General features: G+C 38.6%; 1 protein-coding gene across 10 annotated transcripts; it reads right to left on the reverse strand.

The window, feature by feature from the left end:
- Positions 1 to 20,603: 20,603 nt before the first annotated feature.
- On the reverse strand, positions 20,604 to 236,979 carry GRIA4 (glutamate ionotropic receptor AMPA type subunit 4). Of its 10 annotated transcripts, none has more exons than XM_064718379.1 (17): positions 236,490 to 236,979; positions 235,196 to 235,354; positions 164,987 to 165,226; positions 110,735 to 110,919; positions 95,223 to 95,276; positions 93,099 to 93,257; positions 91,124 to 91,291; positions 89,442 to 89,546; positions 84,370 to 84,480; positions 76,784 to 76,990; positions 70,170 to 70,540; positions 68,576 to 68,774; positions 63,496 to 63,743; positions 30,636 to 30,750; positions 28,270 to 28,404; positions 26,764 to 26,946; positions 21,602 to 21,741 (listed from the first exon to the last, which is right to left on the reverse strand). In XM_064718379.1, exons 1-16 carry the CDS (start codon positions 236,575 to 236,577, stop codon positions 26,812 to 26,814), a joined length of 2,679 nt encoding a protein of 892 aa, XP_064574449.1. In that variant the 5' UTR covers positions 236,578 to 236,979; the 3' UTR covers positions 21,602 to 21,741; positions 26,764 to 26,811. The 10 variants fall into 10 exon arrangements, 9 of the variants coding, with proteins under 9 accessions (XP_064574437.1, XP_064574429.1, XP_064574472.1 ...); XM_064718375.1 differs by lacking the exon at positions 30,636 to 30,750 and adding an exon at positions 37,730 to 37,844; XM_064718367.1 differs by lacking the exon at positions 26,764 to 26,946 and having other exon boundaries at positions 20,604 to 21,741; positions 236,490 to 236,978.
- Positions 236,980 to 288,358: the final 51,379 nt, after the last annotated feature.

Here is a 288,358-nt window from a genome sequence, read left to right on the forward strand (position 1 = left end):
TTAATGACTTCAGAAGTGTACCCCAAGAGCAGGAAAGGTTTTAGGAAAAATAGGTAGATAAATCTGAACCATCTCTGAATTCTTAATTGTTTCAGAAATTTGAACACTTTTCCAAATGTTAATAGAGCTGTGTGTAAGCAATTACTTTTCCTAACAACTGTTCAGCCTCCTAGGGAAATGATATGTCTTTTGGTTATAGAAAATGTCTTGGAAAATATTGAATGATGAAATTAAGTATTGAGATAAATCATTGAAAATGCAGTTTCAATATAAAATTTAGAAAAATTACAGAGTTTAATATGTCTATTTTATAGCTTGCTTTTTTCATAATGAAAATGCAGTCATTTTGTGATAATTTGAATTAAAATATCATATATTTAAATACTAATCTGCAATCCCTTAAACTTTAATTGCTTGGTGATCACCTGTGATCCTGATGGTGAAGCCTAAGGTCAAGGTTTCAACTCTGTAAATGTCCCCCAGGTTAGGACATAGACACGAACTCATTGTTCTACCAACATTGATGATGGGGTAAAGGTAAAGGTAAATGCAGTCCCCAAGAACAGCCCAGGATGAGCAGTGTCCCAACAGACACAGCTGACAAAGCACAGTAAGATTCAAAGACAACTTCCTTTCCTTGAGTCTTATGTTATTTCTGGGACATTTTAAGCAACTTCCATTGCACAAAAGGAGATGCTGCAAGCAACATACAAAAGGTATAAAATATTAGTTTGTTAAGATGAACAAGAGATGGTTAGGATTTCATGAGCATTTGTATCCTTTTCACCTCAAGGTATTTTTGCTACCCAGGGAATTATCAGCCAGCGAGGAGGAGTTTCTAAAAGCCCCCTTGCGAGTGGGAACAGAAGTCCATAATTTATATTTCTTCACCTTTTCACAGAACTGTTCATGCAGTTACCACAAAAGAACATCAGTGATGAGTATCCTCTCTGGCTCATTCGCCCCCAAAAGCTCCCTGCAGAAAGGCACGGAGTGCTCCAAGGAGATGGAGTCAGACCTAGGGCTGATATTTTGCAAACACAAAAATACCCTCAAAAATCCTACTCTCTGTCAGTCAGGAGCCTTGACAGAAGTGATAGGTGGGAGAAGAGAGAGGAGGAAAGACTAATTTTTCTCTGTTGTTGCTGAAATTATTAGTGAATTTAAGCCAGACTGTGTCAGAAAACGTCACCACATGCAATAGTATTCACCTTTTTTCTCTTTTATTTTTTTCCTCCTTTCTTTTATCTTTTTCCTTTTGCTTTTAATTTTTTCTCTTTTCTTTCTCTTTTTCATTTTCTTTTCTGTGTATCACTATAAGTCTGAATACCTGCATCACTCAGACACTGTTGAAGTTTGCAACTAACATTAAGATGAAATTTAAGTAGGCTGGATTATTCTGTAGGATAATGGGTTTGTTTTGCATCAAGGGCTCAGAATGTTTGTAGTAGGTATTAGGACTATGGAAAGATTTTAATCCAAGTTTTAAAAAAAAAGAAAAAAGAGAAGAAAAGAAAAATTATTGCATTTTTTAATGAATTCCCACCTGTTTTTTTGTTTCCAGATAATCAGCTTATTTGAAGATGCAAATACAAGGAGTGAAGAACACTTTTAGTATGGGCTTGGGAGAACTTGTAGTACTTCATCTTTTCCTCTTTTTTTAGTTTGGGTTTGTTTTTTTTGGAGGGTTTATTTTGTTTTGTTTTGGTTTTTGTTTTTTGTGTGCCAGTTTGTACCAAACCCATGATTTCCAAAGCACTAGCTATGCAACTTGTGCTCTTGGTTTGTGCCCCAGGTGATCTAGCAGTGACTCAGTGATCAGCCTTTTGCCATTCAGGCAGCATCAAATGGGAGTTGGGGAGGGAGCTCAGGACAATGGGAGCTCTTGCCCACACCTCATTGGGTTTTTCTCTCTAGTCTCTTAAAGCAAAATCTCCTGATGCTATGTCACATGATGCCAAGGAATTAAAGGGTTCTCAGCCATCACAAAACGTACTAGGAAAAAAAATATGTCACCTGACAGAAGACCAGAAGAAGCCTTTTTCAGATGCTGCGCATAATCCTTGTAAACTTGACCTGCTTTAGAGGACACTTCCATCCTCTCCTTTTACAGATTATTAAGAATGCCATTGTTATTTTCTGTTCCAGTTTTATTGGTTTTAATTTCCCTGCTTCACTCTATCAGTAGTTTTGTTCTATACATTAGTAGACTGTGAAATACCTTGTCTTGTTACTTCCATACTTTCTAATTGCAACACTCCATCATTAGTCAACGGATTCATAATGTGGAAGGCAAAGTTGCTATTTCATTTCATGCTATATAATACAATGCTTTTGGTTCAGTAATTACATTGTGCCAGACTTGTGATCAATCCTGAGATAGCTCACTTGTGATGGATAGCCCCATCACAGAGCGTATAAGAGTTAAAGGAAGAAGCAAATTTTTAATTTTGCTACTCTGTCAATTTAGCTACTTGAATACATCTTTGCAGACCAATATTTATCTTACTGTAGAGATTACAGAAATGAGAACTTAAAAGAGAAAATTGAAGTTTGAAAAGCATTTTATAAAGTTTTGGTTTGCAAACCAGGAAAGATAAAAATTAAATGTTCTTCCACAGAAAGCTATTGTGTGTTATTCTGTTAATGGATTGCCAATCTTCTAGTCACCTGTTTAATGTACTGGAGAAAATCATTACCTGCTTCTTATAACTATTCTAAGGGTTATGTGAAATGAGCTCATCATCTTACTTCTATTATTGCTCAGTGCTAGGCCTGTGAAAAAAAGATTTCCAAAGGTTTTTTTTTCCTCTGTCATAGAGGTGTTTGTGAGTAAAACAATTTTCTGAAGTGCTGGCAATGTTCAAACAGTCACAGGATATAGGGAGTGCCTTTTCCTAACAAGGAAGGAGTTGCAAGTATGGAGTGCAAGAGTGTAGCATGGGTTGCAGAGACAGCAGGACAGCCACGCCACTGGAGTAAATGTGGAGAGAGCTGTGGCCTGAGGTTACAGCAGAGGAAAGACTGATCCTAGTTGGGCATGTTTACACTTTTCTGAAAAGGACGTGCTAGGAGAGACAGACAGAATTTCTGTACAGACAGACTATGGCTTTGGTTAAATAAAGCAAAACTCTTGGTCTTGAATATCTTTATAGATAGGAGGTCACAACATATTCCTAGGTTTTGAACATAAATAGAAATTTTTCCTATTTATGTTATAAAATTCTCTGGTCTTCATTGTTCTTTGACTTTTGCTTGGGGCTGCATCTCAGACTTTTCCATCTTACATCCTCTCTGCCATACTTTTTGTACATAATCCTTCTCCCAAGGAATACCAGCGAGATTCCACTAGTGAGAAATAACAAACTTTAAAACCCCTCAGAAAGCCAAGGTCTGGCACTCTAATGGGGATTTTGTCATCTCACCAAAACAAGGCAAGGTGGCTGTGTCTCAAATTATGTCAAGGTCATTTTGTATCCAAAACTTTGGGAAAGGTCTGAGGTTCAGAATTCAGTTAGAGGTAGTTCAAAGGAGAAGGGGCAGCAGGAGGACTACACTGGTGAAGCAGGTAGGACACACTCTGCTCTGACAGTGGATATTAAGACATATGAAAGGATTTAACTGTGATACTGAACAAGTGGAGAGACAAGGAGGTAGGGAAAGGAGGCATCAGACAGAGCATTCTGGGTGGGCAGAGCCTGCTTTCCATTGCCTCCTCCCCTTTCTCAAGAAGAAACAATACAGCATTGCTTTGGATTTTCCATTAGAGCAGCTCCTTCCAGCATCCCCTACATGGCAGATGAGCAAAACCAACATGGCAAGGCCAGCTGTAACAAAAGAACAACACAAAAGGACCACATCTGGAATTGGATTACAGGGGTAGAGTCAGTAAGTGAATTCCAGGGACATGGGTGAAGGCCAAGAGTGATGGCAGCTACAGAATGGATAGCATCTCTCCTTTCTTCTTGGCTCTGTAGGATCAATATGCTTTTCTGTTGATTGAGGTATTCAACTGACTTTGAAATGGAAGCATTGCTACTATTTTATATGCATCCTACTAATCCAAAAGTTTTTTAGTTGAAGGACTTCAGGTGGTTTCTGAGATCAGCAAACTGCTCCACCCAAGAGAATTTTGGAGAAGTCCTGTGAAGACAGATCATTTGTTTAGTTGCTTCACTTTTGGTATGCATCTTATGCATCACTATTGCATCAAGATAGCAATTAAGAAAGTAAAAACACAGCAGAAAAAGTGGAGAAATTGAATATGCAAAGGTAAAGAGATTAATTACTACTTTTACCATGCCTGGGTTCAGATGTGCTCAGCAAGAGCAATACTAGTGCTTTGAGCTCTTGCAGAACTGAGACCTGCTTGGTGATCCCTCCTTGGGGAATAAGCCTCAAGATTTCTGGAGAGGACCTGAGAACTCAGGAGGTGAAACTAAGATGGTGGGCAATATCAGCACAGACCCCTGGGGAGTGTGATTGTCCCTAAGCCTGGGGATCCCAGGGGTCAGCCTGTGCCAATTCTGAGCAGCTGGGGGAGGAGGAGAGGTTCAGCATCCTACTGAACTGTGGCTGTCCTCTTCCAACTGCCCCAAAGCTTAAGGAATTGCAAAAAATACAGAAAGGAAAGGAAACATAGATAAGTGTTACTGTTATTTCATATTGGTTTTAATACACAATAAAATCTCAGAGCTGAGGGCAAGGGACAAAAAGGGACCAGTCTAATGAAAACATTAAAAAAAAAAGTTTTTGTTGTGTGGCTGTGTGGGTGCTACTTTTCAAGATCTGCGGAGGGCTTGGGGAAGAGTTCAGCTGCTTTTAGATGTGTGCAGGTCTCCCTGCAGAGACCTCCCAGAGCACTGGCACGTGGTCTGCTCCAGGGATGGTGGCTGGTGCACTAATGGCTCTCTAAATCACTCAGAGCCAACTACAGTTAAAAGAACTAACACTGTTTCTTTTACAGGTTGGACCTGGAGAGACCTTTTGGCTCAGAAATATAGAGGAAAAAGGGTGGACTAATCCAGAATGGTTTGCAGGAGAGCTCTTAGCTCAAAAGGACAAGCCAAGGGTTATTGCGAGCCTCTGAACTGTCTCACACACAAGAAAAAGCATTTCTGTCATGTCAAATAGGCATTGTCACATAAAGTACTGATTTATAGTTGACCTCATATAGAAGATGTAGATAATCTAATTTTTTTTGTCCTAGATCATCTTGATAACAAAATATTTTCTGGAAATAGTTCTTTCAGGGGCAGGAGTGAACACAAACACTTGAACTACTTCATTTTCATAACAAAAGGACCCTTCCTGTGAATTGAAGTGCACATGCCAGCTCCTCCTTCTTCCTGGAGCGTGCCAGCTTCCCTTCCTTCACATTGTTTTTTCATCTGCAGTGTTTATAATAGTTGCAATGTTTCTGCAAGATGGAGAAAGGGCTGTTTATTTAGGAGGCTGAACTCAGAAGCTTGTCAGTTTAGCTGGACTGTTTGCCAGAAAAGAAAATTCAGTCTATTAAAAGATGCCAGCTTTTATTCAGGATGAGCAAATACATTCAGAAAATAAATCCCTTGTGCCCTCTTCATACTCTTCCTTTTGATACATGAGCATTTTTGAGTCTTAGTTCATATGTTTATTCTTTTTGTAGAAAAGAGTTATTTCCTGTAGAAAAAAAGTCTTTTGAGAGAGAAATCAAGCTCTGTGAACTTCAGTTCACAGCTTTTTATACAAGAGTTCAGAAAGAGGTTAGGGGAAAAACAAAACCAGTGTAAGTGGAGCAGGCTTTGAAAAGCTTCTCCTGAAGCTGCTCTGTCAAAGGGAGGGAACAACCTCCAGACTTTATCTGCCAGCTTCCCTTGGCGTCAGTAGAACCTTCTGCATGGCCCAGATGTTATCAGGGCCATGGTCTTTCTCCTGATTAGCACTGTGCTGGCATCCCCACCACTGCCTGCACCAAGGGAAGCTTGGAAGGCTCAGCAGCATCTCTACTGCTCTTCAGTTGATGGAGACATGGACAGGAATGTGTAGGTCTATGTGTGCACACAAACCAAAGGAGGTTTAGGAGAATGTAGGTTCTGATGGAGAGGGACCCCATGGACCCAAGGTAAGAGCTGCCCCTCAGCCCACGGGTGATGCAGTTGAACGCTCATCCCAGGTGTTGGTGTACTCCTACCCAGGTGCACGCTACAGATCTGACACCTGTGACATTTTTGTTGGGTGGTTTTCATGGGTGAGAGGTGAGGTGGTGCATCCCTCCATTCCTCCCAGGCCACACCATGGTCTGAGAGATGCTCGTGAGGCCTCAGCCTGTGACAAACAGCACTTGGAAAGAGCTCCTCTTGACCTTGTCAGAAACACCATCTGTCCTCAGGAACTTCTGATGCCTAACAACCTCCCGCCCTTGTTTCTTTTGTAATGGACAGTCTTAGGAACATTTTTTTGCCATTTTTTTGCCTGAGTACCAACCCAAGTGGAATGACATTTTTGTTCTCAAACTTTTAAAGAAAGGGTCCTGACCTGAAGTGTGGCCAGGATGATCCTTATCGCTAGAGCCCGCTCTCTTGAAGAGCCCGCTCTCTTGAGGCCCTATTCACAGCAGTCCAAAATGAGACCCTTTGAACTCTCTCAGTGTCTGTGTGCATACAAGTGTGTATGTGCTATAGCCAAAGTGAGAAAAATTTGATTTTTCCTGCTGCTCTCCTGGATTCTTAAGTACTTTAGATTTGTAAGTAAGTTAGGCCTGTAAGTATGTTACTGTTGTTATTGTAAATCCCATATGAATCCTTTACTCTCTTCCTGTACCTCCCTGCCTTTCCCCCATCTCCACAAAGATGGTTTTGGGGTTGTTTTGGTTTGTATTGATTGACCCTGGATTTCTTCTTGATGTTTTTTCTCACTGTGCTTAACCATCTAGTAAGCAGCAGAGTGAACCTTGCCAATGAACTTTGTCATGCCGTCACTTTTATTTATAATTAACTTGTTTTTGCTGATACTTTTGCTGGTGATTCTTTAAGCAATTTACAACACTCATTCACAAAAGGAGGGGAGGACGTTGTTTTCCTTTACTAGTCTTGTCCAGCATAGCACAAGCATTCTGGATCCTGTGGCAGGTTTTCCATCTGCTTCACAGCCTCCCCTCCATTGCTGTGTTTCTATAACAGGAACCAGCAAAGAACAAAAGGATGGAGAGCCACCACAGTCAGAGAATTCAGAGATACTATCAGGAAGAGACCAAATTAACACTAGTAATTCCTAAGGAAATTTAAAGTACTTTCCCTATCAAATGACCAGAAGAACATCATTGGCTCAGATCCAAAGTCTACCAAGGAAAACACAGAAGTGCCTCTTTGAGAATGAAAAAAGAAAGGAAGAAGCAAGTCCCATTGTTAAGAAGTGACTATGCTAGGTATGCAAACTGATTCTATGGTACTGAGATAAACAGATTTTGGTCTGAAATCATTCCTCCAAAAACAAAGGTGAACTTCTGTGGTAAGACCTTCAGAAATTTAATGGCGCATCCAAGGAAAAGGAAATCATAAAACTGGAAGGACAGAATGGAACTGCTCAGGTTATTTGCAAAGAAGATTTTCCTGATGGAATATTTCTTGTCAAAGGCCTGGGCTATGGAAGTGTCCTGGGATGAGTGTCTGAGAAGAGTGAGTAGGTCCAGAGTTGTGACAGATACAGTTTATGTGACACAATGGCATTGTTTAGACTTAATTTTAATTTGAAAGCTAAAAATAAATACCAGAAAAGAAACAAACAGGGAACTTTGAGACTATATTTCAGGTGAACCAATATCTTCCTATCAAGCTGCTTTTCTGACAGTGTCTTTGTTTTTCCAATGTAAATTCCACAGTGATGTTATTAATCCTGTATTTTTATTAGAGATATTTTTTCTAGGCTTATCTCTGCTCCTTTGTCATATTCAACCTGGAGTTCAAATTGAAATTTTAAATTATTTTTGAAACCAGTATAGTGAGGTGGGTAGTAAAACTGAAGTGTCCTGTTTAGATTTCCCAAATCGTGGGTACAATGGTTAGCTGGAAAAGTTTTACCCAATATACAGATTTTTTTTATACACTGGAGAAGGAAGGAAAATAATAGGGAATGAGCAAAGGTAGGAATTTGTTTTAAACAAGTACTAAAGGAAATTCCAACAAGGTATTTGTGAGAACAAAACCCAAACACCTACAAAGTTTTTATAGTTAACATTTTTGTCTTGTTCTTTATTGAAATTTGACCTCCAGTGTTAATAACTACTATCAACCTCTGCAGCCCTGAGTGATGCTGTTTCTTAGGTGGTGAGAATCTTCAGGGACAAACAGGCTTGCCAGAGCTCATATTTATGCCAGCAGCAGAAAGAATGGCCCAAATCAATCCTCAGGTGTCCCCCTACAGTGGTTTCCCATACCTCAGCACCCAAGTTTGACAGCATCACCAAGCGACCCAAGAGGGTTACAGATGGACAGACGGCTTTGTCACCATAACACCGGGCAGTTCATCTCCAGAAACAAAACACAGAGAAGGGTAACTGAGGTGTGGTTTTCCCTCTAAATAAAGGCTGATGTCAAGATTTACTGGTGTGGTCTGGGGCAGCCAACACTGTTAGCACCTGTGGAATATTTTTCCCAGGACTATATAATAAATTTCAGTTTCAGACGGAGTCTGTTTGGTAAATTTTAGCAGTGCCTATGTATTTTGCAAAAAAACCCCTCCAACCCACTAACCATGCTACTAATATATATGAAATACAGCAGCCAAAAAACTTGTTGTCCTTTATTTTGTGTGTGTGTGGGTACATAGGAAATCATCCAAAAAAAATCAAACTAAGAAATGCATCACCAATTATCAAATATACATAAATTAATCTTTTCTGCCTGAAATACCAATTTAGGGGACATATTCACCTACTCATCACATTTCCCACTGAAATTACCAGAGCAAGGTTGTCGGCCCGCAAGGAGTAGGCAGGGAAAAAGCCACCACATGTTCACTGCAGCATGTGATAATAGCTCACTGCTGAGTGTGGTTGGGCTCTCATCCCACCTTGTCCTCCCTCCGACAGTCTGTGGCTGCCTTGGGATTTGGCCAGTGTTTCTGGGATCAGCTCTGGAGGGGTAACCCTGTCCTAGGGATGCTGCATGGGAGCTTGGCTTCATTCTTCTCTTCCCTGAGTGTCCGTCCAAGGCTGGTGGCTGTGGTGGGGTCTGGGCACTGCCCTCCCTCTTTGGGGCAGCAGGGAAGAGCATCTCTTCATTGGTGTCATTGCTGGGACAGCAAACCTGCCACGTCCCTGAAGAGAGGCCAGGCAGACCTACAGGTAAAGCCAGGCAGGGCAGAGCTTTCTGCCTTCACCTGCACACATCTGGATGGGTCTCTCATGGCTGCAGAGAGGTTTCCCCTCCTTCTGCCAAAGTGGTCTCTGTTCGACAAAGCTTTTAGGAGTATGAAATATGGCTGATTGAAGCATTGTGCTGGCACAGCCCAAGGGTCCATGGATCAAGAGCTGCTCCAGGTTGAAAAAAAATGCTGTACAATCAGCTATTTAAATAATAGATCAATTTAATTTATTTGAGAGAGCATATCTTGACAACATAACTTGATTAAGGTCTAGAAATATCTACATGGGAGATTTCAGAAGGTAGGGTATTCTAGCACATAAAGGCAAAACAACACAATCAAGTTCCTGGATACAGAAAGTAGCCGTATTTTACCTTGAAAAAAGTTGGGGTTGAAGTCAGTTCTGAGTGGCATTTGGAAGCCCAGCACCTGCACAGGAGGTGCTGTGGGCTGTGACAAATGTGCCCTCCAGGTTGTAATTTTCCCCTCTCCACTGTAGCCCTGTGAGTCTCTGAAAAGAGCAATTTGAGAATGCCCAAATTGTCCGTGCTAATAAACGATCAAGGTGTAAGTGCCTTAAGAAGATAAACACCCCAGGTGGTAGGTGGGTATCATGAGATGGAGTCAGCATGTACCACACAAAAAATTAGCTTGTGAAACCAAGTGACCAGCCTACACCCCAGTGTTTCTTCCCTCTTATCTTTATATGGCATAAATTATCTTGTGTGCTGGCAGATACTACTTATGTCCTTGCAATCCTGCCATTATGAAGTCTTTTTCTGAAATAAGCACCAGAAAACAGCAACATCTTAAGCTTTATATTTTAGTGGTGGACTTGTGTTAAGTGGAAGTGTTAGATTTGAAGTTGGACTCACCAATCGTGAAGGTCTTTTCCAGCCTAAATGATTCTATGGTTCATTTGCAACAGTTTGCATTTACTCTGCTACAGCTGTTTGCTGCCTTCAGCAATGATAACCATCTTAGCACTGCATCTATCACATGTCTCCTTTTCTCTGCTGGGACTTTGCTATAAGCTGCTCTCCCCATTCTTTTGTCTCTGTGCTTTTCCTTAAATGTCTTTTAGAAATGAAACTATTTTTCTTTCCTGTATATGGGGAACTGTGTGCCTATGGACAGTAGACATCCAGGCAACTGCACATGGATCTTGCAAAGTTGGAGTTCTCTTAGTGAGAGAGATTTGGGAAATATATGCTCATGAAAGGAGCTGAGAGAGCAAAGGAGCTGTGGGGAAGCTGGGCATTTTAAGGAGCAACTGTTTAATATATGGTCTCATCCTTTTAAAAATAATCATTTACTAGATATGAATAATCCTTGGTGAAGAATGCCAATTCCCCACTGGGATGGACAAATCAGGATCTGTGGGTGTGCCGTTGGCTCCTAAATTTTGTGTATGATCAGCACCTTAAATTGCACCCTCCACACCATCTCCCAGCACACAGTGCTGCATCACATGCTAAGCATAAACCTCCTGCTCAGCAACCTGTTCCTTCTGTCCCAGGAAACTTGTTGCTTCCCTCATCTTTGTGACTCATTACTGCCACATTGATTGCAAAGGGTTTAAAAGTCAGAAAATCCCACTTATGCAATGTACTTTTAAGAATGGCTCCACAGTCTCATGTCAGCCAGTTCTGCTGCCTTTTTCTCTTTAGTTCACTACGTGGGATCTGCTTGGCCACAACACAACTGTTTCTATCTCTCTCTAGATTGTCCATTCAAGGAACAATGCTGCTCCATGTTGAAGAGCCAGTGACAGGAAGGAAACAGTCCTCCACTGAAAAATGTTTAGAGAGTATCATTTAACTTGCTCAGAACATCCAGCAAATTTTAATTACCCCTGAGAGTGGAGCCTCCACAGTCCCTCTGAGCAGCCTGTCTCCATGTTTGACCATTTTTACCTTTCTGTAAAAATGTTGTTTACAATTGTCTAACTTTGATTTCTACTGTTGTTACTTCTCTCCACTGTGCCATGTCCTTTCTCTGCCTGTGTGTTCCCTTCAAGCCTTTGTACACAACTCTTAACTTGGCATTTCCGGAGATGCTCTCGCTTTCCTTGGATCAATCTCCCACTGGATTTGTTCTAACAAGATGTTTGGATTTCTGCTTGACTACTAGGACCAGCTCAGTACAAAAGATTTAGCCTTTCTGTGGCTCATTCCAAGGACTTTCTCCAAGTACTGTCCAGTTTTGAGAATACTGTTAGAATTCTTCCTTTGTTTTTGTTTCAATTGCACATTCTCTCTTTGACATTAATGGTAGCTGGAACTGTGGAGTTTGGCATTTTTTTCTTTTCTTTTTTTTTAATTTTTTTTTTGTAGGCTGACACTGGTCTTCCCATTGACTGAAATGTTGCTTAGTGGCTTGTGCTGATTCCCTGTAAAAATTTCAACACCACAGTTGGAAAATGTACAAATCTTTTTCTTTCCTCTTCTTTCTTCTAACAAAGAACATAAGAAAGGATGTTCTAGAAAGGGACATTTCTTTGTCATAACATCATTTTACAGAACAAATGGGGTTTTTTGGCATTTATCAAAGAGAGCTAATTAAAAAACAGAAGATAAAGTTTTCTGATTGATGACTTCATACCATGAAAGAAAAAAATATTATTCTGCCTAGAAATGATTTCTAACTACTGGGAAGCCCTTTAGATATATCAAATTTACTAACATGCGGTATTTATCCCTTTGTACAAGCTTACTGTATGGGTATAAATCTTATTTTCCTAAGGGATATTAAAGTAAACGGGCCTGAAGAAGTACTGTTGAAATATTTTTCTTCTTTCAGCTGTAAATTTGGTCAGAGTAGTTAGGATACTTGGCATTTTATGTACAGAGAAGCTTTAAGTTTGCAAAGCTTCATCTCTCCTTCTTCTTCAAAGCCAAGCTCATAAACAAAGGAGCTGTTCCCAAACTGTCACCATAATGTCACTCAGTTCCACAAAGTCACCACATCACTTCTGTCCCTATAACAACTTAATATCAATATTATCTGTTGCTAATGCCTCAAAATAATTTCATGACCATCATTTTCAAAATAACTCTGAAGTGATTACTTTAAATGCAGTCTTTCTGCAATGTTTTGCAGAAAATCACCATTTTAATGAGAAAACTTTAGAATGAAGACTTATTAAATATTAATAGCACTGGCAATTTGTGATAATAAAATCATGTTTCTCACTATTAAAACATACTTTTCCAATTTGTTCTCCCTTGTTATTTTCTATTTCATATGAAATGTTGAAAAGTTTTATATGAAACTAAGGTGTTGGATAATTAGTTTAGAAAAATTGAATGCAATTTAAGATGAACAAATGTAAAACTGTACACTTAAGTAGGAGTAATCCACGTCACAAATGCAGGATGAAAGCTGAGTGGCTTTGTAGCTTTACTGCAAAAAGTCAGGAAGAAAATGCACCAACACCCTCCTACACCTGCAGATTAAAAAAAAAAAAAAATAGGAATTTTGTCTGAAATGAGCATGGAAAGGAATCTTCCTGCTTTTATTGTGACCATTCATCAGGCTGGAATTGGAGGCTTTCGAATGGGACTTTGCAATTGATTTGGTTCGTTGGAAAGGATCCCAGGGACACCAGTGTAACCAGTCTGAGGTTTAGGAATTAGTCTAAGGTTAGCTGTCATGCAGAGCTGTAGGTATGACGCTGCCTTGCAAGGGGAGCCTGCGTGGTGACGAGATCCCAACCTTTATCACCCTGGCACAAAGAATGGCTGTGAGAGTGAAAGAAACTCCAGTGGGTGGGAGAATGACTTGGGGCTTGATGTAGGTGAACAAAAGTGGAAAACCTCAGGGCATGAAAGAAATTCGTAACCAAGTGATGAGCCACTCTTTGGCAGAAGGAGCTCTGGCAGGAAGGTGCTGGAGACCAGAGCTGTAGTGGGGCTTGAATTAAGGAAAGAGATCTAAGAGAGTGTGGGAGAGAGCAAGGGAGCTGTAAAGAGGAAAGGCAGCCAAACAACAACCAGTAGAGCAGGTTCACAACTCACTCATTCAAATTTCCATCAATCCCTTTCCTCCTCACCAGCTCTAGCCCACTAATGCCTGACAGGGCAGAATTCTAGCCTAGAATCTCACAAACAGGGAAAAGGGCCAAAATGGCCCAGCAGGGAAGGAAGAGAAGAAAGGATGGGACCAGAAGCAGGACCTGAAACAAAGCACCTCAGAAGAGATCTTTCTGCTCCTCTTGTTTGCTGATCCACAAGCGGCCAGATGAGCATCTCACAAAGTGACATGTCCCTGCACTGTGAATTGTGACTATTACTGAGACTCATAACAAGACGAGACAGTATGACTGGTTTGGGTGAACTTCATGCTGATGGAAAGTCAAAAGCCTGTGTTGCCTTGTGGGAATAAAATCTCCCAAGAGCTTTTTTCAGGTTGACCACAAATTGCTAGTGCTCTATGACCACACACAATCCCAAAATGCTCCACCATCTTCAGAAAACAGCATGGTTACAACAATGTTGAGTCAAAGCATCCACCAGTTTCCTCTTTGGGTCAGGACTCCTGTGATTTATCTGTAGAAACATCCTACAGACTTTGCCAAAAGTAGGAAGAATGGATTCATGCTTGTCACTTCTTTTTTCCTAGGTAAATTTAATTAATTTAACCAGGAGTCACAGTGACTCCTGGTTTTCAGTTCCTAACAGAGGATGTGATAATCAGGTGGACAGGTCTGAATGCATGGAAAATATATCAGCATGATGGACCAAATCTTATCAGTTGTGCTTGCTAATGGCTTTGATGTCTTATAGCCTTCTCTCAGGAGTTGCATGCCCCCGTGACCAAATCAAATGGGAGAAAAGGATGCAGCAGCATTTCCACATCACCTTCCCGCCTCCCAAGCACTGAGGAACCTGTCTGAAAGCAGTGACCTTAACTGCACTCTCTCTCCTGAAACAGATTCTGTTTGATGGGGAGAAAGAGGAGACAGGTTAGAAGTTGTGCCCACATGCTTAAAGAGAAACCTCCCCTTCTGTTCAGGAACTCTGCAGGAATTTCAGACTCAATTGCATCACGCTTGCCACTTCAAAGCCTTCAGCGACTGATCACACACTTGGAAAATATCAAACCTAACTGAACCTGACGTGGTTATCAGTGTAACTCAACCTGTTTGACAGCCTCCTTCCTCAGGGTTCCTCCCTGTACTCAGAAACGTCTCTGGGGAAAGAGCAGGAATTTCTTCCCAGCATCATTCAGAGTGATAATTGCTGGTTTTAAAAGGAAGCACCTCTTTGCATTTTCTGTGGGAATTATGCAATTCAGTATTTCATACAGTGACTTCATTTTTTTGGTTTGTGTTAGAATTAGTTTAAAATACTCCCTAAATGAAGAAATGAAGTCTTACATCTAGTCTTTATATAAATGATGTCCTTTTCATGTATTTTCAATTTTTTTGTTATCATCTGAGATCTGATTAATGGAATAGCTCCTGTGGTGAGGATGAAAATCAGTCTGCCCCTGGCTTAGGTTTCTTCTGAAGACATTCCACTTGCTGTGAAGAAATAAGCATTAATAGACTAACATGAAAATGGAAATTTCTATATTGCCAGTAGTTAACTCACTTGAGCTGTAGGAAATACAGGCTCACGTTCCAGCTGTAATGAAAATGTACCCAGTGGAATGCACAGGGAGAGTGCCTCAGGCTGCACTGACCTGCCTCCAACCCTCTTGATCCAAAATGTCATTCCTGAGATTTGCTGAAGATACACTTGCCACTAGGGAATTATCTCCCCACCTCTTCTCACCTCTTCTTTGAGAATTCAGATTTTGGGGTATCCAGCTGCTGCTGTAACCAGGGTTCTCACCAGCTTACCAGTGGCTTACATTAATTAAATGGCAATTTGAACGCAACGGGTACCAAGCAACCTAATCTTTTGGAGCTGGGGGAAAGCAGTCATTGCTGGAGGCTGGTGGTGGTCAGTAGCAGCTGTGAGAGCAGCAGGGATCCAAAGCTGTGTGTTTACACAGAGTGGCTAGCAAGCAACCCCTGGCATCAGGTACTGTGCAGCTGAAGGTAGTGAGCATTCAGTTTGGAAGTGATGGCAGCAACTCCATCCTTGTGTCCCTGTGTCAGTGGCAGTGTGACCAGAGCTCATCTCTGATGCTACAAACGTGCCAGAATCACTCCATTTCACAGTGTGCTGGCTGGCCTTGGGTCCCCACGAGGAGGAGTCATCTGCCCAAGTGTGGGCACCTGCTCCGTAAATGTCAGCTATTGAATGAGTCATTCTTGGTTGTCTTCACCAACGACGCTCAGAGAAGATTGTTAGGGCATCCCTATCTCACCCACAAACAGTTGTCTAAAATCAGTTTTTTATATTGCATCCTACAAGTTTCTAGACAGTGAAACTGGAGATGTTTAAAGCCAGTGAGTGTCACCCGGAATATCAGATGCTTTCAGAATGCCATTGCATTTTCTGCAGGCTTTCCAGCAGTTATTTCTTAATCCTTGTGATGGAGCTTTTAACAGATGATTTTTTTTGTAGAATATTGATTCTGTCCTTTAGCCAAAAAGGCATTTTTTTCCCTAAAGTTGTTTTAGAAATGTCAGGGAACTTCCAGCAATTGACAATATTGCAGGTAGCCGGAATATAAAAGGGAAGAAGGCAAGACACAACCTCTGTTATGTATTTATGCACTTCATGACTACTGTAGTGTTTAGAAAGATTCTTTTAATAGAATTACTGGATTTAAACTGCTGCAGTCTTATGACTTCTGAATTCTCCACATCTTGTACACAGCTACACCAAAATACATTTAAAAGTCCCACCAGATCAGCTCTTACCTTCCACTCTAGTGGTTACATTTTTACAACATTATGCATGGATTTGAACAATTAGTATCAGGCAATGGCTGGGTAGAATCAGGGCATTAGCACTGGAATCCTTACAGGAACAGCTAAAATACACAAAACCTTGAAAAGTAATATAATTGTTTTGTACAGGACTTAGGAAAAAGTGTAATTTATCTTGCAGCACTTGCAAGTTCACTTCAACAGTTTAGCCTTGTTGAAGGTCTTTGAAGGTCTTAGAGACAGAACAATCTCAAAAGACAATCAGGGTCTGGCCTTCAGAACTTTATAGTATTTGGTGCTAATGGAAGACGATGGATTGGTGAGCTATGGGCATGAATCTTTGCTTTAGCCACAAGGAAAGACTGACAGCAGGGCACACTCCTCTGAAGTGTGATGATAACATGCCTTAGTCCCCTCACAGACAGGTCCAGATTCTGAGCTCAGCAACACAAAATATAATGCACATATTTAGGTAAGCAGCTTGGGGTATGTGTTGCAGCTTTCACATCAGAGCAACAACAAAAAATTTAATAAAATTTTGCCCTTAGGAAAATATTGAGGGTGGTCAGAACTTTTGAAGAGGTTGCCCAGAGAGATTATGCAATTTCAACACTGGAGATGCTAAAATTATGATAGAATAACATTGAGAAACCTCTTAAACTTTGAAATTGGATCTAACTTCAAAGCTGAACCTATTTTAAATGAATATTTGAAGGATCTGACCTCCAGAAATCCCTTCCAGTCTAAATGATTTCGTGTTTCCTATTTACTAGTTTCAGCTTGCCTGACCTTACATTTAATGCAACCATTATGAAATCAGTAAGTTATTTGCAATCTGTGGCACTCCTCTCATTTAGAAAAGGAAGTGACTCTAAATTTCTATTTATAATTCCACTGGTGACTTCTTACCCTTAGACATTTTATCTGAAGCTAAACTTGCTGTTGCATACCAATTACACATTTTGTGGTAACAGTGTTAATTAATCCATGTCTACAACAAATCTCTGCAGCTCCTTGCAGGCTGCCTTTCTTTTCTTGTTTTCAGCATTAGTGTGGTATGTAAAGTCTGCAGGTTGAGAGCTTTAGGAGGTCCCTTTTGCTGTAATTTTCTAATCATGGATAAAAGTATACTTACATTGAATATTAAAGAATATTTGTTTTTCATTCTGACATCCTATCAGGGTTGTTATTACAGAATTATTAAGCAACGGAGGTGAAAAGTGCCACTGCCCTCCTTTACCACATTCAATGATTACAACCAGTTGTATAAAGCTATTCTCCTTTCCCCAGGCTCTGTTCTCAATTGCACCAAGGCAAATTCAATTCAGAACATGTACATTCAGTTCCCAGAATAGTCCCTAGGTGAAATTCAGCAAGAACAAGTGGTTGCATAAAACTAATTCTGCATGTGAGGCTCTCAGACAACCCAGCAAGTCTGTACTGATTTTAAATTTAATAGGTGTTTCATAGAATACACAACCAGTGTGGGAGGGTTTGATGTGGAGGACAAGAAGGTACTAATATAACAATGAATGTCAAAGCAGGAAGGTACTAATATAACAGTGAATGTCAAAGCAGACTGGGCCTACATTATGATTCTCATCAGCCCAGAAAATTTATTTTGCAGAGAGTCTAATATTTTTGTGAGTGTTAATGTTAATAATTGCTCTTGATTACATTGAAACTGAAATTATTTCAGAAGCAGATAAATGCTGTTATTATTCAATTCATCATTAAGACAGCTAAATTTAGAAATCTGTAGGAAAATTACGTGTCTGAAGTCTTTTCATATCCATGGAGATCTAGTCAATGGAGGCTTGGAAAGAACTCGTCTCTAGAGGCTGGAACACAATTCATTTACTCTCCCACAAGTGGTAATGGAGATGCCTTGGGCCATCTGAGACACCTGCACAGGGGTCCCTTCTCTTGTTCAGACTGAACCCCAAGTCTCTCAGTCTGTCTTCACAGGAAGGGTGTTCCAGACCTGTGATACACTTAGAAACTCTCCTCTGTACCAACTCCAGCAGGTCCCTGTTCTCCCTGTGCTGGGCCCCAGAGCTGGTGCAGCCCTGCAGGTGGGCTCTGAGCAGAGCAGAGGGGCAGAATCCCCTCCCTGGCCCTGCTGCCCACACTGGATGCAGCCCAGGACACGTTTGGCTCTCTGGGCTGGGAGAGCACATTGCTGACATGTCAAGCTTGTCATCCACCAGCAACCCCCTGTCCTTTCCCCCAGGGCTGCTCTCATGGTCACAGCAGTTGTGCAGCAGCTACCCTCTTGGAGTAAGACAAAAGAGTAAGTCACTGTGGAGACAGCAGACTAATCCCCCAGATTGCTTTCTCAACCACTTGAGCTGTAGCACAACTCTTCCTGCTGTAGTATTTTCCTATCCAGATTTTTTTTCTTTTTTTTTTTCTTCAAATATTTTATCTGCTTATGACAGGCATCAGCAAAGTGAGCGTATCAGCTGACCAGGTTTTCTTTACCTCAGCTGACCAGGTTTTCTTTCAGTAAAGCATTCCCTTGGCAAGGACAAGGCTTGGAAATGGTAAGAGGATGTGGTGATCCCTCCCTGTGGCTGCTGGCCACGTGCTGGCCCTTGGGGGGTCACGGCACTCCAGGGCCATGCAGCTCAGTTCTGAACCCTTCCCGGTGCATGGTTACTGACACTGGCCTTCTCAAAGGGCTTGGGTGCCTCATTGCCGAGTGGAAACTGACTTAGGGAACTAACAATGAGCTCCATGGAGCAACATTCCTAACAGCAGCGATGGGCTGTTTACTGAAAGGGAAAAATAAACATAATATGTTAAAGAGACAGAGGAGTGTATAAGAGGAGTAACACTGGAAGACAGTAAATATCCCAAGACAGCCCTGGTACTGCTCACAGTCATGGACAAAGAAAGGATGAAGACAAGCTCCTGGAAAAACAGACAGACACAATAAAACAAAACAGACAGCATTCTTCATACTCAGTCTCTCAATCTATTCAGCCTCTAATATGTTACCGTGTGAAAAATGGAGGCAAACACTTTTTTCTTTAAAAAAAAGACAAACTCAGAACCAACCAACCCAGAAGTTGTTTTTTTAAATACAGCTGTAAAAAGAAGGGAGCTTCCAGGTTTACTCAAAAAAGAGAAAAACCAGACAACCTACCTAACCTAGCCAGAGAAACACAGAACAATTCACAGTAGATAATGAATGTGCTAAACATGCCAGTAAAACATGGATACAAGGTAACTTTATTCATAGTGATTCATAGTAGTGTTATCAGTCTTTTTTCTCTATGAACCCTGCGCACACTGTAGTTTTTATGCCTGAAGGGCAAGCATCACCTTATTTTCATGTTTTCTGCACTGTCAAGCTCTTATAAGAACTGGTCTCCATCAGCCTATGTTAAGGTTACTGGAAGGATTTAGGCTCTTGTTGCTGTGGTTCGACCATCTGATATTTTAAGGTCTACTTTCAGAGGAATTCATTCACTCACATTCTCTATTTCTCCCCAGTAGCTATAAAGGGTCTCTACAGAGCATTTGGGGCAAGAAACTCGTATTTATATTGTTGCTATCTGGAGTGAAACTGAGCCCTGCTTTGCAACTCTGATTGTCTGTGCCAGACAGCAAGAGCATCAGCTCAGCAGTGTCTGGTTGCTGTTTTTGGCAGTAGCTGGGGCTTGGTCCTTGCTGGGCAGCTTTTGGCTCCAGCCAGGGCCTGCTCTCCTCCCCACGAGAACCCTGAGGGCTGAGAGAAGCCCCAGCACCAGGCTCCGGAGATAAGTAAGCCATTGGAACATGGCCCCTCATGGGCCTGGGGAATTCAGGAGTTATGATCACTCCAAGTCTGAATTCATTTGCAGTCTGGGCTCTGGCATGTGGCTGTTACTCTGCTGGACACACTCTGGATTTGGACACCACTGCCAGGCCTTGTGAGGCCCAGGAGAATGACCATCACAGAACAGATTTGCTGCAATTTTGCACCTACAGATATGCCTGCTCCTGTTCACATCTGGATTTTATTCAAATAGTCTTTCCCAGGCATGCCACTTGACAGGCTGGGGGATGAAAACTGGGGCTCCTGGACACCCAGCAGGCTGCAGCCATCATCTATCACATCAGTCTCAAGGACTGTCATTTGTATTTCCTTGCTCCCTGGCATCTCTGTCCCTGACCTACCCAGAGGACAAACACTACCACTAAATGGTTCCCTAACACTTCAGGAAGGTGTTTATGACTAGTATTAAAATACATTATGAATAACCAGGACAATTCTTTAGCTGCTCAGAGTCCTTCGTCCCTATTTAAGTCCCTTAAAAGCACTTTGGAAATGTGCAGGGCTCAGACTGACTGACAAGATTCTGAATCCTGTTGTAAGAAATGAACGGCCCTTTTCTATTTTCCAGGTGGCATCCCTAATGATCAGAAAACAACTCAAGCTCTGTCAATATTATAAGAACAATTGTTGTTTTATTCTTTTTGGTGGGTACAAAAACCACAGTTTCTTACACAGAACAAGATTATAAATAATATCTGTAACATGAGTGACCCGTAGTCTCTTTTGATTCTACACTGCAGACTGATGAAGTACTCTAAACATTTTATCATTTTGTTTCTTGTATTAGACAGATGCAAATCTGTGGAACACGGAATGATGGAACAGAATGAAGGTAACAGCAAACAAGAGGATGACCAACAACTTTTATAAAAAAAAATTCTCTGAATTTTATTACAGTGATGGCATTTTATATCAATTATTGCAATGATTTTTCCCTAAGATGGTTAGAAAAAAGAATTGTGTTGTCCTCTACTGAATTTACATCAGTTAAAAAGCAAGCATGTTTCAATATTTCTCTTTTTCCAAAGAAAATGTAAATAATTTCTTTATTTTTTTTTTCACAGGATTTACATATTTATTATTTTTTATCACAGTTTAGTGATTGATTTCTACAGCTGAACAGCTGAGTATTCTTCCATTGTATATATTGATGTTCTGGAGACACAGGTTAGCATGTTCATTGACTTCTATAGCTATTTTTCTCTCTTTGTCAAGACAAAGACCAAAATGGTGTCCTTTCTGAGCATGTTCTTCACAGTTTAATGCGCTAAATTGGCAAGTCTTATTAGTTTTAAGTCCACTCAAGTGAAATTTGTTGCTGTTAATACACCCTTCCCAGCCCCCTCCCCCCAACAAAACTAAATTATGAATTTTCCTGATATAAAATCTGAGTTTGGGTTTCCGAGCTGAGCTCATGCACACATTGTTGCTGATGATGTCTGGCGCATTTGGACGTACTTCCCTTTCTCAGCCAAATTATCAGTTCATCAATGACACTCCCATGTCGTTACAGTCTGTGCTGTGTTCCCATCAGTCACCAACACAGTTTGATTAAGGCACTCAATTAATTTTTTGGTTTTTATGGTAGGTCCGATGCAATTACAGCCAATCCTGAACTTTGTCTAATTGCAGTTCCGGTGTGCACGGCCTTCGGGCAGTCGGGAGTCAACACGCGCCCGTTCTCTCCCACGCTCCCCGTGATGGATAATCTGGCTTTGTTTCTTATGGCTTCAGAAAAGGTAAGCTGGGTTTGAAGGAAAAGCAGAAGAGAGGAGAGTGTTATAATGTTTCTGTCCTTCAACCAGCCAGGACACAGCAAACACCAAAATATTAAATTTTAGACATCTGCATTTTTTCATGTTAACGTTAAATATAGAAATAGTAATCATCAGAAATATAATACACAGCACTCAAGTCTACTGGGGAAAAAAGACTAGCAATTCTGAGGATCAATTTCATAACAATAAATTGTTACTGATTTAAATGTAAAGTCTGAATTTGATAATGAAATTAACTGAAGAGGTAATACCTTCATCTAAACTGCTTCAAACTAAATTTAAATACAGTGAGAAGACCTTTTGGAACCTGAAAGCATTAGCATCTGTGAATGAAGTCATGCACAGGTGTTTATAGGCTTTGACCTTCAACTAGGAATGCCAGGATTAAACATAACTACTGAAAATTGTGTAGAAATTGCAATAACTGTATCAGCTATCTGGCAATTCCGTCATTCAAATCTAAAGAAATTATTACTTATTTTCACATCGGAAATATTTAGTATCAGGAAATCTGAGAACTGTCCTCAAATCTCTTTCATATATATATATATATTTTTTTTCCCCTACAATTAGAGAAAGTGATAACTTTCAAAGAAAATGTAATTTATTGAGAGAAAATGCAGTTTTATACAGTTTTCTACATTATGTATAAATTTCCCATAGGAAGGTTTACGTTTTTGTTCCTTACAAATCTTTCGTTTCATCTAAATCAGAACGAAATATCTTGTTTAGGAACTAAATTACTCAAGCAAAAAATCTGGATTTGTTAAAGGATTTATAGTTATGCCATCTAACTTTAGACATCAAAAAATCAGTAGCTAAATATAAAAATCCAATAAGGCTATCTCAAGTGATTATAAAAAAAAAGCCAAGATGACTAGTTTAAAATAAATGATTTCCAGATTACTAAAATTAGGGTAAGTGCCTAAGGTAAAAAAATGCAACAAAGCATCCAAACTATAGTACATTAAAAGAGATTTCAGAGATAATCATGTTAAGATATTAATTAGTGGGGAAATCTGATTTCTAGTCAGGAGAAGTTATGTAAATGCAGGGATGCAGTCTGAAATACTAATTGGGAAGAAAGGCAGATAGGAGCATTCACATAGGAGCAAAAGGATAACAAACACCATAAAGTCATTTTGTTTGCTTTTTTACTAATCTCTGCATTTTGAACTTTATCCCTCTGAGCCCAGTTTCTCCTTCTGAGGTAGCACTGAAATCCTGAGCTGCTGTTTGATATGTGGAGTTTATTTTATATATGAGCATGCAGGGATGAGGATGAGCCCTTAAAACTCCAGAACATTTCCACTGCTTCTGGTGCACTTCTGTGGAAATGCACCAGTCTAATATTGCACTGTTATCAGTAGCTGCTTCAAAAAGTTGTCAGAAATACAGTGGCTGTTTGTGGCACAGTCAGAGCTTGGATTTAAAAGCAGCTTTCCAAACCAATTTCTCTAAACACTTCAGCCCTCAAAAGCACCCAAATTCAGGAAAAGGCCTCAGCTTTCAGAGGGCATTATGGCATCCCCCTTATTCTGCAAAACCTTGGCTTTGGTAAAGGACATCCTTTGAAACCTTTCCCTGCCACCACTGCACTTTGTGACAGGGACTGTTACCAAACATATCTTCATCTAAAACAACACCCAGATACAAAATGTGTGGCAGAGGTGATGACAAAGTGGGGAACTGGGCCTATACATTACCAAGAACTTCCAACTACTTCCCAGCAGCAAATAAGAATCTCTGCATTTGCAAAGCACAGACACAATGCAGTGTGGTACAGATCCACATGGTGCATGTCCTGAGTCCCTGCAAATGGGTACTGGTAACTGCAGAAGTGCAGAGAACATATTCTGATCAATGGCAACAGAAAAACTAAAGGTGCTTTAGTGTGGGAGAGGGATGAGAGTCCAAACCAGATTAGAAAGCAAACTTGGGTGGAAAGGGACAGCTTGCTCCAGATAGGTTACATTTCCCAGAAAGTCACAACTGTCTACCAGAGTCTCTCCAGCACACCCATTGGCTATCTGTTCATGGCAATTCAGAGCTTCCCACTGGGAAATCTGAGTCAGAGCACTCAGATTTGTATGGCATATACAAGTTCTATGTAACTGTGCTAGCTCAGTCTAAATAACTTTCTGGCCATTGACAACACACTCAGGACAAAAAGACAATAAAAGGGATTTGGGATAAATAAAAACGATTAAAAAAAAGGAGAACAACATTTTCTCAGCAGCCTTCCACAAAAGAACAGAAAAGCTGCAAGGAAATAACTCTTGTCCTCAGTTAAACACTAATAACAGCTCAGCAACACACCACAGGACAACTCAGACACAAAGCCAGGAGGAGCAGGTCAAACTTGTACTTGGGACAGTGCCATAAAGCCAAGTAAACAGGTAGGTGTCTGCTCTGTGTTTTAAACTATGCTATAGGTAACAAGCCAGGCTAGTACTCTGCTTGACTGTGCTGCTACAACTTCAGATTTCTGGCCTGGATGCAGAAACAGTTTCAGGAGTGGCTGGGATAAGAGGGAAAAGTCTCGGTATTTACTGCGAATATTGCGCAAACCGTGAAAGCCTCCTTTCAGTAAGTGTATGCAATTAATAGTGATAATGTATTTTATAATTTGCCATTAGTTTTGATTAGATTAGTTGTGAAATTAATCATGTGAAAACACTGACTGCCCTGTTCCTAGAGGGGAAATGGGAATTTTGGAAGATGATATCCTCAGTCTGTGTAATACAAATATCCTAGCCTGTGTCGGCTCTTTTGTTGTTTATGCTCCTCTAGTACTTGGGTCACATGGAGGTGGCTTTGGCAGAAATACCTAAGATGAACTTTTAATGTATCTTTCTCTCTTGACTATGAAATTGGAAGTATGCAAAATAAGTACATTACATACTTACTGAGCCATCCTGTAGCACTTCACCTTTTTTTGTAGTTAATTGTAATAGTGATGTTTTCCATTGCTTTTTGTTGTTTTGCAATTAGTTTCATTCATTAGTTATAAACAACAGCATGGGATGGGAGAGCAAGAGAAGGCAGCTGAGCTGGAAGCTGGTTCCTGAGGCTCATGGTACTCTAAGAAGGCCATGGAGAGGTTGTGGTGGAGGCTGGCTGGATACTGGAACAACCCCTTCCAAAGCCTGTGGGTTTGGGGTGAGGAACTCAGCACGGCTTTGCATTAGAGCAGATGGACAGAAGGATGTTAAGCTCCTCTCTGCTCTCGCTATCAGCTCTACATGTACACTTAAGGGCTTAATACTAATGGAAAAACTGCTGCCCGGAGGAGGAGGAAAAGATTGTTCCCTCCTTAAAGCAAACTTTCTTCCCTCTCTTCAGCAGATGCAACTGCCTGCCAGTGCTTCTGAAAGTCTTTATCCCACACATATAGACTAATCCATTACTATATAGGCCAGTCCACACATACAGACTAGCCCTTCATTTTCATTTTCAGCTGCCTTGCAGGAAAGGTGAATTTCCCTGAGATAACTCACGTTTAACTGTATGAAACTAAAATAAAAATCAGGGCAATGAATATTAATTTTCAGGAGGGTTATTTAAGTTATTTTATATTAGTTTAAAACATATACCATTAAAACTATTTGATGTTAGCTTAAAAAGTCAGATATGTTGGTTACTCATGCAGGTTAGACCACCAGACATCTTTCCATATTAGCGAGTTTTAATTCCAATACGATCTCTTTACTCCTTGGATAAAAAAACCCAAAAAACCATATAAAAGTTTTCAAAATGTGTAAGACAGACATATTTCTACGGAAATATGTGCAGCCCATCGTGGGCTCTGTAATGCTGCCAGCTAAACAGGGGTTTGTGACTAGCATGTGCATGAACAGATGGCATAGTCCCCCTGTGCAGTGTGGCCAGGAGAGGATGACTGGGCCTTGGCAGTCTCCCACATATCACTATAAACATTTTTATAAGAACTTCACTTGAAATTTCTCAATTTCATGTAAATATTATGCCAAATAAGCAGAAAGAAGAATTTCAGAAGTCTGTAAGTATTTGTTCAAAATCATAGTGGTTTTTTTGTGAATTTTTAAAGTCTGTGCCCTAAAATGTTAATTATCAGAAGTTTTGACTGACCCAAAAATGAATTTTCAGTTAAATAAAATGCAACATTTTTGTATCTTTTTTGTACTGTTGAAAGTATATTTTGTCCAGTAGGAATTCATCTTTGTGATACAATAAGTCCCACAAAAATCCAGATTTTAGAGTAAGGTACTTAAGATCTTTTCTTTAAATACAAAACTCAGTTAGCTTTATATTTTTAATTATAAGAAAACACTAAGACTAAAAAAATTTTGCAACTATAATCAGTGTCAGTTGCAATGAAATAACAGAACTGGGTGGCAACTGCGGGGATTTTCAAGTCATGCCATGTTTAGCACGCTCAGCCAATTGGGATCAGGTCAGTATTTGAAAGAAAGCTTAATTTTTTTGTTTCCTTTTTTTAAGACTGTATTTTGAATGCATTGCACTCTGTAAACTTGATAAGGAATATGTTTTCTGGGATTCTTACTTTTATACCAGCCTGGGGACACTTTCAGTGAGGACATCACTAAATAATTTAAAGGAAAAAAACACCCTTCACCTGCATTTGGCACAATGACGTGCACAGGAGTACTTCTTTTCAAGACCCTTATTACTGACAGAAGGGAGTGGACTTGGGAGATTAATATTAGCATCTGAAAGTCCTGTGTTGCAGTTCACAGTAATGAACAATGGTCTACACTCTTGGAGTTCCCTTGGCACATAGCATGCCTCACATTTTCTCTAGTGAACAAAATGCATAGCTAACACTTTCTTTTTTTTTTAACATGGGGAAATTGGCAGCTCTACTGCAATTAGAATACACCCAGGGTCATGACTCTTTGTAGAACAAGGAAGAAAAGAAAAGCCCAGAGAAGTTTGTAGGGGACAGTTTCCCAGCCAGCCCCCTCCCTCGCGCCCCGAGAACCCACCTATTCCTCGCAGCGCTCCAGCTACCATGCTCACACAGCATTCTCTGCTCACTCTGTGTTTGCTCTGTACTGAATGGTGCGGTACTGAACGGGCTGTGCCTTTAGGCTGTAAGCTCCTCGGGACAGGGACCTGTTGTGTGTCTGGCACACTTCACCTACTGTACAGCGCCGCCTACTCCAGCGCTATACAAATAATAAATAAAAAATAATAAGTGCATCTCCAGTTGTTTCCTACAAGCTTTTTTTTTCCTAAGTGGCAACATCAGTATAAGTATTAATCTCATTTCCCTACATTTGTGTTTTCTACTTCCACTATATAGGGATGGCTCAGGAAAATGTAGCTGAAGATAGTTGTTAACAGAGGAGACATGTGGCTTGCTGTTTGCAAGGGCAAGGGAGCTCTAGCATGGCAGGGTAGGTGCTAGCTGCATGTTCACTTATACAGCAGCCAGCATAGCTTGGGAGCTACGTAAAAGTTATATTTAGAAGCTCAATTTGCTGCTGCATGCCATTTCCAAAGGTCATGGAGTTGATTTGTCTAATTAGTTGGCAAGATACTCACTGTACGGATGAGAGCAAGTACATTAGTAAACCATCCCTGCACACCTACTCAGGGGAGCTGTGCAGGATGCAGCTCAGCAGCATCAGCACTCCAGCCTCCAAAATCACTGCATGAATGTCTAAAATACACTAGTCTTGACCTAGGTTAAGGGGTTTGTTACTGAAAGCTGAGGGTTATAATCAAGGTCTATCCCCTGGTTAGTGACTCTCAGACTATTACAGTGGGCAAAAGTTGACCTGAAGCAGGATATTGTGGGGAGAAAAAAAAAAAAGCCACACAATTAGCATAAAACATGTATCAAAGGGAGGGTGAAGGCACAGGGAGGGGAGGAGGGAGAGAAGGTAGAACAACATTTAGACTTCTTGTAACAGTGCCTTTTCTTTCATTAGGTTAACTATGGTTCAGTGATATTGCCTATCCTAAATCTTGGTTACAGATAGGGCCAACATTGAATAATAGAGGCTTGCAGCAATTTGTCTCTAGTAGAGTGCAAACCTTTCGGAAAACAGACTTTCCAATCAAGTACTTAAAAACTGGCCCTCTGGATATATACTTTCTTATTTAAAACAGTTGTCACTTCTCAACTGATTTGACAACTTTGAATTGTTCAAAATATATTTTTCATGTTAAAAATTCCTTGCAATGCAGATGTCTATTAGCAACATAGAATAATGTACTGTACATCTGCAGCCAAAAGAACTGAACCACTTTGCACTGAAGTTTTCCAAAATATAAAGCTCTGTTCAGAAGCAAGCACCACTAGACAGACATGTCACAACACTGCGTTACAAGATGCATCACCCACTCGCTGTAGTAGGCCCTAAGTCCTACCCCTAAATTTTAATACTTTCGGTTCCATATACGTTGTAACCTTCTCTATAAGTTGCTAAATTCTGGGTATTCTGCGAGGAAGTTGGGTTAAAAGTCTGTGCACTCTTTGCCACCTTCATTCGTTTCGCCTCTGCCCTGGACTTGTAACAGAACTCTATCAAAGCCACCAGCATTGCCAAGCCCAAGCCTCCAACCAGAATGTAGAAGACTCCAGCAACGTTGCTGAGACTCAAGGCACTCGTCTTGTCCTGGGAAAACAGAAGTGACACAGTTAACCCTGGAAAATGGATCCCAAGAAGCACAAAACACACATTAAAACATTAAAATAGACAAGTAACAATGTTTAGCTGAAATTTAATGACAGTTGTTTACATACTTTAGCAAAATTTGACCTATCTGGATCTACAAAATATATTTTAAACAACTAGTTTTCCCGGTTGGCATAAAAAAAATTATTCTAAGTATATTGCCAACATATCAGGATGTCATTGCTTACTGCAAAGCATTACCTCCATTACATGGAGAATTGAACAATGACATGTCTAGCTCTATTTAGGAGACATTTCAGCACTGATACGAAACTGCATTTATATAAAGCTCTTCAGGAGCCTGGGAATCCAGAAATCCATTTTATATCAGACAAGACTCTGCTTGATCTTTACAAAAACCAGTAATTGTACTTGTGATAGACATTGCTGTTAATTTAAAAGATCCAGACTGAGCTTCTGATATTTAAATGACAGGCAAAAATAACATGTGAGGCTTCTTTCTTTGAACAAACACTTCCTTTGAAAGTGCACACTGTACCACACACATTGTGATATATTTGCCTCTTACCTATTCTTGTATTTTGTTTTATTTTACTATAGATACAGTTCTGGAACATGCCCATGGACGACTAAGCTCAGTAATAGTATACTTCTAAATACCAATTTCTGCAATTTAACACATTTTTCATAATTTAAAGTAAGGATTTTCTTTAGCAAAGAATTATATATTCATCATTTTACAATCACCTTCTTGGCTGTATTGTAGTAAATAACTGTTCTACATTTCTCTATACTTCACTGCTTAGTTATGAATCACATTTTTTGGACTTGAAATCCGTGTGCTTTTTCAGCATAGTTCTCAAGGAATTCTCTCAGGATTGACTTCATATGCTACATCGTGTGCCTTAAAATACTTATAAAGCTTTATTCTTATGCAGACTATATAATCTTTAGCTAAAGTAAGGAGAGAATTTAAATTCTGATTTTAATCTCTATGAAATTTTAACTTATGTAGACTGCAAAAAAATTGGATGTTTAATTTAAAGAGGCACTATTCATTGTGCAACCAGTAGATTAGCACAGTTAAGGTTCCCATGGGCGTACAGAGGTGATTGGGGCTTATACCTGGGTTCTGCTTTGTCTGTGCCTTTTTAGATGGCTAGGAAGAGCCTAAGTATCTTGGAGATGACTGTCCCTCTGGTGGCAATTGCTAACATGGTGCTTGCAAACAAGGAGGAGGCAGGACTGAGAAAGACCTGCCCTGATGTAGGTGGTGGGTTGAGGCTTTCTCAGCTGTTATTTACAGATACTTTGTCATCCTCTTAAATGGTTTTCACTCCTTTTTTTCAAAGCACTTGCCAGAAAAAGTGAAATGTGTTGAAAGCTTCTTTCCCACACTAATTTTATCAAGGTAAGTCTGGAGACATGCAGGCAGCAAGCACTCAGTGCCTGTCATTCTTTCATTTTAGCTGTGGCTGCAGAGGCTGGCATGGAGTCAGGTAATGTGAAGAAATGTCAGCCTCCTCAAATACAGGGCTGGCACTGACTGGGGTGTTTCCCAGCCATCAGAAAATACCCAGTTCTGGGTCTGTCCCTATAAAGAAAATGAACTGTCAGTTCTCTGGAGCTGACAGGATTCCTGTTTGGGTATGGACTAGGATAAACACTGGAAGCTGAAAAAACTATTAACTGCCGAAGCCTTTCACTTCAAAGCTCAAGTTAAGTTTTCCTTGGCCCTCGAGGAGCCAAGGACATCCCCAAATGACACAAGACACCACCTTCCTGGCCAGCAATGAAAGGCAATCCTTCCTGCTAGCATTTCTTCTTCTTCTCAGAAAACTGCTGAGGTAGGCCAGCTCCTAAAGAAGGTGTAAAGAGTATTTCCTAAGCAGTCAATGGGAAAAGTCCATACCCTCCAAGCAGGAAGGAAACAGCTAATCCAGGCTGCCTCTTCCAAACCCAAAAATCTGCTTTGTATTTCTTCAAGAGATGCTCTGAATATGTGGGATGATGTCTGGTGATTTGTATTACTGAAGACTTTAAAATGCAATAGTGCTTCCTTAAATTAAAGCGTGACCGCCATCAAGATGGGCCAAAGTTGATTCATTCTGTGTCTACAGCTGCTTATTTTATTTCTATGTCATTTTGTTTATTACTTCCTCTACTGCTTTGTGAACACGATAGTTAGGTCCCGAACTGTAGCGACTGACCTTACTTCCAGAGTCCTTGGGTCCACATTCACCTTTATCGTACCACCATTTGTTTTTCAGCTTGTCTAAGACGCCTGCCTCACTGAGTTTCAAAACGGCAAGGTTTACAGGAGTTCTTCACGTGGAAAATAACATAAATAACATTATATATGTTATTTTATGTTATTCAAGTAAAACTACATAGAATCGCATTGCAAAGTGACAGAGCAGAGGCCACAGTGGGTGCTATGTCATGTACTGTTGGCCCAGGTTTAGAGACAGACATAAGACCGGGACCTGCTCCATCGCTTTAGGTAACAGGCACATACTGCTGGGGAAGATTTGTAAATAAATAGTATGCAATTACTGTGAACCCAAAACTATTGGCTTACACACATTAACAACAAACCCTTCAGAGATATTTGTAAGACAACTGCATATGCGACTTAAGAAACGTTAATTTGTGTTTCTTGCTTTCAATCTATTTTTAGTTTGGATGCATACAAACTAATAATATGATTTGGCCATAGGTATTTCATTTACTGCCCTCAAAATTATCCTGGCAAGAAAAGAAGATGCTTCCTGCAGTGTGCTGCCCATAAACATTTGGCACAGGCCTGTAATAGGAGGTCTGCACGCAAATAACTTGGGGGGAGAGCTGCAAAGATCCCCTTATCCTCGCCTAAGAAGGACAGCGAGTCTTCCATTTTAATTTCCCATTTCAACATTATTTTAAAATTCAAAGTTTTTCCTTAAATCTCACATTTTCATGTCAATATTTCAAGGGTCCCAGGCTGATGATAAATTTCTATATGGAATAGATATTTTTACTGGTGGTATTTGCTGTGGGTGATGTAACAGAGTTTAATATTGAAATGAAACCTAATCCATAGCCTCAGAATCATGAAATGCTATAGGTTTACAGTGAAGTTGCTTAAACTTATAATAATCTCTGAATCCCTGAATAATCTCAGGGTACTGTGGTAATGCCCCACTTCATCCAGATCTATCACTATATGTTTTAAAAATGTATTAAATTATTAACAGACTTATTTTATGTACTTTTCACTTCAAATTGTTGGCCAATTCTTAATGGAATTATGTGGTAGGCATATGGATATCTATTTATGTGCAGGTGTGCATGCAGATACAATATATATCAGAGAAGCAGGGAAATAAACAGAAATGACATGTGATAGATAGCCTTCTGGTGATGTTAAATGATATGATCCTGTCTATGCCAGCAGATTTCTATGGGAAAATTTATCTCCCATATTATGCCGTAATTCATTCCTTACTTAAACGTTAACTTACGGATTCAAGGCTTAATTAATAAATAACCAGTGCAAACATTAATTAGTCTAGTGTAACTGAACCTACTAAAATAGTTTGCATTTAAGAGGCAAGGGGCTTATTGCACTCTATAACTGGCTTAACTGGAAATTCCCAAATGCTTATGTATTAATATATTTGTGCAGGTTTGTATATAGCTATTTAATACACAAGTAACAGCTTCTGAGCCTTGTATGCTATTCTTAACTCTAGGGACCCTGCCTCTCCATACATTCTAATTACTCTTTCTATATGTACCTAAAATGGGGGAATTCACCTCATCTCAATATTTGCACCCCTAAATTATGCCCCAAGCTTCATCTGTCTGTCCAGACCTCCCTGCAGTTAATGGGAAAAGGTAGGTACCTGCAAGTGGTGTGGGCATTGATACCAATATTAACAAAGGATGATGTTGAGATGCCTGTCTCTTCATTTATTGCTGAGGAAGCCTTGGTGCCTTGGAGAAATTTTTGACAGCCACAGTTGGGTGAGAGGATTTCCCAGGAACTCTCAAGTAATTACTCTAACTAAAGGAAAACCTTCATCCACTTTCCAAGTCCCACACATTTAATTCATATGCAATACTCTACTTCTAGAAACAAAAATGCCCATTTTTTTGCTCTTTTCCAGTATTCAAACTTAAATTTTGCCTTAAGGCTTCTGGCAGCAGGCTGTGCAGGTTGACAGTGGAACATGAGAGTCCCACAGCTGTGAAATGAGTGGGCTTGGGGTGCTGGCAAGTTGCGTGTCAACATGATCCTCTGCTGGCTTCTAGTACAAGCACAAAATAATTAATATTATTTGAATAGCCATCATCTGTAACATGTAATGCTCTGTCACTGAGCCACATTCCCATGCTCCTAAATTCTGTCAGGGGAACAGGGCTGGTTATGACAAAGGTAAGGAGACATATAGGTACTGTTCTCCACTGGAAAATCAGAAGCCTATGGAGTTGTTGCACATTAAACGGATCAAACTGATAACTAGGAATAGATATGAACTATCAAGGCCACCAGCAAGGTAGGAAGAAGTTAGAAAGCAGATGCCTCCATGTCCTATTCTGCTTTTTTTTCTTTTCCCCAGGACTAACACTTTAGGCATTTAAAAGCTGAAACAGGCTGGGGATTTTTTCTTTTTTCCAACTGTAGTTCATTTAATGTCATCCTTTCTGCATTGTCTCTGCAAGGAAGCTCTCAGGATTTCCTTTGGGAAAAACAATCAATTTCACACTTTAAATTGCCATGTTGTCCTCAGTTTCTAAGCGACCTCAATGGCAATGATCAGCAGAGGAAGTTTCCATTTTCACTGGGATGCAGCAGTGATGTGACTGATGCCAGGCCCTTGTTTCTCCTTTCCATGAATTTTGGTGGAAAACTTTCTGAATGCAGGCCCTGCTGAAGCTCAAGAAAGCCTGCCCTTGGCCCCTCTCCTCCTTGCCTGCCTGAACAAGGCTCTGTGACATTTCCTTCATATCTGCCCTCAGACTGTCACAGCTGTGATGAGGGAAAAGCATTCTAAGAAAAAAACCTTAAAATTATATATTACAATATTTTAAAATATTTTACACCTTCAAAACAGGATTTCTGTCCTAATTTAAATCAGTCATCTGAGATGGGAAATGTGCATGGTCCAATATAAGAAGCGCAGACTAAGGGGCTGCAGAGTGGAAAAGGAAGATGTTTTGATTATATTTTTCAGAGTCACAGCATATATGCACCTCTTTGCAATCACAGTAATTAATTGCAGGTGTTGTGATTTTTAATGTATTTTAGGTTTTTATTTTGTTTCTTTGTTTCATTTTCAGTAGGAGATTTTCAACAGGGAGATGCATGTCCAGATCACCTTGGCTCGTGGACCAAGTCACTTATTTTGACCATGTCAGTCACAAACTCAGAGACTACAATTTCTTACTAGATTGCTTGCACAATCAGTTGGTGAATAGTCCCACTGATATTAAAGGGGATAGAAACAAAAAAAAATTGGTATGGTTTGCTGTATGTGAACAAGAGGAATGTACTGAAGTCACATAAAGGGGATAAATTCAGCATTTATAATTAAATCTCCCATTAAATTCAGTATTGTATTCTTATTATGGCAGTGGAAAGTGACTATAGATTTGGGTCTTGTTCAATTGCTTAGTGATTCCTGAATTACTAATGTTGGGCTAAGTCTTCAAATAGAGTACAGTGGCACAGTTTGTGAAAATCAAGTCTAGTTTTTTCCAATGTACAGCTGCTGAGAATCTCTGTTGTTGTATATAAAGAGAATCCAGCTACCTCAAGTTCATGTAAAGATAATATGTGAGAAATAATAATTAAAATTACCCTTTATCTATGGAGAAGAAATTGCCCCACATAGCAATAGAGGAAAACTGCTGTGTGACAACACAGGAAACTCTGCTCTGCACCCATGTGCCAAAGTCAGTGTTGGCACAGCCTGACCTGGGCACAGGGACACTGGTTTTCTAACTTCTCATCATGTTCTCAGCCCTTCTACCTCCTCTCTTGGCTTCTTACTCATTTCCTCCTATCCTGTCATCAATCACTTGCTGTTGAAAGGGCCGTTTTTCAAGAGCCTCAGGCTGGATCTTGAGCCAGCAACATCAGCAAAATCAGGGTGCTTTAAAATGGTATTAATGAAGTTCTGAGCTAGCTGTGTTCAGGACAACAAATGGCCAATTATAACATTTAAATCACAATACTAAGTGATTCTGAAACAAATATAGAATTCTGAGAGACAAGGATTTTAAAAAATGCAATCATGGATATATTTTAGGAGCATTTTCATTAGCCACTCATGGCTGAGCCATTAAGTGTAAGGTCAGACTTACAGCTGACTGAAAAAAACATGGGCCACCGTGTTCTCCTGCAGGCTGCCAGCGGAGACTGGGAAGAATCTCCATCAGCACAGCTTCTGTCCACTCACATTTTATACAAACAATGGAGCAAAGTGGCAGAAACTGTGTTTCAGTACCTTCCTGTGCACCACATGAGATGATGGCATACAGTTAGGATCTGAGGTAATACTTTCAAAAACACTCCAATGACTTGAGGAACTCACTTTTATCTTCAATCATGAACCAATTAATCAGATCACTAAACCACAGGTGGCTCACACAGGGCAGCTTTCTGAACTGCCTTTCTGAATTTTGGAAGATTGTCCCTTAAAGGGAACAATAAATGGGGAGGCTAGAGGTGACCTTTTAACAGCAGAGAATGGAGGTAGGAGACATTCTGATTTACAGAGCAATACAGACCTGTGGAGAACAGCTGAACTCTCTGGAAGCTCCCTCATTTCTGTGGTCCTCTGTGCTATCATGAAGGGATATTGTGGGTCTACACATTCATATTCTGAATAATGAATCTCAAATAGTAACAGCACAGTTATCAGTTTAGCTTCAGGTGCTGTATTTCTTTCAAGAGAAGAGGAGTTTCGTATTCTCATTCATGAGGTGACAAAGCCCTGCAATTTAAACTGGAGCTGCTAAAAAAAGCTTCTTTTTAAATTTGTACAATAAAAGAAGTATTCTTAACCTTCTTAAGAAGGTAAGAACTTAGTTCAGGACTTGTTGGCAGTTATCAGGTTTACTAAGGTAATGCATAGTGTCCTGGTTATTCCAGTAATGATAATTTGCTAGCAGAAAAGAAATCAAATACATAGAGTTTCATTACTTCAGTAGAAAGGGTTTTGACTTCAATTGATCAAGAGTGTTTCTGAGCAAGGAAATGAATTGTACAGATGATAAATGGCTAAGTTACCCTTTGGGGAATCAGCCTGGCTGTAGTTTATCACCCAGGATCAGATGCAGCTGCAATGCAGACTTTGAGAAGCGTGGGATGCCTGCTCACCTGCATGATGTGATGTGCTTGGTTCCACCAAATGTGGGCAGTGTGGGCACATGACAGACCTGGAGCTTCCCAGGACCACTGGTACTGCCTACTCACCCAGCTGTGCCTGGGAAAAACTGTGGCAAGAAACAAGCCCAATGCCAGATAAACGCTCATGGCAGGCTGTGTATAGTCCCAGAACCAGGGGTTGAGCTCCATCATGTTCTCCATCCTTTGCTAACACTGTCCTGCCCACCACACTGCATCTGTGTCACCTACTGCTTATTTCCACTGGCAATGTGTTCCTTCCTTCCTCCTGCATTCACAGCTCCTCTGTTTCTCCATGAACCACACTCTTTGCCCTTCTTTCCTACTTTTCCCCCCCAACTCCTTTTTCTGTCACTTTCTACCACACCAAACTTGCTCCTTCAGCACTTCCAGACATTTCCCTGGTGAAGCCCTGTGTGTCCCTCCACCATGAGCTGCTCCCTTTTCCCTGCTTCATGACTCCCAGCACCTGTGGCTGGTAATTAGGGAAAGTAAGTTAAAAAACATCCTTAGTTTTCTATCTAACTTTCATCTCACTTTGCAACTACTGCAGGTTTATGAGGAGGATATTCTAAGAAAATTTAAGTATTTTATTGATTTTATCCTCTGCCTGTGATATTAAAACATAATAAATAAATACTCCTCCCCCAGTAATGCAAAAGCTCAGGCTTGAGTAGAGGTAAGTTCTACTGGGTCTAATATATCTGAACATTTTGGAAGAGAAAATAGAGACCATTTTTGAAACTGTGACTGCTGGCAAGCAGAGCGGTGTGGGGAAAAATAGGTAGAGCAGCAGGATTGCAGGCAAAGTGAAGAGGATTAGGAGACCAGTTCTGGGTGAGTGCAGAACAGCCCAAGGGATGGTCCCTGAGGCCAGGACACAGCACAAAAGAGCAAAAGGACTAAAGAGGGAGAGAAAATAGTAAGAAAAAATATATGTAGGCAACTGTAAAGAAAGCTACATAAGCTGTGTATGACAAATCAGTCAAATTTAATCATCTGTATCTGACTAGCTCTGTGCCTGCACAACTACCTGTGAAGCATTCTCTAATATATTGTTCACACACAAGCACATAAATAAATATTATTACATGCTGCCTGGAACAGAAGGAGTATATTTAATACCTCGATTTTCCCCCACTTCACTGTCTTCCACATTTTTGCTTCTTTTCAGCACCAGGCAGTTTCTCAAACAAAGCTGTGAGGCAGCAAGGAAGAACTGGTACTGGCCATATGGAAGACAGGGGAATGCAGTAAGAATATGAAGCTGTTAGCACCTCAGCCTAGCATGCAGCCTAAAATTCCTGTCTGATAAATTCTGGCAAATTATGCCTAGGGAACCACCATGGATTTCAGTTTGCTGGAAAGATATCAGAAAATGTCAGGATGAAGATATTTGATCTGAAATTTGTCTTCCTGTTTTGAATACTTGTGAAAACTGTAGTTTGTACCAGTATTGTTTGTGTCAACAATGGATCCCTGAGCCTGGACCATACATTAAATTACCCTTCAGAGATAGTCACACTGATTTTTTTTCCCCTTTTCCTCTAATGTCACTGAAAAATATTTTTAGTAGTACCATATAATAGGAAAAAAGTCTTAGCTGGTGAGCAGGCTTCAGAAGGTATTTAACAAGCTTGGAAAAGGCTCACCATAATTTCAGAAGATGCATGTTTCTGAAAACTGGTGACGGATCTCACCCCAGAGACCATTTATGAGTTTCCCTTGGGGTGCTTAAACAAATGCAAATATTTTTGCTTTGACAGTAATTGCATACACCTCGGTTTCAGCTGCAGAACCAGCAGTGCTGTGCTACTGGTGAAGCTGTTTGGTGGCAGGTGAGACCCCAGCAGATGCACCAATTACTTCACATACTGTTTACCCGCTTTTGGTGACATTGAGGCTAACCTTGGAGTCACCTCCCCCGCTGCCACATTCTCCTTTGTCGTACCACCATTTGTTTTTCAATTTGTCCAAGAGGCCTTGTTCATTCAGTTTTAAAACTGCGAGGTTAACAGCATTTCTTGAAACGATAAAACATATTTTGTAAGAAACTGCACAGCTGTTAAGATGTTAGAAGGAATGAGGACTTAAGCTGTTTATAAGCTTGATCCACACACTAAATAAACCTCTCATTTCCATATTTCAAAGCCCTTGGCAGCACAAATAATTGTGGTTACTTCCAAATGTGAAAAATGTGTTTCCAGTTCTAGAAACGATTTTCAGAACAGCTTGGATTTTAATGCAAAAATTCTATCAACCAACCCAAACTATTTTTGCAAAATGATGATAAAACTCTGTCTGGAATTAAAAATGATTTACACAGATTTATTTGAATCTATATTTAAAGTGTGGGCCCAGGCTGTTTTTTCAAGCAGATGAGAAAATATATCCCCATGTACTAAAGAGGCAAGATCTAGACTGCCTGTGCTAGATGCTGCCAGTCGCAGTGTCACTGCAGTTCTGACATGTAGCACTTCTGACTGATCCTGCATGAGCTAAGGATTAGGGCTCCAGGAACAGGCTGTGGGAGGAAGGGGACTAACAGCTCACACACTGACAAAGATGCTGTCCAAGCCAGTCAATAGAAAGCACTGTACAAAAGTGCTCAGAGGCCTGTCTGTCTGTCTGAAGCCCTGCTGCTGGCACATCTGTGTGTATGGGATGCAGGCTCTAGGGTCCTGCTCCCTTTGCACATTAGAGGCTTGGCTGAAAGGCAGCACATGGGGTCTACCTTAGTGCCATGACTCTAGGGACTGCCCTGCTCTTCTGGGAGAGCACCCTGTGTCCCAGCCCAAAGAGCACCTGAGGAATGAGAAGGAAGGTGGTGATGAAGGGTGTCTATGCTAGGGAAACGTCGCCAAACTGAAGTTCAAGCACTGCTGGAAGAGGAAAGCCAGCCAGTTAGTTAAGTGCTGAGAGACAAGAAGGTTTTTTGGACATCCTGAGGACCCAAGATACAAAGAGATTTTTTGGACATCCTGAGAACTTTTCTCTGGAGAGTTTACACATGTTATGCTACCACTGGATGAAAAAAAAAATCCTGCTTTGCTAGCAACACAGTGGCATGGGCACAACAGACTGAAAGGGGTTCTGTGAGCCTGGTGTCCTCCATATCATGTTTAAATGCTCTTTTTTTCAGATGAGAGAGACTTTGGATCTGTGCAGGCAGAGGGGCACTGCCAACATGAAGGTTAAAGCACAGAACCACTGCTTCTGTAGGAATTCAAGGCTGCTGGAATTGTACTGGAATTCAGCCACGAACTAGGACACAGCTGGTCCTAGGATGCAGTTTCTTCTGTGTCAGAGGTGCCCCTTTAGGTGTCCAGAGCATCAGGACTGGATGGCAGCAGTGTGACAGTATAGACCACCATACAAACCTGAATGTAAGGTGTTTGGATTTATGATAGTGACTATAGCCACTATATAACATTTTAAAATCAGTTGATAACTAATCTGCCAAGGTATTTATGCAGTCTTCATGATCTCCAAAGGAAACTTTGCCCTTGTTTAAGTGTACAGCTTCCTATCTGTATTATTACTAAGACCCTAAAGAGTCACATACCCTAATGATACACAACTACATCAGTATCAGTAAAATTGCATATTCGTATTTTTATGTCCAGATGTTCCTAGTGCATCCATGCCTATGAGAAATGTACACTCTCTCTGACGGGTGTCTGCCCAGGCTATTGTGGGGCTCTGCAGAGGCACGTGGAGCAGTGGCACAGTTCATCTCCAAAGTATTTGAGAGGTGTCAGTAGCTTACCTACTGCTCTTTGGGGATGATATGGGGTTGAGAAAGATGGAGTTTCTCTCTCTGAATTTGTTTAATGCTCTCAAGATCTGTCTGTCAGGACTGAGTGGGATATGACAAGAACTATGACTGTCAATAACATTCTCACTTCAACAACGAGAGGATGCAACACCTTCAAAGCACTCAGAGAAGGGCCAGGAAGTGATCCTTTGGCAGCAGAGTTCTATCAAATCATACGGCACTAGAAGACACTGGGTTTGTGATTCAGCCTCTCTAGAGGTGGCTGATCTCTCATCTCTGGGGGTCCTTTCTGGTCTTGGAATGTAAATTTTTTCTCTTATTAAGAGAGGTATCTTCCTGGCAGCCAGGTTCAGATAATGGTACTTCATAGCTCATGGAGAGCCCTTTACTACTCTGGCCCATCTGTGGGACAAATGTCAGCTTCAGGGCAAACTTTTACTGTCTTCTGGTAACAGCTTTTCATAAAGCTCCTCCTGGATGAAAGACAGGTCCTTGCTGGCTGGTCATGAAGTTTGGAAACTACTTGTGTGTAGATCTGATGTTCCTTAACTTCGCTGCAGTTAGACTTACATGAGATTTTCAACAGAGATAAAGGAATTGCTTGTCTGTCCCTGAAAGTGAAAGTGAGAACTGCAGACTGTAGTGGGAGTGATAACAGACTGCTCTTGGTGGATAAATCTTTAAGGGAAATTTAGCAGCCAGGCTGACAAATGCAATTTTGTGTAAGTGCTGTAATTATGGCTCACACTCCAGAGGGAGAAAAGCAATTGCAAAATTGGAATGAAATTGTTCATTTGTCCCTTTTGTTCTTGGAAGCAATTGCTTTTGAATCAGTCATATTTACTACAGACTTTCCATACTCAGCTTTCATTACAAAGCCTGTGCTTTCAGTCTGTTTGCCCCTTCAGAAATGTAACTGTGTGGCCAGCCTTGCCACTTAACAGAGAGATTTCCAGTACACTAAATATAAATGTTACCTTTTTAAGGACATGGGGACTGGGCCATACATGAAAAATGATCCTGGAAACACATTTCTTTGATGCTGAACAACATTATTTATTCTGAAAATTGCTTAGATATATATCTGGAGCTTTCTGTCTACAAAGTCAATGTCAAAACTCCTTCTCGCTTCAACAGGATCCAAACCAAGGTCTAATTTAATGTTGCTATGTTGAATTGTCACAGTGGGCAGCAATAACACGAGCAGCTGCTTTGACAGTTCTACAGATGCAGGCAGGAGTGATCACTCCCATGAAAAATGAAATGTATCTCAAGGAATATCACTAACTCTCAATTCAACAAGCCACTTAATCTCGGTCTGATTTTAAAGCAGATGGGAAGCCCTATCAATCTGTCTATCTGAAAAAATCATCTTCAAACTATTTCCTCTGAGCTGTAGTCTCTCAAGTGTGAACATTAAAGCTCACCAGATTAGACAAAGTCCTTATGCTAATGTTCTTAGAAAGGGTTTTTCTTTTCAATCTTTATCTTATTTTGGGTGAAGATGTTAGTTGATAATTTACAACTTCTTTTTCAAGTTAGTCTACTTACACCTTTCACTTGGATTCCAAGTGAATTGAATTAAAAGCAACTAGGTGATGTCTTTGACAACTAACATAAGCTTTCATGTTTAATTTTCATGTTGAAGGGAAAGAGCTTTCTCACTTGCCAAATGTTTAAATTTATCTTTCAAAGCATTAAAGATTATCAAGGAAAATTTTCCCACAATCATTTAGAGAAGCTGCAGCTGGTTGATAGTAATACTAGAGTAATAAATAAATGAATGAAACCCATTCATGAGAGGGTTATTTAGCTGGGTTATTAGCCATATCCATAGACAGTTTCACAGCACAATAGAGAAATGAAAATAAAACGGATGAAGAAGTAAATGTGGATTTAAGCTGCAATTATCACTCTGAAATTAAACTGTATTGTTTATAAATGTTACACATTATTGTCCTCATCATGTCTAGTAGGCCATGTAAAACCAGGTTAGTTTCACACTGCTTTCTCTGTTGCTTTGTTATCCAGGTGCACCTCAACATGTGGAAATAAATAATTTCCCTCTGGTCAGCAAAACACAGAGAACCTTTGCTCAACTCTGCTGTACCTCCCAGGTAGGTTATAACTGAGAGCCTAAAACGTGCAATGGTGACTGCATTGAAAATTATACACCCAGACCTCAGAGCCAGGCTGGATCACCCACACTCATCCTAGACAGTGCTTTGTTCTGCCACAGAGGAAGGCATTTGGAAATCTGAGTCTCCATGGTAGAAATTTTTCTTTCAACTTAAAAAGTAGGACTGTATCCGCAATAGCACACTTAGTTCAAACTCCCATTAAAAATAGTGTATTCCTCAATAAAGGAACTGGCATCTTTACAAGAGTCAGGGTTTAAGAGTAGAAAGCAGACAAGGCCTTTAATATTTGACTCTTAATCCTGGGTGTCACTGCACAGTCCTGCCTCTTCCATTACTCTGAAGAAAACAGAGTCTTCGCATGCAGTAGTCAAGCCAGATCAGACAAACTGCAGCCCTCACTTCACAAGTACTTGGGTGCATGGACAGTGATTTCAATGCATCTATCACAGGTATTTTAAACGAGTCTTTAGAATTACAGTATGAAAAATGTGATGAGAATGAAATAACTTGCACTCATTTAAAATCACTGTCCATCCCCTTATAAATAAACAGCAGTGAGAAGTTTAATACATTAATAAGTATCCCTTCTTTTTTTCAGAAGAGCTCATCTGTGCTGTAGATACACCTTTCACAGTTATCAAAAGATGAAATTACACAGAGAGATGACAAGGGGACTATCCAGTCCCTTGCAAAATAAGCTCAGTGATTTCACACAGATACCTCATTTGTTACCCAAAAGAATTGCAGCAGGGTGTTTGCCCAAAGCCCAGGGAAGCCAGCAGAGAGGTTTGCTTTGACTTCCAGGGAGTCTGGATCACATCAGTGGTTAGCAGTTGACCCATCTGTTGCACTTCAGTCTGTAAGAAGCAGTGAGGGAGGCATGCAACAAATGACCCAAACAGCATGGTGCACCACACTGTGGTACCCAGCTCGTGTACATGCTCAACCACAGGAGGGGCATTTCCACAGCTGATAAAGACACACAATGGTTCCTGCACCACAAGGGAATGAGATAGAGGTCCAGGCTAGGGACCACCACAGCCAACATCACAAGCACTGCTGGAAATCTGAGACAGTCATAGCAGTACATCATGAAAAGGAACACAAAATTTTGCCTATTGCAACACTTTCAACATCAATTTCAGCACAGGAACTCATCACCCCTTAGAAAACAGGAACTAAAACATGAAATGCATTCTGCTCAGTAAGATCAACTAATGCCCAGAGCTTGAATACACACAACACATAAAAAAGGCTCTCTCCAGCCTAGTTAGGCTGAATATCTATCCAGATGTATGTACACTTGTACACAAATATGTATACTCTCAGCCACAGCTGCCTTTCATTTAAGTAATTCAGTTCCCAAAATATCTGGATGCACCATGGTTCACAGGATGGGTAGAAAGCACCACCCATCTGCACCATTCAGCATCATTCCCAAATGCAATTCCAAGGACTCAGCCTTGGCCTGGTTCATGGAGACTGCCTCCATGAAGTACAGTCTCAGAATATCCACTTTTGAATACTAAATACTGAATACTGGCATAAAGGCACAGACAGGTACCCAAGCACTCATTACAACCAAGGCAGGATCTCTGCTGTAGGCATTTAATAACAATATTTTAGCAGCCAGTAGAGCTTTGCCAGGAAAACTTAAATGTCTCAGCTATTTAAACAGCTTTGACATTTTCCTGAATCCCTTTCCTGCACTTAGTCTCATAAATCCTGTGTAACTGGCGTGTTAGATAGCAAAAATACTTCCCTGCATCCTGGGCAGATCCTTAGCACAGTTCTGCAGTTATCATCACAGGCGGCGGCACTATTGTTTCACTGCCAGAGCTCGGGATGTTGTTCACTTGCAATAATGAATAACAAGATGTGCAAAAATAACGTGACTCACTAATGAGACCCTACATACACGAAAAGAGTCTTGTTTAAATTGCAGCCATACTGTACAGCCCATTGTCCCAGAAAGGCTGGGGCCACCGCTGCAGCTGAGGAGTCAAAAACACAGCAAAAGCAACCCTCCAAAAGGCTTTTCACAAATCATTCCCACAAGGGATTTCAAAGTCTCAGAAACACTCAGTCACTTAGAAGTCACATGGTGCAGAGAGATGGCATCTCTGGTTAGCCTTAGGCTGTCTGAACATATAACAAAGTTCAACAAGGAATACTGAATGTTATACGAACAAAGTTCCATATGTGAGGTATGGACCAACTGGCAAAGTACAGAGGCTTCCTTTCTACTACGATAAAATATATGACCACAGTGTCCTATAATTGTTGCTCATATACTACTATATAACTGCTGCCTGTAAAGAAGGAGGTAACAGCAAACATGGGAAGTAAAACCACAGATGCACACAGTGGTGCATCACCACTGAAGGAAAAGCTTTCCTGGGACTGCAGTATCACAGCCAGTGCTGGCAAGTGATGATGTGTCCCAAGCAACCCCAAGCTCATTTTCTTCCTTGCACTGTGGATGTCCTTCCCTGCAGCTACCCTGCAGCTGGTGCAGCCATCATGCAGAGTGGCCCTTGGGCACTCCTGGAGGCTCACCCTCCCACAGGACAAGGCAGAGAGGGTGCTCGGTGAAGCCAAGTCAGTGCCCTTATTTCAGTGATGTGAATTCAGTTATTCTCTCGTGATCTAATCTGTTTCCAGCCCAGGTGGCTTGGGAAGAGGAGGCCACAGCTGCCAGGAGCCTCTCCTCACCCCCAGCCTAGCGCTTCCTGCATGCAGCTGAGGATCTGTCTTAAAAGTGCTTAGCAAAACACAAGTGGGTGCATTTTTACAGCTTGTGTATATCATCCATTCAAATAATTTTTAACAGGAAAAATTAAAATGCAACCTTACCAAGCAAAAAATTAAGACCTGCACATCTTTTGAGCTGTTTATTTTATCCCTGTTTTGAAAAGAACTGATGGCAGATTGTAACACGACACAAATGCAGTGTGGTTTAAGGGTGTTTGACAATTCATCAAGAGAAATTAAGTGCAAAGCTGCATGGCACTGCTGAATATGTTTAATAAATTAGGAATGAAACAAGCACTCTGTTAATGAGGAAGATGTAGCCAAAGCTTACATCACTGTGTACTCAGAAGGCTTGAAAGATCAATAATATAAATATTAAAAAGAAGAGCTAATGCCTGAACATTTTTACAAGAAAAATGATCTAAACTTTAAAGACAAAAGACCTGCCTGCTTTGAAAGCATGTCCTCTTAAACCCATTTAAGACCTTACAGGGGAAATATTTTTACTGGGATTTATAAAGGTTTGCATGCTGTCACATTACTTGTATGAAAAAACCTGTATTCAAATACTGAATCACAGGAGTCAACAAAACATTTTCACATGTTAGTTAACACAAAATAGAGTCCTTGGCACTTGCTGTCACAACTTGGCCAGCATTTATATTAAATAAAGAACTGCTAGTATTATTGTTGTGAGTCTTCATAATATACTAGCTCTTCTCCAGTGGGTCTCTCAGGCTTTTCTGCTAAGCTTCTCCATTTTTATATTCATGCTGATCAAAGAAAGGACGTGATCAGCCATCTCAGCAGAATGCTCAGGTCCAGCTCAGGACCTACCAGAACAGTGAATGCGTCCTGAATTCCATCTTGCAAAATTCACATACCCCTGCCCTGAAGAACTGACTGGACTGTAAAAAGCCAAAGTGTTGCAAGAAAGCTCTAGGCAGGTTCTGTGCTGCATTAGAAGCTGAAGCCTTTTAAAAACATTATTTTAAAATCCCCAGTCCTAGTGCACTTAAAACACCTCTTAAAGAAAAATATATCAAAATATTAGTCAAACAATAAGAATAAAGTATTTTTTACAGGAATGTATGGTTATTCCTATCTATTTAGAGATGGGAAATTTACAGCAGTGCATAGATACTTTTCAATTGTCGCTAATTAAAATAAGTTTAGCACTCTTCATTTAGCCATCCAAATAAGATGGTTAATTTCCAGGGGCAGTGAGTATTTACCGCTTCTATGGATATCCTAAGTATAGTACATGTTTAGTTCCTCGAGCTGAGCTTTGTAAACAAATATGAGCCAAACTGACACCTTGAGGATCAGCAGGAGTTCCAATTAATGGGAGACCCACTGCTGCTAAAAATTGCCACAGCTACTTTGAATTCAAAGAGGTTCTGACAATTTACACCAGCTAGAGGTCTGATGACTGTAGTTTAAAATATTTATATAGATTGAAAGCTGTTTTGCAGCAAGATATTCCAATTACAGTATGCAAACACTTCTTGGCACAAGCAATCAAATATATATTTTGCCTGTGTAAAAACAACAGCAGTTGACCTGGGATTGCAACTCAGCTTGTTTCTCTGTTTTACACAAAGCTTTACAGTAAATAAAAAAACACATAAAATTGTCCCTAGAGAAACTTCATATTGGTTCAGTACACAGTCTTTAGCAGCAGCAGAAATGCTAGTTTCTCCCAACTCTGAACTATTTTAATTTTTGCTAACGACTACCTAATCCTGTTGTCATTGAGCAGTGCATTTTTTTTTAAAAGCACAATTTGTCTTGCTGGTTCCAGCATAAGCAGGATTATGTGAATAGGCTGCTGGACTCCAACACCTGCAAGTCAGAATACATGTTTTAAAGGTGTAGAATTATAGAGATATAGAATAGTTTGAGTTGGAAGGGACTTTAAAAATCATCTAGTTCCAACTCCCCTGCCACAGGCAGGGATACCTTCCACTAGACCAGGGTGCTCAAAGCCCCATCCAATCCAGCCTTGAACACTTCCAGGGATGGGGTATCCACAACAATGCTGGGTAACCTGTGCCAGTGTCTCACCACCCTCAAAAAATCCCTCACTTGTGTGACATTTTTCAAAAGTGTCTGAGCACCAGTGTAGCACTGACTCCATGCTGCAGAACCACTCTCAGGATAAGCTTAGCTCACTGCCAAGAACCTCAAAACTCTCTTTCACCTCAGAAACATTAGCAACCCTGAGCTAAAGGAAGTAAAAACCATTTATGGTTTTCACATAGTTGAAACTGTGGAAAGAATTTACAGTAGTATTTTAAAAATTGATATGTGTAAAGTGAGCATGTATAAGTGCATCCCTCTCCCCCACCAATACATAATGCTTTCACCTCTGGCATGGCTGGCAGAAAGCTTTTTGCTTTTTCTGCCTTAGGTGAAGCAGATATCAATTCATAGTTTGGTTGCAGCAAGATGTTTGGATACTGTTTCACCTGCCTCTCCAGTAACTCCTAAGTGCAGGGTCCCCCAGCTGAAAGAAAATGACGGTATTGGCACAGACAGGTCGGGGCTCCATGGCAGAGCACAGCATGTGGTTCAGGGCTCTGAACCACAGAAGCAGATATCAATTCATAGTTTGGTTGCAGCAAGATGTTTGGATACTGTTTCACCTGCCTCTCCAGTAACTCCTAAGTGCAGGGTCCCCCAGCTGAAAGAAAATGACGGTACTGGCACAGACAGGTCGGGGCTCCATGGCAGAGCACAGCATGTGGTTCAGGGCCAGGCACACGTTCCATCTGTGTTGGATAGGCACTGCTGAAAGCAGGGAGTAGCAGCTTGAGGTGAGGGTCACAGAAGTGAAGATCTATCATGCCTCATGCTGTCCTGCTCCTCTCCCACTTAGACTGCATTAGTGTAAGCCTCTTGCAATGACATTCTGTTTTGTTACCCAGGCGTATGTTCAGACTCCTTGTGTCTCTCCATCTCAAGAAAAAGCCAAATGCTGCACAATTGATCTTACTGTTTTGCAAATGGATGATTTAACAGGACTGAAAACATTATTCATGATTACTGATCTTGGCCAGAGGATTTAAATTTTCCTTTTTATAATATCTTAATAATATTTGTAAGGACTTTAAAATATATGTTTCCGAATGCCACAGAAGGACTATTTTCACCCAGAATGAGGCTAGGAAAACATATCTCTTTTGGATGCAATTCAGTGCTTATTGAATAGAAATATGGTGTGGTTCCTTGTAACTTAGAAAGCTGTTCCTTCTTTACATCCACCTCAATCCTTTTGATATCACTGATGGATTACCAGAGAGCTTATTAAGATCACTGACTCTGGCTACCTGATGCAGAGGAACATTTTACTACATCAAAATCTTCCAGAGCAAAGCAGGTGGCAGCTGTTGCAGCAGCTTCTAATTTTTCACTCCATTCAACATGTCCCAGCAGTGGCAGAAATACTGTACCTTTGACTGAGCATTTCACAGCTTTCCTCTGCAGGAAGACCCAGTCCTAGGTTGAATCACCTACCCAGAAGAAATGTCACTGTGACATCCAAAAGGAGTCAGAACTTATTGCTGAATCTCGCTACAAATCATGGAAGATTAAATATCCTGCTGGACTAACTGCAAATATTAGGTCTTCTGGTTTCTAACCAGCCCCATATCTCAATGCGCTATATAAATGTATGTTCTATTTAGTGGGTAGCAGGAGATAATAACAAACCCAAGATTTTAGTGCAGTATTGAGCATACCTGGTATTTTTGCAGATTTGGTTCAAATCTGGCAATATTTGAAAAGATTTCACTCTCAGAATTCTCCAATTTTTCATTACTGTAAGGGTAAATCTACCATTTATGAACACACAATAATGGCTGAGAGGAGCGACATCTGAAATGGTCTTTGCCTGTTTTCTACTCCTTATGATATGTTGATGTATTTTCCTTCTTGCAAGCATCAGGATCTCACAAGAGCACCTGATTAGTGTAAGATGTCTTTAAGACTCAGATATGGCAGAAAAACATCAGGAGTCACAGTGGAGTGACTTCTACAAGTAAAAGTGCTGAACTGAGCATCTCTGCATGCCTTTTCCATGAACTACCTTATCATCAGCTTATGATTCTCCATAAAAAGTGATAAAAATCCTCTATCCTAGCTAATATTTCTGAGATGTCCTCAGAGAAGAGTCTTACGAAAGAAGTTGCATTTAACCACTTTCAGGGTGACAGATACAGGTACCTGTGGCAAGAGCTACAGTGAAAGAAAGAAACCCAACTTCTGCCATCTTCCCAAAGCTGCATTGGGGAGAAAAAAAAAAAAAAAGGTACTAGTGCTGTTCCCAGGAATTAATGGAGTTGCCACATTCAGTTGAATTCATAAAAAGAAGCACGGCTAACAAGTCAAAGGAGGTGATTCTACCCCTCTACTCCACTCCTGTGACTACCTCCATCCAGCTCTAGGGACTCCAGCACAGGAAGGACAGGGACCTGTTAGAATGGGTTCAGAGGGGAGCCAAAAAATGATCGAAGCACAGAGCAGCCCTCCCATCAGAACTGGCTGAGAGAGTTGGCATTGTTCAGCTTGAAGAAAACTAGGCTCCAGGGAGACCTTATTAAGGCCTTTCAATACTTGAAGGGAGTTAATAAGAAAGATGGGAACAAAGCTTTTGAGTGGGCCTGCTAAAACAAAACAAGGAGCGGTGGTTTTCAGCTAAAGGAAGTCAGATTTAGACTAATAGAAGGTAGACTTAGACTACGTATAAGGAACAGATTTCTTAGAATAAGGATGGTAGAACATTGGACTAGGTTGTCCAGAGAGGTGTCTCATTCCTGGAAACATTCCAGATCAGGCTGGACTGAGCTCTGAGCAGTGCAGTAGGGTTGGACTAGATGACCCCTACGTGTTTCTTCACACCCAAACTATTCTGTGACTCTATGATTTTGTGGTTCTATTTATGTCTATATCTTTACTTTAGGAACAAGCCCATGCTCGTTCTGTTCCTAAAGTATCATTCCTAACTTTTTGCCTTGTCTGGTTAGACCTTTCAGCCACCTTAATGAGAATGAAGCATGATATGACTGCAAAGCCAATCAAATATATATCTGCAGTACTAAAAGGGCTGCAATACAAGCAAGCTCTTCAATAACTTTTTCCTAGTAAGAAAAGCTTACTCCACATGGGAAAGCTGTAGGGCAAAACTGCTGTTTGCTTCAGAGGGAATTCATCCACTGACATCAATGTCCATGAAGTTATTAATGAAACGTTGCCACTATGCCAAAAGCTATTGGCAGCACAGAAATCAGGATGGATTCTTGACTTTTATAGCCCCCAGAAACAGATCACTAATTCATGAGATTTGTACAGTTCATACAATTTTTGGCAGGTCTAAACTTAGACTGAGAAGAGGCATGAGGGATTTCTGTAACATTACATTCATGCTTCTTTGTGCCTCCATACAGAGTTTTTTCATAAAGGCAATAAATGGAAAGATTCCAGCTAAGACGCGTTTTCTTAAGCTTTAGTCCAATTATGGTGTAAGCACTTTGAAGTTCATTACTTTAATTAGAAGGAGAGACTGAAAGACAAAAACAGGGGAGCTATTTCCCAGGTGGGAACTGGAGCTGCAACTGCAATGCAAAGAATAAAGAACACTGCATAACTTGTGCCCTAGTGAAATGCTGGCTTGTGTTTTGCCTAATGGCAGATCAATACCATACAAATGAAGCAATTACAGTTGTGCCATATAAAGCCTTATTTGGTCAGCAGCCAAAATGGGGATTAGCTGGAAGAGTTCCTAGGACTTTCTGTCTGAATATTATTGCAGAAGTTAATGAGGAATATCTGATATGCTTAGACAAACATAATCAGTGCCAGCAACCAGATGAGATGGTTGGTCCAATAGCCAGTGCGCTGATAATTAAAATGCCCTGAAGCCAGCTGAACAGCAGCCCAAGATCAGGTGAAATGATCACAAGGGCAATCCAATCCCTCTGGCAACCAGCTATATGATGTCACCATCAATACATCCATGCACACAGCAGCAAACTCTCCACCTTCCTCCAGCATGGAAACAGATTCCACTTAAGCACAGAGCACCTTCACTTTTGCACAGTCCCTATACTGCCACTGGTGGTGGCGAAGGAAAGGCCACAGTTAGCTCAGTACAATGATTCTGCCATGACTTTACTATGTCCCACTCATTCTCATCCACTACACCACCTGGTCCAGTAGTGGAGGTGTCCCTGCCCATGGCAGGGGCTTGGAAAAGATGATCTTTAAGGTTCCTTCCAACCCAAACCACTCTCTGAAATGCAAATATAGCAGCTCTCAGACCAGCTGGACCAAGCACAATCACATTGATACGGAAACACCTGCTTGTAATGTTTCAAATACAAGCAGCCAGGCTACAGAGAAAACACAGTACTAAAAGTACTAACAGATCTCCACAGTGGATATGGAGATACAAATAATGTAATTACTGTTGTCCTGAACACATGTCCATGTGCCAATTTTAATTTAAAAAGCCATACAGAGTAGGGTCCAGTGGTGATGGATATTTCTGCCATTGCTTCCTAAATGGAACACAAAACATGTGGTCATAGACCACAAACTGTTTCAGAAACCATTTGCTGAAGTTACAATTTCCCAGTCATTTTCTTTCCTGGTCAGTTTCTTTGACCAAAGACAGTGAGAAATCTACCACCATGTTTATCCTGACACACACACCTCCATGGATTTGAAATAATCATAGAAACATATGGAGTGGGAATGGGCTTCAAATATCCACAGCACAATAAACACAATGCTATTAATCTTCAGTATTCCTCTGAGGCTGATGGGCAATTGTCATTACCCTCAATTTGCAAAGGAGAATCTCAAGTACAGATCTCCTTCAAGACTCCCAAGAAAACTGGGCAGGGTCATTAACTAAGCTCAGCAGTATGACATGACTTCAGGCAATCAAACTTCATTGCTTCTCAGAAATCTGTGTCTTTTCAGGCAACCATTCATGGAGAATTTATCCTTCTGCTTTCCCAGAGATGGATTAAGCCTAAACTTCTGTGTGTTTCCTCGATTCAGTCCTTAACCACAACATACTCCTAATTTTTCCTGACAAAAGTGGGAGACAGCCAACCTGAGTGACTTGACTCCCATAACAGAACCTTCCACATTTTGACCCACTCAGGAGTCCCAAAAATATCCACGCTGTCAATCACTCAGCAGCTAAATAAAGCTGCTTAAGAGGTTAACTGCTCCTTTTTCCCTGGCAAAGAAAAGGTACGAAGCACTGTCACTTACTTCACTGACTTCAAATTCTCTCACTCTATTTTGCTTTTCCAGCAAGAAAGTTTTGTTCAGATGGGAATGATCTGCTTGACATTTAATTCACAGAAATTGTAACTGAAGCCTAATGGTCATGAGAAGACCTTCTACAAAGTAGGAAAAATAAACATCACTTTCCATAAGCTACTACAACTTTCCAAATACTCCTGTAGCTCCAGGAGATTCAACGTGATGAAGATATCCTTATCATAGCCATAATTTTCGAAAAGGATCATTGTACAGTGCAGTCTGGAAAGTGCCTAAGGAGCTGTCTGGTCCAACCTCCTGCTCGTACAAGGGTTGGTCCTGAGGTCAGACCAAACTGCTCAGGGCTTCAACAAATCACATTTGTACACTTCCAAGGATGAGGCCTGCACAGCCTCTCTGAGCAGAGTGTCACTGTCAGACTGCCCTCAAGCAGTCAGGGAAAACAGTTCCCCCCTACATCCAGTCTGAACTTCTCCCCTTTCATTTTATGTTCGTGGTCAGCAACCTTCCTGCCCTACTCTGCTGTGAAGAGTCTGGCTCCATATCCTCGAAGACCCCCATGCAGACACTCTGGGCTGCCCCAAAACCATCTCTGCTCCAGTCTAAACAAGTCCAGCTCTCCCAGATTCTCCTCATCAGAGAAGGTCCAGATTCATATCCAGCTCCATCTTAATCATCTTCCATGAAACAGGTTAAATTTATTCATGTTTTTCTTAAGTGAGGAGGCCAAAACAAAAAAAGGATGTTGTGTTCTACATGCAGTCCTAATGTTTGCAATTATTTTATCTAATGCAACAGTATCTTCTCTTGTGGCCTACAAATTGGATGAACTAAAAGCACTCTAATTGGAAACTGCTTTGGATAATTGCCCACTATCTAAAAGAGATGCCAAAAATAGCAGCCTGCTTATTTAATTGTGACAGGAAAAAAATCCTAAATCCTCAAGAAACTGTGATGACTTTCTGTTCACTTTCAACTACACTTTCATTGACTGAGCTTGCATTATTTAAATTGAAAAGTCAAAACTAATTGTCAAGTGTTCATGTGGTTTTAAACCAAAAAAATATTATCAGCAGGTATAGAATATAATCAGAATAGTATCATATACTGATTAAAATCCGAGGAGCTGGATCTTAGTAAATGCAGAGCATTTGAATGTGGGTGAGTCCTCTAGCTTTGGATAGAAGGCATTTTCTTTGTATTTAAAACCAATGAAGAAAGGAGCATCCTTCTAAAACCTGTCTTGTCATATTTTGTGTTGCAAGCAATAAAAGGCTCCTGTGGAAACCTTAAAATTCAAAATTTTGGTTGAAAATGTAAAAATGTGAAGAATTGTCTAGTAATGTTTACATTAAGGCATGTGAAATATGGAAAACTTGGGTTTTCTATAATAAGCTGAGATTTTTCTGTAGGACATTACTAGATCTCACGAATTTTTCTGTTGGCTTAAGAGTTTTAAGATCCAAAATAGACCTAAATCACACAAACAGCATAGCATAAGATAGCATAAGATGTGTGAAAGCAGGTGCCTGCATCCATACCAAAGAATCCAAACATCTAATTCTGCATATAAAAGCCTCTTAAAGACATAGTTACAAATCCAGGGCACACTAAATGGAACCTTATCAGCAACAGATTGGAAAGAGCCTGATGTGTAATTATGTTCAGAGAAAGCTGTACATATTCTGGAGGTAACAGATGGGCTGCCAGATGTTGGGGCTGCTCTCACCTGCAGACCTCATTCATCCCCGCTGCTAGTAATGGAAGATCTGGAAGCTAGCAAGGGATCTGGATCTTCCTGCACAGAGATGCTATTCCTGAACAAGATGGGAGAAAAAAAAACAACTAAAAAAGTTATATTTTCTTTGCATGCTGGAGGCAGATTATTATTTTCATGTGTTCTTTGAGAGTAGAAAGAAGTACTTGAAGTGTAAAAACAAAATAGGTCTCTGCATCAGGTCAGGCTCAGATCCCTTTTATCCAGTTGACTTTTGGCTTTAAAAAACTGCAGGGAAAATTTTAGTCAAACTTTGACTACAGAAAACTGCCAATCCTGCCAAAAACTGTTAAAAGACAGTCACAACAAAAGAACACACAGCATTGCTTAGCATAATATGATTTGCTAAAAGATATAGGGAAATAGGAGCTAAATCCTTTTTCAGGCTTGATTTAAGCTTTCACTCAGTGACTTGTTTGGAATAGGAAGCAGAGGAAGGAAAGCAGAAAATGGCAGTAAGGCATCGAGTTATAGAAGCACAGAGACTTGAGCTAAGGATAACTAGAGATAGTTAAGAAAAAGAGCTCTAGTTTTCATTCTACCTCTTACCACACACAAAGCAGACCAGTTAAGAGGAAAAATTACTGATCAGCCACAAGTCACTATTTAATCAAACAATATTTTAAACTTGTACTGTTCAGTGAGATACACATATAGCCATTTGTATTTGGATCCTGAGCTCCTTGGGAGCATTCTGATGATGGGAAAGAGTTGCATTTTAGAGCTGCTGTGTCAAGACACACAGTAGCTTAAATTATACATTAAGACTTCTGAATCTTGTTTTGTGCTGTCAACACCTTTCTACCTTTCATGCTGGGATGTTCAGTCCATAATGCCTACTCTGTCACACACTGTGCCAGTCTGAGATTCTATTCTCAGTTCAAAGCAACCACAAGAAAGAAAACAAACTTTTCTCCCTACTTTTGGTTGGAGATCTCTCACAAGAATCAAGGCTGCACAAAGACTAAATAGCCATTTTATGTCTCGTGGAGTCCATCTTGTACTTACTGTCAATTGGAAGTGGGCAGTTTTGCAACTATCACACAGATTAATCACAAACTGTTTTTCAGGTGCTATTTGTACCCCAAATGTCATTTCCACGGAGAGGTATTGTTACAAGCTGCTGAGATGCCTTTCAGCAGCCTGCTCCTTTGCTTCAGTCTACCTACAATTTACCTGAACAATTATTATCTTAGTGGGATAGGCCTTTCAGTTGTTGGGAACTGTACCATCAACTTCAAAGGGCAGTTCCTGGGACTTGACACCTAAACGGCCAGAGAGTTGTAATAAAAAGAAAAGAGAGAAATAATAATGAGCAGCATTGTTAAAATATAAAGGGCTGCATCTTGCCCTCTGCTGAGATGCTTTACAAGGGATTGGGGAAATGGCAGAGAAAAGGGCAGGAGAAAATTATTTCTGAAGTGGCAAGAGGCAGCATTTATTTCTCAGGGGATCTATAGACTGGAAACAACCATAACCTTTTGTATCCCACTGGCATACAGTGGGGATTAATGCTTATCAAAGGTTTGTAAAAGTCCAGAAAATAAGTAGGATGTGTGCACAGCAATGGTATCAGTATTTTTGAGACATTATGGCCTTTGCTGATAGTCTGAGGTAAGTTCATTGGTTAGACTTGAATATAAGCCCCTCTTTACCTGTCAGAGAATTCAACAGTCTGACAAATTTAATTTAGATAGATCTGTTATTGTGAAGCTCCTATCCTGTTTGCATTCAAACAATTCTGAAACAGACAAGCAAGAAAAGAACTCTGATCTTTTTGCTGCCTTGATTTCTTTCTGTCTATAGAAAACAAGCCTGTTATTGAACTTTTCCTGGTGCTTACTACCTCAGACTGGCCCAACGCTTCTGTAAGACAATAAAGAAATTTTTAGTAATCACTAAATATCCGAATGATAAACCTCTTGCACAGTTTGTAAAAATATTTTTTAAAAAAGCCTAGTAGTGCTTTTAAGCAAATGCTAAAGCAGAAGATACAGAATGGTAGCTTCACCTTTTACACTGATTATACTGCTAATTTAAAAATACCAATTGCCACTGAAATGTTTAAATTAAAAAAAGAAACAAAAAAAACCCCGCAGCCTTTCTATGAAATAGTTTTACTGCTGTTTCCATGCTCTGTTCTTTCACTCCTACTCAGAAACACTTCATTTTCTCACTAAAATCCCAAGACTTTCCTTGGAGTAAGGAGCAGGATGACACTAGCAGAGAGGCACCAGAACCTGACAGTGTGATCAAGATGGGAGCTAAGCTTCTTGGAAGAGTTTTGCCTTCCATCAGTTGCTTCTACTGTTATTTGTAGTGTAGGAAAACAGAAATGGCAGCAGAACAAATTCCTGTGACTTTTGATTTCTCCTCCAAACCACAGAGAGCTTTGTTCAATTATGAATCATCCTTGAAGTCTGAGAGTGAAAACTTCCTGCTAGTGGCAATGAAGAAACAGGCTCTGTGAGGCAAGGCAGGTCAGAGATGGCTCTTTGAAGTACTTGAAAGAGTGATTTTTTTCTCCCCCAGGTCAGAGAAAATTCAGTAAATGCAGCATCATGGACATTAATGACTTGTTTTCTTTCAAAGAGATAAGTATCAGAAATTATCTCAATAGCAATGCTCTACTGCCATTTGGTGACTTAAATCAGAATTAATACAATTTCCTTCCTCTGTAAGTAAAAATTGCAAGAATGGGTAAAACTATTTCAAGTAGAAGATTTTGCCTCAATACATTTGCTTGTACATCTTGCAGTGAATCTTATTAGTCATCATGAAATTTTCCCTTTTTTTTACTGCACTATTTCTGCACAGGGAAGACCCTTATCTTGATTGAAGATTATGAACTTAATCCAGCAGGCATCACTGGGGAACAGAGCAAGTTGGGACTCAAATCTCTGTTCCCAAGGCTTTATATTTACTTTTCAAATAGATACTGTTTTTTTAGACATAAATAACCCAGGTAACCAAAATTAAGTATGCCTCCCAGGCTCAGCTGAAAGAACAACTTGCTAACATTCATTGTCAGGTTCTCTTCACTGATCTTCTTTTGACTTCTTAAGTAGTGGCCCATTCTCTGCCTTTTTACCTAGTAAGTGTTATTTTCAGTTGATAGAAAACTCAACAAACTCTGAAGGATCTGACCTGCTTGAGAAATATCTCAGCTATAAGCTTTGACACTGAATGGTAATGATGTGGTAATTCAAGCCTTGCTATGCCTGCAGTGAAGGGAAGTTATGCCTACAGTGAAGAGAAGAATATTATGCAAAGTCATACAGTATGATCTAAACCAACAAACAGGATAATGATTATATATGTATAAAATGCTACAGATCACCTTCTAGTTTTCATATAATTTTGCATCACAGAAAGAAATGATCCTGGAAATTTCTACTAAGCTGACTAAAATCCTGTTCTTTCAACAATCAACAGACCACCCCATAACTATGGAGGGGTTTTTGCTTTCTCCAGTGGCCCTTGCTTCAAAAGTGTAGAGGTCAAACTCAGTATTTTCACATCACTCATTTTAATAATCAAACCTCAATTATTCACCAGTTCTTTTTGTATCTTCTCAGCATTGTATAAAAATAACATCAGTTTTGAAGTCCTACAGTGCTTTGCTGAAACAACTCTGTGAATAACACACTGATTAAGGGCAAGATCAGGCATTCTGGCAGGAGAAGGGAAATGTGAAAAAAAATCAAACCTGCTTCCTATGCATCTTTCCTCACTGTGACGGTTGCTTGTCTTCAGAATTATCTGGGGAGGCCTTTATGTGCCAGTGTTGCCAACCAGAAGACAGCTAACCAGCAAAAGAAATACCCATTCTTCTCTCTGAAGTGCCAGAATGTGCTCAGAGGCACATGGGCCTCAGATGTTATCAGGATGACCCAACCACACATTACTTTTACCTATTTTGGCACCTTTCTAGAAACAGGGACATGCCACTGATTGAAGAATGCAGCCCAGATCCACAGAAACACCAAAACAGAATAGTTACACCAACAATATTGGTTATAAAAAATCTATAAAAACCTTTGGAAACTGAACAATATAGGGTACACTGAAGAGTGGTCTAGGGAAATGCTTCCTTTATGATACAACACACTTTGTGCAAGGAAGCTTCATTGATGGGAAAAGCCTATTTTTCTAAAGATTCATGGATTTCTGCCATACAAAACCATTGAAAAACAAAAGTGGAAGAAGTCCTCTGTAGTCCTCTGTCAACAAATGCTGACAGTGTAAAAAATTTGTGTGGCCAGCTTAAACATTTTTCCTAGTTCTTCTCTTACTCAGAGGAAGTCTGTGAATATCATACCTATTCTTTTGCACACACAGATCCAATCTCATAGAAAGCATAAGAAACCAGAGCATGTAATATGTTTGGGGGGAAATGTTTTTACCTGTCCTTACAGTTCACTACTGCATAATGACTCTGATGGTTTTCCTACAGAGCCTGGTATGAATTACCAGCTCACTGACCAACAAATCCAGGGTAAAATGAGAACTGGTCTATATCTCAGAATATTATATTAAATTCACAATAAACAGCTTTGGTAGTGAATGATGAGCTTGGAATTCCTTCCACAGTAAGCTCCTTATAGTCTGGTCTACAAAAACATTGAGGACGACATTTGATAAAAAATTAAATAGTCCCACTGGAAGAAACTATGCTATCATAATGCTATTTTCAGGTCAATGAAAAAAATAAAAGGAAACATCACTTACCAGAAAAAAAAAAGGAGGGGTGGAAATATTCCATCCTATGTAAGGTCTGCCAAAATTTTTTATGAATGAGCATGAGTTACTAAAATAAGTTTTCTTCCAACACTAGATTTCTAACGAACCGTACTACATATATCTATGAAACGCCAAGGTAAGTGCCAGCTGTAGTACCACATTGAAATGAAGCAATGGAGGAATGGCAGTTCTAGAGATTCACCTCAGGAAAACAAGAAGATAAAGTCATTGAGATCAAGATGGTAGATTACAGACCCCACGCACACAAAGACTCCGCTCGTAACAGATCTTTATCTTATTCCCACAGATTCATTTTTCTTCAAGATAAACGTTCTTCCACCACAGAACTCTCACTTCTAGGGTAAATCTCTTTCTGGTATTGCACATTACATTATATAAAACAGGAGAATCCATACACTGTTACAGGACAGTTTGCATGCCTTTTGCACCCCAAGCAACCTTTAGGGAGCTCTTCCCTTGCAGGGGATGGAAACTAAAATCTCTAGCTTCAATTACATTACACTTTTCCCTCCATATAAGTTGCTAAAATGATGGCAAAATTACATCTGCAACACTAGCATCCCTGATTCACTGCCCACACTGCACATCTTATGTTAAACACGGTGAAGAATGGATAAAGTGCAAAGAGTCAGTTCATGTCACAAGATGTCACACTGCAAAAACCAGCAGATATCACCAGGCGGACCTTTTTGCCTTCCTCTTCAGAACAGAAAGAATTCTTCCTAAAGTGAAACTGACTTAATCCTTTACTACATAAAAAGAATAGAGGCTTGAATAATGGAATATGGAATCCCAGGTTCATATATATATAAACATTAACTGTAATTCCAATAGCAGGAACTTATTAGAGCTCTGGATTTCATGAGGTTGGTGAACAAATAACACCAATCTCTAAAATACATTGATGCATCTAATCAAAGTTTTTCTATTATTTGTCTAAATCTAATGCTGCCATTCTCATCTGCCTGGGCTCAAAGTGTCTCACCAGACACTCATGACCTTGCAGGTTTCACTCATGCATGCTGCATACTTTTGGCTACAGGACAGGACAAATGTCCTTAGCTGAAATAGTAAGAGAAGAAATGATAACAACTCATTTTTTAGCCCAACCTCTCATTCCCCTTAACATAAAACAGCTTCAAGGTACAAAAAGCTGAAAAAGCTTTTAGTGTACTTTTGAGAAAATACTGCCCTTAGCTTCTTTATCGTTACCTCTTAGGGTGGACAACTCTTTCATGTTCTTCACTATTCAAACTTGTTTATGATGCCTACATATCTAAAACAGAAAAGCAGAGGCATGCAAGGCACAGGACTTGAGAAGTACAAGATCTTCAGGTGTTGCCCTCTGATAACACAGTTACTGCAAGTGGCAAGGGAGATGACCCGGGGGCGATCCACAAGGGCCAGAAGTCTGGCCACAAGAACATCTTCTAATGACAACACTTTTACAGAGGTAGGTCTTGCTAAGCAGACAAGCAGCACTCTCTTAACCACCTTTGAAAGCACCACCTTTGAAGAAAAAAACTCATTAATTCACACTGAGTACCACACAGTGGCTTTGGAAGGATACCTACCGTTGTAGGAGGAGAAACAGTAAGAACACTTGGGTAGTGCCATGAGAGAAACTCAATCTTTGCTGTGATGAGAGCCTTTGCCCTCAATCCCACATTCCTTCTCAAACACGACAGTCTTTTACAACATCATATAGAAATGAATATCACTGAAAAGGAAGGAAGGAAGGAGACACACATGATATGTGATGTGGTACCGCCCATTGGGCATAAAAGAAACACACATCAGGCATTTCCCATTCTCCTCCATTCAGTGATATGCATTATTTGTAATACTGCACCAGCACTGAGAATAAATCATTCCAATTAGCCAATAGGTACTGGTTGAACACTGCAGGAGTGTAGCATGAAACCCAACAAGGAAGAGTTTTGAATTAAAATCCACTACCCTGCTCATGTGTATGGTCATGAGCAACAGAGAGACCAGTTCTTGGATCTCTCTGACAAGTGGATTTCATCTGCATGAACCAAGTGATAGGTATGTGCTCTATAATGAACATGAGCCTGGTGATGTGATGGCAGGGAACCATCCCTAATCCTATGCTACAGGAAGAACCACTTTCTGTCAGTTAGATGTGTGAGAATATGTGATCTGGTTCTCCACAGACTCACATCAATTTTATTCAGATGCTACTATATTTTCAGGGAAAAAACTCCTGATTTATATCACTGAGTAAGTAGGAGGCGGATTAAGACAAAAATACTTCTAACGGAATAGGTGTTCAAACAGTTCAGTGATTAATTTGATATGAATAATTCATTTGGAAAAGTTGGTTTTTTTCCCCTAGTCCTGAACAAACCAAAGACAGCATTTGAATGTTTAAATTTTATATGCTATTTGCAATTATTTGTGAACTACATCAAGTAATTTGTGGTCTACATATAAGTCAAATAGGAAATTAGGATTATTAAATAAAATAAAATTTGCAATTCTCATATCAAATTATGTCTTTTGACTAATTTATGTAATGAGCTCAGCTAGCCTGCCCTTCATGGATTTCAAGCTGCATGTTCAATATTTGCAATTATCTGTGCAGACAGCAGTTACATAAGTCATCTGATCAGTGACAGAAACACTAACATGTGGGATGAAGTCAAAATAGCAAAAGCAGCATAATCTAAATCTTAAAATATTCAGAAAATACTGAAACATGCAGATAAAATTTACAGCTGACTCTTTTCTGTTCAAAAACACAGGGGGAGGAAGATTTTCCCCTCTTCTGTAAGTGCTACTCTCCATAGATATACATGAAAGAGGTGGTAAAAATGTGAGGTATTGCTTGTTCTTTATTTTTATCCAGAACATTAAGTGTGTTGCTTAATGTTTTTAGTAGGTAAGCAGCACTGATGGTTTGTCACTGGGGCTGGAGAGGGAATGGGGTGCAGCAGGAGAACAAGCAGCTTAGCACATATGAAAGAAAGGCTCAGGAAAGGCATGGACACGGACAGCCAGTCAAGACAGCTTGAAAGAAGATTTGGTCCAATTTTCAAGTCCGGTAGGATTTTCCCTATTCTGCTTTTTGAAACATGTTTGAAGGTAGGATGTGAAAAATGGCAGGGTTTTGATCACATCACCCTAATGACAGCTGCTGACCCCCAGTTAGATGAAACTATGGCCTCACTGAACTGTCTGGGAGCTTCAGCTGGGATATAACCAGGACTTCACACTGGATCCTTACAATTGGGGCTGTGCTCTTCCTCTCTGCTCTTACTAGTCTTACTAGGCCCTCTTACTTCTAACTTCTTTATGTCTCATCCCCATTACTCCTAGGTATTTTTGTCTAGCCAACTGAACAAACCTGAAATAAGCCCAAATTTGACACAAATCAATTTCCACAGGCTACCAGTGCTCATTATAACAGGCTGTCTCTTGTTGGTATTGAATACTCTGAAGAAGAAAGGGAAAGGGACTAAAGAACACCATAAAGCACACTTAAAGCAAAGAGCCCACTGCTAGGACATATATGACAGCAGCCAAAGTACTCCTAAAATGTATGTCCTAGCTTTGACTCAGTACAGCATGACTGGCAGCAGTGGGCATTTCCTTACTACCCTAAACTGCAGTGCTGCCTACCAATCTTAGGTTGTCCAAAACACTGAAAAGGAGATATTAATTTATTGTAAATACAAAATAAAAACCAAGTGTTTTGAAAATATATCCAGATAATAGAGCAGCCTTTCCTATTAGCTTGAACTACTACGTTTAACTACCACCTTTAACTACTCTGTGAGTTCTGGATGTGTTTTTCTATAGAATTAACATTTTTATTGTCATTTTCCCTCTCTCACCTCCTTAATGTTCTCTCTACTTTACCCAGCAGTGAAAGTGGCAATTTTAAAATCTGATAGGTACTGAATGTTAAGGACCAAAAATTCATATCCAGTCACTGAAATAGCTGTCCTGATTTTCCCCTGCACATACAAATCTTCTTTTGCTGTGGATGCAGATGATTCTAATGATATTCCTTTTACCATCCCTGTAATGCAGTAACAGCTACTGATGTTTATGGCATTCTGTGCAGATTAAACTGATGAGTTATGAGTGAGTCAAGTTATCTGCATAGTGGCAATGATGTCTCCTCTGCAGTCACAGATGTAGACAAATTGGTCCTTGGTTACCACAGACATATGGCTACATCTGCACTTGCAACTCTTCCCTTACACCTACTTCCTCCCCTTTATTTCACATTGTAATTCCTTCTCATGAGCACAGACGTAAAAAATGGGGTGCAGAGCACTCTGTGGAGCGTTCCCTTTCCCCCACCCATGTGCACCTTATCACTGTCAGACTCCCTTCAACTCTTAGTTGCTCTTTTGTTTTCAAGAAAATTGGCAAATCTACACTAGAAAATGAAAGTTTTGTTTGTGTTAAACATTAAGGAAACAGAATGGTAAACACCGCCAATTTTAACACAAAGCTGACTTTTGTTCCCTGACAATTTAAATGAAATGAAAATGATGTTCTGCCTGTGAATCAAAAACTCTTCTACTTTACTGAATGTATCTGATACCATGAAAAAGAAAATACTGGTGAGTTTGAAGGCAGTACTGAAATGCATAATGCTAGAAACACAAACATTTTTTCTAAATAAGAAGGTGCTTTAGTAAAAAAGTAATGAAGGACTAATTACCTCCAAGGGATAACATCTGAAAAAAGATGCTACAAGCAGCTTCTTACTCAGAAATTAGTAGCTGAGATCAAGAAACAAAATATAAAATGTAGGCATATTATTGATGCAGATACTGATGTAGATAATGTAAGCATAATACTGCTATAAAGGGTTGAATTCTGTGAAAAAAAGCTGATGAAATAGAATAACCAGTGTTAATTCTATTGAGGCTGACTTCAAGTAGCTAGTGTTCAACCAGTTTGGTTTTTATATGGCCTTGAAACATATGCCAACTCTAGCTGCTCAATCCATATTGCAATTAGAAATGGTTACCTTTGTTGATCAAAAAAAAATGAAATGGAAGAAAATAAAAATAACATACCATGTTCACACACAAAACAAAAAGAGCTATATCAGGGACATCAGGGAAGGTGGAATACTATAACAACACATTTTATATTGTTATACTATTCCACCCACCTTAATGGAGAACCCTTCGGTGTGGCTACGCCATAGCCTTTGGAATCCAGATTTCCTCCCACTTTCATGGTGTCACATGGCTTTCGTTGCTCAATGTATTCATTCATGGTGGACTCCAGCAGGAAGGCAAACTTGCCCTTGGATTTGCGGACACGAGCTACTCCCTCTGCAGTAGTCCTAGTGAACACTGATGGCTCAGCTGATTTCATGTAGGTCCACATCTTTTCATACACTGCTATTTTTGATCTCTGGGGAAAATCAAAAACAAGTTAGAACAAAAGAATGTTGCAACGTTTCAGAATGGCACTGCTCAAATAAAATCAACCATACTTAATTTTTCAGACATTTGAGGTTGGGAAAATCTTGGAGAAGAGTTTCATCTGAATTCCATTATTTTAAAAGAGACAAAAAAGAAAATTATCAATACTATAGTAGCAGATACAATTTTTGAGTTTGGCTACGCTCTAGCAGTCAAAAAAGAAACCTGTAAAGCTGAATTTACTGTTAGATAGAGGAAGTTCACATAGTCAATGTGTTTTAGGGAATGATATATGAAATAGATGTCCACAATAAGCCTGTACTCTTAAGAGAAACAGTAAAATCATCTCCCCATAAATACTCAGCTGAGTCTTAAAGCATTTCTCTAACACCCACTTCTTCTACCATCAAAACCAGAGTAGCTTAAGAAGGATTTCTGCTTTTGTGATTCAGAACTGACCTGATCTATATTCAGAAATGCTATACAATATTTAAAGACATGGTTCACAGTAAAAGATGGAAACAGCAAGCTGGAGCATATACTAAAGGAAGTAAAATGCCATAAGGATCTTTCTTAAAGAATTAGGTATGATTTTAGAACTGCAGTATCAGTGGATTTATTTTAAAGACTCTCATCCTGCCAATAACTGAGTAAGAAATATCTTTCTCAAAGAAGGCACACAATTCATGGCTTAGAGTGCATTAGTTGGAAATTTTCCTGTCCGAGAATGCATGGAGTAACTACAGGTAAATACTTAAGCAAAAAATAAAACTTCTTCATAAAAAATTAAAGCAAATAAAAAATTTCACTAAAAGAAAGGAAGGAAATGATGTCAGGCTGAGAAGTTTCCCATGCTCATTAGATTCACCCAACAACTCATTTGCTTCCTCCAGCAACAGGAATACATACATGCAAACCAGCAGTGTGTCAGCTGAACACTACACACTGTTCTTATAATAACAGATGGCACTTGTCTTCCCCTATGTATGCTGCAAAAAGGACTTTTTACCCTAATGCTCAAGTCAGCTTTTATTTGAGTCAAGAGGAGTTTCTAGCTAAGCAAGATTTGGTCCATGAGCCTGTTCCTACACTGTGCTGAGTACTCCAGGAAAATATTCATTATTCAAAAGCCCCAGAACAAAGGGCCTTAGATTGTTTAAACAAATACTAAATCCTATAATCTTAGTATTAAATAAATTAAAAATGGCTTTAAGAAGCCTGGAACTGAGCCTTTTTTATATCTGAGAGTAATTTCCCTGAAGCACTTCTTTTTACCAATTACTGAATGACTCTACTATTTCTTAGAAAATAATTTGCAAGGGACCTAAGTCTATCCTGAAAATAAGTGGCATTTAACTAAAACTGTTCAATAAAAATGCCATATAGCAGAACATCATAAATTATGCTTTCCTTTTTTAGTTTGTCTGTATGCATAATTTTATCTTTCTGTCAAATATAATAACATTTGAATCAACAACAGCTGTGTATGTCCATAATCACATCCTGACTTGTCACCCTTTCTTTTCACTATAGTCACAGCTATTTTATATTTACATAATAGTGGCTGGGAGCAGAGCATAAACTAAGCCACCAATGCATTATTTTTGCTTTACACTGATGTAATTACATGGATTTAAATTTACAGAAAGAAAAAAATGGAAAGAGTGTAGTAATAAATCAGTCATAATTTCAAGAATATTTTCTTGCCTTTGTCTGCCTTCACTTCCAAACATTTCTCTCATCTTAACATCCATTACATCTATTTCTTTAAAAAGGAACCATATAATAGTTCACTTTCATTTATAACTTTATGCAGCACATAAAATAGCTTGATTAGTAACAGGAAACACTGCTCTACATCAATTGGAAAAGGCTGCATTTAATTATTTTTTTCTTTTAGCATCTAGTCTCCTTTGCCTATGAAAATAGAAAAATATGGAAAGTCTAACAAAGTAGCTGCTCTCTAACATTTTCTTCTCCCAAACTTTCATTTGCTTGCATTCAATTTTTACATGTCAACTCAGAGTGAAAACTGAAGAATGAAATAATAAGTATTTTTTATTATCATATGAGAAAACATTGCAGCTTTCCCTGCAGTCAGCCCAGCTGGGATAATTTTAATTTCGGGCTCTTCTGAGTAGAACTGCTAAAGCTAACTACTTTCCCTCTTGAGCAGTCTGCCTGGAAAATACAACTCTGACTGCATGTAAACCAGAAAATAGGAGTATATAACTGCTAACAGTATCAAAGTTCCTCTTTTTCTTTATGTTGGCTTTAAAATGACTTTCCCTTTTCTGCTTTCAATCCAGATTTAAAACAGGCTGAAGAGGTGTTCAGCATTTCTGACATTTTGATCAGAAATGACAAAATGATGAGAAAATGTCCTGAAGGCTCATCTTCAGCCAGATAATCACCATTGACAGAAAAGTTACACGTGATTCTAATACCAAGAAGTGAATTGCTTCCAAACCCACAAAATGTTCAACTTGGCACACAATCTTCTTGTACTATTGTTTCAGGCTAGGTCTTAATTTATGTATTTTGAAAACAGCTTTTGTTTGTTAATATTTTATCTTTCTCCCTGTTTTGTGAAAAAATATCTTTAGAAATGGTACATAAAGTATCATTAAGAATCACTATATTGTGAGAGAGAAATAATTTGAAAGCAGGGCCTCAACTGCACCATTTTAAAGAAAATGATCAACACAGTTTAAATTTTTATTAAGCTGCACATTTTGCATATGCAATAGTATTTAGTATTTGTAGTTAAAGTTTCCCTCTGTACTTCGAAACAAAAGAAAAAATAAAAAGAGCAACATTGATTTTCCTTCTTTTTTCTCTTAGCCCTTTAAGACTGAAGTGAAAAAAGGGCTGTCACCTTAGACACTTCACTCCATCATAGTATCTTCTCTTTAAAACGAGAACTTGCATAAAATATTGAAAGAGTTTCTGTGTTTACACAATGATTTAAAAGAATGATGAAATTTTTATGACCAATAGTGTTTCTACATCAAAATACCTGATCTCATTACTTCAATACAATGGCTTGTATACGTATTTTGAAAGTCTTAAGAAAACAATTCCAGTCCTTCATTCTTTACTATTTCTTTGGGAATTAATTTTTGCATACCCTCACCTAACAAATTTGCAAGCACTAGATACTCTTAAAAATGCAACAAATTAATAAATGCAAAGTTACATAAATCTGGCTGACCATCAGCACCATGTTTAAAGTATCATCACAGTTTCATTCTAGTAGAAAGATCTATTTGTACCCATATATTGTGGTTACCACCTCAACTTAGGGTAAACTGAAACTTGAGTTCCAAGAATAAAATATCTAACTTTCCACAAAAAGAACTAAAAATGTGTTTATGGGTGAAACATAGGTGAATATAAACAATTGGTAGGAGGGACTGTACTCATTAAAAAAACAGTAAGACAGGGGTAGTTAGAAACCTTTTAGTGAACAGTTGAGGTACCAGTCACCATAGCCATTTCAGCTGGATCCTTCTAGAGTTCAAGTAAAGAGGCAGGTACTTAAATGTGTGCTTTATTTCGTCATAACCCACACATCTCACACAGGATGCACAGGGCTGCTTTTCTTTCTCCAGTGTCTACAGAAGAATTCTAGAAAACTGGGTTAAACTGAACTCCTTGAGCAGTTTCATGATGTGAAGGTCCAATCACTGTGTTTGTTAAGTGAAATCTATATCTTATAAATCATCTTTCTGCAGCTAATAGAACAGATTTACAAGCACTTCTACGGGGATAGTTGTTGCAATAAAAAGGTTATTTCACTTGAGACACTGTCTTTGAATGGATATTGTCTACAGTTTCCAAATGGCACTGAAAATTTTCTTAATGGTTTACTGAGTTCAGTTTGGCCAAATTGGAAACAGTGAAGGTGCGTGTGAGTACCTAACAGAATTCCTTTCAATTAGGCAATTAGAAGAAATTTTCATTCCATCTTCCTGACCTCTAAAAATCCCTTATTCTTCACATTTCAGCTAAATAATGACCTAATTAGCTGTGAAATTTTCAAGGAAGGGTTACTGGCTCACAGCATTTATTCAGAGCTGTGTTTAAACTCAAAACTCACTTCAGTCAGCTGAGCTTAACTTTCATCTGCTGGAGTCATGAAATAAAGCAGGAAGGACTGTTTATTATGTGCTGCCTGTGATGTGTCCAAGCTCCCTGCTTTCCAGCTGGCAAATGATGAGGATTACATACCAACCACACTAATGCAGGAAAGCAAATGACAATGAAGTAATCAATAGAGATAGCACAGGCATATGAATGGCTATTTATCCTGTTTCCTAATGCTCCAACCACATCCCCTCGAGTTAAATTTTCTCTTTATTATTCATCTGAAAGTCAGCAAATTAAAAAATGCATTTCCTGCCCACCACCCAAGACCCTAAAGCAAAATGCACACAGCCAAATCCATAAGCAGAAACAAAACCTGCAAGACTCCACTTTACCATCATAGGCTTTCAATGTTGCACATCACTTCAGTACTGTAGCCTCACATGAATCAATAGTGCAATGCTGCTTTAATTATCACTTGCTTCAGTATCCCCCCAGGCATCTCTTTTGCATCTCTTTTTTTTTTTTTTGACAGGATCAATAAGCTTTCCACAGATTAAAAAACTGAAAACTCCAACAAATGGTCTTGTGGGGGTAAAAATGTAGCTAAAGCATTTCAGGAGTTACAAAACCATACTGCATATAATTGCAAAGTCACATTGTTTCACATTTCCAAGCATCTTAAAAGAGTGGTTGGTAGGGATAGCTGCTCTAATGGACGTGCCAACTTACTCTGAAGAACTCTTTGGTTGACCCTGAGTCCAGTGTCCCGTAAGCAATTTCGGTTTGTTTGGCAAGGTCTTCTGCACTCTCTATGGGGGAGACCATTCTCTCAACAGTCAAGAAAGCAGCGAGGTTAGCAGTGTAGGATGAAATAATGATGAGCGTGAAGAACCACCAGACACCTCCGACAATGCGACCTGAGAGGGATCTAAACATGAATAAGATAATGCACATTTTCCTGTCTCTTGAGCCACGAAAAGTGAGAGAGAGAGAGAGAGAGTGAAGGCACCATTATTGCTGAACATTTGTCATTAAGCAACAATCAATGGGAGGAAGATCATTTGCATTTTAAATCTTAATAGATGCTTCTACTCTAGAAACTTAATGTCTACAGTGTAGTCCACTGTACCAATGTGTATCACACATACACAGAAGTTTAAATCCTCTTGGGCAGTAATCTCAGTGTTCCTATTATTTCAGGACATGCCTAAAAATAGGAAAAAAAGTGTCAAAAGATACTGGGTTGGTAATCTCTTTTTGGAGACAAAAGTAAAGCATAGTAGCTGAAAATCAGTAGCTTTTTCTGTTTCCTCTTTAAAAAAAAAATGCAAAAGGCTTTGCATATGGATTATGTTGGTTTTAGGATTAACATATTCCTGTCACCCAAACTTCTCAAAAATTCCACAAGCCACTGCAATCATTCATTGAATATTCACATTTTTCTTCTTTAGGAAGCAAGAATTTTTTGATAGAACAGACATTTCTGTTAAATAAAAACTTGTACTTTCCTTTTCAATACCTGCAATTTGATGAGAAGGTTGTTGAGGAGCAAGGCACATCCACTCTTAATCAGCACCAGTTTTATTACTAACTTCAATAATAGAAGGATTAGGCCAATGCTGAACATTCAAAATTTCACTGCAAATGGCTAAAATGAATCCTTTAAGTTTGAAAGACTGGGTCATAATATTTAATTAAAAAGTTTTAGTTACTGCCCACTAACTTCATAAAATGTTGAGAAATTCAGGACTGCATGTATTACACTAATCATTTACTAGATTATCATATATTATAGGACTAATCATGTACTATAGAACAAAACATGTAGTATATCTGAGGCACGTCCTCTGTTGCTGTAAAAGCAACACAGAGTGGCTTGTCAGAAACAGTCAAATATTGTCTATCACAGACAGCAATATTTGTGAAGCAGCATTGTAGAACGTGAAACAGAAGCGGGACATTTCTTGATGCAAGGCAGATATTCAGCACAACTGTGTGCATTTCATGATTGCAACACAATGGAACTAATCTAACAACAACACAGTCAGAAGTCAACCCAGTGGAATTTCCCCTGTGTGAACGTGCTATTTCTGACAGCTATTTGGGGTTTATGCACATTGACACTGGGAAAATAATAGTAATGACTGAAATTTCAAGTAGATTATCTGTTGCTGTTATCATGGCTATTAAAAAATAAAAAGAAAAAAAAAAAGAAAAAGGTTGAAGAATGGACTTCAAAACACTGCCAGTAAAATTAATGAAAGAAAGTTTTATGCTTCAGTGTTGAAGACAAAATGCAAATGTAAAAAGATTTGACACAAACCTTGGGGAAATATCACATCCTTGTTGCATAAAGGCACCCAGGGAAAACCAGAGGCTGTTGAATATGCCAAACTCATTGGGAGGCTGATCACTGGGTCCTTCTTTCCCATCCTCTGGTTCTTCTGTGTGCCACTCATATGGACTAAACCTGCTAACTAGGAACAGGACCACACTGACACCAATGTAGGCAAAGACTATGCACATCCAGATCTCATACGCCAAAGGGTCCAAGAAGGAAAACACTCCTGGTTTAGATTTCTGGGGCTTTTTGATCATAATGGATATCCCCAAACTCATAAAAGGCTTAGAAAAATCAATGACCTCTTCTCGTACCAAAGTGATGGTCAGAGGCGCAACAGCAATCTCTGCTTTCTATAAAGAAAAAAGAAATATAGATGTATAGATTAATTGATGTGTGCTTATACACTTGGTAAGCAGCTAATTCCAAAAGTATGTTATTAACATCAGCAGGACACCACGGCTTAAATGCTCTTTGTAGCATTTTTCTCTTTCGTTCTATCACACTGCATTTACTCAATATGATTTCACTAAAACATACACATTGCAGGTTTTTATTTTACAGAATTATACTTAATTTTTGTGCAAATCTTGTAGAGGTGAACAGCAGTATAGGAAGATCATTTTAGGCATTAATTTAGATTTAAATAAAGGAATTCAAGAAAGAATGGAAAATGAGAATGACCTTATTGTCACTGAATGTATAGACACTTTTTAATTGCTGTATTTTGGTAAGACATAATAATATTTTGAGGTAAAGCAGTTCGTAGACTCAAAAAAGCTCCAATTGGCATGAGGCTGCTAAAGTGGTTTACTGTTGCTGTGATTTCACCAAACTGCACAGAGCTGTCTCAAGGGACATATAGCCTAATAAGATTGAATTAGGTTTTCAACAGCAAAAAATGGCAAGTATACAGGAAATAGGTGTGCAAAATTATGAGCTAAAAGGATAAAATGTGTGCTGAATCCATTCCCACTAGTGTCAGGAATATTTTTAAAATGTATTTCTAACATGTTTTTTGGATGACGATGCCAATCTTGAATGAATCATTATTGATGGAGGTGATTATGGCTGCTAACAATGATGTCTGTATGCACCATAAAATATTGTAGCTAAAGTAATGCATTGCTCTTCTCTTTAGGGACGCTACACTACATTAGGATTTGTTCCTTGCCTAGCCTTGCCTTTTACACTAAAGCTGTCACTGCAGCAGTGCTTCAGATGGGAATTGTGTGGGGACTTTGGGGCAAAGGATGCATCCCTGAGAGGGGAACAGATGCAAGAGCTGCTGAAACCTGTGTCCTGCTCATCACCATGGGGCTGTGCCCAGGTACAGCCAGAGAGCAGAGCCTGTGCTCTGTGACCAGTGTGGACTTCTATACAGCTTATGGGCTCAGGAGAGTAACTGTATTTTGTGAACACTTTGAGGTTTCAATGAGGTTAAAACATGCTGAAAAATAAGGATGTGCTCAAATAGTTTAATCCAGTGTTATGTAAATAGCTTGTATGCCAAAGAAAATATTGAAAAGGAGCTTATTTGTCATGTTACAACTTTGAAACAGGTAAATGCATTTAAATTAATTTGTGGTTTCTATTTTATATGCTAATTCATATCGAGCCATATATAAGTTTTATTTTCAACCAATATTGGGTGGTTAAAAATTAAACCTATTTTGAGAACTTTGCAATTGTAAATAATTCAAAAAAATTGACTCATTCAATGGCCCAAAAATGCACATTTGTATTAAGATGGCTGTATATTAATCATCAGATTATATCTGTCATTCTGAAATAGCTGTGATGTAAACACTTTCCAAAATTTTATATAAAGATATTACATTTTAAGCAATGCATCGGAAGTCATAATTTTGCAAAGGTATCAGAAATTATCTCTGGTGCTAATGTCTCAGGTAAACATTATGATATCACTGCTAATTCTCTGAATTTTAATTTACATTTTGTTATACAAGGCATTTTTAAAAAATTTGGCTTCTTAATCCCTTGTGATTATCTAAATCAGGCTGAAACAGATGTTTTATGAAAACAGCTATTCTTTGAGAAGGGTAACATGTCTAAAATATAAAAATATCAATATCAATATTTCAACTAGCCTGAAAATTAGAAAGTAAACTTAATTTCTGTAGTCTAAAGACTGCAGGATGGTTTGAGCTACTGGCTTTTCTGCATATTTTTTTTCATCTTACTCAGAAGTAGCTTTTCTCCAGAAGAATGGTTTCCTTCTTTAAAGTCAACATCTTTTGCATTTCTGAATTTTAATTATTGAGAATGCCTAATGTGGAGTCCTTTGATTAAGCAAAAGACTCATGGCAACTGTAATCTATTCCTGCCAATCCTCTCTGTGTTTGTCATATAGTGGTGTCTTCATTAACACAGTGTAAATGACAGACCTAGTCACTGGTCTTCAAAGGTGTAGGCTAACAGGGTTTTTTTTGTGTCTGCAGATTTCTACTGGGGTTAAAACAGATTCCTGGGGGTTGTTAGTTTTCACAGTGTGAGCTGGAAAAGTGACTTCCCCAAGTTAGTGTGAATTGAGGAGGTTTTGAATACCTACTTAGTACATTGCATATTATATGTGAAATACTGGAGAGGATTTATTGTGCAAAATTTAAATGCTCAAAGAGGGTATGCAGGACTTGAACATGATCAAAACTGCTGCCTACAGTACTTGAAGGAGTTAAAGAGGAGAAACAGGAACTTAGCCCATTTTTTTACAATAGTGACGTAGTATCAGATAATTCATAATTTAGATAAATCAATTTTATGCCAAGAAATCTAAAAGGAAAATATATAGCTGGGAAATAATTAAATGCCAAAAAAATAATTGGAGAAACTACAGCCCCCCAGACTGATCATATTATTATTTTTGTATGACTATTGTGTGCCACGTAAAGCCTACATAAACTCTTCATTGCAAAAGCTAAATAATGAAAATAGCTGTGCATGATAATTATGTGCTTTGCCCAGTTAACATACACCATATAATTATGGATTTAAATGATTAACAATATAACTATGGTGCAAAAACAATTAATGATTTTGTTGCCATTGAAATCTGTTTTGACAAAGACTAATGATACTTCACAGTTAAATAACTGCATCTGTAACAGCATTTCAATCAAGGCTCCACCATTACCAAGTACAGATGCATTCTGGATCCTTCCAGTATTACAGAAAGAGGCAAGATTGATTCTGATGGAGAGAGACATTTTCTTTTCCGGAATATATAATTATTATAATGTTGAGAATAAAATTTATGCTTGGTACACGTATTGTGAAGGTAGAAATGCTATCTGAGAAAAAATCATGCAGAAACAGATTTTAATCTCAGAAGCTCATGGCTTCTGAGATTTCAAACAGAAATGAGTTGTGACCTTTTGTGTTAAGCAGTGAAAGAAAAGCATTCTGTGTCAGGAGAATGAATATTTAATTGGAGCTGACTGCTAGTGAATTTGGAAACACCTGTTACATGTGCTTAATGGATTTCATCTCCAGCCAGAATTTCTTCTGTGAGCTAGATATCAAGGCAAACAGAATCCCTATGGTCCAATGCATGCATGTGGATTCATCAGGGACAAATGACCAAAATTTCCTCATAGTTTTTAATAATGTGCTAAAATCAATAGAGGAAAAGAAGCAACCATCCCCACGTGACATTCTGTACAATCTTAGCAAAACTGTACCCCATAGCATTTTATATGGGACATGATGGAAAAATCAGCCATGGAGTTCAAGGAAATGACTACCCTGCTCTGTGCAGCTCATGAGTGTCCAGGTACCAGAACAACCTCTGGTGCATACAGGTCTTAAAGGAACATGGAATAAAATTCTCAGTAGTAAGGATAGGGCCAAGGGGCTTTGGGGTAGGAGGGTAAGAGCAAGAGAGCGGAGGAATCTTTTGTGTTGTATAGAAAGAGTCCAATCTCACTGGCCAGAGCAAAACTGTCTGTTAATCCATTAACATGGTTGGGAATTAAAAGCTCTAAAATGTTTCCCAAACAGATCATCTCGTCAACTTGCTAATTCAGTTGCAAATTCTCTCCCAGTCCTGGCTGCAAATAAAAAGCCTTGCTTGAAATACAGCCAACTACTCAGACTGTTTGTGTTTATGATTAGGGGATCTATCAGAGAAGATGAACATACTCTTCTTCTAGCAGAGCTTTGCAGCAAAGTCTCTGCCTGACTGATTTTTCTGTTTTCTCCTAGGCCTGGGAACCTGATGCTCTGTAAATTGTCTGGCAAGGACTCAGGGAATTTGCAGGGAGGATGCTCTTGATGGATTCCCTGTGGAAATCCTTAGCAGAAAACTTTGTAAGTAGCAGAAAGAACAATTTCCTTCAAAGCTACACCTGTAGAAGTACACTAAGCATGCCTGGTGTAGCTCTCGGCCTTAAGGCCCAGCGGCACTGGACAGGCCGCGTCGCTGCCGTCAAAGCCACCTGACCTCTCAACCTGCGTGGCCTCGTTCAAGCTGCATGTAGGGAAAGGTGTCTGCTCTATCCTGGTGTCCAGCTGGGCTCAGGAATTGTTTTGGACAGTAATTATGGGCCAAAAATGTACTGGAGACCATGCTTGAAATTTAGCAGATTAATCAGGCAAATTCTGAAGTACAGGGACATGCCCTGGTGCCACTGATACACCAGGATCGATACAGCCCCAGGGAGCCTTATGACAATGGGGTAAATGTCCTGGGCAGCAGCTGACTTCAGTAAAAAAGCTGCTCCAAGAACTTCGCTGCAGCTCATTCCCAGGGCCTAATCCCAGAATTGCAAAGACTGTGGACATCCTAAACAGATAGCTGGAAAAGCCTCCTCCTCACTCTTTTCCATTACAAAAAATGAAATGTTGGCCTTGTATGCTAGGTTGGCCTTCTTCATATCGGTAATTTGCAACAGGTACCTCATGCCTGTGAACTGTACTGCTTTCAGCTCTGTTAAAAGCTGTAGGTGTTGGCACATCTGTGTGAGCTTCCTTACAACACTTTTTATTTCAGTCTAGTTCTAGGGCAATTTAGGATTGATGAGGTAAATTTTTTTAAGATAAAACAAGAAAAAGAATACCCCATACAAACAGAAAATGAAAGTGTAATATCAAGTTTCCTCTATAATTTTCAACTAGATAATAGGCCACTGAAACAGTACATATGAACAAGAGATTTCTCATAAATAGTAACATTTCTTGGATAATTGAAAAAAAACATTCTAGTGTGAAACAGTGCTTGGCCATTGATGTCCATGGGTTTGCTCTTGCAATTAAAAGCTAGAAAAGGAATAACCTCCATACATGATAAAATAATTCTGAAAAATCTGTATCTTTTACTATCTTAAGAATTGAGCTGCTCTCAAGACACTGAAGTAGATATACATGCTTGGTGACATTTGGTGTTTCTACTCTTTAAAGACAGAATTGAAGTTGGCTCCTTCACGAACTTCAAAGAACATGGAGAATTTTGGGAACCTGATATAAGCTTTCCATTCCAATGGGGAAGGGAGATCACTGAAATTCTGGGGCAACATTTCCCACACTCCTACAGTACAGAGACTGTTTCATTCTGCAGAGTCCCTTCAACTGATGCTAATGGAGAATTTATCAGCTATGCTAAACTAGCAGAAGGGAACTGAAATGGAGCTGCTACAAAAGCCATGAGGCCTTTGCAATGTATGGCCTGACCTGCCAATGGAGTTGTGAAAATGGGGATGGTTCAACTGGTATGCAGGAATTTTTTATGAGGAGGTTGAGGCATGTTATGAATTCATGGGTGGAAATATTGACATCTGAGTAGTCTGAGAATTTTTTTTATTATTCCAACACTGAAATTAAAGATTTCTCTAAGAATTCTGAACTGTTCTCAGTGCAGATACTAGCAACTGTAGTCATTAGCAAGCTCAGCTCTGAGTTTTGCTACTTTTGGTAACACCAGATACTGAAAATATTTATTTAGGTCTGCTGGAGCTATTTTATTTTAAATATTGGAACTTTATGTGTTAACAGAATTGCTAACTATTATGATATTCTGAAGAATCCTTCTCCAGAGCACTCTATAACATAATGTTCTCAGTTGTTAAACTTACCAGGTTTGATCTTAAATTTTATAATTGATGGTCATCTTAAAAGTCTGTCTTCATTGTGAATTGCCTAATTATGTACTTGTCTGTAGTGGTTTATTACCTATGTTTAATATATATGATGGTGGATTTTTCATTTATCAAACTAGACCAAGAATCCCATCTTTTTAAAAAGATCTGTCCACCATTCCAGGAAAATGAATGAATGAGTGATATTCTTCCCAACCAAGTTTTACAGTGTGTCAAGAATAGATGGTCTCTAACATTAATGAATTTTTAAGGGATATACAAACTATAGACGTTGAAATGTTTCAAGGTACTAATTGAATAAATTGTAGAACTTGCAAGAAAATATTAAATTTTATCTTGAAAATAAGTGATAACTCACAGACCTGAAACAAGATTATGTTCCTTTTCTGTGACCCCAATATTAATTAAAATGCACATATAGTTCCTTTTTTATGACTTATACTATGGTAAATTAAATCCTGCTTCAAAAATTGGTATGCTTACCCCATAAACAAGTTCTCCCACCATCCCATTCCAGATTTTTGTCTCTGGATCCCTTGCTCCATATTTTCCATCAGGAACAATGGCAATTTTGTACTTGATACCAATATGTTTTGCAATTTCTGATGCCAGATCTACACAGTATCCTTCAAACTTGTCATTCCCTTCAAACGTATCATGGTTTTTCTTGAACATAACATATGGGGCTTCCTATAATGAAAGAAGTAGAACTGTAAAGGAGAAGTGTACCGAATATAGTCTGAAAAAAACCAAACATGTCATGAGCTGACTGAACAACACACAATTTATAAAAAGTTCATGGACAGTATTAGCAGGTTTAAATTAAAATGTATGAACAGAAATCCTTCTGGCAAGATATACTCATCACACTGATTTGGCTTATACATTTCACAAGAATTATCAATCTTACTTTGTTTTAAATGACAGACCTTAGTGCAGTATATGCATATTTTAAAGTATGAATAGAGGTTGGGCCTATACAGTGCAAAGGGCTGTGAGATCATGAAGGTACAATGTAGACTTCTGACTTCAGTGAGTAAGCATATCCTCCAACATAGTGGGGTGACTGCCTACGTAATTTCAGATGCAGAGCCTGAGTGGCTTCATTTCTTGAGGTTTAGAATATATAGCTCCTAAGAGGCTACATACATTTTACTGAGAACACAGAAATACACTCCCAAGGAAATATGCATCTTTCCTTTAAAATAAATGGCGCAGATTCTGCAAGGTTTTTTAGGATGAACTTCAGTGATATGCATGGACAAGAATGGTATTAACTTGACAGTGACTTTACATGTTGTATGAAAAAGAAGTACCAAATATTTTGGGACAGTGAGTGCCATTGAGAACGAGTAAAACCTGTCTTGAAGAACGGAACTTGCATTCCCTGTATTAACCATGCTATTACAATAGTGAACATTATGCAACTGGGATATCAAGGTGATTTTCTTTTTAGCTCTATGTGAACTCAGACTTTAGAAATTATTAAGTAAAACTATACTTTCTGATGGTATTTTAAATTACTTCCCTAATTCATATTCAGAGCCAGTTACAAATGAAATATTTGTCTAATATAAAAGGTAATTTAGGTCACCCTTTGTTTGAATTTACATCATAAAATACTGGCAACTTAAGTTTTCTCTGTGCTATCCCTGGAAAATGTTGGTCTTTTGACACTAACCTTGGTAGTATTCTGCCCCATTCCCATCTTTCCTACAGATATAATTAGCACAAGAATAAAAATAAATTTAAATATGTAGTGCAGCAATGCCAGCTCCTCTGAAACTACAAGAACATCATCTGTAAGCAAAAACAATTTTTAACCTCTATTAGGTGTCTAACAATGGAGGATAGGTGGTATTACATGAGTGCAGTCCAATGAGTGCCTTTGCCTGTATAGAGTTTGAATTTTCAAAGGAAAACTGCAGAGTATTACCAGCAGCCTGCACCTTTTCTTGTATTCCTATCCCTACTTAAATCACGTTGATCTCAACCACCAGTCTTCTAGAGGGAGAGAGGGAGAAAAGCAGGGAGATCTTGACCTCTGCAGAAGTTCTTAATTTTTGGAAGTATTTTGGCCATGTGTATGAAATGTTCTTCCCTCACAAAGACTTTTTGTTCATATGAGAGGAAGAACCAAAATCTGTGCCTTTCCACATATGTTATTGCCACAAAAATGTTTAAAATAAACAGAGGCGAAAAAGACTCTGTCCTGTCTGTGATTTAGCCAACTGCTTGCTAGGAGGGCAACAAAGTCTGTCCACTGTCCTACATTTGTGAACTCTCCTTACAAGCTTCAGCTACATTGCTTACTGTACCTCAAAAGCAATTTTGCTTTCCAAAGGCCAGAGTCAGTGGTTTCCAGCTCTTCTGATTCAGCCATAAATCCGCAGCCAAAGGCATGCAACTACAGTCACACCAGGAGATAATTCTGGCGATGGACTCAAAGACAGGCACAGTGTATGCCAGATCAGCTTACTCCTTCCTCCAAAACCCAGACACTGTGCTTCTGCCTGCACCCCACCACTGGCAGGGCTGCTGCAAAAAAAGCATTTTAACTGCTTTTGCACAGCAAAGCCAAGTGGCAGATGCCTCAAGTTTTCTGTTAAAAGTTAAGTGCACTTCAGCCCTCCTAGCCAGGAGCTGTGTGAGGGAACACTGAGAAGGGAAGTGGAGTGGCCCAGTTCTGTCCTTGGTAGGTACACGGAGAGGTCATCCCATGCAGTCGAGTGACCACTAAGATCTGACAGGGATCTGCTGGGTACCTGGAGGAACTGCATTGGTTCTCTTCCCCATCCACCTCCACTGATCTCACTGATTTAGACCAAAATAAAGCAGAGAGTGTTTTTCATAATGCAATTAGCTTACAGAGTAAGGTAGCATGCCTTGCTGTGACTGCTTTCAAAGAAGCAGCAACTGAGTATGATCTGCCAGTGTGGAATGGCACAATTAAAGATAACTGCAACACCTACTATTTGCTTACTATGTTGATCTTTCCCTCTTAACCTATTTTATTTTTTAATTCTTGTGCCTACTTTACCTGCCAAGTAATCAGATATCTATTTTCAAGAAAGAATTTAATGGGGGAATGTGGGTGGGACTGCATGTGAGTATCTTATAAAGATTATTTTTAAAAAGAAAGAAATCAAATAGTATCCCTAGTTTTAAATCCTGTCCATTTCAGACTTTGAGGATGTCTCAAACTGATGAGGTGTTCGGTTGTTATAATAAAAAGACACTGCAAGGCAAAAGTAACTTATACGATAAATATTCAAGGTGACACTGTGAAGTCATGAAATACCTGAATTGATCAATAGCATGTACTTAGCCATATCTTGATGCTCTTTTCTATCTGTGGCACTGAAAAAGACCTTTTTCTTTTGTATGATCCCTTGCAATAGTATTTTCGAAGTTAGTAGCAATGGTGTAATCATGGTAGTCTAAAAATGCAAGAGCTGCAAGTCGTCTGTGGAGAGGTATTATCTTCTATTAAATCAGCTGAAATAGCTGAAAACATAGGCCTACTTTTTAATTGTTTCCAGTTTTAGCATCTTGTCTAATAGAAAGATTATCTCTGCCCACCATCTCTGTGCTTACTATATTTTTGGACTATGAGCTTTTAACCTACTGATATAAAGCACACCTCTGACTTACTGATGAATGAGGTTTTATATTGCAATATTTGCAAGATTTCAGCTGCTTAAGAATGTTCTATGGAGTACTGAATCAAGGGAAAGTTCACATTGAAATGACCAATGACTAGCACGGAACAGATATTTGAAATGGTGCAAGCTTTACTTATATAATTCACAATTTCATAACAATACTTAACATTTGCAAATACAAGTTGATGTCTGCAACAATTACCTTTATAGATGTAAACAGATCATTCCACCACATTGCCACAAATTCATGTGTACAGTTAAATGCTCACAACTGATGATTCATACTATAAGGGAAGTCGGACAAAGTAACTAACCCAAATAACAAACAGATTTAAACTTGGTTCTCCTATTCCAAAGTGGATTTCAAAATATTCACCATTGCAAAAATAATTTGTAAAAGTGGCAAATATCTGTGCAAGGAAATTTCTAATTTTTAGAACAGATGTGGGACACATTATCACACTTTATTCTGAAAGAAACTTCTGTAAATGTCAATGGAAGGTTTTTTTGGTGAGTTTTTTTCTTTTACTTTTTTTTCTTCTGAATAAAGTGTCCAGGATTCGGTTTGAAGTCTTTATTATTTTCATGCAACAAACTTCATTTTTTTTCTCCAGTCTACTGAGGAATTTAATTAATAAAGTTTCTAATGAAAAAATATCTTTCTATTATGCGAAAAAAGCCTTTAATTAGAATTTCTGAGGTAAGACTCTATAAAGAGTATCAGTCAAAACAGTGATGGTGATTCTCAGTCACCTAATGAAAGTTGCCTATCATCTTAGATGCCCTAAGGTGACTTGCTTGACCCCAAGGTGCTGTTCTGCAGGTGCTTTGTGCTTGCCCTTTACAGACAGGTCTGATACCCTCAGTATAAGGCATCCACCTATAGGCCACTGAATCAATTTCAAAATTTTTGTGGAATTACAATCTTGGGGAAAAACTTATCCCACATGCCTGGAAAAGTGCATACACTACCTAAAACATCCAGAAGAAGAGGTCACATATACAGCATGAGACAGGCAAGGGTGATCCTTCCAGTGTAAGAAATGGGGGACAGGCTGTGTATCCTAGGGCATCTTGAATGTCACTGAATGCAACTGAATCAATACCCTTTGTAAAGCCATCCACATCTAGGTGACTTGGCTGTGAACTGAATCCTGCCCTTGGAACTTAATCTGGCAACACCAAGGATATCTCATTCAGATATTGAACTGTAAGCACAATGCAGATGCAGCTCACCCTCAAGCTTTGGTTTTAAAGGAATTTTGTGACATTTAAGTTTTGCAGTCTCAGAGTTGACTGCAGAGTTGGCCCTATCATGAAATGTATTGAGAGTTTGGATTAGTCTTCTGAGCCAACTTCCCTAGATTCTTCCTCAACAAGTTGGGACCATATTTCTGAACCTGCAGAATTAGAGATGATCATTCTCCCTAGCTAGACAAGTCCCTTGTTTTACCTTAGTGTTAGAGCAGGGCTGCAAAGAGCATCCCTTCTCCAGTCATGCAATGAGCCTACTGTGCATTTGGAGGTGTTACCATCCCACCCCAAAGGAAATGCCTCTGCACAGGTAGGAAATCTGTCCAGAGTGCAGGAGGCTGTGCATCACAAGAGGTGCAGAATAGGAGCTATAAATTGCAGTTGGTAAAGAACATCAGCTGCCCCCTGCTGCCTCCTCTCTCTGGGCTGCTACTGCACCACACAGCTAATGGGGATAGGCTGAGAGCCTAAACCAAATTTGTAAAATAACTTCTACGTGCTCTCACTGTGTTACAAATGAAGAAAACATTTTCCAAGTAGAAAACACTATACTAAGTTCTTTGGGTGCAGAGCTGATCATTATAATGCAGTTTCTATGCAACAGGCATACAGCCACACTACAGCAAAGTAAGCATAGACACATAAAAGCTGAAGAAACAGAGGACAAATCAACTTGTGCTATTTGGCTTTAGGCAAAAATTAAAGCGAGCCATGCTGAAAACCTGTAAGCTTTTCCTATGCTGCCATGACATCTGTCTTTGAAGACTGAAAAGTCTGACAGCACTGCTGGCAGAAGCTTTTCAGTTAATGTTAGAAACTACGCATGCAACCAAAATTAAATGTGTCATCTGCAATGGTTCAATTTCCCTTCAACATGAAGAGGGCAATGAAGAGGTGAAAAAGTCTCTGTGGCATTTGCAACATAACAAAGAAGAGAAAAATAACAGGAGTCTGAATGTTATTCTAGTTAAATATTTCTTTTCTTTGTGTGCGTGATCTTGCAGATGCTAAATACATTGTCCTAGCAAGCCAATATTAAGAATCATGGTTCTATTCTGCCTTCAGCATCATGTATGCAGCTCCCAGAGGAGTACATGGGAGATGAGCATGATAAGGCAGAATTCACCATATATTCTTATTCAAACCAAATTCCAATATATTTCTCTTGCACTGGGATTTTGAAACATGGAAAAGGGACAATTTTTGGTCAAGAAGCTGTGCTGCTTTCAATTAATTGCATTTATCCAAAAATGACATGCTGCATTAACACAGGGCATGCTTTGGAATACTAATTCAGCTTTTTGGTTTTGCAAACAATCCCATCAGTCCCTTCAATACAGGGATTGGAAAAGTTCTTTTGAAGATAACATTTATTATGCACATCAAAATGCTTCAATGCAAACAGGACAGGCAAGATAACACATTTTAAAAGCTTTCTTGTTTTCCTTTTTTTTCCTTTCTGGTGAACAGAAACCTTTTCTATTACTTTTCCTTATTATATTTTACTCGCTTCTCCTAAGCTTGGAGCTATTTATGGAAATTACAGTATTCATGTGTGAGAGCTTCAGTCAAAGGTATCAGGATTGGTTTGAGAGGAAAATTTCGACTGAAAGCTTGTAATTCACATCGTTCTCTTCTCAGCTTGGCAAAGTTGAAGGTTAACATCATCTGTTCTAGACATTTCAGATTAGTCACAGAACTTTTCTTGGTGGTTCAGTGCCTGGTCATCCAGTCAGAGGAACAGTAATCCATATGGAAAAATTAGCTCAATGTTACTAGACTGGTGGTTAATACTTGAGCCTTAGTTAGGAATGTTCGCAGCATCTTGGGACTCTTTTCTTCCTTGATCAATTTCTTAAAATAGGATTCTTCATCAGAGGCTGAAAAGAGGAGGACTGTACTGAAGTATATTTTTTTCCATCATTGAGTCTTTTTTTTTTTTTTTTAGGAAAAAGATACATATATTTAAAATTTCCCATGCAAAAATAAAAGTTACACAATTTGGTTAGGAGTTACATTCTGAATTCCTGTATGGTAGTTTGGTTGTTTTGTATCCTGGAATGACAACCTTCAACGGGAGATTTGTTACGACATAATTAATGCATAAGCGCTGATACAGACTGCTGAAAATCTGGTAATTAACTGTATTTTTAGATAGAACATGGCATGATGCTTTCCTTAGGATTACTTTAAACTCTGTATTGAGTTAGAAAAAAAAAATTTAACACCTACAGATATTCCTTCCCATTTGAGACAGAGTTTATTGGGTTAACATGTCTTGTCTAAATGAGGCAGGTGAAAAGGGCAGTGAACTGAGATGTAAAATCTTAAAAGCGGTCACGTAAAGGTCACCCTTTGCCAGTTGGCTTTGATAAACATCAGCTTTAAAGGGCAAGTCTGACTTCAGAGGAAAAAAAAAGTTAAATATTTTTTTAAAATACAGATTTGTAAGAAACAATTGTTTTGAAAAATTATGAATTAAAAATGTAAATTAATCAGGCAACTCATTCTCCTATGCAACCACTCTTTAAAAACACAATAATCCTGCAAAATCAAATTCCAAATCTATATTGATTTTATTAAAATGGAAATTTTACTGCAATGCTGAATGAACATTAAGAATGCATCTACTAAATTCATGTTTTCATCCACAATTAAGAATAGATAATCCAGTTTTGACCGGTTGACTGAACCATACCACTTAAGAGCTTTAGCTTTTACTAAAGTCAGTTATTGGGTTTATAATTTACCAAGAAAAAGGGACACTGGTATTACAGTAATCTCATTTTATACCCTCTGTTCTATTTAAAGGTTTTGGGTTTTTCTTTTCTTCCACTGTTCTGTGAGTCAAGATTTATCAATTAGAGGTTGTAAGAACTCATATCTGAGACTTATTTTAGTAAAAAATGGAAAAGACTGAATTAAAGAAAAAGTTACCACAACTCAATTTTTAAAACCTGATTTCAAGTGAATCATTATATTAAATGCATACAAAAAAAAAATCTGTGCAGACATGACAGTCAATATAATTATGATATATGGCTCTCATCCTCCCACCAACCTAGGAACTGGCAGACTAAATTAGATCATAACTAGAAATGAGATTGTGTCACACACCAGTATAAGCATTAAAAAAAAGAAACACCTTACCAAAATTGTAGTGACAACTACTGTTCTATTCTCAATGGCTGCAGTGTCATTTCCAAGTGTAGGTTCATGCTGAATCAAAACTAATTTATCCATGTCATTCCAGTAACCAACCTGCAAAATAACATGTATATAATTTGCAGTAAGGTCTACATTCTGCACAGCAACAAATATAAACTCCTGTAAGAACAAGAGTGATCCAAAGATGGTTTTGTCCAAAGGAAGTGCTGTCAGGTTAGATATGGGAGTATGCATCTATCACTCTGGGTGTATCCCCTTGCACCCCTGCTGCACAGAGACAGACCTGGTGCCACCTCCACTTCGCTGCTCCTGAATGATCTGAGCTACTTACTTCAACCAGAGACACAAGGTAAATCCCATTTTCATTACCTTGAAGCCTTCCTGGGGCATAAATGAGATATAAGAATTTTTTCTACCCACAAGAATATTTTTGTTTGTTAGTCCTCCAGATCTTTTAGTTTTAGACAGAGGAATGAAAGACATCTGGATGACAGTTTTGCAATCCTATGGCTGATCTCAATTCCTTGCTCCATCATGGGCTTCCCAGGAGACCCCAGCTCTGGGATTTATACCAGGCTTGTTCCACTTAACTGCTAGCACTGACCTTTTATTACCTACATTAGAAATCCTGTTATTTGTGCTTTTTTAACACTCACAGGACAGACAGTACCAGCAGGCAGTGACTCAGCTCATGCAGGATAAGTATACCTCCTAGAAAGGTGCTTGCTTTTCCCACTGACTGCAAAGCATGGTGAGACTGAATCCTTCCCAAATATATCTCTGGGAAGTGCCTACAGGGAGGTGGAACAAATTGGGTTTTTCTGTCCTTGACTGCATTTAGGCTGCCATAACCCTTCCCTGAGCAGCTTTAAGGTAAAACAGCTGCCCTTGTTCATTGCTGGCAATGAATTCTCTAGAGTCAGATTTTAATCAGTTGTCCTTGTAACCCCATGGAAGAAAACCCCCAATCCTATTCTTTCCCCCTTCTTGCCCATTCTCTTTTCTACAGATAGATCATGGCTGTCTGTGCATCCACTGACAAGGCTGCTGGGGCTTTTTGCCTGACCCAGCACTGACAGCTCCATGTCAAATGGACAACGTGAACACAAACCTGTCAGTAGCACAGTGTTCAAATCCCACCTCAAGGGGCTTCCCTGCTTGCTGAGAACTTAATGAACTGGGAGGCTGATCTTTCTGCCCAGCGTGATTTAACAGACACATGATCTAAAAGGTTTCTACCAAAGAGATGCAATTGAACCAGGCACGGCTCAGTTTCTGGGAGCACCTGGGGACAAGTCAGCAGCAACTGCCCCTTGCTCCCTTCCTTGATTAATCAGGAGTTCAGGAGACCAAGAGTTGGAAGAGAGGAATGCCTTGTTTATCTTACTAGAAAAGGAAGAGGATTTTAATGGAAAGTGGGGTCCGGGCAGAACTTCAATGTGAAACAAACATGCACAAACTATATATACAAAAGTTCTGGTATATTTAGTTGAAATGTTCCTTTTCTTTTTGAGATTGCTCTTAGTGCACTGGAGCTTTGATTTAGGTGTCTGCAGCTAACAGGAAGTGTCAGCAGTGCTGATATAGTAAGGAGGAAGGTTTTCTTCCTGGTAGTATGCACTTCTAACAAATATTCTTTTTCAGCCAGACAGCCAGACAGCCACAGATAAAATTGATTATTGAAAATGTGGAGTTCTTGTCAAAAAAATGTGACCAGCTAAAGCCAAAATATGTACAACAAAATCTGGCAGTGTGGGGAATTATTATTATTAGTGAATGATGATTTTTCATTGTGCAATTCTTCACTGCTATAAAGTTCAGAACGAAAGCAGAAAAGGAATGATATACTGTGCTACAGAAGTAAGTGCCATATGAAAATTCAGACAGAGATAAAGGCATTATTTAAGAAATGACAGGCATCTTTTAAAGGAATTTTAGCTTTTGTGCATTGGTGTGAGCTTGTATGTATTCGGTGCTAACCTGCACTAAAGTAACTCTGAAACTAGATTACTGAATAAATATAAAAGATATGTCATGACACTTGTATAAAAGTATAGAGATACACAGTCACTCTGAGAGCACGAAATAACAGTATGTTTTCCCATAAATACCTCATCTTCACAAGGAAAAAAAATTCTCAAAGGACACGATTGAATTTAGCTATAAAAATACCTCCAATTCTATTTGCAATTGAACTTCATAGCAGTTGCATCCACTTATACAGAGGCTGAATTTATCTTTTAGGGAAAAAATACTGCAAAAATATTTGCCTCGAAGTAAATTTGCCATAACAGTTTGGATTTCAATGAACAGTGTCCTTTCTGAAGGCCTGTGCACCTTGTAGTAACCACTGAAGCAATCCTGTTGGAGCTCACAAGCCACTGAGAGCAAGAAAATACGGAAACATTTTGATAACTAATTTTCATGTTGCCAAGTTGGAATTCAGAATCCAAATCTTAGACTGTCTAATGCATGCAATGTAATGAGTATACTTTGTCTAATTTTTATTTTCCATTTTTTTTTTCATTTTATTACCTACATTAGACTTCCAGAGGTCCCTTATCATTCACAAATGACTTCCAGAGGTTTCTTATAATTCACCATGCATCCTACCTGGTGATAGGATGCATGGTGAATGACACAATTCCAGAATTATTGAGCTGGGAAAGGACCTCTGAAAGTCACTTGGTCACACCCCTTTGTTCAGCCTAAAGCCAGTTGCCCAGAACTGTGTCTGGATGGCTTCTGAACGTCTCCAAGGATAAAGACTTCACAATCTCCCTGCACAACCTGCGGCAGTGCTTGGTCACTCTCAGAGTATGAAAAAGTATTTCCTAATGTTCAGAAGGAACCTCCTGTGTTTCAGTTTGTGCTCATCGGCTCTGGTCCAGTGCCTGGGCCTGTATCACTTGATCACAACCCTCCAGTCACAGGAGCCATTCCATTACATCTCTGTGATCCTTGTCCTCCCACCCTTTCCCCTCACCAGCAGGTTTTGTTACTGCTCTGCAGAGAAGAACCAAGTAAGAAGTGATGCATAAATGAAACTAATAAGAGCATAGGCTAATATTTCCTGTTTTACTAAACCATGTGGAAGTCTGCCTCTGTCTAGCTGTGCCATTTTTTAATGGTCTCTTCACATATTTAAAGCTGTGGGCAACAAAAATCACTTTTCTAAAGATTAGATCCATGCATTACTCTGACTGGAAAGGCAGCTGGGTGACTCATAAGTCATGTTATGTTGGACATGAGAAGAAGACATTAATAGTGAAGGCCTCTTAGTTCAATTAAGTACAGTCATTTCTCACATATTATATAGGATTTGTCAGGCTGGACTACAGAACTGGTCCAATGATCACATATAAAGCACTATCCAATACATGAGAAATAATTTCTTGTGAGTAGCCAGATCTGTCAAAGCTGTTATGACTTGTTATGTCAAATACAGGTAAAGACTTAGGAGTAGCAGAGAGGCATGACTGAAAGGTAAGAAAAGCTCCTTGGGCCTCTAGCACAGCTCAGACATAGCTCCTCTGTTTGCAATCACCCTCCCCTTAAACTGCACGCAAGAAGAGAGGAAGGAGACATCCCTGCAGTGGTGCCAGACCAACACCTGTCCCGTAACAGGTGACAAAGCTTGAAACATCAACCCTTTACAAAAGTTTGCTGACAAGCAAATTCCCTAATGAGTTACTGAAGTTGTGACCTAGTTAAACACATCTATTTGCACCTTGTCTTTCCTCCAGTACAAGAGGGAACAGGGGATGGAAAGGGCATAATTCACTGTTTCCTCCAGCCACCCATATATCCTCCTGGCTGGCAATGGTGTGTGGTATGGAGACTGGAAGGAAGCAGGGCTGGTAGCAAGATCACACATTTTTTGGCACAAGACAGCAGACTTCCCAAGAGACGAAAGACAAACTCACCTTTCCCAATTTATTCTTCAGCCATCCGTCACACTTTCAAAAGACAACTGCACCAACAGGTCTTATATGCAGGCACATGCCTTGCTTTGGTCTGCGGCTCTACACTGTGATATAGTGGCAATTTTTTCATCCAAATGTGTAATTCTGCTCTGGGTCTGCAGTTGAGCACTCTGCCTCCTCAGCTCTGTGGCAGGTAACTGTCTCCAGGGACACACAGTTCACCTGGTAGTATTTACTGCACTTGTCACCTCTGGCCAACAGCAGAGGACTACTTAACTCAATTTTGATTGCTTTGGCCCTACTCAAGCAGCCATGAGTACCCTATTCATCATCACCTCCCCCCTTTTCATGTTCTGATGACCTCATAAGCAAAATAGATCAAAATGACTCAAAAGAAAAAGAGAAAATCCTTGAGCTTGAGTACGTTTTCTGCTTTTATTTGTTTTATTCTATGATAAATGGACAAATTTCAGCACAGAAGAGAAAGGATCAACAAAGTACCCTAGCTTATATTTTCAAAGTGATTGGGCTGAGTGATAATGAGCATTCAGTCATGAAGGATCTGCCTAGACATGTATTAATGTGCATTTGCTTGCAAGCAACCAAGCCAATCAAGCACACAGGATTAGATACTGCAATAAATTTCAGAAAATGGTATTCAGGTCATTCTCTCTTCCTCCTCTCTCCTCTTCTGTCCTTTCACCCTTAAAAGCCCAGTGTTAGTTACAGCCTATGGTTCATGTTTGCACAGAATGTACAAATGCAAGTAATTTTCAAGACAGAAATCTTGGGATAAGATACAAGAAATATCTACTATTCAGAATTCTGACCATTTGCACCCAGCAGCCTAGCAACATGTCATCCAACTGATATTCATTAGTATGCTTGACTGACTGACATCCCACCAGTCCAAGATTCACACTTGTTTTTGTGTTCCCCAATTTGAGGCACTGAATCATAGCATCTAGTAGAAAATGCAGGTAAAAACTGCTTTCACCAGAAATATCCATGTACTCAGTGTATTATACCTATTCCAGCTGCAGAGTCCACTTTAATGTAAGTCTGCATAACCATTTCATCACACACAACTCATTTATATGGTATGAGGAGAGCAATGTCAGCACATACCTTCCGAGGGCCAGTGTTTTTCAGCTCAAAGACATCCATGGTGTAGTTGACCCTGCGACCGTAGTGGTCGAACTGAACATTTCCAGTCAAACCTTGTATTCGAACCTACAAATGGAAGAAAAACCATTGTGAAGATCCAGTCTTATGCTTTTTACTTCAAATATCACAGAGCAGTACAAGTTATCCTGGCTACATCCTTAGATTACCGTAAGAACCCTGCTGTAGAACAGTTCAAAGAAATAAAGTTGGCTACTTTCTTTATATTCTTTTTTCCTCTCAAACCATGCTCAAAACAGGCTTAGATAGGTCAGTACCTAACTGCTAACAAAGACACAAAGTGGACCTTCCCTTCTTTCATGCTGTGCAGATCAACACCTTCCAGCTGCTGGCTCTAAAGAGAAATACATTTTTTACTGTTTTCATCACTCCTGGGTATATATGAAAAAACCTAAAGGAAGTCTGGCCTGAGCTCACATGTCTTTTTAGCTCCCACACCCACCTGACAACAACGTTAGCCCCAGCAAGGCAGTTTACTATCAGGGAAGATAATACAGGGCTGATATGGATAGAGCTTGAAAAGGGTGTTTTCAAAGCATTAGAATGAAAAAGGCCAGTTGTGAAGCCTTAAAATTGGCTGTGGCAGTTTCCCACCACCAGTGCCTCCGCTGAAACCAGAACACTTCTTCTTTTTTCCAGCACTTAATTGTGTCGCTGAAGGATACCCAAGCTGTGGTCCTTGTCCCAAAGAAGTCATGGCCATATTGCTGATGGCTTTGATTTTACCAGGATCTGGCCATGAAAACCTCTCTGGCAGAATTTGAAGTCTCATGCTGTCTGCCTGAACACAGACGCCTGACTTAATGTTCTTCTCCATTGTTACAGATCTGTGCATCTGCACAGAATATGTGAAGCATACAAAATGCTTTATTTCTCTCCCTAAGAGTCAGGATGTGGCTTGAAATCACTTACTCTTTCCCTCTGTCCATTTCTATCTACTGATTTTTCTCCAGGACTGAATCCTTGGCTTCCAGGCACAGAGCTGCCAGCTCTGTCAGCAGTCACTTCTCCTCAACAGTTTCTCCTGAGTGGAGTCTCCTCATTTGCAATGATTTAAATTCTACTGCAGGATTTTTATTTTTGTTACTGTCCCATTCAAAGGAAAGGCTAAATCATCTTGACAGAGATCTGGAACTTTCTAGGCATCCATATTCATCAGGAATTCAAAATCCTGAAATAACCCATAGCTCTGGGTTATTTCTTTTTAAAGAAAAAACCCTGAAACTACCTATGTGATTTCCCTGGGAGAAGTCTACTTTTATTGAAGATGACAGAAACATATTTGAAAGGTTATATTATGTGGTTATATCTTTTTTCTTAAATGACAATATCTGTACAGCCAGGTTATTTGCAATAGTAACAAATGAACTCAGCAGTACAGTGGAGGGAGTTCCAACTATCTCAAAAATCTAACAGTACCTTCAAATAGTAGTAGTTCCTCTCTGCCTTCATTCCAAATTACAAATCAGAACAACCTGAACAGTCCAACCTGCTTGCAATTTCCAAGTAAAAAATAATTTTCCCTCTCCTATTACTACCGTAGTGTATACTGTTCTGCAAGTCATAATAGCGTGCAACTGGTATCCAAAATTCTAAAAGATCACTAGAACAAAGCCTCCCCTTACCTGTTTTAATGTCCTCTCCATATCAATTCCTTGACCCCATGGGGCTGCAGGGTTGGCAAGACAATCACCAGCATTTCCTCTCCTTGAAATATCAATTTTCTGTCTTCTAAGATTACGGAAAGTTTCAGCCATCACAAGTACTCCATCATATGTCAATGCAGATGTATACTAAATAGACAGACAAACACAGCCCTTCAGAGTTGACAAAAAAAAAATAATCTGCTGTTTCAAGATAATTCTAGTTTGATTCATTATGCAGCCGTTTCTATACCTTCATTTAGAAAACAGCTCTCCTCAAAATCAAAAGCAATTTTGTCTAAGGGACAAATGTAGGACATTCCAGTAGGTACAGCTTTAAAATTGTATTTCCTAAGGGTAGAAAAATCTGCATCTTAAGAATTAATTAAAAAGACGAAAAATTAAACTTGAAATATTCAATTATTTTTCCTTTTTTTTTTCCACTTGTCTTACACAATAGGGAATAACCCCATCCACCCAATCTACTCAAAAAAAAAAAAAGGAAACAGTAACTCACTGAGAAAAAATAAACCCTGAAAAAATGAGCAGCTGATGAGCAGGCATTCAGGCTACTGGAACTGTTAGAAATGATCAAGAGTAGATTCTTCCTATTGGAAAACCTGTGTTGGATCTCTGCCTGATAGGTACCTTGAGCAGTCTGTGTTTCTACACCAACTACAGCAACTGCTCTAGGTAGATAACATGCCAAACGAAACATTTAGAACAAGTCTTGGGCAGATGTTAGCCTGGAGCCACATAAAGAAAGGGGTGCTTTCTCAGTATGGTCCTCTGATAAAAACAATGCAACAGGAAAAGTTGTACACATGCTCAGGGCTGCTACTGATATGCATGCTAACTTCCAAAATTCAAATTCCATTATTCAAATCTAATTTCCTTCCTTTCCTTTGTCTTGCAGATTATAAGGTCTTTGAGACATGATTTATCTTTATAGCTTCAAATTTTGGTTATCCTGAGATGAATTATGTGTGATTGCAATTAATCATGCTGACTTCTCAGAAGCAGACAGAATAATCCTGCTTTTGTCACAAGGTGTCCTATAGGTAGAATTTTTTCTGTCACCAGTAACTGGGGAGTCTTCATTCCAAGCCCTTGGTTTTGGTTTGTTTCTTTTTGTTTTTTGGGGTTTTTTTAACATAAATTTTTGACGTGCCACTGAATTCTGTAGCTATGTCTTGTAATTCCCATGTTGATGCTCTCTCTAGACTTTACCGAACTACCAAAGTCCCAGCCAAGGGAGGGCTGGTTGCTTATCTTTGCATAGTGCCCAGCACAAAGGGGCCCATTTTCAAGCATGTCTGGCATGCATTAGTGCATATAATAACAGAACTACTTTGTTGAAGTCATATTTACAGCTGTGCTGTGATTTGCCTGCCAGGAAAATTATATGTCAAAAAAATATTTTTTATCACTCTGTGAAGGATTAGGAAAGAGGAACTCTGGGATGAGATTTAACTTTAAAATCATGCCTGCTTGTGATTTCTACATGAGGATTTGAGGTGGAAAATTTCCAGAGGAAACCCCATAAAAAAATTTAAAGGTAGCAAATTTACAGTTAAAGCACTATCTCATCCAGAAGAATTCATCTGTCAGGAAAGATCTGCACTCCAAAGAAACCTAGATAATTAGACTAATTAATGTAAATTTTATTGAAATTAAGTTGTCAGTTAAGCATTTGACCTTTATCTGCTGTCGGTAATGGGGTGAAGTTGGAGAATAAATGACAACAGACATTTAAGTACATCAGCAAAATGTGTTGCAGTTTTCATTTCCACCATATAAATCTAAGGATAGGCATGATTAATGGCCAGTAATAGTAAGATCAACTGCCTTCTCCTCTGCCTAAATATTAAAGTCTTCATTCATGTATTCAACAATGTTAATAAGAAATTAGAACACTGGAGTGATATCTTTGGTAGTGCTTCAGATCGGGGAGTACCTTTGGTGGGGTCTCAGATCCTGGGTATTCTCTCTGGTCCAGTTTCTTCCAGCGCTGCATCAGCTTAGTTACCATTGGGGTACTGAAATCCACTAGCTGAAATCCAGTCACATTGGCTCCCCCATGCATAAATCTCTCCAGAGAAATATCTTTGAATCCCTAGAAAATCAATTTAAGATTTTGTTTTCCCTCCTATGCCACTGTGGGTCCAATCTGTTCTAGGTCAGCATGGCAGCATAAAGAATGCACAACAGCAGGATTCCATTAGAAGGCAAAATTTTAAACCAGGAAATAATGTTGAACCTTCATTCATAACTTCCATTTGTGTAATAAAGAAAAAAAAAGCCAAGAAATAGATTTGCCACATTATTGCTAGGGTGGTCTTGACAGCTAAGCAACACATTGTTGGGAATGGCAGACAGTTTTTGAAGAAGTGCCTTTGGCGAATAAACTGAAAAATGTCTGCAGAATATTAAAGGTTTAATCCAATTTCCATTAAAGTTGTCAGACTGGAATAAGCACTGTACTAATGTTTTAGAAAATGCATCTCTTTTTTTTTTTTTTCATGTTAAAAAATGAACAACCCTACTCTGTAAATACATTTACTCCAGTATTCATTGTTTAGACTGAAAATGAGATAATATATTAGACATTAGAAGGCAGAGACAGCACATGAGAATCTCATTGTTAGTGCAAGGAAAACAACATCAAAATAGCACTTCTGTTAAAAAGGATTGTGGTAGCTCTTAAGTCTGTTACACATTGAAAACCTAGAGTGAATCCCAACACTGAAAGAGAAGATAAAGCACATACATCTCCTGACCTATTGGTTTCTCTGGATAATCTGTTCAGCACAATTCTTTACTAGAATTTGCCTTTAGAGACAGAACTGAACTTCAACAAACTGCATAACGCAAACTGTTAAAGCACTAAGAAGCAAGCATAAATCTTTCTCCTTTCCTGGCTGCTATGTCTAAGGTTAGCTCAGAAGCATCTTATTTTAATTTTCTTAAATTCCTCTGATTGATACTTATCAGTGAAAATAAAAGTGAAAATCTAGAAATATTTAGGAAAAAAAAATTTGTGGGGTACTGGGGTAAGGGCCCAATATCCCAGGGGAAAAGCACTTGTTAAGGACAGAGATTTGATTCATGTCCTAAGGGTTACTGACAGTAGCTATAAAAGGTGACGCATCAGGACGTTATATTACCCACATAATTGAACAGACAGTAGATAACAAGGTGTGCCCCTGCTGAAGTAGATCAGATGTGCCTGTCTCCACTGCATACCTCACTAGCAGATTACTGCAACATCCAGTTCCTTGTTTACAGCAACTATTTTACATGAGAAAAATTACTTCAGGAACTATAAAACTGTAATGCCGAAAGATCTAATTTATAAGACCTAAGAGTACAGATGTCTCATTTGCAACACCTGAGGCTTTAAATATAATCTGAAGTGGTACTAAGTGAAGGTTCAAGTGCAGCAAAGCACAATAAAATATTTCACGTCAACTAAAATTCCTTGAGGGTGAGTGGAAAGCAAACAGTTTAAAGCATGCATTATACTCTGTCCTATATTCACTGTGCTTTGCCAGGCAGGTATTTTGGCTTAAAGAATGAGTCATTTAAATAATAAAATACTGCATTTGGTCTTTCTTTGCCCTCTTCTGAACATTAGCTGTGTGAATGTCCAGTTTAGCCTTAAAGTAAAAATACTGAAGTAGCAATTTGACTGGAAATAGCTGATCTTACTGGAAAATACATGTTTCCTGGGGAATGTATAAAAGTTACCTCTAGAATTCTTGTGTTAGCAATAATAAAAATATAAGTCAAAAATCATTAGAGTTCTAGTTTAATTCAGCTCCAAGATACATGTATCAGTTCTTTCTCCTACCTTGATTTTGATAAAATTTAGGAGTATTACTTACTATATTACTGTGCCCTTTGTATCTAGATAGCTGCAATAAGAAACCCAAGTTCTTTTACACATCATAAAGAATGCATTATGTACAAGCACATATTAGAGACAAATGGGAAATGCTGTGTGAAGTGCTATAACTTCAAAGTAAAACTGAGCATTGCACTTACCGAGTAGAGGTATAATTCTAGAAAAGTATCTTACCAGGTTGGCAACAATATAATGGTATCCTTTAACATGCTTTCCCACGCTCACAATCTGTGGGAGAGAAATAAGACAAAAAAGGAAAAACAATGTCATACTGTTTTCTCTATAAAGGTGCTTTCATAGAAAGCTAGATATAAACTGAAATATATAGCACTGGTAATATTAGGCTGGGAGTCTTTTTGCAATAATGTAACTATAACTTTCCAGGGACTTAATAATGGGCAAAAGTTAAAATTACAGTGAGTAAAGTAATGAACTGGTAATCTGAGTGCCTTCTGTATTGAAAATGTTACTGTAGTATATACTATTTTACCAAATAGAGCAATTATCTACGAGACACAAATTCAAAAGGAGGAGATGTCACACTAGTTAGAAAGCCTACCCCCGATTTACTTTTTTGTTTAAAATAAGTGCAGAAGTTATGAATGAAAGTGGGAGCTCTGATAAGAGACTGAGTGAGCTGAGCTGCAGCCTATAAAAAGGATTCTGAATTTGCTCTCTCTTCAGAACAGTGAGAGGTTCCGTTGTTTAATATTATTAATTTTCTCATGTTTGTGAATACTTTGCCTGTTAAATAAATGGTTTTCTTCCACTTCTTTCGAAAGAGGTTTATGTCTCCCAAACAGGCAGGGGAGGGGCTGCTTGAATTTGCTTTCTAGAGGGAGCCCATTGGAGATTTTCTTCCTAAATTTGCCTAAAACCAGGATAATAGTCTACAATTGAAGTGCTTGTATTAAAAAACCAAAACATAAGCCTAAAAAACCACAAAAGACACTAGACACCCAAGCCATCATGACCAGACTGTTACCCTTGGTTTAAATGAATTTTAGACTTAATAAAACTCCCAAATTAGTGATTTATTACCACTGCGGACATTTTATTGGGCGCGGTAGAGATGGAAAAGTCACAACTTTCCCTATTACAAGCTCAACACATGTGAGGAGGATACTCTCAAGTAATGAATTTTCCCATATAATAAAAATTTTCAAGTCCTGGCTTGAAACTGGCTTCAAAAGAATTATGATTCCTGCTCCCAATCAGGATTATGATCTCTGATCCCAGTAAAGCTTATACGTCTGTACTCATTCAGCAGTGCACAGTAATATAATATTTGCCTCCTCATTACAGGGAAACTGATATAGGGTAAAAAAAATTACATTTTAAAATAAATACCACATCACAACCTGAAAGTTATTAAGTGGATTGACATAATATAAAATCATAGAATCACAGAATGGTTTGAAAAGACCTTACAGATCATCTAGTTCCAACATCTCCCAATTCTTTCTCCTTGGATCTGTTCTTAATCTATTCACCCCCATCTTGGGCAAATCTCCTTTTGAGATTTATTTCTGTGCTTGTTCCTAGGAAATGCATGTAGATACTACCGCAGAATTCTTGGATTTGATGTGAATAATACATAACATTTTTGAAAAACCTGAAATTTGATGTCTTCATTGTATTCTCTCAAAACTTGTTTCTTTGGGTGAGCGACACAAGTACACAGTTATGTATCACAGAGTTGTCTTAACTTCCCTTACAGTCAGTGGAAAGAGCAGTCACTTGGAGGAAATTATTCAGCTTATTCTAAAGCACATGTGTAAAACTAATTAGACAGCTTGTGCCCTGAAAGTGTGTATTTTTCTGCATTGACTAGAAAGAGTTGATGGGGATTAACTCTGATGCAGACACCTACATTTTATTTCCCTAATGTTAACTGAGATGAATTTCACCCTAAAAATGTTTGACTATGTTGCCAGAAAAGAAAAGTAGTGGCTTCTATTTTCAACCAAGATTGGGTACAATTCTGACTTTGAATTTGGAAAGTATTACAGCTATTGATCACACATATTTTGTGTGATGCTGAGAATTGGTTATAGTCCTGGGAAAAAGTGCCTGTTTAGTGAAATAGTTTTCTGTGAACATGTCATAGTTTTGAATATCCAAACTAGACATGCTGTCACCTTTCTTTCTCAAATACTCAAAGATGCAGAGTACTATCTACAAACCAAGATATGAATTCTTGCTACCTGAATCACCCCCTTTTACTTCACTGCATTTCTGCCCTGAGGGACATTGAGGCAATGAACTCAAGTGGAGCTTGACGGCTATTCAGTCTGGAATGTGAAGTCTCTCACTTTCCTTCTCTGTGCTTTAACTGGTTAAGAGTGGCTAAAGTTTTGAGATGAGACCTCAACATTCCATTAATGTAAGAGCAGATATTACCCAGAAGCCAAAACAGGCCTGAGATTTTGTCAGATGACAGAGTGTTCCAGAAAGCCTTTGCTACAGAAGTTCATTAAATCTGGGGGCACTTAAAAAACCCAGGTGCTTCCTTGTGCATCTTTTAGTTCAGACCAAAAAGCCAAGTTCAATCACAGCCCAGAGGGAAGGCAAAGTGGCATTGTCTAACATCTGCATTAGCAAATAGGGCAGCTGGTGGGTAAGATAGTGCAGCAAGTGTTGGTGCTAAGGAGATGGCATCCCTTGCATACATTTCAGGGATTTACAATGGACTCCATCTAACCTGGTCACCAGACTGAACTCACTACACTTCAGGGCACATCTTGTTTAGCATCATCCAAATAAAAACCAGTTCATGTATTTTGAGTCCAAGCCCATCACCTTAATGTGAAACTCAGGAACCAGGAGAAGGACTGCAAAAAAAAGCATGTTCCAGCTCAGATATTTTGTGTTCCTTTGGGCTGCACTTTCTTAGAGAGGCCCTGAGCATCTGTGAGGCAGGTGACAGATTCATGCAGCACATGGCTGAGCAGTCAGAACTCCTTAATTTCAAAAGCAAGGTCCTGGAAGAGAGGGCAGTGCTGCCACAGGGACCTTTAGTGGCTCTGTCAGGGAGCTTCACACAGCTTTCACACTGTGGCCAGCTGTGAAACCTAGCAGGGCTGAGGCATTGGAGCTGGGCTGTGCCTGTCACACAAGCAGTGAAACACCAGGAAACTGCAGATACGGTAGGTCAGGGTCATGGTAGGTCAGGAGGAACCCTCTGCACGTGTAACTGTGCTCTTCCCTGCTTCAGGATGCTCTGATTCACAGCTGTCCCAGTGTCAGCAATCCGGGGCAGTATGCAGTATTTACACGTTATGCACAATAATACTTATGGGCTATGCAGTACTTCCTCACTTACACATTCTAAACATTTGGTTTCACTCTGTACTCCCCTCTCTGGCTTCTTAAACACCACACAAACATACTGCACCTGTCTTTTGTCACAGTGGGAGTTCAGGGTGACCTCAGCTTGCTCAGGGAGGTTTTAGGAAGAAACTGCTGGGAAGGGTAAACCTTGCTTCTTTGGGAAAGGCTGAGAGCAGGCGTAAGCAGGATGCTGCAGTGGCTTTTGCACATTGATTTTCAGGTGTTAGTTCAATGATCAAGGTGACTAGTAAGTAGAACTGGAGCTTTTTTTATACTTTTATTTGTAAAATTGAAGAAATTATTAAATAATCATCAGTGTTAAGAAGAATGAGTAAGAAAATATAATCTGCTTCCCAAATTGCTATTAACAGGGACGACAAGAGTCATTCCATATATTACTATGTAGTCACACTATTGGTGAATATCTCATTTCTGTAAATGAAACAGAATAGAATAAATAAAAAAGTGAGATATTAAGGCCATTAGGCTATCAAGTTTATTTCAGAATCTAACACAATTTTGTTGGTTGGTTTATCCCCCCAAATATTACTGTTTATGTAAGTGTCTACAGAAAGGTGAACTTCAAAAAAACCCAAATCAGCATTAGGATCTAATCACATTATATATTTCATATATATATAAGAAACTAAAAAGAACAGTTCATTGTGAGAATTTTTAGTTGCTGATCTACTATAACACAATTATGAAAATGCCTTATTCTGATTTCAGAATGCCAGTGGTAATCAAAAGTAACTAGAATTACATTGACTTTAAAGTTTGATAAAAGCAGGGCCAGTGAGATCCAACTCGGGTTCTTGACACAACTCTGTGACTTTATGATACAATACTGTTCTTTCAATTTAGCTGAACAATAGCCTGGTCTAGGAAATACAGAAACTGTTCCACTCTTGGAAAGAAGGGCTACCAGTGTCTGCTTTGATTATTTTCTTTTTTTTTTTTCCCTGTGTGTGGCAAGGTCACTGACTTTGATAAAACCATTTGCAAACTTGCATCAGCATCTGAACAGAGAATCTGGCCCCAGGTCATCTTCTGTTCTCTACTACTGTGAAATGGATATTGCACATAACTCATTTTAAAATAATGCTTAGCTTCTGTAGCATGAAATGTCCCTTGTTATGATTTACAGAAGATGGAGGTCAGTACAGCTGGAGTGAAAAGGACTTATTTTCAGTTAAATCTCTTCAAAAGGTGATAGCTGTGCACTACCAATCGGACTTTAACAAAGGTTTTCCTCTTTGGTATTGTGTCACAATTCACTGCCTTAAGAAAAAGAACACCTGCAATAAAATGAAGGCTGTCTAATGCAATAAAAAAAGAGTGGAGACTTGTTAAAGACAGAAGATTGAGACCTGACCTGAAATATTGCAGCAGAAATGGTGATGATATAAACCACAACTGAAGTGGGATTTTACACAATATCTCAACCTACGATAAATCTTCCACAAAGCCATAAAAACAGCAATTGAGAAACAAGCCTAATTTTAACAACTCGTGCCCAGAAAAGGGCATTCTTATTGGAGAAAGGGTGGACAGCCATCAGAGAGGATGCTAAAAAGGCAGAAAACAAAGCAGATGTGGCTCTGTCTCTCTTGTGAAGGGAGGTGCTGAGCTGGAACAGGGCTATGCACACCCACCCCTCTCATGGCTGGGCAGAAAACGATGCTTCCCACACAGACCCCATGCTTATCAGCAGCTGGCAAAGCAGACAGCCCTGCTCAGTGCAGGAAGCTACAGGGCAAGAAGACCTGGAGAGGTGGCTCAAAGGTCATTAACCATTGCCCTGTGCACAGCTATTTGCTTCCTTCTGCTGCTGAAGTTGTGCCTACTCCTATCCTAAATAGGATGTGGAGACTTGTAAGGAAAAAGGAAATGAGGAAAGAGATGAAGGGTGTAAGAAGGTCACATCACAAATCCTTTAAATCATTCATATTCATCCTTTGTCTCCTAATGCCTATTTGCTCTTTCAGTGACTGAAATAACGTATTTCTCATGTCTAAACCTCATCAGTTGTGTGCTGCAGTAACAAAATGCATTCTTATTACTGTGCAGTGTGGGACTGTGTGCAAAATCCCAGCTGCTTCACAGAGAGGAGCCTGTGCAGAGCTCCTCCTGGCTCTGCAGGGTGAGGAAACTGCTGGTGGCAGTGCTGGCGGCTGGCTCCTTCAAGGAGAACTATCAGTTTGCATTGACATGCCAGTGTTGCTTAGAAGCAACTCCATAGACCTCTAGGGAAAGGACAAAAAAGAAAAAAAAGGCATGGAGAATAAAGAATGAATAAGAAAAGGCACTTTATGAATCTTCCATTCCCTCTGGGTCAGAGATATGCAGAGAGCTGCTACTACATCCCTGAAGTGCTATGAAGTCCAACAACGCTGCTACTAGCCCATACTACTGTGTGCAGTGCACATGCCAAATTTTTTGGCTAATGATTTGCTCCTGTGGTTCTGTGAGAGCACAACTAAAGCTGCATTTTATTCATGCAAATCTAATAGACGTTGGGGGAAAATACAGACAGTCCATGCTGTTTTTCAAACAAGAGATAAAGAAATCTACATTATACCACTAAACTACATGTAAAAGACATGCTGTCTCTTGATGTAAAAGACATGCTGTCTCTTGATAAATACTGATCTGTGTTGTGGTAGTGATCCTTTGTGCCAAGACATCTCCATGCTCATGAAAAACAGGGAAGCAGGAATGTTGGAGCTAGTACTCTGTGTAACTCATGTGTCTGGTTAGTTTCTGCCTTCCTGTATTATGTTGCAATTTATTGCAAAATACCATGTTTTAATTTATTATTAACTTAAATTAATTGCAGAAGTGACAAGTGCTATCTTCAGTTAGTAGACACACTGGAAACTAAGATGAGAAAAAAAATGTTTTTAAAACAAGCCAAATTGACAACTCCATCAATTTAGAGAAATTCCACAGTCAAACATTACTTTTTCAAGTTTAGCACTCCTGAGACAAATTGAGAGGAGATTGAGAACGAGGGGAATATCTTGGCTTCTGTACTTTTCTCCACACATACATTTATTTGCTTTCATTTTGACCGTAATACTACTACTACTACTACTACTATTACTACTGCTGCTATTACTAGTCCTACTAATTATTCTTCTACTACTTCTACTACTAATTCTTGCTGTGACAATCTGCTCCATTTTACCTATCAGAGAAATTTGGTTTCCAGTGCAAACACATAACATGATATTTCTCAGCAACATATCTCAAGGCTCTCTAAGGCTGAGGAATCAGTGGTGTCAAGCAACACACTGAACAACTGATTTAGTTAGACAGCTGTGAACAGCATTCCAGACACTGGGCAGCTATTTCCCTATTTTGCTTGTTAATAACAATTGTTGGCTATTATTAATTAGAGTTTATTGGTTTGCAGTTTTTCCAAGATTAATGATACTAGTACTTTGTGGCAATTTCACATCCACGTGTAAATTTTAATACTACACAGGGCAATGGTAATTCTTTTTACTATTATGTATCACTTCAGCTGTGTACACTGAAGCATTAAATCTGTGCCAGATGCTCCATAACAGTTTTCACCTCTGTGTTTAAAGGCAAATAAGCCCTGGATGAGCAATGAGGCTTGATCTTGATGATACAAAACACTGACAGAGCTGAGAAAAGTGCTCATCTACTGGGAAACATCCTATTTAATTCTTATGGTCTGGGGAGAACAGGATGAAGGAAAAACTGTCTGGAATCAGCCTGTTTGGTACACCAGGAGCTAGACTGATGATCTCTGACAGCAAAACTGATTCATTTTGCAAAAATCAGAAGAAAATGCTGTTCATAGTGGACACTGGAAGGCTCTAAACACAAAGAATGCTGAGGTTTCAACTTTGTCAGATGGAGACAGTGGGAGAGGAGGGAGTTGCTACAGATGGAAGAAGAAAGGAAATCCATTGCCATTCATGCAGAAAGGAGAAACACTTCTTTTCTGAATATAGTCCTCATCATGTGGATGTGTTTATGGACATATCTGTTTATATAAATATAGAAACAAACACTGACACATTACTGCATATGAAAAGCCCTAGAAAACAGAAATGAGGAGTAGCAATATTTTCTTTCAGAAAGAAGTAAACATAAAGGTAGGAAAATGCAATTACACCTAGCTTGTGTTTTCAGCTTGCTTTGCTGAATTTTGCATGAAGGTCGTTATGGAGACACAATTAAATTGAATTTCTGGTAAAAATCTGAGAGGGCTATCATAAATAAGGAAGAAGAAGCAGACTACTCAGTAGCAGAGAATGAGAAACCAAAATGCTGGAGAGGCATCTGTTTATTGAAGGACTTTTTTAGATGCAGTCACACAATATAGCTCAAAGGTTGATCCGATCACCCTGGTATCCCTTCTGGCAGTTTCTCATGCAAGCACATTACGGGTTTGCAAGGTTCAGTACAGGATGACACACAGTTCACCCACTTATAAGGTATTTCTACCTCTATGTCTATAGGTGTGTAAAAAGAATACTGTGAATCAAAGGAGCTCATCTGTGTACATCTGTGCCTTATTTCATGGCCTTACTCTCAGTCTGACTCACGAAGCACAGCAGGACAGGCTGGGCACACACTGGAGAAGAAGAGGCCTTGCCAAAAGGCTCCTGGGCTTCTGGTTTGAGCTTCCCACGGGCCACTCATGCACCCTCATGGCAGACAAAGCCAACAGCCTCTTGAACTGCAGTGCCACCACGGCAATGATCCTGCCCCTGGGCTCAGCTCTGCTGAGGCACATCGGCAAGGGTGTGCCCACTGCTGGGCCCCCAGCACAAAAGAGACATGCACACACTGGAACAGTCCAGAGAAACACCAAAAGGTACTGAAGCTTCTGTCATATGAGGAGAAGCTGAGAGAGTTGTGACTGGAGCAGCCTGGAGAAGAAATACCTCAGGCAGATCTTAGCAATTATTTATAAATACCCAATAGGATGGTGTAGGGAAGAGGGTCCCTGACTCTCCCTTGAGGTGTACAATGACAGGACAACAGGCAAGGGACACGGGTTGCAACACAAGAAATTCCAGCCAGACATGAGGAATTTATTTTTTTTCTATGAGGTAGTAAAGTAGTGAAACAGGAAATAAGAGTGTTATGGGATCTCCATCCTTGGATGCATTCAAAATTAAGCCAAATGAGTAACCTGATCTAAGGCTGCCCCCTTGGGCACCAGGAGTGATCTTCAGAGGTGACCTTCAATCCCAATTATTCTCTTAGTTTGTGAAACAGAACTGCTCATGTCAGTATTTCACAGTCTGAATTTCAAAACCAGCTCCAAAATCTGTATGAAAACAAATACCACCAAATCAAGAGTCCAGGTTTTTTTTTTTTTCCTTCTGGAATCTTATTTTCTCTGCAATGCTTAATATGCAATGACAAGAATTCTGTCAGAAAAAGGGACAGGTGAACAAAACTGTTAACTTCCAATTTCAGTACTTCATGCTTTTGAAATCTTCCTTACATCGTTTTACATGTCTTTTTGGTACAGATTAACAGCAACAAGAAAAAAATATTGAAAGTCCAGAAGAAAAGGGCTAAAATATTTACAGTTAATAACATTATTCCTCATGACCTAAATGACTCCTAGATTACACTTTTCAGTGTAACTATCAAATCTGTTTGGAGAACTGACTGCATTGTATACCTGAACACATTTCTGACTACTGAACAAAGTATAAGGAATAGCTGTGATATCAGCTGTGGCTGAGCAAATGACAGTTTGCCTCTCCAGTAATAAGGGTTATTAGTCTCTGAAGAAGTAAAAGAACAAATACAGTGGTTGAACAAATAAAAAATGTTTTCATTGAAATCTTCAAAATTATTTTCTGTGATAGTCTTCAAATCTGACCACATTGTTTCATCACACTTCAGCATTGCTTGCAAAACAGCGAACAAAGAAATAATGGAAGAAATCTACAATGTGTATTTACTGAAGGTAAAGTATCCCAACTAATTAAATGCACGTACAACATAGGAGAGAGCACCATGGCATTTCCTTAAATGTGTGGTTTTAGCTATATATTTTCTGTCATCATTCCTAAGGAAATCACTTTTCTGCCACTGAGCTGTCTCTGGGTCTGTTTATCAATTTTCCAGTAAAATATTTTTTAACACATGTGGCAATTTCAGCTATATTTGAAAGGAAGACAATATCTCTAAGACACATGTAAGGTATTAAGTCTGTACAGTTCTTATTAATCCTGGCTGCTGGGTGGAGAACAGAGACCCATCTGTTTTAGCCCACCAAAAGGACAGGAAGCACCTGGACACTACAGCTCCTGTCTGACAGCTACCAGTCAGCACATGGGCACTGACACTGTCCACCCATTCCTTGATTAGCCATGGCAATTGCCTTTTCTTTCTTGCTCAGTAAGTACACATTTGGGAAAAAAATTTTTATGGCGTTTGTGGAAGAGGTAGACTAGGAGAAAAACAAAGTCCATAAAAACCCAGAGGGAGATCACTTGTTTTAGTACTTCTGAACACCATTTCCACCTGCTATATTTACTTTCTGTATTGTTTCAGATTTGACTTGTACAAATTAAGTGATAAATAAATATTAATACAAATAAAATTCTGTGGGAAAAAAATTAAAAATAATGATTTTGTTAGACTGGGATGCCTGACTTGGGGTTTCATAACTTCAGCTTAAATAGGTGTGTGGTATTAGTTTTGTTTGAGCTTTCTCAGTAATAAATAAACCCACATTGCTTTTGTTAGCATATTTATTTTGAAGCCTGGATTCTGCATTTCAGATAGAAATTCAGTAAATACATGTAAGTTTAAAGTAATAATTTTCTAATTTTAGTAGAAATATCCTTCAGCCTTAGGCTGACTTGACTTCTGATTTTCACTGAAGGAGCAAAAATGCAAACAGATACACTCTTTTTAAAAGGCAGGAAGAAAAATAAAATGAAAAGAAGGGCTAAGAAAAGAAGGAAAACTCTCAATGAACAGTTGTGTGTTTCTTGCTGTGCCGTATGTGGCAAATGACTCCTTTGGCCTGGGCTGCTCAGATGCTGTACAGCTTGCTGCCAGTGTTAGTGGTTTAGTTGGAAGGAACTGGAAATCATCTTACAATGGGCTTCAAGCATTCATTTCATCTTAAGCAGAAAGTTGTTTGTATTAAATTCATGGCAGCATTTTAGAAACACTGCTTGTAAAGAAGAGGCACAGAAGCAAAGAATTTTCCATCCCTTTCACTGACTTTCATCCTTTCATTCAAACAGAATATTTTTGTGCTTTTAAAAGACCACCTGCTGAAAGTGCCATGGAAAAAGGGATGTCAGTAAACAAGGACACAACGGTCCTTGACAGAAAATGAAACACGAGAAATGCATTCTGCTATATAAGCTATAGCTGTTACATAAAACTGTGGAGATATAATTTTATCTTTCTGTGTCTTTGTTTTAGCTCCGTTTCTCTGTCTTGTCCCAGTAATCTGTAAAGGTAATGGTAAAAAGATCCCTAATTTCATGCCAGTAGGAAAATGGGGCTTTGCCTCTGTTTATAGTCACTTATGCAACACAAATAAAGGACTATCCTGGTTTATGTTTTGAATTTAAAATTTGTTGTACTTTTTTTTATGGCTGTGTATGAACAGATGAAACAAAGGACTAGGTAAATTAACTGGGAATCAGATTTAGTGACATCACTTACAAGGTTCTAGAACACATTCTGTTAAGCATAAGAAATTTTCTATAACCATTAAGTACAGATGTGCTTTCTGCAAAATGGAAACACACTTTCTGAAAGCTATGTGGAAAGCTGACATGGAATAGATCTTTGTAAGATCACAGAATCCTAGAATGGCTGGAATTGGAAGGGAACCTTAAAGATTACTGAGTTCTAACCCCCCTGCTCCCTACTTTCCATCTTATTTTACTGCTGTGGGTGCTCCTGCTCAGCAGTGAAACACACCAGCCTGGGGTTATTCCTGGGGGTGAGCAGCAGTGCTCGTGTCAAGCACTGAATTCCCTCGTGCTACAGACTGTGGGTCTGCCCCAAGCACCAGCACTGCCAAGGCTGCCCTGAGAGGCCACAGGGAGGGAAAAGCCCCGGACTAGACCCACACCACCCCCAGGCACACACCAGGACCACACTGGTCAATAACATGTCTGCAGGCCCGCTTGCCCTTCGCAAAGGCAAATCATGTGCATCACTTAAAGGGGGCAAGTAAACAAAACACTTATGGCAATAGTCTTGGTGTTTGTGTGGTGTCTCTCAGAGCCCAGGATGCAGGATGGTAAGATCTGCCAGAGGAGAGCATAAAGGATGAGTTTCACTTCCAGGTAACAAAAAGGTCTTCCTGGTTATGGTTGTTCTAAGCTGTTAAGAAGATAAGGTGTTCTTTCACCATCCTGAGAATAAAGGATGAAAAGGATCTAAAATTATCTTGGTAGGCTTAAGTTACAGCAGATGATCAAGTGTAGGTGGAGATCTGCTGACTCAGGCTGAAGACACTGTCTCTCTTACTGATCACAGAGGCAACAACTCTTTCATGTGTGCAGAAATGGATGTCTTGCTTCAGTGTTATGTTTAAAGCTGACCTTAAGCTAAGCCATGGACACTAACACCAAAACCAAGCAAAATATTCCCAAATACCTCCAAGTCAGTCTTGTGTGGGTGAACAAGACCAAAGAAGTTAGCACAGCTTTATTAAGAAACCCATCACAGTCTCAGAATATCCTTCAGTGATAAAATGTGAAACCTTTGCTGAGATGAAGACAAAAGGGAGAAATCCAAACAACTCAGTCACAAACCCTTGAGTGCAAGCTGAATCTATCTTCTGGATTTAATGTAATGGCAGCCCTACTATCCCTTTCTAGAATGGAAATCTAAAAATCAAACCCCATTTCTCTGTATTTCACCACAAAAAGCAATACAGACTTGGCCCTGCCCAAAATATCACAGCTACATAAAACCTAAAAGGAAGATCTCATGATAAAAAGCGCACATCCTGGGGTTGTGCATGGGGGGGGTCTGGAATTCTGGAATTCAGACACATCACTGGGCTCCAGGAGAGAACTCTTCTGTGAAGACAAGTCCCAGACAGAGTGTGTGGAGGGGTAGCTTCTACACACACACACACACACGCACACACACACACTGACATACACAGAAAGGAGAAAATATATGAGAAAGACTAATGAACTAAGAAATATAGGGACAAAAGGAAATAGGAAATGGTGACAATAAAGTCGTACAAGAAGTGAGGATACAGCAAGGTGCTGTTTTTGTCTGCTGGCAGGTGAAGAGGGCAGCGAGCAGAAAACACCAGGTCAGCTAAGTGGGCAGCAGGCATGGGCAGGGGAGGAGCACATTAGCTCACTTTGACAACACAGCCAGTGGAAAAGCCTCCAGTCTTCACTGCTTGAGATACACAGTCATGAGAAGTGTGAATGCGTATGTACAAGGGCAGTCAGTTGAGAAGAAACCCACAAGCCCACAAGCCATTTCCCCTCCCTTCATTAGCGCAGATTTAAGGGCAAAGCACTTTGAGTTATGGTCTCATTACTGAGATTTAATTACTTTTCCTAAATGTTCTGCAGAACATTTACTTGTACATTGCAAAGTATTACAGTATAGTCACAACTTAGGCTCTCAATTACAGGAGAACTAGGCAGGAAAGAAGTTGAGTTAATTAGACTCACTGAAGCTTAATCAATTCCTCCGTGTATGCAGGGAAGAACACGCCAACTTTTAGTCCATCTGTGAAGCTGTGAAGCCACCTTACCTGTCTGCTACAGGTTATTAAAGCCCCCAAGCAAAGGGAAAAAGTTGATGGCTGATATTTGAAAATGGCTGTTATTTTGCATTTTCTACACTGGGCTAATTTATTTTTGCTAATTTCTTCATTCCCATTTTTTGAAAACTAAATGCTTTGTTTCTGAGACTGCTTCTGACTGCCCATCCTCAAGGCAGCATTTGGTCTTTGAGGGCCATATTGGAAGCCCAACCCAGCACTTCAGGCTCATTTGTAGGTCAGCCTGTCTAGGAAGACCAGAACCTTCACAGGGGAGAATAAAGCTGCAACTCTTATGCACATTTTCTCTAGCCTGGCTCTAATGCCATTCCTGCTTTTACAGTGATGGTACTTTAGAAGGATGGAAAGAATCTCCAGGCATATACATGACTTCCAATTTAATTAGGTCATGCAAATATAGATATGTATATGGTAGATATGTATAGACGGTGACTACTGAGTGAACAAAAAATCTCTAAGCCCACGAGCCAGTTTCCTTCAGTTCAGCAGCATGGATTTAGGGCACATATTTTACACTTAGGAGCAAATAACATAAGTACAAGTAAAAAAAAAGCTCACTTCCTAGGTAAAATTTATCCCACCCAAAATTAGACAGTAGCCAGATAAATCACTTCCTAAAAGTGATACAAGTATGCTGCATGTAAGGTGTTAACTCCTACCCTCAACTCTCCCTGTGCAGTTAATGAAAAAGCTCAATTAGCTTTAAGGCTTGTCCTGTGGAGGTGTGAGACAAACTCACCATGTCTGATTCAGCCTGTTGTGGCCACAAACCCCCTTTTTATTTCTTAACATGCTTGCATTAGCTACCGATTTTAGGCATGCAAAATCCAGGCCTGTATGAACTGACTATGCAGCTGCCGATTTAGAAGGAAAATAAGTAGCAGCTCCTGGATGAAAATAAAATGTACACGTGAGATGAGTGAGATCCAAACATGTACTCAGTGACTTTATTTTCCTTTGCAACTGAGTGGATAGTGACTAGGAACACCTACACAGGATGGTGGGTGTACTTCAAGAGTTGTGGTACCAGAACATAGTTTTTCATTATATCACATTTGCATGCCATGTAAAAGAAATCAGGTAACATCATGTGCATGCACAGAAGTGAGGGAGAAATTGTTTTTCTGAATGTAATTTAGGAGACCCTCACATGGGTGCTCTGTTTTACTACAATGTTGGCTGACCTGGGGGAGGATTTCATTACAAGCTGTAGAAGGTATATGTTAAAACATAATGGCATTCAGAATAAAGAAAGATACAATGGTCAAATGAGTATCTGTAGCAATATGGCATTGTCTGTTCTTTTCTTAGCAATAGTCATAGAAAATTTCTTGTTATATCAGCCACACTATTAATTCTCAGTTTCTCTCTTTACCTCCTGCCAGTGAAAGCAAAATTGATGTATATATGACATTGAGGACTATTTCATGCATTTTTGAGTGCTATTTTATGAATTTCTGTATGAAAAATGACATTTCATTTTTCAGTGACTTCAGAGGCAGATGCATCATGGTTTTGCAACAAAACCTTCAAAATTCTCTAGCACATTAACCAAGAGAAGGAGAGTGGTGGCAGAGAGTCCAGCACCAGCAGATGGCATTCATTCCCTGCAATTCCTGCAGCAGCAACAGCGAACTTGCACCACAGCAATGTAATATGTGAGATCATAAGAGATGCAAATAGTTAACCGTAAGTTATTTTCTTGTCATTTGGCAAAATTTTTCTTTTAAAGCATCATTTGTTTTTTCCATTATTTAAGAAACAGTTTACACATAAACACGGCACAGAGAGAGATTTGACACATCAGAGCAGTACGGTTTGATATTCACTCTGCACACTGGTATAGATATTACCCAGTGGAAGCCAGTCTGTCTGACCCAGTATTTTTTTTCCCCAGCAGCATGTTTCCATGGATAACTGATGAAAGAACCTGACCTCTCTTCCCAGTTCAACAGCACTTTTATTCAGTGCTCTTCATGTTCCTAAATACCCTGCTAAGGTGATAAAACTATCAGTTTAAATATTTGAAACAATAATTTTAAAACTTTTTATGGCTAGACATACACAACCTCTGCTATTTGGCAAGCAGAAAGAGTAATGGATTTAAAATAGACTTTTTTCCCCCCTCAAACAAAGCAGAGCTTTACCCCCATGAAGGTACAGACTAAGAACACAGTGGCAATTCAACAACACCCTGTTGTTCCAGCAGCCCTCTGACCCTGATGCAGGAGGCATCAGGCAGGGAGGTGCTGGAAGTGGGACCAAATGTGCAGCTGCCCTGACTGCTGGCACCTTTCACCACCAAGGTCCTAAGGGGGAAAGGAGAGGCTCCCTGCCCTGACATGCCAGCTGCTAGGACAAGTACTGTAAATGAAAAGAGAGCAGAACAGGCAAGTGGACCTACAAATATAGGCTGATGAAGTAAAAAAAAAAAAAAAAAAAAAAAAAAATTAAAAGAATCAATTTCATTTCCATTGAAAAAATAAACAAAACACAATCTCATCTGGAGTTTCAGTAACACGTTTACAGTAACATTGAAAGCAGATGTTACCTGTTCTAAGAGATTCTGAAGCCTCTCTATTTCACAGTCTATTACAAATTTCTTTTCTTGCCTTCGGTCCAGATCTTCTAAAAGCCGCCTGTAGCTGGCATCGTTAAAATTCTCCACACAGATGGCACTGACTTGCCAGCTATTTTGTCCTGCTTTTTCCATAATTGCTTGAAGTATTGAATAACCTAAAAGAGAAGGATACAATACGCTAGTAACACAATCATTGCATTTTTTGAACAGGAATTGTCCTTAATCAATATTATGTCTCTTAACATATGCTCCTACAGGGAGGGGAATAAGAGAATATTTGAATCCTACCTATGCTGCTTGTCATGATCAGCATACACTATGCAATTAAAAAAATTTACAATTGCTGGGAGTGATCAGAATGCTGAGCATTATGGATAATCTTCATATGATTCATACACACAAACTCTTCCACTCAAGCATTCAGCTTCTCAGATTAGTTTTATACAATTTCTGTATCCGGACACAGCAAAGGAAAAATCTGAGCCTCCTCATTCAGCAGAAGTATTTGCATACCACAAAAGCATTCAAATGCTTTGGTTTGGGTTTCTTTTCTTAATAACACCACTTAATCCAAGCAGCTTCTAATGCTTCCTAGTGAGAATTTTTTGTTTAATTTAATTATACATATAAATTATATGCCAGTATAGATGTATAAATAGAAATTATATTGAACTATTTCAGAGCTTCCATACAGCTTAAATCAATGTATGCAAAGAGATTAGAGGTCACTGAATGAAGGGCACCAGAGAAGCATTAACTGTTACTACTGGCAGGACTATTGCTCTTTATCAGTACCAGTATTTGATGCCTCCCTGTTGTCCTTGAGGCCATTCACAGACGGGAAAGGCAGTGTCCTGTCAGAGGTCTCCCCCTGAACCTGCAGGGAAGCCTCAGGCTGCCCTGGACCACCAGCCCTTCACCTCCTTCCTGCTCTTTTTTTCTTTTTCCACTAGGGATGTGCAGTAGAGAGGCAGCAGGGGAGATTATGACATGACTTAGGACAGCTTGCAAACCTCATCCTGACTTGCTCCACCAGCCAAGGAAGTAGGAAGGCTGTATTATTCTATTCTTCATCCAGAATAAGCAGGGAATTTTTTAAAGCAATGAAGATTGTACACCTCACACCCAGAGCTTAAAAAATGTTTAAAAAATGTTTAGATGTTTAAAAAACCCAAAAAGAACAGAAGGACAGATATGTTTCTCAATAACACATTCATAATAATGACACAATTCAGAGAAGCTCCTCCTGTCTAGAACCACAAGAGGATTGTGGCTTTTAACTCATGAGCAGGCAGAATTTCCCCCACGAGCTTTAAATTAAAGATTTCACCTCAATCTTCCTTAGTGATGTGGTTACCCGGTGGTAGCCTCTTTCTCTCTTCAGCAAGAGTGTCCCATGCCTGAGTGCAGTGACCCTCAGGTGTCACTTTAATGCTCTTAAAGATGCCATTGCATGGCAGGTTCCCCATAGAACTATGAGATATCCCAGAGATTTCAAGAAGAACCTTAGTAAGTTACATTTCAGAACAAGCACTTTTGAGCGAGTGGTTGCTAACTAACTAATCAGGAGAAGACCTACAATACAGTGGAAATCTGAATTTGTCAAATAAAACTAGATGACAGTGTTATTAGAATATGACTTTTTCTGACACATGAGAATGAATCTTCTTGCAAATCAGGAGTAGCTATTTTTCTACTGGCTCCTACAACATATGCAGTCTTTTAAACATTAAGCTAAAATATAAATTTTCTTATCTTTATGACACTATGCACCAGCACTCCAAAGTGAACATTTTGGAGTGAAAAATCCTCCAAAGTGGATTTTTCCCCCCGATTCAGACAACATATTTTAGATAAAAATACTAACAATTATAATAAATACATAAAATGAAGGATATATTTTTAAAGAAAAATGAGACATTTATTTTATGAAACAGAATTTTATTGCAGGAAATGAATTCAAATACTCAATGTATCAAGTATTAAAACATTTCTGCACTCAGCATATATTTTTAACCTGATGACTGTTATTTTTTTTTCAAAGAACCATCAGCTTTCCTGTTAATTGCTGCATAATTATTCTGCTTTTCCTGTTGCTATATTCAATCTCCTTTTTGCCTGTAATTATCTCTGCAAATCATGGCGAGATTCTTTCCCAAGCATTGTATTTCTTGCTTCATTTCCTATTCATTTCCACATATAGACATATATTAAAACCACTCCAATGTTACAGGGGTCCCTACTTCACTTAACACTGTAACTTCGACTTGATCTGTGCTACCAAGGCAGTCAACATTTACTTAATTCAGCTTCCTGACACTAATTAACATTTTCTTTGATTCAGAATGAATGGTGTTTGAAACAGCAATTGACATTCCCTCCTTCCTTTCTTATTTCATTTGGACAACTTCACTAAGATGTGTTTGGATCAAACTGGCAATTTATCCCAGCACAAAGCATGACAAATATCAGACAAACACATAGAAGGCCTTTTCTTCTATCTTGGATCAAGGTTTCACTTGCCACATTTCATTAGCAACTGCCTTCATTTATGTATTTGAAGCTTCTGCAGCTTCTTGTTGGTAGCTGTCACTCAGATGAGGGTTTTCACAAGTAGGCACAACACAGCTAAACAGCACCAAGGGGATATGGTGCAGCATTCTCCATCAGAAGAGTTCAGAATCCCTGTGCAAGTCACCAGTGGCATGGTCATCTATTCAGTGTGCAGGAACAATTTTTAATGTAACAGACTGACAAGGATGAAGTTTACACAGAATGAATAAAGGCATTCACAGGCTCAGTTGGATAAAAATTAGACATGCTGCGGAGAATGCTTATTTGTCTAAAATAATTGGCTACAGCTGACAAGGAAATAAAGTTGATTTCTGCAAACATTTTATAAGGCAAAAACCCCTGAAACTAACCTGGGATAATTCTCAGAAACTGAATGCTGTATTTCTATTCAAGCAAAATTCCTAATCTTTAGAAAGATGTTTGCGCAAGTAAAGACAGCAGACATGAATATTATAGCTGTCTTCTAAAAGGTATTTATTTTCTGTTTACCTGCTGTTTATCCTCAGTTATGCTACAGACAGATGAATGATTCATTTTCTGGAATACATCCCTCCCATTTATTGTGAAACACTATTTGTTGCATACAAGCAAACAAAATAATCCCTAGGCTAGCTCGTATCAGCTGAGCTGCAAAATCCATATTTTTTCTAAACACTGTTATTTAACAAAATGTTTGGGACTATGCCAATATGTAAAAGTAAGTTAAATTCTTTCACAAATTTTTAGAGCAACTTTTCCTCATCAACTAATTCAACCTTGAAATGCAGACAACTCATTTATTAAAAAAGACAAATGGTTGTGCCAAAGCATAACTTTGAAGCCTGGAATTGTGTATCAAGAAGTTCCTGGTCCTTTACAGAGCTAGCCTTTTTCTTTTCTTTTTTTTTTCTTTTTTTTCTTCAATTAAAAAATTAAAAAATCTATTAATTAAATAAAACACCAACAGAACTCCCTGAAAGCTCAACTGAAGTCCTTCCCAAATGCAAGGACATTATATGCAAGCAGGACTTCTTTTTCCTCTTTATGGGACTGTATTCTGGGGAATTTTCCTCAAATGACCTGTGATGAGAAGTCTGCCAACTGACTTTTATAGGTCATTGCTTAAATGTAGATACTATTAACAACTGCTTAAGGACTAGTAATACCAATTCCACCTCAATATACTGGAACCAAAACAGCAAAAGGGTAAAGATTTTGTTTTCTTGAGCCCTTCTCTCCTTATTTTTTGTTCTCTGGTCAGGCAGAATTGTGATGACATACCATACTGCTATTTTCTTCTTCTTTTTTTTTTTTTTTTTTTTTTTTGTCCCAAAAGATAACAGTCATAATGCTGGGAAAAATACCCATGACTCCATGCACCCCACCTTTCCCCCTCATGAAAATTTAACATTACTCTATTGGTTTCCTGTAAAATGAAAGCTAGAGATGCCTTCTGTAAGAAATCCATGCATTGGGGTTGATACTACATTTAGATATATTACAAACAAAATCTCAGATTTTTTAAGCCTTCTTCCCTCATTCCATAACCCACTGGCATTTTTTCATCAAAAAATGGATCAGCCATAGAAAAATAAGAGCATATGTGCACCTGGTGCTGTAGAGATATTAGTACTTGTTCAGAGTGAGATATCTTGTGGAGGCCAAAGTGTGTAAAATGGGCAATTTCGTAGCCCAGGATTCCTCCTACTCACTGCAACATTCCTGTAATTGGAGCATATACACAACCTTCCTCCATCCAAGTAGCTGAAATCATGAGAAATGTTTTTGATTTTAAAATTTAAGTTACCTTTTAGACTTTTTTATTTGTCTTCAGCTAGGCTTTCCCTTAACCAATTTCATTTCAGCAGGAAATTATTTGATTTCATTTATTTCAGATTAAATAAAAAGTAAAATTTGATATCTATATCTCTTCAGCATGTTCAGAATAAACTGAAGAGATACAGGATTACCATCTTGACTTATTTTTTCTGCTGGGATGTAGATCTTTCTTTTTTTCTCCTTTTTTGTTCCTCTTTCTTTCTTTCTTTCTTTCTTTCTTTCTTTCTTTCTTTCTTTCTTTCTTTCTTTCTTTCTTTCTTTCTTTCTTTCTTTCTTTCTTTCTTTCTTTCTTTCTTTCTTTCTTTCTTTCTTTCTTTCTTTCTTTCTTTCTTTCTTTCTTTCTTTCTTTTTTTTTTTTTTTTTTTTTTTTCTGCTAGCTTGCTTTCACCAGAAAATAGTTCAGTGATCAATTACAGTGATATAATAAATTTCAATAACTTTTATCTTACAGCAGCCTTTTCCTTCTGGGAAACTATTTCCCCAACCCTCTAAGCACAAGCAATCATTCCTGATGGGCTTGCCAGGAGACAGAGAGTGAAGTGGCTGTTTGCTCCAAACAGCAGCACCCCAGTAATAATTCTTATTTTGGAACTTTTGTCCAGCAACCTATTACTAATTTTCTGCAATGAAGAGGATGCAATATTTACGTATTATGACTGCATTTTACTATGGTTTGCAGACTAACAATACTGAACTAGTAAGTTAAGAGGTTAATAAACTTGGAAACAGCATATGCAATATATTTGCTATGACCGCAAGCATAGAAAACATCTCTGACAAACATGGGTCTTTTCCAAAGATGGGCTTATATGGACTCATATGCTGCATGTTACTGAAATGCAAATTAATTTGCTTCTCTTTCAGGGCCAGTTAATTTTCAAATAGGAATAAATCCCATTCGCAAAGTTTACTATGATTCCAAAAGCCCCATACACTGGTGGAGCTACTTCATGAAAGCTACTTCCAACTATAGGAATTAGTATTATAGTAAGTTTTCTATAAATCCAACACACAGTTGGATTCTTTACACAGAAGTGAAGAATGATCAATTGTCGAAGGAAGGGGACCAGGACACCAGATGGTTCATCACAGGTCCAGTTTATTGAAGAAAGCATCAAATACTTACACAGCAAATAATAAGCTTATGAATATTCTGTAAGTCAAGTAATCTATTGGTTAAACTATACCATCAACTCTTTCTCATTCCTTTGAGCCTACATTCTCTACTTCTCACGTCTCGCTGTCCATTTCTTTATCATACTCAGCTAGGCCCAAGGACACGCTATCTTGCAGGTGCAGGATTTGGAATTAGCCACGGTCTTGTACTTTTCCAGTCTCTAGTCAGCTAAATTCCCAACAACCAATAAATCATTTGGTAAGGATAAGCCAATATATTTAAAATTCAGGACTGGATTAATGTTGCTTAATTCTAGCTGTTTATAGAGTAGTTGTCTAAGTTAATCATCCAAGCTTGCAAAGGAGACACATGTGACCCATAAAAAACCCCATTTTTTTGGTCTTATATATCTATCTCAAAGGTGTTTTTTTTCAATGAATACCAAAGATGTTTGGACATGAGGTTTAGTGAAAATAACTACCATTTATTTTATCTGGCCAAATCTTGTTGAGATGAATCCAGAAAACACAGTAATGAAAACCATACAAGAAATTTACAGTATGAGCAATGCATGACCATACATTCCACCAATAACTACAAGCACTCTAACTCATGCATATTTCATTTTTCCTTGTGTTTATTACCTTCTTATTAACACACAGTTTTGTTTCATATTTTGGTCAGCATAGAACTTCCAGAACTTAAACAAACTTGCACCCCTGATTTTTTCTACAGTGTGAGCTGGAGACAGAACTTTCAACAAAAAGCACTTGCAAACTGGCCAATTCCTCTGGCAGAGTGGAAGCTAGAACTACAGGGTGTGTTATGAGTTCTTCTTGGGTCTGATTCACAGAAATGACACAGGGATTGGAAAGTAACACAGGGAACTCAAGAAGTAGTTCCATCTATTCCTCTCTAACCCTCCATCCCCACAAAAATAAAAATTATATTTAGGTATATACTTTTATATAATATATATAATGTACATATAATATATAAAGTATATTTAAAAAATTCTAGACAGATAACTTTCTTTGTCCTTAAAAATGTCTAAAGAGGATTCACATCCTAGGTAACATATTCATTGGTTAATTATCCTTATCATTAGGAGATGTTTTCTAAAGTCTAACCGAAGTCTCCCCTGGCACAATTTAAAGCCACTCATTCTTGTCCTATCTCTAGAGTGGGCCTGGAGAACAGTTTGTTCCCTTCTTCCTTAAAGCAATCCTTTATGTAACTGAAGACTGTTGTTACATTTCTTTTTTATCTCCACTTCTGTTTCTGAAACATGATTCTCTCAGTTTTTCCTTGTGGAAAATGTTTTAGCCTCAATTCTGACAATTTTCCTTGCTTTCCTTTGGATATGTTGCAATTGATCCAAGTTGTTCCTGAAGTACATTGGTGAAAATGTGATCTATTTAAAAAATGTATTCCAGAGTACACACAGTCCTCTTAAATTTTTATCCTCTGCAAGCATAACAAATGCATCTTGTATTTCTTCATACAAATCATTAATAAAGACACTGGAAAAAACCCCTGTAACCAGAATGGATCAATACTTAATACCTCTTTATCTGACAGTGAACTTCTTTCTGAGTTTGAGTGTGATCAGTGTTTGACAGGTCTTCTAGAAATTTCATCAAGAAAAAATTTCTTTAGCTCACAGCCATGGGTTGACCTTGGCTGGATGCTGGGTGCTCACCAAGCTTTCTATTGCTCTTGCTCCTCAACTGGATGGGATGAGGGAAAACATGGGTCAGGACAAAGAAAGGGAGACATCAATCAGCAGTTACTGTTGTGGGCAAAACAGTCTCAACTGGGGAAAATTAATTTATTGCCAATCAAATCAGAGTAGGATAATGTGGGGAAAAATCTCTAATATTTTCTCTCCACCTCCCCTTTCTTCAACTATGCTTATGTCTGTAGAAGGTCATTCTTGCCCAGAGAAGCTTCCAGAGAAGCTGTGGATGTCCCATCCCTGGCAGTGTCCAAGACCAGGCTGGACAGGGCTCTGAGCAATCTGGCCTAGTGGAAAGTTCCCTGTTTGTGGCAGGGGTGTTTGAACTAGGTGACATTTAAGGTCTCTTCCAACCCAAACCATCTACAATTCTATAATCTGCTCCACTGTGGACCTCCATGGCTGCAGGGACACAGCTGCCTCACCATGGTCTGCATCAAGGGCTGCAGGGGAACCTCAGCTCTGGGGCCTGGAGAGCATCCCACCCCTTCTTCTGCATTGACACTGGTGTCTGCAGAGCTCTTTCTCTCCCATATTCTCACGTCTATCTCTTTTTCTCTTTCTTAAACACATTATCCTAGAGGTCCTGCCACCATCGGGGATGGGCTTGGCTTTGGCCTGTGGCAGGTTCATCTTGGAGCCAGCTTGGCTTTGGCTCTATCAGACATGGGGCAAACCTCTGGCAGCTTCTCACAAAAGCCACCCCTGTAGATCCCCACTACCAAACCTCCGCCATGAAAACCCAGTGCACTGATCTAGCGAAACTTCATGGAAATGCAAAAACTTGCCTTAGAATGAGATACACATTTTTTTCCCAGCGTCTAGAAAAAAAAATCATTTTGTAATAGAATTGCTTTAGCTCACATGATTTGTTTTTGAAAAATCTATGTCTGGGCTTACTTAGCTTTTCAAATTCTGTCCACTTTCAAAGAGATCGACTATGATGTAGGTTGTCATTTAAGCCACCTATAGCATCAATGATCAGGACAATTTTACTGCACATGGTTCTGAACCAAAACTGAGGAAATAATGGATCCAATTTAGCTATTTCTTCTATTGTGTTTTTGTTTCAAATACTTTGGAATATTTAATGATAAAGAAAACTGCCTTTGAGATCATATTTCTTGCCTCTTTGACAACTATGACCTTGAATATTTTCTTGGTGTTTGAGACACCTTCAAAACAAGATCCTGCAATAGTGTATGGTCAGACTTTCTGTCATTCTCTCCCTTAATCCTTTTGAGACTGGTACCTGTGCAGTTACATCTGCAGTATTTAATAATCCTTCTTTCCTGAGGACAACACAAAGCTACAAGAAAATGCTGTCAATATATTACAACCATTACTTCCTTTTTTTTTTTTTTTTTTTTAAAGTCTTAAGTGGAACAACATAGCCTAAGAAATGTGCTTTCAGGGAGCATATGGGAGGAGGTTTGGCTTACACCACAATGGGAATTCATGATCAAAGATTCAAGCTATGTCAGGTCCCATTAATGCTACGCCCACTCAGCAGCAATATTTTTCCCCTTCTTTGCATTTCACACTCTGCAGCCTTCATTTGAAAAATGCTGTAAAGGTGTCTCATCAAAGTGCCAAGTGATAGAGATAACTGGGAACTTGAGAGGAACTGAAGAAAAGCCCTGGTTTTAAAGTCAATTTTATAGTTTTGGTTGGGCTTTCACAGTTTTCAGATACCATTACTCTTCCCATTTCACTACATGCCTTCAAAATAACATTGCAGGCCCATAATATTTCTTATGACAAGCATGCATGGAGATGAAAACATCCAAAGGTACAGATAAACACCAAAACCAAATTACTTTTTAGGCAATAGTTTACAAACTATTACCTAAAAAACCCCAGCAACTGAGCAAACAAGTGGAACAAAAGAGGGGAGGAAAAAGAAGCATGTGTTATGCTTACCCTATCTCAGACCATCTATGTAGTCTCTATAAATAACCAATTATCTGATAAGCCATCTTGGGACAATCATTAGGGCTAATGTGTATCAGTATTTTTAATGAAGGGGTAGAAAGAGGAAAAAATGAATTCACTGAAAGAAATGAATCCATATGGAAGAAAATAAGTTCAAATATTTGCCTTATTACCTTTTGCCAAAATTCTTACTTTCGCTAAAATCTATAGTTTGTAAGATTGATACTAATAAATTATCCTTCTTGCACAATGTCTTCATTCAGGCTTAGCTATTTTCCAGAAGTTGCTGGCTTGCCAACAATCTACCCCTCTAGTCTCAATTTAACAGGATTTATTTTGCCCTGCGATGGTGCACAAATGTACAAGAGGTTGTGTAAATAACATCCTAAGGAACCATGTCTAAGGATATTAGCACTGTGAGCTAAAGCTCACTCTAAGAGCTGGTATATCTTCAAATTAGCAGCACCTTAATGTATTCTGGTTAATATACTGTGCTGCTGTCTTTATATTGTCACGCACTACTTTTCCCCATAAGGCATCTGCTGCAATAAGATACCTGTGCCCTAGGACAGTGACTCTGGGCACTAAATTAAGATCTTGATGCCAGCTATTCTGACTCCTTTCTATAGGGATTTGTCAGAAAAGTAGTGTTTTACTATAAAATACCTGGAAGTCTCTGCCTATTGGCTCTGTCGTTTTTAATTCCTGCCTGATAGAAAATAGGAAGAACAGTCTTCAGACTGAAACAACAGACATTCACGTTAACAAGCATTCTTTTGAAGGAAGTCACAACCTTAATTCTATCTCTATGCATTTGTGGCCATGTCCATATTTACTGGCAGCTCCAAAGCAAATAATATTTAGGACTTTACTCCACCCATAAGTTCTATTTGTAGATCCTAGGCACATTAATTCTGATTTTAAATTTAATTTAAAATGTATTGAAATCTATATTTTGAAGTATTTACCTTTTTCAGAAAAATGTAATAAGCCCCAGGAAAAACAAGACTTAAAATCTGAGTTCTACAATTATAGTTACCACTTGTCTGAAGAGAGTTTGAAATAAGTCTTACTATATCTTTTAAGCTGACACATGGACCACAAATTTATTAGAAGTTAATTACTGTCCCAACAGAAAAACAATTTGGTGATAATCCTAAAGATCTGTGATTTTCTTTCAGTCCCTAAAATTAATTCAGTGCTTTTCTCATGTAGACCAGCATTAAGATGAGGCTCCTTCTTTTTGAACTGGAGCAGCAACTTGTGAAACATCTGAAGATTTCATATAGTGGCTTTTATTGAAGTGTAATGACAATGATCATTCCCCTTACCTGACTTCAAATTCAGTTCTGGGTCTCTCACTGCAAGAAAGACATTGAGGGGCTGCAGCATGTCTGGGGCTGGGGAAGGGTCTGGAGCACAATTGCTGTGAGGGGCAGCTGAGGGAGCTGGGGGTGCTCAGCCTGGAGAAAAGGAGGCTCAGGGGGACCTCAGCACTCTCTGCAGCTGCCTGACAGGAGGGTGCAGCCAGGTAAGGTCAGCCTCTTCTGCCAGGTAACAAGTGACAGGGACAAGAGGAAACAGCCTCAAGTTGCACTAGGGGAGATTTAGATTGGATATTAGGAAACATTCCCTCATGAAAAGGGTTGTCAAGCCCTTGCACAGGCTGCCCAGGGAAGGAGCTGAGTCACTAACCTGGAAGGCATTTAAAAGACATTTAGAGTGGCAGTGGGGTACATGGCTTAAGGGTGAGCACAGCAGTGCTGGTTTAATGTTTGGACTTGATCTTAACTTTTTCCAACCTAAATGATTCTATGATTCTATGAAGTTGAATAATGCACCTTCCAGGCACTTCATCTTAGGGACTGAAAATATCACTCTCAACTAAACCCTGAAAAGGGCTCAGAATCTGAGTGTCTTAAAAAAACCCCCAAATCCTACAATTAAAAAAGAAAAAAAAAAACAAAAAAAAAAAAGTGGGAAAACATTTTATTAAGTTCTTTTAAATATTTCAAGTGTACATATATATGTCCATAATAAGTAAACACATCTGTATGTATGCATATCTGTAACTGCTTTATATGAACCTGTTATTTCTTTGCATGCTTAGCAAACCAGCATGCAAAGAAATAACAAAAATTTCAAAGAAGGGAAATGAGCAGAGACTGCTGATTGCTTTGGCTTCCTCCTCTCTTCTAACTCTTTTATACTGCTCTGCAAAGAGCAGGCAGAGCAGAAGGCACTTAGTAACCTTGTCTCATGTGAGTGTCTCCACAAACACTGCTATCACAGTCACTGATATACAGAACTGATCTTTCCAGCAATGCTGTAAGACAGCCAATGTAACATCTAGGTTCTTACACAGAGAAACAGGGAAGATCATGGTATGATCTTCACAGAGAACAGTGGACTACTCCTACTTGGCTGAATCTCCTTTTGGTGTCCACATCTAAAAAATTAATGCTAAAATATTTGACAGAGGTCAAAGAAGCAAATCAAGATGATTTGTGGCCAATATATAAAACATGCCTTAGAGCAAGAGAACTACAGGAGAATTTTTCTCAACTGAAATTTTGACTAATTTGAATTTGGATAATTCTGAGCTATAGTTTATCCAGTATCCCTCATCATGCAGCAGAAGGAAACAGACACCTTCTTGAAGGCAACTCATAAAACCCTTCATCATATGTCTCATGTACTTCTCAGAGGAGAATAGACTCCACCATGTTTAAAATGAAAAATCACAATATTATTATTTCTCAGGTTCAATGAGAACATTGAACACTATGAAAATAATGTTATGCATATGTAAAGAGCAGGACTAAAGTAACCAGCAATATTATCACAGTATCTGCTAGTGACATGATTTTAATTTTGTTCTTCTATTTTGTATCTACATTTCACATAAGAAAATACAACATTTCATTTAAGTGGAATTAAAAGGAGACTTTTATGCTTCTCTTGTGGAGGATGGACAGCTACACATAGGTTTCCTTTGATTATTCTGGTGAAGGGATTTGCATACAATTACAGAGACAATTTCAGCTCCTAGCAGGAACAAACACAGAATGAAGTAAGTACTCACCATATGATTAGACTAATTTATTACATCCCACTAAGGCAAGCTATATGCCAAGAAGTAATCATAAACTCATGTCCAAAGCTCTGGTACAATGAATATATTTAACAATTCAAATTAAATTTCAGCTGTAGGAAGTGACATTTAGTGGGAAACATGGAAATGGGCAAGGTATAATGAAAAATTAACAGGTAAAAAAGAATACAGGCATTGAAAGCTGTGACTGGCCTGTCTGAAAACAGACCAGGGAAGAAAATAGTGAATAAAATCCTGGCAAGTTTCTAGTATGAAATATATGTTGATCTGGACTTTGGTTAGTTTTAACTGACCTTGGCAATAATGTCTGAAAATGAACAGTGACCAGTCAATAACTGCTCCATAAAAGTTAAGTGCCTGTGACGTTTCATTATACAATGGCACTTGCATTGACCATTTTGAAAGCAAATGATCTTAAGAACTTTTTTCATTTTAGAGCTGGGTATTTTCCTTCCCCTGAACAGCTGTTTATTTGCAGAAAACACACTCTGGTGTAATCCCAAGTCTTAATGAGCAGAAGTGAGCATTTCTGCCTTGGACTTGCCAGGAGAAAAAATTACTTAGGTTTCAAAAGAGTGGAAAGGAAACATCTCTTTAATAAAAATGGATGTTGCTTAAATATTTCCATTTAGGGCATCTCCAGGAATAGAAACAATAGGTGCAATTTGGTATCGGCCTAACTGTTACCAGCAGTGGCAGCAAGTCATCTGCTCAGTATTCCTGGTCAAGAAAGCATGGAATTCTGCAAGTGTCACTGAATGCCCCTGAGTACACTGTGTCATGATCATTAGGAGTGAGCACGTCCTGGGTGGTTTAGGCTAAGCCTCTCCAGCAAACCCACAGTATGAAAACAAGGCTAAAATAGTCACCAAGGCAGAAAAAGACAGAGAAAATTACTCTGCAGCATGGTACAAAGACTATTTATCAGAAAGGTGGGAAACATTTAATGCAGTCTTATCTTCCGTGGCTAATTAGTTATTAGCTATAAAAGAATATCTGAAAAAGCTGCAGAAGATGTGGGAATTGGCTGAAAAAACTTAGCTGAGAAATAAGACATTACAGAGGGACTTTCTGTGTCTAAGAGGAATGAGAAGTGGGAACCAAGGAACTGTTCAGCGGATATAAGATACTTTTTAAGTCCTAGAATATGTATTTGGCACTTTAGATTTTAATTTCAGTTGAAAATAAAATAATAAATAAGGCTGAATTTCAGTTACATTAGTGCAAAGCCAGAAAATTCCCACTTTAACAATTTTTTTTATGTCCCCACTTCTGTACTTGGAAATTGAAATCTATTTATTGGAAATGAAAATCTATTTCTAAAAATCTGCAGCAGATGATAATCCATTTAAAAAACCAGTATTATTTAATTTTCTTTACACACTGCTGCCAGGAACAACACTATCAATGCCTATTGCTCAAAAACCACAGTAGGAAAACTGCTGCCCACTAACAGTTCTTTGTGTATTTTGGCTTGTGCTTCCATTGCCCTTTTCAATGTGACTGACAAGATATTATTTCACAGTATAGTATCTTAAATGCTATAAATTACCTCAACTGTCTTATTTTTCTTAAGAGATACAATGTAGAATTGGATTTTCCAATTTGCTTAAAGCAGTGACATCCAACCTTTTCAACCTGAGCCCTGAAGCATTATTCGAAAAAGAGCAGTGGGTCACAATTATTCCTTGAGGGCATTTTCTCTGGAAGCAGAGAGGAAGGAAGTGGGCATCACCCCTGGCTCCCTTGCTGAGGATCCCAAAGTGTCACCAAGAGACCAGGCTACAGCTATAAAATTTCACAAAATTCCTTAAGCACATCGTGTTTTGCTTGTGATATTGAATTATGCCCAGTGGCAGCCTGAAGGAGCTCTCACATGGCAGCTTTGTGCCGTGACTCCAGGCTGGGATGTGCGTGGTACAATGTCCCAAAGTACAAAAGACAGGGTGACCTCATTCCTCCTGCTAAAGTTACCTGCTAACTCAGGTTCCAAATCACTGAGCCAAATCTTGGGCTAATTAATTGCAAATAAACAAACATCACCATTACAGAAACTGGACATTTGCCTACGTCCCTTGTGAGATTGTTTCATAAGAGACAATTTGCACAGATACAAGCAGCAGCAGCAGGCGCTTCCCTGCTGAGCTGTTAACACTGGAGATGATAGGAGGACAAAAATCTCAATATTGACACACTGCAGGACATTTACACCAAACAACCTTGCTGCAGTTGGGAGGACTGTGCACATTTGCAAAGTTATCCTCTGTGGGGTTGTTCCCCACATCCCCTCCAAGGACTTCTGTCCTGGAGCCAGGCTGGTTCCACAGCCTGGAGCATCATGCTGTGTCCTCTGGGGTTGCTCATGACAGACACAAAGGAGAGATTTCTCCTTAATATTATGAAGAAAACATAAAGCATCTGTTCATGGAAGAATACAAGATACCAGTTTCAGGCATACATTTAGCATTCTATTGATGATGTCATCTTGACTTGTGTATCACTAAATGAAGACTTAAAAAAACCCTTAATGTCTTCATTTAGGAAGGTATTTGTGTATGAAAAAGAGTTATAATTACTTTACAAATATTTATTTAAGGTTTTATCTCTGCCTGAGATTGTTCATATTCACCATTTAGCTTTCGTCTCTATGGCAGGTAAAATGAACAAGTCCTTTTCCAGTGAAAGAGTCTGGTGTTAATGCATTTTTATGATTAAAAAGGTTATTCTGATCCTGAGACAACTATCTGAAATATAGGCCTGTACTATAGAGCCTGTAGTAGAGAATGTGGATAAAATTTTAGGCATGTTGATAGGAATAACTGTATTTACATAAGTAATGTTGTGCTCAAAGGCCTCATTGTTCCAGGTGCTGTACCAAGTACATGTGCAAAAAAAGGTCTCCAAAAAGAGCACTTTGGAAACCAAATAGACTCGGAGGTAGGACAAGTTGTTTATTCCTAGGTGAACAAGACATTTCAGAGGCATTTTTCATACTTATCAGTCTGAAAATAAAACAACTTGCTTCTAAATGGATAGTCAACAATTCATTTAAAAGTAGGATCAAAATATGCAATACAAATTAGACATATATTGGATATACATAAGTTCTTATTTTTATTGATATTTGTTTCTTTTGAAATATGCTTAGGAGCAACTAATTTAAATAATTTACTTTGCATTTTCCTTTCTATCATTCTTTTTTTAGCAAAAGAGATAAGTCACTACACAGTCCATATTCTAAGTTGTATTTTCACAGAATAAGAACTAGAGAAATTCTCTGTGTGTGGGTGTTAGGATTACTTTTAAAAGGCAGGACAAATCCCGTTGCATAACTCATAAAATATTCGTATTGACTTTAGCTGGGACTACTCACGGGAGAAGAAGCTGGTTCAATATTTGAAATCTGATATAATTAAAATTTGAGAGCATTTAATTCCAAAACCCATGTAATACATTCACTGAGTTTTAACTGTATAGCAACTAATTCTGTGCCAGGTGAAAATGCAATTGACAATAAGAAGTTAAAGATAACAAAGAACCAGATATGAAAATGAAATCCCAGTATGCTGACAAAACTTTACATCTGGAAGGAAGGCAGGCAGGAAGGATACCCTTCTTTGAATGACTAGGACTGGACACCAAAACTGCTGTCTTGTCACAAAACATATTAAATGTTATAGGTGAATTTGGGTAGTAAACATAACAAATCATGGTCTGGACTGGAACTGATGTTTTATTCTTATGTTAAATATTGCCTTGATGTACTTTTTTCCCAAGAAATAGATTATTCACTTTTTAGACAATGTCCACCTGTTCTGTGCAACTTGCTGTAATTTACCCTCCATAAACATACAGTTTTACAACTTCAGGGTGGTCACAACATATGTGGCACAATTTTGGCACACGGTTTAAAAAGCTGCTGTATATGTTTTCTGATTGTTTCAAAAAGATATAAAGTGAATGGTTCTGATTTTTAAATGACACACCTTATTTGGAAACCAAACACTCAAAACAGGGTCAAACATGTCTGCCATAGATAAGCATAGTTGTTGTCTTTAGGATTCATGACATTTTTGACAGTTCAGTATCAGCATGCCAATATGTCAATATTAGCTGTTTTCCTGGCTGAGGAGAACTATGCAGGTGAAGTGTATGAAATATTCAGTGGATTGCAATAGCCAAAACAGACTTCTACCCCGGAATGTACTCAGCCACTTAATACTCAGGTTAGTTAAAAGCTGGCTAAGAAAGAAACTTTAAAAAAACCCCAGCCTCCCATGCTAAAACTAAAATGCTACAGAACATTTACAGGACAGGGAGGTAAATTGCAGCAAACTGGTGTTTCAACATTCAGTTTGAAAAGCAAATTCCATTGTTGGCACAGTAACTTGCTCCAGGCATGCTCCAGGCTTGCATGTCAACTGAAACCCACGAGGAACTGAACTTGTGGTCTCATGCCACTCAAAACTGGTACCAGAAAAGGCCTTTGAGCTGCACCACAGTAATATTCAAACCTGAAAGCTGCCTTGTCTTTAGGTACCTCATCATATCTTCTTGCACATTCTCACCTAAAAGCCACACTTTCCCATTACACTCTGGCACTCCAAGGCTTTTCTATCCTGCAGGTTTATTACAATTCAGATTTAAAAAAAACTACACATATATTCTGACTTGATGCTTTTAAGATACATGATTAAAAGATGGCAAAATACCACTTTCCCATATTAGGAAGGCCTGTGCCAATGCCTAACCTTATTCTTGGGAAATTCCATCTGTGTTTTGAAAAGGCACCTGAGAATCTGCTTTTATACAGTAACACAAACAACAGTAACATGTCAAAACAAAAAGTTCTCATAAATGTCACAGGCCAAATTTGAAAGTAATACAACTTGCAGTACAAGCTACCTGCATGGGATAAACTTATGAAGAGTGATTTAAGAAAGACTGAACCTAGAATGTACTGTCAGTCACTTGCGACTGCAAAATACACTTAAAAATCAAATTTTATACTGGATTGGCTCTTTGTGAGTTTGCAAAATGTTCTGATTTTCCAACAAAGGGGAAGGAGATAATTTAACAGGAAATCAGGCATCTGAAAGAGCAGACAATAAAATGGGCACATCTGATAAATTAGCACACTGGGATTTTCTTTTCCTGGTACTGCTCCCAATACTGGTCTCTTCTGGATTTGTGAGTTATCTTCATGTAGGACTATCCCTGAAGATTAAATACATGCTTCACTAGAGTACTTCACTGCACTTAAAGAAGTTTATAGGCACCTGAGTGAATTTACTGAAGTCCAGATCCAGATGTTGTGTTGGATCTGAGTATCTGTTTTATGGTGCTTTTTTAATATAAATGCTTCTTTTCAACAAATACAAAGACTTAATCCACAAATGCATTCACCTGAAAAAGGTAAAAAGCCTGTGGGAAGTGCCCAACAGCCTGGGAAACGACCCTACATTCTATTTTAGTGCAACAAAATCACATTCAGTAACTTATTCCTCATTTTTTAGAAAGCAGAGTGCCGAGCTACTCTAAGTGTCCAGCCACTTCAAGGCTGAAATTAAAGATTAGTGACAGACTGAAGTAATCAAGTTCAAAGATAATGGTGATAATCAGATGAAATCCATGACTGTTCCTCATTATATAGCATGGGTATATTACCCTGAGTTAAACCTCCTCCAGTTCTCTGGAGCGTTCATGATTGTTACTCTTGCCCACACTCAAATATGCCGAATCAGGAAAAGGGAATTAAACCTTTCTATGCTATTTAGTCCCACCTCACCTCTAAAAATTCAATTGAGAATTTCATCTGGTGCTTTTGCTTGCAATCTCATAAAACACAGAGAGCTTGTTCCTGGCATCAGGAAGCAGCTGGGCCCAATCCTGGAAGCCTGCTGAGTCCTCTTCTTTCCCCATAAGCAGGACTTTGTACCAACTCAATATTCCAACAGGATGTATGTATCTTCTACACACTATGGAAGAAAAAAATGAACCTAAAACCACATTAATTGTGTCTATTGTATGTACAGTCCCAGTGAAACCCGAAGTCCTTCCAGTAATTATAGAGTCCATTAGATGTCAATACAGGCAAAATACAGTCAGCAAGATAGAAAATGCTTTACAAAGGGGCTTTTGCCAATTAACAGCTTTGTTTGTTTGTTTGTTTGTTTGTTTTGGGGGGTTATTTTTTGGGTATTGGTTTTGTGTTGTTGGTGATTTGTTTTATTTTGTTTTTGTTTTTTTTTCCTTTTTTTATTCAAGAGGCTGTTTCATCTGACTGGTCAAAATCTGAGGGTTTTTTTTTTATCTGACAAGTAGGCATAACACTCTAGTGAACAGCAAGAGGAGAAAAGGTTCTCCTGAAAATATCACTTAGGTATTTGGCATAGGATGAAGTCCAAAAGGAAGTGAATTAATTTCCTAAAAGCCCTGCCAAAGACCAGTGTATCTAATAAAAGAGAAGAGTTACTTGACCCAAACAGTCAGAAGAAGAACTCCCCTCCAGACACTGAGACACAATAAGAAACAGAGAGGCAAAGTCTATGAAAGGGTCAGGCATCTCATTTTCAGAAACTTACTTTTTCTTGACAAGTAAATAAAATCCTGACAGTTCTTGGTTTTTTATCTTCTCAGAAGCTTGATCTTTCTTTTCCCATAGTGATGTTTCTAGACAGACAATATTTCTGACCCTAAGTTTACAAAACTAAATCCTAGATTTTATGGAGAATTTGAATGGGATCACTTTCTATTTATTTTGGGCTCTTCTTGGATTATTCAGATAGTGTTGATTTTTCCTAATGGCATGGACATTTGCAAAAGTAAGACAATACAAAGCCCAGGACTGGGGAACACAATTTTACAGAAAGTAAAGCACGAGAATTTCTTATTTTGTATTATAGGTTCATTGATTGGTTATTGATAATGGGTGATTTATACTGCATCTAGTATTTCCAAAGTCTTCTGCAGTATTTATCATTACTGTATGTTTGAATCTGAAAGGTGGGTTTTATCCATACAAACTACCACTATTACTTAGAAATTATCAAATATCCTTGCTCCCTATCTCTGCACTGCTGAATGTGGTATCTTCCCCAAAAGTGTATGTATTTTCAAAAGCTGGTACAGAAACACTCTACTAGAAGCACATGATATTAGAACAACAGACATTTCGTTTCTCAAACATTAAAAGTCATTCTGTGACAAAACACCTGGACAAAATCCAACCTTACGACAAGAATCATAATTTTATCTTTTAAAAACACTTCACAATCTTTCCTCTATAAAGCTCATGTGGTGCTTCTTGCACAACCTTCTTCCATTTTTACTAGATAATTTTATTTCCAATATAGACTAGCTTTTTTTGCCCATTTCTACATTACTCTGTTTGACTCAACGCTGATCTTTAGTTTAAGAAGTTTTATTTCTTCCATTACTTTTATTCTCCTAATATATTGACGAAGCCCAGTAATTTTTCAACTTCAGACAAGCCTCTTTCTTTCATGACACAGATGGTGCATAGCGATGATCATCCTAGCAAGTTCTCCTCAGAATCCCTTTCTCCAAGAGAAGCCACAATAATTAACTGGCTAAAAGTCTTCAGCACCAAATAATAATAAAAAAAAGTTCACCCTGATCAGCATTATGCACATGAACGCTAACAATCATCCTTTCAAAGCACAAACTATTTATTTGAGTTTGGAAAGAAATAAAAAAAAAAAATTAAGAAGTGCTAGGAAGCAGACAGACTATTTAACATAACTCAGCATGAAATCTCAGGAGATAATTGAATACTACAGCACCTTGAAGAGTGGTATCCAAGTAAATTCAGTTCTCCAGAGGTATGATAATCTAATTTCTCTGACACTTATCTCAGGGCTGTTTGAAAAATCTGTAATATGCAAAACCCCCCTGACACTTAAGAAGGAGGCAGATGAAATATGGAGCTCAGAGAGCAGAACAGTGGTTTCCAATGAATCAATGAACATCGTGAGTTACGCACAGTAATCTGCTACTCTTTGGAATGTGTACTAATAAAGATGAGTGGTTAAAAAAATCTATTTAGGCAGCCTTCTGGTGGGGGTAGGGAAAGGCACAACTCATGCATGAGAAATACTTTCACATGCCTGTCACGTCTTCAGTATTGCTTTTAAAAAAACATTATGATATACACTGCAAACATTAAAGACGAAGAAATACAATTTTTTCCCTCCTCTTAGTAATGTACACAGATGTGGTAAGATTTTACAAGCTCAAAATGAACCTATATTTGCCAAAAAAATTACTCCTTCATTCATGTTTCAAGGAAAAAAACAACAGAAGTCATGAAAAAGAGAGTAAAATGTAAAAGAAATTCTTAGGAGACTTTAAAAGAAAAATGCACACATATGTATATTTAGAGAATAATTAAAAGACACAAAAATATTTTAAATGCCTTAATATACACTATTCCAGTCTTTCTAACACAGCTCTCTGGGGAAGAGGAATAAAAACAGTAATGCTTATAGTACACAATATCATTACCAGTACTTAATGTGTCTCTTTCTCTGCATCCTAAATTCTAAATGCTAAAAAAGGTAAAAATTATATTAAATTATCCAAATCCTTTGCTATCATCCTCCCCAATATTCTGACCTCTAAATTTGAGAGATGCATGTTTGATGCCTGAACTGTCAGAAGGATAAGGAAATGTCTGTCTGTCTGCATTGGACAAAGATTTATTGCCAATGGTTCAATGCCCAAATGGACACCAATAATGAGCAGTGTTGCTCAGGGGTTCATGTTGGGACCAACAACATTTAATATCTTCACTAATGACACAGGCAATGGGACTAAATGCCTGCTCAGCAAGTTTGCACACCACACCAAGCTGAGCAGTCCAGCTGATTTGGGGGATGGATATGGTGCCACCCAGAAGAACTTTAAAGACTTGAGAAGTGAACCCATGAAAAACTCAAGAAGTTCATCAAGGTCAAGTGCATGGTCCTGCACCTGGGTCAGGGCAATCTCAGTATCAATACAAACTGAGGGGATGAATGGATTGAGGGCAGCCCTGACAAGAAAGACTTGGCAGTACTGATGGAGGAAACATTGGACGTGATCTGGCAATGTGTGCTTGCAGCTCAGAAAGCCAACCATATCCTCAGCTACCAAAAGCAGCGTGGCCAGCACGTCGAGGGAGATGATTTTTCCCATCTACTCTGTGCTTCCATGAGATCTCACCTGGAGTAGATGCCCTGCCCTGAGACCGAGTACAAGAAAGAATGGATATGTTAGAACAAATCCAGAGGATTGACACAAAAATGGTCAGAGGGCTAGAACGGTCAGAGATGGAGAGAGCTGGGGTTGCTAAGTCTAGACAAGACAAGAGAGACGTTATTACATCTGGGGAGACGTTATTACATCTTTCAATATATAAAGTGGGCTTATAAGAAAGATGGAGAGACTTTTTGCCAGGGCCTGTAGTGGCAGGACAAAGCACAATGGTTTTAAAATGAAAAAGGGTAGATTTAGGTTGGATATAAGAGAGAGATTCTTTACAGTGAAGGAATCCTTTCCAGTGAGGCTGGTGAGGCCCTGGAAGAGGTTGCCCAAAGATGCTGTGGATGTCCCATCACTGCAACTATTCAAATGCCAGGTTGGAGGGGACTCTGAGCAACCTGATGCAGAGAAAGATGCCCCTGCCCATGACAGGCAGGTTGGACTAGATGATCTTTATTCGTCTTTTTCAACCCCAACCATGCCATGATTTTATGAAAATAGAAGTATTTAAATTATAGGCTACAAGATCTCCTAGAGAAAGAAAGAATATTTATTTCTCAAAAGGATCGCCTAAAATGTAAAGACCAGCACCACAAAATATAAAATATCCTACAGAAAACAGTGGGAATTATGCGTTCAAGTGCTTTTGCAGACCTAGTCTTGCATGTTACCATGTTGCTGGGGGTTGGGCTGGGCATCAGCCTGCAGGTGGTGAGCAATTGTATTGTGGATCACTTGTTTCTCTTGAGTTGTATTTTCCCTCTTGTTTCATTACTATAATCATTGTTAATATCATTATTATTATTATATTTTTTTTTTATTCAAGTATTAGAATCTAATTATCTCAATTCACAAGATTTATTTTTTCTTTCTGATTTTCCTCCCCACTGGGGGTTGGGGTCCTGGGCAGTGAGTGAGCAGCTGCATGGTACATATTTTCTGGCCGGAGTAAAAACCCCAACAGCCCCTAAGGCACACCACCCAGCACCAATACCTGGCTGCAAACTGGGGTTTGTACAGATAATCACAACCCTTTCAGCCTAATTAATACCTCACACAGTACACCCACCTTAGCACTCATGCACCCAAACCATATCCCAGTTGTTGATAGCATGGAGGATAATGCCAAAAGCCCAGCTGAAGTCCAACTAAACACATCCACTCACAACTGTACTGATTTCACCCTTGTCCATGGAGTCAATATTTTGATCACAGAAAGCAATCAAATTGTTCAGGCACAGTCTTACTCTGGTAAATCTATGCTGGCTATTCCAATCACCTCCTAGTCTTTCATACATGCAGAAGAGATACTCCATAACTCTTTAGCAGCCTGAGCCAAAGTCTGCTTTGGCAGAGCCATGAACCTCCTCTTGAAAAACAAGATCTGTCAAAGACTGTGGAGAACAGGCTTTAAATTATGCCAACTGGTTTCTTCAATACCCTTGGATAGAAACCATCTAGCACCATGGGTCTGAATAAAAACAATTGGCTTAAAAGGTCTCAGACACAGTGCTTCTTCATTCCAATTCTGCCACTTTGCTTTTTGATTTAGAGGGCCTGAGGGCAGATCTTCCCTATAAAAATCAGGATAAAAGGCATTGAGATTTTTCTGTACTTGTCTACTCTTACACTGCTCATTGGACAGTGGGCTCACATGGGTTTTTTTTTTATACTACTTCTTCTGCCAATACACTTTCAGACTCAGTTTACACCCCTTTGTTGACTCTTGTTCTACTCCACAGGTCCATGCTTGAGTCATGTTTTTGTAGTCCTTCAGAGAGCCTGTCCTTACTTCCATCTTCAGTGGACCTACATTTGAGCTCTGTCAGGAGTTCCCCATTCAAGCACCTGCCATGCTTGTTTGACTTGCTGCACATCAAAAAGGATAATCTCGGTGCTTTGAGGAAAATGTCCCGGAAGATAAACTGGATTCCCGTATCCCTTCCTCTACAGGGTAGAAATCTGTTGGACCATGCCAAGAAGATCCCTAAATGAGCTGCTCTCCTTAAAGCCAGGGCTCTGACTCTTCTATTACCTCTTTTTGTTAACTTCATAAACACAGAGTTGCTGTTTATAAGGCTGCCATTGCCTTGCCCAGCTCCAGCCTTACTCTTCCTTGCTTGTAGCTGCAGGTTTAACAGGTCTACCTGGGTTAGAACCTTCACTGCCTGTTTCAAGAAATCATCTGGATGTACTTCAGAAATCTCCTACTTTGCTTGCATTCTACCTTTTTGCACCTTGACCACTTATGAGAGCAGCTGCAGATCCCTGTGAGTATCAGAACCTGCAGTTTTGAGCATTCCTCCAGCTGCCTAAAGGTTTCCTCCACTTCCACTTCTTGACTGCATTTAGCAGAGGTACCATCACACCTACTTATCTCTCTTTTGCTCCTCACCCCCATGCTCCAGGCCATTTGCCCCATAGGGAATTTCCTGGAAGTGCAGTAAATCCCTTTGCACAGAGCACAGCACTGGATCCTGCGCATCTCCTCCGTGCCCTGTAACCTTCCCATCCTCTTAGTCACTGCACTTTCTGTAACCCAGAACGTAGGTTGGCCACAAAGACACCTAATCCCTCTTGCTTGTCCCATATGCTCTCTGAATTCAGGCATAGACAACTGGGGCAGGACAACAGCCACAATTCTTTCACCAGGTGAGAACATGAGAGCCTCTCCCACTACTCTGTTCCCCTGGTGCTTTCTCATAGCCTGCTTTCTCATGGCCTCCCAATCCCCCTTCAAGCGCTCTGATGCATTCCTAAATAAAGATATGCAGATAATTTTGATTTTAGGCCTAAATGTGAAAATTCAGACTACAAATCAAATTAATTTTAATGTTATCAGAACATAAATGTGCCTCAAATTATTACTATTGCTCCTTATTATCTTTTTCCGCCTTCCTTTACTTAAAATGAGTTGATTTAGCTTACATTTTAAAATAAATTCTTAGACTAAAGAAAGGCCTCAAAAGCAAATTGTAGACTTCTAGTAATAGTTTTATAAAAGATTATTTACTGTTGTAGTACAAACAACAAATAATTATGGTATCATGAATCATCATTGCTAAGGAAACCATATTTGTATTAGTTCCTATTCATTGTTCGTTTTAGATCCTTATCAGAAATATATTATTTTGCAGCACTTCTTGGAGTATCCTCTAAAATCCCTGTATATGAGTTAAAGCGGAAAATCTGAATACTTGTCTGATTGGATTGGGTTTTTTTTCCATATAAAAAGACCAATAATAGGGTGAGATTCAACTTGTCAAAAATACATTACATATATTCCATTTTCTCTCTTTATTTCCCCATTAATTTCTTTCTTTTCATTTCTAGGCATTAAAAGTGGTATAAAACGATCAGCAGTCGATGCAGTATGTCTCCAGCCTTGCATTAGCTCACATAGCAGGCCTGATAAATTGGCTATGATTTCAGGACTTTATATAGCTCTCATTATCTTTTTCTGCAGCAAAGGAGGTTTGGAAAAGCAACATCCCTCCTTTTGCATATTGTACTCTAGATGTAATATAAACCAGTTATATTAGCACCTACCTATATAATTAGTGGAACAAAGCTCTTAATAGAACAATTTAATACAGACCCTTCACACATTAAGTCAGTGTTATGCCCTTTTTACACTCAAGGAATTGCTGAATTCCCAACCCACACACTTAATATAAAAATAAAGTGGCAATGAGGCTACAGTGAAAGAAAAAAAAAAGATTGTGTTGTCCTTTGGAATATTTATTTTATAAGCTTGTAAGTATGAATAAACAGGTATATGCTTTTCATACACATTAGGTACCATCCTTTCCTCCCAATCAGAACTTGAATTTGCACTAGCCCTACATCCATTTGCCTTTACAATTACTACTTTAATCTCCTTTCTTTCTAAGCTTTCTGAATCCACTGCTTACATTCCCTTTAAGCATATTGGTCTGCCAGGTCCCTCTCAGATCATCTTGTCTGCTTTCCCACCTACCTGTCTGTATCAGCTAAAGTTTCTGCTTAAGCATTTAAATCTGTATTCTGTCCCTACTTTCCTAGATATTTAACCATTGTCAAATGTATAAACCTGTGCATTTGTAAGTCTAGCCTGCACTTTTGCTAGATGAAAATTGTCCTCTGCCTTTCTACTCTTTCCTCATGAACTCAGGACCAGCATGCATAATTTTCCTTTTTGACCTGCCTATTGACTTAAATAGCGTGATAACATAAACGGCATATCTTAGTTATAAAGCAGGCTCTTAACCTACACATCACAACTCTGATAATTTATCACATTAAACATGCCAATGGTACACTATTATCTTTGCAGTTTAAATTCCTTAATATTTGCATATTGTATCCAGCCTGCAGTCCAAACTCACCATAGCTTCCATCCCTTTTCTCATCTACTTCAACATTATTTATTATTTCTGAAATACATAATTTTTTCCTCACTCACATCTATCCATAATATTGCTCAATTTCTCTTAGCTTATTGTTATGGTGATAATATCCCTTTCTTTGTATTCCTGTTATTCTGCTCTTCTTTCCTTATGGCATCAAACTTAAATATTTCTCTCCACTTTCAAGGCCCTTTCTGATGAGCTCTACCATATTATAATTTATTTTAGAGATGATGATGATTGGAGATGCTAATCCCACATCCACTCACTAAATTTTTCAGCTCTTAACTCAGCTTTCTCCTTTGTAGCTCTGCAGAATCTGTGAGGCTGAGCAGAATCCCTGTGAGCGTTTGCTTAGTCACCTCATTACCCTCCCTCAAATACTGCTTTTCCATGCCACCTGCAAGAAAGCTCGACAATGAGCAGGCTGCCATGATGGTGAGAATACTTTTCATGCCTCCCTGTATGACTGAATTCTCCCATCTTTTGCTCTCTCTGTCCTGTTTAATGCCTAGATGTAATCACTTTAAGCAATGATGATGTATTTTTGTACTCCTATGTGTAATTTATCACAGTTCTCAAATGCTACAATGATACCAACAAATACTCATAGGAACATACTACTTCAATTTTCTTGGTAGTTTGCCTTTGTGTAGTTCTGCTGTTAATTCCATTCTAAAATTGTCGCGCTATGAATCCATTAAGGTTTTTGAAGAAGACCCATTTTTGGAATATTTCTTGAGCAGTCAGGAAACCTCCATGCAATATGACAAAAAATGGTCAAGAAAAGCAAGCTCCCAATCAAAGTACAACATGAAGAGTAGGCATAGCCCACATTGTCTTGACTCATTTCTTATTATGTTTAATGAATTGCTTGTCAGCTATCTATGCATACCAAGAATCCTGTATCTGAAAAGCTGGAATCTTAAAAACAAAGGCTTTGAATAATACTAGATGAAACAATCACCTGGATATTTTGCTAGCAGCTATTCCGTCCTACCAGAGGCAAAAAATAGTCATGACTACGCCACACTCCCACATTAATTCCTTTCAGCAACTCTGCCATTGGTAAGCGAATCTTTGGGATTGAATGCTCTTCTACAGAGCAGAGAAATCAGAGCACTGTGCAATGGTCCTCAGCCATTTGTATCTGGGCCTTGTTGCTGCCACCTTCTCCAATTTTGCAAAGATTCCCTCAAATATCTTCAGAGCCATATGAAGCTAAAAGCTATATGCCAGAGTACATTGAGAAACAGAAGAAAAGAGTGAGAAAGGAAAAGAAATGAGAAATAAACCCATTGCTGTTCATTTGCTAAAGCACAGGGTTTACCAGGTAACAGTGACAATTCAGTACGACCAGTAGTTGTATTTTATATAAGTGCAAGAGAAGCCAGAAAGTCAAATTACAGCTGCAAGAAAAAACAAAATAGGAATCCTCAGTGTGCTCCTCTCTCTATGTTTCTGCCTGTAATCCATGAAATGTATTTCATAAGAGGAGTGCTATCGAGCAAGCTGCAGTTTTCACACTTTGGAAAATTGTATCTGACAGATATTGAAGAGGAATCATCTACTGTTGGTTATTTTGGCCTTCTACATGTAGCTGACATCACATTAGGAATTCAGGGGGTGAGAGGTTTAAATAAAAATGTGAACTCTTTTAGCATAATGAATAGCTCAAAAAGGCAAAAAAAAAAGGGCATCAGTTTATGTCATAAACTGGCTTCTTGCCTGCTCCAGGGATGTGACAGAAGACATATAGACTTTATTCTCTCCCCAAACATAGTCATTTGCCATGTGATTTGACAAATCACAAAATAGAAGAAATGAGGAATAAACTCTCTGTTTTATATTATCACTTCCTTTATAACGTTCGGATCTCTTTTACATAGACTTCATAGCTTCTAGCATTCCTGCATCTCAGCATCTCAAAAACTATGCATGTTTTTGCAACAGAGACCAGGTATTAACCCCATTTTACAGACAAAGAACTTGGACAGCCCCTATTCACTTCATGGAATATTAATGTTTTTAATATGTAGCTGTATGCCAAGGCCCGGTACTTGGAGATTATGTATTTCAGTGGACCCAGGGTAGGTATAATGTAGCCATTTGCAGAATACTTGCATGTTATAAGCCAACATCATTCTGTTTTTCAAAACAGAAGGGAATTGTTAATAAATAAATTAATGACTAAAAACTGATAAATAAACTCGGCTATGTCATTATTGAACTACATGGGACAAATTATATTACTGTGATTCTGTGAAGACTATGAAGGATTTCAATGACTGATCACAAATATGTCCCCTTTCATGGAATAGGTATAATTTGATCACTGTTAAAAAAATGCTGAAGGAAAATTTTGTATAAATCACTTCAGAAATGTAATAGTTTTTTTCTGCTCATACTTTGTTGCTTCTTTTTTCTCAAACCCATGCAAAACTTATTGCTGGATTTTTTTTTTTTCATTTTCATCATCAAGATCCTCATTAATTTTGCTATTTTTAGTACTTTGATAATATTGATTCCATTCTGATGATGCAGCATTGCTGTTTCCATTTCCAAAGTATGCATGTCACTCTTCTACACCAGATTGGCATATTTCAGTATACATGTGAGATAGCCTGTTTCCAAAAAGGAGGATGATGCTATTACTTCTTAATCTCCCTCACTTTCAGTTTTTAACTTTATCATGGCACCACTAAAAATTAGATCTAGAAAAAATATATCCATTTTAAAACTGCAGCCTGGCTGTTGTTGACAATGTAGTATTGAATAAATGTAGTTGGTTTTTTCCTTCCCTCTAGTGCTTTCATCCTGAGTTCGCGGAATTGTCAGCCTTTACCTGCAACAGCTGCACACAAGCAGTGACAAGGAGAGACTTCAGTGGCTACAAGTGCTTCTGCTTCTCATTATACTATCTCATCATATCCTGCATTTTTGCAAAGTCACAACACAAATGCATCCAGATCAGATGCTGTCTCAGTTACAGCACAGGGCCTGAAAGAAGCATCAGTTCAGGGAGAGACTTCTGACATAACCACACAGTTCGTTCAGGAATGTACACTGCTGACTGCCTAATTATCCCCCCTCCTTTCCTGACTTTGATCCTCCTTTCACCCCCAAATCAGGACCCATAACACCTTTCTGTATACAACACTGGAAAAATTTACTGTGTGAACACATAAAACAATGAAAATCTGAATGAACAGCTTTCAGCAAAATAAATCCCACATAAGGTAGCTACGAAATGATAATTAAGTACAATAAAGCTGTAGTGAGAAATGTTAAGTTCTGCATATATACAGCAAAAAGAAATTACAATCTGTGAGAACAATAGTTCAAATTTTCTGGCATACGGACACTTATAATTGTCTGGTGTTCGATGTTCTGCATTAGTATATTTGTGGTTTGGAGGAGCTATACTAAGACAAAAGATTTTCTTCCTGAATAGTAATTCCACCAGGAAAAACACAATAAAAGGTACTTCTGCTGATGTTCATAAAAGCATTAAATTCAGTTATGAAGCCTTAAGCTGTATAAGAGATGCTCAACTTTTCAAAGAAAATAAATGAAGAGCTGTCTTTGTTGGAGGAAAGTTAAATTGTTACAAGCAACCTATCAGGAGCAATTATGCTGATTCATGTTGTAAACATCATTCCAAGGTACGCCCACCAGAAAAGGAAGAAGCATGACATTTAGTGCATCAATTTAGCTTTGTCATTGCCTTATCTACACGGTAGAGAGCTTCGCACACATCTCCCAGGAGAGAAAAATATCCAGTTAAATCTTCAAAAATGCCCTTTAGTTATAACTTGAAAACCAAATTTCAGTTGAAGAAAGAATTATTTCAGAATTTTCTTTTCAGCATTTCATTACACTCTACATAGACAGAGTGCACTGCAGTTCTATAAAACAGCCATTGTGCCAACTTATCTAATCACAGCCACATGAAAAGAAGCCTATGAAATTTATTTAGATCACATAGTCAGCATGATCCCTGAATAAGGAAAATGTGTAATTGCATAGCTCAGGGGCAGATTCGGGTGTGCACGGTGACCCAGAAAGTCACATTTCAGTCCCCTGCTTCTCCTTGCAGCGGAGCAGCCGGAGCCAGGCGTGCACCAGGTGTACTGAGATGCCCTCCTGCCAGCCCAGCTGCTGCGAGGAGAGAGCTCAGAGACACAGAATGCCTCTCGCTGCTGCCTCCTTTACACTTCCTCCTATGTTAGCTCACATAGGTGCAGCACACCGGGGAAACAGCCCCCATCTACAAAGGCACTGAATCAAAAAAATTCAGCCCTCAGCATTGTGTGTTCGCATATCTAAGAAGTGGGACATTTGCATGCCATTAGATTATCCCCACTCCTTGTGCTACCAATTCCTTACACAGTACTCACTGAAGCCAGAGCAACAATCCTGACACTCACTGCTTTTGCAAGAACTGTTGCTGCATCGGGTGTCTCAGAAAAGGATGGGCTGAGGTGGAGGGGAGATGATAAGCTACAGAGTACAGAATGGAGCAGTGCCACAGCTTGTTTTTCCCCCTGCCAACAGGGTGTATAACCAGCAAAGTCTAACACAATGTGTGCACAGTTTCTGTCTCTGCTGTTAGTTTTACCTCAAGACAGAGAAAAAAAAAATTGTCAAATTATAAAATTATACTACTGACACCATAACTAAGATTGAAAAAGGCTATTACTGGTGTAAGTGACTCCAAATAAGGTTCTTCATTCATTTTGAATAGCTATGCACAGTAAAAGAAAGGCCCAAGAGATGCAGGCTCCAGACCCTGAATTTTCAATTCCCATAATGAAGGTAATCAAAAGGGGAGATTTCTCAGAGATCCGGGATCCTTATCATTGGAGACACTAAAAACTGATTAGAGAAGGTTTTGAGCAACCTTTCTAATACTGAATTTTGCCCATATATTGGGGTGGGAGAATTTTCACAGGAAATCCAGAGGTCTCTTCCAACAAAAATTATTCTGTGACTCTGTGATTTTAGCAGGGACATCAGTCTGTTTTGCTTCCGACTCAGATGTGTGTTTGCATTGGGTTTGCATGGCCAGGTTTTGGTGGCAGAAAGAGCTACTGTGTGAGAGAGCAGAAGGGTGACTTCTGTAAGAAGATTCCAAGTTTTCCCCATGTCCAGCAGGGTCAGTGCCAGCTGGCCCCAAGATGAACGTGCTGCCAGCCAAGGGCCCACCAGAAGTGATGGCAAAGCCTCTGTGATAACATATTCAAGTAGAGGAAAAAGGAAGTTACTGCACAGATGTAACTGCAGCCAGAGGAGAGGGCAGTGAGAACTCGTGAGAGCAGCGGCCCTGCAGACACCAAGGGCAGGGTAGGAGGGGCTGGAGGGGCTCCAGGCACTGAGCTGAGATTCCCCTGCATGGCACAGACCACAGGGAGGCAGCTGTGCCCCTGCAGCCCATAGAGCACCATGGGATGCAGAAATCCTCCTGGAGCCCATGGAGGGGATCCACACCAGAGCAGGGGGATGCCTGACAGAGGGCTGTGACCCCACGGGAGGCCTGTGCTGGAACAGGCTCCTGGCAGAGACCTGCAGACCCGTGGAGAGAGGAGCCCACACTGGAGCAGGTTTCCTGGTAGGATTGTGACCCACGCTGGAGCAGCCTGCCTTGAAGCACTGACCCTGTGGCCCAAGGAGCAGCAGCCTGGGGAGCACTCTGGCCTGCAGGATGGACTCACAGTGCAGCAGCTTGCAGAGAACTGTTGTCCCATATATGGCAAAATGCCCAGGTGATGAACACAGTCCAGTAGCTCATCTCTAGAACCCCTCAGTTCTCATTTAGTCAGAGTGATGGGAGCAGTAAGAGATACTGCATTTCTTCACCATTTATGTAGGGTCTATCAGAAACATGATGATTTACAATTCAAAGAAAAGAAAGAAGAAACTAGACATAAAGAATGTAATGTTAGAAATTCTGCCCATGTCTAACAAGACAATCTCTCATCCTCTTTTCATCTATGCCCCCATTTTTAACACTGCATCAAGTCTACCGAAGTATGAAACCCATATAAAGAGAGAATACATAAATGTAATCCAAGATGAACAAAACATCCAAGACTTAGCAGGGATGTTCATCAAAATCGTAGTACCTGTGGTATTTTCTCAGTGAAGAAGACAGAAGTTTTTCTCATATACTAACTCAAGGCTTAAAGTGAATTCTAATAGCAACTAAACAGGGGGTTTTGTTCATTCATTTTTTGTTTGTTTTTTGTTTTTTATTTTTTAATTTTAGCAGTCAGAGTAATCCTTTAAAGGGGATTCCCCAATTTTTCATTTTAAAACTGCAACTAGGGCAGACCCCTATCAGGTTAAGAATCAGCCAAAAGGAAAATTATATTTCCTTTAATTTAACTACATGTTCTTTGATGAACTCTTACAATATAATTTGTACATAAGCTGTTTCCAAATGAATATCTGTTTCTAGTAAAAAATTACTAGGAACATTTTAGAGCATCAGCTTTCTAGTTAATATTCTTTCACTCATTAACAAGAAATACCTTTTTTTATTTTCACAGGCTCTCAATGTGAACTAGTACTTGGGCTGTTCTGATTATTTATAATTGCATTATTCATTATTAGGATGTTGCTATCAAGCACTTTGTTGTGACATTGAAAATCTGCACATACATATATACTATGGGAAAAAAAGTTCCAGAGGGCAGACTTTGGCCTGTTTAGGAGTTCTGTTGACAGAATCCCTTGGGAGGCAGCCCTGAAGGGCAAAGGAGTCCAAGAAGGTTGCACATTTTCCAAAAAGGAAATCTTAAAGACATAGGAGAAGGTCCAAATGAGCTGAAAGATGAGCTGGCAGGAAGACCTACCTGGCTGAGCAGAGATGTGGCCAGAACTCAGGGTAAAAAGGAGACTTTAAGAAGGGGCAGACAACTCAGAGGGGCTACAAGGAAATTGTGTAGTTATGAAACGAGAAAATTAGAAGGGCCAAAGCCCAACTACAGCTTAATCTGGCTACTGCTGGAAAAGACTAAAAGATGTTTCTATAAATGCATTAGCAAGAAAAGGAGGGCTGAGGGAGAACCTCCATCCTTTACTAGATGAAGGGGAAAACATAATGACAAAGGCTGAGGTACTTAGCATTAACTGCCTTTTTGCCTCAGTCTTTATTAGTAAGATCAGTTGTATGCCAGGTATCCCTGCGTTCCCTGAGCTGGAAGACACAGATGGGGAGAAGAGTGAAGTCCCCATAACACAAGGAGAAAGAGTCAGCAACCTGCCACACCATGTACACAGGTTTTACCTTCTTTCAGACAAGATCTGGCAGTCGCTTGACTATTGTCTAAATAATTCAGCTGGAGTTCAGCTGTGCATAGTGATAGGAGCAGCCCCTATTCCTAATTAGTGGATAGTGATAACATAGTCATTCACCACAGGGTGAGCAGCCCATAGTTAGAATAAAAGTGTCATGTAGAGCAGAACAGGTAGAGGTGAAGTGCAGGTGCCTGATGCTGTAATCACAAATCACAGCGGTCAGTGGCTGGTCACTTAGCTGAAGTAACTGTTAAGGATAATGAAGAAAACAGACAAAACAGGTAGGAGAGAATTGGAAACCAGTGAAGAAAGACCAAGTGAGACAATTTTTCTCAAAGCAGCTTGGTAATTCCTGGTTTATCACAAGCATCACTTTTAGATGAGTGCTAAGAATACACACAAATACTCTATGCTAAGCAATGTAGATGTGTAAGACCTGATAACAACACCAAAGATCTATGAAAAACTTGGTTTGAAACTTCACTGAAGGTGTTGTTAGATTTTCAGACTCATTTCTCTTTTTACATATACGTGTACCTTGTTAAATTTGAACCATGACATTTTTGAGCTACCAGAAAACAGAGGAATTTGTCTGCCTGTTTGTCTGATTTTCATTAGACACTAATTATTTGCTACAGTATTCACAGAACTTTTACTCCTCTAGTTCAGAAAATAAGATTCTATTTTTTTGTGGGTTGATGGCTGTCCTAAAGACTTTTTATGGAAGAAGCCCCGGCATTTTCTAAGATATGGGTTCTCTCTTTTTTTTTTTTTCTTGTTCGATATATCTGAATAAGTTTTTCACTCTGTGGTTAAGAGTTTGCAGGAACTTTGACTGTCATAGCACCAGATATATTAGTATCTTTCACACTGCTTATGCAACATAATACCAAATGATTCAGGAACACACACATCTTTTTTTCTATTCTTTCATCATCTACATTTACAATTTTATTACTCCCAAACCCAATAATATTAGCTGTTCAAAAAGTAGCTTGATATTTAGTTTTTAGCATTTGAATGTTCTGATTTTCCATGCAAACATTAGCCAGCTGTACTACCTCAATGGCATCACCTGATGGTGAGTTTTACCAGTTAGCAACAGAAAACATGGGAGCTGCTTCCTGTGAGGAAGCTACGTGATTTGACTTGAAAATCAGAATGAAATGTTACTTCCCCACAAAAACTAGATTTTCACTTTATGTTGTCATTAGTTTTAAAAACAATTTGTTAGCTTTGTGGGAGTTCTTCAATCGGGAGTTTAAAGATTTATTACATCTCAGTGTTTTTTTTGTTGAAGTCTCTTCTCTTATGTAGCTTATCTTAAAACTCTAAGACCTACTGCCACCTAGGATGAATTACCACAGTCCTACCACACTGAATGCAATTGGACAAACTATCCAAGAGAAATTTGGGCCAGAGAATTTTTATAGACAGGTTTTATATCACAGTACTTGAGAGTCGTCGCCATATTTTTCACTTTGCAGCTTATAATATTTGACACTAAAGCCAAATCCATCCAGAATCCTACCTCTTATACTATGCAACACCAGCTGCTTCACAAGAAGGCCAAAAGGCAGTTGCTATGTTTTATACTCTCTATCAGTTTTGTCAGGCTCCCTCACATTTAGATGCTGACTTGAAATCTGCCATGAGTTGTCTCCCTTTTAATAGCTCTTCTTTGGCTCTACTCGAGAGTATATCTCAAGATATTGTTACTTATCACAGTCTCGAATTGGTAATTGACGTATGCTGCATTTATACCTTCAGCAATACCCTGTGTCATTTTTGTGATATACTTCAGATTGTGGTATACTTCAGAACTGTATACAAAATTCAAGAGTTTTGAAATGGCCTCCTTTCCATGGCCGTTTCAATCTAGAATATCTATAGATCTATAAATCTATCATATCTTTGTTCATAAGCACTCAAATGGAGAAAGAGAACTGGTCTTTTGTAACAATAGCTTTATTCTCGTTATTAGCTTCTGTATTTCCTCTGACTAATTTCAAAGGCAATGAATAAAACGTACAGCTATCTGTGCCTGATGTTCAAATGTAAGCTTCCTTTCCCTTCAGTGATGGTCCTGTAGTTACAACATTTTACATTTCCCAGCATCTGAATTCATCTCACTATGCATTTTCTGAGCCTAGGACTCTGCTTTTAAAGGTTTTCTTTGGCTACTTTAAAATAGAGTTCCAAGAAATTTTCCATGTAAGTTTTTGATGCTTAAATCCCCCATCTTAGTAGCTCTTTTGTAATCTTACCAAGCAAAAATAAGGGTTTGATATCCTTATTTTGCTTTCCATTCACTAAATTTATGAAGTCTTGTTGGCTATTCCTGGCTATTAAAATTCTCTCACTGAGTGAATCCTCTGCCCTCTGCATTTTAAGCAGTTAGACTTAGGTGTCAGTTTGCTCTTTGATTCATTAGAAGAAGAATATAGGGGCACTTTTTTGCTAAAGATCAAAACCAGGTGTTGGATCTAATTTGAAAAGGACAAGGAATAGCAAGAAAAAGATAAATGGAATGGCTTATTAAGTTTTACTAGCAACACGTAGAAATTTGCAGTGTTCACTGTTAACCAACTCTAGGCATTATACTAACCTGTATGCATGGAAAGTTGAGAGGGATTAAAGCAGTTTGAAGAAAACTCTGGAAATTAAAGTCTTCATTGATCTGCTTAACAAAAAGTCATCCACTATTTATTAACTAAAAGAATTTAACAGAAGATTGCAACAGTTCAAAATTACATACATTAAAATATCCTAATCTGCAAATAAAGAATATTTCAGGCAGTCTCTGCCATACATTTCTCCAAGTTGCCTGCTACCGGGTAGACTTTGTCACCACTTTCAGAGACATAAATTTTCCTTTATAAAAAGGCAAAATATTGTGTTCCAATCATTAAAGTGAAAATATCTTTGCAAAAGATCTTCACATCTAGTACAACTTCTTTGTACTTTTTCAGTTGTTTCTTTGCATAAGAGCAGTGGCTAACAATGGCTCTACTTTTGTTTAGCAATGGAAAAAAAAAAATCAATTGCTCATAGGCCACTACTATTTTTCCTTCCTTCAAGCTGTGTCATGATCCATAAAGAAATAATCCATCACTGCAGTATATTTTCTTCACAGCTGTGACAATAAATTCCTCATTTTGTTCTCATCTTATCGCAGGTAGCTCCACAGCCTTTGCTGGAGTTACTGCTGATTTTCACCACTGTCAGGGAAGGCTGAATCAGGCTGAAGAAACAGCCACTGCCATGTGCACTTTATGAAGTGTATCTATGAATCACAAAGTATTTTAAAAGCTTTGCATCCCTCGTTTCATTAATTGAAGACCAGTTCATCTAGGATTTAATTTTCAGCCCCGAATGGTCCTTTTAATTCAGAAGGACAAGACATGCACATATATTAGTCATGCATTGAAAAGCTTTCGCATTTGTAGAGCTGATATTAACTCTTTGCACACTGTGATTTATTTTGATTGATGTGTGCTGTTCTAAATTTCTTGTCACACAAACCAGTGGGAGACCAAACCTAAGACTATGATGGAAATATTATACTACATAAAATATAAACAGGGTTAAGAAAATTCACCATTAATATTTATGTGTTGTACTTGCAGTTTTCTATTTTCATAAATCCACTATGTCTCACCAGAGTTCTTTAATGCATTATTTTAATTTCAAACATTATATTTGAAAATTCAAGCATATGTATGATTCAAAGTAAGGCCAAGCCAAATTCATGGGTTGTCGTTTATAATACAATAATCCATGTGGAAAAAAGGAGAGGTAGTAAGAAGATATATACTTCTGTTTAGATGAGACTATGATTTAAATGTTTTAGGAGATAACATTGACCATAATCAAAGTGCAGGTCAATATTCACTTGTCAAATGTACAGTAAACTTCAATGATCTGAAGAGGGAGGAATCAATATATAAGGCCTTGCATTTTCATGATAATTTATGGTAACTAAATGCAAACTTGGTGTAGTGTGTTTTAATTCAGACAAATAATAATTCACCTAAAAGTAATATTATTTTATATAGAAAGTAAGCTACTCTGCCTTGCAGAGCACCTGTACCAATATTGCTCACACCGAGAAAGAGCTCAGCGTGCCCAACACAGTAATGTCCTCTCCTTGTGCTTAGATTGTAGGGTGCTGGAGGAAAAGGTGTTTGCTCAGGGCCCAGAAACACCATCCCAAAGACTTTAAGGCAAAAAACTTCTCACCAAGTTTTGCAAAGGGTGACTCTGAGTTCCCTGAGTTCCTGGAAATGCAGAAAGCAAATTTTCTAGTTATTCCAGGCTGGTATATGCATTTTCTTTTCCTGCTCACTTTATGAAAATTCTGACAGCTATGCAAAAGATGGTACCAAGATGCTGGAAAACATCTCTCTCCCTTACACCAAAATTATTATCTAGAAGATAAGAAAAAAATCAAAGATAATAAGGGAACAGGCAATAATCCCAATTAACGAAACTGTCAGTGATTACGGATTTCATAGGATCTTTAGCAGTGTGTTGACTTTGGGGGTTCATTTGTTGGGGATTTTTTTGGTAGGATCTTGTTAACTAAAGTTTAACTAAGCAAAAAAACTTCCAAAGAAATTGCTTGATACTAAAATAAAATAAAATAAAAAATTACAAGACTAATAAAGAAAAAGGGATTTAAAGGTAAATGTTTTGACGCCTGATTTCTGAGCCAGTTCAGTGTTTGGGGTCACAAACTCTTTTAATACTGTTAGCTTTGAAATTAAGTCACATGGTTTTGCAGAATGGGGTGATTTGAAGTGCTATGAAGTCAAGAAAAAATGGATTTAAAACAGCTAGCTAAAATGAGAATGGACTATTTTAGAGCTCAAAACAACCTCAAAGGAGATGCATCTTGCTATGCCATGTAGCTAGTTGTGGCATTTTATTTTTTTTATTACAGCAATGCTGTTTATCAAATTCTAATGTAACATATTTAGTAATTTGACACAATTGTATTCCAAACTGCAAGGTCTTTATGGATCAGACACCAGCTTGCATTGTTCTTAGCACCAGAATCAGAAGGAAACATGGAAAAGTAACCTGACAGCATTAAACAGCTTTAAGGCTTCAGAACCCATTAAAAGACCTCAGGTCCTATTCTTCGCATTGGACAGCCTGATGTCAGAGAGCCATGTGTAAATCCACCTAATAGGATTTTTAGTTAAGTAGATCAAATTTTATAACTTCAGTCTCTGCCAGAAAGTGGATTTTTCTTTACAAGCCAGATAACTTTTTAGGCCTTCAGAAACTGCCTCTTTACTACAAATGGAGCAGAGAACCAGAAAGAATTTAGTGTCTTGTGCCAGACGGCTCTTTCAGACATATCAATTAAGGTACTCTGTTATTATCACAGCCAAGGTGGTGTAACACCTTGCTAATAAAAGCAGTGGCCAAAGGGGAAGTGATGTGGTATTTATATGCAACTCACACACTCAGGGCAGGATGAGGCCAAGGCACAGCCACTGACAGGTGAATGTCAAAGTATTGGGAGCCTGTCTTCATTTCTGCAAAGAGATTTGCCTTTTACCAGACTACAGTCTCAGAATTGCCTCACTGGTATTTAGGGATGCCATTGCAAGCAATCAGAGTTGCTGCTTTCCAAACAGCAGATGTAGGCTGCAGAAACAGAAACAGTGAGCTGCAGAACTGTTGCCTCAAAGTCTTCATGCCCAATGAAAAACCAAAAGCACTGCAGAGCACTGGAGACAAGCAAAGGATACCATGCAAATATGAAATAAAGTTCATGGATGATGTGTGCTAGAAGACAGGAAAGAAGACAGGCAAGAAGCTCAGAGTGTACCAGCTCATGTTTGTTCTCCAGATCACTGGAGAAGGGAAACTCGAAGCCCAGCCAAAGCAATCCATTGATAGCTGCAACAGGAGTGAAAGGTGCTGGGAGCAGAAAGAGGCACCACAGTTCACTGGAGCATGATCCACTCCTTTTCTCCTGCTCTGTACACATTCTTGCAGTTTGTAGAGGTCCCTGGAGACTAAAGACCAAGTTTTTCTCTTGATACAAAAGACTAAACACTTCCAAACCTAAAAGGAGTGCTTTCTAGCACTCCTTGAAGATGTGGCACTAACTGAGCACGGCTATCCCAAAGCATCTTCCCCTATTGACTTTTGACATTTCATCTCGACTATTTAAGATCTTTCCTTTTGCTTGCAAAGGGAGCAAAAAGGATGAAACAAGATGGAAGAAAAGAGAAACAAGTTAAGCCCACATTGCAGCAGAAAGTGACTGCTGGAGACACAGTAGGCATGAATATTGTAGATGTTATCAGCTATGTTTCAGGTTTGGTGGTTTTTTTCCCTATTGGTTTAACCTCCACTCAAACCCTTCAATCGTTTCAATCGTTTCTTCAGGTTTTTAGTCTAAAAACCAAAAGCTGTGCTCTAAAACCTGGATGTCCTCAGAGGGGCCAATGTGAGCCATGGCACAATGGGCTGCCCATGCCATGCACAGGGCTGAGCCCAGCCAGGGGCTCCCTTCCAAGGGTGGGGATCTGGCCTGGGCTGCATGGATGTGACACCACGGAGGAGCCATGGGGACACTGCCCTGTCCCAGCTGTCTTCACGGGCACGAGGGGACGGCTGTGGCCACTCGCCAGCTTTGGCTGCAGTCCATCCACTTTGCACCAGCTGAGCAGCACGACATGGACTGTAAAATCTGGCCTGAAGGTTTTTAAACATTTAGCACTGCAAAGGCGAAAGGGTAGGCTGAAATAATGGTGTGGCCTGCCCTGACACACTTCTCAGCTCTGGGGGTATACAAGATCCTTCCTATTATCCCGGACAGGAGCTGAAAAATGACATCATACCAGAGGAATAGGACACAGGGGTTACTTTAGGGATGATTCAGATCTTGTTATTAATTCTCTCTGCTTGGCAGAATGTTTAAAAACTGGCAAAGGAGCATTAGCATTTCTGGCAGAGCATTGTAACAGCTGCACAGGTAGTGAGAAGTCAGCAAGAAGCTCTTTCCAGCCTTGCAAAAAAGCGTAAGAAGCAGAAAAGAGTACTGGCCCCACATCCCAATGACAAAATCATGTGGCAAAACTCAAAAGCAGGTCAAATAAAAAACAAGCAAGTATTCTATCCTACAAGGTTGGCACCACAAAATTTAAGCATGTCACATGTTGATATTTGGCCTCTCTCCATAGCAGAAGTCCTTTTCACAGGTCAAGCAGAGAGGGTGAACAACTGATTTGATGGCTAGAAAAATGCTGAGAGAAAGAGAAAAAACCTGGAGATGGTCCAGTGTGTAGTACACGTTTCGTAAGTGTATCTGTAGGAAAGAGAGATAATTTTCTTCACAGCTCTTCCAGCAGGTGTTTATCCTTTTTGGCATCGACAGCAATATTTTGTAGCTACGCAGCAGACATGCAGAATAAGATTCCTTTCCACACTTGAAAAGAATTATTTCCCCTTATGCGACTTACAGCTGCTCCAGTCATTCATAGCTGATGTCCTCCTTCTCCAAACCAACACTATCAAAGTATTGCTGCTTCTGGAATTTACTAAGAAAAACAAAACCTCCAAGTTGTGTCCATAAGAGAGTTACCAAGGTTTCTATTGGCTTCACTTAAAAACCAAGGATGATGCTTCCCTATGAACACAAACAGAAAAGCCTCAGAAGAAATATTATGTGCTGTTTTGATGCTAAGATGATAAGAACTGTTGAAGGAGCCTGAATAAGGCAAGGATCAGTGTACAAGTACAAACTGAAACAACCTCCTTGCTTCCTGACAAATTTTACTTCAACAAAAGAAAATTTTATTTATCTTCTGATGTGAACAGAGTGTGAGGATTTGTGCAAGGACAAAGTCAAAGACACTTTTCTCACTGTAGCTGAGGTGAACCCCTTGCTGAAAAAACGGAAGGAGCTCAGGTCAGTAACTGTCTTTTAGTTAACTACTTCCTCATGTAATAGCTTGAATGCAGCTCTACAAAAACACCAGCTGCTGAAGAAAAGGGTATCTGAGCTCTTACTATGGACAAAGCTGGAATTAGACCTGCTCCAGTAACAAGACCTCTTGTAAGGACACATGGAGTCATAAATCCTGCATGAGCACGGAGTATGGGATTGGTCCTGAGGAACAGAAAATCTATATGACATTAGATGCTTAAACCCAGTGGCCCAATTCCTTCTCGGTACAGGATGCAGTCAGTAGGTTATGCTGAGCTGCTCTAAGGATCTGACCCTGCATTTCCTTGTGAAAATGTTCCCACATCTCTGATGAATGCATTTACACCAACTGCATTTTCTATTATCCCCGTTTCTGCATTTACTAGAACCATTTCATGTTCAAAACAAATTAAAATAATGTTTAAGGTGATGTCCCTTCATTTAGCCAGCTTGGATTTGAAGTGAACAGCGTTTCTGAATAAAACTGTAGCACTTTATGCTAAAATAAATAACAAAATGGCAGAGAAATACACTGTATTTCACATATTTTGGGTATATTAGGCCAGTTATTCTGAAAATGAAATGGACACTTCATACCAGCAATATTTTCCAGTGATCTCTAGCCTCATTAGGCATTCTCAGTACACCCAGAAGAGTAGTGTAAATAAAATACACTGTTTTCTGATGAGCTTTGATGAGCAGATGTTTGGGGTTTTTGTTGATTCATGTCTGGGATGTTTTTAAAACTTTTCTGCTTGTGCTCCATTTCCTGTTGAAGGAATTCAGAATGACCCAGATGAAAAGAGACAATTGTGACTGTGTCTGCCTGGATGTCGCCCAGGCCAGCAGCTGTGCAGTGGCCACCACAACGTGCCTGACTTGCAGGAGGAGAAATTATGTAATTTTGTGTTTAGACTACTTGTGAATTCATCTTTTGGTTCAGATTAAATACTGCACTTTTATGCATTTCCTATTATCACTTGTTTGGAAGCTTGGAAGTGCATTTGAGATGACAAGATAAAGCACTTGGTGAACTTCTCCTTTTGCTGTTTGGTGATTCACGCACATGAAAACCATGAACATTTTTAGCAGAAATAAAGTAAGTAAATAAAAATTGGAATTCTTTCTCATTCTAAAAGGACTTAGACTAAAACCAAAAATAATTGATATCTGGTTTCAGGTTTTGTTTTCTATTTTGTTTTATGTCTTTCATTTCACTCAACTGGAATGCTGATGCATTAAAATATATTGATAACTATTTGTTCTCCCTGAGACAAAACTGCAGGTTTTTCACTATGACAGCCACAGACTAATTTTAAGTCTTATTACATGTTTCATTTTTCAAGCTAAAAACCGTGATCTGTGGTAATTGTAAATAGCAGAGATAGAAATAAATGACAGTGGGATGCTCCCAGTCTCTGAAATAACGTACGAGAAATGAAAATGAGAAATGAAAATCAAGCTTACTGGAATGTACTGATAGAACTGGAAAACATGGCAAAAGGATTAGAAGAAAGTGTGGGAAAAAAACCAATATAACTTATCAAGGAGGAAAAGAAAAGCAGAATCAAGCCAATAAATCTGGGCAAATATGTGAAAGCACGAATGCAGAGGTAGATCCTGAGGTGATTCACAAGATAATGCAATTGAAATAATTTAAACCTCCCCGAAGCAGTGGAAATGTTAGCAACAAAACAGCTGAGTTTTGGGAGGCCCTACCAAACAGAGTTTCTGAAGGAACAGAAGATGAAGTCGCTGCAGTTCTACCCACAGCCCACAGATTCAGAACCTGCAAGGAGATATTCTGACACAGAGGAGAAAGGAAGTTCCTCTTCCCACAAGGAGTAATGAAGAGATCACGAAAGAGAAGGATGCATCCAGTGGGGGGGTCTCGGGGATGTTTCACAGAATAATAGAAGTCCTGTGCAGAAAGGCACACGGTGAACGTCACCCCTGGCTTCAGAACAGAGATTTGCATTCTGCCTCAAGATCAAGAGCATGTAGCTGCATTAGGAAATACCTGGCAGAATGCTTTGCTTATTTGAGGAGGAATTGGATGTGAAATCAACCTAGCAAAAGGCACAAGTAAAAAGATATATACAATGGTCTATACACTGGTCTTTTAAAACACATTTATTAAACACTTCAAAAGAAGGATGTTATTTTCTCAGAAAAACAATTATATGGTAGTATTAGCTGGGACCATTTTTCCCCGACTCTTTCCTTGAAAAACAAATATTAAAACACTTTTCATGGAAAAGACTATTTTAAATGAGTTTCTTATTTTGAATAGTTTTAAAATAAAAAAATGGAGATGTTGAGACATACTAGTTGAAGGCTGTAAAAAAAGTTTGGTTTTAATCTAATGCTTAATGAGAACGAAAACGCAAATTAAAAAGAAAATATAATCTAAAATTACTGCTAGAATACTTTTCAGTCGCATGATTTGAATTTGTAAGATATAAAGATTTTTGATATTTAAATTATTTCAACTGTTCTGCATCCAGAAAAAGCTAGGAGATAGAATTAATATAAGGCATATAGACAGATATAGATATGGATATAGATATAGATATAAAAATATATATAGATATATATAGATATAAAGATATATATGTAGATATATATGAGGAAAAAGTCATCCCCACCCTTAAAAGTGAATTCCACACAAAAATTAATGATAGGGTCAGGTTCATGTCCTGTTTTGTACTCTAAATGTAAACTGTTTATAATGTAAATTTGGCAAAGCTGCCTTAGTTTCACTACCATTAGTTAAAAGGGTTTTGAATATTTTAAACCTATTTGAAACTCTCTTTATCCCATTATATAAAGGAGAGTACTTTGTTTTCTACAGGAAGGATATAATTGAAGCCAGAGATATCACAACACCTTAATTTTATCAAGTTTACTAACACAGTAAACTGTTTTCCTTCCACTTGATTCATCCATACATATCAAATCATTTTATAAGAGGCATCTGCAAACACATTTCTCTGTTATGAGAGACTTCTCTGAATAGCATACTTAAAAAATATTTCTTATTATTTCTCTGTGTTTAATACTTATTTATTATGTTATGTACACTTGATATTTTTTATTTAGTTTTCTTATTCTGAACTCACTACAGAGGAAATTTGGCTCCAATACCTTTAATGAAATGAAAGTACGTATTTAGGACCTTCCCAAACTCACTGTCCTATGCTGACTGAACTCACCCTTAGGAGAGGGATGATCCAGGATACAAGTCCTTACTCCCAGGACAGTTTCCTTATTTTTTTTTTTTCACAGTGAGAGGTTAACATAAAATGTGTCTTTGTTCCAGGGACCTACACTAGCAGGCAGTTTTGTATTCACAACCCTTCTCTTTGGTGACACTTCCATCATTTATTATGCCCAGATCTTCAGAACCACATTAAATGTTCTGCTTGCCATTTGCAGACGAAGTCACACTGGAACACAATGTATGCCCCTTGTCCAAAGGAAAATGTCCTGCAGCATCCAGGTGTGCATTAATATTAAAACCCACCAAGATAGTTGTACAAAAAAGGGATTTTGAGACCCCAGGATTAAAGGACCGTTTGGTAACTCTCTTTCCAATTGCAAAATGCTAAATACCTCAAACATGCATTGCAATTTTGGTAACAGAAGCAGCTGCTAATGCTGTTATCTGTAAATACTAGTGCAGGAAATCCCTGTACAGAGGCAGAAATAGCATCTGTAGCACTGTGATAAGCAGTCAATCATTTTAAAAGGATGTCTACACTTCAACCACCCATTTTGGAATTGACCAAAGAAAAATTATTTGTATAAATATGTATGCAAATAGGATTCAGTGGTAATTTATGAGGGAACCACCTAAAATATATTCCATTTACAGGGAAAATGCATCTCAGAATAGTGAACATCTAAATACATTGGAATATGCCTCTTTACAGAAGCAGAAAATGTAGCCCTAAAATCACAGACTGCATAGATGATAGACTGTTCAATCAGCTGGATTAAGAATGTGCAGCTCCAGAAATACCCTTATGTACAAACACAGATTTACACTAAATTGGAATTACCTTTACTGCCTGCTCCAGCTCACACTACACAAGGGATAAATGTCCCAAAAACATGCTAAGGAGGGATCATGAAGAATTAAATTAGCTTTATACATTTTGATTATTTTTAGCCAATAGGTGCATAAAAAATGGAATAGTGTGTCTTGATATTTGTAAGTCTATGTCTTGTTTATTTATTTTTATTTTTAAAAAGCCTTTTTTGTACTCTATTAAAACTTGGAACATTCATCTACACATGGATAATACTCTCAAAAGACAAGCTAATTTTTCTAACTAAAAATGCATTTAGAAACAACTTGGCACAAGTATTTGTTTTACATTCAGTATTAAACTGGCACCACGTCTGGTCTCTGGCAGCATTGACTATACTGCCCTTTGTTTGCTACCACTCCGTGCTCCAGCCCTGAAGCCAACACCTGTGGCCATATAAAAGGCTCCGTTCAGCAGCTGCAGGACTCGGATGTCCATACTGAAAGGAATTTCTAAAGCACAAGCATTGGGATGTGCGGCTGGCTTCCTCGTCTGAGGCCTTTCAAGGCCCTCTTTGGCGGCCCACGCTGCTGGGCGCTGGATCCTTCAGCTGTCTGCAGTGTTACTGCTGTGGTGGCACAGCACAGACTCACACTCAGAAAGGATGCTCTTGGCTAGGCTGCTGTAAGGCTGCCTTCACTGAAGGCTGTTTTTTGCAGGGTTTGTCAAACCCCTGATACAGATACATATAAAGAAGAGCAAGGTCTACCCTAAATATTAATATCAAAGCTAAATACTAGTGAACCACAACAGAGATTCCTGCTTAACACTTTGCTCTCTGACAGCAATTGGTTTGATCCGCAGAAAAGATGAACACAAGTCCAATAATTACGTATGTAAAACATCTCCTCTCGTTTGAGATCGAATAATAATAAAATCAGAAATGTGCTCAGAGTTGCTATTTGAAACTCATAAAAGCAGCTGAACTTAATTCTGCTATTCAGAAAATCTAGAACAAAAATATGCCAAGACATGAGCTTTTTTTTCAGAAAAAAATGGTATGCAGTCACTTTTTTTCTTAACTGCAGCCTTGTGTGGAAAAGCTCTTAAGCAAATGAAAACAGACATTCAGAATTACAGACCATACTGTCCCTGCTCTCAAGTAAATACAGAATGTGTGTAAAAACCAGATAAAAATGACATGCCTTCATTTAAAGGAATGTATTACATATGCAGGTAACAACAAATTAACTATTCTCTAATTCTCTGATATCGTTGGAACAAGCCATTGGAAGCTGCAATGTTATTTACATTCGGATGTTGGAATATAAAAGCATATAAAAGTTACAGGCATAATCTTGTATTACACATGTGCAAAACTGAGATAAATGCTACTGAGAAAAGAACTTAGCTCTAAGGATTCTACAACACTGTCACAAACAAATCATTAGAAAGGGCAGAGATGATTCACTGGCATGGCAACTTAAAAAGCAATATTTTAAATTATCATGAGTCTCTTGTCTTCTCCATGGCACCCACTAAGTCAGAATAAAGGACAGCAAATTCTTCAGACTAGGAGTATAAAAGCAGCCATTTATTTAATGTTTTAGGATTTATGTATTTCTATGGCATTTGCATATTAGGCTGCGCTCCATTTTCTGAGTGTTTAGCCAGATGACCAAACACACAGAAAAGCTCTTATGAAGCATAGTTTGAGCCACATCTTACATGGAATACCAAAGTCAGAGGACTCATCTGTACTTGATGATCAGCTTTTGATTCCAATACCTGCATTTTCTGTTAATTTCAACCTTGATTTAATGTTCAATCATTTCAGTCAACAAGAGGAGCACTTTCGTTAAATGAAGCATTCTGAAAGCTCTTGGAAGATTTTTCACATGTAGTAAATTAAATGGTGACCCTGTTGATTTACCAGTATTGCTCCTCTTTAGTGGTAAGAAAGGAATGATGGAAAGTCACAGTATCATTTCTAATGCTGATTTGAGGAACCAGCTGCGTTTTAGTTTCACGTGTGCATTTATTACCTGTATTTTCAAGCTGCTAACACCTGCTGAGAAGCTGAGGATGAGCTGGCATTTTGCTGGTATAATTATTAATGAGAGAGCACTGGCAAAACAAAATCTGCTGCAAGCCAATTACTGATGGATAAAGCACATTGCCCCATTTCCTTAAAAACATGGAATTTACTGAGTACAGACAACAGCAGATAATATGAAAAAATTACTGCAGTTTTCACTGATATTTGACAAACATTTTTTCTATGTTTTGTGTATGGTTTCAGATAGGTCTGATTAAATTACAATATAAATTTGGTAAAAAACAAACACAGTGGTAGCTGGATCCCAATGTGTCTGTGACATGATTCACTGCCCATGTAAGAGTGTTTGCTGAAGACAAACAGCTTTTTATCAGATCTAGTGAGGCATATGGAAAAGTTCAAACCTGCAGACCATGATGTTAGAGCAGTCTAAGGACTATGAGAGCAGGTATTATTTGCTGTTTCTTTTATCAATATTTCTTCAACGTCATGACAACACTGATTTTATTTCACAAAAGTTTGGTGCAAAACTGCATGATGCAAGTAAGAATCTCCCATTTTTAGTGTACCCATTAATGAACTTATGTTTTTTTTTAATTGTCCAACATTTTGCCAAAGATCAGTAAGACGAAAAATTCATATTGTGAGAATCCTACCAAATTCTTCCTGGTAATAGTAATGCAGAAGGGTCCATGACCAAGTAGATAACTGCAATTGAACAAAGTCAGATTCCCAAAATAATGTTTTTTACAATCCTAGACATAACTTGTTTTTTCAGGCTTACCTGTGATATTATTCTAGAAGTTTAAGGCAAGAGTGATGTAGATTTGGGCTTAACAGTGCTATGTAGAAAACAATAAATACAGAGCACTTGGTGTCAAAACCATTTTTTTCCAGTATTGTGTTGTAAGGTCACCTGCAATTTGCTTTTTATTAGCAACACCTGATCATTTTCACCTATTTCACAAATAAGAGCCTTGTCTCAGTGTGTTTATGCACATAAAAATGTAAGTTATATATTTATATCACTACTATGAGTTAAACTTTAGTAAGTTTAGCTCTTTCAGTTGAGGTATTGAAATAACTTTACAACTTGCTATGATATTACAACTACTTTCACTAGAGAGACATCCAAAAATTTGTTCAGAAGTGCAGTAAAAATATCAAGTAAAGGTTGATGTAGGGCCAATTCTTTCAGTACCTAAATGTCCAGCTAATGATAACTTGCTGAGTACCATATTCTAATGATGGTCCTTCAACCTGATTTTACAGTGTTTTTATCTAGATCACTTAGAATATTTTTTATCTGATTTTTGAATAATAGAACACACTAAATGTTTTACAAAGGCTGTATATATAATTGAATAGAAATAATATATAATTGAAAGTTTCTCCACAGTAGAAAATTAAGAAAACTATCTTTTCAGTGTCCTAAGTACTGTGAAGAAGCAATTCCCTGTTTCCTAGAGAAATCATGACAACTACATAAATAATCCTGAGGGGACTTAAGAGATCATCTGAGGTGAATATAACAAAGCCCATCACCACTGCAGATATTTACTAACCTATTTAAAACATCTGAAGTGATAACAATCTTACCCTAGTGGTAAGAACCTCGTCAACTTATTACAACCATAATTGAAATATTTTTTCCTAGTAGCACTTCAAATCTGACGACATAATTCTATCTTGCCGACATCTCATCAGGTACAAACAATTGATCTTTGCTCCTTACCAGTCCTACAACTAAAACAAAGTAAAATAAAATCTCCATTTGTCAAGTTTTTTCTCATTGGTCATGTCTTCTGTTTTAATTTTTTTAAATATTCTTTCTCTTCAGTGGACCCTTGAAACTTATATCTGTATGTGGTGGTCAGTGCCATTCCAGCAATGGATCCTTGTGCTACATTTACACTGAAGGCCCTTGTTATAGCTGAAAACAGAATCTAGTGCTTCAAAAAGGCAAGGAAAAATTGTTTTGATAATTTTTTGCTGATATTTTTTTTTTGCAGTGGAAATCTCAACATACGACACAGCAGCATGGCCAGCTGTGAGAGCAATATTAAGCTTTCACATCTCACAGGCAACATTCTTTTTTGAAATTTCAAAATAACCTCTACTTTATTGGACTCAGTATGGCTTTTTGTACTTACATCATACTTACGGCTCACAGCAACTCCTGAAATATATTCCACGATATTAACTCTGAGACACTTACTCTGCACTTTGCATCTATGAATCTTCCCTCCTACGTTTAGCCTTTATAACACCTTATCACATTTCACCTTCTTGAACTGTTTATTTGACAGATCACTCTGGACCCTGAACCCTTTTTGTACCACTCATACCTTGGCCAGGCTCATAAACCCACCAAGGCCTTTCTTTGTGCTGTCATGCAAATTCAAAGAGAAATCCCTTGCACCTCACCTCATACCTGCTCTTACTTTTAAAATATGTTATTAGCAAAAAAAATTGGGGTTTTGGTTTCTAGTTTTCAAATTGCCATGCTATAGCTGAACCTCTATTTTCTATTTTTTTCTGTGAAAAAGTCAGGCCCAAGGCAGTATCACTGGAGGTACTGATCATGGATACACCAAACCTAACTGCTGAGACAGAAGCTCTGCCAAAGCTGGAAATTAAATTAGCCTGATAAACTGATTGTAAATAAAATCCATAATCTCCCTCAAAATAAGTGGGAAAGCTTTACATTTCCTACACCACTATTTTTCTTCTCCAGACATCTTCTGTTCTCTTCTGAGACTCACTTACCCTCCACATGTTCTTAGAGACAAAATCCTAGATATTGTTACACTGTGTACTGTAGGATTAATTCTAACAGGCCACAAGTACTTGTACAGACCTTTTGCCAGGTTTAGATTGTCACAGAACAGTTTTGGCTTTAAAGGAGTTGTTGTTAAAACATTATCCAGAAATGTGGGAAAATTGAATTTACTTTGTACACTGTGAGCTAATTTTCCTCATCTGCAGCCATAGTTGAGTTGGTTTTATGAACATGTAATTAAAAGGAGTGGAGGGAAAAAAAAGCATTAGCAAGGTACATAAGCAGGCTCACATGTGACACCTTATTTCTGTAGAATGTAACTATTTTACAGTCCTTGCCCCTGGTGAACCAACTGCTAGGCCAGCTGGTAGCTCCACCCTCTGTGCTCCCCACTTTAGTCACAGTCAGGGACTGAAATTTCCTGGGAAACACAGCTGAGTTCAAACGGATGCTGACATTCTGTGAAAGCAGTTTCCAGCTTGCTGGCTGCCATCCTCCCTGGTGTGTCCCCATGCTGCTACAGCCCCTCTGCCCCATCCTGGGACCTCTCAGCTCTGGGTAATCCCTGGCGTTTAACTAGCAACTTCAGCCACTCCAGCTGGTGCTAAGGCTGCACATGGTGTAAAAACGTAACACTGACCTCTTGTAGGTTCAATTCTTGCACTGCTCTGCTCTGTACTGGATATTGAAAGTGCTAGGTGAATGGTTGGACTTAACCTTAAGGGTCTTTTTCAACCTAAATGATTCTACAATTTTATTCTTAAACAGCTTCTCATATGTCACACAAACTCCTTCAACCTTCTTCTCTGGTTTCAGGGTCCAGATTTTTCTTTCTTGTGCCAGAAAATATTGTCACCAACTAGTGGAATCACACTACAGGCGTACTTGTGCTAGGTCAAAAATCCTATGAATTTACAGATACACAGCTCCACTTGATTATACATCTCTTTTTAAATTAAATAACTCTCAGTCACAACAAAAAACCATATATAAGCTGAATGTTCTTCTGCTCTACTAATTTGGTTTTTTTCACTTAATTCCCTTTAGAGATGACATCAAACATTACCCGAGCTCTTTTTCCCTGCTGGACTTCCCTTTCCCATGGGTATCTAAAAGGGGGATGGTTTTTGTTTCAGCCCTTTCCTACTACGTTTTGCATAACTCAAATAAATGTTGTTCAGCCTCCTTTTTCTTTGTCCTGTCTGTGTTCCTGGCACTTTGCTGTTAATATTAATTGTATCAGGCATGAGGTCATAATAAACCTTTTTAAACCTGGAAGGAGGATAAGAGAAAGAGGAATGTATTGAAACAAAAGGACCCTTCAGGCTTTAGCCTTCTGTGTCATTCCTTACTTGCTGACTTTCCCCTGTTAAATAATGAGCTGAATTTTCCTTCATCTTTCTCCTAGGTCTAATGCCTCTTGTAAAACCTGCTCTCCTTCTCCATAATGCCCCCTGCTAGATCCAATTAATTTTGTCTTTTTGCCTTTTGTCCTAGTATCTTCATTCTGTCACAGGACAGTGATTTTCCAGACTCTGAGTTTGGCAGAACATCAGAAAGGGAGATTTAACAAAATAGCTGAAGCCACCACCTCATCATAGTTTGTGTGGTCCAGGACTGCTACAGGGTCTATCTAACCCAAAGTGTGGAATGTGGGAATGACTTACAGAGATGCAACAAAAGTACATTCCTAGCTTAACTGAAATGTTAACATAGGTGGCTCCAGCATTAAAGCCTGGGGTTCTGCAGGGAGCTTAGGGGCTGTCAAAGACATGAATGGAATGATACAACAGAGAAACCTTCCTGGATAATAGGATTTAATTGCTCAGTCCCCAAGAGTGAGCAGCAACTGAGTCACATGCAACAGAACCAAGAAGCAAGGAGGACAGAAAGGCTCGAAAGCAGGTCTGGAAACAACATTCATTTGTCCACCACTGCTGCTGAAGTGTATTTTGTCATTCTATCTTTTGTGAAGTACTTCTGCTTTTTGCAATACTGACAGCTGCTAAATACTGCCTTCTTCCCAGATAGCTACCGTGTCAGGCTGGAATGTATTCTTATTGCTTACCTTCCCCCTAAGAGCTTATTCACAGCTTCCCACTAAAGCTGCAAAAATCAACTTGCAAGCCCAACAACAAAATGCTGAGGGGGTTCCCTCAATTTGCTTTGATGTGGCTGCTCAGAGAAATAGGGAGACATCTGGCATGTGAAATCTCTGACAAAAATCTAGACAAGTTTAATTTCTGGCCTCACTGACAGAGTCTATGACTTAACATTAATGATTTTTTTTTTCTACACTTATTCTGATACTAAGGTGATGCTTACTTTTTTTATAGCATATCTGAGGTCCACACTGAAATTTTGTCTTGTGCAGATGGTGAAAATTTACTCAACAATTGTGTGTCTTTACAGTACTCTTAATACCAAAAGATACATTGAATCTTATTTTCCCCTGGATGAAACTGTATCACAAGACCTATTCAGAATTTGAGAGACTACCCAATGTAGCATCCCCTGAATCCAAGCTGGAAAATGTCATGTCTTTATCAAAGATGTGCTGATGATTTCAGAGTGGCAGAGTTCAGTGCCATAAGAATTAATTATTAACCATGCTGTTATAGACTGTTCTGAAACTGTCCTTGGTGTGGTATCACCTGTTTAAAAATTATGTCTCAACCTAATTAAGTGTGTGAATTTAGATGAGAAAGATAACTACAGGTTGTGCACTTTACTTAATAAACTGTGTAACTTGTAAGACCACATCTGTAATTATGTACTTGTTTTCTTGTTATCCATAACTATATGTTGACTAGAAATACTTTAAAATTCTTAAAATACTTTAAAATTCTGCTAAATTTTTCTCTTTCCCATTACCTAATACATTCTGTAATGCTTCCCAGAACTTCTTCTATGGGTCTAGCAAACATTAAAAAAATACTTAGTTAAAAACACAAATGATTATGAAACAATAAAAATTCTTTCATTTTCTTCCATTCTTCATTTTGATTCAAATTCAGGTATTTAGGCAGCATATCAAGGTATAAACTCACTAAAATGTAGTGCTTGTATATAGGAGAAAATTAACTTCTATAGCCATAATCAAGTAATTAAACAGATTTAGTTAGGTCTGTGTAATTCCCTATTTTTTCTGTAGCGTAATTATACTGGAATAAAGCCACTTTAATTCTGGAATAGACTGCCTACATGGGGAACTATATTGAAACAGCTGTAGTAAAATAATTATTTGACTACAGCTATGCTGTTCACTCCCCCCTGAAAGCAAGGCACCAACATAAAAATCTTGCCTCTCTCGCAGAAGCTCAGCAATGCTGGCTCAGTCCTCTTCCACAAACAAAGACTTTGCCAGCAGAATGAGCACACAACTCAGAGAACAGCTTTTACCTCTCAGTTACTCACTGAGAGGTGATGCACAGTGATGCACTTGCAGTTTTTCAGCACTTAAACAGTTCTGAGATGCACTGGGATGTGGAATGGAGACTGTGGATAGAAAATACGCCCTTTTCTGCAATTAACTATATATTTTGTGAAAGTGTAGTCCATCACAGAGGTAACCCCAGCTGAAAGGAGCAGAAGATGGGCTGTGGCAGCACTCCCTCCCTCTGCCTGTGGATACCTTGTGCCTTACAAGCATTGCCTCTGACCTCCACTACTCTGGCACAGCCTGAGGCAGAGCCTTTCTCTGCCTTGACCTTCCAAAGCTTGGAAGTCCCACAGGCTCGCTCTCATCTCAGCTTACAGCAGTGCAGATGCAGAAAAGAGGCTGTTCCTCTCTACTTTGCACTGCTGTCACTTACAAAGTGAACTGAAGAGAGAATAGAGCTGTAACATTCTGCTTATTGAACTGTATTTTTTTTCACTACCATTGATTTAAAGATTTTAGTATTCTAGACTTAAAGCACAGGCTTTGGCTGGTCGATTACATCCTGTGAATCCAACACCCAATTTTTGCAGACTAAGGAGTTCTTCCTTCAGCCACACAGCTGCTCAGTTAGAGGTATTTCACCTCAGAGGCCCTCTAAACTTTGACTCCCCAAGCTCTCAATGGGACATAAAAGTTCTTTCAAAAGCTCTTGCAAAAGTGATTAGAAGGGTGCAGATAAGACTGCTGTGTCTCAGCCTACCTCGGTCTGTGTCGTAGAGGAAAACGAAGCGGTTCCACTCGTAGTGATCCAGCAAGCTCAGGAGGGCTCCCCGCAGGGACGGCCGCAGCTGCAGAACGAACTGGCTCTCGCCCTCCGTGGGGAAACTCGGCGTGATCAGCGAGATGTGCAAGGCGCTGCAGAATGAGGTCAAGGTATGTACTGATCTCTTATCATACAGTCCAAAAATGGCAAAAACTCCTCTAGAATACTGGGAGCAAACTGAAAGAGACAAACAAGCAAACAAACAGACTTTAAGTAGTGACAAAAATCTGCAGACATGTGCTTACACATTCCAACATCCTCAAATTTCTAATTTGACGATGTGCAATTCTGCCTGTACATTTACGTTCATTTTTCATGTGTTTTATTCTGGAAACCAATAAATAAATAGCTAAATAACATTTTGTGACTTTCTGATCCTATTCATAGAACACCAAAGTATCCATAGTGGTTTCACTGTAAAATAAAATGCAAAATAAATAACATATGTTTTTGTATACCAGTTAAAAAAATCAACATATACTGTTTTAGCCATAGCTCTACATAGTATCAGGCATTGAGCATTTCCATTACCTTGAACTGAAAAATGTTCACATTCTAAAATGTGAAAATTATCAAAAATGTTACTGACCTTGTAAGTGAAATTTGGACATTTTGAATTGTAACGATGTAGAACCTTTGCTCCCTTTTAAACAGGAAGCCCTTGTGGTACATTAAAACACTTCTAGAGACATTGAATAAAACCTACTTCATGAATAATCTCCTTGACTTTAAGAGGGCAGTTTAAGTAAAATGTAGTAAGTCAATGTGGTCTGACTTTTGCCCCAACCCTTTTATTTCTACTCTGTGCTAACTGGAAACCAGAAAACAAATGACCTGAACATATATTCTCAGTTTTGATTTGCTCTTGGACTCACTGAACACATAGGGAGAGACTTCTATTGATTTCATCCTACTAGGTAAGGACTTCACTGATCTCTGCACAGAAAAGCAAGCATATGGGTATTTTCTCGAGCATCTACTGCATTCTTATCAATTCATAAAGAGTCTAATAAAAAACATCGCATTTTTTTGAAGCACAAACCAAGTTATTAGAAATTGTGTGATCATTAACAGTGTTACCTCTCCCAGACACACAGAAAACAGAGAAAGGAACGGTCAGTTAGGGGATCATCATATTTTCTATGCTTTCCTCTCACTATTTCCCATGCTGTCCTGTTCCAGATGCTCTCTTCTCGGAGTCAATTCTTACATGTTGCCTAAACATGGGAAAACGTAAGGCACCCTCCCACTAGCTGGGAGTTCACAGTCATTCTGCACGTGCAGCACGCTCACGGAACAATGTACCCCTTACCAAATTTAAAGCACTCCAGCTTTAACTTTTTCATATTACATTTATTGCACAAAGAGCTGAAAATAGGAATCGTGCATTTTTCTCCCAAGACTTGGGTGATTTACCCAGTTCTGATGCCAGAACTGGAGTAAGTGACTTGAGGGCAGTTTTGTGATTTTATGTTCTCCTCCACTGTTATGGCTCCCATCTTAATGATTTTAAAGTCAGATTTTATATCAATAGAGCTTTTTCAAAAGCTTTCTTCCTTCAGTTCACCTTCAGTAAGTTCACATTCAATATACACATCTCTTACAAACCCTCTTAGTATTTTCTTTGCTGGACCACCCAAAACAGATTCCCACAGACCCCTCAAATGATTGGCTTGTCATTAATCATCACGCTAATCATCACAAGGACCATTGCTCTCTGCTTTCCCAGATCCATCTCATCTGGCCTGAACACAGATGACTGACATGTTGAGAACTTCAGTTAAAGGTTTCCTGCTTTTTTTTTTTTTTACATGATTTCCCCATCTCAACCATACAATAACTTTTCTGACATATCCTAAGATGACACTGTGCTTTTCTAAAATCTGAACCTCAGTGATGGCTGATGATCATGTTGGGATCAAAAGTCTGCTCCTTCTTCCTTCTGGGCCATTTGCAAGTGATGAGTTTCTGCTTATAGCAGAGTGTTTTCATCAGGCACTGTTATTTGTTTTCTATCATGCCCCACATAGTTCTGAACTACTTTAAAATTATTTACCTCTCTGCTTACAGTGTTAGTCTGCTCTGCTTGATGCACTTTTCAGCCTCTCCAGCAAATTCCATATTGGTACCCTGACTTTTCATCTCTGTGTCCACTGTAAAATTAGGCAGTTAAGATCTTTCTCCTGTAATTGTGCTTCTCCAGCCTGGTACCTCCCCTTGAACCAAAATTTGTTGCGGTCTTCTCCAAAGTTTCATGCTTGCCTTTTAACTCTGTTTGTCTCCATTTCCAGAAATCACTTCTCTTAAGACCATATCTATTTTACTACATTCTCTTGGCAACTGGAAGATAGAGATCAATCCTATACTGTCTACCTTAGTAACTTCTGGTTGCATTTTATGCCATTTTCAATCTATATCTATATTTTATAGCTTTCTTTCCAAAATCTGTTCTATAACTTCACTGATCATACATATTACAGCTCTAGTAAGAGGCACTTGTTATTGCATCTGCCCTTTAGTAAACCAGTTCTTGAAGAACCAGGGAAGAAAGATTTGACATCTCTGTTCCCATTAGTCATCACACCTCTTTTAAGATCAACATTTTCCTTGAGTGAAAATCAATGTAAAATATCTATTAGTTTTAAATCTCCAACTTGATTTTCCTGCTTTTCTGTTACATCACCAATATCAAACAGTTTAGCTTATTTTTATATTTCCTGTATTTTTATTAAAATATGTAAACAAACTTCTACTTTTGTTTTAATGTTCTTTAAAAGTTTCATTTTTCAGTGGAAGCTCTAACTGAAGCTTTCATTTCTGCAGCAAATGCCCTTTATATCACTTATTTTAAACACAATCTTTCTTAATTATAATCCTTTCCAAACACTTATTTCTTGTATCTTGCTTCTATAATCATTCATTGAGTCTCATCCTTTATGTTACTTTCCTCTGCAAAGGGATTTCTTCATATTTTACAAGGATTTCTGTGAAAATAGGGCAGGCCTTCTCTATTTTTAAACACAGTTCAATTAACTCTGACAAGTGAAATAATTGAACACAACCCTCATGTAAGAGATAGTTACTTTATGTATTTCTTGTTTTGACAAAATTCTTCCTAAGGCTCACTGCTGTTGCACATCTTTGCAGTTTTACGGGGCACAGAGTACTTTTTGTAACTCATGGTCCTTACAGTAGGAATCCACATGATGAAAAATTCAAGAAATCAATGACAAGCTGTGAAATGGTATACTTAGTGGAGTTAAAGCTCAAATTCATTCTCAGGATGGAGAAAAAAGTCAAACTTGAAATTTCATTAAATAACATAATACGACCCTGAAGTACCTAGAGTAACAGAATAATAATTCTTCATGTTCAAAGCAAACTATCTTTGCCCCAGTCTAAATCCAGATACGATAAAATATTATCTGAATACCATTAAAGTCCCGAAATAGCCAATCCAAGAAAACTTGTGCTATTATACTTGAGATCAAGACTGGAAAATCACTGAAGAGTGTCCTTCTTTGCTCCTTGATAAGAAAAAATGCTAAGATGAGGGTTATGAGATTTTTTTCTTACTCAGTACAAAACCCACAGAGAGGAAAAATGCCTGTGACACTATGGAGATGAAGCTTAAACATATTCAGAGATGCTGCAACACTCCTGAATCAATTTTACAGTAATCATCAGCGACCACAAAATCAGCAAAGCCACGAGGATTTGCATTCCAACTCACTACCGTTCTCAGAAAATGCCTCCCGGCAAACACGACTACCTGAATTTGCCAATTCTTTTTCCAGTTCTCTTACACTTCTAAAGGCATTTTACTTATTAAAAATTAACTAAATTATGCCTGGTAAAACAGTTGCATACTAGCATTCTAAGAAAATTTTGTTCAAGACTTTTCCCCTTATAAATACAAAGCAGTGACAAATGCACTTTTATGAGCATATTTTGAAAATTATTGAACAATACTTTGTCTTTAAACCAGATACCTCTTCATAGCTGACAACTTATTGTCTGTATTACACATACTATTTTCTCCTGCAGATTTTGCGATGCCATTGGTCTCACCAAAGACGAGAATGTGGAGGTCAGACTCATAGAATCACAGCCTGGTTTGGGTTGAAAGTGACATTACAGATCATCTAGTTCCAATATTCCCTGTCATGCGCACCTGCCTCTAGATCAGGTTGCTCAGGGCCCTATTCTGCCCAGCCTTGAACATCTCCAGGGATGGGGAGCCCACAAACCCTCTGGGCAAACTTTTCCAGTGCCTCACCACTGTCACAGAGAAGAATTTCCTCCTAATATCTAATCTAAACCAACCTTCTTCAAGTTTAATGTCATTCCCCCTTGTCCTGTCACTACATGCTCTTGTAAACAGACTCTCTCCATCCACCTTGTAGTCTCCCTTCAGGTACTGGAAGGCTGCAGTTATGCCTGAAACCTGGTTCTGTTGGTCTGTGTTCCCAGGAATGGTGCTACAGCCCTGGGAACAAGTGTCCCACCTCTGGACTGGCTCCACCTGGCTTCTTGTTGTGCTGGGACCCCAGGCCTGGATGCAGGATTCCAGGTGGGGTCTGAGCAGAGCAGAGGGACAGAATCCCCTCCCTGGCCCTGCTGCCCACACTGCTCTGGATGCAGCCCAGGATACCAATGGTTTTCTGAGCTGTGAGCACACATCGCTGAGACATGCTGAGCTTCTCATCCACCAACACCTCCAAGGCTTTTCTCTCAGGGCTACTCTTGATCCTTTTTCCACCCAGCCTTTTCCCCTTGGAACAGACTCCAGAAAAAACATTGCATGGTACCTAAATTGCCAAGGTAGCATTATTGCAGTAGTTGTAATATGAATTAGATGTGTTCTGTTCTAGCTGTTTGTACTACATGATAGTATAATCACTTTAAAAGAACAGGTGACCCTCAGGACCTTCAGTTAAGAAATGACATCATAAAGCCAAAATGGAAAAAAATGCATATACTGAGGGGTTTACTGAGACACACAGAAAAGTCACGTGGTCGTCTTTCTCTGTAAGGGAAAAACTTTCCAAAGTTCCTGCTACAGCTCTAAAGACAAGTTCCTCACTTTAAACACAAATCTTACCTTGAAAAACAAAAATCAAAAAATTCCAACAACTTCTTATTCCCAAGTTATGCCCAAATAGTTTAAATCCTCTAAACAATATGTTTACAGAGAGAAAGTAGGGTACAGCTGGTCTGCCAACAATGTTAGTTTTGCTCAGCAGCAAACACGCACCATGTGTAGGAGCCTGGAAGACCTGCAGCCTAACACTAAAGTAATATGATAGAACCTTCATTAGTCATGACTCACTGACCCTGACTGTTCCAGGACACAGCTTCTGGAATGAGCATTATAAAAGCCTTCCCCTACATTTTCAACTCTTGTGTGGGAAGCCCTGGTACGGTTAACTATTACAGATATGTTAACAGACAAACTGATCTGTCATAAAAACACAGACTTTTGTGGAACCACAAAAATTGAAAGGCTCCAGACTAGTTTACATTGTGGAAGTTTTCAGATATGAGGACAGTCTTTCATTGCTGTCTCTTCCCTTTCTCCCATGCTCTGGACATCCAGGGGCTTAGGGACTGTGATTGGTCAATGACAACTTGTGTCTGACTCTCCCTCCTCCTCAGGTTGCTCACCTAACCCAGATGTCCTGGATCCAGATCCCCCGGATCTCCCCAGGAGATACTGTCCTTTGCAAACTTCTTCAGCATGGGCCCTTGCCATGGGCTGCAGATCTTCAAGCACTGCTACATTGTCAGCACACTCCAAGTAGTCCTTCAGGAAAAGACTGCTTCAACGTGGGTCCCCCACAGGCCACAATTCCTGGGCTGCAGCTTCATTCAGGGCACTTACCTGCTGGCATGGGATCCTCCACAGCCTGTAGGTGGATCTCTGCATCCCCATGGATCTCCATGGGCTGCAGGGGCACAGCTGCCTCCCCATGGGCTGTGCCATGGGCTGTGGGGGAATCTCAGCTCTGGCACCTGGAGCACCTCCTGCCCCTGCTTCTGCACTGACCTGGGTGTCTGCAGGCTGTTCCCCTCACATATTCTCACTCCTCTCTCTCACTGCTCCTAAGCAGTGGTTTTCATCCTTTACTGAATGTGTTATCCCAGAGCTACCACAGCATCACTGACAAGCTCAGCTGGCTGAAAACTCTGTCTGACACAGGAGTGGCCCCCGGCATCTTCTCACAGAAGCTGTCCCTCTATTCCCCTCCCCCCAGCCAAAGAAGGGCAGGCACTGATCTCTCCTCTGTGGTGCCCAATGACAGGACCTGACAGAACGGCCTAAGTTGTGTCAGGAGAGGTCTAGGTTGGATATTAGAAAAAGGTTCTTCACCTAAAGGGTGGCTTGGGTCTGGAACAGGCTCCCCAGGGAAGTGGTAATAGCAGCAAGCCTAAGGAGAGTTAAAGGAGCACTTGGACAATGCTCTCAGGCACATGGTGTGACTCTTGAGGATGGTCCTGTGCAGAGCCAGGAGTTGGACTTGATTATCTTTGAGGGTCACTTCCAACATAGCTTATTCTACTCTTCTTTGATCTGGTAAACTCCAGAGAGCAACACATTTAAAAAGCATATTTAGGGACTCACATTTCCTTGTGCCACCATGAAAAATTTCATTTGAGGTGTTACTGAAATGCCATCAGTGATCCATGACTTTATGGGTCACAGTCACATACACAGTTTTGTTCAGCTGCTGTGCACCTGCCAGCACCGATGTAAAAAATACTGAGCAAATTTTTCTGACCTGAAGAACTCCTTCCAAGAGGAACAGCCTACTCATATGGAGATGCAAGCTCCTAAATGTGAGATTAAGCATAGAAGGGAGAATCATTTAATCTAAATATGAACCACCTCTGAAGATCTAATGATTTATAAACTTATATTCATAAGAACTGTGACGTTGGAGATGAGATTAAGCACTATTTCTAAAATAACTCTGAGATTGGTGTTTCCAGTTAAAATGTCCAATGACCTTTCTGTTCATTTTGCACAGATCATCCCAACAGTCTCTTTCTCCTCTCTGCTCTCTGATCCACCTCCTGATCATTCCACTGACCTCTGCCTCCTGGAAGAGGACACAGGGCTAGTTAGAGCTCTGGAACTAATATACAAATGATCTAAATTCATCCCTCTGTAGTTTTAAACTACCTTGCACCCAAATCCAGTACAGATTTGAAACACATATGGTCTTCCTCAGTTGGGTTTGAGACTGCTGATTTAATACTAATTTATGCTCTTGCATTAAGAATAATTCCCAACACTGAGACAAACTTAATGAGCTGAACTAAATCACTGATATAAGATGACAGAGAGGATTATAAAAAAGAAAGCAGTGTTACATAAAGTGGGTAGATGAAAAACATTATAGATGTATTAGGACCAGTTTACTACTATCCTAAAAATTGTTTGGAGTAGAATAGTTTACCTCTAAATACGGTTAACAAGGAGTTAACAAAAGGGAAACAAGAAGTTTTTAACAAATTATATAGTTAATACATCCAATAGCATCCAGTAAAACCCTATTCGTGTTCTATTTATAGACCCTGCACCTTCTAAATCATCATCTAACTCTGTCTTTTGATCACAAACTCCTTCAAGCAAATTAATTATCTTGCATTTAGGAGGCATATATCACATGTCAGGTAGCAATATATCTAAAGTGTTATAACCAGAAATAATATCACAGCATTACCAAATAATAATAATATTTGGTTAAATAATATCACACTTTAACCAAACCAGCTCATTGCTCTAAAATTTAACACTGTGTTAGTGGTTGAGGTGAACAAAAAGAGACTACATTATGATCTTTCCAGCTTAAAAAAAAAAAAAACAAAAAACCAAAAGAAACCCCAATGAATCACAAGTATTACTCTCTTGAGTATTTATTCCTCTCAAACATTTGTCCTCCTATAATAAGACACTGCATAATGAGAAGTCTGGCATGTTGGGTACTGAATCTCTGAAACTAAATTCATCCCCTGGAGCAAGTCACTTTGCATTCTCATGTCTCAGTTTTCAAGGTTTAAACTGTCTGTTCTATTGAGGACTATAAGCACTTGACAGGAAGGCCAGTCTCCTGTTAGATATCTATAAAAAGTTTAGCACAATGGTCCAGCTGTCTCAATGTGGCTTCTGAGTGCTACCCCAATGTGTATGAATGTTATACCTAGTGGGTATAACCCGTCTCTTGCAGTTCCACAGTAAATTCTGAAACCCTAAAACTACATAAGCCTTTGTCCCAAAGGTCATTGTGTTTGACTGTATGCATAAGATGAAGCACTTACTGAAACATGTGCAGGAGCTTTTAACTGGAGTTCAACAACCAGATAAACCAAACACAGAAAATTCATCAGTGTTTTCTACTCACAGCAGTGGATTCCTTCTAGTAATCACTTCTAAGCAACTTACCAGCTCGTTTAAAAATACTCTCCTAAGTACAATGAAAGCCTTGGTTTAATGTGGTAGATCAAATGCTACTTTGGGAAATGCAATTCTGTTTGTTCAGCTGCAGATGTAAGAACATATTGAAAAACATGATACAAACTTACAACATTTTTAATTAATTGCCACATTTCCAGAAATCATTTTTGTGAATTGTCTCTAAAAGACTATTTCTGCTCAAAGACAATTCCTGAAACAATATCAGAAAGTGATAGTGCATTGCTTGCCTATTAAATGGAAAAATAGAATTGAATGAGCTTAACTAACATGCATGGTATTTTCTTCTTTTAAAATAAATTTAAACTTTTTAATATAGTATTTTTTGTACAATGTCTTACATCACATAAAGCTACAGAACTTTAACTTTAGAAGGTTATCTTGAGAGATGCCCAAAATAAAAGACCATTGAGACCAGGCAAGACCGGCTTGTAAGTCCAACTGCCCAACTCTTCTCCATGCTTCATATGGGGGCAAGATTTTCTCTCCACAAATTAATACATTGATTAAAGTTTCCTCCAAGCCAATTGCAGAAGCTGTGAAACAAGCATGTGTATCTTTGTATGTATAGGGGCACACGGAGAGTGGGGGAGTCTGTCTCACCTGGTTCTTACCACCCAAAAGTCAAGGGTTCTAATTTCTGGGGCTTTTTTTTTCTGTCTCTAAACTCGAAAAAAAAAAATAGATTCCAAACACAGATCTTAAAATTGGCGATAAATTGTGTGTACCAATTTATCCACTAGCGGTACCTTTCTCTTTTTAACTACAAAATTAAATGACACAATATAGACAGATAGACAGATAGACAGATAGATGGATAGACAGATAGATTATAAACTCTTCACACAATCTCACTTTAGAAAAAATACCTTTTTATTTTTAATTCCCTTTCCATCCCTAAATTCAATGTGGTTTGGAGCTGCCCTTCTCTGAGGCTCATCTCATATGACTGACACAGATCCCTTGCAACCAAGGGCTCCAGGTATTTCTCACACAGAGATCATGTATCTCTATTTTCCTTAAAAGTGCTCACAACTCTCATTTCTTGATAAAGAACACAAAGTAGCTTGGCAATTTATAAATTTCTGAGAGGGAAAATGCTTTAATCTTTAAATACCTCCATCTGAAAACTTGGGCACCACTAAAGTATTTTACTTTCATTAATATATAATTCCACATAATTTAAATCCAATGGAATGTTTTTACAGAACAAGAAAAAAAATTTCCATTGGGTTTATTTACAAAATTTGCTTTTCCTCCGTGCCTTGGCTAATTTATTTAATAGAAAGCCCCTCATGAATTTCACATGTGCTGAACACTAACAAATCTTCTCTCATTTTTAAAAGCCCTTTACAGCTCTACAATAAATCATCCAGTCTTTGTGCCTTTGTCCTCCTGTCCTGTGCACTCCATGGATGTGATATTTATAGTTGCCTGGCAATGCACATACACGTGCGTGTCCCTAACTCTGCCAAAACTTTCCTTTTGAAAGCTCCCCCATAGAGAATCCACATGCAGCATTTACCTTTCATAGTCACATGAATGAGAATCCACATTGGTACAGAAGTTCTTTTTTGGCTGTTTTTAAAAGCTGATAAAAATACCAGTAACATGTGAGAGTTCCGAGCTTTTCAGAACTACAGAAGTTTTTTAGAAAGTTAAATGTGACAGGAAGTTCCTGTGGCACTGGCAGGTTTTCTCAAGGACAAAGTCTATACAGCCATCTTTGAATTTTTTTCCTGCTTCAGGATAAAAGCTTAGAGAAGCATAACAGATTGCATGGAAATTAGATTGGACTACAGTAAAAAACTGGTTTATGGAATCAAACATAAAATTCCACGTCGCTTAACTGAGGTGAGCATTTCACCTCTGATACTCCTGGTGGTTAGAGATCTTCTTGCAAAATCCTATCACCTTTTCAGTTTGCCAGCTGAGGGAAAACTCATCCTCATTAAATGAATATCTAGAAAAATCATGTTTGATAACTTATCTAGATTGCCTATGTGATTAAACAGTTTTTGCTTCTCTGATTAAACATTTTCTCTCCTTCTTGGATTGATTCATTTTCTTCAAGACTTATTACTTCTTTCAGTTAAAATTTGAACTTCATCCAAACATTTCTTTGTAAAGAAAACAAATTACCTTGCAGCTTGTTTTTCCCCCAAAATCTAATAGTTTATAAAACCTCGCCCCATATTCTATTTTAATGGAATGGAGCAAAGAATACTAAAAGTTTTGTTTTAAGAAGTAATCTTCTGATGGCCCACTTCTCTATTATGCTAGCCTCTTTTTAAAATTATTATTATTTATCTTGAGAAGGGGAAAATACAGGCATATTTAAAAAGAATTTTTTCTTTCCAGCTAGAGCTGAATAAAAAAAGAATCAGTTTCATCTTTTTTAAATAAGAGGGCAGCTTATGCAGTTAATTACATAAAAATAGCTTTTTATTCATAGATATGGAATCACAGGTTTTTCTTACACATAAGAAGAAATATTTATACTTTACAGAAAAAAAGAACTGCAATCTATTTCTTCTTTTTGGAGAAATAAACATTAATTCTGAAATACTCCTGCCAGGAAAACTGTTATTGACAGGAATCAACTGTATTTCATTTGAGATGTGAGGTGAAGCTATACAAATTGGCTCTTAACCTAAATTGTTTTGATGAAGGCTTTACTATAATTTTTACTTCAAATGCTGTTTTCAGTTTGAGGCCCCACTACGAGAGAGACATTGAGGGGCTGGAGCGTGTCCAGGGAAGGGCAGTGGAGCTGGGGAAGGGTCTGGAGCACAAGTGCTGTGAGGGGCAGCTGAGGGAGCTGGGGGTGCTCAGCTTGGAGAAAAGGAGGCTCAGGGGGACCTCAGCACTCTCTGCAGCTGCCTGACAGGAGGGTGCAGCCAGGTGGGGTCAGCCTCTTCTGCCAGGCAACAAGTGACAGGGACAAGAGGAAATATAAAGTTGTACCAGGGTAGGTTTAGATTGAAGATAAGAAAAAATTATTCACTAAAGAGAGGGTCAAGCATTGGAACAGGCTTCCCACGAAGTGGTTAAATCACCATACCTGAAAGTTTTCAGAAAACATGCAGAAGAGGCATTTTTGGGACACGTTTCAGTGGTGGACATGGCATGTTATGTTTACATCTGGATTCAATGATCTTAGAGGTCTTTTTCCAACCCATATGATTCTATAATGCCATTAAACTGGGGGGGCATGGAGGGGGGGAAGGGCTCCAATGTTATCCATCATCTTCTAATGAGATCACATGCCAGAGCATCCTACATCATAGCCTACATTTTCTCTTTAAAGCACATTTTCCTAATGTACTGGTTTTCATATTTCTTCAGAGAACACTAGTCTTCTGGTCTTAGAGGTCTTTCCCAGCTTTAATGATTCTGTGATTCTGTAACTCACATTTTGAACAAATGTTGCTTCTTTATGTCAAACGTTATGTTTTAATTTTACTGAACCCAAAAAAAAAAAAAAATCAATGCTGCTTTAATTTGAGGAAGCTCAAGTACAGCATTTTTTAAAGTATTGGAGAAGCTTGGTACAACTATTCCATGTGACTTTAAAAGGGGACTGGACATTTAACTGCTCCCTCTGGCTTAGGAAACATCTTCCCAGATCACTGAAAAATTTGGCAAAGGAAAATATAGAAGGCAGGTAATCATGAAAGATGTAACTGACTTAGTCCAGCATGAGGATTCATTCCAGCATAATTTTCATCTATATTTGGCCAAATATGTTATTTTTTGTCTGGTTTGTAGTTTTATATTAAGAAATAAAGTCTGTCTTTAGGGGAGTGATGTCATTTGATCCATCACTAGAACTCTATTGTTTTTTGCTGGTGAGTCTGTTTCTCAAATTCTTATTCTTCCACCTTAATCTTGCAGCCACCGCAGTTTGTCCCCTGAAGCGCAATGATCTCTGTCCAGTCCAGGCCTTTGAATGTGTTGGCCCAGATGGGGCTGCCGAGGTTCTATTTTCTCTCTTCAGTAACTGATTTCCCATCATCAGGAGTTCCCTCACTAGCAACTTAAATCATTGCTGACTTTGACTCATGCTATTGTGAAAATATATAATCCTAAATAATTTCTCCCACTTTTCTGTTTACTATTTAGAATCAGTGAAGCCATGGATTCCTTTTGGCCTTAATAAGATTAACAGACACTCATCACATGATGTTGATTAAATAACATTAAATAAAACACTGATTCCTTGGCCACTCTTAGATCTGAGTATCTTTCAAAGATCCATAAAACATAGTTTTTAATTTCTGAAAACAATTTTCATGTTAAGAGGATAAGTGTGATGAAAATCTTACCTGGTTTTTTCCCCCAATTTCCCATGTGTTAATAACCACTAGTATATAATTTCACATACTTTAACTTGAAAAAAAGCATTTTCAGTAGTTTTTTTAGTCCTCATAACTTGGATTAACACACAAAAAGCTTCTGAATGCTTTTGAAAAAATCTGTTTATCTTTCCCTTACTTCCTTCCTCTTGATGGTAGGAAGCACCACTTGAAACCAGTGTTACTTTTGGATAAATGGAACGTGCTATCTCATAATGAGATTACAAACAACTTGGTCAGAGAGACAGAACTTCAGAGGATCTAGAAAAAACTCTACATCTGCCTTCTGCAGCCTGTGACCAGGTACTGGCAGGACAGAAGTTGTTGACAAAGTCTACAAGGCTCTTCTGAAGCTTCTCCGCAGTCAAGGAGGATTTTCTAAGCTGTCATTTCAAGATAAAGATATATCAAGCAGCAAGATATACAACAGCCCAGAATTACCTCATAAATGGTACTATCTTTCTGTTTTCACTGCTTTTCCTTGCCTTGATGTAATGAACTGCCTTAATGGTACCTGGAAGGATAGAGAACTGAAAGCCAAGGAGTTTTTAAATTTTCACTCAAGGTCCTATTTTAATTTCCAATAGACATTTCAATTAGCTATTCTGAGTTTTCTAAAATCCAGTTTTCTGAAAACCAAAATGCTAATCTTTAAGTTCTTAATATAATTGAAGTAAAGAATAAAATATTTTCAGAGAATCGGTAAGATGACTGTAGATATCCTTTTTATCCATCACTGGCCTGTTCAGCAAGGATTCTCTGAGATTTCTTTCATCATTCTGTACTTCACACTACAGCCCTCCCGCAAAAATCACAGGCATTTTACTCTTTACATAACCAAAACCATACCAAGAGATTTCCTCTCTAGAAATTTGGATCTTAGCCTGTCTGGGTGACTTTACACATCTGGGAATAACAGTTACTTCAGACATCTGATGCTGCACATGCAGAGTGTGTTTTCTGTACTTGTGCTTGGTCCTTCATGTTACCTTGTTGTTTCAACCATCTCACTGCACTGATGTTCTTCCAGCATCTTTTAGCTTCCCTGTTTCCCACAGATAATGCAGTAATCACAGCTAAGGAATTTTTTCAGACGTAGACTCTGCCTACTATGGTTATGTCTGATCAAAATGGCATTAGGGAATTACTGTCTGTGGAGGGCCAGAAGTCCAAAGTTTAAGAAACCCCAAGCTAGCCCCCTACCCTCTGCCCATTTTGTCCCACTTTGCCTTGCAGTTTCTCCTCTACTCATTTGATGAGAGATTCTTCTTAGCCTCTCATGATTATGCCAGTGGAAATCAGACACAGTACAAATGGGTGATTTTAAAATCAAATGCTTGGTATGAATGACTGGAAATGCATGTTCCACTGTCTTCCATTTTCACCACCAAACTGTTTTTAATTTCTCTAAAAAAACTAATATTTCAACTTATGTATAAAATACATTTTTCAACAGCTAAAGGTCTCACATAATAACAAAAGTAATGAGAAGAAGGAATTACTTTTCTAAAAATAAAATATGGATGAACCCTTTGACCAAGGGTATTTACAGTGAAAGTCATTCACCTTCTAAATGGAGGGCCAGTCTCATCAGATCTGAGTGCAAAATATATTCTGGCCATGCACTCTGTTTAATGACTCCAAGCTCCAACTGTTTGATATGAAAGGCAGTTTTCAGAGCCAAATGCCATGAATGGGTTATGCTTTCTAAAGAACTCTTTCCAGCTAAAACAAGACTTAAGAAAAGAAGTTTAATACATGCCCAAGCACATCTGTCTACATATCATAATATGTATGCATGTTCTCTGTTTCTGTGGATCACAAATATTTCTATTCTGCATTTTTCTATTCTGCTGTTTGTTTTAAAAACATAAATCAAGAGATAGATACTAGCTTAGATGTCTCTAAAAGAAGTATGCAGATAAGCCTCATAAAGTACATCACTTTGTGTCTAACATATTTGTCTTACATATTTCTCCATGTTTAGTTTACATGGAGAGTTTATTTCATTTCAATTCTGGAGCAGGAGATCCTTATGATAATGAATGTACTGTTGTCTAAGGGCCTAGCAGTTCATGAGAGGAGAATGTTTATGCTGTCTCATAAAGCATTGTTACCACACACAAAACAATTTTTCACATGAAATAATTAACTTCTACATTACACCACTGACTTCTGTTATGAATGAACACCTCTTTTGTAACTCTGTACTTGCAAAACATTTAACAAAATAGTGTCTTTCCCCAAAAACGAAGCTCTTAAGGGCTTCCAAACTAAAAGCAGACTGTAGAACAGAGGTAAAGGTTTTGAATGCTTGGCATGACCTACCTCCCCTTGACTCAGGTAGCCATTCTGAAACCCAGCACCGCCCTTCGTAGGCAGAAATTGCTTAGCATACCTTGTATTCTCCTCTAAGAGCAAAACTGCTAACTTGCACTAAAATCAATTGATGTTACTACATTTAATTATTACACTCTTACACTACAGTAATACCAGAATCTTTCTTGAAACCACACAAAAAGATGTCAGCACTACCTACTGACTTAAAATCATAAATCTGAAGAAATCAAACTGCTTCTCAAAAACTATCTCCCCATTGCTCTCCTTAGGCACAATGTAATGCAGATACTTCGGCTCCCATCCTGCTTTTGGCACAACAATCAAAAATGCTGTTTCCATCTCTCTTCCTATGACATTGTCAGGTTGTGAGGTTATAAATGAGAACAATAGTCTGAAAAGCACAACAAAAAGATGGCAAAATGTATTTGAAACCATTTAAGTGAGAGAGCATTGCTGGTCCAAGCCTAAAGCAGCTGTCAATATTCAGTTTTATGCACCAATTCACATCTTTCTACATGAAATGAGTTTTCTTCATTTTACAAAAAATACATCTTCTGAAGGCAGAGATCCTGATTTTTGTAGTTGGAAAATGCTCAAAAAAAAAAAAAAAAAGCAGTGACAAAACAATATGTGTTCAGTTCTCTCCATTTCTTTCTGAGTTTCCAGCTAATTCTGTCTTCTCTATGCCTGGTTTTCAGGCACCATCTTAATTTCCACAATTTCACTAATTTAAAACAGGAGCATGAGCCCTCTCATTTTGTTCTCTCATATCTTTGGCAGGAATGGGGCTTCATCCAAAGACATTTTGAAATAGACTATCTATAATTGGGATTTCTACAGAGCTGGCAAATGTGCTGGTGATAGTTTTAGAAAAGAAAACAGATAAGAAGGGAGCTGAGATTATTTGGCTGGCACCCTGTTATCTCTGTGAATGGACCAAAGGAGGGTGTGCTGTGGGATCTGGGCAAAAAGGAGGCACATTGTCAAGCAGGCTTTGCCATTACAAATGCTTTTTTAAATCATGTTTATCACAAGAGATTTAAAATAGCTATCACCTTAAGTAAACTTCTTTTGCTGTTCCAATAGCAGCCTTCTCAACTGAAACCTATGTTTTTTTCTATTTATTTTTGGACTTCAGCAGAGCAGAGTCCATCACTTCACTGAACTGTTTGGTCAACAAAATGAGCAATATACTCTGTTCTTTTGTACATGAAAACAGACAACTGAAATTTAATAAAATATTTAACAGCTTGTTATGCAAGAACATGTCTTTGTTGATGTATTGAAATCAATTTGCTGTAAAGACTGCTTTAAGAATAATGAAATATTGTATATATCACCTTAGGCATTATGTAAGGCAAGTAGCTTCTATGCTGGCATCTGCAGGAATAAGAAAAATTAATTCAGCACAGTTCACAGCTGTGATCACTGGAGTAAAGCTCAGGGTCTAGGGGCTGCTAGCTCTGATACTCTACTAAAAAGGCAGCTGTACTTTACTACTGGTCCACTGGGCCTGCTGCTAATAATTTTTAAATGGCCTGTTAGTTACAGCAGTGGCCTCAAGCTACCTCTTATTTCAAATCCTATTAACATTTGTGTATCTTTAAACTACTTTATTGTCTTAATTAGCATATATTCATTCATAATTCCCAGTCAATCTGTTGCTATACACAGAAAAGAGAAACGAGAAAAAATATTAACGGTGGCCGAAGAGTTGGTGGATGAAATGTGACTGTGGTAATGTGGAACCAAAGCAATCACACAAAACAGCAAGTGCAGAAATGCTTCTGTGCACGCTGCTTTTCTCCACAGTGCTCTGCAGGATCAAACCGCTGCCTTAGGATAATGGACTGGCACTGCCTACAGCCATACTGGGGAAAAAGAAACCAGTATAAGTAGAATATTTGAAAAAAACAGGTTCATTTTTTTTTCTTAGTTATAAAATTAGATTTAAAAAAATGAAAGATTTTTCACAGTTTTATTAGTTCCAGAAAGACGTACTCAAAACAGTTCAAATAAGGCAGGTTTTTCCTTGCACTCTGAGACTTATCTTGCTTATTCTTCTGTTTCAGGCAAAATTTCATTAACAGAAAGGGAAGTTTTCCCTGAACAAAGATTGTAACACAATTCTTAATGCATATATGCTAACAAATATAAGCACCTCTGTCATTAAAAACTATCAATTTCTGGTAGCTCACAGCTACCACAGCATGTATTTTTTTAAAAAAGTCCCATTACATTTGTCTTGAAAATGTTTTATGATTTTTACATTTCTAACATACAGAAAACTCAGTAGTTAGGTACCACAATGATTTTATTACACAGATATGCAATTACTGGCCAAAATCAACTTCTTCAAGTCTAGAAAATGCTGATCAGGCTGATTATGACTTTTCAATCAACCAAAGATTTAAACGAAATGCTGACATATATCTAAACACAGTCAGGAAAAATGTACAGAGTAAAGAATTTTTTTCTCTTACACAGCTATGCAAAATCTAACTACTCTTTGCCTGATTAATTTCTTTTGCTTATGGGTAAACAACGGAACAGGGATGCTACTCAAGCTTCAGAAAAAAAAAAAAAGAATATTTTGCACAGCCTGATTTGAAGTAAAAGGGTTGTTGTGAAAAAGGCATAATACACACAAGCACAGAAAACTTGTCCTTTTAAAACTTGATTTTCTCTACAGTCTCTTTCTTAGCATTTTTTTAGCATTTCCACAGTAGTTAGGCTTCTATACCTACTCACAATAGAAAGAGATGCATTAGTTTCTCTTTTGCTTAAAATGAAACATAATCTAGGTAGGGTCATTTAACTTTCTTCTAGGTTCAGCTGCGTTTAAGGTATGTCTTGTTGAAATCACACTGAGGAGATTAAAAAACAAATCCAATCTTTGTACAATCTTGGTTTTCAATGCCTGGATCATCTACTTCAGAGCCACACACATGCTGGCTAATTCTTCCTACTTTATGATCAAGAGATAGTTTAACCAAACCAGCTGCCTATTTTTCTTCTCTCCTTTATTCTAGACTGAAGAAGAGGGATGTCCTGCCAGCTGGTGGCCTGTGAGAATAGAGAGGACCATACTGGAGACTCAAAGGAATCTCCTCCAGCATCATGTTCCCTGTCATAATGTTCTGACCTCAGTACTTTCAAACTCAGCACAATCCCACAGGATTTCCTTACCATGGTACTTTTTATCCTTGAGCTTAACTGAGATCAAAACTCAGAAAAAGCAAATGGAGATAGACAGGTTTCAAGCAACCTGTCTGGAGGGCAGGAACAGGATCACAGGATAGTTCAGACTGGGAGTGACCTCAGAAGGTCTCTGGTCCATCCTCCTGCTCACAGGAGGTCAGCTCTGAGGTCAGCCCATATTCTCAGGGCTTCACCTAGCAAAGGTTGAAAATCCCTAAAGACAAAACCAGCACAATGTATCTGCTTGTTCTGTTCCACTGCCTGCCTTCGCAGGGGAATCCTAGAAAAATATTCAGTCTGAACCTCTCTTGATTCACTTTACTTTCTCTCTCTCAGCTTCTCACCCAGCTCCATCTCCTACATGGTCTCCCACAGGCACTGGGGCTGCTCTCAGGTCCTCCCCAAAGCCATCTCTGCTCCAGACTGAACAAGACCAGTGCCCCCAGCCTCTCCTCACATGGCTGGTGCTCAAGGTGAGTAATACTCTGATCTACTGTCTCTGGCCCTTTTCACACAGCTCAGGATAATGCATTGGTTAACAGGCCCTCTTATAAATTTTACCTGAAAATGTCACCATTTGCATTGCATATTGCAAACAGTAAATAACTACTATGATCAAAGTCAGCACAGCTACTAGAAAAAAACCTCAACCTAAAACCTTAACAACCAATGGTAATGTCAATTAACACAAATGTACATATGTGTCTGAAAATACACATTTAAAACATAATCATATTTGTACTTAATAATCATATTGCTCTATCCCAATACAAATTTGGACCATGAGTAAGGCAACTGTAGAAACATAAAGAAAGTCACATCCATTCATGCATGCACAAGCCCATGACAAAATGTTATTAACACACTGAGAAACATGTTTTATTCCAAATCACTTACTAAATCCAGAAATCCAGACTGATCATTTATTATGGATTTGGTGCACTATGAGGTGTCACAAAAATACAGCTCCAATTGATTAAATAATTGCATTGCCATAAAGGCTGAGAGACAATATCCCTCTTCTGTGTGGAGTCACCTTGCCTCAAAGTCAGTAAAAACTGCTTCTGCACACACAAGGGCAAAATCTAGCCTGAAGTCATCCCACAGCATCAGAAAATAAAACAACATATATCAATGAGTATTTTAAACAACACAATTTGATTATTTGACACTGTACACAGCCTAAGGCATAGGTCTAGACATGTCAGAATAGTGCAAAGGCCTTGCTCTTTAGAGGTCATATTTCATCCTGCTCTACTATTCTCCATTTACTGTCCTAACTTTTTGCATTACCTCAAGGAAGTAAGTGGCAGACCATAGCTGTAACAGAGCACCTGTGGAAATCAGTTCCTACACAGGCATAAGAGATCCAACTTATTAACAAAATTAGGAGGCTATGTAGACAGACGACACAATTTATAAGTGATCTATACCCTGAAAATAGTGGAAAGATTGTGAAATATTAGATACAGGTCTTTGAAATATATTTCAATTTAGCATTTAAGGAATATCAAACAGTGATATTCCTAATCAATGCATCCAATTCATACAAAGATATTCCTTATATCAATACACACAATTAAGAGAATCTGTTGGCTCTTCCCATTTTTTTTGTCATTACTCCCTGCAACTGGATGGATAGAGAATATGGCTTGAGCTCCTCATCCCTTGACCTGTCATCCCAAGGCCATAAAGTCTTGGTTGTCATTGGACTTCTTGGCGCAACTTCAACACTGCCTACCTGATAAATCAATAATTATCTGAGAATCCGAGAGCCATATCCAGGGTAGGAGGCATTCTCTTCCATCTTTAACCTGATCCCCAGGGAGGCAGCAGGCTTCCCTAAGGAGTGGCTCCAGTCCACATGTTAGGCCTTGTGCTCATTTCAGGAGCCGTCTCCTATGGCAGTGACACACCTTTTTCTTATAGAAGTGGTTTTGGTGCAGGTTGTAGGATGGTTAACCTTGGTGACACCTCCAAGCTGGATGAAGCATCATCCTTGTTGTTGTGGGATGAAGCATCATCCCACTTGCACAGCCACCTCACTCCTATTATGCAGGCACCTGGGAAGGGGAGGCAGTCACAGCACTGAGCACCTCACCCCAGAGCGTGTGATGGATGGGGATCCTTCTCCTTAGAGATAAAGCAATGAGCTGATGGCTACTGAGGGAAACACCAGCACTTCGGCCTCCTCCTGGTGCTGGCATTCTGCCTGCCACTGAGCACTGTGACACTCTGCACTGAGCAGTGTTTTGGTTTACGCTCGTCTGGCCGGGTGAAGCAAGGTTATCGCCTGGCTTCACCTAAAAGCTCCTCTGTGCCAAATGAGGAAAGTGCAAGTTGTTTTCTGCACTAGCCTTGCAGCAAAGAAATAGTGAATAATTTGTGAAAACCACGTAACTTTGCTTTTAGTGTAACTCCAATCTTCTGCAAAATGCTGAGCAATCAGGAAATCAAGCAGCTAGTGAGATATGCCGTAAGCAGTCTCTGATAGAGGGCTCTCTCTTATCCAAAATGCTGCCAATTTTTCTCCTTGCTGTACTGCATCACATTGGCAATGATAAAATATATTATTTTTGCAAGACTATTGTCATTAAACTACATCTACTACATGATGCACATTTTTTAGATATATAATAGGGACAAAACAGAATGAAACACTATGCAAACAATGAAGTAAAAAGGTAGTTACACACATACATGTGTGTGCACACAGCCAAATTATTTTTTGCCATAATTACTTTTGGGTTTTGTATTTAACACAAGAGAAAAGTTATTAGAAATTGTGACATTTTTCTGGGTTGGATTTCATAGACAGCATGAAGTATTTTTAATTGCAGAGATGATTACTTACTGACCTTTCTCTTATTTTCATCTGTTCATCTCTTGAGATCCCACATGTCAAAAACCAAGGACTACCAAATAACTTCAAAATAATAAAAATATCTAATGAGAACTAATGGTTCTAATTTCAGTAAAAGTGCCACAAGAGTAATATCACGGTGTAGAGTGAGATCAAAGAAACTTTTTTTCTGACATCTAAATAGGAATATTATTAGGAAAATACAATTCCTATAAATGTAGAGGTCTTTGACATCTACTCACAACTACCTGAAGACTCTTTCACCAGTAAAATATAAACAAATAAATATATTTCAAATAAGATTAAAATAATTAGTTTTTTTAAACTGACTCAGAAAATTTCGTTTCAGAACTCTCCATCCTTATTCATTTCCTTTTTCAGACAATTTTTCACTCTCACTTGAAACAAAGCATTCTGGTCAGACCACAATTCTCATAATGGAACAAAACATTTCCCCTGGACTTCTGAACAGGATGATTACAAAAGCTGCTGCTAGGGCAGAGGGAAGAAGGAGCAGTGGAGGAACAGAGGTTTTGATTTTCCATCTTAATCTATTCCAAAGATATGTAAGGATATGCCATATAATACAGCTATTTTATCTTCGTTATTTCTATAAATGTCTAAGAGCAAAGCAGAAGGAGGCTTTGTTAACACATGGCTTGGTCATACCTGACACTAGTGCTACTCAAAAAAACCTGTCGTGAAATGAGCAGTCTAACTTTGAGAGCAACTGCAAATACACCTGACATTCAAGGATCATGAATAATACATACACCTTCATCACTGCCAAGAGTTGAAACAAGCACATCAAAATAGGTAGTAGTTTTAAAAGGACAGGAAGTCATAATTTTGTAAGACAAAAATAGTTGACTTGGATTTCACAAAATACCAGTTGCTCTGCAATTAAGCTTCAGTGACTCAGATTTTGTTAAACCTCAGTGGTTATATTTTTCATACTTAAGATAACATTTCACAGCCCTGCAGTGGTTATATTTTTTATACTTTAGAAGATAACATTTCACTAAGCTAAAACCACACACACAGAGCTTAGTGTTCAGCTTAAAGGCTGTCCAGAGATGAATTTGACAAATATATTTCAGCATCATTTATTATGTTAAGCTTTTCTCAGATCACAAATGTTTAACTAGCTCCCCTAAAAACCTCAGCTTCAGAGTCTAAATATGTTCAATCTCAGTTATTCTATCAACAGAAGACTCCAATAATGAAGTCATCTGTAGCTGTGAGAGATGAGAAGTTTGAAACCATCATGATATAGGATAGCTAAAACAGTAAGAAAAACATAATTTTCAATCAAGAGTACAGTGAGAGTCTGGCAAAGATATTAAACCATTTATAATGGTGGCTAAATGTTAAGGAGAGGAAATTATAATATATCATATTAATGTACATAATACATGTAATAAATGCTACATGTATATGTATGGAAAAAACTCTGAGATATCAATATACACCTAACAGAAGTGGAAAATGTAAAGTAAGCTTAGGTAAAGGTAGTATGGCTGTGCCAGTGTACAACCAAATGTCAGAGGCTTATGGAAACAATTTTGCCTATGGAAAACAATAAAAGAAATCTAAGAAGTAAAGCACATTTACTCCTGAAAGCAGTGGACAAGCATTGTAAGAAGCAAGCTGGAATTGGTAATGCTGTCCAAAAGGGTAAAAGAGGCAAGGTTTGAGCAAGGATTAGAGCATCAACCAGGTTCATGCCCAAAGCACATTGGAAGAGGAAGAAGTGAAAGGGCCCAGTGCCACAGACTGCCCTCTGATACTAAACAGCAACTATGGGGAAGCTCTAGCAGGTCACCAAAAGGCAGATTAATGCTGATAAAGACAGAGCAGTAAACCCCAATAAACAGTTGATTGTGGGAGGGGAAAAAAATTGAGGTAACAACCAGCAGGGCAGGGGGGGGAGAAAAACTTATGTAAGAAGCTGCAGCATCTTAGGAATTAAATAGTATAATTTGAAAATTATAAAATATATATATATATAAAATAAGACAGTAAGCTTTCATGCACATATCCACACTAGAAAAAAAACTTTAGCCCAAAAGTACTAGAAAACAGAATGGAGAAAATGTACTTGGGATAAGAAAGAACTTTTCTTTGGATGTTTTCACTGAATTGTGTCTCTTAGTGTGTGTGTCAGCACCCAGGCAGTGGCCAGGAGGGCTGCACAGTGAGGGAGGCCAGGGCTGCCTCCGAGGGTCCCACCACACACCATGGCTGAGCCCTGAAGGACTCAGGAGGGAAGGACTGCAGTTGACCCTTGGAAAAGTTGCTTAATTAATTTTCCCACAATCACGTCTGCATTGCCCACAGCAGTAATTGTTAAGGTGGCCCTTAACCAAGGTCAGCCAATGACACTCTTTATGAGAGGCTCTTAATTCTTTGGAAAAAAAAAAAAAACAAACAATACAAACACATACAAGTGAGAAGCAAAGGGGAGAAAGAAGATTCCAAAGAAAAAATAATTTTAAATTTGCTTCCTCAAAGAGATCAGAAGAAACATTCCTAAAGGATAGAAAAGTAATAGTCTCCAAATAAAAAAAAGCATAGAAAAGATACTTTGGCTTGCACAACTTGCACTCAAGCAGGACAGAATGAATGTAATGCATGACTTAAGATAAGTATGAAGAATCAATCCAGCTATTCCAATGTGTAGATGAACTGCCCCAAAGGCAGAAGCTCTGCTGCCTCAGACACACTGAACTTCAAGCTGAACACACAGCAAGTTTCATGAGGTGGGGGGAAGCCAACACCAACAGAACATCATAGAATGATTAAGGTTGGAAAAGGTGTCCAAGATCATCAAGTTCAACTTTCCAAAATACACTGGAAGATCCAATCTGTGCACTGTAAAAGACTGATTTCTCAGAGCAGCTAAACTGAGCTATTGCAGCAGATACAGAATTCATGAAGACAAAAAACACTTCAATATTTGAAAGAAAAAAGGCACACCTTTAAGTAATTTGTACAAGAAACACAATTCTGTAGGAAATCCAGCTAATCCCCAATGTGCACAATTTTCTGCATTACCAAAGCTTAAGGTATGAGCAATTAATGCTCTGCCACTCTCAAGAAGGCCAAATACAGACTGGAGCTGAATAATGCCTTCTTCCACCAGAAATTTCTGTCATCCAATCTAAGAGAGGAGCTACTGTTAACCCACCTAATTTTTACAAGTAAAAGCCTTTGCAATAAACCAATCTGCCATAACACCCTGGACACACAGATTTTTAGTTCAGAAGACACCACACTAAAATCTTGTCTAGGCACCCTCATGATACAAACGAGAGTAATTTATTTGCTCTATTTAAATTGATTAATTAAAGCTTTTGTGACTTTTTTTACAGATTTTCACAAGTTAATGTTTTGTTTTTGGTTGGTTTGTTTTTTTAACAAAAAGCCTGATCAGATCTGAGAAATGCAAGCAGGTATATTTGCAAATTAAGGGAAGGAATGGGCTACAAAACTATGAAGTTCTTTCTTGTTTCCAAACCTTCATTTAAAATTACATGTGCTAGAGTCATAGCTTCTGGCACCAAACTTCTGATTGACCCAAAGCAGTCTCAGATCTCAGCCCATTAAGCACTGGGGAATCTGTACCTAAATAAGCCATTGCAGAATCCTGCAAATCCTGACTGTGACTGTAAACTCTTTTCATGTGAGGAACTTCACAACTGCAACAGCTTCCACTTGCTCTTCCTTGTTGGTATAAATGTGGTACATTTCATAAATAATTGTTTGACCCACAATAATTTTCCCAGCAGGTTCATTCTTCACTAGCACCCCTGTATAAATCACAACTTCACATTCACTTGACTTAAGGTTACGGTTTTCATTTTTCTATAATCTTAGAAAGTCTTAAACACAAACCATATTTAAATTAATTTCTATTAGAGAACTCCAATCCTTTGGGGTTTTTTTGTCATTGTTTTGTCACCAGTGCCATGCAGGCATACTTTTTGCATTTATTTATTTAAAATCTTCTTTTGGGTATCACTACACAGCTGGTTCATGTCAATAGGGCAGCAGAAGTCATCACATCCCACTGCCTGAGGTAAACTCCCTGATAAACCTGGCTTCCTTCCATGTGAGACTGAAGCAATGCTTTTATGGTATCTGCTGCAGGCTGGTTATTGAAAATGGAATATGCTTAGCGCTTTGCATGCATAGCCCTTTATAAATAATATATAAAGGTCAAATAAGTTATTTATTGGGCCTTTCTGCCCATTTTATGTATGCTACTTTGTTTCAGTATTGAAGGTCTGATTTTCAGTTGTTGTAAATTCAAACCGATTGACATGTTAATGTACCACGAGCTGAGAAACTGGAAAACAGTGAGAACACTCTTTATTTTTTTTTCCTCAGTCAAATGCTGTTGTCTACCCACATTCACTGATTTCTCTTGAAGATGCCTCTTTTTTCTGTTTTTTTCCCCCAGTTTTGCATGTTCACACACTGTTAGGTAATAGTCTTGCATAGGTGACTCACAGCAAAGCTGCTTCTTCAGTGATGGCCTGTCTCAATTTATTCAGTTCTATAAATCACTCTAACTCATGATTTCATGCTATCTGCCCAACTCACCATGGCAAAAGAGAGCTCTTCTGTTTCCTCCAGGAATTGCTTCACTGTGTAGTTTGGACATAGCCCAACAAAACGTTTACCCTTGCTCCTCATTTTCCTCCCTCCAGCAAGTGGTGTCTAATACTTTTTTCTCACACTGCATATAAGACATCTTCTTTGCTTTGTTCTCCTCTTGCACCCTCACCAGCTCAACTCACAGCAATGCCTGCCTGCTGGCCTGACAGAAATCACACTTGTTACTTTCTGGTCTGTGTAAGAGTCATCTCTGACAGGGTCTCCCTTGCTGCTTCTCATCACAGCATCACCTCTGAGCTCTCACCAGCGTTACTTCTGAGATCTCCAGCTGCAGCAAATTGAAAGCAAATAGTCATGAAGGCATTATTCACAGCTCATTTTTTACATTTCTCACAGTTATGCCCTCACTTCTCTCCATGGTTCAACTCCAATGGGATCACCTGCTCTGAAATGTTTGGAAAAGCTTCCCACTCCCTGCCAGGTGTCTCCTTGAGTCACTCTTCTTCCCTATGGCAGCTCTCAGATATGCATTGTCGGGTCCATAGGTACAAAGCCTGCATTCACCTAGCCAGAACTGTTGCAGGAAAAGGCTAGAAGCAGCCCAAATTCCAGCTGATGCTACAGTGTGTGCTGCATCATCACACTTCATGGGAATGAAAGGAAGAGACAGCCCATCCCCGAATGGGGCTAGGAGGCAGTGGAGCAGGGAAGCACATCCAAAGCTCTCAAGCATTTCACACACAAAGGACACGGGAGTGCTTCCCAGCCCAGCCAAGCCCCGAGGCCCTGCAGGGCCTCTGCGGCCTCGGCAGCATCCTCCAGCTCCCGTGGCTGTGGTTTATTTCTGCAGTGATGCCCCTGCTGAACAGCCCCTCGGTGGCTCTGCTCACAGCCACAGCAGGGGCCATGTGTCACCTACTCAAGTGCCACAGGCTGGTCACTCCTGACTCAGATGGATCGGTATAGACAGCAATGGCTTAAATACCACAAATGTGTTAAATCTGGACTCAGACAGGAGCAAACCTGTAAATAATAATGCATTTGCCTACCATCAATCTGACACTCTGAATATTACATCTGTTCTCGCTATTTCATGCATTTTTTTAGATGCAGGCTCTGCTGTCTTCTGCATTTCTAAAGAACTCAGTAAATTCTGGAAAACACTAGAATACTAATAGTAGCAATAATTATGGCCCTGCTCTTGTCTAAAATGCTTAATGCATTAATAATTTTCCACAGTATCAACATTCAGTAATAATGAAATTGATAACTTTTGTACAAATCATTAGCAATTAAAATTTATTTGTACACTATAATTTGAATATCTGAGAAATAACATAGTGCTAATTAGTGTATACAGAATCTCTTACTAATGAGTTAAGGATATTCATTTGTCTTTTCTTTAATAAAGCCATATTTCTCTAAAATGACACAAACAGTCCAACGAGAAATTAAATTCTATAGAAATAGTGATTTTCAGCAGTAGCCATTTTTCCACAGAGCACCAGAATTCAAAAAGCAAGACTTTACCCTCTGTCTTATGAATACTAAACAGCATTCTTCATCTAAAGGTTAAACCAGAAAAAAATCAGTCTCTCTGCCTGTATTTTTATGAGAATTGCAGAGTATTTTATGTGTATTGTTTTTTTTAAGTGTAGCTAAACCTGCACTGTATGTCAGCAAACTTTAATTTAGCATATTGTTTTTCCATAAAAACACAACACTATAAACAACCTTCAAAACACAAGCACTTATTTTCAGTCTGTTGAAACAGGTAATTCAAAAACACCTCTCCCCTACTTTATCTCTTTCAGGAAATCCACAAATGCTTTCCATGTCTTGAGGAAACTGACAATACATAAATATTTTGTGAGTCTTACCTACAGGGCTCCTTTCACAAGAGGGGTAGCAGTCACAAAGCATGACTATGGCCATTGAATTTCATTGACCCTGAGTCAGAGTTCAAATGACAAAAAGAGAGTTATGAAGGATTTCTTAACAGAGTCAGTCCATGGGCTGCATTACCCAACACCTAAATCAGGGATGAGCTAAGCAGCACCAGATCTATTTTTTTGCACAAATTTTTGAGGGGTTCCACCAAAAGCAGTGCAGAAATGAAGCAGTTTACACCAGGGTTTTCCTGTCCTACACTGTTCTCAGAGCTGCACACAGGAGGTTCCCCACACTTTCAATGTGGGCCTGACAAGTGCTCCTGCCTTCAAACATCATCAGCCTTCAAGATCCACATCATAAACCAGCTAAGTTAAAGATGATGATAGCAGATATACAATCAAAATATGTGTCTGGGGGAAGGATGCTGACAGCATTTTGCCAACACATGCAAGGCAAGGAAGGATATAAATTTCTGTGTTGCAATCCAGTGTGCTCCAAACACAAGTTCTCAGCGCTAAGAACTGTTGCATCACCAGCCAACACACATTGCACCTGTTTCTACTGGTGCAGCATTTGCTGTAGTGCTATGGGGAGAATCTCTGGTGTGGCAGGACCATACTGAACTTTTTCAAAGCAAGGAAAGATGGGACTTTACAGCAGTCAGAACCCTACAGTTGTCCTTGGCAAAGACATATGACGAAAGATAACAAAAAATATTTTTCATTTACTGAGGATAAACTACAGATTCTGGGTGATGATTAATTCATTGATTAATGAGAATAGAGATCTCTGGGGAGCATCATCAGCCCAGACTTGCTTTCCAGGAATGCTGAATTTTATGTCTGGATCTCTGTTTTAATAAAATGGAGAGAAAAAAATACCAAACAACAGTACAGGTGATTTTGTCTCTTTGTGGGAGGGTATATTTGAAGGATCAAAAGCATAGTGATTTGAGAAAATAAAATGTATTCTTGTGTTAGCTACACAACAATATCTACAGAGAGTACCGTGAGAGAAGACTAAAATACTGCAGACTGGCTGCACTTCCTGCCATTACCTCATTCTTAAAAAAAAAAATACAAATGCATCCTTCCAATCTAACACGTTTTAGGAGACAGGAGGAGAGCAGGGTAACTATTTTGGACAGAGACTGCTATTAGCATTTCCAATACAGAGTTCATTCCAAATTTGGTGCTATGCTTCTGGAGATCTCAGATCAGAATCAAGCCTTTAGGCATTAAGTGAGATAAACAAAGTATGATACGTCAAATCTAATTATGCTATAAATATCCAAATAATATCTAGATCTCTAAGGTAATTCTAAAGAGCCTCAGTGACAGAGAGACAAATATGATTAAGTTTAAACTGCAAACAGCTTGTGAAATATGGAAAATAGCATTACATGTGAAAATATCTGTAGGGAAATATTTTCTTTTAACTAATAAGGCAGGAAATTTTGTGACATAGTAAATGATTTTTCTAGTAGCTTAAGGCATCTTAAATAAAAAGCAAGGATGCTAAATAACTACTATACATTCCAGCTTTAAAGCCATCGTCAATAATACTTGTTTCATAACTACCAAGTAATAAAAAATAGTGGAACGCACCCCCTCCCCCCTTTCTTATATGTTTGCATCAATTCTAATAATGAACTAAACATTTAAATTGGTTAATGATTCACTTCTATTCAGGACATGTGAACATAAAGCCTTTCTCCCCTAGGCTTTAACAATTTTCCTAGCAAAAATATAACATCAGCAGGTAATTCAAATACAATGCTTTGCCCAAGAAGGGTTTGAAGAAAAACAAAGAATTTAAATACAGACCTTTGTTATCCCATTTGCTACCCACAGAGGTACTGATGCATTGTTAAGTGCACCTAGCTACAACTTGATTTTAATATCAGACTGAAACTGAGCTTGTAAATGCATACCGAGCATCTGTCTGACTCTGCTCTCTAGTCCTCCTGCGTGAGTTCAAGTCCTGGAACTCCACAGACACTTCATGGTTTTCTCAGTCAAATGACAGAAATTCCAAAACTGCTCAGTGCAGTTTTCAGGAACAAATTTACAAGCTTGTAAGGCACCCAGAGCCATATGCCTTAATTAAATCCCTTTCTTTTTGCTTTGCCCTAAAGCACTTCCATTAACTTTTTACCTCTTTGAGCTATGTGTACTGACACTGATTCATAGAATATTTGGCCAGTTACACACTCACATGGCCTGTGGGAAACCTTTCAGGAGAACCTCAGGAACAACTCCTGGCACAAAATCTTCCACAATGCACTTGTTAAACCTCCATCTTTCCCATGTCAACATGGTGCATTCAGAGCATGTCCATCTAACATTCAAATCCAGAAACAGCAGCTTGGTTCTATCTCCCCTTGTGTATCACTTCTCTGCCAGTGATTTGGGCTGGCTCAGCTCGTGCATCCAGTGATAAAATATCAGATCACTCTGAAATGAATACAGCTAAAACCTACTAGATCAAGCTGTGCACCAGGTTGTCTACACAAATGTTCAGTGACCACCGGATAGAACTTGCTTCTGAGATGGGATACAGCTTGGGCAAGGTGAAAAGCCCTGAATAGTCCAGAATTGTTGTAAGCTTTCAGGTCCAAGTACAAAATTGTGTACACAGACTCAAATAATTCCAAGACCCAGCTTCTGACTTTGGGGATGTGAGGAGAGAGATGTATAGAGAAATGAAACATCAGCTTTGACAGATACAGATTTAACTACTGGGACAGTTCTGCAGCAGCCAGGCTGCTGCATTCCCACAGCCTGAATTGAGGCCAATGACAGATATATTTGCAGGTCTTCTTCCAGTGCTGAAGGAATATATTTCATGGTTTAAAGAAAGTGAAGTCATGTAAGAAGATCTAGATAAAGACAGAAACATCACCTAAAGGAAGGATTATTCTGAGCTGCAGGAGGAGACTTTTCTGAGCTGCAGAGAGATAAGGCAGTGCAATGCACAGTGACAGATGTGATCCCAGATATCCTAATGGACATTGCCACAAGTCATCTTGTTAGCTATGCCCATCCTCAGGTCACTTCACGTGCCCAAATTAACCTCATAAGGGGGCGCAAAGGAAATCTGGGCCTGCCGAAGAGTCCCCTCTTGTCTTGGTACCTGGGTAGCAATAAAACATTCTTCACATAGCCTTGAGCATGGCTTTCAAACAGAAGAAATCTGAGGAAATGTTCCATTTTCTTCCTCCTCCTTTGAGTCATTGCAAAAGAAACTGGAGGCCTTGGACACACTGCACAATTCCTTTTTCATTCACAGCTCCCTCACATAGCACCTCAGAAAATGCAAAAACCAAAAGAAGCTCTCCAGCCCCTCCAGAAATGCACTTTTTTCTCCCCATTCACCTCATAACCAGATAGCCTCGCGAAACAATACTGGATAAAAAAAATAAGTCTGGTAAGTTATGATTCTGGTCAACAATATGACATCTTTAAATAGCACCACAGATATAAACAGACAGAGAAATTGCCACCCTGATCTGAAGACTTAATCTAAATTAGACCCATTGAATAGTGGAACATCGTATTTGAAGGAGCAAGCGCTGAACAGTGACACAGGGCTAATTGCACAGATATAATTTGCAAGGACAGCTTTATGGAGAACACTGTCATGTTTACAAGACTGTCTCTACCACTGGACCAGGGAGGATTACAGAACCTTAAGAGTGTGCCTTGGGAAAGCCAAGCACCAAGACGTACATCCTCAAAGCAACAACATGTAGCTACAATCCATATTATTAACGTGTGATCCTATAGACTTAAATAAATATATTTTTCAAAGGCCTCATTTTTAAAATTTACATTTATTTTAGGGACAGAAATTCACCACGTACTATAAAACTACATCCTAGAATTTAAGGTCACAGATACATATTACTTTGCAGGCAGCTGGAAGAGCTGCAAATGTTAGTACCTCAGGCCATTTTTTTCCACTTCCATGTTGGAGTTCACCATGACAACAGCAAAGCAAACTAAATGGAGCCCACGAGTGCTTCCTAGTCTCAATGCCCCAATGAAAAGTCCTTTTTTTTTTTTTTTTTTAAATCTTAAATCAACAGTGAAGGCATTTCAATCTAACATGCTTGACTCCACGCTCAAACAAGGAAAAGGTCAAGGGAATAGGGAAGGCAGCAGCCACACACGCACTGAGCTGTACAACAGCAGTAACAACATGGAGTTACAGGATCTGGGTTACCAGCATTTAAAACATCAGCAGCTAGCTCCGGCAAAGAACAGCTGCCATTGCCAAGGGATCCACTTAACAGCAATCTCAGGCTGAAATATCCCAATGAGCAATGTTCTAGTGGAGTCCCTGCATCCATGACGGGACCCGCTTTGCAGTTTCTCGTCTTTGAAAAACATCAACTTACAGCTGTGACTTAGCTTACAGTTAATACACAAGATGTTTACAGACAATTCTTAAGAAAATATAGTAAATGATGGTATTTTTCTAGTGTTCCATTCACTTCTAATTACATACATGTATGTAAATTATAATGAACACCAGCTGATTTATGGTTCAGCTTTTGTTTCATTTCTGAGATGATATGCAGATCCCTAGACTTGGAAGTCATGAACATAAACTCCAAATTTATGTTTCTTCATTTTGTATAATGTTATCTTCTTTGTAACTTAACTGCAGATACCATGAATTCTTATAAAACTATTTTCTCTATATGGAACAGTAATTAAAACATGTCCCAGGTTCATAAAGTTTTCTGCAGCCTTGCCCTATGCCCTCAATACCTGGATTTATGCATATAATTTAGTGTTCTGATATTTTGTCTCCTGTCATGATCTTTAGAATTAACCCATAAATCTTTTTCTTGTAAAATCTGTTATTCAGATCATGAATGTCTTAAGCTTCAGGAAGTTGAAAAAATTGAAAGTGATTTCTTTCAACAGAAATACCAGATGCATCTTTCTATGCTTCCATATTATGAATGAAAAGAAGCATTTAATGGTCCAGGAAATTTCTCTGTAAGTATCTGCAAGCACAGTAGTTTTTTTATTTCCATTTTTCTTCACTGCATTTGAGATTTCAAAAAGCTCCATCTATACAAGTATAAGCAATATTTACTTTATGGAATTCTGTTCACAGTACTTGTTTCTCATATTGTGCATTGTGAAGGAGGCATTCAGTAGGTAGGTGAACATTTTATTCAAAATCAGCGTGCAATGGGTAATGAGAATAAGACTCAAAAAACCTGCAATTTCTGCATCCTTAAGAGATATAATTCAGTGTTATTTATCATTCTAAAACTCAGAAGTTGGCTGCAATATGGCCATATGAAATTGAATGTAGTTTCTTTCAGGAAGTAGCATCTGTGAATAGTACCAGAAAAAACCCTTTTCTGAAAACTAAGAACAACATTCTGGCTCTTAAAGCACCCTGGGCAATGACTACCATGCACAATGGTTTTATAAAGTCAGAAAGAAAAAAATATTGAGTGACACAAATATAAGGCCATTATTTTATAGAAATTACTCATCAAACAACAGATATTAGAAATTATCTAACAGGAGAATATCAACACCCACAGAAATTTTTAAACTTTTCAAGACACCACTGCTATGTTTTATTACCTGCACTAAATAATATTTTTATCTATGTACAAGACTTCTTATTCCACTGTACTTTTTCCTATTACTCATCATATCACCAGTATCTAAGGACATAAACATAAGTGTCTGAAAAAATTAGCAGCAGGAACAGCATCTCTGACTGCTCTTTATTCATAAACTATTTTGTGGGATCTCAGGATTTGAATCCTGGGATGCAGGGCCCCCGGGACCACCCTTGGGGGGCCCGGGAGTCCTGGAATGTTGCCAGAAGTGTCTGGTGGCAGGACTTTGACCCTACACGGGAGACGACACCTTTATGAAGATAAGAGGGCCTCACCGGGGTGAAGGGTGGAAAGATTAGCTAATTAGAGGGTGAGAAACAGGGTTTAGGATTTATGTACAGGGGGGTTTAGAGGAGTAAGATGGAGGAATTGGGGTGTGCCCTACCCTCCTTCTTCTTCCTCCTCTCCTCCATCTTCTTTGGCCACGGTGGCACCTTTGGATTGGTTATTACTAAGAGTACACCGAGTTATAAGAATAGATGGTATTGGGGAAAAATGATAAATATTGTATACGTAACTAGGGGTATAAAGATACGTGGCGGTCAGGGGGACGGGACAGTGTGCCCATGGCTGATTGCTGTGCGGATCTTTGTTCGGCTGAAAGAACATCTTTTAGATAAACAATTAATAAACATAAAACCAGAAAGAAGAACTGAAGCCTCTTCTCGTCCTTCAATACGCGGGCTGCCCCAAGGCCACCTCCGGGCCACCTCCGGGCCTCCCAGGCCCCTCAAACAGCCGAGATAAACCGGACACTATTTGTTCAGCTCCATTTTTCAACATATCTGCAAACATTAAACAGACATTTGAGCCAATAGGACTAGATTGGAAGGGTAACACAGTTAATTATGGGTTAAAGTGATCTTTTATTTAATTGAGCCAGGCTCACAAATGTGGATCCCAAATGCGCTCATTCCAGCACCATATAACAAACTTGCATTTCTATTATCTGTGATCTGACAAATACTGTATTACATAAACCTGACATTACACAATGATACTGTTATTCAACATGTATTGGCAGTGAGCTATTTGGACAGTTGTTATTCGAGTTAGCATGACTATCAAACCTTACTTGTCTCAGGAAACCAAAATATAGGAAGTGATCAAAAGCAGATGCTCCTACCACCTTTTCATAGCAAAGTAAATCCATCTGAACTGTCTCCATGTTAGTGAATTTCCTGAATTTACTTAAGCAGTTTTGTTAGCTTTAAGACATAAAGCAAACCTTAATATTTTGAGTTTCTCCCTGCCTGCTGTGGAAGGATACCCTGAGGAGCTACCCTTTAAAGGGTCTCCAAACACGAGTGATCTACTGTTATTTAGACACCCATATCTCCAGTCCTTTACATTACACCAGTCTCAGAGGATTAGCACAAAAAGGGTAATACTTTCAATCAGCTGACAGCTGAAGAGGGACCAGCACTGCTGAATTTTCAGTTTTACTCCCAGGCCTCTCTGTAAGCTGAGTCAGCAGTTGCTTTATTTTAAAGGCTCTCTTTATTCACCTGCACTGCTGCAAATTGATAAGACTTATAAATTCCAGTTACCTCTTAGAGGGCTGCTTCAGAGATTAAAAGTATATACCTGCTTTGATACACAGTGGCACTCCCGGAAGGATTAACAGGAGTTAAGTGCGTGCATGATAAGCAGGAGATACTCCACACCTCCCCCCTGCAGAAGGCAGGAGAGGAAACAGACTCTGCACAATCCTTCAGAGCAATGTAAAGGTCACGCAGGTGAGCTGTGACTAGAGCCCCTCTGCTCCCTCAGGCAAGTCTGCAGCACACGGTGTGGTTCATGTTAGCAGCTCAAATCCGAGCAAGACACAGCGCCATTAATTAGGCACTCAAATCCTCTCCTAGGAAAGGGCTCCACTGCACATTTACTACAAACTGGTTCTACATTTCCAGCTTTCCTGGTGTGCCCAAAAATTACACTTCTTTCTTCTGCACTGCAGTTGCTTCTGATTTCATAGCTGCATTGCAAGTGTTCATAAACCAGCATATGGTATTGAATTGTTCTGCTGTTTACCTAGAGCTTTTTACTTCGTCGTGGATAATACAAAATAGAGGTAAGCCAGTGACTGGTACTCGTTAAATCTGGTGACCCATCTGGTGACAACTGAGAGAAAACTTAACATCAGATCAGTTCACATGCTCACTAATTCCACACAGGATACAATGCAACTTGATAGTACTTCTCTCCACTGCAGAACTATTGCTCCCTGGTTATGTAGGAGATTCAGCTTATGAGTGCAGGATGTCATTTTTTTCTTTTCAATTGCACACACTAAAAATAAGAAAGGAAAAAAGTTGCATAAAAAAGAAAATGTCTTTATGTAAGGCTAGGCAATTGAGCTCAGGAAGTGGGGTCTATATATAGAATTTATAATTAAGGCAGTTTAAAATTGACACTTTATTTTTGTTTTTTATCGAAATGATACCTGTTAATAGTCCTCTTCTAAGCCAGATACTTGTGTAGAAAGGATTATTACAAAGCTTTTGCTTCAGCAGTTGCACAAAGAGTAATTTAAAACTGAACTAACATTCTTAGTAACTTCTGCATGTGATGGAAAGGCATGTTGCAACAGTGCAAACAAGTTACAGGCACTTTTATGGCTAGCACTGTCTAAATTACTAATGAATAAAACAGTAAACAGTTCCACACCAAATGAAAATATAGGTAGTTTCATACTGTTAGGGCTCTTTCCTAAATATTTTATGAACTATCTGAATATGAGGTACATTCGTGCAGCTGCCTTCATAGGAATATCTTCTGACACACAAGTTACAGGATGCCAGCCCTGCAAGGCTGGCAAGATCTGCTGGAATCTCTTTATGCCACGAGTGCTGTAAATGTTCCTTGTGATGGGGAAGGACTAGTGATGGAGGTGAAAAGCACAGAAGAGATCCGTGGAATGCATGAAGATATAGTAGCTGTAAGAAATGAAGGACCTTTACAAACTGAAAATTTTGGAACTGAGAAGCAAGGAGATGCAGTAGGAAGGACTTTCCTGGTTGGAGAACAACCCAAGGAAGCATATATCCTAAAAAGGCAGGAAGTTGAGATGATCCCAGGGTACTGAAATGGGAAAAGATATGGTGCACAAAAAACACCCTCTACTGAATCCCAGTCTCACTAGCTGATGTACCAAAACACAACAGTTTTTGCTGCTGTTAGTAAAAACTTTCTAAGGAACATGCAAAATTCCCAACATGTTTCAGTTTCAGTATCTCACTATTTTTACTGAGTGAGTTTTATCTGTTTAGCTGCCTTGCATCTTATCTGCAGTTAAGAGTTAGAAATTAAATGAATTCAAGAACAGTGACATACAATTTCACAAACAAGTCTGTGTTGGAGCATGGATTTGAAGCACAGGTGGGATATACAGACAGACCTTAGAACCAAGAAACACCTCCATATCCATCAACCCTGGCACAGTCACTGCAGGTGGCACAAACTGCAGCCACAGCCTAAGAAGCCTCCTAAGGAGATTCTGGAACAATGCTGGAACATGGACTCAGCATTAGCACATGTAAAGCTTCTTCAGCTGTTTTTCATCAAGTTCCAGTGATGAACTTGCCAAAACCTTCTTTTCAAGAGAGCGATGAAAAAACCCAGGGTAGAACAACTACTGCAAATTGAAGCTGTCACTTTCTGACTCTCCTTAATTCAGCATGGGCATGCAGCACCCTTCTTAGACCCTGCAGGCACTCATTAGGTGAATAAGGTTAGATTAGACCTGCCAACATATCCTTGACCTTGAGACATTGCTCATTAATATTATTGTTTACATTTACCTTTCCATTACTGAGATCCTATCCAAAGATGACTTAAATAAGAAGGCAGAAAGAACAAGTGCTTTCATTTTGTTATGATTCTATTGTTATGGCATCTGTGTAAAAATGTCTATTTTCTAGAGGTTTTATGTCATTAAGGCAAATTCAGTACAGACTTACATGGCAGAAGTGAATGCAACTCCACTACATCTCTACTGGTAGTTTTAATGTATTTCCTTACTGAGTTTGCAAAATTCAAAGCATAAAATCACATGGATTTTTCCTGTAATTTAATAGAGTGTATTACCATATAATTAATATTTAATAAATGCAGGAAAGAAAGGAGAGGCAGAAAGGGACACAGAAAATCAGAACAGTGCAGCTTTTCTAACAGTACTGAAAACAATTTATATAGAAGAATACTTATGTCTGTCATGATTGTTTTTCTTTGTAGATGCTAAAGGGCAATTCCCAGTGCATCCTTCAGGAAAATGGACAGCCTCCAAGATTTCATTTTTGTGATCATCAAGTCCTGAAGACTGTAACAGTAGAAATACCAGAAAACCCTTGAGTTGATTTCCTAGAAACCCTTGAGTAGGAAGAAAGTAACAGAATCTGTTGCAGATCTTTGTGTAGGGTTTACATATCTATGATCCTGACAAATTTGTGCTGTTCAACATTTCTTTGTGGATACAGGTAGGCCTCTCCTGTATGATTTTATTACTCCAGTTCTGCCTTTCTCTCTTAGAAAACAGAGAAATTGCTAGAATTCTAATTATGTACTAAATAAACAACCTTTACAAGAAATTTCTGGATGCAAACTGTAAAGGGACACAGCTAGACATGAGGGGGATATAAAGGCAAACACCTCAAAACTCAGATTCAGGCCTGATTGAGAGAGCTGCCCTCAGGCCTCTCCGCCAGTTAATTTCAGTGGGAATGGTAAAATATTCTCACACCTCTCAAGAACTTAATCCTTGGTATCAGACACCTGTAGTGTCTAGAAAAAAAAAGAAAATTTAGGCTAAAATATCTGTTTTCTTCCTTTCTCCATCAATATGATTAATCCATAAATATTCTAGAGTTTGGTACCACCACTACCTTATCAACATCTGCCCATATGAGCACTGCTGATTATTTTTGGGAGGGAGTGTATACTCCTACTGTCTGCACTGATCATCTCCGGCCCCTTGGGCAGGGAATGATTCCCTATGCTGCCGTAGCACCTAGCACAGCATTATTTTAGATGTTACCACCTTCAAATTATAACCACAGCCAACACTAATACACAGTACATATGGTGACCACAATCTGTAACTGCTTGAAATGAAATGTTTCCTTTAGACTGGCTTTTGGTAGTGAACAATTGAACTAGACAATCAGAGTGTGACACATTACTAGTATGACACCTTGCAGTCTAAACTTTCATTGAACACTCACATAGGCAGCTCTCAGCTATCTGCTTTTCTGTATACTTTACATTCTACATTCAGCCTTTCATATACTCAACATTCAATATTTTTATATGAAATCAACACTTACCATTACGCTTCTGTTTGACTGAAAAGTTAAATGCATGAAAAATGTTATGCCTTCAAAAGAAAATTTATGCATGAATAATATTCAGGGACTCATACACTGATTCAGGTATAAAAAGTATCCACCAAGTCTGCTTAAAATAGATGACAAATGGGCACATAAAAAACTTGTTGAGCTGCTGTAAGTTCTCTAGGAAAGTCATAAATCTGTGTGATGGTTTCAGTACCTTAGTGCCCAAAGAGAAAAATACACAAAGCAGCCAGATTATGGAGAAGCAAAGACTCTTCAGATGCATTACTTTTTTTTTAAAGAAAATTTACATGGTGTACCCATGCTACCCAAACTCCAAAGCACTTATAAACCAAGGACTACCACGTATTGCCTCAGCCATACTCATAAACTGCTATAAACAAAACAGAAATTTCAGTATGAAAAGTATAGTCCTCATCTGGATTAATCCTTTAGCTCCAAAGAATCTATTTGGATCTAGCAATGAAAAAGAAAAATAACCACCAAAAAAACCAAAGTATCAGTTCCCCCATGTCAACCAAGCCTTCACAAGACAACCTTTCCCGCTGCATATAAAGTAAGTGCTGATAGCATCTGGCTACTACTGCAATAAAGATAACTATATCATCCTAGAAATTTTTATCTAACAATTTGAACCACATGAACTCATTCTACCAGAGCCAGCTCTTTTTTCTCTGTTAAAACAGAAAGAACCCTGCTCCCCTCGTAGTCCCTGACATTCCCCTGCATTGTGTTTCCTACAGGCAGCCACATCTGGCAAAAACACCTCTCCAAAATTTCATCAGAAAGAGTTGGGTACCACTGATGTGGCTCTGAGAGTGCTTCAGAGCCACCTTGAACAAAGTAGGGCAGGAGCTCGTCCTTCACGTCCCTGCTCGGCAGTGAGAAGCAGCAGAGCCTGATGAGGATGTGAGGCGACAAGCCAAGACGGCACATCAGGATATTTTAGGTCTTCAGCTGGGAAAGTACATTTCTGGCTTGCACTGCAGCCAGACAGCCCACCCTGGCAAGGCTTGGGGCTGGTGCCTGCAACCATGTTATAAGTGGTTCCTAGGAGGAAACCTGGGAGCATCTCAGGTATTAAAAAGATTTCATAATGTTCCTAACTGCTGAGAGAGGCACTGCTGGCAAAGAAATGTAAAGCTGAAATATTAGGTTCTTGCTTAACAGCATTTCATCAGGGACCATTTCATGGGGCTTTTAATTAGATTAAATCAAATCAATACTGGACACAAAGGTCATCTGTTCTATATCCTTCCTCCAAAACTACAGCCTGGTCTAACTTTTATACTAAATTCTTATGACAAGATAATATTCCATTTTTAATATTATAAAAAGAGTTTTTGTAACTAAATAGTGGTGGCTTCCTAACACTAAATAATACAGCACATCTATTCAAAGTACAGGAGAGCAGAGAAGACACTTAAAAGCCAATGCATATAATTGAATAGCATGTACAGGTATGTAAGATTATATTTTTAGAGAGAATATATAATAGAAATTTCAAAAGGCAAGGTAAATTTAATAGTAACTTAGTTTTACACAACTCAAAGGCATTTTCTCTCGTAATGCTTTTTTTTTATTGCAAATACAACTGACTTTCTTTAGCATAATACAATATTATCCTGATACTCAGAAAGCTGTCAGTTAAAGAATGTAGCTGTGATATCTTAATGTGTTTCTCACTACTAAGAAACATAGAGCATAAGTATGTTTGGAAATAGCAGATATTTTTGCAAAATTTTTTGGAAGAATGCTTTACTTTGTTCAGTGAAGAAGCAATAATTTCATTTCCCACCTTCCTTTGAAGTAGTATTTTAAAACAGGCCAAACTAAAACTTTCAATTGCCTATCTCCAAAGGACAAAAATAAAAGCATAAACATTTCTTAATCCAAAGTAATAAATCATCCGTTTTATTTGAAGATTTTAATTTTGCTCATTTTTTAAACAATCTACAGAAATCCTTTGGAGAAAAAAAGCCACATTTTTTTCCAAGTCTATTGTAAAAACTTATGTCTCTGGAAAAATACCTCCCTTTCATAGAAATCTGTAGTACAAAAAAAACCCCAAACCTTACTATGATTGGGACATATAAACACCTGGATTATTCTACTTTAAAAATTCTATCTCAAAGCTAATTATATAAATGTACATTTTTTCAAATTTGGAACACACATACACTTCTTAAATTCAGCAGCAATGCTAGAATCCTGACTATAGTCCTAAATTCATAGATCACATTTTGACATCCATCTGGTTTAAACAGCACTTGTATTAATAAAAATAATCTTCAAGTGAGACAGAGAACATATTTCATCTTTCAAGAATATACTATGCATCTTAAACATAAGGACTTAAAATTATACTCTCTTGCACATATGTGTAAAAATACATTTCCATGCATTATCCTAAGCGAAGAAACTCCACTGTTCAGACATTTGGAAACCTCAAGGTTTTTGAGAGTTTATTTTACCTACAAAGACAAGTCACTTTCAGTTAAGGCAAGTGCTAGGGCATTGGAAGTAATAAAACATTTACTATTAATTTTAATTTTAGGAATCTGTCTATTAATTATTTGAACATTGCCTGAATAAAAACATGACTGACATTTCATTATTATTACCCAGCTATAACAATATTTTATGAGACTAAATTTGGCAGTGCAACCTTAAGTGCAGGTTATCACTGCAATACTATAATGAATTTAGGGTTAGACAGTGATTTACATCGATTATCCCTTGTCAAGCTCACCACACATTTTACTGAGCTGCGGAAACATGCTGTCAAGCAGTTCCACCCTGAATAAATGTTGTTACAGTTCACATTACTGAGATTTTTGTCCCTGTTTCAGTGCATTAACAGAAACAAGCAATTTGGTGGTTTTTTTCCTTAAATACTGTCAGTTAGGCTATTATTTTATTCACTCTAGCTGATTTTATGCTTTTTAAGTCCCTAATCAATTTTAATTTTGAGGTATGACTTCTCTTCAGCAGTGAATTCCTGCTGTTATTCAGAGGCAACACCACACTTACTGTCAGCTCCAATGGTTAACACTGCTGCGCTTTTACCTCGTATTGCAAATCTAACCCCATACCTTGAAATAACAGATTCCTTTCAAAAAGTCCACAAGGTCTGGGCCTGAGTTAGCAGCACTTGGATAAACAATAACCTGAATCTCCACATGCTAGTCTCTCTATTCCTGGTACTAGAGAGCTATTGTTAGTCACAGTGCTCTTGTAAAAGTGACACAACTGGACATTCTGAATTACTGCCCAGAGCTACTTACACTGCCCTCATTTAAGAACTGTATGTAAGCTTTTCTTATTTCTATGGCAAGAACAAGTGGTAATAGCACTTGGCAGTATATTTACTTGATAGCTGTTTGCAGCTACACCAGTCATCTCTGTAAAGACATGTACCATGGGCCTGTGGTTAATTTTTACAAAAGGAAAGACTGTGTATTTGCAGTGTAGTAAATATTGACTTCCTATATATGATTACTTTACGTAAATGGTATTTTCTGGCTGTAAACCTCCCCTCTGATTGTTCTATCTCTTTATTATTTCGTGGTACAAAGAAGACTGAGTAATGTTTAATTGCCGCTTGAATCCCAGGGAAATCTTGTGGAGCCCCACTGTCATTTTTTATTTAAATATATATTATCTTGTCAGTCAACCTGGAACAGTACAACCTGATTAATGTTACAGTAAACAGGCACTGTGATACATATTTTAAAGGTTTAAATTGTAATTTTTAGTCAATAGAGCACAAAGAGATGCAATGTTTAATAGGGTATGACAACCGCCTTCTAGAAAGGCCCCCTATGAGTTACAGGGTAATTCTCTTAATTTCCAGCCCTGCTTAGCACTGTCTCTAGCACTCTGACAGGAGCCACAGCACCCACAAGGTTCACTGCCATGAAACTGGGCTGTGCTGGCAGGGACAGAGGCAGACATGTGGCTCCACTTTGTTTCCTTCCCCTGCCTCTTCTGCAAGCAGGGCATGAGAGCTTGGCACAGGGATTTACCAGGTATGACAATATTTTCAACTCAGCCCTGCCTTTCTTGGGTTTGTTTTTTTCCTCGGAGTTTTACTCAATTTGAAATTCTTTCTCTACATCTCTAACTCTCCTCATCTAATCAATATGATTAAGTATGCCTCTCATGGCTTAATTTGGAGTGTACTGATGGGCACCCGTCCCAGTACATGAGAATCTATTATTTGATTTGTCAGGCATGACAAATCCTCAGTGTACAACCACTGTGACGCTAACAAAAAATCAGGTAAAGCTTTATAATTCCCATTCTACAAAATTCATGGTGCATAATGGTAAACTCAGCATGTGGGAAAGCAGAGCACTCTGGAACTTGTGAACAGTCAGCAAACACAAACCTCAGTGGTCCCATTGATCAATTAATTCCTCAGACAGGAAAGTTTCCTTAAAAGGTTTAAAAGAAATGCCTATGTTTATCAGTCAGAAAAATGAATATATAAGATACTCTTAAGTTTAATTTAATACTTTAGTTGTTCTTTTAAAGCAATGGTTACTAATTAAAGAGATCAGTTTTTCAGATTATTGTTAAAATATTTATATAGGTAAATCACATATTACAGTCCCACAGCAAAAAAAATTAAACAAGTTGCCTGTTAAACTAGAACACGAGGCATTGTGTAATAATAATGCAAAATAGATTTGCATTATCTTTTTACTGTGAAAAGGTAAGGTTTACAAACTTTTTTCATGACCCTGAACTGCTTTAAGCTCATGCATACGTCTTGTAAAAACAGCAGGACTGCCAGCTCACTGAGCTGCTACAGGTGCAAGGGGTTACTAGGGCAGGGTCACAGTAACAGGTATGCTAAATTTCCCATTGGGAAAGCCTTAAGGATATACTTGGTCAAAAGCCAATTTTCCAAAGAGAAAAACTTCCACTACTCTTTGTAGCTATCCTAATTTTAGCCAAGGGCTTTTGCTTCCCACAGGCTCCCTTGCCCTGGCCTTTCTGCGAGATGGGGAGCTAGGGGATAAAATGCTTTAATCTTGATTCACACTTCTGGAAAGGAAAATAACTTCATGTGGTGTAAGGTGCTGTATCTGAAGGGGAGAAACCATTCAGAGAAATGGGGGCACTCTGTTCTTTCTCCTGTTCTATCTTTGCAGTCAGGTTCAAATCATGGATTCTTCCCTCCAGTGCCCACAACTGGACCTACAGTCCCACAGCACTTCATGCCAGTCCTAGAGAACATACATGGCATCCAGCAAATGGTTTAAAGGCAGAGAAATCTCCTGCCTGGCTCATTTGGTTGGCATAAACATTCCCAGAAACATGTTAATCTTTTGCAAGCAAAACCAAAAGGAACACAACTTTCACACATCCTTTACTAACCTTAAAATCTTACTTTCCCAAGGTATTTACAGTGACTTCACTAGAAGTGTCAAACTTGCATCAGAACCAGCAACTAGGCTTAGGGTAAGTCTAACATACACAGATGCATCTGTACACACACACACATATATATATATATATATGCATATGTTGCTGTAATTATAAGGATTTTTTTTCTAGAGGAAAATAGGTAAAAATAAATAGGTAAAATAGGTAAACAGAAACAAAACACACATATTCTAAAATATCTAATATAAAAAGAAAAAGAAACAATTAGGTCTCTTGCATTTCCCTGCTCTAAAATTTACGTACTTGCTTTGTAAAATCCTTTGGTAGATAGAAGTACTAAAATGACATTACTTTTGCAAACAAAGGTGCACCACAAAGAACAGTAATTCAGCTGATCTCCAATACTTGGAGAGGGACTTCAGCTGGAAGATTCGCTGCTGAACTGGTAAAATGTTAGTCAGTTTGGTTGGGCTAGCTGCTTTTTCACCTATTGTACATTCAAATCATCAAGCAAATTCTCATTGAAACCAATCTAAGCAAAACTAATAGAAGAATGACTTCCAAAACAAATTACTTACTTTCCTCCACTATTTCCATAACTTTACAGGATTCACATTACAGATTAGGGGCTAATTTTTAGCCTTAAGAAAGCCAAAACATTTTGAAAGACTACTTTTAACATGAGGATTAGAATCACATTTTCTTTGCTTCCAATTAAAAGCCTTGAGCTTTCTCATACAGCTGTGTAACCTGAACATAAACACCTCCAAGGTGGTCTGGTACACCAGCAGCCTTTATCATTTTCACTGAAAATAAACAAATAATTTTGAACTTGGAAGACTGTTTGGCTTCCAAGCACTTTTCTTGGCTTCCTCAGTCATCTGTGGGACATGCAGACCACAGACCAGATGTTTCCCCAAATTAGCTGGTCAGCTGAAATGGATTGATGATTTCATGCTCTGATAATAACTAGGTGTTCCTTATTCTGAACATATATTATTCAATAACAATGAAAAACATCCTTTATAGTACAATTCTCATCCATCTGTAATTTCAAAGTTGAGAGAGATTAACTTTTTTTCCACAGTAGCATGGCTTCTGGAATATTTTGCAATCTCTTTTGATCTCTTTGGAGGTGTCTCTGAGTATCTTTAAATATATATAAATCCAAGGACCAAAGACCCCTTGACTGAACTCAGTGCCAGTTGCTATTTTCCTTCCACACTCTGCTTCCAGCCAGTAACTCATCACATATCTCCTTTCTACTACCTCTGTACACACAGCTGCAAGTCTGAAGGTGCAGAAAAATCATCTCCACATCCACACTACTGCACCAAAAGATAATTTCTGTGTTGGGGGATGAGTATCTGCACATGACTGTGCTGTGGGTTTCAGCAATGTCCATGTGTCAGTAATGCTAAACTGGAGCAATGTGCTATTGGAACTTGAATCCTTGGACCTCTGACAACTCCCCATGGCTATCTCCTCGTCTGAATGAGCACCTATGGACTGCAGTGTTTCTGAGATGAAATTATATTCCATAATATCTTAATTTCCCTCTTGATATGAAACTGAACAATTTCAAAAGACGTGAAGAGCTAATCTGCACTCTGAAGTATACAAAAATTAATTTTTTCATAAATATCGCTGCTCATTATCACCAAATCATCAAACAGGAAGCAAAATGTAAGGTCTGTCAGCATATGTTAGAGAAAAAACCAGGAAACGGGATTTCAACTGCTAGTTCTGAGGTAAGAGTAGATGTCAAAAGCAAAAAATATGTATTTCCATTTTTAAGTCAAGTGTTCATTACCTTTAACTGAACATGACTTTTCATTTTAAAAGTATTTATCTGTTCACCCATACTGCAATTTAAATGGAAATATTTTTACAGGTTAGATAGCCAGCTTTTCTGACTGTAAAGACAGGAACAATAATTTCTTGAAACTTCCTACGTTCTTCTTGAAGAAGCATTAATTCCTTAAAAAACAAGGAAAACATCACTTGTCCATGTCCAGCACAGAAATCCCACTTCTCTTCTGTTCCCTAAAGTAAAGCCACCTGAACTCTAGGTAGTTAAGCAGCACCCTAAACTGCATTTCTTTGTTCTAATTGTGGTATGTACTACCAACTAATAATGCACATCCCTGTTCATTAGCGCTCTGCAGGAGGGTCACATTGGAAAGACCTCTTCATTACTCATGCACTGCTTGTCAGCAGACAGACTGGAGCAAGATTACTGATACATCTGTCTAATTTTACTGAGAATATTGATGTTAAATAGGTCTCATCCACTGTCTGCACCACCAGAAGCCTGTCCAACTGGGGAAAAAAAATAAATCTTGTTCTTATCAAACATCCTAGGTGGAAATGAGGAGAAGATGCGTGTAGCCTATTGTGCTGTATTTGTAATCTGCAATAGTTATCCAAGGCTTTATTTAACAGATTACCACATATAATGATGAAAACTGAAACTCCACAAAGGGACATGTACAGCTGGTTTTGCATAGCAAAAAAATAAGGGAAAAAAAGGAGAAAATAAATGCATATCCTAGTAGCTTCTCTGATACCACTCACAATACATGAATAACATAAATACTATTCCCAACTTATATTTTAGCTTGCATTAAAAATGTTGGGGTTTTTTTAATGGCTCTTACAAAATGAATTTCTGTTAAAAATTTATTAGGTCATTATTTAGAACTGAATCTGAACACTTTTGGTGATTCTAGTTGCTTTCTGCTTTTCTGCTTTTCTTTCAAAATAAGCCAACAAAAGGCCCCCAATATTTAAGCAATTTTCTCACCTATCACGAGTGTTTTCCTAATTAGGCAGTGTGATAAAATACAGAGAGGGAAAAAACAGAGGGAAAATAAAATCTAAATTATCTACTTACAGTGATTTTTCAGAAGGATTATTTCTTGTTTTCTGTGAAGTGGTGTAAAGAGTTGAGAATAAAGCAAAGGAATTTCTACTATTTCTCAAGGGACACAGAGTTCTAATAACTCTGGTAGAGAGCAGCTACCTGCAATATTATAGAATTAGACTTCTACATCTCAGCTCTGTCCCTGCTTGCTGTGCTTCACTGTCTTTCTTCACTGGCATGACATAAAAAATCATGCCCACTTATTGAATAATTTGCAATTTTTGATCATTCATACAGGCATTGTAATATCCTTTAAAACTGTTCTGCAGTTACTTATCATAAAAGTGCAATTTCCAAAATGAAGTCTTCAAACACTTTCTATGTTTAAAAATTTTAGTGCAGTGGTTTCAGGAAAAGAAGTCACAGATATTACAGACAATTTTACTGTCATTTTGATCTTTTTAATCAAATGCCACATCTTCAAAGGACTTTGACAAATTCAGTGTCCTCAAGAGTTAGTTGTTCCACTTGGATTTTGATTGACTGAACAGTCACAAGAATCTTAAGGGGACAGAGAGTACTGTAGTGACTTTGGAGCTGCCTAAAGGGACTAATTTTTGATAGTTAATGGTTTATTTTGGGATACTCCATGCAAAGTACCAATGGCATACATGTTCTTTTATTATTTGCAAGACTAGAGTACACCAGTGAGTACTAAAATACAAATTATTGTCATCTGGAGCTTCTAAAATAAACATCAGTTTTCCAAAGATACATGAGGAAAGCTGTCTGCATAATTTATTTTTTCAGTTTGTTTGAAATTGTGCAAATGAAATCAACATCTTATGTGGAAGAGCATTTTTTTTCCTTGACAGTAAAACAGTCAGGAACATATCTGAAAGTAAAAAAGTAATTATGTGATTTCATTGTTCTACACTGAATTCAAAGTACTTGTCAAAACTAAAATGTCAAATACTAAACCTAGAAATTGGTATTTAAGTATATTGAATGTGAAGGAGATGAGAGAGACAGGGAGAGAACATGCTGTCAGACATACTCACAAAATATAAATGGATTAATGAAATATATCAATAGCAACAGATCTGTATGTTTGGCTAGAAGATGCTTTGGAAGAAACATTTTGTCTGGTTTAATCAAAGCTTGATGCAGCTTTCTGCATAAACTCCGGAAAAGCAACTGCCAGGAGGTGAAGATCTGACTCCTTCCCATTCATTTAATAACTTAAAACAGGAAGGATGCTGTAGGTGATGCATACGTTGTGTCTCCAGCTCCCTTCCCACACCAGGATGTTGAGAATTTCAGGAGGATACACAAATTCAGAAGGGGATTAGGCAAATTCCTGAAGGATAGATGAACTGATTGAATAAGTCACCATGGCCTGGATAAGCACATTGCCTCCAGAAATCTCTGCTTCCTAGCAGAAGTGTCATGGGTCACAGTGCAACTATTCTCATGTTCCAGTTCCCTGGAATTGCTTTTCTTACTTTCCTATTTGTCTCATGGCAGTAAATCCTTTCCATCTGCTTTTTACTCTGTTTTGTTATCTTGACTGAAAGAGACCACATTAACCACAAGACTGCTTCACAAGTCTCCAACTCTGGGTGTGGAGAATACTTTTCAAAATGAAACCCAAACTACTGAAAACAAAAATTTGATAAAAATGTTAGGAACCAATGGTAATTGAGATAAATGTCAATAAACTCGATCTAATTAACTTTCATTAAAAAAAAAAAAGTCTGGCAAAGAAGAATCTAACATCAAAGGCCAACAGTGCCATGTCTCGCTTTTTTTGTTTTGTTGAGGCTTAAAAAAAAAAAATTAGCTACTGCCTCTACCCTGTAATGCAGGCAGAATTTTAGTATTCTGGGTCTGTGAGTGTAGTTTTGGTGGCAAATAACTTGAATTATGTTTTAGGGGTTGCAAGGCACCAGACAACCTAAGAATTTTGTGTCACTGGAAAGTAATAAAATAGAGAGGAAATTGGGCTGACACAATTCCGGAACTACAGAAATGCAGCTGACAGACCTCAGCTCTTATCAGTCTTTGACAGGTGCATTTAGGTATTCTTGGGTTATTGCTCTGGGACCTATTAACCTACACTGAGCCCAGATTTCACCCCTTACAGTCAAGATCATGCAGGGATACTTGGGGCATGTAATTTAATAGAAACTAGAAAGTACATAGTTTCTCACATCCTCAATTTTTTTGCCACCCTTAAAAAATCTCCTCACTGAAGAAAGTAAAAGTTTTGCTTTATCTCCTAAGCATAGAAAAGCAGACATTGCATGCCAGGATGGCAACAGAACTGCTGTTTAATGTATTTATTTCTCTATTGCTTGTTTCCTTTGCAGGCTGCTTCTTTTTCTGGGCTCCCAGACAACCACAGGACGTAACTGTGGACTTGGCAACATCTACATTAAAGGCAATTTTACTGCAAAAGATAACAATAGATCGCACCATGGATTTTTTTTTTGACCTTTTATATTCCTGACCTCAAAAGGTCCAGTTTTCAACCGCCAGCTGTGAAAATATCTTTTCATGCATCATCACGGTGATAAAAAAGCTCAGAAGATGAAAAATAACTTTTTGGTGTATCTGTGCACCACAGGACTTTGGATTATACTCTTGAGTTGTACAGTGGTATTGACCATTGGCTTCAATGGGACCATTAACGTAATGGATGGGAAAGTAGCAAAGATGCAGCACTAACACTCAGAGATGAGACACCAAGGAGATGAGACACCAAGGCTTTTTCTCTCCAAACTTTTGAAGATATAGCGTTTGGCCAAGAGAAGGTTTTGGCCAAGATCCAGTGCAGGGAAGTTTGTAAAAGAATTGAAAAGAGCTTCTGGTATTCAGCCAAAGCCTCTAGTTTCTATTAGTTCTGAGGCTGCCTTTCTTATTTTAACATTCAATGCATATTTTTCGTTTGTTGCATGGTACCCCAGAGCGTAACACAGTTGCTTTGGCCTCTAGGGAGAAAAATACCTCACCTGAAAGAAACTACATAGAATCATAAAATAACAGATATTTTTTTTTTTTTTTTTTTTTTGTCTTGGAAAAAAAGGGAATGTGCCAAATATCCAAATCAAAAGAAAAAAGCACCAGTACTCTTAAGGTCATCAGCTAAACCACTCTGCACTAGCAACTTAATTATATCCCAAAATGTGCAGTAAATGTCTTTGGGTAGGTACTCTTACACCTTTTAGAAAGGTCTGTTTTACACTGAGATTTCTGGTAAATGAATCAGTTCACTAGTTCTGCGGCATAAGACTCCTACCCTCGCCTGGGAGGGGGAAACCCATAACACTGTCTTGTCCACTTAGGTATCTAGCACATCGGCAAGTCTGAGGAAATTGCCTCGGCATATGCAGAGTGCAAAACAAAAGGCTTGTGGGGGTGAGGGTATGCAGGTAGTATTTGCCATTCTGGGAGGGTCACATGTCCCATTGTGTCAATTCCTTTCACCAGTTCCTGGAACAGACAGCACACTGTCACTGCACCATCCTGACACGTGATATTACCACACCAGTCCTCTGATGCTAATGGACAACGCCAAACCATGGCCTTCCTTCGTGACAGTGCTCCGTGGGACTCGGTGTCACCAACCCAAGCTGACAGTGAGAACAGGACCCCCCAGCTCTACAAAATTAGAACTGTGCACCAAGATCTGCAGTGGCCACAGTGGAGTAACTCTGTCCTACCCTGCTTGCTAGGGTGTCTCACGTCTGCACCTCATTACCTACCAAGGGTAATAGGCCGTTAGCTGAGGAGAACAGAGCTATTAATGGATTCTGTTACAATATAATGCTTCGTTAACAGAGCTCTCAAAGAAATCAACAACTTCAAAACTCCCATAATCAATCCAATTTCATCTGATATATGCTCTGTCAAATTGCATTTCAAAAGGCTTTTATAATACTGAAACTCAGTTATCTAATAACAGCATTAGCAATGTTAATTTTCTAATCAGAACGCAAAATCATTAATTAACCATGCCTTCTTTAACCGAAAGAAACTGCAGTTCCTAATCAGTAACCCTACAAATCCTTTGATGTTTATGCATAGAAAGGGTACATTCTCCTCTGAAAATACCTGTGAGGCTTTCATTAGTGCTGGTGTTTGCATTGGGCAAAAAATTGCTTCCTCGGCTCTGTGCCTCTCCCGTCCTTCCACCTCGTGCCATTACCTACAGCCACAAGAGCTGATGCTCAGTAGCACGAGCAGCACTCCCAGGTGGTCCTCGCTTCCCAGAAACAGCACCCAGCTCTCCACAGACACCTCAGGCCAGTCCCAGCGGCCCAAAGAGGTTGGTTGGTTTGCCATCATGTCTAGCCTGTCCTTATACTAGCACAGTGGCACACAGAAGAGCCAGTGATTGTAACAGGATTGGGAACATGCCCCAGAGTAAGAATGGCAATTTTGCCTCAGGTAAAGGACCCACCTATCTCCACTAGTGTCCAGATATCAGTAATTCCCCTGGATATTGTCCCAGCATGAAACTATCTGCATTTACAACTCCTGATTACAGCTTCTGAGTGGTTTGGACTCATGGACCTCTGCCAGTGCACAGCTAATTTGAACCCGAATCCATGCAAAATGTTTGCATCTCCATTTTTCTTCAGGAAAAGGTCCCATAGGACTACCACTTCTCCTGCAAAACCACATCTGTTTGTTGTTTTGTTATTTGTTTGTTTGTTTTGAATCTGCTGCTTAAAAACTTTGTTGAGAGAATACAGAAAAAATATATGAAATAGTTTTAATTTACACCATTATTACTTAAACTCCAAAAGTTCATTCAACTCTCTGGAAACAATTGTTTCCATACTTCAAATGTCATTAAAAAGTCAGCAAGGACATAAATTTTCCTTTAAAACAATCCAACAATAAACAGAATATTTTCAGATTTTTTTTTCAGGCAAACATTATTGTGTGAGAAGCTTACACTACATATTAAATATATTATTAAAAGAAAAGTTAAAAACAAAATAGTAAAACAATAGTCCAGCAACTGTTCTTGACATTTACAATCAGGGAATTAATTTTCCTGGGAAACACTGCGCTCCATGCTCCAGGAATATACCCTTTAAATCTGATGATAAACCAACTAGCAATTGTTTATCCCACTAAAATTAAATGACAGCTTTAATGTTTCTAGGGAAAATAAAACATACTGCTAAGGCTATAAACTTGGTCATAACAACACTGTAAGATAAAAAACAAGAAAGTATGCACAACTGTTAATTTATTTTCATAATAGTAGATTGCTGTGTAATAGCTTATCTGCTCTTTTAAAAAATCCTGTTTTTCAGACAGAGCACTTACAGAGAATGAAGACAACCATAAAACACACCCATCATGAAGTTTCTTGCACCTATATCTAAATAAGTAAATGGCTCTCAGACTGTGCTCTACCTGTCCAGAAGCTAGTGAAGGAATTTAGTCCCTTTCAAACCTGCTAGCAACTGGTTCCTTAGCCTCAAGCAAATATTTCACTTTGTTTTCCCTATTTGTAAAATATTTGTGCTTTGGCCTAAAGAACAATAAAATGTCCTGAATGTCTTGTTCAGCTAAGTATTTTGAAGTAAGTGTGCTTAACTTTAGACATACGCATAGTTGCAAAGGTTTTAATAATAGATTTTCTACTTTTCTTTAATAATAGATTTTCTTAAAAAAGCACAAAATCTTTCTTTTTTTTTCTGAGATTTGAAGAGATGAGATGAGCCTTGAAGAACATCTGTAACTTTTGTTTTAAAGTTGAATTGCTAAAAACATATTGGATGGATCATAAAGTAATGATTATTTTCACTTGTAACTGATAGGGTCTAACCTCTTTCCAAAGTATAAAGTGCCCCCTTAAACACTCAGACATGGGGAACAGGACCACACCTGACATGATTATGCCACTGATTTCCTCCTTTTAAACGTTTTTGCATATTTTCAGTCTATAAATAGCAGATCACTGCTGTTAAGAACATCTAATTAAAATGAAATTTCTCTGTTTGGCACATACAGGAATAAAGTGTTGGAGATTGGACCTCGAGTCCTTTTGCCATGATATTTCCCTAGCAGATGCTATTGCACACACAGCATACATAGCTGAGCATTGAATCTTTCTAAAATTTGCAGCTGTCCTGGAAATTGGAAAATAATTGGTTTTGGCTGATTTTACTTATTTTACAACCAAAAATGGAACCAGAAGTCAAAGTCAGTTCACCAAACCACTGACTTCATAATTGGGTGAAACCATTTATGTGCTTCAGCAGAAACCCTACTGACCTTTTTTTTCCAGACAAAATAAACTGCCTTTGACATTTGGTGATTCAGTTGGGAGAAGAATTCAGCCCTATTTTTCAGAAAAGTGAGAACAACATCTTCCATTAGCTTTCTGGCTGATGGAACAGTGTGTGTCGTCAGCACACCACTCTTGGAAATAAGACACCAAATGCCTGACCAGTAGAAAATGCAAGAGTCATAGACTGGGTGGAATTGGAAGAAGCCTGAAGATCTGTCTCATTCCAAACTGATTTTCCACTAGGCCGGGTTGCTGGAAGCCCCATCAAACCTGGCCTTGAACATTGCCAGAGCTGAGGCATCCACAGCTTCTCTGGGCAAGCTGTGCCAGTGCCTCACCACCCTCAAGGAAAGAATTTCTTCCTAATATCTAATCTAAATCTTAGCATAGCTTCCAGGAGGACCTGCTCCATGACTCTGCCAGCCACCAAGGTGAGACTCGCTGGTCTCTAGTTCTCTGTGTCTTCCTTTTTGCCCTTCTTAAAAATGGAAGTTGTTTCCCATTTTCCAGCAGTGGGAACTTCACCTGCCTGCCGTGACTTCTTAAGTATGCTTCTGCATATCATTTTATAAGCAGGTGTTTTCACAGTAGGCAATGGGGTATCTGGCGTTTTTTGACTTTTAAAAAATTACAAATGCCTTTTTCATTCAAAATGTATGAATTATGTTCCCAAATGAACTGCATCAGAGTAGAACAGGTTAGTGGCCCTGAAGTTTTGTGCTTCCCTAGACTCCCCCGACACCCACGTGTGGAGATTAGCAGAGGCCATGGAGCCTCCCAGCCAAGTGCTGGCCCACAAAGAACTTCCCCATTTAGGAGCAAGGTAACATATATCTGACACTAAGCCTCCACACAAATAGTACATTGTATTAAATGTCATTTCCATCCTAAGCCTCACAAGGCACCTCCACAAGAAAAAAGGATATTACGAACAAACAAAGAACTTCCATTTTCTATCTCCCACAACGTCTTTCATTTCAAATGGTATTCCAAGCCGTGGACATACATACTGCAGAGGTGCCATTTATCACCTTTAGGTTAAAAGCATTCCTAGTTATAATAATTACCTCTAATGATCTAAAATTATGTGCTCATCATTTTCTTATAGCTGATTACTTCTCCAAACCCAGCCTGATGGTTAGGCAATCGTGTGCTTTGCTATCTAGGCTCAAGTTACAGCTGAGTATGTGATATACTGAATATATCTCACATGTCTCACATGCTAATTTTAATTTAGCCTGAAAAAAAACTGTTGAAGCTGGTGATTGTATATTAACAAGAGAAAGACTGTGAAAAGTTCATTACCTAAACATGGTTTTATGTCATTAAATCAGTGACATATCATCTATCATACCACCCAAACTGATAAGCAATTCCTAGAATATTTATCATTAATCAGTTAGATTTATACATTCAAGAACAAATGCAATGGACATGGTGAAGAATTTTTTTTAATTTAATGCATCTGAAGTTTCAGTGGTTGCTATTAGGTAACTAGAGAAATATTTGCCACATACACACATAACATCATGGCTGATCCTGCAGCTTTTGCATTCAACAGCTCACATTGAATTTAAAGCTTCGTTTCAGAATTCTGAACATTTGTGATGAATGTACATTTGTCCTATTTCCAGCCTCTCTTCCTGGAATGACTTAGAGAGTTCAAGACAAATAGCTGCAGGAAGACAAAATGGAGGAAAGAAAAATTCTACACACTCTACTCCAGCACCTATTACCTATGCACCATCTTCCATTTATCTTTCTTGCACTGCAAAGCCAGCCCAGTCTATTTGTCTACCTCCTATCAATGAATTATGAATACACCTGATAATTAAAATTCAGTATTTACAGTCCTGGCTGTGCAGCGGCACAATGTGTGATTCAAAGCTGTCGCTCTGTGTTAAAAGCAAGGTATGCAGATCTCCAGGTCTCTGGCAGCATTTCATTTTCCTGCTAGAAACACTTAGCAGACACGCTCTTATGGCATGGCCACAGTATATTAACCCTGAAGGGCAAGAAGAAAACCCACATAATTTCAAGGTATATAAACAAGCACCAGTTATTTTGCTTATTAAAAAGTCTAATCCAACACATCTGCCCTTGTGTGCCTTGCTGAAATGGGAAGTTTCTGCCCACATTCACCCACTTTGGAGTTTTTCTTCTTTTTTTCTATTTTTTTTAAGGTTTATGCAGGTGATTTTTTATTATTAGTTTTGAATTTGAGATAAAACAAAACAACCTCCAAAAAACCAAACAAAAATAAACCTCAAAGCTAAACCATCATCCCAAGTATATCTGAAAGAACGCACCCGAATGTTCACATCTCTTGCTCATGCTTGATCACATCACTAACCCTCTTCTTACAAAGACATACATGTTAGAAGGATATGTGCTGCCCCCTCTGCAAAGGGACTTTCCTTCAGGTCACACTTGGTCTTTTTGACTAAAGAATACAGAAAACACAGATGGCAGGTACAACAAAAAAAAAAAAGAAATATATTGTTAGCAGGTTCCTTTCATGAAGCTTGGTGGATGTGATGGCCCAAGAGGGAAGGAAGAAGGAAGGGCAGCACCACATCAGGCAGTTCACTGGGACTTGACTCCACTCATCTTCTCCTGCCTGTTATTGTTGTTTCAAGGTGCCCTTCTTACTGCCTAGACCCGAGAGATCTGCCACAGCCTCTGTAGATCCAGAGTGTGCTGTGTGCAACACCACAGACAATGACAGAGGGGCAAGAGGGGCAGAACAAGCTGCTGAAAATCACTATTGTGCCCCGAGCAGCACATGGAGTGGGACAGAGGTCACTCACTAAATGCTTCTACAACGCATGTGCACATTCCTGAATATTAGAAAACAATGATTAGGTGAAATAGATGAGGACAGCACCTAAAATACAGTTAAATATACTAGCTGCTGGGACAAATTTCACTTTGGTTTTACATCTCTACAAATTCTGAAAACTGCCTTAAGTCTCTGCAATGTCTCTGGCGTCCCCCTCCTGTGAGGGACAGCAGAGCACCAAGCCAAAGCTTTGCCCCAGGAATTTCTAGCTGCTCGTTTTTTGATCTCACACTGGGTGCTCTAAATAAGCAATTGGATGAATATTACCACAGAGTTATTATTTCTGTCATAAATTTTCAAAACTACCTATATGAATAACTGTAAGCCAAAGTCCTTCAGGGACTGGCATAAATTCAAAAGCTGTCTGAGTGCTAGATTTAGTATTTCAATCATTGAAGTGGATGAAAGTAGTACAAAAATATATGCACAGAAGGACAGCTGTCTGTCAGCTACACACATTTACACAGACTTCTGGGCAACAGTTTCAAACAGAAATTAACAACTTGGTCTAAGTAAAATAACTCGCATCCAGGCTTCCAACAGGGTATTGGAATTTACTCTGCCAGGACGTGCAATGCTTAAAGTACCCTCAAGTCTCTTCCTGAAAAGCATCTCCTAAAGGTTTGCAATTCTCCACATAAAGCCAAAATACAGCATTTTAAAGGTATTTAAACATTTTATAGAGCTTTCTCTACATACAGATGGAAGAAACCAAGTAAGATGTTTTTGCATGTATCTGCAGCTCAACCTAAGACACTATCCCAAAATGCTGTAGTGTAGCCTCAGTGATTTGCTCCTATTATCCCAAACCTCCTTTCTTGGGTACAAACACTGTCAACCAAGTGTATCATTTGGAACACAAGTAACAGTCCTAAGAAAAAAGTCCAAGGTCCAAAAACTAATCTTGGTAGAGGCTGTACTGGATGAAATGTAGATGCAAGAGTAAAAGGCGCAAATAAGGACAGGGTCACAATCTTCTGCTCTCCTCATGTCCTTCACAAAGCCAAATGGAGATAGAATTAGCTGGGTAAACACAGGCATGGTGGAAATGAGATATTCCAGCAAACCTCTGCTGCAATCCTTTGGGACCCCTGTAGGGTGTTTACAAATTCCAGGGGATTACAGCCAAACAGACATCAGGGACCAAAACATCTGTTTGGTGAGGATGAAAAGAGAGTGAGAAGTATTACTGTATAAACTCTGACATTGCCTTACATGCAATGATGATGATCAGTGGTAAAAGCATTTCATCCAGTGCAGCACCAGGAATGGCCACATCCAAGCTGCCCTCGATGAAGTTCCACTATGGGTAACAACTTGCTATACAGGGAGCAGAATTGTGGTACATCCTGGATTTTAGGAAGTCTGAGGCCTTATTTTCTCTCTTGAAGTCAAGCATCAGGACAGACACATAATTACAAGTGACAAACAATTCTTTCAGTCACCCATGCTACAGATGCAGGGAGATAGTCTGCTTTGTTCCTGGCTGGTTTTGAATGCTTCCATCTCTGTCTGCTGAGAGGTGGAAAAAGGGGCAGGTTCCCACTAAAATCTGAAATTGCTCATTATTCTCGGTGTGGAAAGTCTTTATCAACAAGTAAAATAAAAATCCAGAACCCTAGGATTTTAATGAGTTTTCTATTTTTGTGAAAAAACTATAGCACCCCTTTATTCTTTCATATACCGTAAGGAACTTACCATCATTACAGCACTAACAATAGGTACAAAGTTTTGAAAGCTTGACACTGAACCTTATAATTTTAGTTAAATGTGAAACACTTTTATTGAGGCCAAGCAAAGGCCCTGAGGGATTTTATTTCAGTAGTTAGAAACTGCTAACTTACTGTGCCAATAATCCAACAGTCTGCAGACAATACTCTCCCAGACAGGAAGGCAGTACATTGTTGTAATGCACATCTTTTAAGAAATCAACAGGCTTAAAGCCATACCTGTGTGTTACATTTTTGGTGGCACTCACTTCACTCTCTTAACAAGTACTTTTAAGACCTACATGATGTGCAGTCAAGAAAGGAAAATATCTTATGTAAGCACGCTCCCTCTGAACTGGAGAGATTATCCTTTAATGTTCTCCTGTCTTTTATGGGCACAAGAGGAAAAAAAATCCCTTCTTTTATAGGCACAAGAGGAAAAAAAACTTCTTCATGGTGCCGATTCTCCTCATTCACATTCTCTTTCGTGACTTCATTTGTGCAGTCAATTGCTCACAGACGTGAATAGGAAGGTGGCAGTACAGCCCTGCTTTAAAATAAAAGGTAGCAGGAAGGTAAGGCCCTGGAGAGCAGTTTCTCAAGGTGATGCTCCTGAAAGCGGATATCCACGCCTTTTCAAATGGGTAACATTATGCTGGATCTCATTTTAATTTCACAGACACTATATAAGGGCAAGGAACTGCAAAAATTATTATTATCCTATTATTGTAATTGCTCAAAGGATTTTCTGCTAGTCTCCCATTTAGCATAGTATGTGAAAGGCTGACAAAGAAAACGTGATTAAGTTGTGAATCTCTGGTTCCTGCCAGCAGTTTTGAAGAGCAAGAGATTCCCATCATAAACAGGAACCGAAAGAATGATGGCCTTTCTGGTCCTTTCATCAGGAAATTAAAAAACAGTAGTCCTTCAACATCTGTTAGAGACCCAGAACAGAACAGAGGGAAGCAATCCAATTCATCTGCATGAACTGTTTTTTGTGGTACAGCACCACCACTCCCTAAAAGTGTTGACCATGTTGAAGTCCAAGTCTGACTTGGGGGGAGTAAGACAGAGATGGAAACAGGCAGAGTTTTTCTGAGGTCATATAAGGATACAGTTTCTTTTTTGTTTGTGACCAAGAATCAAATGTTTTATGCTCTTTCCCTTTCCTTCCTTTCCCTGCAGTAGTTAAGCTGACAGTTATCTGCAATCAATACATTACAGGAGCTAATCAGCTGCTGTGGCTTCTGGTGCTGAACCCAGAAGGACAACAGCCTGTCCCTAGCTGTGGGGTAGGACTGGGACATGATGAATTTGGTTCTGGGATGCCTGGATCCTCTTCAATGGTGCAGAGCATGGGAAGCACCATGTCAACTGCTTCCACTGGTGCTGCTTCTTGAATACTGCTCTCATTTTGTCATGTAAAGCTGGGGCATGTAATAACAAAAACCAGAAGACAAGAAGAGAGAAGGAGATAGCTGATAGAAGCGAACGGAATTTCCTCTGTGTCTCTTGGAAGAGTATTTTTTAATCTTGTGCTATTCCATAACTCCTCCTGTGCTTCACTGGATGTCTGGTCTAGGTCTTACTCCCTCTCTGTACTACATTTTCAGCTTGGCATAACAAAATGTTCACCTTAAATCTTTACAAAGTCATGTCAGCTTGCACCCGCCATAATGCCTGGTTCACAAGCACCAGCCACACCTTCCAGGTGTTTCCAGAAGCAGAAAATTCCCCATGCAGCAAGAGGTGCTTCGTGCTCCATGTCAGTCCATTCTCTGCACTCTGAATCCTCTTTCTCCAACACCAAATAACGATGTTTCCTTAATACACAGCTCCTGATGGATCTTGGAGCCTTCTCCCACCCAGCTGGGTGTCCATGGAGGGCAAAGAGCAACTTCAGGGGCAAGATCTCAAACTCTAAATTAAATTCCTTACTCTGGGTAATCTCTCATTTCTGAGTCTGCAAAGGTGCCTGAAGAACCAGGGCAGACCCACCTCCCAGCTGGGCTCCAAATCATCTCAGGCAGCCCCTGCTGAAACCCTGTCAATTACCTGCTGCACACATGCATTTGCATTAACTGTGCCCGTTCTTTTTCTAAGTTATCTGAAAAGACCTTTACATTTTCCACCTGATTTCAATAATAACTGAATAATAAATAATTTAAGCTAAGCATTTAATGGATGGAATAAACAGAACATTGTAAATACAGCTATTACTACAACAATAATTAATTGCTGAGGTCTTTTGTTACTACTTGTCCCTGTTTTAGAGACTTAATAGTATCAGGAAAAAAAGGGTTTGTCCTTTGTTATTCTTTCCATATACATCTGCTATTCAGAACACTGCAACAGATCATCAAAGACAGCAATGGGAGCACTTCTTGTATTCCTTTATTCAGTCTTTTGCTTTCTGCAAATATTCTTGTGTTTTAAATCTCATTCATCATCATGTTTGTGTTCAGGCTGCAATCTCGTCTGACACACAAAGCAGATGAAACTAGGGATTTCCAAAGCTAAATTCATAACTCTTGATATCTTAAGCTAACAGCCCAAAGCCTCCAGGAGAAAGCAGTAATAGATTCACATCCTTTGTGGCTCATAGAAAGTGAAATATGTGCAACACATATGACCATTAAATTGTATTTGATGTTAGATGAGTCTGTGAATACAAATAATGGGGATTAGCACACATTTGTTAGCAAAAATTTACTTAATTTGGTCTTGGAACACATTTAGCAACCTTATATCACTGCTGCTTCAAGCCACAGTCCCTGCTGGGGTTAGGAGATGGTTTTTTTCTTACAATGGAAAAAGCCCTACCATTTGTGTCCACCCTAAGCATTTTCAAGGGAGCTTGAAAAAGGCCTCAATAAGTCCTTACATGTCTTGCCATACCTAAACCACGCTACTAAAGGTGTCACAAGCCACCTTTCTGTGCTGGCAAGACACAGTTCCAACCATACAGAACAAACCGCAGGGGCTCTGGGAGGTGCACAACTCTGAAAAGTCATGCTGATTATGGTATCCCTCCAAAGTAAAAGCCAACAATAAACCCAGTGGAGGAAACCTCTTCCTTTCCTACTCTTTATGGCTCCCACATTCAACACAAAGACGCTGGGTGACATATCCCAACAAAGTGTTGATGACATGACAATTTACCTGAGATTTTTTTTTTTTTGTCTTTAAGACTGGATTTATTTGGGGAAAAAAAAATTACAGGTTGGACAAGGGTATTGAGGTGGGCTGACAAGCATCTTGATGGTCCCACTGAGTGACCAAAATGGTCCCACCAAGCCTTTATCAGTGGACATTATTGCATACTGTCTACATACCCATTCACTTGGTGACCTTTACTTTTTCTTTGTTGAAGCAATGATGCTCATAGCCATCAGTCAACATTTCCTCCCCCAGACTGCTCTCACATCCTTCCTCATCATCTGCAAGGAATTCTAACTTGCTTAACTTCCATTCAGCACCACACCTGACCTTCCAGACACACACTGTGATGGGATCTATGTAAGCCTGCAGCAAATGCCAATGAAAGTTGTCCCAATACACTTCTTATGCTCTTCTTCTTGAATCTTTCATCTTGAGGTTGGATCATTGTTTGTGCCTCCAGACAGCAACTCTAATTATTAATTGATCTATATATTAACATGTCATACAGTATTATTCTGCTGCTTTTACCTGTGAGAAGCTGACCAAAGATACTGATTTTTAAACAAAGGACCTGAGAAAGAAAAACCCCTGACCAGCTCCCAGTTGGAGGACACACAAACTGCCAGATACAGAGACAGTGTTAACAGGGTATGGAAACAGCCCCCAAACCCAGCATTTTACCTGGCTTGTGCTTTCTGCTTGAAGGGGAAGTGAGAAAAACTCCTGAGTCAGCCAAGAGCCCATGACTATTGATTTTTGAAGGAAATTATCATTCCAGCTACAGTGTTTTTGAAATGTCCACTCTTAAACACTCTTCTCCATTTAAATGAAAGGAAATTAACAAGGCTGAAGGCCTTTATTAGCAAATCTCTCCAGGATAGATCCATATAGAAAACCTGGAGGAAATAATTGAAAGGCAAGCCTACACTACTCTGCTGAGACTGAGGGCTTGTAAAAGCCTCTTCCCTTTTCCCCCCATCAACTTAGGTGAGAAAACAGAGTGCTCTGTTTATTGATAGCCACATACTACTTAAAAACTATTATAACTTTTTCTCCTGAATTTTACATTAATGTATCTGTGTTTGATAAAATCTTTCTCCCGTATACTCAATGTTTTCCAGACCTTAACACAGCATCATCCAGATCCATATCTCACATTAACTAGTAGCATGAAACACCTGTACTGAACATCAAGAATATTAAAATAGCACAGGAAGCTTTTGGGGACAAATAATACACTACATTTTGTACTTTCTTTTCTACAAGAATTTCCTCTCTTGCTGCTGTTTTTACCTTAAATATCTATTACATGAATTGCTTTTCCCACTGGGAAAACAGATCTGACCCTGACATGGTGACATCAGTGAAATCTCTAACAAAAAGAAATCGTGGAATGGTTTAGGTTGGAAGGGGACCTTGACGACAATAAAAAATTAGGCATAACACATATCTGAGAAAGAAATTAACAAAAATTGATTATATTTATAATAATTCCCAACTATTTTGAGTGATAAATTCTAATACAAAGCTATGCATCATCTTTACCGCCCCAATGTGAAGATGTAAATTCCGTATCTTTGAAATCCGTGGCAAGCAAAGCATAAAGGTTTCAATTCTTTTCAGCAATTAACTCTTTGTCTTTGAACTTTCCTAAAATTTTATGGATATTCACTAGGTGTATCTGAACTTTACATCCAGAACATAAAATAAAAACAAAAAAAAAATAAATTAAGCAAATAAAAAATGAAGTTGCATTTTTATGGATTTAAAAGTTCATTATAAAAATACACCACAGAAGAAACTGGAAGAGTGTACATGCAGAAATGGCACAGGATTTACCCCACAGAGGGTCTGAAAGCAAGAAACAGAGAGCTGCTATGAGTAGTTAAAAAATGTATTTTAATACATCTTCAAAATGTGTTTAAAGCCTTTCCCCACAAACAGTCTAATAAATAATCTAGTGAAAACTGTAAGTACTTTTTCTTGCTCTTGGGCTGTATTTGTATTTGCAGGAAAAAACAACTGCATGTTGGTCATGAATATAGTGAAAGGTACTGCACAAGCCTGCATCCTTCAGGAGCAATTGCTGCATACAAATACAACATTGAAGTAGCCTGTGGAACACAAGAAAACAGTAGCCCAACTGACTTTTTTTGTAAACAGGCAATTATGTACCAGGGGTCCAACTGCTAAACATTGTGGTTTTTAAAACTAACAGGAGTTAAGCGATTTAGTAAGTTTAAAAATTTGAGCTATGAGATGAAAAATGTGAACATATTCCCCTTGCAAATAAAGTGGATTCCTACTACTCCTTCATTTTAAGAGGTTCCAAACTGCAATCACTTCTCAGGTAGAGCCCCTATTTAAATCACAAACAGCTCTTTCTGGGGGAAAAAAACCTGCAGGACAAGGGCCAGTGTTTGCATTGGAGTTTGCTAATGCTAGCATAGCTGGTCAAAATCCAGCCATTACAGTAGCTTTGTTGTACGTATCCAGGTATTTCCAGTTGAGTCCAACATAAACCTCAGCTAAGTCAGCTCTGGAGGAACTGATGAGGAGGAGAGAGGAGCTGGGCGTTTCCATTGTGTTGTCAGGACAAGGGTGATGGGTGTGTGTCACTCTGGTTCCATCTTCTCACCACATGGAACCTGCAATTACTTGTTCAAGTCAGGCAGACTTCATCTGGACTATGGGAAAAAGAGTAGGGAAGAAACTCGGTCCTCACAAGGAAGTAGCAGCACCGACAGAAGACACTTGCCCCATGAATTATAGCAAAGAGGAGGGCAGGTTTTCCCAAGTGCTCAGCCATAAGCACTTCCCAAGAGGAAGGTAGGGGTACTAAGGACTCTGGAAAATACTAGAATGTCTCTGAGTGCCAAAATGTAGGGTAGGCTTCCTATTTGAACGTGGGTGCCTGAAAGCAGACATCACTACTATAGAATTTTTGAGATAACTCAAGATATAACTGCATTGAGAAACAAATGAATTCAATCAACTTTGATAAAAGCCAGCAGGAATCTTTGTAAACCATAGTAACAACCAAAAATCGATGTAAGAACCTATACTAGACTGAGGAAAATGTTAAAACAGCTGAGAAAAGTTTTAAAAGTAAAGCAATGATGCAATTTCAAAACAAGACACTGTGATCAGATACTTTTTGAGTAAATTTATTTTCCAAAATTTAGAACAATTTTTGATTGACACAGGAATAAATTATCTAGATTGACTTTGTGTCCTACCACATAACTTTGGTGTGCCCACCTCAGTTGCAGAAGTAGACTTGGTGCTATACTAGTCCAAAATCTTTGCCTCAAGCTAAGTGCCCAGAGTAATGGAAATCTAGAGAATAGGCCAATTCTCCCTGTAATTACACCGATGCAATCACAGAGACATCTTCACTTTTGCATTAGTACAGATTTCATACCCTTAAATCAGTCATATATTAAGGAATAGGAACTATGAGAAATTATTATTTGGTCCAACATGTTTAAATCCAAAGAACTTCACCTGCTCACAATCTGGAATTGCACAATTCATTGTGGGATCTGAAACTGTTAAGAAATCAAAGCAGACGTCTTCCCCTCTCATGAACAAGCAAGTCTCAAAACAATCAAGACCTAGAAATGAAATGCATGACTTATTTTGACTAGCATACAAACTTAGATCACAATGATAAAGCTGAAGTTAATCAATTTAATTTACTTGTTAAAGTCTTTGTCCTACACAAAAAGCACTGCACTGCTTTGCCTTCTGCAAAAGGAATGAAGGAACACAGCCTTTCTTATTAATCGTCTGAAATGAACATTAAATTATTTCTATAGGCTCCTATAAAGCTTTTGAGTTTAAAGTTTTAGTCAGTCCAGTAACATGCTAGGACAAATGCCAGGGAAATAAATGTTCTGGATTTCCCGGGTAGAAATCTGACTGTAGATCAGTGAAGGCCCATCATTTATTTTCCCAACAATAACCCTGAAAATTAAAACCAGACTCTGATGGACTGGAGATATTGACAGTTGATCGCTCTGTTGTACGGCTATTTACAAATATCACATTTAGAGCTATGAAACTCTTTGAATATGGATATTCTTATTTCTAAAAAATATACAGAATCCTTCTTATGGTAGATGATACCCAAGTACACACACGTTCTTTGATTCCATCAGCAAGTGATAATAATAAAAAATGCTAAGAGAAATGTTAAGAGAAATTGTTTTTAATAACTGGAGTGTAGCCTGAGATAAATTCCACATATTAAAGCAAAACACTCACTTCAAAAGGATTTTTGTAATTTAACTTGTCTTAGAAGGGTAAAATTTAATCCAGTTCCATCTTTCTAGCTAACTGGTACACTATTTGCTTTTGCAGTTAAAACCTGACTGTATGATAACTCCCAACACACTCCAAACTGCATCCTTGGGAATACTGCACTGCTCTTGATAGCAAAACACCATTCAGCTGTATGAAACCTCACTTTCTAAATAAAGAACATCATGTTTTTAAATGACACTGATTATTCAACCAAGGTTACGCTTCTATTGCTAAATTGAGTTGTAATTATAAAGCAGAATTAATAACCAAATTTAATGAAAATCCCATTATGATGCAGCTGAGGAAATCAAAGTTGAAAACTCCTGTAAGTAAAATGACAGATAGTCACAATATAAGGGCAATACTATGTGTGAGTCTATTTCCTCAGCTTTCTGGAGTTCTCAGCAGAAAGTTAACTCCAAAATGATATTGCTGCTCCCCTCAGGAGCATGTACAAACCCAGAGACAAACATATAGAGATGTGAGAGTGACAAGGGAGGCTCCTGTCTGACCTCAGGGCTGCCTCTGACCTCAGTAGATCTTCCCCAGAAACTGCATTCCCACTAGTGAGGCAGAATCAGGCCCTCCAATTTCAGGTCATCAACCCCACATAAATCTAGAGGGCACAAGAGCCCAAGGCACTAACTCTTGGAGAAAGAGGAAAGTTATTCCGAGATACAAATTTTTTTATTTCAGTAGGCTTTTTTTCTCATTCATGTGGCACATAAACAAGATTATGCTTTGGAGGTTTGCCTCTACTGGGATTAAAATCTAGTAAGAATGGAACTGTGCAGAAGAGGAAGGAAGGGTCTCATTTTCCCTAAATTACATTTATTAGGTATATATTCATCTCAGAATACACATTAAGTCAAACAGACTCAAAGAGAAAAGCTTTACTTTTACTATAAAACACTAATGAAAGACTGGAATCAATCTCTCTTCACTCCCTTTAGCTTAATTCTGTGCAAGAACTGTAAGCTGCTACAGATTAAGGATTGTTAAAACTTCAACTTGAGAAAAATTCTCAACCACAAGAGCCGAAAGGCAAACAGTTCTTTGTAAAACCATAGCACTACCTCTCCTAAGTACTCAAGCATGTTTAATGTTGACTGTGTTGCTGAGATATACTAATGTACTATATACATTAGTATATAGTACATTATAGTGCATGGAGGGAGGAAAATTATTTTGCATTCAGCTAAAGAATAAATATATACAATCCCCTCCAAATATCAATGTATTGCTCCAACATCTGAAATCAACCTGAATGCAGGTAGATTTCTAATCATGAGCAGAATTTCCTGCTTATAAGTGGCAAACCAATGTATGCCAATAGACAAATGTTTCAGCTCTGGTGTATTGTGTTCTGATGAGTAAGAATCTTGTACTATTCATGTTTTTGAATAATTTCAGCTCTGTCAGTAAGAGGGATTCTCTGAATAATGTATGTAGTGCAAAAGAAATGAACAGAGTTTAAATAAAACACACAAATGTGAAGGGAAAAGAAAAAGGACTGAAATCTCCAAAGCGATATAGATCAGATCAATTTTGATAACTCACAACAGATTCTATCTATTAAGGCAACCTGTTTCCATATGCATTCAAGATTTAAAATAAAAATACTAATGTTCCAGGCCTGTTTGAAGACAACAAAAATGCATAAAAGAAACATTGGAAATTAGTTATGACATTGAACATACAAAATTTTCCAGTTCCAAAATATCCTGGGTGAATATTTTGATGGATGTTTTTAACCTAGTGAAAACAAAACAAAAAAAAACATTAAAGTTTATCCAATGTTGCAGTGAGTTACCTGCTAGTATGCCATCCATAATCCTTTGAAATAATCTGTCTACTGTCTCTGACACATGCAAAGGGTCAGGCCCTGAATCTTCACAAGTAGCCTCTGCAGCAAATGGAAACAGAAGCAGAGGAAACTGGCAATGTCTCAGAGCTTTATGCTTGAACTCACATGAATATTCATCTCGGTCCAGCAGCTCTCAGGCTTTTGTACTGTATGTTTGGGGACGTGTGCTCCGAGTAATTCCACACAAACAGCAAAGTCCAAACCCACTGTTTCACAGCGGTTCAGCAAAGAGTTTTCAATTCATATTAAAACATATGAAATCACTTAATTCAGAGCTGATGGTGGGGGTTTCTTTAATTAGGTTAGAAAAACTCACACATGTGCGCTTTAGAAGCTTCTGTCAAGCCAGGAAATTCAATCTCATGGAAGCCAGTGTCCTCCAGCTATCAGACAATTGATTTTTGCAGGACTCTGCTCACATTTAGCTTAAGGAACATGAGATATGTTCATTCAGTTGTCAGTTGGTTTGCCTACGTTTCATTAGGAGAATATCTGTTGTTTAAAATATATTCTTCAGTAATAAAATGTTTTAAAAAAGAAGTACTCAGATTATTGGCACAAGACTGCAAAACATGAAATGATAACTTGAACTAATGCAAATATACATGTGCATTTAGGTGGCAAGCAGAAACATAAAATGAGGCCTTTAGGATTACTTCTATTTAATAAAAATGTACAGAATGTTATAAGCATACACACACATAAGCATATAAATTTAATTTTCCCTTTCTTCTCTGCCACCTCCCCATACTACAAGGATTCATCATTTCTAAAGCTATTAAATACTTTGGAACAGAAACTGGGTTCAGCTTAAAGAGGAAAAAAAAGGATCAGGTTATGAATCACTGTTTCTATAAATGACAGCAAACATAATGGGAGAGGTGTTCCTCAGTTAAATATAAGGCAAAAATAGCATAAGGTGGTTGGAAAGAGAGAAGAATCTGCTGCAAATAGTGTAAATGAGCAAAGGTTTGGCCAAACGCTTTTTTGAATTTAAGGTGTTTAGTTTTACACAGTGAAGTGGTGCTATTTTAGACAATTTTAAATGTGTGCAAATCAGAATTAATTCACTAACATTCAAATGGAAAGACTAAACAATATCCTTAATCCAAAATGAAGCAATACTTGAGAAACTGACAAAACTAGATGCATAGGCAGAATCTAGAATAATTGACTTAACTTAAAATTACTGATTTTAGTACCCAAAAATTTTAGTCCCATCCCGTTTGCTAAAAATTTAAGTTTAAAAACGCTAGCATGTCATTGGTCTTCATGGAATAAATATTATCAGTGCTTGCAAAAGTTGACATGAACTGTAGTATTTTCTCAATGTACTACACCTGCACAGACCTGATTGCTTCCAGTTTCAAAGCACCTTTTGAAATGTTTTTGCCTTAAGGAATTCGATACTGATTTCCACGCTAAATACAATTAATACATTGCTTAATATAGAATTCACGCTTTACGGGACATCACCCTTTCCTGCATATAATGAATGGAGCCATTTTGGCAGCTCAGAAGCTTTTCCTCCAAAACAAGGTGGCAAGGTCATCTGAAACTTGAAGTAGCAAAGACTTGGATAAATAAATTTAGTAATCATGCAATAAATTATTCATGAGAACCGCACAGCATATTGTATGTTTACATATTAAAAAGTGCCACAGAGATAGCAGTGAGAAAGGGAAGAGAAACACAGCACATATTTTAAAGGCACCATGAACACTAAGACATTCTCCAGTATGTTTCTATTTTAAACTTGCTCAGCAATGTCGCTTAGAGCATCTACTTCCAGAGGCAATTCACTCTTGAATGGAGAGGAGGGACTGGAAAACTTAAAGAGCTACAGAGGAAAACCTATAGAGTCCTGAAATATGAACATCAAAGTAGTAACGCTACTACAGTATTCAGCTCTGCCCCACTGTACACCAGTGTCTTACATAATAACATGAATTCCTTTTAAGAAGACAGACACACACGAAAATAAATAGAAATAATGCTTTGCCCGTCTCAGAGATTAGCTATATCTAGTACATGTTTTAACCACTGGTAAGGTTCCTGGGGTGACTGAAATGTAGCACGTTCAGCTAATTATACATCACTTTTATCAAAATAGAAATTAAAGAAAATAAATGTTACCTCATTTGTTAAGGGCATTTCTTGCTCTGTCTTCCTCTCATTGTGTATGTGCATCTGTGTGTATGTGGGTGTGTGTGTGTTTATAAAATATATAGTAGGACGAGAATATTTGTTCCAGTTGAGGTGGTCTGTGAAACCAAGTAGCTCAGATACTAACTTGATTTGGCACCAATGTATGGATGCACAGAGACATATCCACAGGATGTATGCATTACGAAATGGTAAGAGACATTTACAACCTAGAATATAAGAGCAGGGCTGCCTCAAGTGACATCACCAGATCAACTGCAGCGTCAAGCTACTCAGATATATTATCCTGCACACCACTGCTTCCCTGTCTCCTTTCCAGCCATTAGAAAAGCATATGGGAGCACAAACATTATCATATATTTTCAAATACACGCAAGGCACAGCATGCACAGAAGCAAACAGAAGTGTGGGGTTTATGCACTTATTGACACATTCCTAATTTTTCTTTACAACAACAAAATTCATCTCCATAGAAACAAAGAAGCAAGAAACTACAGTAATAACTGCAGTTTACTTTTTACTAAAGTAAATGTCACATCAGGTTAGTCAGCAGAAGGCAGGAGAGGGGATTTTGCTCCACTAAGGAACTAACAAGGACTGCTGCTCCTTTTGCTGTTCTGCAAAGGCTATCTGTACCGAAGACAGACTTCCCGACATATTTACAATGCAAGATAACTATGTGGTTTCCTGTTCTTTCCACTGCAATTTATGCGTAAGGTGGTCAGATCAGCGGCATGTTTACTTACAGGCATTTGTTACAGCGAAGCTGTTGGCTGTTTCAATGTTGTCTACATGAGGAACCAAATTAAAAGGTGCTTCGGATGCATTGGGGCTGGTGTTATGAAGAAAGATTGCTAATCGAAAAGCAGTGTATTCCTGATCTGTGTTCCTGATGAAGAGACCACCTACAAAAAACAGGAAAAAAAAAGCAAAAAGCAAAAGCAGCTGGGTAAATCATTTGCAAGCCACTTACTGTCTTGTAAAACCAAGCAACTGTCTCTCCCAAAGCTGCACAATAAGGCAAGTCCTAAGACTTTAATGGATAAGGAACTAATCGTATTCATAATCACAACCACTGCCTTTAAATCACCGTCCTCAATCGATTTTAACCTCCCTGATGCATTCATGCTTCTTTTCTGACTTCTCGGTTTTCAGCCTTTCATACATAAATACCCAGATTTGTCATGATTACAGTGACCTTTTAAAGTGTTTAGCCTCCATCTCCCTGATACTGAACACACTGGTAAATCACTGCTCAACAGCCTCTCACATTAAGTGGCGGGCTGATTAAGCGGAACGATGCTTTCTGGATTAAAAAAAGGGAATACCAACTCGGCATAGGATAATCTGCACTGAAGAGGAAGATAATGAACTTTGCTCCTCTGCAGCCATGTGCAGGCAGGGAGCAGCTCAGCCTTATTAGCAGCATCTTTACAAGTCCACAAGAAATGATGCAGTGATGAAGCTGAGCTGGAAAGAATTCAGATAGCTGCGTCCCATCCCAAACACGTCCGAAAGGAGGGAAGCAGGAGGCGATGGGAAAGGGGTGAGGATGGGGCACAGGACTAGAGGGACACACTTACAAAACCCTAAACTTTCCAACTACAGAGAGGATCGAAGGACGATGTAGCCTTTTGCCCCCCCATCCCTGCCGGCTACCGCAACCTCGGCTGCTCAGGACTCGCCATTCCTTCGAGAGTCGGGCAAGAGCAAGGGGAGTCGGAGGGGGCTAAAGCAGCCAAGGGGCACCAGCCCCGAGCCCCTTCGTGCCCTGCCGACACCGCACCCCCGGGGCTGGAAGGAGTTCTGCACAAGACAAGCATCCTCCTTCCCGCACGCGAACGCACACAGAAATATTTACATACACACAGACACACGGAGGCACATACACAGAAACACGAGGATGATTCGTGCAGGCACGGAAATGGGATGGTGCTGGAGGAGAAATCTGCAAAAGCTGCCTTCAGAGCCTCCTTTCCAACTCACTTCGCAAAGGATTGAACCCCTGGACACACGCACGCAGCCCAATGCAGCGCTTACCTATTTGCACGCTGCTAGGAAAAGCTCCCATTGCTAGTCCCCAAAAGCCAGAAAACAACAAGACAAGCTGTCTGCAAATTATCCTCATCTTCTCTTCTGCCTCTCTGTCTCGCCTTCTCCCGCTCGCTCGCTGGATGCTGCTTAAAGAGGCATCGAGGGCGAGGAGGATACACACAAAACCAGGAATTAAAAAAAAAAAAAAAAAAAAAAAAAGGGAAGGGGGAGAAAAAGAGAGGTTTCCTCCTTTTTTCTTTTTCTTTTTTTCTCTTTTCTTTTTTTTTTTTTTCGGGTGGTTTGGTATTAGAATTTGTTCGCTATCCTCTCCCGCTCGCGCCCTGCCTCTCTCCCGGCTGCCGCTTCAGCAAGCCATGCCGCCGCGGCGGATTTTTCCCGCAGTCTCCATCGCCGGGGAGCGGAGTGTGTCCGGCTGCAAATGTTGCACATGCAGAAGATGGTGGTGAGTTTGGCGGCGGGGGGCAGCGTCTGGCGGAGGCGCGGCGCGGCGCGGGCGGACATGCGCCGTGCGCCCCCCCCGCCGCCCGCACCGCCGCGGGCGGGAGCGGCCGCCGAGCGCGCCCCGCTCCGCCCCGAGCCGCGGAGCCGCCGTGCCGGCCGCAGGCGCCGCGTTCGCCTTTATTTTTAATTTCTGAGGGGGCTTTTTTTTTGTTATTGTTGGTACTGGTGGTTTTTATAAATTTTTATTCGCCCCCCTCACCCCGCCGTTTTCGTGCCGCTCGCCCATCCGCGGGCGCGCAGCATCGCTGAACTTTGTGCGGCCGGACAGTGCCCCGGGCTGGGCTCGGGAGGCTCGTCCTCCGCAGCCCATCCCTGGGGCTGCTGCTGTGAAGTACCCGCTATTATTAGTGAGGGTGGCCGGGCGGGTGTGCGTGCGCTGAGCGGCTGCGGAGCGGGGCAGGCGAGCCCCCTCCCCGCGGGGGCGCTCCGCTCCGCTCCGCCGGGAGCCGCGAGGGCGCTCCGCGCTGCCCGCCGCGCTTTGCGGCAGAGGATGGAGAGAGCAGGGCAGCGCTCGGCGCTGTGCCACTCGTGCCAAAGGGAGGGAGAGCTAATGCAAAGGAAAAGTTCACCGCTCCTACGCCACATCCTTTTCGCTATTTTCTTTTTTTTTTTTTTTTTTTTTTTTTTTTATTTCTTAATATTTTTAAGTGGGAGGAAAAAATTGGAGCTCTTTTACTGTCTAGTCTTTTTCTGGTGCCTTTGAATTTTTCTCTTCAAGCCTTGGAAGTTTCCCAGAGGAGCTGCTAGAAGTCTGGGTCTATTGCAGTTAATAATTAAAAGATATATATAATAAATGATAGGTAATGAAATCATCCAACAATAGCTGTATGTCAGAGGAGGGAGCTTCTAGCTTCACATGTGGCTTTACAAGATATTTCTGTCAGTCACAGGGAATGACTGGAGTTGCAATAGCATAATTTTAAAATGTTAATTGGCAATATGAAAGAATAGCGATTTTTTTAAGGTGAGCTTTATGGCTCTGCTTTGAAACAAGCACATTTGCTCCAAGATCGGAGTTTTGCCTCCTTTAACTCAAGTTTACTTTCTTAGTTTTTTACTGCACCTTGTGTCCTCAAGCTCTCCTGTTGCAGGGTGAAATACAACCCCTCTATTTGCTGCAGAGGGTGACAGTGATTTGTGAAGAATGATTGTGGGCTCCTAGCATCTACCACATGGGAGAGTAAACAGAGAACATTGAAAGCAGATATGTATAGACAGACAGACAGTGTGGATGTGTCCAGCTGTGTGCGTGTATTTGGGAGACGGTGAAATTCCTGTAAATTAATTACTCTTTGAAAGATTTCTTTGCAGGTCAATGGCAAACAGAGTTAACCTGCATTTCAGAATACTCATTCCTTTATGTTTCAGTAAATCTTCTGCTTTTGTTTACTTTCCCTTCACGTTTTCCAGTCTTCTCTCTGAAATGGCAGGCTTGTTCTTCACATTATTTACCCATCTCTTTTTGTAACCTCTGCTTTCTCTCTTGTTTGATTTTCTTTTCTTCTTCCTTGCTTTGCCTCCTTTGTCTCCCTAAATTCTCCCCAAAATTTGGTTCCTCTTTTCCTCCATTCTTCATCATTTAACTTTTTGACTTTGTAAACCCAGATAAAAAGCAATGAAAATAGTTTTTCCATGGCTGTCTGGTTCTTTGTCACTAAGAGCAAGTGAACTTGGAAAAACATTTAGTTATTTTGCTGGCACATAGGCATGTGAATTCATGCAAAATAAGCATTAATTATTAAGATTTTAGACCTTTATCCATGATAGTGATCAGCAAGATACTGCCTGCTAACTGAGCTGAGGCATATGCTTTGGTCTTTTTCAAACACAATGGTAGCATGCTAATTTAAATTTAATTTGAGAGTGCACAAGGAACACACAGTGGTCTAACCTGATCTGACCAAGCGTCTCACCCAGAGGTTCCTCCATCAAATCTGTAATTTCTCTTGGAGTTGGACAATATATTTTAGAGAAACATCCAATCTTGATTTAAAGACTTCAAGAGACAGGAAATCCATCACTTCCCAGGGTAAGTTGTTCAAGTTGATATCTACTCTCATTTGTTAAAACCTGCATTTTTCTAGCTTTGGTTTCTAATGTTCACTGTCAGAGATGAACCCAGTATTCCTGTAATGGTATCACTCAGTGCTATTCCTGGAAATAATCCCGTCCTCCACTTGACCCTCCCTTGCCCAGACTGCTCAGGATCATTTTGGCAGCTGTGGAAAGCAGAGGAGAGAAAGGGAATGAGGCTATACTGTAGAAACTTTGTTTAAAAGACACAATGGGAAAAAAATAAAGAATTGCAGTATCAAAGGGGGAAAATTCCAATTCATTAAGTTTTGAGAAGTGAATGGCAGATGGTGAAGTGATTGATCACAATGTTTATCTTACAGAAGAACTGGAACAGGAAAGGTAACAGGGATGTAATCAGGCTTAAGGCTGGAGGGGAGGAAAGGTGAGATAAGATTTTAGACTTTCAACTGCTCTGGTGAGTTAACTTTGTCTGATTGCCAGGTCCCTACGAAGCTGCTCTCCCATTCCCAAAAGGAAGGGGGTGAAAAATAAGGTGAAAAAGCTGATGGCTCATGGTAAAGACAAGGAGATCACTCACCAGTTACTATCACAGGGAAAGCAGACTCAAACTGGGTAAAGGTAATTTAATTTATTGCCAGTAAGGAATAGAATAGGATGGCAAGAAACAAAGACAAAACTATAAACACACCCCACACACACCTCTCTTACCAGGCTCAACTTCACTCTCTTCCATGACTTTTCTCTCTCCTCCTCCTGAGCAGTACAGAGGTGCCACCAAGCATCACTGATGGCCTCAGATTTGGGCAGCCATGGGTCTGTTTTGGAACAGGATGAAACTGGCTCCTTTTGGGAGCTTGTGGTGTTCTGTGACAGAGGCCAAGCCTGCAGCACACCCTCCCAGCCCAGCCTGGCCACACAGACCAATTTAGCTGTGGCTTGCCAAGCAAGAGGAGACGAGAAGGAAGAGCCTGTGTGTTCTCCTGGTGCTGCGCTGAAGCCACTCCTGAGCTGAGCTCCCAGCATTCCCTTAGTTCCCCTCAGGCAGCCTAGGAAAGTTGTGGTGGGTGATTGAGGGAACGAGGGACAGGCCTCAGAATTCCACAATGAAATATCAGAGAAATTAAGAAAATAGTGAAAGAAGTTTTGTTGAGTGCATCAGTGGTATGGGAGGCATAGACTAGAGGGGGTCTGTCTGGGGAGTGCTGACAGTCCATGGTGAGGGCTTGCTCTGCCTTTGGGCACAAACAGCTCCTGTTGGCCTTGGCTGGAGGCCACCACTAGAGAGAAGACTCACTCTGTAGAGAATCAGCTGAGGCTGACTATCTCTGCAGCACATGAATGACTCCTGCTGCAGAAGATGCAGGAATGTGACTTCCCCCCCCCCCCCCCCCCCCCCGGCAAGGTTTAGAAACCCTTGGCTATTTTCTTGATCAGATAGTCTTGTGCTTGAACAAAATGCCCGTAGGAAAAGACCCTGCAGGAACTTGAATAATATGAGAAGATTTACTCTAAAGAAGAGATGAAGGCTGTATGTTAGCTAGGAGGAATAAAACTGCAGAGAAGATACCAGAGGCATTCATCTTATGGAAATCCCGGAGGAAAAGCAGGATATGGAGGAGACAGATATCTAGCACCATGGACAGAGTTCATGTTACATATGTAGTAGATAAATATCCACATGCTGAAGTAGCAACTTTGACTCTTATTTATATGTTCTTGCATCCAAAATGCAAATTCCAGCTACAGCATCTATTAAAAAGGCATGTCATTATGTGTCTGGAGACGTGTAACTTTTTCAGAGAGGTCTTGAGTGAGAAAGGGAGAATGTAAAGGCTGTGCCAATTGTCAAGGATAGATTGTAACAATCAGGAGCACAGAGAAGAGGAAAGAATGACAATTTCACTATCAAAAGACACAAAAATAAAGATCCACCATCACCCCTTCCTAGCAGGTTGCAGGTGCACAGAGGCAGTGACAGCTTTAAAACAGACAGCACCATGCCCCTGGCCTGTGTGCCAGGGCTCCTAATGATTCCTTCCAGAGCAGGCAAATGTCTGTGCCACAATGGCACCCCATGGCACAACCATCTGGGTACAGAGATCCATCCCAAAAAGAGACTCCTTCATTCAGATTAGTCTTGCTTCAAATACAATTTTCATTGCAGCTCTCACTCTGTGGCCACTGGAAATGCTTCAGCAATAAATAAATGGTGGCAAAACCAGTTGTACTTTCTTAGTCCTTTCTTGCCTTATGAAATGCTGTAGCTCATACATCTGTCAAATAGATCCCTTAGCCTGTAAACTCTGGGACAAGGCTATGTCTTTTGTGAAGTGCTAGGCAATAAAAAGTAAATAAAATACAAAGTATAATCATAGAATTTTGCTCATGTGACCTTTTGTACTGAATAGATAAACATCACACAAAAAGAAGATACAGTTTTCTTTCAGTAGCGGATCTCCTTTTCAGGAAATAGCTTTACTGCAATTTCTTCCATTTTGCAAGATCTTTTCCTCCTATTTTCATTCTTACTATTTTTCATTCATTTACATTCTGGGGTAGAGAGAACAGTTAATTATTTTTAATAATACTTCTCATTAAGAGTTTTATTTTGATACTGGAATATGAACTGTAGTACAATGCATCTGACTTTGAATGTGTTCATCCACCAGTCCTACTCCTTTCTACTGTGGTGCATGTTAACATCATTCTTTACAAACCTAATGACCTGAGGAAATTAATGGGATACTATAAGACACCATGACCATGAAAGGAGAAGTTGTTGTGGAATGAGAAAAATCCTGATTATAATTTAAGTTGTGCTGGTATCAGTCAGGGAGTTTTTTCTACCTGAGGAAAATGTGGTAACACTGCTATAATTAACAACTGCCTTATTAAGTTAGACTCAGTGTCCATTTTTAACAGTATCTTATGTGTAACATTAACTGATAGAGGTTTATTAGGAAAGAGTAGGAGAGCTGAGCAGCTTTTCCTTTAAACTTTAAGGGGCTTCAGGGAGGTTATTTCGGAATCCTCTGACCTCCTGACAGTCAGGACTTTGGGGCTTTTAAACTAAAGATTTTCTAGAGGTCCTTGTGTTGAAGAGTTGCCCACAGTGTTGTTGCCTTATGTTTACTTCCATGTCCAGCAGCATTCTATGCAAATGACTCTATAACCCCATACTAAGAAAGCAGTTTGTTTAGTTTGATTTAAATCTTACATTGTATTGACCTTTTCTTGGAAATTCTGAAAGGTAGTAATAATAAAAAAAATGTTTACCTTGCAATATCATTCATAGCTTTATATATTGTTATAATGTCACCTTTCAGTCACCAATTTCTGTCTTCACATATCTTATAGTCTATACTACATATCAATCCTCCTGGTCACTATTCTTTCTGCTGCCTCTTATGTCTTTCTGAAAAACAGGACACATGAAATACAACACATTTTTTCAGGTGTAAAACTGGTTTCTGCTTAACTAATTTTCTTCCTAATCATTCGTAAAACATCATTTTCCTCTGAGCACGCAGACGATGTTTTCAGGAAACTATCCACAAAGACTTCCATATCTCTTTCCTGGGTGGTAATAGCTAATTTAGAGCCTATCATTGTGCATGCATAGTTAAGGGGATTTTTTCTCATGTACACTGCTTTGTAATTTTTTTTATACAGAATTTCATTTGCTATTTTATTTTTCAATCAATTAGTACTGTGAAATTTTTCTGCAATACTTTCCAGACAGCTGGGAATTTGATAAAATAACAAAATCAGAATCTATTCCCTTTAAATTTGATCTCATATTCATTACATTTATAATGGCTTAATAGATTTTTTTCTGTCCATATTTATAACCTGGACTGCATCATGGGGTGTACCTTAGAAAATACAAAAGTTTGAAGTAATGTTTCTTTCCTAAGTACAGCTTATTGCAGTAGTAAATGCCAGGCAATTCTGAAGGATGGGGTAATTTCCTCATCAATTACAGGTGTGCTTGTGGGGAAAATGCAGCAACTTAAAAGCATTCCACCTGAACCCATCTGGTCTTGCTTATACAGGGAAAAAAAGATCAACTTTTGCTAATGCTGGTTTCTGCCCATCACCTATAATAATTCCTGAATTCAAAATGAGTTATTGCTAATCTTCTAGGTACTGGACAGGTGAGACCAACTTTCATGAAACAGGGTTTAAAATAAGTGTATTTCATTCTCATTTTTCATACTTACTAATCTGAGTACTTTTCTAAAGTAGCAAAGGAAGGGTTCCTCTGGGTATATCTGAGGAGTCTAGTTGGTATTCACCCACACCAAAAAGTCAGGTTGTTACCTGAAAGGGAGGGTACAAGTTGAGAAAGGTCATTCGCCCACATTCCCTCTGTTGTGGACAGGAGAAATGCACATGGCTCTTCTGAATCATGCAGTACTTAAAAATTCCCTTTTTTATCTGGGATCAGGACATTGGTTCTACATCTCCTAAGCAAAGAGCAGTCACAGTAACAAAGACAACTCCCTGCAGGTGAACACTTTGTAGTGAAACTGAATTCAGTGTGGAATGAGATGGGAAGGAACCAGAAGAAAATCAGGACACAGAAACTCCATTTAGGTAATTACAGATATTTGGAATGTGAATTCTTATGAAGAAAAATTTTCTTTTCCTAAATAGAAAAAGACTGTTTCTTTGGGCTGTATTAACCCAACTAACTGAAACCAAACCAAAAACCAAAACCACAAAAACATATTAAAGCATCATACTAATTTCATGGCAAATAATATTTTCCTCCTAAATATTTTTGTAATTTGGGGGGGTTTTTTTGCCAAAAGTTAATGGAAAATATTTTTCATTTTCTTACCAGTTCTCATTAAAATGTTTTCCCATAAGCTCTGGGACATAATCTACTCAGCAGAGTGAGGAAGATGTCAGAACTGTATAAAATATAGCCTCTGTTCACTACCCATAGCATTTTGCTGTATTGACCTAATTGTCACTTCTTGTGAAAAAACACCCCAAAGCTCACCTTTGTTTGAAAGCAATGGTTTTTAGCTCATTTCTCTTGTTCACGTCCTGAGTGCTGTCACCCACAAGAAGGAGTGAGCTGGTTTCTGTGGTGCTGGTTTCACCACTATCAGAGAATCACCTCATCAGATCAAGCTGCACAAGTCTCGGTAGTGATGATGCTGGATGAGCAAAAAGGATGATTCCAGATCCAGAGGGAGAAAGGGAATGGTGAAATTGCTGAGAGGAAGCCTCTGCCCTGTCTTTTTAGCACATGAATTGAAACAAATTTGATAAAAATTATTTCAAGCATGATAACCAGGAAACCTTCAATGCTCTTTCTGCAGAATCATACTTATAGAATTTAACTGCAGTTTGATACACTAAATTGGTCATAAAAATTAATTTTAGTGAGGTTTATTGCCAATAAAAATGATACTTTTCACTTACATCCTGTGATCTTGTCTTGCATTTCCCGGTCCCTAACAGACCTGTATCTGCCTGTCTGAGAGATAAATATCCTGCTTTTGTACCAAAGCACTGCTTACTTATATAGAATTATTTCTCAGCTTCAGAAAAAAACATACAATCAAATATTGCAATGCTTTTCTCAAATGACACACCCTCTCTCTATTTTCTGCTATATTTCACATTAATTAGAGCCCATAAAATATTGCCTGGATTTGAGGATGCATTTTCAGCCCACAGTTTTGGCTTTTCTGTATTCAAAATTGTATTATTCTTTCTGTGGCAGGGTTAAAGTTTATCTTAAATAAATCTGTCTCTTTGGCTCAGCTCTAGCTGGCTTCCAGCCCCCTTCCCCACACCACAAAAGCTGCAGACTAGATAATTGCTGTCATTCAGCTATAGCCATGTGCTGTGTTTGCAGAACTAGAATCTGTTTCCCTAGAAAATCAATCTTTGATGCCTTAAATGCTATAAGTTCTTACTAGTACTCTGATAGTCAAGACATACCAGTTTTTATTCAGTTATTTCTTCTTCAAAAATACATAGTGAAGATAGAAGGTGGGTTTATCTGTTGCATTATTAAGTAAAGTTTATGAAGCAATTTAGTGCTGTAATGGTCCCATCTAGCACTAATGTCCCTGAAAATAAATTAATTTATAAACTGTTGGTTTATTTAACAGTTGATACACAATGATTCATACTCTAAGGACTAGGGATTATTGGCAGAAAGTTTTTTCATTGAGCATCTTTTATAACAGGTCAGATTTTGTCATAATAATTGATGTATACATACTTATAAAAATTATCCAAAATGCATTTTATGTTAACTTTCTCAGTCTTCTGCTGTGCTAAATAGCACTGTAATCTGCAAGTAAGTGCAAGGCAAGCAGGGGTGCCTTTAGGGAAAGAAAATGCTACTTTGCAAAAGGGTGAAATTATCTAACCTTATGTCACTTGGAGCACTCTTTTAAAAAACCCATAAGTGGTCCTTACTAAAGCACATCATGTGGTCATTGAATTAGAAATACAGGGATGGAATAGATTCCAAAGGTTATATTGTCCAGTCCTCTGCCTCTGGGGAAGGAACAAATACACCACAGCTTCCTACAGAGATTTTTATCTGCTACTTTTTTTTTAGAATTTCTGCTAAAAGACTCTCCAAGGGTGTCCTGTTCAAGTTCTCTCCTCTCAATTTTTTTATTAATATATGACCTATATAGTCTTTTCTGCAAGTTGTACTGGGTACTTTTTGTCTTTCCTTCACATGGACAATTCGTAACAATTGATCATTGTCTTTCCTATTAACAATCTGCCATGTCCTAAAAGATCTGTCAAGTCTTTGTCTGCCTAGACTAAAAGAAACCCTTCTTTTGCAGTCTTCCTTCACTATTAATACTTTCTGAGTATTTCTCTCTTCTCTTTCCTGCTGTTTTCTTCTGTATTCTTTCTAGGGTGACTATGTGTGTTTTGGGGTATGGCACTGAAAGCCACTGGCTTTCCTTCAGCTGCATTCTCTCTGTAAACAAGTAGAAGGAAATTATTCTGACCCATATCTTACCTTCAAAATGCTTGACAACAGATTTTCCCTTTCCTTTTTTTGCAGCAATACTGCACTGTTGACTCACAGGTCTTTTCTAATACTCTTAAACTTCCAGGTCCTTCTTTCCTCATTTGGCATTTTCAGTATTCATTTCTCTTTACTAGTTTGTTGTGAACTTTGTTTCTTTTTTATTATTTTCTGTTTAATTCTAGATTATGTATTTATTAGGACAGTTCAGAAGTCTCCAGACTTCTGTAATCCTCACATATCCTATTTCATCTACAATATTTTTTAACTTTTTAATCCATACTTTTAATGAAAGCAGTGAACAGAGTTGTTCCTGAAATCTCTAAGGGTTGCAGTCTGAAAGAAAATCCCCATTTGATACTGATAGTTATTCTTTGAGAAGAGCTTTCCAAGAAGTCACACACAGTCTCTATATGTTTTTTTCATGCAGAAGACATTTCCCTTCTTTTCCTACAAGAATTTAATATGAAAAAAATTAAATTTCTTACTGTACTCAAGATACTTCAACGTAATTCTTCTTCCCTGTGTCATGGTTTAAACCCAGCTGGCAACTCAGCACCACAGAGCCATTTGGTCTCTCCCACTGCAGCATAACTGGGGAACCAGGATGGTAAAAATGAGAAAACTTACGGGATAAAGACAGTTTAATAAGGAAAGAAAAAGACACACACACACGAGAAAAGCAAAGAATTCCTTCTCCACTTCCCATGAGCAGCCCAGTGTACAACCATCTTCAAGAAAGCAGGGATCCACCATCAAGTGTGCCAGTGCCATGGGAACACAAACACTGTCACTCTGAGCATCCTTCCTTCCTTCTTTCCCCGCAGCTTTCCACACTGAGCACAGTGCTGTGTGGTCTGGAATGTCCCTTGGGTCAGCTGGGGTCAGCTGTCCCAGCTGTGTCCCCTCCCAGCTCCTTGTGCACACTGAGCTACTGGTTTGTAGGGTGGGGTGAGAGGCAGGAGAGGCCTTAACTCTGTGTAAGGGCTGCTCAGCAGTGACCAAAACATCCCTGTGTTACTGACACTGCTTCCAGCACAAATCAAGAACATAGCCCCAGACCAGCTACTGTGAAGGAAATGACACCAGCCAAAATCAGCTCACCCAGTAATATAGTTATCCCACCCCAGGAGAATAGCTTGGCTTGACACACTTAATTTTTGAAAAATACACATTGTTTGATTTTATTATTCTTCAGGTGTTTCCAAGTTTTCTGCTTACACATATTTTCCATTTTAATGCAGTCTGTAGTTAGGTGAGGGGTCCCGTTTTCTTTTGATTCCCCATTATCCCTCTTTTAAAGATACACATTTTCTTATTTTCTGAGACTATCCCTCTCTAATATGACTTCTCACATGTAATCCCTGATGCTTCAAATACAGTATTGTTTATTTCTTTATGCATTTGGAGGTAAAACTAGTGGATATTTTAAAATAAAAAACTCATTAAAAATTAGCTATTCTGTCTTAATTATTGAAATTCAGATTTTTGTCCTTCAAATAGTTTAGAAGGCTTAAAAGCAGCTTGAAGGAAACATCATCATAAAACTGTGCTTCAAACTATGCTAGTGGTGTTTGAAATATCAAAAGCCTGTTTTATACAAGTAGCCAAGACACCTTTACAGCTTTTTTTTTGCAGTTCTTTTGGAGCATTTTACTTTTTGTTCCTTGAAATGTTTTCTTATTGTGTTACAAGAGTAAGGTGAGGAGCTAAAGCAATAGTTCAATAAAGCAGTATTTCGGGAAGAATCTTCAGTGGTGGGAAAAAGATGGTGTCATGCCTGAAGTGAACAGATTATTTCTTTTAGAGATATTTTGAACATATTCATGTTGTACATGTACCTGATGCACTTAGCACATGCAAACTTTGCAGAGAGATTTTGCATTCAGATCAGGTAAACCTCCAGCCAAATGCACTCATGAATACTGAAGTAATTACTGAGCTCTGAGGACACGTTGTGAGGACATTATCATTTTTCAGCAGGATACCAGTGACTGCTGTCATGGAAAATTTACATTAGCATCATTGTTAAATAGTCTGTTTACTAGTTTCTTAATGACCTGCAGCAAACAATGATTTGAACTACTTTATGAAGTTCAGCGTGGAAGGCTGCAGTTATGTTGAATGAATTTTCATAGGTTAATGGTATTAAGACAGAATCAACAGCAGCTGTCAAGTCGTATGTAACCAAATCATCTGTGAGTAGGTCTAGGTGGCAGTTGTTTCTGTGATGCTAATGTAGGTTGGAGATGTAAAGTTAGTGTTAAAATACCACTTGAAATACAAGTAGCCAGATAGCTGTGCTGAAGCATGAAGCCTGGAACTTAGGAAAAGCAGGACTTCCTAAGCCAAACCTGCCAAGAGTCATTCTCTTAGCAGATCAGCAGTTTCTAGGAGGGAAGTTGGGCAAATCAACACATATATGATTTCCTTGGTAATTACAATTTTAAAGTTACTCAAGAAACACTGGACAGTGCTAATAGGCTTAAAAATATTTTCTTACGTTTCACTGGCAATTGCCTACTACTCAACAGCTGAGAATTTGGAAATTTCTTTTTAACTTCCACAAATGATGATTTGATCCATGATCAGATGTTTCTGGAAAGATTTAATTAAACCTTACTAATTGAAAAAATATACATGATTTCTGATGATGCATTACAAACTTTACATGTATTTAATATTTGAAGGATTTCTTTGCCTGAGCTAACAGGTTTCATGGAAGGAAAATCAGACTTAACTGTTATTTGGCACCAGAGGGAAATTTTGGCACCTAATAGAAAGAAAATGTTCTTGGGAAAGTCTATGGGCAGTGTATTATTTTATTTTTCTTTATCAAATATAATAAAAATTATTGATCTGTTTAACTTGAGAGTAGGCAAAATTCATAAAGATGGACTACTTAGAATTTTTTTTTTGTAGAGTAATGGGGGGTGAGCATTGTGGTCAGTCCACACTTCTCCCCTGCTCCAGAGTGGGCTCTTCATGGTGATAGCTTTCTTCAGGAACTACCCACCTGCTGGGACATGGGCCTTCCATAGGTATGGGGTCCCCTGTGCTGTGGTCACTACAGGGGAAGCTCTGCTCTGGCACCTGGGACACTGCCTCCTGCTCATGTTCCAGTGACCACGGTGTCTGCACGCAGTCCTTTCCCAGCCGGGGTTCCTGCCTCAGTCCTTGACAGGAGCCCCAGGAGCAGGGACATCCTGGAAGCAGGTGTCTGTAGTTCCTGTGTGCGTGTCTGTGTGTCTGTCTGTGCCAGCTTGCTGGCTTTCAGCTGGTCACTTAATGATGTGCAGAGGGTGTTCAAAAGGCAACTCAGCATACAGCTCGTGAAAGCGACGTGCACTTTGGCACAAGACTGAATATTCAATGAACACCTTTAACAGCTTTGTGAAGCAATACATAAATTATCTTATTAATATGAGAATCTGTTATTTTATCTTACTTACTGGAAAGGGTCTTGGGGAGAATTTCGTGAGCTGTTCTTCAACCCTTCTTTTATTTCCAAATTAAGGACTTTTGTCTGTCTGTAAGTAGGTTGTGCTAACTCTCCAACCAACAAAATGTCTGAATCCCTCTCTTATCTTCATCATTACATTCAGTAGGCTTTCTAACCTTTTAAAAATTATTTTGTATATTTTATTAGGTTATACGGAACAAACTGTTTCTTAGAGGAAACTGATTCTCAGTGAAAATGCCTTTGCATTTATTCTGAACAATTACTGCCATTCTGTGTGTACAAGGTGAAATGTCTCCTCATTTCCATCTTTTATAGACTGCCTCACAGTACTGCAGGCTACCAGGAGCAACAGGCAGTGAGGGTTTCTACATTCAACATCTTTTTACATTTTTAGGATTTTTGCCACAGCATAGTCCCAGAAGAAGAAATGGCAGCCTTAGAAAAATGGTGTTAGTTCAGTCTTGTAAATGAATGTTACATATATTCAAGCAAGCTTAATGAGGAAAAATATGTCAGATTTAGTGTTTGCTAATATTATTGGCCAATTCATCATTGTAGCACATTTATCAGATTTCCCCATGAAGGCTCCCGTAGGTCTTTTGCAACCTAAACCACTTTATGATTCTGTGATTGTAGATAAAGATGGGTTTATTTTTTTCCACTAAATATTTACTCACTTGAATAATGACTGCATACCGCGTCAGAATTATGTGGAAAAATATTCAAAGTAATTGTGTAATGACAGTTTATAGTAATGACAGTTTAAATTATGTCTTAAAATGAACAAATTTAAAATCACAAATGTAGCTCCAACGCCTTGATTTTCACAGTTCTAACTGCTTGATTTTACTACTTTAGCTGCATATCATGTAAGGCTTTTCTTCTTCTGTAGCATGACTTTAAGAAGGAAGTAAAAAAGCTGCTCCAACAGGGTAACTACTGAATTAAAAATGAGAAAAATTTGTTTCTCAAACTTCACTGTTGCATTCTTCAAAATTATATTGGACACTGTGCTTGCCTTTTCTTAAATTTGATGTTCAGTGTCTTTTGAATAGATTTACATCTACCTATATGGAAAAATAGATCTTTCACTATTATGTAAACCCAGTAAAATGATTAAACTTAGACCCCAAAAAAATTCTGGAACTCTAATGGAGCCAGGAAATTTATGAACTTCTACATTTTTAGCAGGCTTATCTTGAAGCATGAAAGCTGATATAATAATAGCCTTTCTCTTTTTAGCATGAACAAGTGGCCTTCTACAGAAAATTTCTTGAAAACTCTCAGTCTCTAGTAAGAGCATGCTCATGAATTAAGAGGTTCTCCCCCCAAATAGTGTGGAAGCTTTTAACTGAAGGTGAAATTTACTCTGCTCACAGAAACTTATGCAAATGTTCAGAAACCCTGCTTTTATAGGACAGGGAGAGTCCTGACTTAACTAATGAATGAGATTTTTTGGGATGAAGTCTGAGTAAGGAAGCAGTATCACTTACTGTGGGAAATTAGGGGAGTTTCTGTAGAGCAGAGGAAGAAATAATCAAAAATGTAAAAACTGGTAATACTGAGCAAGTTTATCCAGATCTAAGCATACAGCTATTCCACCTAAATGCAGAATATTTTTACAAAGTGTGCATTAAAAAATACAGTGGAGATTTAGCAAATGGGGAAATATTAGGCATATTTAGATTTTTATTAGTAAAATATCTGTTATCTGTGACTCAAGATTTGCCATTGGCACTAGCTGAAGATGTCATTGACATGGGAATTGGGAGCTGGGGATCTTGATCTAAGGGAACAAATACGTTCTTAATTTGGAAGAGCTTAAAACAAGATCAGATCGAGCAGTAGATATTGCATAATAAATGACAAATCGTGTTAACAGGCAGACTGATACATTATTGTAATCTGTTCTCTTCCTAATCTTGTTTCATCCTTATTGTGTGGCCCACCACTGTGAGGAAGAAATCCTATTGAGTGATTAACTTCCAAGCTTCAGTTCTTAACACAAAGTTGTCGCTCCATATCTGAATACCTGCACACCTGGTTTGAGTGTCTAGTTCAAAATGTGTGATTTCAAATTTGAAGATAGTCTAGCTCTTCTAGAAACACTGTATCAATCTTCTTCCTCACTATTTCTTCCCTAACAGACAACCAAATACCTTTGAAAAATTGACTTAAAGGCTTATTGATAAAGAACCATTAGATTCTGGGGAAAAAACCAAAAACTTGCAAAACAAAAACAACCCAAAATGTTTCCACTGCTGAGATAAATAAAAATGGAAATCCCTGCAGATCAACTTCTTTCTAATAGACCTCTGGAAATATCACATAGTTGTGATAGTTTACCACATCTGGGTGTACAGTCCTGGTGTTACTTCTTGCTTTGCCAGCTCACTTCTGCTTGGAAGATATCAAAAAACAGAATCACCTTATCTATTAATCATAAGTTCAGAAATTCTAGGATTCTGTTATCCAAAATGGAGAAAATTAAGAGAAAAAGAATGCTGATTTTGGGTTTTTCCCTGGACTTGGTACATCTTGCTCTGGAAGAGATCTAAGTCTCATCAGGAAAGCTCATCTCACAGTTTGAGAGCACTTGATCCATGCAAGTGAAAACACTGGCATATATTGTGGCTACAGTGAAGAAACAAATACAACCATTTAATTCTGAATCTAAAGACATTGTCAAATTGCAAAAAAAAAAAAAAAAGTCTTGCAATGTGCCAAACATAAAAGAAAAACAACAGAAAATTATCTGGAAAGGTATCAGCTGTTTTGCATGAAATCAGGATTGCTGTGTTTCCTCCTTGGTAGCTCTAGAAAGGTTCAGTGATTGCAGAGGGAAAGGGAATGTTAGTGTATAACTATCTTCATATTTTCAAAACCACTTAAAATTATAACAAATTGAAAAGCAGACTGGTTTTCTGATAAAATTTCATGGAAATCAGCTGCCACTTTTTCCCTCAAAGAATATCATTTTTCATAGTTAGTCTTTGCTCTTAAGCTTACATTGAGTTGCTGAATTTTTTAGTAAAAGTGCTTTTCAAGAGTTTAGGCCTGTTTTCTCAGGCAGAGGAAGAAAGAGACCTTGTAGAAATCTAGTGGTCTGTATTCCAAGATATTGGAAGTTGCTCTTGTTTTTAGTGCTGAAGTGTTCTGAGATTCCTTCCAGTACTATGCACATGAAGAAATAAAGTGTACTGCTTCGGATGGCCGACCAAAAATGTTATGAATAGGAAACAAACCCCAGCCAAATAGAGGAGTAGGAGCTGGCTGAGAAGGATGTCAGGTAATATTAAAAACAGTGATAGCTGACAGAGGTTAAGACATGATAAAATTATTTCCAAGTGGTCAAGACTTAGTGCAGTTGCTTTAGTGTTTTCTCCTCAACACAAGATGAATCCCAAAGTGTCAGCATATCTAAAAAAAACCCCATCAATTATTGTTAAAAGGAATTTAAAAGATTATAATATTTGAACTTCAAAAGTTTAACTGTGTATTATCTTCAAAAATAAATCATGTTCAACCATACAATTCAAATATACCTCAGACAGAGTACATGACCCAAATATTTACACAGTGTAGTCTTGATCCTGGAAAATTATTTACACATGTAAGGTAACATTGAAATAGTCCTACTACTTCAATTATTCAAAGTTAAAGCAATGAAGAATGATTTACCATGTTGCAAGCATGAGATAGTAAGATGACATGTGAGGTAGAGGGCTGAAGTATGAGGAAGGACCATTGTGATGCTTCTTAACACTTGCAGCAGCAAATGGTTTAAATGCCACACCTGTGCATTCACAAAACAGTCTGTGAAAATCAATGCAAACAGATGCTAGACTGATTGACTGACTGATATTATATGCTTTGACCTTTACTCTGAGTCTCAGTGAACATTTACAGACATTCATCATGTGGCTCATGGTTCATGCTTTTTGAGCACAGATGTAGAGCCAGACTTTGAAAAAAGACTCCATTTCTATTTATTGTGTATTATTTAAAAACCTCTTTTCATGATGCACAACACTGTCTCTCTTCTCTAACTTCTGTCTTGAGCACTGGGCTCTTGTTTCAGTTCAGGATCATAACTTAGATTTGTAGAAAAGGAATGCCAGCTTCCTGCTCAAAAGCATTGTTTTCAGAAAGTTAATGAGTTTGAAATTAAATTCTCTATTGAATATTTACTGCCATGTCACCAGCTTTTCAGAACTTCAGCATGCAGATTCTGTGACAGTGGGGAAGATCCTCTAGAAGTGAGCAGACTTTTTGAGAAAGAGATATATCTGCAAAAAACACAGTCTTCTTTTTCTTCTTGTACTGCAAAACATTCATGCATAATTTGACTTTCTTCAACTCTAAATGTCTTTTTTACCTATAAAAATCTTGTTGAGGACATACAGATAGAAAATTAAACATTCAGAATTTTGATTTATACCTAGATATTCCCAGGTAAATATGGATATGTTATAATTATTTATAAATATAGGCTTGCCACATATGGTAGATTTCGTGTTGATGATACTGTTCTTGTGAAATGATGTTATGCTTGATAACACAACAAAATTGAAATTGAAGCAGAAGTACACTGATATTTGGGTCTCTGACTGAAACAAAAGCATCACATAATCTGGCATGTCCTCTGATTGCTTTTTTTTTCCATGCTGCTGGATTCTTCTTCTGGCCTAAAGTGGAGTAATTGACTCATGTAGATCATTTCAAAGTCAAAGCATTTTAGTCAGCAATACCATGATGTTTTGTGGGATTACTAAAATTTCAGAAATATAGGTTAGGGGTTCTTTTAGTCATTAGCACATATTTTGTTGTTGGGTCTGAACACTGTAATACACAGAGTTACTATAATTTGGAAAACCTCTAAGAAAGTAAGGCATATGAATCTGAGTAATGAAAAATCACCTTTATCATGAGAGAAAAAGATAAGCTCATTTCTAGAATAATACTGGAAAATGACTGCTGGATGGTACTTTTTAAAAAGTTAATTATTTCCTGTATATTACTTTGTCTTTAGGCTGGAGAATTTATTTTCATGACCAAAGGGTCACAAGTCCTGCCAGCGAACCTGTTCCTTCTCTCTCCAAGAAGCCACATGTCTGGCCAGGACCCTGCTCCAGGATCGGCTTCCCACAGGGTCACAGCCTTCTTTGGGCATCCCTCTGCTCTGGCGTGGGATGTGGATATCTCCATGGATCTCCATGGGCTGCAGGGGCACAGCTGCCTCACCGTGGGCTGCACTGAGGGCTGCAGGGCATTTCTGCTGTGGTGCCTGCTGCACCTCCTGCCCCTCCTTCTTTGCTCTTGGTTGCTCTTCTCACAGATTCTCACTCCTCGCTTCTCTGGCCACAGCTATTTCTGCACAATATTTTTTTCCCCTTCTTAACTGTGTTATCCAGGCACTCCCACTGTCACTGATGGGATCAGGTTTAACCCGTGGTGTATCCAACTCCAGATGGATTGGCTCTGTCAAACACGGGGGAAGCTTCAGGCTGCTTCTCAAAGCCCCCCCGTAGCCCCACTACTACCAAGACCTGGCTGCACACACCCAATACAGTACAGGCTATTAGACTTATATTTTTCATCAAGTCATATCAGTTACAGAAGCTTTTCTGTGTAGTTCCTGTTGCCTGAACCCTGGAGAAATTTTTTCCCCTCTCATAAACACTGCCCAAAAATGATGAAGCAACTATTTGAAGTTAATGTCAAATGCTGCTATAAATTAGCTGTTAGGATACAAAGTTAGTGTATTGATTTTTTCCATCTAGTACATGCTCTTTTTATAAACAAACTTGATCATGTGCCTATTGATATATTGCAGATGTAAATTTTATTAGAAAATGGACTGGAAAGTAATAAAAGCTTTGAACAGGCAATCATTATCAGCAAATTCCATTAGTAAACTGATAAATTTCCAAACAAGTTTATTGTTTTTTAAAGCGGTTTTGATTATTACAGGATGCTAAAATTGACTGATGCAAAATGATCCCAAATAATGTTAAAAAATAAAGAGAAACCTTTTCAGTGACTGGTGGGGAATAGAAAGGTTTCCATACATGTTGGTTTTACATATATAGTGATGCACAAGCAGAGCAACAAGAACAAGACATGATAAACTATAGGTAACCTGGGCAGTTTCTGTGGCAAGTGACAGTCTCTGTTTGAAGCTGGATCATGCATTCACCCTCAACAACAGTGTTTGAAAATGTCACACTGTGATGATGTCTTCAAATGCTGTTAAAATGCCAGGACTCCTTAGTCTTGTCTTAGGGAAATGAATTTATTGAGCCCTGCTGTAGAAAAATGAGATAACTGCATACTGAAAGCAGACAACATGTGAGACAAGAAGGAAAGAGGGTGGATGTTGATGTAAATTCCCAGTACAGACTGGGTGGGTGAGAATTATAGTCAGGGACAGCATCAGTGTCTCACCTGTGCTGCCACTGCAGCTAGCAGTAGTTAATGAGCTAATGTAGTCTGCAGATGCAGAACAGGATGGAAGCATTATTGCTGGTTTTTCCTTGAGGCTCAGGCACCTGGTTCTGCTCTATGTTTTCTGCACAGTACTACCAATAGCTCACATTATAGCAGCACAATTGTTTTGATGAATTGCTTGTTGTCGTAATAAGGGTACACACAACCTCCGTTTTGTGAGATTACTATAAAATCAGCAGGTTTTTTTAAACCCCACACATTTCTATTTTAAATGCTTTTGTAAATCAATTTAGCTATGTCAGAGTTTCACTGGAAATGCGAAAATAACTTTTTTACAGTGAGCTAAGCATGCAAAGGGCAGCATGCTGTGATTTTACAGCCCAGTACTTTCCATTTTCCGTTTCTGAGATGTGCATCTCAGCTCGAATGACAAGTATTCTTGCACGTGGTTGCTGGGTGCAGTAGAATTTACCTTCCATACAGATGTAGGGGTCCTGAGGGCATGGATAGTCCTTGAAGGCCTTAACAAGGCTCTCCTAGGACCTCTCCATACCTCTGAGTGAGGGTTCCATTTAAGCCTAGTCCAGGACCACTGAGTCCCAGTCTGAACCCTGTTGTAAGGGTGTCTGCCTCTGCTCTTATTCCTAGAAAATGGTGTGGATTCCTGGCTTGACTTTGCTGCTGACTTGGTGCCTTGCCACTGCCTGATGACCCCTGGGCTGTTGACAGGACCCTGTGCTGTCACCCCCCTGCCCTGTCCTCCCCCGTGTCACTGCACCCTCCAGGTGTGGGACTGTGGCTCCTGGCTCGCCTCACCTGGAGCTACTCCTGATACTTGTGATGAGCTGCATTCATCCCATTAAATTAATGTTTGGTGTTGCCAGATATTTCAGAGTAGCTGTGTGTGTGTACTGCAAGGCTGCAGAGCTTTGGGGCTCTGGGGAGGATGCAGCTCCAAGCAGAACCCGCTTCAAGCAGACACTGCTCACTGCTGTTGCTCAAACACTTTACACGTGGCATTAGCAATGTGTGGCTTGTGACAAGCAGGCAGCTTCTCACTCTGTGCAGTGTTTTGAAAACCTGTTAAAAAGAGATTCCTACACAAGATTCTCTGCAAGCACGTGGATTTTGCGTGTTTTCAAGTCCTGCTGCTTATAGTAGCGCTGAAAATGTATTGCTGCTCCAGCATTTGTGATTATCCCAACCTCCATTTAATGGGCACTTGCTAATCTGCAGAAATCATGTTGCTAAATCACAGAGAGATGTGAAGGCAGAGGAAAGGACCTGAAAGTTCAGAAGCGCTATTGAACTCACCAAGCAGTTTCTTTTCAGTAAATTAGGCCAGAGTACTTTAAGTGCCTAAAGAAGATTGTGTTGAAGATTAGAAAATGCTCTCCCTTCCTGCCCATTGCAGGCAACAGGCAGGATTCTTTTCTGAAAACTGATGGGATTTGTTTCTGTAATTTTCATAACATAGAAGAATGCCTAATATGTGCTGGGTACTCCAATGCTGGAAACACTGATGTATCCTGATGGCAGTGCACCATTGTGTAAATGATTGATTATTTTGTAGGTCAAAGACATGAATCCAGCTGAGTTATTTCCTAATATGACAGTTCAAATAATAATAATCTGGAAAATGGAGTCATGATAATCAAGAGCTAGTTTGGGCCAGTTACCAAAAAAAATAAATGGCTAAACTGCAGAACACACCTCATAAGTATGTCTGACCTATCTGGAACTCTCCCCTGTATTTTAACATTTCCTGGCATCCTACATTCATGAATTTTACAGGTTGTTTTTTTTTTTAAAAATTTTATTTTTAATTTTATTTTATTTTAGTTTCATGTTTGATCTACACTAACGGCCCTATTATTTCCTATTTCCACACAGTTATCTTTCTATGATATGTAATGACATATCTTCCTTCCTTCCTTTTTTATGTCATTAAGTATTTCTTTTCCATGCTGAAATCAATTAATTTCCTGTAATATACAAAATATTCTACGATTCTGTTCATCTTCTGGGATACTTTTTTGCAATGGCTTGTCCAGAGCTTTATGAAATTTTCCAATGGAAACTGTGAGTTCAAAAAGTGATGCAGTGATTTCTTGTATGTTGTTCTCAATTTGTTCTGAAATGACCCTCAACATCCAGTTGCTACCTGAATTCCTGATTGAGTGTTTTCCTGACATTTTCAGAGAACAATCCACAGAAGTTCTCATAGTTTTTTCTTAGTTAAGGTGGTTGACACGGAGTCCTCAGCATCCATCAATAAAGGTATTTTTTCCTCCTTGAATTACTTCTCACTTTGCTGTTGAATTTCAATAGCCATTTTATCACTTGGTTGCTGAGGTTTGCTAAACAGAATATAACAACAACAACACTACCAACAACAATTATTTATTGTAGCTGGAAAAAAAATGGCCATCAAACAATGACTTTTCAAGTGATTCTTACCTTGCAGTGATAGTTTTGTGCTTAAGCCATTGTCAGAAATTGTCACTAGGTCAGCAGCTGTCATAGGACCAAGGAAGTTTTGGAGAAGTGTTTTGAGGTGTCCTTGCCAGGAATAATCACACTGCTGCAAAAATATCCACAGACGTGTACAAGAACCCTGTATTGGAGAAGGAAATGCTGAAAGTTTTTCACAGCAGTTTTCAGAGGCAGGTCCTTAAATTCTGATGTAACCTTGTCTCTTTGCACAAATCTGTGGGTCCTGGCTTATCAGGGCAGTAAGTGTCTTTAAAAAATTCTGATTATTTGCCTGAAATAGCAGGCAAACAGAGCTTGTATTTGAATCTAACCACTGCACTAGTCTACAGGCAGATTAAATAAATGAAACTATAAGAAAAGAATAATGATTTAATTATTTTCAAAGATTTAATTAATGTTCTTTCTGTCATGTTTTCTTCCTTTTGTGAATACCACCCCCCCAATTAAAAAACAAAACAAAACAGTGAAAATGTTTTCACAAAGGATTAACCTTGCTAGAATTAACTTTTGCACTGAAAGCTGTTTCCATTTAAATTTTTCTGGACATTTCAAGCATTCAGCATGAGAAAAAAGAAAAGGAACTCCCCAGTTTAAAAAACTAGGTCTGTAGCAAGAGATTATAAGGAGCTGACATTTTCAGAGTGTCCAGCAAAGAATATGGAACTATGTAAATTACTTAATTAAAACTTAATAGTAATCAGGTGAAATTGAGGGTTCCATAATAAAAGAGACGTATTTTTGAGTTATATCTGCATTAGACAGACAAAAAGGTAATTTTTCTTCCCTCCAGTAACCTAATGCACAGAAGATACTCCCAAGAAACCAAGGAAAAGTGGATTTGGGGATAGAAAATACTACTGAATAAAATCATTTGTGCTGGAAACAGTGTTGATACCACAGGGATGTTTCAGTCACTGCTGAGCAGGGTTTGCACAGAGTCAAGGCCTTTTCTCTCCCTCATCCCGTCCCACCAGGGAGAAGACTCAGGGGGAGTCCTCAAGAAGTCAGTCTTAATTTTATCTTCCCTTTTCATCTCTCACTGATGCTTTGTCACACACTTGAGATTTATTTTATTATGAATTACAAGACTGAAACAAGATTTGCATCTCTGAAAATTCTGGTTTATCTATAAATATCCAGTTGTACTGTTTCCCTTACCCTAAATTTATTTACTGTGTGTATCAGTGAAATGCTGAAGTAGATTTTTTGAACATATTCTCCTGTTCACACAGCAATTAAAGATTTTTTCAGTTTTGAAATTTCCTTTTGAAATAATTTAATTATTTTTAAACTTATAGGACTTCTCTCATCATCATCTTTCCACTATATCAGTTATGCCTTTATATAACATGCATGTATAACTCCTAAACATCTGTAATCTAAGGTTGCTGTTACTTTGGGAGGGAAAGAGGGAAGTTAGGTGCATGGGTAATACAGATAATAGGGGTTTTTTTCCATTTCAGCTAGCAGATTAGGCCAGTCATTGCAACATGCAAACCATGCAGCAGTTTCTGGACTACTGCATTCAATAAAATAATCATGGCTTGTCTTCACAAAAAAAATGCAAATGTCATGCAGACATAGGCTATTTATGAAATAAGTTACTACACTGCTGGAGCAAGGCTGGAAGAAAGAGATTTAAGAATATATCTTACACTTTTGTAGAAGCATCATATTGTGTGAAATAGAGGTTTTCCTAGCACTCCTGTAGCTGACCTTTCAATAAAATATCTGCTGAATTAGGCTCGACATTTTCTGCAACAAAGACTTGCATGAATATTTCTGTTTGTAGCAGAGATCCTTTTCCTGGGGAAACACGTTAAAATAACTAAGAGATTGACAGGATTTTATTCTGATTTCTTTTTTCCCCCTGACCTAAACTTACAGAGGTTCCTCAGAAACCTCCAGGAAATTAACACTCGGTCTATGTCTTGTAAAGAAAAATGATCTCATTTAGGAAAATCTATACATTTGAATAGTTTGGGATGGCCTTTTGAGGTGTTATGGTACATATTTTAATTTATTTCTGTTTATTCCTCGCTGTCCACAAAGTCTTGCCTTCATCAGCATCTCCAAGCGGGGGAATAGGTAGTTTCAAAAGACAAACCACTTTCCCCTTAGCACAGGAGGCAGTGCACCTGCAGCTGGGTCTGCGTCACAATAAGATATGAAATAAAACAACACGCACGCTGGAAACTCCAAGTTAAAAAAGAAGGGAAGTTTATTCTCGACCTCAATATATATAGAATTTGAAAAGTGAGCCTGGATTGGAGGAAAAAATTGCCACCTCTCCAATGACACTGGTCAAACCAGCAGTCCACCAATTTTCTCCTCCTCCATGATTGCAAAACAATCATTATTTACATGAAAGTGTGTGTGAGAAACTCCATTACTAAAATGTAAACATCCGTAGGCTTAGAAGAACTTAGAAGAACAGGGTGATGGGTCTGGTCCCTGGTGTTGCACCCAGCCCTATTTCTCCAGTGTTCCTGGGTGTCTGCAGTGCCGTGGGATGTTGCAGCACTCAGGAAGGGGGTGCACGCTCTATATTTGCATTGTGCAATGCAGGTCTCTCCCTGTGAACTGTTCTATACACACAGCTCCCAGACCTACTACACTTTCTGCTTTATTTTTTTCCCCCAGTTTATTCTGAGTCATCCTACAGCTATTAACAGAACAGAATCTAGCAGATGACTTTTTCTTCAAGATTAAGGAGCACGAGTAACATATTTAGATAGTTAATAAGATTATTTTCTTCAGTTTAGATTTATCTTCCACAGCTTTTGCATTTTATTTGGAATAATTTTTGACCTTAGATTACTTTCACTTGGTAATAGTAAGAATAAAAAAGCCAGTGGAAGATGCTGACTGTATTTTCTTCTGAGCTTGTACTTAAAAATTTAGCAGATGTTCTGGAATATACAGTTGAGTGTCTTGTCTGGATCAATTCTTTCAATTCCAGGATCAGAGAAAGTGTAGAAGATGTGTCACTTGAATTATGATAATATTGTATTTTTCTAGCTGAGTTGGTTTGGATTTTTTTAAAATCCAATTTACACAGTAAAATTAGCATAAAAGTATTGACACTCTCCTGGAAATCCATTAAAAGAGTGTTTCTGATCAAGTCAAGTGCTGAAGTGCCCCAATATAGAAAGTGTTGGGATACCATGGTGATTGTATCTATAAAAATCTATACCCTGTCAAATTTCAGGGATTAAGAGCAAATACACTCTGCAGTATACCTTGGGAAAATCATAAGTAGAAAAAAAGGCACACAAAAAGGCACATAAGTACTGGATTTTCTTTGCATGTCTGAACTCAGTCTACCATGATAGCTGTCTTGAGTGTCACTAGAGTTTGACAGTAGAGACCAAGAGCTGAACAAGAAACTCCAACAATGATAGTAATTTCTGGAAGATTTGTAATGCAGTGCAGGAGATTAGGGCTATTTTTTTTTCAGTCTTTCATTTTATCAAGATTCATTGCTATGAAACTCAATGAACTCCTTGAAGCAATATGAAGTGTGGCAGCTGCAAGAAAGCCCTGGTCTTTAAACCCAAGCTCCCTGCTATCAGTGAGCTGACCTGATCAGGGCCATATAAAATTCACGTATGGGTTCCCCTATTTCCAACATGTAAACCAAAAGCTTGTTCCAGAAGCTCACTACTCTCATAACAGAATCATAATTTTCAACCTGAATTTATTTCTGTCTAGTTTGCATATTTTTTGTGTTAGTCTCTCTTGCAGTTTATGTGATTCTTCTACCTCCACAGTGATTCTCTTTCCATCTGACACCATCCTACTTCATCTTCCTACACCTTCCTTCATTCCTTCGTTCTGTAAAAAAGTCACTTGTAATTCCTTTCCACATCACAGCCTTCATTTTGGTAAAATGAGCAAGTTATGGTCTTTGTGTGCTGTCTATGAAGACAACCTTTCTCATTTCCCTGTTCATGCTAGGAAATTTTCTCTCCTGCTTTTGCAATTTTAACTCCTTTTCTCTTTGTGCGAGGATAGCTAGAACTTTATAGACTTTCCAGATGAAATCTCATGAGTACATTATACAATGGCATTAATATTTCCTAAGCCTCTGCAAATACTTTTATTGATACAGTCTGCCACTGTACAATTTTTCTTTAATTTAATGTTGTATCTCTTGGGTGAAGATTGTAGCATCTATCTTTTGTTGCCATTTGTGTTATGTCCAATTCCATAGGTGCTTAGGCCATACTGTAAAGTTTAATAATAAGTTTTATTAGTCGTATCAATGAAAAGCATCTCTCAAAGCATCTCTCATTACTTGAGAATGTTAGTGATATGCTTAATCCTTTGTTTCCTCATTTCTCTCTGTATTTTGAGTTGACTTGCTTCTTTTTGCATGTGTTCATTTAATGTTTTTACTTCTCTCCTGAGGCTACCCTTCAGGAAATACGAAACAGTTTACAAATCTTACTATTGCATATCTAAATCTTGTTGCAATGTAACTGTGAAGGTTACTCTCCACATAATAAAGTCTACAAACTTTTTACAGGGACTGTATAAACAGTAGTCAGCACTATAGTACATTAGAAATAGAATTGTAGAACTGTAGAATCATTTAGGCAGGAAAAGACTTTTAAGATCATGAAGTTCAACCATTAACTGAGCAGTACCACCATGTTCTCCACTAAACCATGTCCTCAAGTGTCACATCCACATGTTTTTTGAACACTTCTAGGAGTGGTAAATCCACCACTGCCCTGTACAGTCTGTTCCAATTCTTGACAGTCTTTTGTGTGAAAAAAGTTTTTCTCTTACCTAATTTAAATACCACAAGGTGCAACTTGAGGCCATTTCCACTCATCCTATTGCTTGCTACTTGTGACAAAAGACTGACTTCCACATATCTGTGACCTCCTTTCAGGTACTTGCAGAAGCATAAGATCCTCCTTTTGTCTCCTTCCATGGCTGAGCACCCCCAGCTCCCTCAGCTGCCCCTCACAGCACTTGTGCTCCAGACCCTTCCCCAGCTCCGCTGCCCTTCCCTGGACACGCTCCAGCCCCTCAATGTCTCTCTGGCACTGAGGGGCCCAGAACTGAGCACAGGATTGGAGCTGTGGCCTCAGCAGTGCTGGGTACAGGGGGACGGTCACTGCCCTGCTCCTGCTGGCCACACCTGGCTGATCCAGGCGAGGATGCCATTGGCTTTAATAAAAATAATATTCATAATAAATTGTAATGAGGCTGCTATTTTGATGGCAAAATATTTATTACACCAAATATAATTTAATTTATGCAATGACTCATAAAGAAAAGTGCAAATATTTTTATATAGACTGTGTAGACTGCAACAGTATACAAAAAGGAAAACAGAGAAGAAAGTCAGAATCTTACTAGACTTTCTGGTGTAATAAAGCAGAATTTTATTGTATATAAAATGTGCTTTTATGACTTTAAATTCAAGATGATTGAAGACTGGGACATATAAATGCATACATTTCATTTTATACAGCCATAGCAGTGTGATTTAATGATTGTAAGTTGCATAAAGTATTTCTTCCTTTATTTAATATATGTTATGTACAAAGAATGTATTTACCTAACTTGAAAAGAAATAAGTATCAAAATCTATTGCTACATTTAACATTTAATTCGCCATTGGTTTTAGAACCGTACACTCTCCTAACCTAGCAGACCAGGGATCTCATTTTAAGGGAACTAAACACAAGAAAGATCAAGGCTGGAGTCTGTCCAGTATTAATCCTGTTCTTACCGTGGCAAGGCTGAAGAACTGAGCATTGCTGACTGCACAGTGTTCCTCAGAAAAGGTCACAGAATCATGGAATGGCTTGGGTTGGAAGGGACCTAAAATAACGTGTCCCAAAACCGCTGCTATGGACAGGGACACCTTCCATTAGACCAGGTTGCTCAGAGACTCAGCCAGCCTGGACTTGAATCCTGCCAGGGATGAGGCCTCCACAACTTCTCTGGGCAACCTGATCCAGTATCTCACCACCCTCCAGGCCACAATCAGGTGTTCCTGGAGCATTCTTCCCTCCATGCTGAACAATCCCACCTGTCTCAACCTGTCTTCATAGGAGAGGTCTCATAGGAGACTCCAGCAGGTCCCAGTCCTCCCTGTGCTGGTGCCCCAGAGCTGATGCAGCCCTGCAGGTGGGCTCTGAGCAGAGCAGAGGGGCAGAATCCCCTCCCTGGCCCTGCTGCCCACCACTGGATGCAGCCCAGGACACGTTTGGCTCTCTGGGATATGAGTGCACATTGACATTTCGTGTCCAAGCTGTCAGCCACTGGTGCCCTCAAGTCCCAAGGCTGGTCTCAAGGAATTCTTCTTCTAGCCTGTCATCCCTAAACATGCTATTTGAGAACTTCTATTAATGATGTTAATGAAAACCTTCTGCAGTATTTCTGAATCTTGGAGAAAGCAATTTACAGTTTTCAACTTTTTGAAAATCGTGGCCAGTGAGGCTACTTGGTGGACCATTACAAATATTGGTCAGTTAAATTTTCCATCTACAAGTTTTTTCTTGGAAACAACTGTTTACTCACAATGTTAAAACTCTCAAAAATAAAAAAAAAGGAAATCCTGTGGCCACACATAAGTGATTATAGTGAATTTTGAATGAATCTTCTGGTTTATTTATGATTCATATGTAGCTTTTTCATTTTAGAAGTACAATAAAAGCTGTCTCAGGGGATCTATCTTTTTGTTTGTTTTTGTATAATGCATAGCACAGAAGGACCTCAATAGAACTGCTCAAGTAGCCTGGATTGTTTCCTGGACCAGGAATAAGTTGGCAGAAAATAATATTTTCTATTCATTTTTTGCCCTTTTTTGACCAGCATGGTTTTGTCTTTAAAACGATGTGTTTGAAGAATATGTCCAATGTCTTTAAAAAAATGTTTTGGGGGAAAGAGGAAAAAAACCCCAACTTAATAACTGAAAAAGAAGATCCAAATTCAACACAGAGACATATAAACCAATACTTTGTCCTAAACATAGCAGTTGCAGTCACTGCTGTGGTGATCTGGGGTCGTCATCCCAATATTTTATTCCAGTATTACCTATGAAATTTCGAGGTGTGATTAAAGAGCAGTTCAATTCACATCAGGCTGATCTTGAAAGACAAATATCTGAAAATGTGTAATTTCACAGGTTGCCTGTATGAGAACTACAAAAACACAAAGAAAATCTAAATTTTATTTTGGAATATGTCCCTTGAATGTTATTTAGGGAAACAGTAGCTGTGGCTGCTATGCGTCCAGAGTAGAGTCTGATTGGAAAAATATTTGGCCAGGGGTTTTTTTGAATTGTCATAACGTAAAGAGATTTTCTTCTAATCATTCCAGTTTTGGGTATTTTTACATGACTGTGTCTGGGCTGTAGTGTGCGGTACCTCCTGAACCTGACAGCAGAATCCACCTCAGAGGAATTGAACACTTCTCTGGAACTGTGGTATTATTGCCTTTCCCTTAATACAGGTATTCTTAAATTTGCACCCAGTAAGTACAAAAATCATATAGGGAGAGTGAAGGCAAAATTTCCTAGCACTCTGAAAAAATGCAATTTGAGTTGGCTGTTAGATCAATTTGGTTCAGAATGAAATAGCAATATGATCAACCCATCATATGTGAAGGAAGCTTTTTTTTCTTCTCAGACATAATACTGTCAGGACGCATTTGGCCTTGCATGAGCTTAGGGGCTTTACTTATTCTAGGCAAAATAATGCATATGGAGTTAAGTTTTAAATATGCCTTAAATTTTTACATGCCCTGTGAGGTGACAAACGAAATTTTTCTGTGGTAGGAGATGTTATTCCCTTTTCTGGCACTACAGCAAATTTCTCTGCAAGCTGTTTCTTAATTTTTTTTTCCTCATTTTATTTATAGAAAATAGGTGTAACATTTTCCAATGCTGCTAAATTACTCTAATAAATCTGATTCATGATGAGCAAATTTATAAGCATCTCAACATATTTTTTTACAAGTAAAACGTTTTTAAGACCTCTGTATGCTTATTTTCTGTATAGAATTTCAGCATGTGAACTACCTTAAGCGGCTTCAAAAGCTGACCACTCTAATATGCATTCCTAAGGCCAGTTACAGAACACCAGTTTCTCTGAAAGGCAAAAATTCAGAGAATGACAATTATATGACCCCGTGCAACAAAAGCCTATGTGCTAACACACATTGTTGACTTATGGAATATTTGGTAAGAGAGATTTTGACTGAAAATGGGAAAAATATTTCTGAGAGGAGGAGAAATATTTAACTTTTAGAGTCAAGTGTGTGATATCGAGTCATAGAGAACTTTTTCTTTGACAGTGCACATTAACTGAGTATAATAGAATTCAGCTCAGCCAGACAAGAAAAGAACTAAACAGAAAGAGAGGTTAGATAAATAGCTGGCCAAAATGTTTGGATATAGCAAACATAATCCTTTGTACAAGATAGGCTTTATAACAAGTCCTTTTCAGTATGAACTTACTGGAAAGATGAAAAGCAATGAGAAAGTTGAATGTGAGTTGTCTGTGAATGGAGCTTTCAAAACTCTGAAGATTCAAAAAGGGATGAAGAGTACACTTTGATAATGAAATGTGGAAAGAGAAAAATTTCCTAGCAAAGAAGGTTAAAATTGATTCATTACATTTGAATTGCATTTTAGCAAGTAGGAATTAATGTCCAGAGAATTATAAAACTATGCAATAATTGTGAGAACAGAACTAACTTCTGTTCTTCATGAGACTGACACTGTAAGTTTGTTGCTATTGAAATGAGAGAAAATTATCTGGTTGAAAAATCTATGAGAATTTTTTGTCATATTTTGTCATATTTGTCAACAGCTTTTCTGTATTATTATATGTCTTCCTTATTTTCTGACCTCAATACAGCTTTCAGAAAAGTGAAGCTTCATCCAAGCAAGTATTTTGTGAAGAACTTTTTTTTTTTTTGTCATTAATAGGATGCTGTTTGGATATTTAACTGAAAAAATGAATGAAGGCGTAACCATTAAACATTCTTTTATTCTTTGGTGTATATCATGACCGCATCACTATCAATAAGGAATTCACCATACAGGAACTCAGGTCAAGCCATAAGATCATCAAAGACTGGGGTAATGAAACTGAAGGGAAAAAAAAGCTTACAAAAAAGTAGATGTGATAAGACACAGCAAAAGCTGAAAAGGAATGAAGCAAAAAAATCTTTTAGTGAAAAATGTGGGCATATTACAAGAAAAGTCATCATCACTGTCTGTAATTAGACATATATTTAGCTAGCTTACCAGACACTTCCCATTATCTTTTGTCATTTGTGTTGAAACTTTAATCACTTGGACTGGAATTTTCTACACCATGACAGTAGCTTTAGGCCATATAGATTTGTATCTCCCTTAAATGTCAGGTAACACCACTGGAGAGTTACTTTAAATAAAAACAAGTGGGAGAAAAGAAGCAGTATTTTTTTATTATGTTTTAAAAAATCAGAACTACTATTTTTAAGAACTGCTGCCTTTCACCTTAAACTTGAAATCTGTTATATTAGATGGAGCCGTATTTGTTTGAGGATTACTCTGGGTAGATTACCAGCATAAGAAATATTTAAGACTAAAAGTACGAAAATTCTTTCAAAAGTTCCTTCTGAGATAGATGGGAATAGAGGTTTCTTTAAATAATGCAAGGGGTCCCTAAAACCAGTTTACACTGAGTAATATTTTTATCCTTCCAGCATGAATTGAATACCTGAAGGAATTTCTGCAGAAGTTTCTCCTCAGAGCCAAGGAGGGTAAAGCATGAAAGAGAATATGACCAGGTTTCATATAGCATTCACAACTGTGAAATGTAAGACAAATCACACCATCTCCCTCAGTTCTTTGATAAAGATGTTTTATCTTCTGGACTGAATAGAGGTTCCATTCATCATGTCCAAAAATATGTGTCTGAAGAGTGAGGGGAAAAGATCAGACAGGACGAAGATTTCAGTGGCTTGTCTGGATATAGTTTTATTTTTGTGTCTGAAATTGGTTTGGTTAAGAAACATGGGATGTATTGGAGATTTTAGATTTAAATTACCTGATGTACAGTTTTTTCACATTCTTTTAATGATATATGGGACCTTACAAGATTTTAAGGTTGTGTATTGATTACCATAGAGAAGAGGAAACTTATACTGAAATAGCAATATTCCCTTTCTGAATAGGGACAGTAAGTGAAACTTGGAAAGGATAATGAATAGCAGAGGTATTAATGTCACAGAAAAGTCATCCAAGTTGAATTAAAGCAGGAAATCCATCTGTACCTGGTAGCTGGGAGTAAGCAGAATAAAGGAATAATTCCAGCTCTGTTGCTGTGAAATGAGCATGATATAGGAACATGTGGTAAAAAGCTTTTAGACTTGAAAGTACCCCAGGAAGTACATTTTGCCTAGCGTGTCCTCAAATATGTAGTAATTGCATATTTCAGTTTCCCTTGTAACCTCTTTATTCCCAAACTCATAGTCATTCCTGTCCAAACCTTTTCCTAAAACCTTTATAAATACACCAGGGCTTAGCTGTACTGAACAGCCTAATACCATAGACAAGACTGATGAGGAGGAAAATAGAGACCTGAAGGCAAAGTGTTTCAAGGAAACAGTAGATTAATATATTGAAGGAAATACTGTCATTCTGGAGATAACAGAGCTTCAAAGATGGGCTTGTGGAGCTCAAAGTCTGCAGAAGATGTTGACTGAAATATACTGAGCCATGGTCTGCAGAGAAATGTCTGGATGCTTGAGGCTTCAGGAAGGGAGCACTTGGACTTCAGGAAGGGAAAGGCTTTGCTTTGTGTGATCTCTTCTGAGATTGCTTACAGACATTGCTCTGAATTCCAAAGGTGCAGTGCACTTGTTTTTCTATTAAACTAAGTGAATTGGTCAAGTAGCTGAAAAAGAGGATTCCTGATATCTACTTTCAAAATCAAAGCATTCACAATAGATGAAAATAGATTTAACATAGGCTTTGGGCAGTTTTGTTCTTCAACTATGAAGTTGATCCTACAATCTAAACTAACAGGTATTGGATAGTAGAAGCTAAATTGGATAGTACCTTTGAAATACTCGCACAATGAAAAAAAACAGGAAGAAAATAATTGTTTGTAATACAAATTCTGAAAAGACCTTGGTTAAACAGACATATGAACACACATTGGGTTGAAAGATCAAAGCAGTTATTGGGAAGATATTAATGAAGAAGCAACGGTGAGAAAAACAAATGAAAAATATCTATGTCAAGTCTTCAGCAAAAGTAAGCATAAAGAGATGAAGACATATATTTTAAATAAAGTTTTAGTTACATTCCCTATTCTATTCTATTCTATTCTATTCTATTCTATTCTATTCTATTCCATTTAAAGCACAAGCACTTAAAAACACAGTAGTCTTTCTTTTTTGTGCAGAATCAAATGCTTTTCTGGAAGCAAATTCCAAAATTCCGTATATTAATAGAAATTGAATGAGAGGGAATCTGCTCCTTCAGCGTCTCCAGGTGGAGATGCCCAAAGAGACCTGCAGTGGTGGGGAAGAGCTGGAAGTGTCAGAAATGAAGAAGTGAAGTTGGGCCTGAGAAGAAGAGGGAGTGGAAGGGTTTGGGGCTTTTATTTCGGGGTTTTGGGGTGTAGGGTTTTGTTGCGTTTGTTTAGTTTTGGGGTCGGGTTTTTTTGGTTGGTTTTTTGGTTGTTTTTTTGATTAGTTGGTTGGTTGGGGGTTGAGGATATTTTTGTTTGTTCTTTTTTCCTCAGTATCATTCTCTGTTTATAATTGGCAATAGATTAATTTAATCTTTTCCAAGCTGAGTCTGCTTTGCCATTGATGATAATTAGTGGGTGATGTGTGTTGTTATTTCAGCCCATAAGTTTTTTAATATAATTTTCTCCCCTTTTTCTATTGAGGAGGGGGAGCAAGGGAGTGGTTTAGTGGGCACCTGACAGCCAGCAAAGGTCAACCCACCACAAGAGCTCTGAGCCTTTCCTCTCAAAGAAGGGATTGATTTTGCCTAATACAACTTTGGAAAGAGGTGGTGTACATTACAGGAAAAAAGTACTTTTTCTTTAAATGTCAAAAATGCTGAAGCATCTGCTGAGTAGTTATTGTATCTACTGAGATCAGAAATGTGGGTCTACCGTAGAACTGGAAGACTCTAGAAAATCAATGTGTGCACATATTCTGTCTCTTGAAAGCAGGCAAATTACATAAGAATGATTATAGTACTACTAAGTAAATTATTGAAAATAGCAATAGCTTAATGAAGAGGCAGGTTAGAAGCAAGACATACTACTTTTACACACTATTTACACACCTGCTTGAATTTCTCCCTGTTGTTTGTCAGATACCAGTGAGTAGGTTTGCCCATTTTCTTGAGAATGAAAACTGCTTGGTGAAAATTTAGAACCAAGTATGAGATATGTTTCCAATAAATGGAATAATTTAGCTGTCACATTTATAGGATAGCTGAGTACGTGGATGCAGCATCACAAATACTACTTTTTCATTTTATTCAGTCACAGGGTTTTCACAGTTTGTAGAAAGAGGAATAGAACAAATTGATGTCAAAAGTTTCCCAGAGCCTCTAGAGGGATGGATTGCTGTTGCTAGCATATTAAGGAAAACATCTCAGAATCAAAAAGCCGTCTCTCTGTACGGTGGATGAAACTTTACAAAAGAAGGCTGCAAAAAATCTCCATCTAAGGTGACCACCACCTGTAATAATGCATTATTAGCAATGAAAAAAGAATTTTTGAAGGTGAATAAATTAATGCTTTTCATTCTGATAGAAGCTTTTTGATGGAACACTTTACATGTTTCTGATGAAGGGAAGAGTACTTACAGGTGTATGGGGGCAGACCCAGTCTATATGTGCTAAATTGCAGGCACAATGTTAAAAATCACTCCAAGAAGGAGAGAAAATGTAGTTTGATGCATTGTGAAAGATATATTTAGTCCTAACATTTGATATGAATTAGCTAGCTTTTGAGTGGCAGTCATAGAAAATGATTTTTGGGAGTGCAGAGCAGACAGTATAAAATAAGGATCAGAGATGTCTGGGAAGAAAAATTCTCCATTGATGGCAAATTTTGTCACTGTTAGGTCTGTCTCACTTCTTCTAAATATTCTCTGCAAGAGAAAAAATCCTAGTATTTGAAAATATTTTCTACCATGCTTTGCATTTAACTCTTCTGAGTGAGGCTAGTGAAGTTTACCATAAAAATCTCCAGGATAATATTCTATCCCATTTTTATTTTTTGTGGTGGTGGTGTTTTTGTGTTGTTGTTGTTGGGGTTATTTGGTTGGTTGGTTGTTTGGTTTGGGGCTTTTTGCTTATTTGTTTGGGGGTTTTGGGGTTTTTTTCCTGCTCAAATGATATGGAAAGCCTGCAGAAAAGTGCTAATAGATGTTGAATATGTATTTCCTTTTCCAGGTGCAGAGACCAGAAGATACATCTATCCTGTCCTGTGAACCACGTAGTATAAGGGATGTCTGTTTCTAAATATATATTTTTGATAATAGAAGACTGAAAAAGTGCCTGCATATGTTCTATAAAACAAAGTGTTACATTTACTTTGCTTTCCTTGCTAGGTTATCTTCAGCCTTTTCAATTTAATTTTGTCTCCAGCTTGAACAAAAGAAGGCTGGGAGAGAGCAAAGGCTCTGTTGGTAGTTACAGTTCAGGACCTGTTGGGTCTCCTGGTCAATACAGGTATTGGACAAGTAAGCTCACAGAATCACAGAATCTGTCACATTGGATGGGACCACATTGGGTCATCTGGTCCAGCCTCTCTGCTCAAGCAGTGCCATCCTTAAGCACGTGGCACAGGATTGTGTCCAGATGATTATTGATTATCTCCAGTCTCCAGAGGGAGACTCTACAACCTCTCTGGTCAAACTCCTCTAGGGCTCAGAGTACAGAAGTTCTTCCCCTCGTTCAGGTGGGACTTCTGTGCATCAGCTTCTACCTGTTGCCCCTTGTCCTATTGAGAAGAGCCTGGTCCATCCTGTCTGCACCCACCATCTGGACACTTGTGTACATTGATGTATACAACTGATCCCTTTAATCTCTTCTTGAGGCTGAGCAGGCCCTGCTCTCTCTGCCTGTCCTCATAACTGAGATGCTCCAGTGCCTTCATCATCTTTGTAACCCTCTGCTAGACATGCTCCAGGAGCTCTGTGTCTCTCTTGTCCTGCAGAGCCCAGCCCTGGACACAGCACCGCAGATGTGCCTCACCAGGGCTGAGTAGAGGGGCAGGATCACTTCCCTTGACCTGCTGGCACTGCTCTTCCTGATGCACCTCATGATCCCACTGGCTTCCTGGGCCACAAGGACACTGCTGGCTCATGGACAGCTTGTTGTCCACCAGGCCCCCCAGGTCTCTCTCTGCAGAGCTGCTCTCCAGCAGGTCAGGTTCAGCCTGTGCTGCTGCCTGGGGTTGTTCCTCCCCAGGTGCAGGACCCTGCATTTGCCTTTGCTGAACTGCATTAACTTACCCTCTGCCCAACTCTCAAGACTGCCCAGGTTAAATTTCATATGCTGTCACATGCAGAAACTGCAGTGTTCAAACCTTAAGGGTAAGTCAAGCCCAGCCCATTGAAATCTCACTGCACCAACAGAAAATGTTTTATGATCTAAAGGTCACTGAAAGGTATATGATTCTTCACAGGCTCCAGAAAGACTATTATGCTATAATATCATGTTACTAAATTTATTTCTTATTTGTCAAATAAACCCAGTAATGGAAAACTTTAGCTCAAAGAAACTAAGCAGCTGCAAAGTGATCAAAACAGTCCAGAAAAGTCCTACAGCTGTCTTCCCAGGAACTTCTTGTTTATTTAGTTCATCACAGAAATGGTTGTCTGCTTGTACATCACATAGGTGAAAGTACTGATTGTGGTCCTCTAGGCTAAATAAACACAAACATAGAGCAGAATGTCACCATCAGAAGAGATAGAATTCAACTCTCTTTTAATATGGAATCAAGTATCAGAAAACATCTGATGAAAAGATAATTGAAAAATAAAAGGGACATGTTCTGGTGCAGAAATGGGAAGAAATACTTTTCTTTTTCCTCTGCAAGAAGTAATAAAAGAGATTTCTCAAATATCCCACTACAGCAAAAGGATAAACCCCAGATCTTTTATAAATAATAATAATTTCAAGATAGCAGATATGATAGAAGAATTTGGAGGGTATATTTGCCTTGAGTGTCTGAAATACAAATAAATCTTGCAGTTCTTTTGCCAGGATAGTCAAAACTCTTCATCTTAGCCCTATGGGTCATTTTGGGGTGGTGCATCAGGCTCTCAAGGTGCACAAATGTTCACTCCAACAGAGGTTTTTTCACTCACTGAGGATTTGTGGTTTGACCAATCCTACTGAAAGCCCTGTCCCCAGAGTGGGAGCTTTGGATAAGTTTGAAATTTGTATAAATTATTTTTTAAGCAGAAACAGAAAAAACACTACCTGTAAGTGACTGGTATTGTCCCTCTGAAAGTGAAGTTTCAATCTTTCAATTCAAGTGACTAGAACAGCCACTACAGGCAAGAATTTACTTTTGCTTGTTTTACAGATGGACTTCATATAGAATCAGAGTGCTATGCATTAGTAAAAAAGTATTTGCTTTATGACATGTCACACAAATCCATATTTGATTACATAGAAAACAGCCTTAAATAAGAGAAACACCCCGTTATGTGGAAGTTTTATTTTACTGTATTTTCATTAAATGAAGGCATTATTTTCCTTGTCTATATGCAGATGCCTCTGTTATTATTATTCTTCAAGCAGTTTCTAAGCCAAAAGTGGTGGAATCTGAGACAAACAAGAAATAGTTAAATCAAAAGGAAAAATATATATATGTGAAAACTTCCACACAGTATTGACTTAATTATGTTTTTGCTAAAGTAGAGACAATTTTATCACTCAGTTTAAAGGAATCAGGATTAGGAACAGTGTAAGAGTCCTTGAAAATGCCAGGTTATGGACACTACAACTGATTCCTACCCAGATCAAGAAAGACATGTTTTTTTAGGGAATAACCTTCCTCAGAGATGGAATTTATGAGTAAAAAAATAGAACTGTTATCTACAAAAGAATTACATTTTTTTAGGGCGCACAAATATATTCTTCTTGCTACAGGTTGAATTTTTGGGAAAATGCAGTGTATCAAAACGAGAAGTGCTAATTTGCAAGAAAAACTTTTTTTGTTGTTGTTGTTGTTTGTTCTCATAGCACTCTTCCCTTCTCTTTAGCAGCCTATTTTTTGGCTGGATATTGTATTTCGGTTTATTTTTTCTTGCCTTTTTGATACCCTGGATTGGAATAAAATAAAGCCACTCCATGCTAGAATGCTGAGCTCCATGGACTGTTCCAGCAGTCTGTCTTTGCTACCCTATTTACATAATATTGCCATCAATTGCTGTAATTGTTTGATCCTGGTGCATCCATTTTTAGGTTTAGCAAGTTAAGATTTTATCCCGCATTCATAGTAATTCAATTCAGTTCGTTTAATTGGTAACACTAAGGGCTCAGTGTGTTCTTAATGCACGTAAAATGCCTTGGTATATTATGTCTGGTGCGTTCTCAGGGATTATTTAATTCAGTGAGTCATGTTAGTTTTCAGACTATTGCCATTGAGATTAGGCAAGTCATCACAGAGGTGGTTGGGGTGTATCCTTGGAGATCAAGCTAAGAGTAGGTCAGTAGCTGGTGTGTAGCACATCACATGATGTGATGGGATGGGATGGCTGTTTCAAAATCAGGTTATTGGTAACTGATTCCTCACAGAATGAAACAGAAACAGGACCTGTACAGGCACAGAGGATCTCTGAAGATCATTAGAAACCAAATGCCATTGGGAGCCTGTCAAACCCAATGTAGATTTTGTTAAACAAATTTCCTCAAAACAGTGTTTTTCACACCTTTTGACATCAAGAAAAACCTGTCCATCCTCCCTGGATGGATTAATTTCATTTTTGATAGGAGCCACTTCAAGCTCTAGTTGTAGCTAAGGATGTTCACCAGAAAATTGAAATTTTTGTAACCAGCTTTTAAAGCTGGTTTTTTACTTCAGAAAAATAGATGCTGTGGCATCTGATAGGGGATACATCAGAGAAATTTTTAGTAACATTTGTTCCATGAAGATAAGAGTAGCACAGCACTTCCTAGTCTAATTGCATTTGTGATATATATAAAAACCCAATGTGTATTTATAGATCTTACACAATGGCATTCTGGCCTCCCTCTTGATGTTTTATCTTTAACCAATGAAGTCTTCTCTGTAGCAAAATTACCCAGAAAAAAAAAAATTAAATCTACTTTTTCAGTTCTGAACTAAATAAAAGAAACCAACTTCCCCACCTGCTGTGGCTGGCTGAATACAGAGAGAAAAGCAGTGTTAATTCATAACAAAATCACACAGTGAAGATCCATTCACAGCTATTCTCATGTCCTGCTTGCTTTCCACAAAGAAGTAAAAACATGAGTCTGAAGCAAATTTCCTTTCCGAGGGGTGCTTTTGTGAATGCAGTTTTGTTGGGAGCACACCTGCCATTCAGTGAGCAAATATGTACTCTGATCTCCCACGGATATTCCCTTCCACTGTGGCTTCCAAAATATCTGGGGTGTGTGTCAGCCCTGCCTATTACTAAATCCTCACTAGGGTATGTCAGATGAAATAAATAATCTGTTTGTAATGCCAGAAATCTCTGCTTGCTAGCATAAAGCTATGACTATCTCACATAAAGAAGATGATTTTCCACAGTTTTTTATCCATTTTCAACCAACTGCATTACCTCACATCTCCACGTGAGGCAAGAACTCACAGATACTGATTTATAAACACTGTGACATTCAGAATAAAAGAGTACTGCTCAGAGTACCACTACTGACCCCAATGACAATATTTCTGATTTCTGTGAAGTCCAGTTCAATTATTTAAAGGATCAATGGCCCCATTAACACTAGAGAGAAAGTGCAGTTGGACATTATGATAATTTTTAGCTCTCTGTCTTATCCATATTAAGTGTGGCAAATCATAAGATAACTTTGACCTTTCACCTGATCCTCCAAAGCATTCTTCACACTTCTTCAAAGTTAAATTCTTCTTACTTAGACTTGAAATAGATGACGTTATTATCTCTTTTGTATATCTTTCAAACATTAGATTTCATCCTGAAAGTACAGAACTACAGAAGTGTGTGTTTTCATGGAGATAACGCCTATTAACCTCACAGTTTTACCCCCGAAGATTTAGTTCCTGCTTTTTTTAAAATAATTAAAAGCTTTGATTATTTTCTGTAAAGATGAGATTTCACCTTGTGTCCAAGTTTTAAAGAACAACAAAAGGTCTTCTAATTTTTTTTCATGAGTATGTCTTTAATGAAGTATCCACATATCTATAACCTTTTCCCATATCTTCCAGAAAGTGTGGCTGAGGATAGACTGCCATAACCTCAGACTGTAGCTTGATGTTCTTTCTCAATGTGGACACATCCCCCATTTTCATGTGCACTTCTACTGAAACAGAAACTTCTCAATTTTTTCATTTTAATGGCTAGATCTATTTTTCTAGTGTCATATCTTGGGATCTTTCATACGTAGATCTTATCCAAACACCTCAGATCTTCAGTCTTAGTGTCACAATGCTACAGTGATGAACTAAATAATTATACTCATTTTGATAGGAAGGGGAATAAGAAGCACAAAATGTGTGTTTCATAAGATAATATCAAATGAACCTGTCACCCAGGAAGAGCAAGAGCTCAGTTGTCACTAATCTGTGACTTATCATAAGGATCACAGGAGGATCATTGAAGCTGCAGGCAAACTTCTGCTCAAGATTACTGATCCTAGGGAATGTCTAAATAATGTGCTCACTTACAAGATAACTTTACCATCAGAGCTCTGGCAAACTGCAATAATGAACATTTTCATGCATTTCCATCTCTCTTTTGCATTTGTGACTGCATTATCCCAAGCTGATCAGGTCACACCTCATTCAGGACATCATAGTGCTCAGTGGTGGGAAGCCATTTTCTGTGACTGACTCCTGAGGGCCGGCCCCCGGCCAGTGAGACACTGACAAAAGGAGGGGAAGGCCCAAGTGGGTTCTAAGTGCACTGCTGATCTCCTTACTGCAGGCTGTGTCAGGATGATGCTGTTCCATGAAGGCAAAATAAAAAAAATTAAAAGATGGACCTCTGCCATTCCCCTTGTATTGCCTCTGGCTTTGCGCAGCATTTGGATGAGAGTGGTAATGCACGTGACCCAAGATGAAGTGGCAAGATACTGAAAAGAAACAATCAGCAGGAGAGACAAAGGAAGAAAAGTGGGTTGACACTCTACATTTTTTTCCTTCATTTTTATTTTCTTTATAAGCGATAATGGTATCAGGCATAACAATCTTTTTGAAAATGTCTTGCTTTTGGTTATCCTGCTGCATATTCAGTACATGATGTCTGTGATTTTCTAAAAATCTATCTGTGAACACTGATAGATATTTAAATATTTCTGCTGAAAAAAGAAAAAGAATTTTAAAAAATTTAAGAAGTATTCATAACCATAAAGAACTAGTTTATACCTTTATCTGGCCTATCTTCACCAGACACAAAATTGTGACCTCCCAAACCGAATTTTTTATACACTAAAGGCTCTAAATGCAATGAAGTATTTTCTCTTTCTTCACTTTTCTGTCTTTTGTGGCATTCCATATGTCTATGCCATATTTCTTCCTACACACATAATTATGTTTCATAGTTGTTTTACCATCCTCCCTAGAGATGTACTTATAATATACATCAATTTTAAGATCAAGAGAGCAACAGAATAGAAAAAAGGAAATGCACCATTCCATCTATTGTCTTGAGAGAAGATGTCATCTTTTCCAAAAGACCCCATTCTGATCTCTTTGGTTTTGCCACATTTAAAGGCTTTAAGGCCTCTGCATACAAGCTGGGAAAGCAGAAATATGTAGCTCCATGCTGGAAGGAGATAAGGGAGACTGTGAAATGCTAGACAAGAGAGAAAGAAATTTTAGCTGTGAGTAGGTCACTCTTCTTTCATGCAGCAATGGCTACTATTAATTTTCTGCAGCTTACATTTCCCTCTCAGCACAATATTTATCTCTCCAGGTTACTGTTGTATAATAGTAAATTCTTAATGTTTGCTTTTCTATTAGGTCACAAAGTGCCAGATAGCTTTACAGCATGTCCAAATAATTCAGCATCTCACAGAAAAAAAATAATTTAAAAAAGAGTGTAGCATCTATTAATATATATGGCCCTCAAGGCTAACATAGGAAAACTGGAGCCTTTATTTTTTTTTTCATTAATTTCTAAAATGTGTGTTTGCTGAGGTATGAGTGGAGGATGGTGTAAATTTTTAAACAGTGGTGTTCTCAGCAGTTCCACAGACTTCTGTAAATAGAACTTGTCTCAGAGGACTGTAGTATTTGAACAGTGTTCTCCATTGGAACAGCACAAAAGAACTTTCTATTAATTTGTGGAGCTTAGGGGTGTTCAGTATCTGCTCACACCTTCCACAAGAAATCCAGAAGCAAGCCTAGCATCAGCCATCTGTCACACTGGGGATGATCGGATGGAGTTGTACCTGAAATGAAAAAATTATATCTAGGCAGTTTTGGCTTCTCCACCCAGCTCCATCCCCTCTCCCCCCACCTTCTGTCCATGAAGGAGAGAAAAGAGTTAATTATTTTTATGTTTCTTAATCTGAGCAATACAGAGTTAATTGATGCAAGCTATCTGAACACTGTTATAGGATGGAAACCAAGTTTTTAGTAGTGTAGTATGGATTCCAAGTCCTGTTGACTGCATTGCTGAGCTCATTCCACTGCTCCATTAGATAGGGAGTGGGGAACAGCTTGGTCTGAAAAACTCTTATGTGAAAATCACCTTGAAAATCCTCTGTGTTACACTTTTTAGCAAGTACAGATGTATGTGATACTAGCATTCTTCACATCTTACACAGAGCATGAATTTAGATTATGGACAATACATCTGAGTGCTCAGTTTATCCCTTGCAGTCAGAGTCAGCAGCAAGGACTGCAAAATTCATGTAGAAGGATAAGTTTCATTTGGCTACAAATTTGTTCTGTTGCAGAAATTCCTCATATCTTTTATATATAGCAAAATATACATGCTAAGAGCTGTGATAACCTTCTACAGGGAAAAAAAACAAATAAAGAAGAGGAGAATGAAGGTAGAAGTAGGTCTGTGATGTGTGATAAGGACAGGGAAGGAACAAAGCAAATCTAATAAATCTCAATATAAAGTGCTGGTCAAAAGTGGTTTTTTGCAGTGGTGACACTGCCTGCATGCTGTGAGAAATAAGACAGTAGAAATGGAATAAAATTCAACTGATTTCCAGATATAATTGTCTTGGGGACAGATAATTTTTAAATAAATGGCTCTAAGTCATAAATCTGGTGTAAGGATTTGGGACACTAGTAAAATCAGAAAGCGGGAGAGGGGGAGTTGAAGGGTGCAGGAGAAAAATATTGTATGGTAAGTGAATGCATGTTAGGATTGTGGAATAGGTAGTAGACTGATTTGGACAACTAGAAGCTTTGACGGAAAAAAATGAGAAAAACATGAAATGGGATAGTAAAAAACAGGTTTCAGGAAGAAAAGACATTAGGCTGGACTGAAATGATATCTTTCAAAAGATAATTGGGCTTTGTAACACAAAGATCTTAAAAGGTCTAATTGATCATTACATAATTCACATTTTAATAAAGCTCACAATTATTCCATATGGAGATTCGCTAGGGAGAATTGAGATAAATATAAAAGGCTTAAAGTGAGTACAGCTAACAGGAAAAAAATAATGAGTAATGCTGAACCCAAAATTCTTGAGCTTAAGTGTTAAGAGTGAAAATATTAAAGTGTCATTTTCAAGATGCACATCCTTTGTTGTTGTGATTAATAAACTTCACTCAAAAAGTAGAAATATTCTAATGTGTGTTAAATATTTGAAAATGGCAGGTGTTGTTAATGTGGAGTAGTTAAAGGACGTTACGCAGAGATACTTGGCATTAGGATTGATGTAACGTAAATAGAATAGCATATAAAATTGTGAAGTACAAAAGACTGTAATTATTAAAGGCTAATAAACGAAGTAAAACAAATCCCTTGTAATAATCTTAGTGCTTATCAATGGGATGCCATGGGGAGGAAGTGTATCTGAGCGCATTCATCAATCACAGGATAATTTGTGTGCTGCCATTGTGAAGTGATGGTGAAAAAAGCTAGTAAAAGACTGGGATATGTCAGGGGGGACATTTCCAGTGGAGGGAGAGAGAATATTAATGCGACTGTGGCAGGCTTGGATGAGACCTGATCTGGAATATTGTTCAATTCCTCATTCATAGTCAGGAGAAATGAATTTAAAAAAGTGCAAGAAACAGGCTGTTATGATTCTCAGGGGAAGGAAGAGTCTATTTCATGAAAGGACGCTGAAAGAGCTTAGAATTTTAGCAGAACAAAAGCAGAGCAGGGATAAGATTGCTGTCTTTAAATACATCAGGATGGTAAAGCCAGAGACAGGAAGGAAGTGTTTAGGTTAAAGAATAGTATTGGCTCAGGAACAAGTGGGAACAAACTGTCCATGAATAAATTTAAACTGGAAAGGAAATGAGGGCAAAATGCTCTGGTGTTCAATAATGCAACTTTTGGAAATTGTTTATATTACATTATGTTTTTTACATTTATTATTTTACAGCATAGCACAGCACAGCACAGCGTGAGAAGATTGCCTTCTATAAGACTGTCACAGGAATTTTACTCCAGTTCTCTGTTTCTTATTTCGTGTGAATGTGTAAATGCCTGCCAGTATAAATATTTAATTTGCAGTAAAACTGGAGGTCATCTGGGATTATTTAAACAGAGATGCAAAAGACAGGCCAACTCTGCATTTACACAATAGTTAGAGTCAGGGATTTTGAGGAGTAGAGACACTTACTACACTGAAATAACATAAGTGGTGCTTTAGAAAAAGTATATCTAAGCATTATACCTATAATATTTAGGTAAAGTTGTGAATTAAATTGTTCAAATTCTGTTCCTAAGCTCAAACCGATTTTGTTGACTTAGCCAAAGCACAGAAAGATAGATTAAAAGTGATAACAAGTTAGGCTAGAAATATACCCTTATGGTTCCATAATTTGGGTTTTATTCTATAAAGAATATAAAAACCTCTCTGTCCAATTGGGGTTTGTGTTGTTTTTCTTGGTTTGTGGTTTTGGCATTTTTCCTCATTAGGATTAACATTTTATGAGTAATGTTAATGAGTTATGAGGACTTTTGAGGGAGAAGATGGTAAAGGAATCTGTAATTCTAGCCTAGAAATGGTACAACCCAACTAGAATATAGTCCATAGTCAGTTTTGGAGGTCAAATACCTCAAAGAATTTTGTCATAATATTAAACACTCTCAAAAGAATACTCAGAGTATGGAACTGAGATAAGGAGAGCGTGAATTATAGGGGTCTTAATGTAGAAACCTTAGAAGATAGGGCACCAAAGTGGTGGAGGAAAAACCTCTGCAAAGCTTTCAGAGGCTCAGATGCTGGTTTTGTATATGCTGTGCTGAGGGAAGTTCTTCACATTTCCAGTGAAAAACAGTGACATTCACAGGAATATATCTTCAGAGATGGCTCAATTTTTTATTGTTTTGTGGCGTAACAGGAGTTGATTTTTTGCGAAAATGACCCAGAAAGATTAGCTCATTTTGTCCTCCTATTAAAGAAAAAAAAATTTTGTGATGCTTACCTGCTTTAACACAGTACTCTTCCTTGGACATGTGTGTTACACAGAAAGAGCATCCTCATGAGGGTTCAGCATCAAACAGTTGCACAGTCTACCACCTGGTGAGCTGACCTGCTTTTTCTGAGTGCTGTTGCTCAGAGACACAGCAGAAATGCAGATCATTGTTTGTGTTCTTCTTTCTCTGCCCTTGAATTGGCTTTTAGTCTCCTCTTGTTTATTCATCTTCATTCCTCACTGTTTTGTAATATATTCAAACAGTATATTCCTTTGTCTTTTCAGAATGATCATACCTCAGTTTACAATTTTAAACAAGAACAGTTTACTTTGCCACCAGTATTTATATCATTAGCTTTTGCCACATATAATAATTAAGTCTTTGTTTCTGTGAAAGGCAAATAAAATTTACAGTTTTCTGAGATAGTGTTATTTTTCTGAGTATTTTCTTTAACATTTTCATTGCTCGCAGCCTGCCAAAACTATTATCAGTAATGGATGGAAAAGCTACAATTATGGTTCTTAGAAAAAAGAATTTAGGACAGGTCATGGTGTTCTATTCATTTAAAGTGATATTGGCTTATTTACCATTTTCTGCAAAACTTTTTACATGAATATGAGTAGAAGCACTTTTTATGTGTATTCATTGACAACCAGACAAGATAATCTCAAAGAGCTCCTCAACCAAGCCTCAATTTCACCTTTTCTGTTACTTGAATTTAAAAATGTATGTCAGTGAGAAGAGAGGAAGGGATATGGGCACTTCAGTACAGATACACCCAGGATTTTTACCTGCCTGCTTGTGGTTCATGCTACCGTCATCATTTTGTTGAGGGTCAGAATAGAATTCTAGCGGTCCTGTTTTGGAAATTTCATTAATAATTTCATGTTGAGAGAAAACCACCACGTTTTTGGGTTTGTCTTGTTAGCTTTTAACATGTCTAACAGAGTGTGGGTTCAATGCCATTGGTCGTGCATTGCTTTCTTCCTGAGAAAACTCATAAGTGGAAAGTGAAATAATCCTCAAAGTACGACTCAAATTTGAATCAGTGTGGTAGTTTTCTTATATAAGTCTGCCAATAGTTTATTTTAAAAGTAGGGAAGTCATGACTTTCAATGAGATGGCAAATGAGAAATTTCCAACAACTGCCCTTTCAGTACTGCATTGACTGAATATTTCACTGCTGCTGAGCTACAAAGCAGATCTGCTATGATGGGGTGTACCATAGGGACCAAGCGCAGGTACCCCTTGTCAGATTATTTTGAAATTAAAATAAGGTGGTTTATTTTCAGAATTGCAAGTCTCTCTCTGCTATCATTTCTTCATGATCAAAGAAATCTTCCAGGCATGGATGGCAGAGACAGTGATAGTTCTCAAAATTAGTTTAATTTGAATCTCTGAAGGGAAAGGTAATGACCTGCTCTATACAGGAAGTCTGTCTGGGTTACCTACTTCTCACTTGTGGCATCTGATTTGCATGGAGGTAAGAAACTCCCCATGTCTCATTGCCTCCTCTGATTCTAAAGAGAACAGGATGTCCCAATTCCTTCTCACCCAGTATTGTATTATCTTGAATCTTGAATTGGAAAGATAGGAGCAGAGACGGAGAAATTGTCATGACAGTAGCTGAATTCAATGTGAAAATAACTCAAGAAATTGTACTGAAGCAATGTATTTATGGACCAGATATTTAGATAGGTGTCTCTTCATAACAGTTTTTATTTATTCTCTGAAATGTCCTAACCATCGTAATATGGGGGAAAAAAATAATTTTGAAGCTTGATAAGTTTTTCTTTCATTCATATAATCACAGATATTTTTCTCAATTTTCTTTTTATTTTCTGAATTATTTCTTACACACAATAGTTAATATGCATTTGTACAATACATTAGGGGGCCCATTACCTTGACAAAATTAATTTGTTTTAAATTAACCTGAATGTAGAAGGCAGAATTCCATCTGGGAAAATTAATATAATGCTAATGTCTCTGGAAGTTGTAAAACACTCAGAAAACCCCAAAAAATCATATGAAATGTGTTGTTTTTTTTCTTTTTCTAAAGGGTTTGTTTTACCAGAACTCCCATTTCTTTACTAGTTTACAGGCCTGTTTCTGGACTTTGCCACTGGGCTGCCTGAAGAAGTTATAGGACAATGCTTGCTCTTCTTCACATGTAGATAAATGGGAAGTTGTATTCTCCTTTAAACAACAATGTGACCACTTCATAGGAAACCACATACACTTCTTTATGTTCAATTTTTACTGTAGTTCTTTCACCAAACTATTGCCCAAGGTGGGATTCATTTAATCTGCTTCTAGATTTCTACAGATTAGATGTTTAGGATGCATCTGAACTAGGCAACATTTGCTTCCTTCAAGTACTGGAGAGAAACAGGCACTTTAAGGGCTGTTCATGTGACCTATTTCAGTTGTTTGTTTTTGGATGAGATGAATCAGAATACACATTTCATCAGGCTGAGTCACCACTGTTTCAAATAGGGTGTACTTGGACTGTTCACAGCTCTCCTGTGTGGCTCCTGGGAGCCCGTAAGTGTTTGCTTTCCCTGGGATAGTGCTGGTCACCACGTTGTCTCTTCAGTGCTGGGGATAAATTCCACATGCACCAGATGCAGCTGTGCCATTGGGTACTGTTCAGGGTAGGGAATAGCATGGCACAGAATGGGGAACATTGCTCTGTTCTTGGTAGTCCTGAACCTCTATCTTTAGCATAAAAAGCAGTTAAACTTGCAAAGGAGGTAAAAAATACCATTGATGTTGAGATGAAACTTGTAATAAATAAATAAAATCACTTTTTCCAACTTTTGGACTCACCTATGCATTGTGTTATTTTAACTGGGTTGTAACTCCCATGATTTTCAAAAATTCAGTTTAGAGATTAAGATAATTAATCTGTCTCATCTAATTTATGCCATCATTGTATTCCATCCATCCATTCCATCCACAGTTCCTGGGTGTTTCATAAATGCTCTCAGCACAGATAGTACAAATGTGGTCTGTCAACATCCTTTGAAAGGGCATACAAGTGAAACTGGTGAACTGGCATAGCAGTTCTCAGATAAAAGAAGAGAAAGACTTCTTCCCCCACCTCCTCCATTCATCCCTGATCTATCTATGTCCTCACTCCCTTGGCATACCTGGGTAGTCTTGATCATATGTTTTTCTGTGAGAAAATACAACTCACCAATACAAGGGAAATGTCTGTCTTGTTTCCTTTTTTTTTTGCTGGATTAGGGGATGGAATTTGCACACTGAGGGGCAGAATGGGCACCAGAGCATTGGCCTTTCAGAAGCATCAAGCTATTAGACTGGTTAAATCTGTCCTGTCTGACTGCATCCCGCATCTCACCAAGCACCACATGGTAAAACACTCTTCTATGCTGTGCAAAAGCTAAGTTAAACCTTCTCTGTTTTTTTACCTCTATCCATCCTTGCTTCTGTGATGCTGGCAAAGATCTGACTGAGCCTCTGACTTTCTTTTCACAATCCACTTGTGATGCTGCAGAGCAAGAAGTAACTCTGGCAATGCTTACAATATGGATTGGTTATTCTGATGCTTTTAGCTTTTTATGCTTGTTATGTTTGGGCCAAAATTTTAAAATGCAGCATAAATTTTGGGGTCTCAAGGTGGCATAAGTCTGGCACTCAGAAATCATGAGGTTTTTGTTTTTAAATATTAATAAAAACATGCATTGCCTGTACCTACACTGGGGTGGGGAAAGAAGGTAAAAAATATAATAATGGGGTGAAGGAAGGATGGCTGCTTTTCATTTGTATGCAGGTGAGCTTGAAGTCACAAACACCTTCAGAAGACCACCATTATTGAAAATTTGATCTTGGGCTTATCAAAGTAGTTTACCAAAAATCCTAGGATCACAGAAAGCACTTTTATAAACCATTTTCATGCTCAATGAAATCTACTGCAGTAAATTAACTGTTGCAAGAAATGTGTGAAAAAAAGAGGGACAAATTGTGTAGAAAGAGGAACTTGCTTCAACTTGCTGTCAGAAGAGATAGCAGACATGGAAACAATTTCTCAAAGTGTATCAGAAAGGGTCACAAAGACTAGGGAGGCATTTGAATCTGACAAGTTAATTTACAGTCTGGAAACTGTACCAAACACAAATTAGAAGCAGTGATTACTGCTATGAAACTAGCTTGCAGGCTGCCAAAGTTGCTGACTGTTAATGACCGGGTCTAATCTGATGGACATATTTACTCAGAAGAATATTACTGAGATTTACCAGTTTGAGTACTGTGTCAACTCAGAAAAACTCTCACAGAGCTGTGAGATGGCCAAAAAAGCAATTCAGAGAATGAAAAATATGCTAAACGAACAGTCATGGTCAATACACTCTATTGTGACAGTGTGGAAATGTATAATGATATGGATAGTCTTTCCCAGAATAGATGATTTATTTTTGTAGGTAAATTTGAGAATGGAATGGATGTTTTACCTTACTGAGAGGAGTAACAGAACCCTTACAGCAGGTACTTCCATAGTTACTACTAAAAAGAAGGCTTCTACACCTGAAAGAAGATGACAGCTGGCTTGAGTTTCAGAGCTGCATTGGATACAGGCAACTTGACATGCTGTTCTTTGCCTGTTTCATTGCTTTCATGCCATGCCATCCATGAGGTAGTGCTAAACAAGGATTTAAAAAGTAAATAGTTGAATTGCGTTTTCAAAGTATGCAATTTACAGAATTTATAAAAGGTAAGAAATATTTTCTTTTGCTTTGAAAATTTCACCAAAAATGCAAAAAGTAGAGTTGATAGTGGTCTGCTTTTCTGGATGGAGGATTCTGAAAATAGAAAATAAGGAGTTTTGCATTCCCTGTTTGTTTTTTTTCCACAAATAAGTTTAATGAAATCCTAGCAAATATAATTGTATTGTCATAAGATGTGCAACACTAAAAAATGTTACAAAACATGCAACCAGCCACTTCAAAGGTCAAGTTTGTAGGAAGCACATCAAACTGATCGCACCCTTAAAACTGTTCTGAATTGTGCAAGTATCTTTATATCATTCTGGAAAGTAAAGTGATTCTAAACTTAGAGAGTATGAAAGATGCTGAGTTCACAGCTTTTATTTTATAATTATGTTTAAAAATTTAAGCCTAAAATGTCCTTCTCTCATGCAAATAAAATGAGATCTTACTCTAGTGATGGGTCTCACCCCAACACTCTTCCCAGTTTCTTATGTCTGAAGGAGACATCCAATGCAGCATATGTGTACATCTGTGGAACAATAACAGTATTAATGTAGTCCTCAGTTATAACCAAAATTGCATCAAAAGTATAAACATTACAAAGTAACTCTAGGTAGATTAAAATTAGGGTTATTTTTCATAGCTGTTTGTATATTGGTCATGAACTACATGTGCTGTTTTAAACCATCAATAAGTGCAGAGTGAGGAGGATTTCTGCCCCAGAGGCCTTTGGATAAGGTTGGGAGCAGAGAGGTGTTACAGCTCATGGTACCTCTGCTTACCAACCAGCTTAGTTCAAACCTTCCCACATCTTCAGGGGTTTCCAATCATTTGAGAGATATACTTTTCCTACTTTTTCACTTATTTGAAACTTTCCTGAAATCTGGAAGTATTTGAAACTTCCTCAGCTTTGGGGAAGCTCAGAGACCCACCAGCAGCTCTGCCACATTTTTATATTCCTAGCTGAAGTGCCTTTGCACCTCTCCTGTGTGTTTCTTACTTTCCAGCAAGTAGGCTGAAAGGAGACATATCTTGAGGTATAAAATAGGTTAGATGAACCTCTCCTTAACATATGTATATATTTTACCTTTCCCCCCATTTTCTTTATTCATCTTGGAGTGATTCACTCCAAAATCTGACTTGTCGGTATGTAAAAATAGGAGAGACAAATCTCCTCTTTTCTTTAAAAATGATTCTTGGATTGCAGGTGACATCAGCACAAGATAATGACAGGGAACCAGTGGGGTGGTTCATGTGGTATGACTTGATTCAGGACAAGCTAATATCAGACACCACACAGTGCAAATGTTCTTTTATCACCTTTGCCATTTTTCAGTGGCAATTTCTCATTTTT

The sequence above is a fragment of the Zonotrichia leucophrys genome, chromosome 1, assembly GCF_028769735.1.
Source record: "Zonotrichia leucophrys gambelii isolate GWCS_2022_RI chromosome 1, RI_Zleu_2.0, whole genome shotgun sequence".
Classification (NCBI taxonomy): Eukaryota; Metazoa; Chordata; class Aves; order Passeriformes; family Passerellidae; genus Zonotrichia; species Zonotrichia leucophrys.

Excerpts from the sequence above, each read along its gene's own strand:
- GRIA4 (XM_064718367.1), bottom strand. The coding sequence starts at position 236,577 with ATGAGGATAATTTGCAGACAGCTTGTCTTGTTGTTTTCTGGCTTTTGG. Across the intron at positions 95,277-110,734 it reads TTCAGAATCTCTTAGAACAG|ATTGTGAGCGTGGGAAAGCA; the intron begins GTAACATCTGCT and ends TCTCTCCCACAG. Across the intron at positions 28,405-30,635 it reads CCAAGGACTCTGGAAGTAAG|GACAAGACGAGTGCCTTGAG; the intron begins GTCAGTCGCTAC and ends CTGTTTTCCCAG.